This window comes from Felis catus, chromosome F1 (genome assembly GCF_018350175.1).
Source record: "Felis catus isolate Fca126 chromosome F1, F.catus_Fca126_mat1.0, whole genome shotgun sequence".
Taxonomy (NCBI): Eukaryota; Metazoa; Chordata; class Mammalia; order Carnivora; family Felidae; genus Felis; species Felis catus.
In genome coordinates this window covers 38752390-39040747 of record NC_058384.1, presented here as the reverse complement: position 1 = coordinate 39040747, position 288358 = coordinate 38752390, and the positions used below count along the sequence as shown (strand labels likewise).

Here is a 288358-nt window from a genome sequence, read left to right as displayed (position 1 = left end):
AAACCCAGGCCTGGGTATGAGCATTCATGTTTATAAATGACAGGAGCCAGGGAAGAGGGAGGAAGAGCATATCAAAGCAAGAGGGCCAATTGCACAGGACCCGCAGGAGGACTAGAATGAAGAATGAGAAGGAAGGTATTTATTCAGAGGCACAAGCGGGAGAAAATCGAATGTATTAAGATATGGTGACATTTTAACACAGAGAGTTGAAGGAACACATACTTGATGATTTTAATCTCAGCAAGGCAGCAAATCATCAATTTACTGGACAAATTGCTTACTTACATTTTTAAATTTTAGATTATTTTTCCTTAAAGCTGCCTTGAGGATTAGAGAGCCGTGTCTTTATTTTTCTTCTAAGGGAGGGTCACCTCTCCCTAACTTCCAAAAGGGCCTCCTTGTCATACTTTCTCTTTACACCCATCTGTGCTTTCTCCAGGGTCCAGCACGCAAAGTGCCAATGGTATCTCGTCCCTTCATTTCTTGAAACAGTGCAAATGCTTCCCAGAAACTCTAGAATGAACTTTCTAGTCCTTAGCTTAGCACCAAAGCCCTAATCTTCTGTCATAGCCCAGCCCCTGGGGATGTATGTGACACATAGGCTCTGCCTACCTATTCAGACCATCTTCAAACACTTCTTACCTGCCCTCCCAACCCCCTTGTCCCTGACTCCCACTGCACACTTCCACGAGGCTGAAGGTACTTGGCATTTTCTGCCAAAACTCTTTCAGCCCTCGAGATCTTTCTACATAGCGCTTCAGTGTAATTCAGTTAACATTGATTGAGCACAAAAGAGATGCCTGATGCTGGGGTAAGACTGCAATAAGCTTACTCCAACTGGTTGACCAGGCAAACTCCTCTTCTGAACATCCTCTCAAGCCCCTCTTCTCTGGGAGGTTTTTCTGGAACGCTTTAGAGAGGAACTAAGGAGCATTGATTATACAGTATGATCACATCATATGTGAATATGACTTAATTTACTTATGTAATTCAGCTCTGCACTTTTCCTACAACAAGGACTCAAAATGTGAGCTAATTACCTCATCTGGGAGTCAACTATAAAATATGTTACATACTCTTGTTTGTTTTCCCTTTTTTTTGAAAGTCAACTCCACCTCCAACTTGAGGCTCAAACTCACGACCCTGAGATCAAGAGTCACATGCTCTACCAATTGAGCCAGCCAGGTGCCTGCCCCAACATACTGTTTTTTGATACTTTGGACATTACTCTATACACTCATATTGTTGTATAAGGTTGTATGTATCAACATTGTATGTTACGGGCAATTCAAGGGATTTTCCAGGGAGTAATTTTGAGTATACTTGATTTTAGGCCTTCCACCTTCCTAAGACTGAGTTATGGTATGAGGTGAAAATTGCATAAATTATACTTGAAAAGGTTTTAAGAAGGCATTGGGTTGGGGAGTGACTTTCAAGTCCAAGAATGATAGCTTTTTCTCCAGTGCTTTAGTTGAACACGAGATGAAGTTCTTGGCTTGTGTTCGGGGCCCAGAGTGTCTTGAAACACTAGACTCTGGCTGGTGTTCACCATTGCAGAGGCATTTATGGAATGAGATGCCCAAGAAAACCACAGAGTAATGTTCACTACAGGCCAGGCCCTCATTTTGTGGAATGGCCTAGGCTATTTATAATGTTTTATTTCTCTCTTAAATATTTTTTAATGTTTTATTTATTTTTGAGAGAGAGAGAGAGCACGAGTGAGGGAGGGGCAGAGAGAGACACACACACAGAATAGGAAGCAGGCTCCAGACTCTGAGCTGTCAGCACAGACCCTAATGCAGGGTGCAAACCCACAAACCATGAGATCATGACCTGAGCTGAAGTCAGATGCTTCATGACTGAACCACTCAGGTGGCCCTATTTCTCTCTTAAAAAACGTACTGAATGAGTATACCTGAATTCACTTAAGTCAAATACTGACATGATGTGACCCCACTGTACTGGTCTGAGTTCATGAGAGAATTCTAGTCCGGGAATGTGTTGGGGGAATAATCAGTGTGGTTGAAGCTATGAGTCTGAAACTGTTGACCCAGGGGAGCTTATGTCAGAAGTAAGAGTGGGGTGCCTGGGTGGCTCAGTTGGTTAAGCATCCAACTCTTGATCTCAGCTCAGGTCATGATCCCAGGGTTGTAGGACTGAGCCTTGCATAGGGCTCTGCAATGACAGCAGGGAGCCTACTTGGGATCCTCCTTCCCTCTCTCTCTGCCCCTCCCCAACTCACACTCTCAATCTCTCTCTCTAAATTAAAAAAAAAAAAAAAAAAGAAGAAGAAGAAGTAAGAGTGGACAGCCAAGGGTCTAGCCTAGGTGAATGCTGATACTTATGGGGCAGGAGGAGGGGTGGCCAAAAAGGAATCTAGAAAGTTTTGAGCCTCGACAGTGACTTGGAGGCCAAGGAAAAGAGCTTTAAGAAAAAGATAGTGGTGAAAAATGTCTGATGATATAGAAGGGGGCATTCCCCTATCTTAATTAAGTCAGATAAGGCTACAGGGCCTAAGTCCTTTGGATGTAACAACTTCTCCAAAGTGCTCTTTGCTATTACACAGTTGAGAGGCTCAGTGAGGGTAGACATCAGATGGCAGGGCAGGGAGGTAGGAATGGGACACTCACTTTTTCAGTCATGTTGACTTGAAGGGTTGAGGGCAAGTGTGGAAGGTTACTGGAGAGGAGTGAGGGCTAAGAGAATGCTTTAAAATTAAACAGAATGGACATTCTTGAGCCTGTTTTTATGCTGCAGAGGAGAGGCAGTTGAAAAGGAGATTAGAGATACAAGGGCATGGCAGGGGGATGATTAACAGAACACGGCCCTGGAGGATTTGGGAGGGGATGCTCTGAAGGCCAGATCCAACATTTGACCTTGGACAAGAGAAGGGGGAGGAAAAAAGAAAGCAAGTTTTCTGCCAGCCAGGAATGGGCCTAATTTGTGTCCATGTCCCGTGCACACGGTGCCTGGCACACAGCAAGGTGCGGGGTGGGGGAGGTAGGAGGATGCAGATAACGCTGGGCTGCAGGGTGGTGGGTTGGAGGGGTGGGACTGAGAGTTGAGAATCCTGGCCCTTACCTCGTTCCGAAGAGAAGGAGATGGCAGGACCATCTGTTGAAGGTGTCAGAAAAAGTGGTGGTATTTGAAAAGAAGCTATGGGTTGGGAGGACCCAGCTGGAAAAGGAGAAGGAAGAAGCCGCCGTGGCGCAGGAGAGGCTCACGGAGGCCAGGGACCATGAAATTAGAGGCCAAATCTGTGGGATCGTGGAGTCTTCTCCAGCAACGTGCAGCTGCACACAGGTAGGAGCCAAGAAGGCTGGGCTGATCGCAGTAAGTAATCCAGGTGGCAAGAGAGTAAGGGATTCCTCTCCGTTTCCTTGCACTGGCTTTCCGTTTCTCCACCTAAAAGCTCGGCCCCTGCCCAGTCCTCGGACACAGAAGGGCAGTCAGTAACCGGGTCGAATCACAGCCAACCCCTGAACAAGCCTCAGGGATCCAAGTTCCTGACCCCTGGGCTTCTGGGCGTCTGTAGTGCCTAGCTGAACTTCATCCTTACTCTGCCTGGGCCTTATCTTGGGGGCCCTGAGCCCCTTACAGCTGCACAGGTGGACCCTTGCTCTGATCTTATTTCTAAGTTTCTGTTCCAGCAACCTCAGCCCTTCTGAAATCCAGGGCCCTGCCTTTTATGTATATGTGTGTGATAACATTTACCTTTTCTCTTCTTTCTTTTTCCAGATGATAAAAGTAATACATGCTCATTGTAGAAAACTTGGAAAATGCAGGAGGAACTAAAAAATCACCCATAACCCTGCCTCCCAGGGGTAACAACTATTAACATAGAGAATTGTTCCAGTCTGTGTATTCTTTGTATAAAATAAGATAATATTCTTTAAGTAACTCTGCCTTTAATATTAAATTGCGAATATTTTTACATGCCATTAACCATCTGTTGAAAGCACAGTTACGGCATCATTGCATTTTATGGCTGTAGAGTGACGTCTTTAATCATATTCTCTTCTCTGCTTTGCTCTAGTTTGTCCCCTCCCCTTGGGTTCACACCACTCCCTGAAGTGTAGTTTGGTTTTTGGGACCCTCCACGCATGGGCTTCCTGGTGTCAGTCTGGATTCCTTCCTTCTCTAGATTGAGGGGGGACTAGATTTGTCTGGAACACCCTTCCTTCTCCTTCCCCTTCCTGTTCAGGCTCACACCAAGATGCTCCTGAACGTGGGATGGCAACCTTCTCCTCTGTTTACTTCCACAGTTTGTCTCGCCCCCTCCCCATTCATCCTGCTGAATGTGATAGACAGCACTGTCTAATGTCCTGGGGCAGGACCTCTGAGTACATAACAGTAGCTTAAATTAGGAGGAGAATAAAGAAACAGCAATCCTACTCCCAAAAGATAATCAATGTTACAAGTTTGGTGTATTTCTTTCCTGTTTTTAATATATGTGTATGGGCTTGCCTATATGTGTACACATATGAGCTGATATAGTTAGGAGATGAATATATATTTTACATATATTAATAAATATTATATATAAATAGTAATAAATTAACAAAATCAATAAATCCTATATGTATTCCAGTTATTTTCTCTTTTATTTTCACCTTCCCGTCCTTCTTGGAAAATTACCTTTGAGTTGATATATGTAATAATTCATGTCCATGTAATATCTAGGGTTGCCAGAGAGGAAAGAAGGCTCTCTACTTCAAACGTCTATATTAATAGGCTTTTGTTCACTTCTGGGTATTTATGTAGATTGTATCTGATTGGCCATAATGAGGCTGGTGGTTACATGCTTATTTTTACCTTTAAAAGTTCATCAAACTTAAAAATACATCAAGTGGATTTATGATTTGTGATACATATACATATTTATATTTATATAGGTATATATAAATATATAGGTATATATAAATAAATAAATATAGATATATAGATATAGGTATATAGATATACCTGTATATAAATTGGAACTCTTATTCCTTAAAATATTGTGTTTTACTGGAACAAGTCAACATGTACTCTAATAATACAGATTACTTTTAATAATATATGAATTGTTATTTAATTAGTTTAAAATTTTATTATGGTATGTCCTTTTCCATTTTCTTTCTTTTCAATTAATCTTATTGAACCATAAAATACTGATTGCAGTTTTTTTTAATTTTTTTTAAATTTATTTTTGAGAGAGAGAGAGAGAGAGAGAGAGAGACATCATGAGCTGGGGAGGGGCAGAGAGAGAGGGAGACACAGGATTCAAAGCAGACTCCAGGCTCTGAGCTGTCAGCACAGAGCTTGATGTGGGGCTCAAACTCACAAACCATGAGCTCATTACCTGAGCCAAAGTCAGATGTTCAACCGACTGAGCCACCTGGATGCCCCTGATTGCAATCAGTTTTAACTGCAGACAGTTATTAGATGGCCACTATAATTTTGCTGGGATGAGTGGTTGGAAATCAAAGATTATTTTTTCCCATATTTATTGAGGTACAGTTGACAATTGAAAATTGTATGTATTTAAGGTAAATATTTGGGTTATTTCCTAACAAGTGTTTTTGGTGATAAAATATAACGGTTAAGTAAATTTATTTTCTAATAACCTACAACACAAATAATTTGCTATTTATGCTCTGTTGAGGGAAACAGCAAACAGAAATACCAAATATTTAGTCATTATTTGTAATCATGCTGGACATTGTTGTTTTTGTCATCCAACATCCCTTCCCCACTTCTGTGACACAGTGCTCTATTTTTACTTTTGTGGATACATTAGTTATCTATTGCTGCATGACAATATTACCGCAAACTTAGTGTCTCAGAAAACATGTCTCACAGTTTCTGTGGGTTAAGAGTCCAGGCCCAGCTTAGCTGGATTCTGCAAAAGGCTGCAAAGTGTGGGCTGGGGCTGTGTTCTCATCTGAGACTTGACTGGGAAAGTATCTGCTTTCAAATTAGCATGGTTGTTGGCAGAATGTAGTTCCTTGCAGGTTGTTGATTATTGTCTGAGGCCAGCCCCAGTTCCTAGGGGCCAAAGTTCTTGCCAGTTGCTGGACCGAGGGTCTGGTTTTCTTGCCAATTATTGTTTGGAAACTAGCCTCAGTTTCTAACAGTTTGTGAGATTGTGATTTATAATAACAAATAAATATTTGGTTTTAATCCCTGTTCTTGGCATAGAGTTCCTACAAACATTGCAATTTCCTAAGTGATGAAAGCCATAAAGATGTCTATTGTTGTGAAGTGACTATTATTATTATTATTATTTAGAGAGAACACAAGCAGGGGAGAGGCAAACAGAGAGGGAGAGAGAGAATCTTAAGCAGACTCTGCACCCAGCATGGAGCCCAATGTGGGTCTCAATCTCATGACCGTGAAATCATGACCTGAGCCGAAATCAAGAGTCAGACACTTAACCAACTGTGCCCCTGAGGTGATTTTTAGACTACACCTAAGGATGGGGCTGATTTCCAGGGGACCCAGATGTGTGATTAGAGTTTTGAAACCTTTAGTCCCACCCTCTGACCTCCTAGGAAAGGAGAGGGGCTGGAGCTTGAATCCATCAATTGCCAATGGCCAATGACTTAATTAGTCATGACTCTTTAATGAAGCTTCCACGAAAACTCAAAAGGATGGGGTTCAGAGAGCTTTCAAGTTGGTGAATATGTGGAGATTCAGGAGGGTAGCATGCTGGGAGAGAGGATGGAGGCTCCACCCCTTTTCCCATAGTCTCTTCCATCTGGCCATTCCTAAATTATATCCTTTTATAATAAATATAGTAAGTAAAATATTCTCTGAGTTCTGTGAGCCACTCTAGCAAATTAATTAAATGCAAAGAGAAGGTTAGCAAAACCTCCCATCTATAGCTTGTTAGTGACAAGTGACAAGTGACAACCTGGACTTGCAATTGGTATCTAAAGTGGGGAGTAGGGAGCAATTTTGTAGGACAGAGCCCTTAACCTATGGGATCTGACACTATCTCCAGATATGCAGTGTCAGAATTGAGCTGAATTGTAGGACACCCAGCTGGTTGGAGAATTGCTTAGTGTGGGGGAAAAAACCTACACATTGTAATTGGAGTCAGAATCCTAAGGTCACTATCAATTCCTTGCCAGACAGGCCCTCATCCTGGCTGCTAGCTCTATCAAGCCATCAAGGGAGAGAAAAGACTTCAGCAAGACAGGTGCTACTATCTTATCAGCCATAATTATGGTTGCCCTGTCACCTTTACCATGTTCTGTTAGTTAGAAGCAAGTCACAAGTTGTGCTTTTCTCAAAGGGAAGGTATTATGCATGACACCAGAAGATGGATTCATGGTGACCACCTTCAGAGTCTATCTGATATAGTGGGAATGGTCAGCTACCCTTCCCATGTTGAAGAGACTCTACTCTAAACTTGGCTAAGCCAGTCTTTCACATGCCATTTCCTGGCCACAGTGATTGGATCAAGGTTGAGCACTCAAACTAGGTCAAGCCAGTTGGGGAATATGTGATGCAGGTGTGTGGTAAATGGAATGTTTAACCATCACTGAAGCTGACCCACCCTTCCACTGAACAGGGAGTGGAGGGTTCCTGGAAAGGAGCCCATTCAGAAACAGTAGAGCAGGGCAATAACTGTGCATTCTGGTTTGCCCAGGACAGCCCCAGTTTAGACTGTATAATTATTACTAGCACTCCACTTTTGCTCTCTATAGTGTCAGGTTTGGAGAATAAATTATGGGATTACCCAAGCTTTGAAGCATCTTTCAGATTCACTTGGAAAGCCTTGGGGAAGCCTATCTCTAAGAAACAACCTGTCATCTCCTGAAACTGAAGCTCAGAGGGACAGCTGACTGGGAGAGATGTGTACCATGCATAATTATTAAGATCCTGTGTGTAGAAAAAGTAGGGATTCTGACTTAATATGCACCCAATTTCATAATAAAAGAATGACAGGCATTGACTTGCAGTTTGGCTCTTCTTACATGGGCACTATACCTTGCGTTCTTGGAACAGAAACAGCAGGGATTCAAGTACTGATGAACTCACTGGTTTAGTTGAGAACTCTAGCTCTGCTAGGTGGTGAGAAAAGGGTTGGGGTAACTCAAATGTGGAGAACCTGTTCAGAAACAACAGACAGAAGAAAGCTATGAATGGCAAGCGGAGAGCAAGCATTAGGTGCAAGCGCCTGGACATGGGATCTGGAGGGAGGTGTGTAAACATCTTGGGTGTCCTTCAGACTCTTCCTTCCTCACCTTTAGAACTTGGACTGAAAATTGCATGAGAAGGGAGGAGAGACGAGGAGTGGTATAGTTTTGGGTCTTGTCAGCACCAGCTCTGGAGACAAATTACCTGGATTTGAATATTGGCTCTGACCATTGATAGTTGTATGTGCTTGGACAAGTTTCTGTACCTCAGTTTCACCATCTAAAAGTGCTCAAATTGTACTGAGAATTAAATGACCTATGCATGTGATGTGACTAGCGTACTCCCTGAACATTAATGCGCTCTTTGTCACTAGCTTCCATTAATAACATTTGTTGGGCTCCTGTCTATCATTACCCCATTTCATGCAATGGATGAGACATGTCCTTCATTTTATAACAGGACACTGAGGCTCAGAGGTTATATCATTTGTTTTGTTGGCTAGTGAGAGGTAAAGCACGATTTATGTTCACATAGGCCTGGTGGTAGTTGATGCTGTATTTGATGTACTTCGTCCACTGTACCAGGCTGCTTGGTCTGTACCACTGCTGTATCCCCAGAGCCTAGAACACTGCCTGGCACACAAGTGCCCGGTAAATATGTGCTGGCTGACTGTGTGAATGCCTTATGTCTCCTCACCGTGACGGTCCCTTTGTTTGGCTTGTTGGGCAGTGGAGTATTTGGCTCGCCTTGTACTACACATCACTCATTAGTATGCTGCTTCTTGTCTTTAAGCCTTTGTTTGTATGTTGCCAATCCCCTGGCCAGACAGGGAATTTTCAGAAGGTCAGGGTTGCCTTGTATTCACTAATGCAGGAACTAAGCTCCAGCATGTTAGAGCCCGCTAGCACTTCGCAGAAAGATTGTTTTGAACATCCAAGGATGGAGCCTCCTGACTTTTTTTTCCTTTTAAAGATTCATGTATCAAATGCATACTTGGCTAGCTGGCCGTCTTAAATAAGATCAACTGTATGAAACTCTTCTCACATTGGCGGCTCAGCCAAAAATGAATATTTGGCATGCTTGAACCACTGTTGCTACTTTTGTTTTTGGAGGCTGTGTGGTTCAAAGGAAAGAGCACTGGACTTGGGTTTGTGTCACCTAACTTTTTGGGCCTCTGCTTTCTCACGTATAAAACTGGAATGATAATGCATGCCCCCACCTACCGCAGAGCTTGGTAAATTCGGAAGAGACAGCATGTCTTAGAGGCATTATTACTGTAGAGAACCGGTAAAAGAAAAAGGACCATCTATAGAGTTTATTAGTGAAAAACAGGAATTGGTACAGAGCCAGAGTTGCCAATTTTAATATGCAGAGTTTCATAGTTTTCTTTTCTTTTTTTTTAATGTTTATTTATTTTTGAGAGAACGAGAGAGAGAATGCGAGTAGGGAAGGGGTAGAGGGAGGTGGGGACAGAGGATCCAAAGTGGGCTCTGTACTGACAGCAAAGAACCCGATGCGGGGCTTGAACTCACACACTATGAGATCATGACCCGAGCCAAAGTCGGACACTTAACCGACTGAGCCACCAAGGTGCCCTAATATACAGAGTTTCAAAAGAACACGTACAATAAAATTATAGTTTTGTTAATTCTGGGTGATGAGCCTCTGGATAATTTTGTTTTCTCGCTTTTCCCTATCTGCATTTCCCAGTTTTGCTATTATGAACTTTTTCTATTTTGGGCTTGGATGAGTTGTTTAAAAAAAATCATTAAAGATATCCAATAAAAAGGTTGGAACTTGCACTTTGACATTTAGATGATACTTGAGGATCATAATTGAAAATATCTGATATTGTACAATTGATGTATCTAAGTGACAGTGTAGTTAATAGAAGATAACGTGATTATTACCATTGATTTTTTTTAAGGGCTATAGTTTTCCTGTCACAGTCCAATAGGTGGTTTGGTCACTTCTACAGCCTGGCTTCTAAAATGGTTCATGATGCAACATCAAGCCGGCAGGAAACTGAGGTCCCATGAGCTCTACCCTTTCTCCAGACTCCTAAGTTTGTATCAAGAGAGATGATTATAATAAAATAAATTTGTGAGTTCACTTTAAACACACATAAATATGTTACACAGAACTATGACAGATTAAAAAAACAATGTGATCTGTGACCTTTTGGTCTTAATATCTTCTGAATTTGGCCTTCTCTATTTATGCTTATTATTTAGAAGATGTGACTTCAAAATTACTGAAGAATAACACACATTCATTCTTATTTCTGCTTCTTTTAAACCAGTGGTTTACAGTCACCACGCTCAAATGTGATATTGACACTGCCTTTGTGACAGTCCGGTTCCAGGTCTTCAGATTCCGTGGGTCTCAGTCATCCCAGCAGACGAGGTGGAGAGACGAGCCCCAGCTGAGGTTTTATCTGCTTGCACCACAATTGCCATGAATGCTTTTATTTCTATTTAACTCAATGGCCTTGAAATGTGTTTGCCCATATATACTTCTAAAACCAATTTTGCATGATTTTTAGTGGACACCTAACATTTTCCATCATAAGTTTAAATATTAAATTTTGAAAATGTAGGATAAGTCTCTCATATCCCTTGGGTAAGCGTTCTCCACCAGGAGCAATTTTGCACCCCCAGGAGACACTCGGGCAATGGGCACAACTCTGTGTGTGTGTGTGTGTGTGTGTGTGTGTGTGTGTGTGTAGGCTAGGGATACTGCTCAACATCATAACAAAGAATGTATGTGTGTGTGTGTGTGTGTGTGTGTGTAGGCTAGGGATACTGCTCAACATCATAACAAAGAATTATCTCACCCAAAATGTCAACAGTGCTAAGGTTGAGAAACTTTGGTTTAAATGTATCCAAATGAATATGAATATCATACGATTATTTTATACTCACTAGCATCCATTTATTTTTTTCAAATGTTTATTTATTTTTGAGAGAGAGAGAGCACAAACAGGGGAGAGGCAGAGAGAGAGGGAGACGTAGAATCCAAAGCAGGCTCCGAGCTCTGAGCTGTCAGCACAGAGCCCAATGCGGGGCTCAAACTCATGCACAGAGAGAGCATGACCTGGGCCGAAGTCGGACGCTTGACCAGGTGTCCCAAACTAGCATACATTTAAAATATACATAAACCCCTCTATAAAATTGTTTTTTCCTTCTCGAAATTGTATTTCTGTCTCTTTCTCCCAAAGAATTTTATCCTGATGGAATACCTTTATGTTTGAAAGCCTTAAAATTGCCATACAATTTTCTGCTATAAAACTGAGCATATGAGGGTGCCTGGGTAGCTCAGGTGGGTTAAGCATCCAACTCTTGATTTCAGCTAAGGTCATGATCTCCTGCTTTGTGGGTTTGAGCCCCACATCGGGCTCTGTGCTGACAATGTGGAGCCTGCTTGAGATTCTCTCTCTCTCTCTCTCTCTCTCTTTCTCTCTCTCTCTCTCTCTCTCTCTCTCCCTCTCTCTCTCCCCTCCCCCTGCTCACTTTCTCTCTCTCTCTCTCTCAAAATAAATAAAGTTAAAAAGAAAGACTATATATGTGAATTGAATTTTTTTTCAAACATCCTGTGACTATAGGTTTCTAAAGGTTAACATTTTCCTCCCTGAATATTGAGGTAGCATTAGAAATTGATCAGACACCATAAATATGTTATATTTGGTAGCTGAGTTTTAGACACAGAAACCTTTTGGTTGAAATGCATTTCTTCACTGGGTGATTTGGGGAGAAAACTTCAGGGCCCTGACAGTTTTTGGTTGCTTGGGGATTTCTCCCTGAGGGGGAGGGGCACAGAGTGAGAGTCTAAGGTGGGAGAAAGGTGACCTTTAAGTGAGGTTGGAGAGATGCAGTTGTGAGTGGTGGTAGAAACTTAGATTTGACATGATCTGTTCTTGGGCGGATCAATTTTAGGAAGGAAAACATATGGACACTGAGGATTTTGAAATAGATTTCCTTCAAATTATCTATGCTCACATACCCTCTAGAAGGTCTTTATACAAACACAGAGGTATTTGTATATCAGTTGGATTTAACTCACTCTGGCTCTCCAAGTGACTTAGCAACTCTTTTAATGATTCAGGCTGTTTTCACATACAGCTAATGCATGTTAAAGAAAGCCAAGCCAGTGTATATTATAAATACTTTATAAGTGAAGCGAGTACAATTTCTCACAGGAGGCATAATTATAGTGGAGGTAGCTGAGAGTGCCAGTTCTAGAATCAGACCCAATGTTTGTTCCTATTCTCCATCATCACCAGCTGTGTAACCTGGGGGCAAATTGTTACTAGCTGTGGTCCACAGCTTTCTCACCTGTGAAGTGAGGCTAAAATAGATTTCTCATTGGGTTGTTGTGAGATATAAATGAGATCATGCGTGCAAAGGGCTTAGCACAGTGCCCTGGAGATTCGGAGCCCTGGGTAACCACCAGTGTTTGTTATCTTTAGATATTAGAGTGTTTGCCTCAAGGAATGAGCTCTACAAAGGCAATGAGGTCATCATTTCGGTCTTACTTCTTAGGTCAGGGTGCTTTTGCGCACAAGTTATTGTACCCAACCATCGTGATTCTGTGGACAGCATCAGATCTCCAAGATCCCAGAGGGCCTTGAGTCCTGGAAGCCCAAGGCTCTGGGGCTGCAGCCAGTCTGCCCACACCCGCAGTGCCCTTGTGTTCTGGTCGGCCTCCCGAAGACAAACACCTACTGGCAGGGTGGCCCTTTGAATGCCTGAAGTTATTTTTAATATTCTCAGAACACTGTCTAGGAGCTGCAAGATGTAGATGGACGACATTCAGAGTCCCCTACAGGGTCACTTACCAAAAAAACATATGTAAAGCTGCGACTCCAGGTAACAATACCAAAGTACCTTAATCCTGGTATCGACAACTGTTCTATTGGGTTACACAGTTTTAATCCCAGAGGAGTTGTCTCTTGACATTAAACTGTCCAAACAGTATTTATATCTGCGGCTGACCTGCAAGATCACTTAACCCTGCACAGCCGTTTAAAAGTAGTTAATGACAGAACCGGCATGACGTGCCCCTTATGAATGATCACGTAAGTTCGACCTGGGCTGCCATGGTTTATGGAGGAAGGCAGTTTGTCCATAGCCTGCTTCAACCACAGCAGGTAATTTGAAATGAAATGAGACAGTTTCTACAAGCAGATTGATTTGGGAATCTTGCCTGTTCTTCCCTTTGACCCTTGACAAGTTGACACTACAAAGATTGTGACTTTAAAAAATGATTGGGTGCAAATACATTTAGGCAGATGATTTACCGTGTGCCGCAGCAAGGACAGTGCATTTCGGGCGATGCTGTGAGGAAAGGTAATTGTCCACTTTAACAACTCACGGTTTATGTTTCTGTAGCTTATTAATTATCCTACCAGAAAACCTACTAATAACCCTTAATCAAGTACTTTAGATTCCTGGCGACAGCCTAGGTACCCAATCTCAAGATGAAGAGATACAGTATGCACGATAAACTTATTAAAAGTAGTGATTCAGTTTGTTATTTTGGTGGAAAACCACACCTTGCACGTAAGAGTAAGAAATCGCGTTCTCTTTCGTGGATTTCACTTCTTTCTTCCTTTTTGTAAATACGGTTAATCGTATACAGGAGGCAAAACTGTGATTAAAGGGCTGATAGGTTTCATAGCGGATGATGGAAGAGTTATCAGAAACATCGGAAAAGAAAACCCCAGCCAGGCATTAACAAATGCCTTTTTCCCCTAAATCCTTTGTAGTCATATAAGATTTTCACACCAAATATTACGTAATATTTAAACACATATTCTCCTTATTGTTTTGACTCTCTTCTTCTGAAGCGGTTTTTCCTCTCAGATGTGAGGTAGTTAGACACGGAACTGGAAAATCAACTGTTTTTCAAAACAACAGTAAGAGCGACCGTCGGAAAGATTACTTCCGAAAATAATTTCACATGAGTTCACAATTATGTGCCGTTTACGCCCAGATTATTTTAAATGAACTTGCAGTAGAACCGTGGATTTATTAACGTTTGGATTTGCATTGAAGTATCCACGCTTCTTAGCAATTTGCCACAGAACTTGGGCCTTTCTCTGCAGCTTTTGTGTTTTTCTCTATTGTAACCACTTTGTTTGAAATATAATTTTGAAGATGCTAGTAAAAAGTATAACAAATTCCCTACTGGTCTCTGTTTAAATTATTTACTACCCTTTTGAGCCATATCTTCATTGAACTATGTTAAAAGTATTTTGCTGGAATGTTTCTTTATGTTGTCCATCGGGTTTAATAGACGTGCCATTTAATAAGCTCTCCACCTGTAAGGATAGACTATTTGACCTCTGTGCCCTGCCACTGGTAGACATAGTATAAGATTGCTTTGTGAAATAAAGCTGTCGGTAACATCAACAAAATAAAAAATGATCGTATTCCAATACTCTCTGCTGAGTACTATGACAGCGCTGAAATATGGAATAAAATTGAAAGTAGATTAGTTTTGGGTCTTAAGTCATGTTTTGACAAGAAATAAGAGAGGAGAACATATCTTTGAACTTTTAGTTTTAAAGTTTTTTAATGAAAATATTTATCATTTTGTAAGGTTCCTTCTTTCTTGATCACATCCAGGCCGTATAGCCTTAAAACAATCCGTTCTCTTATTGCGAGGGATATAAATACTGTTCTGTCTTTGTATTAAATACCATAAAGGGGACGCGCACGGTGTGAGATGGTTTGACACTTGTCAGTTAGGGAATGTCATGCTAATAAAAAAGCTTATTGAGGAGGTTGGAAAATCAGTCATTAATAAGCTACATATTTTCAAGGTATGTAAAGCATGTAAATACTGCAGACAAGCCGGCTGCTTTTGCTGTATTTTTTGTTCACCTTTTGGAATGGCTCGAATCTGAAGAGGAAGAATAAATATGTCAGAGTGCCGAAAGCCTGGCTGGTGATTGCTTTTGACCTACAGGAATTTGAAAATTGAGGCGACATGCAGATTGTGAAATTATTTCTTTCACCTCTGTGGTTATGCATGAATTACATGAAATCACAACTAATAAATGGTGTGGATCGGCAGCAGAGGGTGTGGGTTGAGTACAGTAACCCTCCCCTCCCGGAATTTGCAAACATCCTGTGTCGCCAGATGGGAGATTGTGAAGCTCTTAAAAGCGCCGTGCCTACTTGCCCTTCATTCCAAATCCAGAAGAATTGCAAAGAGGGCAGGTTAACTAGAGCTTCCTGCTCATCTCAGAATAAACTTTTCACTTTTCACATTCTTGCCCTTTAAAAACACAGGATGCAAACGCGTGACAAGGGGCTGGGGCTGTCTTGCCTCCTCCTCCGGGGCGGGCAGGCGGGTGTGCACAGCAGGACCAAGTCAGGGCGAGGCTCACGTCAGCGAACCTTCTAACTACCGCTTCTTTTAAAAAAGGTCTAAGTGAACTCTTTTCCCTCGACAAATGTGAATTACGTGATAGCATAGGGCTACAACGGGTAGACTCTTGTGGGATTCTGTTTTTAGTCATGAGAAAGGTTGTGTTCCCAGTCTTAGTTTCTACGGTCAGAAATGTCAAAAGTAAATAGAAAAAGTAAAGATTGTATGGGCTAAAAGTTCTGAAGAAGTTTTCACAAGGTTTCAAGCAGTCGCTCCTGAGATATTTTAAAGCTGCAACAAAGAAAAACCCTTTTTTTAATTTAGATGAATATGACATAGAGAGATGTCTGTTAGTAGTTGTGGTATATATACACCAAGTCTTATGGAGGTGCTGTAATATCACCCCTTCATTTGTTCCATTACCTGGTTTTAACCTTGACTTGGCTAAATAATATCTTTAAACAGGACAGTGAATTACTGTGGTCATTACGTTGGTGTCATTTATCATCATCGCTGTGAGCTCAGCTCTGGAGTATGAAGGTTGTTAAGTAATCACTATACAGGTACCAGCAATCCAAACCCAAGTTCTACGTGTGTTTTATCCATGGTTTTTATGTTAAATGTCAAGATCCAAGAGGGGCCCTGAACATCCTGGGAAGGGTCAGAGAGCGCGCCGCGGATTTCCAGAGGGCTGGGGTAGCCCCAGCCTGGAAAATGTGTCCTTGGCTGGTGGAGGTCACCAGAAAGAGAACGAGGCTAGGAAAGAAGGTGACTGTGCGTCAGGTAACAAAAATTAGAAGTGAGATCAATTTAGCATTCTAGAAGGTAAGAGAGAAGGGAAGTGTGGATAGAAAATAAACAGTAATTACAGCATACGGTAGGTAAGGGATTTGGAAGTCATTCCATTGTGAAGAACTACCTTCTGGAGCAGAGGTGGGGACAGAGTCTCCACAGGGTCATTCTCTATTATGAAGAAATATGCATTTGAATGTCAGCCTGGGGTTCAGATATTAATTCTGCCAGAGAATAGCTGTACCTTTAGTACCTTTAGTAAAAGATGTGGACCTTCTTGGGGCACCTGGGTGGCTCATTCGGTTGAGTGTCCGACTCTTGATTTCGGCTCAGGTCATGATCTTACACTGTGAGACTGATCCTCGCCCCCCTTCCCCCCATGGGGTTCTGTGCTGACAGTGCGGAGCCTGCTTGGGATTCTCTCTCTCCCTCTGTCTCTCTCTCTGTGTCCCGCCCCCACTTCCTCACTCTCTCTTTCAAAATAAATAAAAATAAATTTAAAAAAATATGTGAACCTTCTTAACATCATTTTTAATCTGTCACATGAAGGTAAGACTGAGGTGGCTGGGCTAGTGTGTGAATTAGATGAAATAACCTGCTCGCAAATGTCTAGCATGGCGGCTGGCTGACACCCAGCCACCGCCCAATAAATACCGGTGGCCTCCTTCTCTGTCTTTCTTCCTGATTCTGAAATAAGGGTGTCCACCTGTTTTTCCCTTCAGATTTCATGAGCCTGATGAGGTCCATTCCATTTCTGTGAGTGGAAATGTTCTAGAAGTTTATTCACCTTCAGTAAACCAAAATTTTTTTATTGCAATTTCAATTACCCCCATAATTTAGTTTAAAAAGTCTGGACTGGAACCTTAATGTTGTTGACTTTCAGAGACGATCTGTACTGGGGATTTGTAACATTATTAAGCATTTTATGACCTAGAAGGGCAGAAACAGCCAGCAAGTTTAAAGTTCTAGTAAGGAAAGGCAGATGATTCTGATGAAAATAAAGGGAGAAATACATTTTTTAAATGGTGGACAAGGATTTTGTTGGAAAGGAGTTTCCAATCAAAGAAGGTAAGTGTTTCCAGTGTGGAGAGGGAGGCATGATTTGAGTTTCACATAATCTTCTTGCTGCGACATGGAAGATGAGTTTGAGATCTTGATGTGGATGTGGGGGTCATGGCAGAGCCCCGGGTAAGATGTGACACAGCTCAAACCAGGGTGTGACAGTGGTGTGGGAAGAAGTGAACAGACTCAACAGATACTTAGGAAGCAACATCGGCAAAGCTTGGTATCGGATTCGAAAGGACACAATGAATGACCCCTGGGTCTTGGTTTTTGGAGCTAGATGATGGTGGGGCCATCCCCTGTGATAGGAACATTCGCAGAACACCATGGTGGTTTCATTCTGGACAAGTTGAGTTTGGAGTTTTTGTTACCGCCATTTTCAGTGATGCGAAGAATAAAGCCAAAAGGTAAATGTCTTTGGATGAAATTTTACAAGAACTGATGCCATGTCCAACATGACAACTGTTCTCTTATGAAACTGAGTTTTTTATGAATGCGTTCATTTTATTCCTTGTATAGCACCACTTTATGAACAAATGCATTTAAAATCATCTTTTGGAACAAAGCCTATTACTAAAGAGAGGACTACTCTGCTATGAGTATAATTGCTTCTAAAATGTCTACTTGTAGACAGACTTGTATAAGCCATCATTAATTCTTTGTGTAATTAATGTATAAAATACAGAGTTTCTATTAATGGAAAAGAAACTCAAGCATCACACTGATAATACCAATAACATGCATTTGTAATTACATACTGTAGATAACTGTAAAAGCTACATTTTATTACATTAATAAAACGTAAAAACTCCTGAAGCAACCCAGAACTGGGTAGCAGTAACACGATTAGCCTCACTGCTTCATCAGTTAGGAGTCTGTCAAAGTGCTGTTAGCTGGTTACTAACACTTGCAGTGCACTGGGGAAACTTTTTCCCCCATAAAATAATGAGCATTTATTCTTCAAGATAAAAAATTGCGTGTTGGTGGAATAATATACTATACGAGAGTAGCAATGCAAAGATAAAAATCAAACTCAATGAGAACAAAAAGCTGAATGGGAGAACTTCTTGTTCCTCTAGGTGGACTGAGAGATCAGGTTCTGTCGCTAGAGATGTGAAAAATTGCTTACCCCCTAAGTGTGCCGCAGAGGCAAGCGGAACTCATAAAGGGAGTGTTGATTTCACGGAGGGAAAGTGTATAGGGTTCCAAGCGCTCCTGGGTTAATACCTTGGTCACACTGACGGGTAAAAAAGCCAGTGTGTTGGACTGACTGACCCAATCAATATCTCTTTAGGTGTCTGCCAATCAGCCCATTAGGGAGCAAGACCGAGTGGATTAGTTCAAGCAGCTTCTCAGATGCTCGGCCAGTCTTTCTTCCTTAGGTAGGAAATGGGAGGAATGGCTTCATTTGGAGAAGGGCTGGGGAGGCCTCCAGATCTGGAGAGCACTGAGATATGTTCAGAACAACTCAGAGGCAGCTGACTACTCTATGCAACTCGTGCTGCAGAAATATTTGTAGAAACACAGAACACATTTCTAGAAACTAAACAAATAGACAGACTATGCATACCTGACCACCTATCTGACCCCAAACTCAGCTGGGGGAAGATTTAAGATATCAACTATGGAGGTGTCCGGATGCTTGGGTGGCTCAGTTGGTTGGTTAAGGGTCGGACTCTTGGTTTCAGCCCAGGTCATGATCTCTAGGTGGTGAGATTGAACCCTGTGTCTGCTCTGCCTGCTTGGGTTTCTCTCTCTCACCCTCTCTCTGCCCTTCCCTCATTCATGCTCTCTCTCTCTCTCTCTCTCTCTCTCTCTCTTTCTCTGAAAAGAAATAAAACACACACATACACACACAATGGAGGAGTCAAAAGCATAAGGTTTCTTTTGGATTCCCACCCTCCCCTCCCAGAATTCCCAGAGAGTACTTCCCATTGATTAACTTTTTTTTAAATGTATTTATTTATTTATTTATTTATTCATTTATTTTGAAGGAGAGAGAGAGAGACACACACACACACAGCATGAGCGGGGGAAGAGCAGAGAGAGAGGGAGACACAGAATCTGAAGCAGGCTCCAGACTCTGAGCTGTCAGCACAGAGCCTGGCACGGGGCTCGAACTCATGAACTGTGAGATCATGACCTGAGCCGAAGTCGGAGGGTCAACAGACTGAGCCATCCAGGTGCCCCACTACTTACCAATTTTGAACTAAAAATAATTTGATGTCAAAATTTTTCCTCTGAATCTTGCATTCGAATCATCCTCTCAGTGTGTTCACTTTCTCCCATTTCACAGAATTTTTGTCATGGCTCAAGAAAATGAGGTTGCTCTACTGAATCTGTAGTCTAGAAAGGGATACATGGATGGGCCTCACGTTGTCCAGATTTGTCTACAGCAGTTTTTTGTGTATGGACTTTTTCCAGAGAAAGGGTCCAGGGATTGTGTAATATTCTCCAAAGGGTCTGTGAGTTCTTCTCCCCACATTTAAGAAGGATTGACTGACCCTAATGTAAATGCAACATGAAGGCAACAAAGCAACAGTCCTTCCTTCCTCTCCTTGTGATGTATTTCCTCATAAAGCCAAGAGGTGGCAGCATAAACACCACCCTGTAGCTGTCCCATTTTCCTGACCAAAGAACTTTCAAAGGTAAAACGTGTAATGTGAAAGCCCATCAGTAACCTTGCTTTGGTTTGGATAGAGTGTGGGTATGTGTCCCATCAAACCACCTTAAAATACTCCTGGAGGAGTAGACCAAGATGGAATGAGCAGTCCTGGATTCTAAGGTCACATAACACTGAAAGACAACATTTGGGGGGGGTGCCTGGTCGGCTCAGTTGGTTAACCCTGCAACTTCAGCTGAAGTCATGATCTCATGGCTGGTGGTTGGTGCCCCGCATCAGGTTCTCCACTCTCAGTGCAGAGCCTGCTTGGGATCCTCCGTCTCCCTCTCTCTATGCCCCTCCTCCTCTTGTTCTCTCTCTCTCTCTGTCTGTCTCTCTCTCTCTCTCTCAAATAAATAAACGTTTGAAAAAAAGACCATAGTAAAAAAGAAAGACAACCTTTGGTACACTTTTGTTAGAGAGTACCATGCCAGAAAGGCACACAGCTTGATTATTGATTGAATCAAAAGCACATACTTTAAATCGAATCTAATCTCCCAAACTGTGATTAGTATTTTATTTTATATGTTGTGTCATTGTTTATATACTGTATAAACTACCTTAAGAAATTACTTATTCTGAACAGAAAAATACTTTAGTTTCTTTGAACCAACACCAAAAAGGTCTCTTTCAGTTCTATTCCTTGGGGGATTGAAAATAACAAAAAAGGGGGAAGTTATTTGACACATGTAGATTCAGAAGGTTTTATTTTGATAATTAAGTATCACTTTCATTTTCTGTGTAAGTATGAGAAGGAGGGATCTTTGCTCCAAATTCTTAACCAGATGCACACTGGATAGTTTTTCTACTTTAAACATATCTAGTCAACTCAGACATAAGCATTTTAAGTAGCAGATTCTGGGTGTTAATAATTTCTCAGGATAGACCCATGGGTTTAATGGTATATGTTATGCGATCCTCGTAATTTTTAGTGATGAGATTAAGCATGGGCTTTTATCTTAAACAAGTCAAGCATCAGACCTGAAAAAGCAATCATTTGGTGGGCTTAGATGAAATGTGTTTTGCCTATCATTCTTATTCCCTTGAAAAGTCTCCATAAAATTCATAATTATTGGGTAGCAGAGAGCAGATACACCTAGTTTCAGACTGTTCTGTGGGAGAGAGGATGATAGAAAGGGCCCGGTGGCATTTGACAAATATCAACAGACATAATGCAAATTTTGTGGGTGGAATAGAATGTAAGAAATACTTGCCAGTCTGTTTTGGTTCATTTTTCATAGGCCAGTTTAAACTGTGAGTCTCCTTTGAAATAGAAAATAATCTCCTGGGGTAAAACAGGAACAAAGTGTTCAGGGTATAAGTCCAGCTTCTCTTGGATAATAAGAACTTTGCAAGAGTGATTAATTGATCAATTAATTAATCAATTGATTAGTATTTATGGAGCATCTTTTTTTTTTTTTTTTTTTTTTTTTGCCTAGCTTTCTGCTGAGTGTTGTGAGGACTAGGAGACAAATGTGATGCATGTTTTCTTAGTTACATTCCCAATACCTCTTGTGCCTTAATATGTGAATGTGGGGGATTTAGAGTTTACAGGTGGGTAGGGGTACATAAGAGCACTCTGTTAAGTTCTTTAATGTAAACGATTCTCTTTCACTTTCTGAAAGACTATCTGATTGGGAAGGACTAGATGCAACTCATTTCATTTGTTTGCTCCCCACTTCCTATTAGCCCAGGTGCTTGACACACCTGGAGTCCCTTTTATAAAATGTTTTCATTGAATACAAACTGGTCCAGATGGGCCACAGTTTGAGCGGCCTTTAGGCTGCTAGTTTGACTGTCTCGTTCTCCAGGGTGATGTTTGCGCTTGTGTTTTTGTCTGATGGCTCTGCCACAAGGGAAAGAAAGTGCACAAAAGGCTTGTCGACCATGCAGATCTTCCGGCAGCATAGAGCCTATGGGGGTGCGTGGTTACCTTTTGCGGGTAAAGGTGGGGCTCAAGCAGTAGAACAGGTTTGGGCTGGATGACCCTTTCTTCTGGATTCATTCCTAAGAACACTGTAGGAATCTATAACTAGGGGACTATTTTTAAATACTCCCAGTGTTTTGGGACTGATGGAGAGGCTGACTCAACAAATATGGAATCTACCACACGTTGGATTATAGTTCCCATGGGATAAAAGGGATATTTCTGGAACCTTCTTATTCTGTGTAGTTTCAGGGTTCTCACACAGCCTCTAATTACCTATGTATTTAAGGCATTATTGCTTTTTGTTTTTTTAACGCTGTGGATTTATGAAATTCACAAATAGCAATTAAGGCCAGATTCCTCTCAAAAAAAAAATTTCTTATGCCGCAGCTTGACTTATCTCAGTTTTATCTGACCTATAATTATCCCATATATCAGATGGTCTTAATCACTAATTCCCAATGTGTGATCCTCGAAATGAAAGTTCTGCAGCATATTAATAAGTCTTGTTTGGAAAAGGGTTCCACATGCAAATGAATTTGAGACATGCTGGTGTAAACCAAGGCCAGCAGGTTTCTCAACCATGAGACTTTATGTGATTTGTCAACCTTGGAGGCTGGGGATGTGCAGCCCTTCTCAAATGCTCTGGTCAACAACTTCCTTTCCAGAGAGGGTCTTGCAGGACCCATGTTCTAAGAACTGCACTTTGGGAAGTACTTGTTTGTAGATTTGTTCGTGTTTGAAAAGCCTTTATCAGAGGAAAAGTGGACAAGTTTTATGAAGGAAAAGTAGACATAGGGGAGGCAGAAGATCGCAAAGGGGTTTATTTTGAAGATTAAAAAAAAATTAATAACCTAAGACCAAAACGGCAACAGGCAGGTCTTTGGTAGTCTTATAATGTTATAAGAAAATACATTTTGCAATAATTAAAACAAAATCTTTTTTAATGTTTATTTACTTTTGAGAGACAGAGCACGAGCAGGGGAGGGACAGAGAGAGAGACAGAGAGAGAGAGACAGAATCCAAAGCAGGCTCCAGGCTCGGAGCTGTCAGCACAGAGCCCTAAGTGGGGTTCAAACTCACAGAACCATGAGATCATGACCTGAGCCGAAGTCGGAGGCTTAACCAACTGAGCCACCCAGGGGCCCCTACAATAATTTTAAAAAAGTGCATTGCAGATTACAAATTGGTGAAAATATAAAGACGCATCTAAAATACTGCCGTTCTCAGGCACAATTTAGTGTAAGAATCTCATTAAGATTCATGTTCTGAAAATGTTTCATTTCTAAAATAGGCTTGGTAAGCTTGGTACAGCTTGGGCCTTTTATGTATAATTTAACAACGGAAACCATAACAACAATAATGTATGGATAGGAAGAGTTTATCCTCTTGAACGAACAAATTAGGTCATCGTCAAGCAGTTTGATTTAATGGGAATCCCCGCGAGGTACTCACAGTGAGAAACGGCTCTTCTCCTGTTAGAAAAGAATGCTGAAAAGAACGTTCTCCCATTTCACACAAGAATGGGACTGTGCCACAAGAATTGGTTACGTGTTAATTCCCCCCTAGTGCTGTTGGCATGCATCATCCAAACCAGTTGCCAGCATCTAGCCTTTGCTCCCAGCCAGGTTGGATCTACCTCTCCATTCTGCAGCCTGTTTTGGAAGGAAAGACAGCCACCTCTCACGTGCTCCCGGCTCTGCTGGTCCAGCTGGATGAGTCTGGGAGACCTCCAGCAGGTCTTTGATTTTGGACTTTTTAATAGGCATCCATAATAAGATCATCGATCAAAAAGCATAAACCCTAAGAGTGCCTAAATGTAAGAATTCTTATTAATGAGGGTAATAATACAAAGGAAAATGAAGTTCTAATTTCGACTCTCCATGAATGATGGACGTCTGGTCTTAAAATATGCCTCCTGCAAAAGGCTAGACTCTTGGTGCTGGGAACGACCTTGCAGACCCACCTCAAACATGTTTCTCTTTCTCAGCAAGCTTGGGTCTGAAGCAAGGAGTGGGGGCTTTGTTGGTGATGGGTTTCTAGAGCACCAGAGGGAAATCCTGACTTGAACTTCCTTTGGAGAGACCATAACCTTTCTAACAGGCACCATCATCAGGATAGTAATTCTTTAATGTTCCCTTTATTTTTGAGAGGGAGAGAGAGAGAGAGAGCACGACCGGAGGAAGGGACAGAGAGAGAGGGAGACACAGAATCCGAAGCAGGCTCCAGGCTCTGAGCCCAAGGCGGGCTCGAACTCTCGAAACCGTGAGATCATGCCCTGAGCCGAGGTTGGAGGCTTCACCGACTGAGCCACCCAGGCGCCCCTGGATAGTAATTCTTTAAATGTGTAAATACAAGTCGCGCTAAAGCCAGCAGTGCCGGCGGGACAGTGTACCTAATGGATTTCTGCAGCATGACAGCGATTCTTCCGGGCAACAGCGTGTCCGATCGGCATCTGCTCGTTTTCGGTTTTCCTTTTGCAAGAGCTCGCCCCCCAGGGGGAGCCAACCCTCCCAGCGGGGCCGGCGGGGCGCGGCGGCTCCGGTCTCGCTCCGGGGCGGGCGCCGCGGGGACCCTGCAGCCGGGAGAGCGCGTGGCTGCGCGGGCCCCGGAACTGCGCCGCGGAGGGGTTTCATCTAATATTAATTGTTTTAACCTCTAGTGGTTTCAGCGGTTTTATTGGCAGGAAGATGCAGGCGGTAGCGCACTGGGGGCTAAGGCTTCGGATTGCGCTCACAGGGGAAACAATGGGCTGGAATTTGAGAAAACAAACCCAAGATGTTAATTAGCCGCTGAGGCACTCGGGGCACTTTGCAAATGTTAACATAGCCTACTTGTAAACTCCCGAGGGCTGGGACTTCGTTGTTTGTTTGGTACGTTTTTGGTTTTGTTTTTGTTTTTTTTTTTTTTTTATAATGCATCGTGGTGTCATTTTGAGTATTAAATAATTTCTCGAGGAAGTGTTTGGGGAAAAGGGCGATCAATAGAAAGGAAATTCTTTTCCCCCTCATCTCACTGTGTTCTTTTCTTCTGCATTTTGCAGTCTTCCGTGGACCTCCAAGAAAGCCATCTATTTTAAAGAGGAACAAGGTTGATCCACTGTAAGTGATAAGAAAAATGGCAGAGACCAACCGAGGGAAGGGTTGCCTCTGATAGCTGTCATTGGCTGAATGTTTATTGTGTTGTAGACTCCGCGTTCTTTATTTTCAGTTTAATCCTTTCCACCCCCTGGTGAGGTAGGTGGGCCGAGGACGTGGTTTTCCCTGTTTGCTGACTGCAGAGGGGCGTTTGGACTCCTCTCTCTGGCTGGGGCCTGGCTCTGCTCCCGACACAGCCTCGGGGGAGCCTGTGGCCGTCGGTGCCCTGAAGCATGGATGCCTTTGAAACCCTGGGCTTGTGCGACTCTGACCAGATTATTTCTCCCGGCTCAGTTTTCAGTTTATACCTGGCTCCTGGGTTTGCTGGAAGACTTAAAGCAGCTCACCCAGAGCCAGGCAAGAGTGGGGGCTCCGGGAGTCTAAGGCATGCATAAAGCATGAGTTTCTTTCTCTCTCAGTGGGTGGTGATTTATGCCCCACAACCTGCTGTAAAAGCTGTGCAGTAAACAGGTAGTTGCATTTCGTCGCTGAGTTTGGATCGGGAAAAGGTTCAAATCCTAGTTCTGCCCTGCTGGTTGTGGGACACTGGGCCAGTTAATTAACTGCAGTGCCCCCTCAGTTTCCTCTTGGGTAAAATGGAGGTAATAGGGTGGTTATGAGAACAGGGGGTGCTTGGGAAGCACTTTACATGGAGGTGTATCCTTAGCACCTGGTAAGGGCAAAATAATTGTCTAGTATTATTATTTCCTGCAGACCCCAAAATGGAGCACTTGCTCTTCGAGATTCATATGCTAATGGTTCCCGAAGAGAACCGTTGGATTTCTTACTATTCTGCTGTTCACACCTTGATTTCTTTTCCCACAGTATTTGCTTTTACTTAAGCATTGACACTATTTCACATTTTTTTCTTACTGGGTCCCAGATATTGTTCTGTAGTGTCCTTTTGCCTCTTTTTTTGACCGAGGGAGACACCGGGCCACTGACTCCCATTGTATTCACTCACCATTATAGTAGGCTGGGTACTCTGGGGGTGTGTGGTGTGGGGTGGGGTGGGATGCAGGGATCTAGACACCATAAAGAAGCTGTGCTTGTCCTTAAGGAGCTCCGAAAGAAAGATGGAAAGACAAGGAATAAGTATGAGAAATCCAAGGCAGAATGAGGGGAGTGCTGGTGAGGAGCTGGCCACGTGGGCTGGTCTAGGAGGTGTCAGGAATGTGGTAGGACCTGGGGTGGCTAGAATTCCTGGAAGTATGGATTGGAGACAGAGACAAGGGAACAGCAGCCTGAGCAAAACCTCGGAGGAGCAGGGAGAGCAAAAGGAGGCTTGAGAAGCGTGTTGTTCTTACAGAGATGGTTGAAAGCATAATGTTGAGGAACTGTAAAGGACGGGGCCAGGTCCCGCGCTGGGTGAAGGGAACCGGGGGTGGGTGGGGTGACCATGGAGAGGGTGAGATTTCCCAGGGTCTGACAGGGTGAAGAACGATTTTATTAATGTTTTGGTCAAGTGTCAGAGGTGAAAGATGAGGAGACTGTGGCTGCCTGGGCTCTGGGTGGGGACTAAAGTTCCAAAGCTCCCCCCCACACCCCCAGCCTGCTGGGGTGCTGCTGCCCCTGGGCTGTGGCCTGTGGGGTGGTGATAAAGGGATGGAGCAGGGAGAAAGTGAAGAGGGACTTGCATTTGCATTGCTTCTGGGCTTCCTGTGGCCTGGAACCTTCATAGAAACTGTACTAGACAATGTGTCCAGGTTCTAAAGTGAACTCATAAAGCTCATTTAATCCACAGTGTTTCACATTGGATCATAGTCCATAAAGCCTATTAATCCACAGTGTGTCATAGCATACCACAGTGCAATTGGTATGAATTGCTAAGACCATGTCTCAGAATTTCATGTCTGTGGGAAAATTCACTGCAAATTCCAAGTACCCCGCCAGGAACCTGATGGTCAGCTGGGAACTGTCTGATATGAAATGGTTACACTGTGTGCCTGGGGAATGTTTACCTGGAGAAACATGTGTTCTGTTGCAAACGACCAGATATCATTTGGGTTGGCAAATGAGAAAAGACATTTCTTTGTAGTAGCTTATGTTTTATGATTCTTAAAATTTTTTTAGCATTTTTATTAATTTTTGAGAGACAGAGAGAGACAGAGCGTGAGTGGAGGAGGGGCAGAGAGGGAGACACAGAACCTGAAGCGGGCTCCAGGCTCTGCACAGACACCACCCCCCTCCCTCCTGACCTGAGCTGAGTAGGATACTTACCTGACTGAGCCACCCAGGAGCCCCTTATTTATTTATTTATTTTTAAGGTGTAGAGTTTAAAAGACACAACAAATGTTATTCTTCTGTTACATTTGCAGATAATAAATTTTTATCCTTATATCTGAAGAGAGAACATACTTTGTGGACAGCATTTGTTGTCAATGGCAGTTGTTGTTCATCAGCCTTTTAAACTGGTCCTGGGATTGTTTCCCTGTCCTGGGATTCTAGAACCAATGACTAGATGGTTAAGAGAGGGCACTCTTCGACATTTCCCTAGATGAAAACTACAGACAGCTCAGTCATGGGGTATTTTATTTTATTTTATTATTTTATTTTATTTTATTTTTTTAACGTTTATTTATTTTTGAGACAGAGAGAGAGACAGAGCATGAAGGGGGAGGGGCAGAGAGAGAGGGAGACACAGAATCCGAAGCAGGCTCCAGGCTCGGAGCCATCAGCCCAGAGCCCGATGCGGGGCTCAAACCCACGGACCTCGAGATCGGGACCCGAGCTGAAGTCGGACGCCCAACCGACTGAGCCACCCAGGCACCCCAGTCATGGGGTATTTTAAAAGCAAATCCTTTTAAATAGATAGGACATATTGTTTCTCTCTTTTTTTTTTTAAGTTTATTTATTCATTTTGAGAGAAATGCTCTCGCACGTGAGTAGTGGAGGGATAGAAAGGGAGAGAGAGAATCCCAAGCAGACTCTGCACTGTCAGTGCAGAGCCTGATGTGGGGCTCGAACACACAAACCATGAGGTCATGACCTGAGCCGAAGTCAGCCGCTTAACTGACTGAGCCGTCCAGGTGCCCCAGGACATATTATGTCTTACATTACTGTCATCTTTGTGGTTGTCATTATAATCAGCAGTAACATCACACCTGGCATTTATTGAATAATTACTATGTGCCCATAACACTTTTTGAGGAGCTCTATCTTAGAGCATTTTTTATAGCAAAACCTAGTTTCTGTGTAACGATGCCTGGGAGAATTGCATTAGCCATTATCCAAGATTTTTTTTTGTCAGTCAACAAACATGGAGCACCCTTCATGTGCCTAATACTGTGCTAGACGCTGGGGAATCAGTTCTGATTAAAATGAATCCCTGTTGTCATAGAACTTAAAATGGGAAAGCGAATAATTAGTAAGTCATTCCAGGTATACAGACTGCTTGCTATGCAGGGCTAATGCAGGGTACAGAAGCGTGTAGTCGGGGATCTGTTCTTAGGGGAGGGTGGTCAAGGAGAACTTTTACACACAAGATGGACAAGCAAATAAGCCTTGTGGAGGCTGTGTTAGCCAGGTGAAAAGAAAGGGAATGGGCTCACAGAGGGAGTAGAGTGTATGGAGGTTGAGAGGGGGGTGAGAGCCTGGTGTTTGAGGAACTGAGAGGGGTCAGATAACAGTTGGAGGTGAGAAGCTGACTGAGAACCTGCTGAAGAAGAGGCTGCAGAGATGACAGGAGTTAGATCATCCTAAGGCTTGGGCTCCCCTAAGGAGTTGGATCTTTATGTCAAGGACACGAGGAAGTCATTAAAGACTTTGGAGCTGAGAATAATCAGATTTGTATTGTAAAAATTGTCGCTTGGCAGTGGGGAATGGATTGGAGGATTCAAGAATAAAGGGGACAAGGTAGATGTGTCCAGGTGAGGTAGAGGAGGGTCTGGACTAGGGTGGTGAAATCCGGATCAGAAGGAACTGAGATCCATCATATCCCGTGTTACACCGATTCTGAAATGTGTACGTGTCATATTTTCCTCTCTGAAATTGTGATAAGGCTTAGATTTAGCAATCGTTTTTTGTTTCTTTTTCTTGGAGGTGCACAAGACAATGGTGCATCCAGTAATCAATGGCCTCTTTTATTAGGTGAAATATGGCGTGCAGGAGGTAAAACCTACAGTGCTTGGTGGTGTCATGGAGCTCAGGGGGCCGGGGCACTGAGCAGTCAGTTGAATGGTGGGATTGCAGTTCCAGCATGGAAAAGACTTTATGGGGACAGTTTTAGTCTTCAGATTTTTAATTTTCAATTTGGCGAAGTCCAAACTAGAAAAGCCATTGACTGCTATATACCAGCAGTTGAGTTGCTCGTTTTAAAGACTGTGAAGTAGGATATCTAGGTTTTAATTGTTGATATTAAATTGTTTTTGTTGGGGCATTGGGGTGGCTCGGTCGGCTAAGCCTCCGACTCTGGGTTTTGGTTCAGGTCGTGATCTCACTGTTCATGGGATCAAGCCCCACATGGGGCTCTGTGCTGACGGCACAGAGCCTGCTTGAGATTCTCTTCCACACACACACTCTCTCTCTCTCTCAAAATAAATAAATAAACTTAAAAAATGGTTTTCGTTAATTTTATTAAATGGTGTTTTATTAATTGCCGATATTACACTGGTTTCATGTGTAGATGCACCATTTCCCAACTTGATCTCTCTTGATCTCCCTTTAAGGCAGTATATTTACATTTCTTGCTGTATTTAGCATTTTGTCTATCAGTTTTACTATCTGTCCCTAGAAGACTGAATAACTTTAATTTGTACATGACAGACCACGTGGTGATACCAAATATTTGTCATGTTGGTGCCTTTATGGCTCAGTTGTTCTGGAATGTCCTTTCACTGCCTCTTAGCAAAGCAACCACATGCAATATAATATACATGAGGTATAAGGAGTCATTGCAGGTAAATAATTGAGAAGATTTAGTTGTTTTCCAGTTTATCCAGCTTGGAGGACCTTTTTAGCTGAACAGTAACAGGCCTATAGGTAACAGTTGCTAGTAACCTGACTAGGGGGTTTAGAAATTCTGGAGGTCCCAGGGGTGCCTGGATGGCTCAGTCAGTTAAGCGTCCAAGTTTGGCTCAGGTCATGATCTCATGGTTCATGGGTTTGAGCTGAACCCTGTGTATGGGGCTCTGTGCTGACAGCTCAGAGCCTGGAGCCTGCTTCGGATTCTGTGTCTCCCTTTCTCTCTCTGCCCCTCCCCCATTTGCTCTCTCTCTCTCTCTCTCTCTCTCTCTCTTTCTCTCTATCTCTCAAAAATAAGTAAACATTAAAAAAAAAAGAAAAGAAAGGAAGAAAATTCTGGAGGTCCTGTCCTAGCCTTGCCTATGGGAAAATTTAAAACATTGATGGCTAACGTGTTCTCTTCTCTATCATGCACACGAAACTGATGATGGTTTAGAAGCATTATACTGTGCCTCTGACCAAACAATTTTAATTTAATGATTAGATAATGAATTTCTAATACTGCTGTTTTGAAGATGATCTTACGTATTTACTTTCTAAATGCATGTGACATTTGAACAGTTTCCAAGTGCTTTCCTTTGCTATGGGACTGGCCTCACAGCTGACCTGGGAGGTTAATTTATAACTATGGTAGGATCTGCGAAAGTAGATTCTTCTAATCTGCGGCTCCTATTTTGGGAGGATCATTAGATAAGTCCCTTACATTGTCATTTACTTTTGGGGAATGGAACTTTGGAATTGCAGCTGCATGTTCCCTGGTCTTATCCTGCTCAGGGGGCAAAGCGATCCATGGAAGAGGATGGAGTAAGGGGCGCTGTACTTGGGGGGGATGCTCTAGCTGAGTGAACAGGGCTCATTTGTCTCACTTGGCTGGAAATACAGTGACTGGAGTCTGACTTAGCTAATTCAAGTGCACAGTTGAAGCTCCCTGGCTACTGGAGGAGAGAAACCAGGAATGTTAAAAAGTAAAACAGTATGAGCTTCTGATGGTGGTGAAAGCATGGAATATGTCTCCTCTGATATGGCTCTTTTGCCCCTGGCTATCAATAATACTTTAGCAAATCCTGTCTTTGTTTACGTGCACACCGGTGTATGTTCTTTATTTTTAATGTTTATTTACTTATTTTGAGAGAGAGCGAGCATGAGTGGGGGCAGAGAGAGAGAGAGATTGAGAGACGGAGAGAGAGAGAATCCCAAGCAGACTCTGTGCTGTCAGAAAGGAGTCCGACTTGGGGCTCGAGCTCATGAACTGTGAGACCATGACCGGATCCAAAATCGAGAGCCGGATGCTTAACTAACTGAGCCACCAGACACCCCCACCAGTATATATTCTTAAGGGGAACAGCCAGGATTAATTTATTTAGTATGCAAAGAGTGATTTTATTAGATGATAATGTTTATCTCATGAAACAAAACAAAGGTCAATCAGGTCCGTTCCTAGATTCACTGGGAAGGATTACAACATTGCATTGCGCCTCACTCTTTTTATCTGTAGCTTTAAGACATAATATTATCGCACTAGGAATTCTTGTGTGCTGTGACAGGCACAGTGCCTAGGGAATAAGCCTTCCCGTGATCTGCTTTGGCACCTACTTTTAGGATCTAGAAGTGTGGGACCTATTGGCCTATGGTACATGATCAAACTTTCTGATTGTGAACATTAATAATAAACATCTTAGATTTTTATTGGATAATTAAAAAATAAATAAGTACTTGAATATTGAATCTTTATCTTGGCTGTTTCTTGAGAATACTTATCTTATTGTTGGTGATTCATGTTTATTATTAACTGAGTAATAAAAAATTAAAAGCATTTATAATAATGAATACATTATTTTTAATGAATGTATAAAAGGGAATGATGTTTTCAGTAGACAGTGAATTATGGTTTGGTGTGGTGTGCAGGTGAGGGAAAATGGTCCCAGGATGAATGAAGTTAGGCTGCCGGGGTGTATTCTATTTCTGTTGGGGGTTTCTTGGTGCCATTATCAAAATGGTCCTCTTCTCGCCTCTGGTCTGTCAATCACAAAACAGTTTTTGAACAACTCTGGTGGATAAATAAAGCATTTGCTAGCTCAGGGAGGCATGTATAAGAAACTTCATGAAAATGGTACTAAGATTCCTCGTTTAAAGCCAAGAAAAGGGCGGGGTGCCTGGGAGGCTCAGTCGGCTAAGTGTCTGACTTTGGCTCAGCTCATGATCTCATGGTTTGTGAGTTCAAGCCCCACGTTTGGCTCTGTGCTGACAGCCCAGAGCCTGGAGCCTGCTTCAGATTCTGTGTCTCCCTCTCTCTCTGCCCCTCCCCCGATCATGCTCTGTCTCTCTCTGTCTCAAAAATAAATACAAATATTTAAAAAAGTTTTTAAAGCCAAGAAAAGGGCAAGCAAGCTGGAAGTCTGCTACAAATATGGTGCCTCTGAGTGATGTAGACAAGGAGGTTCTAGGTACACACAGCTCCTCATGCCTAGGTTGGTGGACAGGCTCAGACTTTGTGCTAATTAGGAATAGAAGCCCTTTCCTCTTGACTGGCCCGGCTCCCATCACGTGACACAAGAGCTCACAGAGAGCTCTGGCTGCGTTTCAGCTGCCACTCTCCTCCTGCCCAATGTACTTTGCATTTTTAGACACAGTCAAGTTGCTGAACTGTTTTACAACCAAGGCTCACTATCCACAGTGAGACCTGGGCAGGGAGTGTTAAAAGTGTGCAAACCTATCATTTTTCCTGGTAAACACACATGGCTGCTACTCTAGACCTTAAATGAGAAAGCTTAGAATAATAAGGTGAAATCATGCAAAAGCTTGGACTAATTGGAATTCTTTTTCTAAACAATTAGGTGGTTATCCAAATGTCTACTCAATGCTTGAAATCACTTTTTTTTTTTTTTTTTAGTATAGCTGACACACAATATTACATCAGTTTCAGGTGTACAACTCAGAGATTTGACAAGTTTATACATATGTTCACTACAAGTTTTGCTACCACCTGTCCTGATGCATTGCTATTATAATATTATTGACATTCCTTATGCTCTGCTTTTATTCCCCTGACTTAGTCATTCCATAACTGGAAGCTTCTATCTCCCTCTCCCCTTCTGTTTGGCCTCACGGAAAGCACCTTCTTGACATTAGTGGTTTATAAAGTTGTTTTAAAGCAGACATCCAGCATGGTTTCACGTATACACTTTGCCGTTAATTAAAACCCACATTTCTTAACCTGATATTCAGGTACCTTTTTCCTTTGGTCTTAACTTACCTTCCTAACCTTTTCCTCAGCTACGCCTTCATGCGATGTGTGCCACACTCCCACCAAAAGGCACTTGTTGAAGTTCTCTACATCCTGTGGTTTATGTTCAAACAGTGCGAAGTGTTTCCTCTCCGTACCTTCCTTTCCAAATGGCCCAGTGCAAGCACTACTTTCTTTCCAAAACCTCTTATGCCTTCAACCCTCTGTAATTTCTCCCCACTGAATTCAGGTAGTATTTGGCCTGTATAATATACTCTTAAAGTTATCTATATTATTTCTCTTTTTTAATGCTCAATGAGGACAATAATTTTTTTCTTACTCATCTTTCTATTTCCCACAATGCTGTTTCTTTAAATTTAGGAGACAGTGTGTGTTGTTTAGATGAATGAGTTCATTGGATTTATCCATGTAGGAAGTAGACTTGCAATATATCTCTAGTTTCCTTCTCTCTTGGAAAAGTAATATGTTTCCAATTCCATGATTACATTAGAAATTTATAGTTTTAAGTGTATAATGGTATATATGATCATATATTTCCTTTGTTAAAATAATGTTACATTAAATAATGTATTTAAAGTAAAATAAGGGATTGAGAAATGACATGGTATAAAAATACTAGTATTTCTCATTTTAAGTTGACTATTCAATACTTGACTAACCATTCTCTGCTTCAAATTTTCTTAGCCAGAAAATCAGGAACTTGAAACAGCTTAAAGCTGTGTTTGTCTTACGGATAAAAGATTTGCTATGGAATTTTACTTTTGTATAAAAGTACATAAAAAAGATATGCCCCTTCCCTCCCTAAGCTCCCATAAGTTGTGGCTATAGGATTCCTCTCTTGCAATGGAATGTAAGCAGAAATCTGTCACAACAGACACTCTCCTCCCTTCCTTGGTCTCTTCCTTCGTTCTTGACTTGAAACAGCCCTTGCTGTCATTGTGGGGCATGAGGACATAGGCCACACCACAGGCATACAGAGTGGGGATTTTGAGGAAGCCTGGGTCATGAGGACTCCATGGAGTCGAGTTGCCTTACCAGCCATGACTACCCATGAAATAGAATTTAACTTGCCTCAAATCACTATTTTGTGATCACTTTTCATGTATTTATCTTTTACTTTCAGTAGGCTCTGAGCTCCTTGAAGGGAGGTACTATACTTTACCCATGTTTCAATTCCTAGCACCTAGCACCTAGCACCGAGTGGAGACACATGCATTTCAGGGATTTCATTGGAGTTTTTAAATAACTTGTTTTAAAAATATTTCACTTTATTGCTATGCTATAAAATTTCAGGCGGGAGGGGGTTTGTCAAATGGCAAGAAATCTATACTGTGAAAAATGGGTTTTTATTAACATTTTTTTTTAATGTTTCTTTACTTTTGAGAGACACAGAGAGACAGAGCACGTGTAGGGGGAGGGCAGAAGGAGAGGGAGGCACAGAATCCAAAGCTGTCTGCACAGAGCCCGACATGGGGCTCGAACCCACGAACTGTGAGATCATGACCTGAACTGAGGTCTGACATGTAATCAACTGAGCCAGCCAGGCGCCCCTGTTGTAAAAATTTTATAATGAAATTATTCATCAATATCGAGATTGCCTCTTTTTTTTTTTCTCAGTCTTTTCCTGATACTGTGCCTGTGAGTCTCTCACGCTGCCTGTCTGTAGGCTTTCACGTTAATTTTCCTTTTTCCATTCTACTCTCTACTCTGAGGATTTCTAAGTTTTAGCCACTGAATGTAAGTTTTGATATGTGGTGGGATTTCACAAAAGGAGACGTGCTTACTATGATACTTGGCCAATTCCTTGCCGTTCCTTGTCCTAACAGAAATGGTTATGTGGATGCTATACCTATAAACTAGGTTCTACTTATTTGTAAGAATATCATTTCTAACTCTTTTTTTCTATTTCGATGGTCTGTAATTTGTCTGGGCATGCTTTTTCTCTTCCAGTTAGGATCATTTCTGTCTCTTAGCCTATATAAATAAATTGTGTCTGTTATCATTTGTTCAAATGCTAGATTTTATTCCAGAGGCACCTGTCTCTGCTTCTTTACCATCGTGTGCTTCTCATATGGATTGGCTTCTTATATTCTCTCTTTCTCTCTTTTAAATAGACTCTTTTAAATAGCCCCATGTGGGGCTTGAACTCACAACCCTGAGATCAAGAGTTGCATGCTTTACCGACTGAGTCAGCCAGGTGCTCCTTCTTATATTCTCTTAAATCCAAACATACTCAGTTTAAATAGGGGCAAGCATCTGACTAATTACATCTTCTAATGTAGGTGTGCTGCTCAGCATTTTAATGTTAAAATATATTTTATTTTGTTATAAACCCTTCATGATACAATTGGAACATTATATTTTTTTCTGAAATGATGTGCCTAGGTTGGTCATTTTATCTGTGAGTTACATTTATAATGGTACAGAGGCCTAAAAATGTTTGTTATCTTAAGAGATTAGGTTTGAAATGGTTGAGGATCACTGGGGAAATAATGAACAGATATCTTTTGATAAGCGTATAGCTAGCTTATCCATAGATAAAAAGAAGGAAAACTATAGCTATCACTTTTCTAGCACTTGCTCTGAACCAGGCACTGTTTTGAGCATTTTATGTGTATTAACTCATTTATATATTGTAACAACCCTATGAAGTGGTACTATTATCATCCACATTATACAGAGGAGAAAATTGAGGCACAGAGAAATTTAACTTGCCCAAGATCACAGCTGGTAAGTGGCAGAGATAAGATGTATTGAGGGATTATTATTGATCACAGTATGATCAAGCAACTTGCCCAAAGTTACACAGTTTGGCAGATCCTGGATTCAGACCCAGGCTCTTGGCCCCAGAGTTTATGCTCCCAATTATCACACTGCCTGGTCTCTGGCCAAGCTCTGCTTTATAGTTATTGTCGTCAAGGTACACTAACCCTGCAATAATAATAACAACAACAGGGGCGCCTGGGTGGCGCAGTCGGTTAAGCATCCGACTTCAGCCAGGTCACGATCTCGCGGTCCATGAGTTCGAGCCCCGCGTCAGGCTCTGAGCTGATGGCTTGGAGCCTGGAGCCTGTTTCCGATTCTGTGTCTCCCTCTCTCTCTGCCCCTCCCCCGTTCATGCTCTGTCTCTCTCTGTCCCCCAAAAAATAAATAAACGTTGAAAAAAAAATTAAAAAAAAATAATAACAACAACAAATAATTTTAAAAAATGCTCTGGATAGATAACCAAAGAGGTATCTTTTAGAGATATCATATGATGTCATAAGAAATCTTTAACTTCTTTTTTAAACTATTGTTGCCATTGACCTATTTTTGGAGTTTCTAGACTGAGCACTTACAATAACATAAAAACTGTAGGGTCAGCTTAAAGGATCTTGCAGTAAGTTTTGAAATTTTGCAGCGAAGTTCAGAGAGAGAGAGAGTAAAGAAGGGATGAGACAAGAGTTCCCATGAGTAACTTGAAGCCGGGGGACCTGGACCACGGTCCCTTTGTCGCTGTACTTCTGTTGGGCTGGCAGTGACACGCAGGTGGCTGGAAGCAATAGTAGAGACGGTGAGAAGCAAGGAGGAAGGGTAAGTTGCCATTTATGCCAATTCCTCCCCTTCGTTGTCATCAGTGGTACCTAATATTAAGAGGCCCATGACATTGACCTCACTCTCAGACATACGTCCCTGACATGGCAAAAAGGATGCTTTGACATTTTTCCTTCTAATTTTGAACTTAGGAAACTTCATCTTCCACATTTTCCTTCTCCATCTTTGAAGCCATCTGGAAAGGGACCCTCTACCTCTCGTTCTCATGTGAGCTTGTGCACCTGGGCTCGGTCAAGTGCCCTGTGACTCTGGGCGTTCTCATGCCCCCAGTCTGGCACCCTTCCCACCTTCCACCGCAGCCCTTCCTCACTGGCGGTCCTCTCCTCCAGTCCACAGTGCTGCTCCGCCCTCCCCACATGGCCTCACCTGGGGCTGAGTCGGTAAAAGAGCGTCAGGTGAGAAGTTCCTCAGTTTCCCTTCCTTCCACCCGCAAGTGTGTCCGTGTTCATCTGTTCATCCATCTCTGCTTCCCCTCCTGTTGCTGAGAAAGCAGTGGCCCTGGACCCTCCCGAGACACATCACTCCTTTCTGCAGTACGTCTGTTGGCCTTGCTGTCGTAACAAACAGCCTGCAATCCCAGTGCCTACAGTTACAACCTTCGTTTCTCTTTCAAGGTCCTGGGCTTGGCTGGGCTTGGCTGGGCTTGGCTCCAGGCGGCAGGTCTGGTTGGGTCTGTGCCACTGTTTTCTTTGAGGTCCCAGGCTGACGAGGCACCACCTGTTTGGCCTGCTGAGGGCAGAAGTGCAAGAGGGGAGCAGGTCCACCAGGCCTCTTAAGGCCTCTGTTTGGAGCTGGCACATATTGTCTCCACACTCCACCAGTCAGAGCAAATCATGCCCCAGAGTCACTGGGGCAGGAAAATAAAGTCCACCTGTGGGAGTTTTGCTGCACAATAACACGATCTACCAGCTGCCTTCTCTAAAATCTTAACATGCCCTCCCCCCCCATTATATTTATCCTTGTTCATTCATTGTGTTTCTTCTCATTCTGCTTGCCTCCCTTTCTTCATTGGCTTCAATGTTTCTTCATTGGCTTTCCCAACCTACAAGCAAATAAATCCTTCCTTGTCCCCTAGGAAAGGTTCCTTTCTTTTAATTATGACTTGCCTCCTCCAGCCATTCTTCACTTCCTCCCCTCCACCTCCTCGTAGAGTATTTCCTGTCACCTCAGTGTCTCCTACTTGTCCTTAGCAGTTACTATCTGCTGTCCCCAATGCCCATGCTGAGCCCGCGGCAGTCTTCCATCCCCAGGAACCCACGCCCACCTTGTTAACGTCCACGGACCACCTAATTCCCACTCGAGTGCCCCTTCCTGTTCCACTTTTGTTGCAGCATTTTATATGGCTCATTCCTCTTCCTTGGAATTTTCTCCTTTGGAATTCCCCCAAACTGCTGATTCTCTTCCTTCTTCTGACACCTCCTTCTCTGTCTTCTTCACGGACTTTTCATTCTTTCATTCATTCGTTTGGTCGTTAGTTATACTGTGCCTCGTACGTGCGGCACAGAGGCAATGGACACGTCCCTGACCTCATACTCAATAGGATCACACGTCGTTACAGAATTGCAGTGTGTTGTGGCCACAATTGTGCTTAGGGACCTATGGAGAATGTAACTCAGGTTGAGGGTTAGCAAACTGTCCAGGAAGAGGTGTCCTGTGAGCTGGATTTTCAGAGATCCAGGCTGAGAGAACAGGAACAGCATCGTAGGAGGAGCAGACAGTGCTTGCGATGGTCCAGAAGCTGCTCTCCCCTCATGTGGCTTCCCCAGCATTTCAGCCCCCGCTCTTACTCTGCACGCCTTTTTCTCCTGGGTGGTCTCAGCCCAGAACACTCTCCTGGGTGGGTTTCTGAGTGCCTACAGGATATCTAGCTGAATGGCCAGAGGTACTTCAAGTTCAATCCTAAATTCATTTTCCTTTCTTTTTCATTTTCTTTTCTTTCTTTCTTTCTTTTTAGTAATCTCTGCACCTGACATGGGGCTCAAACTCATGATTCTGAGATCAAGAACGGGATGCTCTACTGAGTGGACCAGCCTGACGCCCTCCTAAAGTCACTTTCTAAACTTCAGCTTTGTTCTTCCTCACTCTGTGGCTTCCTCATCACATCACAGGCAAAGGTAGAAACCTTAGAGTCCTCTTGGATGCCTCCCTCTTTTCCTCTCTGCTGTCTGCTCACCACCAGCCCACTTTGCCAAGCACATCCTGCTGATTCTACTTCAACTGACGTCTAGCTGGCATACACTATTCTCTTAGTTTAAGGTGTACAATGTAGTGATTTAACACCTACATAAATTGCACAGTGATCACCATGATAAATCCAGTGACCATTTTTTCCCACACAAAGTTACTACAGTATTATTGGGTATATTCCCTACGCAGTACTTTACATCTGCCAATTCTACTTTTTTTATTTTATTTTTTTTAGTTTATTTTGGGGCAGGAGGGGCAGAGAGAGAGAGAGAGAGAGAGATTGAGAGACAGAATCCCAAGCAGGCTCTGTGCTGTCAGTGAGGAGCCCGATGTGGGCCTTGACCTCGCGAACCATGAGATCATGACCTGAGCTGAAATCAAGAGTTCGACACTCAACCAACTGAGCCACCCAGGTGCACCTGCCAATTCTACTTCTAAACTGTTTCTCAAATCCTTCCCCTTGCTCAAGTCTTATTACAAGTCTTATTGTACAAGGGGTGCCTGGGGGCTCAGTCGGTTAAGCATCTGACTTCAGCTCGGGTCCTGATCTCTCGGTCCATTAGTTCGAGCCCCACATCAGGCTCTGTGCCGACAGCTCAGAGCCTGGAACCTGCCTCCTCTCTTTCCACCCCTCCCCTGCTCACACTCTGTCTCTTTCTCTCTCCAAAGTAAATAAACATTGGGGAAAAAAAGGAATTATCACAAAGTCTATATTGCTGGTACTAGATATTGGTATCCAGTTTGATCTCATTCACTCTTCTAATCCTTTCCTGTTTTTCTCAAACACACATCAGCTTACAAACTGCTATGGCACACACAAGGGTTCATAGACACTCTGTTCCTAATAGTCAAAATGTAGAAACATCCTGATGTCCACTAACAGGTGAATGGATAAATAAATTGTGGTATATCCATACAATGGAATATTATTCAGCCTTAAAGAGGATCGAAGTGTTGATATGAGCTACAACATGAACCTTGAAAACATACTAAGTGAAAGGAGCCAGACACCAGGAGCCAGGCCGTATATTGTATGAGTCTGTGACATGAAATGTCCAGACTTCAGAAATCCATAGAAACACAATGTGGATTGATGGTTGCCAAGGGCTGGGGGTAGGGAGGAAAAGAGAGTGACTGCTCAATAAGTAGGGCATTTTATTTGGGGATGATAGAAACGACTTGGAACTAGATAGAGGTAATGGTCACACAACATTGTGAAGGTACTAACTGCCACTGAACAGTTCACTTCATGAATTTCACCTCAATTGAGAAAAACCACCTTATGAAGACTCTTAAAGAAGAAAGATCACACTTCGGAGCTTGGCTCGCATACTCTCTATGCTTGTCTCCAGTCTCTTGTTTCAGGCTTTCTGCTCCCTTCTCTCCCTACATTCCATCCAGGTGCCCTTTCTTCTTCCCCTTCTCTACTGCCCCCTAGCGGCCTTTATAGAAAGTCCAGGCAGCATTTCAAAGTCATTTTCTCTGAGTCTTCTCCCCTCACCCTTTATTTTGTAGGAAATCTGAAGGAGTGTTGGACATAGGGAAAGAGAGGGAACCCAGGATTTTTGGGCTAAAAAGGACGGGATTCACTTTCCTGTTCTACTACACACTTATGACTGAGAGTGAGTTGATTAGCCTCTTTGAGCCTCATTTTTTTCATCCATAACACCTATAATATAATAACACCTATAAATGTAAGAGTATTGTGAACAGTAAATGGGACAATACACACTAAGCTGTTAGAACAGCACTGGCCACCTAGTAAGCTCATAATAGATGTTGGCTATTAGGATGACGTCTATGGGTTTCCACTCATCCTTTGAGGCCCAGATTGAATGCCGTCTCTTCTGTGAGGCCTGCCTTGACTTCCCCAGGCCCAATCAATCCCGTATTTAGTCTTGTTGTACAGCTTGGACACATCTCCACACATTGTGCAGTTTGTCATACTTGTGTTTTTCTATGGGGACCTGCGAGCTCTTTAAGACAGTTCTCCAACATGTATCAAATGATTTGAATTTCTTTTTCTTTTTCTTTTTCTTTTTCTTTTTCTTTTTCTTTTTCTTTTTTTGTTTATTTATTTTGAGAGAGAACAAGCTGGGGAGGGCCAGAGAGAGAGCAGCACAAAGTGGGCTCTGTGGTGACAGCAGCAAGCCTGATGGAGGGCTCCAACTTACAAACTATGAGATCATGACCTGAGCCAAAGTCAAACGCTTAACTGACTGAGCCACCCAGGGGCCCCAAATGACTTGAATTTCTTGTCCCCTCTCTCCTTTAGGACTCCTCCCCAGGAACTGAAGCTGGTTTGGAGCCCCCATAGTGGTGTGGAAGGGAGCCAATCATTTCACCTGCTGCTCAATGCAGCTTACGCATGCATCTTGCTAAAGATGATGACCCAGCAACCTGAGCTGATGAGGTGGTGGGTCTCAGTCCACTCTAAACAAGTTAAGTGGTCTCAGAGCCTCTGTTTTGATTTCGGATCCCGTGATAAAGAGTTACGCAAGCAGTCAACATTCTTTGCTTCCCTTTCTGTAATCATTTCATCCTCTCGTTTTGGCCTCCATTGCCCAGGGTGCATGCCAGTAGAGTTGACCGACTGGATTATGACAATTTCTAGATTTTTTACACACACTGACCGCAGTATGTTTCCAATTTGGTCCCATGTATTTAGGAAGAGAAAGTTCGGTGTCAGACAAGAAACCCCATGTCAGTCTCAGGATTCAGGGCGGAAATCTGCTCATTCTGGAGCATTCACTTTACATTCCTCCATGCCCTGCAATATCCTGACAGTTTGACCCAGTTTCACACCACTCCCTGATACCTTCTCTTTGGTTAGTTAGGCCTGCCTCTTGCCTGATCCAGGAAAAGTCTGAGTTCAGCCCCAACCACATCATTCCTAATACCCCTAGTACCTTCCCATAAAAGCTCTGTACCTGTGTTAGACTTTCAGGGTTTCTTGGAAAATTATTTTTAAAACCATTAATTTTTGTTGGGAAAATGTCAATTTTCAATGTTCTTAGAATCCTTGGATCAAACTGCAGATGGAAAATGTTATGATACTTTATGTGCCTGCTCCCACTGTCCTCCATTCACTACGAGTCTAAAAAGTGAGAAAGGGGGCACCTGGGTGGCTCAGTCGGTTAAGCAGCCAACTTCAGCTCAGGTCACTATCTCGCAGTTTGTGAGTTCGAGCCCTGCACTGGGCTCTGTGCTGACAGCTCTGAGCCTGGAGCCTGCCTCAGATTCTGGGTCTCCCCCTCTCTCTGCCCTTGCCCCACTTGTGCTCTGTCTCTCTCTCAAAAAGTAAACATTAAAAAAAAATTTTTTTTAATTTTTTTTTTTTAACATTTATTTATTTTTGAGACAGAGAGAGAGCATGAACAGGGGAGGGTCAGAGAAAGAGGGAGACACAGAATCTGAAACAGGCTCCAGGCTCTGAGCTGTCAGCACAGAGCCCGACGCGGGGCTCGAACCCACGGACCGCAAGATCATGACCTGAGCCGAAGTCGGACGCTTAACTGACTGAGCCACCCAGGCGCCCCTAAAAAAATTTTTTTTAAAGCAAACCTCAGAGAGATGAATTTTGAATCCATTTTCATTAAAGTAGATCTCTCTCTCTCTCTTTCTCTCTCAGACACACACACACACACACACACAAACAGATATATGTGTGTCCAGGAGTTTAAGGGTTTGAATGACCCTGGAGAAATGTGTGGGGATAGACCATGCCCATGCTGTTAGCAGTGGTCACCTGCTGGGGGTGCAGGGAGATAAGAAAAAAAAAAAAAGACTATCAAAGCCTAGAAAAAAAAAAGTCCCATGATAGAAATGTTAAATAAAAAATTAGAACACAAAGAATCTATCTCTGAGATCACTTCAAATGTGTAAACAATGAAAATGCAAATGGACAAAGCCTAGACTATAACACGAATAAGAGAAAATCTGGGTAAGAGGGTGACGAGCAAAACGGAAAATATATGGACACAAAACAGCAATATCCCAACATCCAAGCAAACAAAATAAACATTAAGCGCCTTAGGCTATCTGCCTGTGGGTTGGAGGACAAGAGGATAGAGGTGAGTAGGGAGATCAAAAGAGAAGTTACAAAAATGAAAGAGAGGGAACAGGTGTGGACCAGGGAAAATGACGTGCCATAAACTGAGGCATAAGATGAATTCAACACTGCACCTAAGGTTAAAAACTCAAGAACTTTCCCCTAGAGTAGCTGACGAAAAGAACAATTTTAATAGAACCTACAAGATTAGGTTCTAGTCTTGGACCTCAGGGCCAACTTTTCCACGGAGCATAATTCAAAGGTGGCTTCAGTAAGCCAAATCCCCAGAGTAACTGAAGTTCAGGAGGAGTCTGAGAAAAACCTACTAAGTGTCATTACTATTCCGGGCACGGGAAATCCCAGTTCTGTGCTCCAAGGACTCAGTCTGGTGTTACCTGTATTGACCACTGGGGGACGGAACAGTCAGCCCCTCCGTGCACTGGTTCTTGTAAACCTTCTAGGAGATCACTCTGGGGAGAATATTAGCTATTAATTAGTTCCCTTAAATAGTGGCTTTGAACTTTTGGAATTCAAATTAATTGATGGTCTAAAAGAATGCCATGTAATTTTTACGGCATTGAGTCTTTTTTCCTAGGATTAATCTAACTTTGTTCTTTCCCCCTTGCTTTCCCAGGCTTGCATCGTTTTAGCAGCCGACTGCACTTATCTTTTGAGCTTTGAACCATGCCCCAGTGGGTAAGTAATTTCATTTAGGTAAACAGTTTCCAGAAATAGATTCAAACCGTGAGCAAACAGCTTGTTTGTGATAACAGGCGCTGCCTGCAGTCCGATGTCTGAGGCTAATGATCTCACGTCTGCTCGTGCTGGTACCTGGCTTCCCCTCTTTGTCAACTGTCCCCCAGATGTGTTGCCTTCTCTCAAGGTACAAATCAGGCCGTGGAAATAGGTTTTGCTAGGCCCGACTGGGCACCGGGAGGAGTTCCACACAACTGCAGAGTGGTTGGTCCCAACATGAAGTACCTTACTTGCCTGGCATATGAGCTCTTCCGGTTGCTAAAAGACCAGTTAACACAGTTGACAACCCTGTGCCGGAACGCGTCCTTTGCAATGGCACTCATTATAGTTAATGAGCTGTTAGCATTTCCATTATGGGATTTTTTTTAGGGTTTATAACCTGGGAATAACAATAATTTGCCTCAGCCTGAAACTCCAGTAACAGGCTATAGCCCAACCATTGCGTTTGCTCTTACTAAAGTTGCTGGGGTGGGACAAGGTGGTTCTGCCCCATGTTTGTAGCATATAGAGAGGAACACGCTTAGGAACTGTAAGTGTTTTCCTTTTCCTTTCCTTTTTTTTAAAAAAAAATCAAATTAGGGGCGCCTGGCCGGCTCAGTCAGGAGAGCATGCGACTCTCGATCTCAGGGTTGTGAGTTCCAGCCCTATGTAGGGCATAGAGATGACTTAAATAAACTTTAAAAAAATGAAATTGGGTAGTAGCTCAATTTGGTATCAATAAAATGTTAGGGCACCGGGGTGGCTCAGTTGGTTAAGCATCTGAAATCAGCTCAGCTCAGGTCCTCATCTCACAGTTGGTGAGTTCAAGCCCCGCACTGGGCTCTCTGCTGTCAGCGCAGAGCCCGCTTCAGAGCCTCCGTCCCCCTCTCTGCCCCTCCCCAGCACTCTCTCTACCTCAAATAAAAATAAAACATTAAAAAAAAAAAAGTAAAATGTTGCCAAGAACCACAGATGGGGTGGGGACAGCTGCAATGGTGAGAAGTCTGGGAATATTGGGATTGGCCGTTCTGAGAAGTCAGATGTAGAGGAGACAACTAGGAAGGCCTAGAACTCATATTAACTCTGCCGTCCATTAGCCTAGCTACTGGGGGGCAAAGAGAACTCTAGACCTTCTTAACCACAGAACTCACAAAGGCCAGCTCCACAAGTTTCCAGTGGGGTCCATGAAGGACTGGAGTTCACCCAAATACATAAGAGGTCTGGGCTCTGAGAAAGGCTATCAGCATCCTACAGGCCCCAGGCAATGTTCTGTTGTCTTCCTGATTCGAAGGACTCAGCCTGAGAAGTCTCCAAACATAGGCCAGTGCTTTCTGCTTTAAACTTTTTTTTTTATTTTAATTTTTTTTTATTTGAGAAAGAGAGCATGAGCAGGGGAGAGGGGCAGAGGAAGAGAGAGAGAGAATATTAAACAGTCTCCATACTTAGAGTGGAGCCCAATGAAAGGCTCAATCCCACACTTTCTGCTTTAAAAGAATGTTACAGGGGGACTCCTGGGTGGCTCAGTCGGTTAAGCATTCAGCTCAGATCATGAATTCAGGGTTTGTAAGATCTAGCCCTGCACTGGGCTCTGCACTGACAGTGTAGAGCCTGCTTGGGATTCTCTCTCTCTCTCTCTCTGCCCCTTCCCTGCTCATGCAAGTGCACCCCCCCCCCCCACACACACTCTATGTCTTAAATAAATAGATAGATAGATAGATAGATAGATTACAGGAGCTCCTGGCCGGCTTAGTCGGTACAGCATGTGACTCTTGATCTTGGATTGTGAATTCAACCCCACATTGGGTGTAGAGTTTGCTTCAAAGAAAACAAATAAATAAATAAAGGGGTATCTAAAAATAAATAAATAAATAAATAAATAAATAAAGGTTACAAAGCATCAGGAGAACCTTTTTGCCTAGGGCTATGAAGAATCCCTAAACTGAGTGGAAGAAGTGGTTTAAGAAGGCAGGGAGGGAGGGAGCCAGACTAGGTAAGAGGATGGCAGCATCAGGGATGTGAGGAACTCTATGGAGTTCTTCTCTGAGGTTCTATAGCAGGTGAGTGGCCCGGTGCCCCATGGCGCACAGAACAATACGGGGGTGCCAACAGCACTCGCGGGGTGAGGGATCTCGGTGCCAGCCCGGGTAGGAGGGCCTGACAGCTAAGTGGTGACTTCATGTGTATGCTGTGTAGACATTAAGTTACCTGCTGTGCGAGCTTCTGAGACCGTGTTCAGAAACGGAAAGGTGGTGGTGTGAAGACCTGGCAAATCCAGTGACGCCTCACACCTTCTGCTGGCTCTGGGGTAAGAACTGCTGGAGCCAAAAAGAAATTGGGAATGTCTGAGGACCCAAATTCCAGACACAGGTGTGGAAGGACTGGTAGGTTAGATTGTTCTTTTGCCTATTCACCTGTCTTTCTGAAGAAGAGCCGGTCTGCCTCCAGGAAGACTGGCTCCTGGACCCCTGGGCTGACGATGGCATAGAAGTTGTGCTTAGCCGGCGAGTCTCAACCTGAGCAAGGGTTTACATTTTAAATCTGAATGCTGACCCATTTAGTACGGAAGAAGCATTCTAATATAGAAAGAAGAGGTACACAGTCACTTTTCAGGAGAAAAGGCTGCTATTCAGAGCCACTGTAGAGGAAATGCTTATGTTCTCAGATGTCTATTGTTATCTATGGTCTTGGTCAGTTCAGGGGGCTGTAACAAAATACCACAGACCTGCTAACAGCAAACATTTATTTCTCACAGCTCTGGAGGCTGACCAGTCCCAGATCAAGGTATTGGCAGATTCAGTGTCTGGGGAGACTCTTCTTGGTTTGCAGATGGCTGCCTTCTTATGGGCTCCTCACATGGGGAAGAGAAGGGGGATTCTGGCCTCTTCAAATAAGGCCATTAATTTCATCATGGGTGCCCCATCCTCATGACTTCAGCTTCCCCAAGGCCTCACTCCAAATACCATTACACTGGGGATTAAGGGCTTCAACATATGGCTTTCAGGAGAACACAAACATTCAGTCCATAACATGTATGTATTAATTAAATTTTTAAATAGGTTCGACTTCCCAGTTAAAAAATACATGATTTCCTATAGGAAATTTAGGAAAATACAGGTAACAATAAGAAGGAAGCAAAAAGAGCTCATTCTCTCCCCTTTCCTCTCCTTTAGCTGTAACTACTGTTGATCACTTGTTATATTCTTTTCCATATTAGGTGTCTTTTTAAATGACATTAAAAAAAAATTTTTTTTTACATTTATTTATTTTTGAGAAACAGAGTGAGACAAAGTGTGAGCGGGGAAGGGGCAGAGAGAGAAGGAGACACAGAATCTGAAGCAGACTCCAGGCTCTGAGCAAGTGGTCAGCACAGAGCCTGATGTGGGGCTCGAACCCACGAACTGTGAGATCGTGACCTGAGCCGAAGTCGGACGCTCAACCAACTGAGCCACCCAGGCGCCCCTTAAATGACATTTGATACTATTTTTTTATGGCAGTTACTTTAGATAATTAGGAAAGTACAAAGAAAATTATCCTCACTCATAAAGCCAGTGCCACTTTTAACATAATTTTTCATTTTTTGTTGTGGAAAACTTCAAACGTATACAACCTGTTAGCATTTTGGTGTATTTCATTTCTGTCTTGTCTCTCGTATGTGGGTATGTGTGTGTGTGTGTGTGTGTGTGTGTGCATATATCTACGCATATAGACACATATAGACACACATACATATCGGCAAAACTGGGATCATATTACATATTGAAGAGTTTTGTTTATTGCTTTTGCTGCTTGATATGGCCTTAAGACATATTCCTCTCTCAAAATATTCTTTGAAACATTTGAAGAAGGAAGCAGAACAGCTTCCTAGGTTGCCATCAGCTATTATGTCTCTGGCACATAAGAGACACTCAATACATATTGTTGAGTGAATGAATTATTTGTTCAAGAGAAGTAGACCTAATATGAGGGGTGAGGAATTATAAACCTTATATCTCATGGGACTTGAACTTTTAGGCAATGGGGTTTATAATTTTAAACCTAAAAAGGGGAACAGAGGAAAAAAATCCCACTTTTTGGTTGGAATGTCAGTTTCTGGTGGTCAGATGCGTTCTCTTTCTAGTGTGAGAACTTTCCACAGGGTCTGTCACTCCTATTTGTTTGTCCAAAAGGCTGCCTTTGGTCCACTGCTAAAGCAGATCAGTTTGGACTCTTGGAATCCTTGGAGAATCCATTCCAGGAATGCAGGAAGGATTGCTTAGTTATCTTGGGAAGGGTGTTCTGGAGGGAGGAGTATAAAATGTTGGCATAAGGAAATTTTCTTTTGAGCAGATGTGGCCCAATAAGTGTGTTGATGGGTGGAGTGGAGCTGTCACTTTGTTGTTTCATTTTCTCATCAACATGTATTGAGCACTTACTGTGTTCTAGGGCCAAGGGCTATCAGATGGAAAAACCAAATTTCTTCCTCAAGGGTAAAAAATAAAATAAAGGTGATAGAAGTAAAAACCAGTAATTGCAAAAACACTACAAGTATGTAAATGTGCATCGGGGCAGAGAGGAGAGAATGGTAAATGCTGCCTGCATCAGGCAAGCAGAGACGACCTTGAGCTGTTGCAGGGGTTGTGCGGAGGAAGTGTATGTATCATAGTAGTTGAGGAAATACCAAGGAAACAGCCTAGAGCTTGGTTGGTGTTGGAGATCATGAATCAATCAGAGGGGCTCAGTATCAGTCTATATCCTGAGGATTCATTTTATATCCAGGCAACCATGTCAGAAATCTGGGCATCATGCTGGATTCCCACTCCTTATCTGTGTCTGCATCAATGAGGTATCGTATCGAGTCCTGTTACTCCGGCCTTTGGAGTCCTGTTGAAGGAGATTCAGCCTCTTCCCTCCACTGCCTTTGTCCTAGTCCAGACCCTTTCTCCTTTAGAACTGGAATACTGCAGTAGACTCTAAATTGGCTGTCCTGCCTCCTCTTATCCCTTTCATTAGTTACCTATTGCTGTGTAACAAATTGCCCCCAAATTTAGCAACTTAAGACAGTAGACATTGATGATCTCACATATTTGCAGAGGGTCAAGCATCTGGCAGTGACTTTGCTAAGTGGAATGCTTTTAGCTGAGCGAGTCTAGCTCAAGGTCTCTGGAGACTGCAGTCAAGCGGTTGGTGGGAACAGTTACCTGAAGGCTTACTGGGCTCAAAGAATCCATTTCCAAGCTTACATGGTAGACAGCAAGAGGCTTTAGTGCCTCACCTTGTGGCCTTTCCACAGAACGATTTGTAAAACAGCAGCTGACTTTCCCTACAATGAGTAATAAAGTTGGAAGCTGTAGTCTGTTATAACCTAATCTCAGAGATGAAGGACCATCACTTCTGCCATATTCTATTGGTCACACAGACTATCCTGGTAGAATATGGGGATGGGGTAGGAGCTCACTGGAAACCATCTTGAGGTCTTTATAAATTAATTATTATATTTTATTGTGGTAAAATATACATAGCATGCAATTTACCACTTTGACCATTTTTAAAGGTACAGAGGCATTAAGTGCATTTACATTGTTGTGCACCTGTCACCATCTTCCATCTCCAGAACTTTTTTCATCTACCTAAACTGAAACTCTATACCCATTAAATAAGAATTCCCTATTCCCTCTCCCCCCAGCCCCTGACAACAGCCCCTTCTACTCTCTGTCTCTGTGAACTGGACTACTCTAGATAATCCATATAGGTGGAATCACATAGTATTTGTCCTTTTGTGGCTGGCTTCTTTCACTTAGCATGTCTTCAAGGTTAATCCATGTAGCATGTGTCAGAATACCATTCCTTTTTAGGGTTGAATAATATTCCATGGTATGTATATGCCCCATTTTGTTTATCCACCCATCTGTTGATGGATACTTGGGTTGTTTCTTGGGCTATTGTGAATAATGCTGCTATGAATATAGGTGAACAAATATCTGTTCAAGACCCTGCTTTCACTTCTTTTGGGTATATACCCAGAAGTAGAATTGCTGGATCCTGTGGTAATTCTCTTTCATTTTTTTGAGGAAACACCAGACTCTTTTCCACAGTGGCTGTACCATTTTACGTTCCCACCGGCAGTGCACAAGGATTCTGTTTTTCAACATCCTTGCTAAAACTTACAGTTTTCTGTTTTTGTTTTTGTTTTAATAACAGCCATCCTAATGGGTGTGAGGTGGTATGTTATTTTAGTTTTGATTTACATTTCCCAAATGACCAGTGATTTTTCATGGGCTTATTGGTCATTTGTATGTCAGCTTTGGGGAAATGACTATTCAAGGCCTTTGCCCAATTTTAAATCAGATTGTTTTTTTTGTCATTGTTGAATTGTAGGCAATCCTTGTGTATTCTGGATCTCAATCCATTATCAGAGATATGATTTCCAAATATTTTCTTCTGTGTGCAAATATTTTCTTCTATTTCTCCTATTTTCTTTTCACTGTTGATAGTGTCCTTTGACGCACAAAAGTTTTAAATTTTGATGTAGCCTAATTTATCTGTTTTTTTCCCTTTGCTGTCTTTTTTGTCCAAGGAATCATTGCCAAATCCAATGTCAGGAAACCTTCCCCCTATTGGAGGTTTTTAAATTTATCTTTTTCGTCATTTGCCCTTGCCCTCAGGATCAAGTTTAGACTGATCATGGCACCTAGGACTCTTCATGCCTGACTCTTGATGAAAATGTACCCTCTCATTTATTCATTCAGAAACTCAGCACGTATTTATTGAATATGGCCATGTTTTAGACACTGGAAACAAAAGAGATGAAAATCTTTGTTCTTGTAGGTCTTACAATCTAGCAAGAGAACAAAGAAAGCAAAATATGTAAATTAATTATACTTTTATGTAAAGCTATGTAATAGAATAGATATTAACATTCTTGGCCATCAGTAGGTGGTAACTGCCATGTGGGAGAAAACAAGATCAAAGTGAGAATGATCAGTGGGCTGGTTTGCAATTTTGAAAAGGTAGTTAAGGTAGGCCTCTGAGTGGGAGACATTTAAAGAAAAACTTGAAGTGGTGAGGGCGTGAGTCACACGGGTGTTTGAGGAAGAGCCTCCGCAAAGGCCCTGAGGTGGGAATGTGCCCAGTGCATAGTCTGGCGGAGAGGCTGGTGCAGCTGGAGTGGAATGAGTGGGTGATGGATGGAGAAGCGGGATGTGACATCAGAGCAGTCGTGGGGAGGGGAGTATCACACCCCGTGGGACCTCAAAGGCCACTTGAAGACAGAGTGAGGTGTGGGGCACAGCAGTGTCACGATCTGACTTGACATTTATAAAGGCTCACTCTGGGCCCGTGTTAGGAATTCTGTGTAGGGGAGCAGGGGTGGGAGTAGAGCAATCTGCGAGGTGATTAGTGCAAGAAGCGAGGACAGAGACCGCAGTGGTTGGGTCAGAAGGCTAACCAAGGAGGTGTGAGAAGGGGAAGGCGGCCTTGGTGCTAAAACCGTAACGCTAAAGTCCTATTTCTTCTTAAAATTGTGGTACTAGCTGGTGGCTTAGTGTGGCACACATGTTGTCGAGTGTCACAGCCTTAGGAAGAAAATCCATTTCTTTCTCTCTCTCTCTCTCTTTTTTAATGTTTATTTATTTTTGAGAGAGAGAGAGAGAGAGAGAGCAGGCAAGGGGTAGAGAGAGAGGGAGACAGAATCTGAAGCAGGCCCCAGGCTCCGAGCTATCAGCATAGAGCCCGAAGTGGGGCTGGAACTCACGAACCGTGAGATCACGACCTGAGCCGAAGTCGGACGCTTAACCTACTGAGCCACCCAGGCACCCCAAGAAAATCCATTTCTCTGTCACTAATTGATTAATAGGTATCTCTTACACCCCAGGGTTAAATGACTTGTTAACTAAAATCTCTGCAGCCACAGGTCCCCTCTAGGAAAAGTGTTAGTTACCTGAGGATGTTAAACTGCGCTGTTTTGACCCCTCTTGTCCCTCCAAAATGAGGGAAATACAAGTGCAGTTACTTGTGTATGCGGCTGTGGTACCAGCTCTTGGAAGATGGGATGGGGGAGGCTGGGAGTGTCGATCGTAACTCATTGGCTTTGTAATTAAACTCTCTTGTTATTAAAGCAGAACTTCTTAAAGTCTCCTGCCTGTGTGGGACTGAGAATTATTTATCACAGGAATTCAGTCTGCTTTGCTATAAAAATGTTGCATGGGTGGAACTAGAGTATATTATGCTAAGTGAAATAAGTCAGTCAGAGAAAGAAGATATCCTATGATTTCACTCATATGTGGAATTTAAGAAACTTAACAGATGAACATAGGGGAAGGAAAAATAAAATACAAACAGGGAGGCAAACCATAAGAGACTCTTAAATACAGAGAACAAACTGAGGGTTGCAGGAGGGGAGGTAGGTCAGGGGGTGGACTAAATGGGTAATGGGCATTAAGGAATGCACTTTTCGGGATGAGCACTGGGTGTTGTATGTGAGAGATGAATTGCTGATCCTACTCCTGAAGCCAAGACTACTCTGTATGTTAACTAACTTGAATTAAAAAAAAATTAGTAAAGCTGAGAGTCTCAGACCAAAAAAAAAAAAATACGAAAATGTTGCTATATTATTGTGTTCATGAGATCCAGAAACTGATTTTGAAATATCTATAGGCATGGATATGCAGACATCATATCACCTTTCTTCCTAATATCAAATTTATTGAGATTTTTCTGCGGTTGTGTGTGCGACTAACATCTTGACCTTTCTTTATTTAATCTTACTTTTTTGAGGCACCAAGTAGGTGTCTCAGACTCATGAGAGTAGTTAGTATGGGGGACAAAAAGAGTGTACAAGCATAGCGTATCTCTTTGTGATGTTCTGTGCACATCTTTCTAGGTCCCTAGCACCTTGATGAAGGCAGCAGCCATCAGTTAAATAAAACAATCATTTCTCTTGATGGCAGCAGCCCTCATTATGGGTGCACCTGCCATGTTACTCACAACTGAGGGATTTCGCTGATGGAGCTGTAGATGAGTTATGCAGTGACTTTCCCTTCTATGTGGGGTTGATGATCAAGTAACACATGGGAAATTGAGACAAACACACATTAAAATATATTAACAATGATCTATTTTAAATAAAAATGCATTAAGGGCCCCTGGCTGGCTTAGTCGGAAGAGCACATGACTCTTGATCTTGGGGTCATGGGCTCGAGCCCCACGTTGAGTGGAGGGATTGCTTATATAAATAAATAAATAAACTTAGAAAAATAAATAGAAACATGTTCATGTGTCATTGTTACTTATACCTTTCTCACAAATTTTCTATCATCACCTTCATTGGAGCTTTAATATGGTTGGATTCAAGTCTGCGCTCTTTGTTCTGTAATTGTCCCAACTGTTCTTTGTTCCTTTCTTCTCCTTTCTTGCCTTCTTTTGGCTAAGTTGAGTATTGTTTAGTATGCCATTTTATCTCCTCTATTGACTTTTAGCTATACCTAATTGTGTGTGTGTGTGTGTGTTCGTTTTAGTGGTCACTTTAGAAATTATAATATGCAACTTTAACTTATCATGGTCTACCTTTGAATAATATTATGCTACTTTTTACCATCACTTCAGTTAATTTTTCTTATGATCATGAGGGAAAAAAAATCAATGCAATACCTATTATATTTATGTGAAGATTAGCTGTATTCAGATTTGCATTTGAAAATCAATGTGGATGCAAAGCTCTCCTCTGCCTAATCACAGAATTGATTATGCAGTTCACAGATGTGTGTCGTTGTTGGTCGCTGGCTTACCTGGCCATTTCGTTTCTTCAGAGACAAATAGCTCTTTGTTTTTCTCTTTTGAAATAACCAATGTAAATTAGGAAAACAAAAGGAAACATTTAGCAGAAACCTTTCTTTAAAGAGAAGATGAAGCAGGGCTTCTGGAATCCAGGCCATGGGGTAATGACCTTCTTTTTACATTGAAATTATCATTACTTTTTTTGCTCTCAGACTCTGGAACCATTTTATTGGGGTTGAGCTGATTAACTCATAGTTTCAGAATGTGAGTGGACTTGAGAGACTAGGTTTAGGAGACAAAACTCCGTGGCGTTTATCTTCATATCTTTCACAGATGAAACCCTTCCTGCCTCCCTGCATGACATGTGTGCCCCATTCCATTTGGCACTTCTGTGTCACAGAAGTTAGTGTCTTATGGACCCAGGGAATGAGTCAGCTCCTGCCACAGCGACATATGTATGGTAACTGCTTAGTATGTATTAATAATCAAAGATGGACCTTAATGAGTCCACAATTTCAGCTAGATTGATTGAGATACTCTCTGTGCCGACTAGCCATCTCTGGAAATTAGTTTTCTTGACTACCAAAGGAACATTTTTTTTAATGTCTTATTTATTTTCGAGAGAGGGAGAGAGAAAGAGAGAGAGTGCATGTATGGGAGCGGGGGAGGGGCAGAGAGAGGGAGACAGAGGATCTGAAGTGGGCTCTCAGCCTAGAGCCCACTTCAGGTCTTGAACACACAAACTGTGAGATCGTGGCCTGAGCCGAAACCAAGAGTTGGATGCTTAACCAGCTGAGGCACCCAAGTGCCCCCCCAAAGGAAAAATATTAAAAAACATTGGATGCCTTTACAAATAGTATGGTAAAATATTGCCCTTGCTTATAAAATGATTGAACTTCCAATGTTGAATCCTGTAGAATTCCATCTGTTATTATTTTACAATGAACAGGAGCTCATGTTACATGTCAGCATGTGCATTTAATTTTCAAAATTGCGTGTCATACCTTATAGTAGGTTATGCATGAGTGGTTATTTTAGCCTGATTAGCAATATTAATAAATAGAAAGAGGTGCGATTGTGATGGCTAAGAAAGGAAAAGAAGGTGTGCTTTATCACTCAGAATTACTTTCCAAAGTACTTTTACTTGTTTAATATACGCATTCAGATAACCCTCATCTGAAAACTCCTTTGCTTTTAACTGGCTACCTGAATAGCTGCTTTCCAGGTTCTTATCAGGAAATATAATCTCAGACTCACTGCCATTAATACCTTTCGAAAGCTCTGCAGAGAGAAACAATATTTATGGAGGACTGTCTGAAGTATTTGCTGTCCATCCATTTTTTAGATAAGTCATCACCAACCTGTTGTCTTACAGACCCCTGGGGGAACATGGAGTTATTGCAAGGTTGCCTGCAAATCCTCTATTGAAGGTATTATGATTGCTGTCATTGTTATCTATAAGGACACAACAGTGACATTGAATAGTTTGTTTGAAGGAATAGAGCCTCTTCCAACATCCAGGTCTTTACTTAGAAGAAAATCATGTGATAAATGAAGTCAGTAATGGGATACGGAGCTAGAGTTTCTAGGCTTTGAACTTAACTACTTGTGTTTCACACGCCACTTTAGCTTCCTGGGATCCAGGACATGAGCCTCGCAAAGGACCTAACCCAATCCTTGGTTTAGGTCAGTCACGCACTTGTGCATGGCTAGTCCTAAGCAGCAGGTGACACAGGGAGGGGGTGGCATGTCCACAGTTGCTGGTGCATTTCCTGGGATGCTCTAAGCTGTTCTTTGTGGCTGACAACCTTACAGGCGGCGGAGGCATCCTCTTTCAATACCGGTTTTTTCACTTTGAGTAAAGAAAATGAGTTTTCAAAACGTCTCCCTTTGAAACAGGACAGTAAGAGGAGCGGCATCCCAGGATGGCCAGTGACCGGGGGCGGCCAGGTGAGCCCTTGCTACCTGGGCTGTCACCCACAGAGCTGACCTGCAGTGGTTTCCACGGCCCCTTGCTTGTGGTCCCATATTGCATAGTGGATGCCCTGGTGCGTGTGCGCTAAGGGAGGGAAGCGTCAGGAGCACTGAATTCGAAAAAAGGAAGGTAACAGGAAGCACAAAAATGATAGCAATGCTGCTGAGTTACCTCTAAATGCTCTTCATTGAACCCGTAGATTGCGTTACTCTGATCTGAATTCATTAGAATTCACATCAAGATGCCTCTAGCTTTCTTTTTTTTTTTTAATTTTTTTTTAACGTTTATTTATTTTTGAGACAGAGAGAGACACAGCATGAACGGGGGAGGGGCAGAGAGAGAGGGAGACACAGAATCGGAAGCAGCCTCCAGGCTCTGAGCCATCAGCCCAGAGCCCGACGCGGGGCTCGACACAGGGCTCGAACTCGCGGACCGCGAGATGGTGACCCGAGCTGAAGTCGGACGCTTAACCGACTGAGCCACCCAGGTGCCCCAAGATGCCTCTAGCTTTCAAAAGCCAGTGGCAAAAGAGGGAAGACGATGATATCCAGTTCAGCTCTTCATTTATGAGTTATGACGACTACCCCGTGTGGGCAATACTTGCAAATAGTAACGTGAAAACCACTGTTTTCATCCGGTCATTCAGAAATAAAACAGATGATAAAAAATAACTATTTTTAGTGCAAAATATAAGAATTCCAAACACCCCGCCTTGGAGGCAGTTTTTAACCTATATTAGGTGTGGTCACATTTTTTAGTTATATTTAATGTACATTTTGTCCCCAAACTAAACATAAATTGATAGTTTAAAACTTGTCATCCAATCATGTTTTTTGTTATAAGTTCCTTAAAGTAAGTTAAACATGTTACTCATTAATGGGAAAATGTCAAATTTTATAGTTTTGTAATGCATATCTTTACATATAATGGTTAAATACGCTTTAATAATTCCTAACTAAAATAAAATATTTTTTTCTTACTTAAAAACACTCCTTAATGGTATTTCTCACAAAAGTGACACAATTAAAAAATTCCAGAGGGGATGTGTGACACAGGGAAACGGATTTGACAGTTAAGAGGTTTGGGAAATACTAATGGACATTAAATTTTAAGAAAACAAGAACAAAAGGAAAAGCAGGTAATAGAACAGTATGTATTATTTTATTTTCATTTGTTTTTTTTTAATGTTTTTTTATTTTTGAGAGAGAGGCAGAGAGAGAGACAGAGAGGGAGACAGAAGGAGACAGAGAATCCCAAGCAGGCTCCCTGTTGTCAGCTCAGAGCCCGATGTGGGGCTCAAACCCACGAACTGTGAGATCATGACCTGACCCAAAATCAAGAGTCAGACACTTAACCGACTGAGCCACCCAGGCACCCCAATATGTATTATTTTATAAAAGGCAAACAAACAAAAGAAATCATCCTTAATATGCAATCTTTCTGTACACATACGTTTAAATGTACAAAGTATTAAAAAAAGGTGTGAAAGAATACACACCAGACTGTTAATAGTGCCAATTTTTGAGGAAGAAAACAGCTTCAGGCCAGGTGCGGAGAGATAAAGGAGATATGTGTTTATGTGCTGTGTATTACTTTTGTAATAATAATGATAATAGTAATAGTAATAATGGAAAACAAAAAGCTAAGGGGTTGCGGTGGCCAACAGAATGTGTTAGATCTCCTATTGCAGAGAGTGTTAACGGATCCATGATCCCAGCTGCTACCCCCTGAATCCATCACTGTGAATTCTGTCTGGGCTGCACTTCCCACAGGCTGCTCCCAGCCAATGATTATGTTGGGGGCATTGGGGGTTGGGAAGGAGATACTAAGGCAGGGCTGTTCCTCTGACAGACAAAACTCTTAAAACTGCAGTTTATGATCTGCCTTCCTTCCCTCCATCCTTCCCACCCTTCCAACATCCTCCCCTCCCTCCCTCCTTTCTGTCTCCCACCCCAACCCCCACCCAGTGCTCAGCATCTCAGTTTGACAGCAAACTTTTCCAAGTCTTTTCCTTTTCCGACTCCCTCCCCATCTTCCCTTACTGGTATCCCGGCTCCCAAACCTCTTGCACCTCTAACCCCATCTTTAGGTCCTTTTAGAGGACCCAGGCTCACATAAAGCTTCAAAAGAGAAAGTTAATTGTAGACAATGCCTAGCACTGTGCTGTCGGAGCACTAAACATTGCTGGGGTTCTGGTGGCAGCCACCGTGAGGGATGGGCATAAGCTCTCTCATGGCAGTGTGGAGGTTTATGGTATTTCTAATTATATCTAATATTTAGTCCCTTGGGGATGATTTATTTATCAATCAAGATTCTTAATATAAATAGAAAATATTAAATGTATAAATGCAATTTAAAATTTTCTTTAAAAAAATTTTTTTTAACTTTTATTTTTTGAGAGAGAGAGTGAGCACGTGCGAGGGGAGGGGAGGGAGAGGGGAACTGAGAATCTGAAGCAGGCTCTGCGCTGACAGCAAAGAGCCCGACTTGGGGCTCGAACCCGCGAACCATGAGATCATGACCTGAGTCAAAGTCGGACGCTTAACTGACTGAGCCACCTAGGTGCCCCCCAATTTTTTGTAATGTTTATTTATTCTTGAGAGAGAGTGTGTGCATGCATGAGCAGGGGAGGGGCAGAGAGAGACAGAGAGAGAGAGAGGGAGACCGGGAATCCAAAGCAGGCTCTGTGCTGACAGGAGAGGGCCTGACGTGGGGGTCCAACTTACCAACTACGAGATCATGACCTGAGCTGAATCGGATGCTTAACCTACTGAACCGCCCAGGCACACCCAATTTAAAATTTTCAAAGAAGTTTAACACCCAAAGTTGGTGAAGGGAAAGAAATGTTAATCATCACCCTTAAAGGTAATTGTAAATATTTGTAATTTTATAAGTAAAATACTAAGATATGAGGCGGTTCTTAAAACTTCAGGAAAAAAGAGCCTTTTGGATTTGAAAACTTAATCCACATTCTGTACCGATTAGGAAACAAAAAGTCAACTCAGTGGAATGGTATTTAGTTGAATTCACATTTAGGAAAGATTAAACCAGGGTGTTCACCTGGATGGTGTGCAGTAATGTGTTGGTAAGTATTTAATAACATGTTCTCTTGGTGGGGGCCAGGGGGCAAGGTATGCAAACATATATTTACATCGATTTATTATAAATTTTACTGGTACAAAGGATGTGTAGCTCACAACTTACCACTAATAATATCAGTCCTCTTTCTTTGTAAATTCCAGGCAACCAGTTGATTTTCACAGAGTGCTAATCAACTAATTTTTGCGAAATTCCTGTATCGGTAGCCGGCCTATGGTTTAACAATTAGAATTATATCCCAATCCATTTACTCTTTTCCCAAAAAACTTGTCATTAAATCTATGTGAGCTACCATAAAATATTTCTCACCGTTGTGCAGATTATACTCATTAAGCTGAAACGTCTCTGTTTTTGCACTACTTCTGAGTTGAATCTGCGTTATTAACATTTTCCTCACTTTCTTAAGTCTGGACGTTCGACACAGCAATCAATAAAGCCCTGAACAGTTTCCATAGTGTGACTGCTCCCGCAGTTTCAAGCTGCTACCTTGATGTCACTGAACGCAAGGCAGGAAGACAGGAGCAGAAGCCCGCCATTACATGAGGCTGCCAAGGGGTAGATACCATAGGCCCGGAATAACCTTCAGACCAGAGACAACAGAAGATAACAGCAAAGTGTAGTAAGATAATTAAGGGCTGATGCATTTTGAATTATTATTACCTTTGCTTTATATATAATCGATTGAACGGTAAGTCTCTGTAATTTTATTTGAGTAAATAGCCAGATCTAACAGCCGGCTTACGAAATGCTTGAAAATCTATCAGCTGGTCTTCATGAGCTGGAGCAAGCCTGCTCCAACACACCGCTGAAGGTAGGGGACAGTAGGGCTTAAGTTTCAAACAAATACCAGGAGCCAAAGGCTCGCTTTGGTGAATGAGGAGTGTCCCAGAGGTCTCTTGATGAGAGAAAGGGGAGGCAGGGAGGGAGGTGTAGCCAAATGACAGGACTGAAGGAAGCAGGGTTTATCCGGTTGTCACTTCCTCCTTTTCAATATTGCTCACGTTGGCTGCTTTTGATCCTCATTGCCACCAGCCTGACCTAGATCTCAGTACACAAGTCTGGATTCCGGCCCTGCTTCCCAGTTAGTCTTCCTGCCTGCACATGCTCCCCCGACTGTCTACCCTACAGTTAGCTTCCAGAATCGTCTTCCCACACACGTCTTTGCATGTTTTACTACCCATTGAGCACCTCCCCCAAGTATAAATTCTAAACTGAGAATGTTTCAAAATTTTTCAAAATCCCGCCCTCGCCTTTCCACTTTACCCCTACACTTCTGCTATTCATTCCCCCAGTAGGAAGAACTGGCCTCTGACCTATCTATCTGACCTTGTTGAATATGCCAGTCACATTTAGGTTTCTGAGGCTTTGTGGACACCACTGTTGTGTTCAAAATGTCTCATTCCACACAACTGTATTTGCAACCTGTTCTTTTTAAAAAAATTTTTTTTTAATTTTTTAATTTATTTTTGAGACAGAGAGAGACAGAGCATGAGCAGGGGAGGGGCAGAGAGAGAGGGAGACACAGAATCTGAAGCGGGCTCCAGGCTCTGAGCTGTCAGCACAGAGCCGGGTGCAGGGCTCGAACTCACGGACTGTGAGATCATGACCTGAGCTGAAGTCGGACGCTCAACCGACTGAGCCACCCAGGCGCCCCCCCTCTTTTTTTTTTTAATGAAGTACCTCAAATCCTAAATACTTCAAAAACTGTTGTGTCATGAACCTTCCTCCTCTGAACACTTACAGCACTTAAAGTTTGTACCACTTGTTACGTATATGTTGTTTTGCAGTCTTACGTATTTCTCACACTCCCATTTAGGTAAATCCATGCCATGGTGTCCTAACTAGACCACAGACTTCTTGGGGGCAGAATTGATAGATACTTGGCAGATACTTCTTGTCGATGTCAAGAAATTGATGTATTCCAGGATAGAGTATTCCCCGATGGAATTCTTTGGTTTGACCCAAGTCGTTTCTGATACTTTTTTTTTTTTTAAACTCTTTATTGCTTAATCCTTTGCTTGTTGGAAATACAGTTGGAAATGTGAAGTTTATTTGCACATGGCTTTTTTTAACTAGTCTACTTGAGCATCAGAGGGATTTAAACAATGGATATTTATTTTCTCACAGTTCTGGAGGCTGGAGGCCCAACAGGGACCTGGTGAGGTCTCTCTTCCTAGCTTGTGATAGCTGTCCTCTCACTGTGTCCTCTGTGTGAGCAGAGGGAGAGAGATCTCTGGTGTCACCAGACTTACCAGATTAAAGCCCCACACTTATGACCTCAGCCTTAATTACCTCTTTTTTTTTTAAATGTTTATTGATTTTGTGAGAGAGACAGAGAGAGAGTTGGGGAGGGGCAGAGAGAGAGGCAAACAGAGAATACCAAGCAGGCTCTGCACTGTTAGCACAGAGCCCGACACTGGGCTCCAACACACGAACCCGTGAGATTATGACTTGAGCTGAAGTCAAGAGTCAGATGCTCAACTGACTGAGCCACCCAGGCGCCCCAACCTTCATAACCTCCTTAAAGCCTCATCTCCAAATAGAGTCACGTTGGGGGTAAGGGCTTCAACGTATGAATTTTAGGGTGACACAATTCAGTCCATCACACCTTTTAAATTGAGTTTGTATTTTTCAAAATGGCGTTTTATTTCTCTTTGATTGTACAGTGATACTCCCTTTACACCCTACCCCCATGATTAAGTGAATATATTATTCAAATCAAGAGCTGAAAAGTCCTGAATGTTGAAGCTGATGCACCATGACAGTAGGAGCACGGAGGCAATGGCACAGTGGTGTAGAGCACAGACTCTAAGCCAGACTGTTATGGTTTCAACCTGACTGCCGTTCAGTAGCTGTATAATTTGGGTCATGTTCCTCAACCTCTCTTTGCCTCAGTTTCCTTATGTGCAACATGAGAATGATAGTAATGGTCCTACTTTATAGGAGAGTGATGATTGTGGTAGTGGAGGTTAAATGAGTTAATGTGTGAAAAACACCTGGCATATTAACTATTATGTTTATCTTGGAAATCTCATTTTAAATGCCTGTAGCAGTATATTGTGTCTCCATAGCACCCCCGTGAGGCAGGTAATGGTATGGGAACATTGTTTAATGCTTACGTCAAGTAGAGAAGACCATATTGTCCCCCAAAAAGAGTTAGCCATAAGTCAATAGAAGCACTGGCAAAAAGGATTCTGGCAAAAGTCACACATGTATCACTTACCACTTATGTTCAATTCCCCTGAATTCAACAAATATTTACTGAGAACTTAACATGCAAAATTATGGTCAGTGCTGAGATAAAGGTGTATATAGATACCACTTTGAGCACAAAAGAGGGCTGGCTCCAAGGCTTAGCTTGAAGGGGATGGTGACAACTGGGAGGACTTCTTGGAAGTGACGATGTCTGAGCCAAATTTCGAAGAATGAGTAAAGGCTGAAGGCAAAGTGCCAGTTACCAATGATATACTGAGTGATTTTATTTTTAAAAAAGATTCAACAGTATTTCTTCGGCAGTGAAAATTCTCTGGTATTAGAGTCAGCAGTTATTGAGAAGTGGAAAACTATTCCAGCAAAAATAGTGGAAATCGTGACTTCTTAGGATATCTCAGGGAATGGGTCAGGTGAGTGGGCCTTGCCTTCATGTGTGAATGGGAACTCGAGGCACACAGAACAACAACCACAAAAGTGTGAGGACTGTTATGACAGTGGAAGTCTAGGGTACTCTGGGAGCACACAGCAGGGGGAAGTCATGGAGGCCTTCCTTGAGGAAGCAGCATTTAAACCTAAGTGATACTTAGGGATTATTCAGAGAAGAGAAGGGGAAGAATTTCTCAGGAAGAGGAACAACATGTGCAAAGGCCTAGTGATGAGACTGTGACAGTTTCTTTAAAAAAACAAGTCTCTAGTGGCTGAGAGTGGCTGAGATGAGGCTGCATAGGTAGGCTGGGGCCAGCTGAGAAGGTTGTAGGAAACCATCTCAACGGAGATTAGATTTTAACCCGAGGGCAACTGGAAGCCTTTGAAAAGTTTTTAGTGGGGTGGGGACATGCTCAGATTTACATATTCAAATAATCACCACTGTGGCTGTGGGCAGAATTGATAGGATAGTTTCTGTGCAGTCGGGTGAAACTTAAAAAGAAAAAATAACCCAATGCACTAACCTTTGTCATTTGACTTGAGACACCACAAAACCATAATAAGGAAAATTTCAAAACACGATGATGAAAAAAACTACCCGTAGTTCTCTTGCTTTGACTATACTTGACTTCTTCTCTGTCCCTTCTTTTGTGCACTCTTTTTCCCCTTGCTTATTCATTTCTCACACAGTCCCAGGGTGGTGTGAGACTTCCTTGGCATTCGTTAATCATGGCTAAATAAATCCCAGCTGTTACTCGACCTCCAGGTTGAGGAGTTGCCAGAATGAGAAGCATCTCAACTGTAAATCAATTTTCAGTGGTGGCTCTTACTTGTGACTTTGAATTGGGGGGTCGTGTTTGATACCATGGTTGGCTTTCTCTGTTCACAGTAGCTTCCTCATTGCAAGTCTCCTCAAGCTGGGTGGCACTGGCTTCTCACTTTACCTTAGACCCAACTGCTCTAAAGCACGACCATCTGTCATGGTTTAAATTATCGTGCGGGGGCGCCTGGGTGGCGCAGTCAGTTAAGCGTCCGACTTCAGCCAGGTCACGATCTCGCGGTCTGTGAGTTCGAGCCCCGCGTCGGGCTCTGGGCTGATGGCTCGGAGCCTGGAGCCTGTTTCCGATTCTGTGTCTCCCTCTCTCTCTGCTCCTCCCCCTTTCATGCTCTCTCTCTGTCCCAAAAATAAATTAAAAAACGTTGAAAAAAAAATTTTTTTTTAAATAATAAAAAAAAATAAATTATCGTGCGGTTAGCATCTATTCCCCTCCTCTCCTACCACTCGCAGGGCATGCTTCTTGATCTCATTGATACTGGAGTTGGCCATGTGATTTGCTTCGGCCAAAAGTTTGATAAATGTGTCATGAAATGGAGCCTTCCATGCGTCTGCACACTGGACTTGTGTTCAGAGCTCCACTCTGAGAAGTACATATGCCAAGTGACCATGGATCTGGGGAGGATCAGAGACATGTGGAACAGGTATGTGACCAGCCAACAGCCCAGTGCGGGTGATCTGTGCCTACAGAAGAGTCACTTGGCTGTGGCCCACCTACGACCCTCGAATTCAGTTGTCATAGGGCACTGGGATTGTTCTATAGCATTATGGTGACAAGAGCTGACTACATTAACTGTGTCTGATGGTCTTCTCCCAGGGCTCCTTGGAGAGAATTTTGTATATGCCACAGACTCTGCATAAGAAGACTAAATTTTAAGTTAGTCTGGCCACTTTTCACAATGTAGTACTATGCATTTATATATCACATATCATTAAACCTTCATTAGGGCCGGACAGCATGGAAGTAAGAGTAAGAACACAGCTCCTGAGCTTTTAAACTTTAAAGCCTGATGGACTTAGGTAACCATATAAATAAATGGCATAATTACAAGTGGAGGTAAAATCCCTTGAACACAGTTCTGTTGGCGCATAAACAAGAAAACCTGAGCTAAAGTGAGGAGTCTGAAGGTCTGCTATGAAATCATGGAACTGAGATCTAAAGAATAAGTGATAATAGTAATACTTCTGGAAATACCAATAATAAATATTTCAATAGACCTCACTTGTTACTGGATCGGGCTGTGAGGGCTTTAAAAATATGGACTTGTTTATGGGATATCTTGGTAGCTTAATTGGTTGGGCATCTGACTTCAGGTCATGTCATGATCTCACTGTTTGTGGGATCCAGCCCCTCATCGGGCTCTGCACTGACAGTGCGGAGTCTGCTTGGGATTCTCTGTCTCCCTCTTTCTCTGACCCTCCTCTACTCATGCACGCATACTCTCTCTCTCTCAAAAATAAATAAAAATAGGGACTTGTTTAGGGAGCGTCTGGATGGCTCAGTTGGTTGAGCGTCTGACTCTCGATCTCACTTCAAGTCTTGATCTCAGGGCTGTGAGTTCAAGCCATCGAGCCTACTTAAAATATATATATATATATATATATATATATATATATATATATATATATATAATTTGTTTAGTCCTCACAGTTCCTCTCGTTAGCAATTATCCCAGTGAAAAGTGGGGGTGGTGGCTGAGGCCACATCCTCAGTCTGAGGGAACAGCATGAGGAAGGGCCTTGGAATGGGTGCAGGCACAGCACGCCTGGGCAACTGAAAAGTGTCCATGGGCAGAGAGCCCCTGGGATGAGAGGAAATGGTGAGGTGAAGGGGCAGCTGTGGAGTACAGCTGTGGACCTTACTAAGGATTTTGATCTTACCATTGAGAACAATAAGTCACTGAAGGGTTTTAAGTAGGACGTGGAACAGGTGATATGATCAGGTTAGCCTTAATATAGAGAGTTCAGGCTGTTGAAAGGAGAATGGACTGACAGGGCCCAAGGTGGAGGGTGGTGAAAGGAAAGCAGAAAGGGGGATCTTGCAATAAACCAGGTGTGAAATAATGGTAACTTAGGCTAGAGTGATGAGCATGGAAATGGAGAGAAGGGGGCATAGTTGAGTGATATTCGGAGACAAAGTCTGCAGTTTAATGATTTAATGGAGACCTGTGTATTATTTCTTAGCTTCTCTGTTGAATATCAACGTGTCACACATATCTCTGCAATCCCCACATGGGCTTCCCAGTGGAGCCACCGAGCTTGGAGGAAGGAGTGGTTTTCTGGTTCAGCAACTGCTCTTCGGAAGATGTGAGGGACCCGCCGCCGATTAGTGAAGCATGGTACCAGAGGCATTGAAAGAAATAAATGCCTGGGTGGACCACGTTCTGGGTTTGCACCAGTGGTCACCCCCTGGAAATACGAACTTGACAAATATGAGTGCATAACAATTTACGGTTCAGGTATCGAAAGCTTTAACTGTCCTTGAAATATCATCATTTAAAATTTCCATGAAGGAATCAATGACTCACATGGAGAATACTGAGTAGACTTGAAGCATGTCTTCGGTGCTGGGGCTTCCCACAGTGATTTAAGATGGATTTCCTATTGCTTTTCCAAGGTTTAGGAGGGCACTGGGCCCTTCTCTGGGAACTGAACTTCTGTTCACTTAATGTTTCCTAGTCTCAGAAGCTGATTCTCACCTAAGTGCATGTTCAACCTAGGATGAATGCAAATTTAAGAAGTTTAACTATATTCTGTTCACCTCCTCCACTTAAAGAAAATCTGATTTGGGTTTTAAATGCCTTTTGGGATATATTAGAATATTTTAGGTGATAAACAGGTTAGGAAGAGTTCGCTTCTGGTAGGTTTTTCCTGAGCATTTCAAATATTGAATTTTCAAGTAGAATTATTTGATTGTAATTCGGGGATACCAATACTATTTAATATAATACCTTTAAAAAAGATTTCTAAGATAAAAAAAAGGGAATGTGCTTAATGTATAAGGCATTTTGTGTCAAAAATATAGTTTTACTCTTAAAATAGGTTATTAAAATGTGAGGTACAACCTTCCAGGTATAAAGGAAATAAGTCATCGGTAATGTACAGTATGGTGACAATAATAATGCTGTGTTGCCAAAAAGACATTTATTATGTAAATATATGGGCATCATACATGTACTAATTTCCTATGGCTATTATAACAAAGTACTACAAAGTTGGTGTTTTAAAAACAATGCATATTTATTCTCTTACAGTGCCGGAGATCACTGTAAGTCTAAATCAGTTTTACTGGTCCCAAACCAAGGTGCCAACAGAGCTCTGCTTTCTCCAAGACTCCAAGGCAGAGTCCATTTCCCTGCCTTTTCCACCTTCTAGAACTGCGTTCCTTGGCTCGTGTCCCCTCCTCCATCTTCAAAACCAGCAGGATAGCAGCCATTCTCTCTGACTTTGCTTCCTTCTTCTCTAGTCACATGGCTTTCTTCTCTTCTGTGTCAAATCTCCCCTTACCTCCCTCTTATAAGAATACTTGTTGGTAACACATTTTGAGCCCACACAGGCAATCCAAGACTGTCTCCCCATCTCAACATCTTTAATTTAGTCACATCTGCAAAGTCCATTTTGCCAATATACAGTCACATTCACAAGCTCCAAGGATGGGGACCTGGGTGTCTATTTCGGGTGACTATCCAATATCCAGTACTCTAAAGGCAGTACTGTCTAATTCCACTGAGTAGTACATTTGTGTACTGGGACACACTCAGTAACTACCCTCTCTTTTTTTGTGGTAAAATAGGTCTAAAATAAGATTTACCATTACAAAAAAGAGATTTACCATTTTTACCACGTTTAGGTGTGAGTTCAGTGGCATTACGTACATTCACATTGTTATGCAGTCATCACTGCCATCCATCTCCAGAACTTTTCATCGTCGCAAACTGAAGCTCTGTACCCATTAAACATTAACTTCTATTCTCTCTTCCCCCCAGCCCCTGACAACCACCATTCTACTTACTGTCTCTTTAATTTGACTCTTCTAGGAATCTCATATGAGTGAAATCATACAATTTTTTAAATACTTTTATTTTTATTTTTTTATTTGAGAGAGAGAGTATGTGCATGAGCTGGGGGAGGCACAGGGAGAGGACGAGAGAGAATCTTAAGCAGGCTCCATGATCAGTGCAGAGCCCAATATGGGACTCAGTCTCATGACCCTGGCCTCATGACCTGAGCCGAAATTGACTGTTAGATACTCTACAGACTGAGCCACCATGGTGCCCCTAAATGCTTTTATAGATACATTTTTAAGTGACTTTTTTAAACTTGCTGATCTTAATACAAATGTTTCAGATTGTTTATTTTGTGGCATACGCATGGCTCTCAGGGCAGCATCTAATGTGAAAGTTAGATACAGTTGAAAGCAGGCACTAACCTTCTTGGGATAATTGCTGGAAACTTTCAGAGACCTTGACTTCTATCATTCCAATAAAGAAAAGGAATATTAAAATTTCCTTAAAAAAAAAAGGATTGGGGCGCCTGGGTGGCTCAATCGCTAAGGTGTCTGGCTTTGGCTCAGGTCATGATCTCACAGTTTGTGAGTTCGAGCCCCACACCCGGCTCTGTGCTGTCAGTGCGGAGCCTGCTTTGGATCCTCTGTACCCCCTTTCTCTCTGCCCCTTCCCCACTCATTCTCCCCCCCATCTCTCTCTCACAAATAAACATAAAAAAAAAAAAGATTGATGTGAATGGCAAACATTATTTGTGAAGTATTTCCAGGTTCTTCATACTCTTCTTTTGATTTCTCTGTTAAAAAAATTGGATGGGGATGGAATTGGCCTACAGTACAGGTTGGGAACCGTAGCTCTAGAATAACCCCCTAATAAACACAGTATTATTCTTCACACAGTAGAAGAATGGAACACAGGTATAAACATACATGTTCACAAAAACCCTGACAACTCTCCTTCTGGTGAGAGTAGGTATGGAAAACTATTTGCCTAAACTATTTTAAACAGTAAAATAGACTTGGGGCACCTGGCTGACTCAGTCGGTAAAGCGTGTGACTCTCAACCTGGGCGTTGTGAGTTCAAGCCCCACATTGGGTGTAGAGATTACTTAAAGATCAGATTGTAAAAAAGTAAGATAGACTGAACATGGTCCTCCCCCCGCCTCCCAATACCCACCCTCCCCCTTTTTAAAAAACTCCTTCTAAAAAAATTATTAGTGGTAAGTTATTTGAGATGGAACATCACGTTATAGGTTATTTTAAAATAAAAAGTGCATATCTATGGATTAATTGACCAGTTGCTTATTCATTCATTAATTTGTTCATCGCATAGGTATTGAGAACCAAGATTGTGCTAGTTCTGGGGAGGCAGCAGTAAACAAGACAGGCAAGGTTCCTGCTCTCAGGGAGTTTCCATCCTTTACAGGTGGGACAGATAAATAAACAAGTAGGCAATAATTGAAGGTGTCATTCAGATTGCTTAAGAGGTGGGAAGGAATCAGCATAATACAACAGAGAGGAACCCATGCAGGGGAGAGGGGGGAGGGGCTCCATTTTTAGGCACAGCAGGCCTGAAGTAACCAAAGTCATGCTTGCAAGAGAGGGAGCTCCAGCAGTCATGAAGTGGGAGGAGGTCAGTGAGTTCAAGGGACAAGGTCAGTCTAGCTGGAGCAGTGAGAGAAGAGGAGAGTTAAGACAAGATCGGCTGCGGTCAGGTCCACGCATTCATTTGTCTGTCTGTCTATACCTATCCACCCGTCCATTTATTCATATACTTTCCCCATCAAAAATCATTTAGGACAGCTTACACAAATACACATCACAGTATGAAACAAATAAACGAAAGAGGGCACAACTAGGAAAATAAAATAAAACTGGGAGATTAGCATGCAAAATGCGTGTGTCATGACACCCACACACTTGTGAGAAGTAGTTTGCAAATCTAGCTCGGAGCTTCCTAGCAGTCAGAGAGAGAAAAGTGATCACTTAAGTGATTTGTGGTGTGCATGGGATAAAAGCAAACTATTTCCTTAGAAGAAAAATACTTTAGGGGCGCCTGGGTGGCTCAGTCGGTTAAGCGTCCGGCTTCAGCTCAGGTCATGATCTCAACAGTCCGTGAGTTCGAGCCCTGCGTCGGGCTCTGTGCTGACAGCACAGAGCCTGGAGCCTGCTTCGGATTCTGTGTCTCCCTCTCTCTCTGCCCCTCCCTTGCTCATGCTCTGCCTCTCTCTGTCTCAAAAATAAAATAAAAACATTAAAAAAAAAAAAGAAGAAGAAGAAAAATACTTTAATCTGTCTTGAGAGCAGAGAAAAACCTCATGGTGTCTGTGATGATTTTGTGCTGTGTCATCTTGGCTAAGCTGGACCTTGGATTCCCAGAGTCCCCTTCCCTATGTGGCTCTGGGGAGAACTGGCTGAAAGAAAGTGGTGCATGTTACAAGGTGAAAATGAACCAACAGCTTTTTTGCTCAGTAGGTTGGCAGAGCTGGACGCAGTGAGGGGCAGCGGGAGCTGCCAGCAGGTTCCAGCTCATGCCTGTCCTCCCCTCCACATCTAGCTCTTATGTCCTCCGGCCGGCTGTGAAGACAAGAGCAGGCCCAGGCCCACCACAGGTGCAGCGGCAGTGGTCTTCTGGGATTCTCCACCGATTCCCCTTTACTCCTGACTCTAGCCCCTAGAGGTGTCTGGCTTTCTAGAGTGCCCCGTGAGCCCCGACTGCTCACCGATGCCAGTGCATCAGGAAGGCTGGTTAGTGACACTTCCTCAATCTTTCACTGCTCACCCCAGCTGTGTAATGCTTATGTCCTATAAGAAATCCCTCCATCGATAATACTCATTGTGGTTCTGCTTCCTGCTCGAACCCTGCCTGAGGCAGATACTGCTCAGGGGATGTTGTGTGGCCCATTTGGAAGTACTCCCCATAAATATCCCCACAGTAAACATGATCGCTGGGAGTTTCTTTCAGAGAGTGGAGGACATGAGCAAACCTGGATTGGATGTTAGGCTCGAAGAGCCCTAAGGTGAAGGAGAGGATTGATGTCACTGGCCTGCCAGTCTATCCCATAGTCCCCTGGAACTGCCATGTTCAGTTCAGAACCCGCTAGGCACATGGGGTCATTCAGTGCTTAAAAAAATAGCTGTTGTGGGGAGTCTGGTGGCTCAGTTGGTTAAGCCTCCGACTTTGGCTCAAGTCACCATCTCCCGGTTTGTAAGTTCAAGTCTCCCTTTGGGCTCTGTGCTGACAGCTCAGAGCCTGGAGCCTGCTTCAGATTCTGTGTCTCCTCTCTCTGCTCCTCTCCCTCTCTCTCTCTCTCACACACAAACACACACACACACACAAATAAATAAACATTAAAAAGAAAAAAAAATTTAAAGTAGCTGTTGTGATTAGAATACTGAATTTTTAAGTTTTAATTAATTAAAATTAAAGTTAAAATTAAAATCTGGTAACTTGAATGTGTTATTGGAAAACTTTCAAGTATGGTTCAGAACAACTTGAGTATGTGAATCTACATATTCAACTCTAAATTTTATGAAACCTGAATACATATTCATTATTTCTGCTGAACGTTTATAGTTCAAAATCAAGCTAGGCTGTGAGTGTAAAACACACAATAGGTTTTTCAAGGCCTAGCACAAAAAAATCGTAAAATACTTCTTGAAAAAAATTTTAATAGAAATCCCATGTTGGAGTACTATTTTGGATTAAATAAAATACATTGGTAAAATTTCATCTGTTTCTTCTTAACCTTTTTTTAAATGTGGCTATAAAAAAATTTAAAATGATGTATGCGGATTATATATTTCTGTTGGACAGTGCTGCTCTAGAACTCAAGGCACCCCCATGACTGAGATGACTTATCTGTTATTTGTACATCGATTTGTTAGGGAAAGGGACTGAATTACTCCCTGGAAATGTGGCTGGAATTCATCTGATGTTTTTTTTTTTTTTTTAATTTTTTTTTTTTTTTCAACGTTTATTTATTTTTGGGACAGAGAGAGACAGAGCATGAACGGGGGAGGGGCAGAGAGAGGGGGAGACACAGAATCGGAAACAGGCTCCAGGCTCTGAGCCATCATCAGCCCAGAACCCGACGCGGGGCTCGAACTCACAGACCGCGAGATCGTGACCTGGCTGAAGTCGGGCGCTTAACCGACTGCGCCACCCAGGCGCCCCTCATCTGACGTTTTAAAGAGGCCCGGTAACTCTGATTCTCCTGGGCCATCCAGTTTAAATCACACATTGTCTTTACACTGTGAGGAATTAAAAAAAAAATTTTTTTTAACATTTATTCATTTTGAGAGAACGACAGAGTGCGAGCAGGGTTAGGGTCAGAGAGAGAGGGAGACACGGAATCCGAAGCAGGCTCCAGGATCTGAGCTTTCAGCACAGAGCCTGACGCAAGGCTTGAACTCATGAACTACAAGATCATTCAACCTGAGCCGAAGTCAGACACGTAACTGACTCAGCCACTGAGGGTCCCCTACGCTATGAGGAATTTTTTTGCTGAATCCATGACACGAATGAGAGACAAAAATATAAGCTAAGAAATATATTTCACAATGGAGGCAAAGATGGTTATCAGTCGATCTCACTGTTTCCTAGGAGAAATTTTGTTGGGAGAATTTAGATCTCCATCTTCATTGCTATTTAGGACAGTTTGTGTTTCGGGCAGTTTTGTAGTGGGGCCTGAGATTGATCAGGCCTCTAGGGAGTCTCAAAATTCTGGGTGTAAAAAGCCTTTCTTTGTTGAAAAGACAAAGAGGCTCAGGACATTTTTATAAATGCTGACATTAAGTAACCACAAATTATATGCAAGTAGAATTCCTCCGGGCATGCGATATTGACTAGAGTTAAAACAGCTTTGGTAATATCACTACCTTAATTGGTACTTGCGAGGGTCAAACTGAGGTACTTATGAATAAGAACACAGCTGGGGTGAACTTCTAAAACTTTCTGCAGTAATCAACAAAAATTCTTCTTTTGTCCCATCTGGCACAGAGCCCTACATGGGGTGGGAACTGGAGGGATAAGGGGTAAGGGGTGACTGGCCAGGGGTAGGCTCTACTCTCTGCTTGAGTTTTTAATACTGTCACTGGCAAATCAGTCATGAATGGGAAAAGCTCTGTTCTTATGGTTTAAGTGGAAGCACAATAAATATAAGCCAGAGGGAAAATTTAAAGGAAAGGAAATTATCACACTTAGGAGTAGGCTAGGTGTTCCCTGACATCACTAATCATCCATTTGGCCTCCTTATTCTTTTCATGAAAAGAAACTGTGAATAAGAGCGAACTAGGACTTGACCATCAGACTGAGGGAAGAGCCACTTATGATGAATGGTAGCTCTCTGCGGAAAGTGCTTTATGTTACAATTTTAAACTTACTTCGCTGAGGATTTCTAGCACACAACATACGTTTTATCCGTGTGCTTCAGTCTTTTTTGCTCCTCAATTCACCTGGCCCTTTGGGGGTAACAGAGGTCACTCTGGGAAATAGATTATTGACTCGTACTAAAATATTACTACCAGAAATGGGCAGACTGGGTCGGTTCCAGTGAGATAAAATTGGTGTGAATCCTCTTCACTAGGAAGAGTTTTCACAAACACAAAATTTAAACCATGTTAATGGGTTCCCCCATCGCTAACAAACAAATGCATTCAGCAAAGCAATTGTTTTCTTCCATCCACCATACTTCTTTGCAAGCTATGACCTTTCTTTCTTCTGGATAATAGGTAAGTCTACCAACAAAGGCACTGTGTATCCTTCAGGAGTCAGAGGCCTGGAAAGGCTGGCCGGGGCATTGGTTTTTAGCTGTAGACAATGCAAAGTTTTGGCAGAGGAAGAAGAACTGGGAACTGATTCTGTGGCCCCATGTGCTCACGCTTAGCTCCTTCCGCGTGGGGTAGTTTTCAACTGTGCACATACCTTTGTAGCCTCACTCAGGAACAGTGGGTCTGCGAGCATCTCCTGGTCTCCAAAATGAAGTGTGTGCAACTCTGGGCATACAAGAGGAAAATGTGGGTTTCCTTTCTATTTTTATCTCATCCCTTTTTATCTATTTTTTTTTTTTGCATATGTCTTATACCATACCTAACATAGTAGTAAAGATTTACAAGCCCTTCTCCATGCTTATGATGTCCTAAAAGCTCTGAAATCCAGAAGTTATTTTGTAATTCATTTGGTGACTCAGCCTGAACCGACCTGAATTGATATGTGGCTATTTATAGCTTTTATTTAGCACAATGAGTGTGAGTCATCTGAAAAATCAGGCATTCTCTGCTGAAGTCTTGATGTGCTCTCTTGTAGGGTGTGCCCTAGACCCTCCATCGGGAGCGTTGCATAACGTATGGTGTGTGTAATTTGTTACCTTGCGAAGATCGCAACAGTTCAGAGTCACAGCTGGTTCTGAGGATTTTGGGTGAGGATTTGGGACCCATAGTTGTGCATAATCTATAGGTGAATAAATATACTTAAGTTGAGGGTTTAGGCTCAAAAGTTTTTTCTACTTGTGATCAAAGGATCTTAGGGTCCACCGCACCAGGCCATAGTCACTCTGACATTGACCTCGTCAGGATGTGGGCCTCCTAACTCCTGGGGCAGGTCAGGACAGGTTCCACGTGTGGAGATTTTTTACTGAACTCTCTTGATTGCCACCTTAGGTTAAAGACAGGTAGGGAGAAGGACAGATGTGAGGTGCAAACCAAAGACAAAAAGAGTGAAAGGTTCTATGTACCTTTGTGAGAAAAGTGTCATGGCCTGGAGCCTGATTAGACATTTCTTAGGTTGGGCAACTCATGGTGCAATTCTAGAAATTAATATTTATTTTTTAGCCATGTAAAATGGTTTTTTTTGATAATAAAACTTTTAAAATCATGTTTTAGGGTGCCTGGCTGGCTCAGTCGGTAGAGTATGTGACTGTTGATCTCAGGGTCCTGAGTTCGAGCCAAGTTGGGGATAGAGCTTACTTAAAGAAATTTTTTTTTAATTCTTTTTCCTTAAATTTTCTTAATGTTTATTTATTTTTGAGAGAAAGAGAGAGGGAGGGAGAGAGGGGAAGGGCCAGAGAGAGGGAGACACAGAATCTGAAGCAGGCTCCAGGCTCCGAGCTGTCAGCACAGAACCTGATGCAGGGCTCGAACTCACGAACCGCGAGATCATGACCTGAGCCGAAGTCGGAGGCTTAACCGACTGAGCCACCCAGGCACCCCTAAAGAAATTTTTTTTTATGGGGCACCTGGGTGGCTCAGTCGGTTAAGTGCTGGCTCTTAGTTTCGGCTCAGGTCCCGATCTCATGGTTCGTGAGTTTGAGCTCCGCGTGGCTTAGGATTCCCTCTCTTTCTTTCTGTCTCTCCCCTGCTTGCATTCTCTCTCTTTCTCTCTCTCTCTCTCTCTCTCTCTCTCTCTCCCTCTCTCTCACAAAATAAATAAATAAACTTAAAACAAATTTTTTAATAAATAAAAATAATGTTTTAAATAATGGTTTTTGGCAATTAATGGAGTTATTCATATATTGGATATGAGAAAGATGGAGACAGAAATGTAGGTCTGAAAATTATGAATTAAGGAAAGACTTCCAGTTTTTTAAGTGACGTGATGTAATGATAAGATCACAATAACGAGAAGAATCAAATGATTGGAAACAGTGTGAGCAAGTGGTGCAGCATCTCCCAAACATTCTAGATTAGCTTCCCTCAGCTTTTTCATGAGTCATCACAATATTTCTTTTAGACTCAGCACCCCCAAAATTAACTTGGCACAATTCAGAAGAGTTTTGCCGGGAAACTTTTGCCTTTGCCATTGTACCAAAGGTGCAAAGGTATAGCGTCGTCTCTGCTACGAGTCTCGGACGCCTGTCTGGGTATTTACTCCATCGTAGCAGATCGGCAAGTGCAGCGTTTGCTCCTCGAGTTTTTCGGTCGCCTCTAGGGACACCAAGTGTCACTCTGACTCCAGTAAGTAATGCCAGTGGCACAGGTAGATGGATCTGACAGGCGCGAGGACTAACAACGTCTCGGCCGCCTTTCTCCAATGAAGGCTATACATCAGTGCTCAGAATCTGCCGGAGCCGAAGAGGGTGACAGGGGAATAACATCCCTTTCTCTTCCATCGACAGGGGTAATAACTCCTCACTCCCTAGGGACAGATTGTAAAAGCCAATAGCCAGGAGCTGTGAAGCAGGGAGGGTGGAAGAATTGAAAATTAAAGAGGAAGTGGAAATTTTGCGTAAGGCTTTAGCGAGATGGAATAAACCATCAAACGTCAGTCTTTTAATTGCCTCGCTGTTGACACGGGGGGTTGTGAATGTTCGTTTGGGTTGCTTAATTATTTTAAGGTGATGATTAAACTCATGTCCGTTACATAAATGTGGGTTTATGCTTTATGTATATATTTTACTAGTGGGGGTTATAATATGCTGATACTTTTTAATATCTGGGTATTTTGAAGTCATTGTGGAAAGCCCGTGATAATATATTTTTAAAAGTCTATTGACGATATATTTTAAAATACCTCTATGAAGAAGGATGCCCAGTGCATTAGTGCTCAAAATGTTTAATCTGATGTCTTTATTTCCACCTGCATACCTGGGTATTTATTGCAGCGGAACATGAGGGTATTCAGTTTATGGGTATCACATACAATATTTTTCAACAGTTAAGAATTTCTATTTTCGAGTAGCCTTCAAAATGACTTCAATGCCGTGTGGGCATAGTCTTCTAAAGGCAACCAGTGATAAACAGATAGCTCGTAAGGTCTGTAGTTTTGACGAGAGCTTCACATTCACAGCCCCACACAAATAAATGAGTTTTGGGGGGCCCAAATGTTGCTCTGAATGAAATGTAGCACAAGAAAAGATGTAAGTTTTTAGAAAATTATGCCACCTGGAAACAGATGCCTTTGAATGCCCCCTGCTTTAGAGGAAACTCCCTTATTTAGTTTTTAAACTAGGACTGGTGTTTAGTTAAATCTCCTGCGGACTCAGTTCACTGAAGGTGACAGAAGTACTCACTCGAGCTCAATGAGAACTAGACGCGACAGTAAATTTTTCAGGCAGCGACAGGAGATCTTGTTATAGGAGTCAGAACGGGGGTCAGGGCAGAGCCTGTTGATGATTGAGGAAAAGAGAAGTAAATTCATTCTGCTTCAGGCACTTTGTCAAGTGCCAGTAGCTTACCATTGAGAACTAGTCACCCGTTCTAGTCTTATGGCCCTAGAGGTCACTCATTTGATATAAATCATAGCACCGCATAGGCGCAGCAACCTATTGCCACTGGGGATGGAATAAAACAGAGGAACGCTTGCTTTCGGAATGAAAATGACTGTGAATATCCCACCACATGTTGCTGTTTAATGCAATATGTGGTTAGATATTGATCTGCCGGATCAAGTCATTAAAATGTGCAGTTTTTGTTTATTGGAATGAAGCAATTAAATGGTTCAGTTATGCCAGACCTTACCTTTTCTGATGAAAACTATTGATTTCTTGCCACAGCTTTATAAGCGACAATGTTTTTGATTACTCTTGACAAACCTCCTTGGAGTGTTAATTAAAATTGTACCAGATGAGCAGGTGTGGGAGATCATTAGATCGCCCGGATCACACGTCTACACTTCATATTCTGCAGCCTTGCATAATGAATAGGGCACAAGAGGGGAAAAACAATATCTTCATCAGCAGAATTAGCATCTTCACTTTTTAAAAAACTAGGTGACATTCCATGTTATCGTACAGATGCTTTGGAATTATTGGCTCCCTCCTACCACTACATTTGATCAAAATTTGCTTTTTCTGTTTTGCTTTAATTTTTTCAGTATCTAATGAGTTGCTGTTTTTGTTTCCGAGGTAGCAAATACTTAAACACATATTTATACAGAAAATCGAGGAATCAAATAAGGCTCTTCCACTGCTTATGCAGATGAAGTCATGAATATTAATATGATTCTATTTAACACTTTAAAAATCCCCTCAGTAAGATATCTTCAGCATGATTTTAAGAAATATTTTACTATTTGTTTTGGGGACCTGTATGAAATATGATTATTTAGGAATAGGCTCTCTTGAAGACTACCTTCTATTAATTTATAATCGTGATTTCTCTTGAAGCTATTATAAGATTGTTACATTTTAAAAATTAAAAATACTCAGTGATGATTTATAAAACAGAGGCAAGTGATATGCATGTGTTTTAGAAACGAATGATCTTCACATTAAAGCTATTTGTTACGAAGCTTGATTTAATTATTATTTCATCAATTCTAGGCATTGACGTGGAGTTTTTCATTTTTGTTATAATGCACAGAATTTAAGTCATTGAAATTAGACTTAAAATACTCTGTGATCTGGTGTCTATATATAGCGAGGCAGCTTGTATGTCTCAGATTCATAGGCCCTGAAAAGAACTTTAAGAGGTCATCTAATCCAATCCCCTGCTGCCAAAGTAGCTGTTTAAAAATGCACTATTTTTCATTAGTCTGGAATTTTAAAAAGGATTAATGAATTTATAAATGTATTATTTAAAATGTTCTGATCATGTATATCTAACTGGAGCTAACTGTTAGAATTTGAAATGATGTGGGTTTTTTTTTTTCCTTTTCAATCTCAACTTCTATTAGTAGAATGTTTCAGGGTTTACAAAGTGCTTTGCTGTTTATATTTTTTTCATTTGATCAACAATGAAGTCTTATATCTCAAGAAAATGTTTTATATTTTTTTTCCATAAACCTTTGGCTCAGTTGGCTCAACTAATATAATAATATTTATATGCTCTAATTATTGGAAGCTAGGTTGGTATTTTACAGCCTCTGTTATGGATAGATTCTGGGAAGAATAAATAAACCCTAAGAATTCTGGGAAGAATAATAAACCCTAAGCTATTCCTTGTATTTTATAGATGGAGGGAAATATGAAGTTCAGATAAGAGCTTCAATATAGTTTGTTAATACTAAAAATTAATCCGCTATTTCTAACAAGTCCCACAAATAGTAACTGTATTCTACCAAGCATTTAAGCAAAATATTGTAAATAATAAGCATAGAATAACTTTGAAGACGCTTGGAATTCTAATATTAGAACATATATCTGTTTATCTGCATGATAAACCACCCCGAAACTTAGTGGTCTGAAACAAAGAAATTATTTATTTTGTCCACAGATTTTCAACTTGGGTGGAGTTGGTTCAGCATTTGGGGCAACTGGCCAGAGAGTTAGAGGATCTGCTTTCAAGATGGCTTGCTCAGATGGTTTGTGAGTTGGTACTAGCTGTCATCTCGGAACTCAACTGGGACTCCATGGGCTTCTCCACGTGGGCTTCCCCATAGCCTGTTTAGATTACCTTCCAGCATGGTAGCTGGGTTCCAGGAGCAAGTGTCCTGACAGAATAAGGCAGAAGTACATTGCACTTAACAATTCTGGCCTTAGAAATCACATAGCATCACTTCTGCCGTGCTCTTGGTCATGACCAGTCATGAAGGTCTGCTTAGGTTCCAGCAGTTTGCTTTGGTTCCCTTGAAGGGAGCATCAGGGTCCGAGTGTCAAAAGGGCTTGTGGAATGAGAGATACGGTCGGTCATCTTTGGATGATACAATTTGCCACAGAAATCACTGGCTCAGTCTCTTTGTATAACATATATTGTTTTGAATGTGATTTAATTTGAGAGATAGAAGTGAATGGAAAATCAAATAAGATTCTGATAATTCATCTGTAGTTATTCTTTTGAAAAAAATGTTTTTAATTTATTTTATTTTAGAGAGAGGGAGTGCACACAAGTGGGGAAGGGGCAGAGAGAGGGAGAGAGAGACTTTTAATTTTTAAGCAGGCTACATGCTCGGCACAGAGCCTGACACGGAGCTCAATCCCATCACCCTGGAATCATGACGTGAGCTGAAACCAAGGGTCTGGTGCTCAACTAACTAAGCCACCCAGGAGCCCCTGTAGTCATTCTTTAAATATGCTTAAAGTTGCATTTTATTTCAGAAGGATATAAAGAAAGATCATTTTTACTGAGATAATGAGCACGAAAGCACTTTGAAATCTATAAACCTGTAACATAAGACACAATGGGAAATAAAAACCATGGATTAAAAAATAATAATAACAAATAATAATTATTTAGTCAATATCTGACTCACCATTCTTTGAAAATCAGTTAAGTTCTGATGAAAAGGGGCCTCCTTGTTTCAGAAAATTCTGCCTATTTGGTCGGTTTTCGTTGCTGCTGTTGGATATTGTTTCAGTAGAAACAGTGTCATTTGCTGTGGTAATCATGTTCGATGTTTGCTGAAAGCTGAGGTTGTTGTGTTGTGGAATTATGTATATGGGAACCTTTAAGTCTTTCCTGCATTCAGTGACTACTTGAAGATTTTTTCTCAGAGTTACTTTCACTATACACAATTATGCAAGTATACACTTCATTTAATGGAAGTAAGACATTTCTCTGGGATCTTTTCTTTTGAACTATGGAATAGGGTTCCTTTGTTTAACTGGTAATCATGAAAAGAATTAGGAGGTAGAGGCAATTTTTAGAAGCTATTGGAAGGTTTATCTTGCTCTTGGTGCATAATTAATCCATAAGTGGAACTTAGAATGTTTAGTATAAATTGTTCAATAGAACATAGTGATGTCTGTCCAAAAAAGAACATATTTAGCCATTTATTAATGTATTTTTAACAACACTGTTGTGGGTTCTTATTTGCAAATATAACAACCTCACGTAATCAACTTTTCAGAATAGATATTTTTAAAATTTTTCCAGGGTTTATTTATTTTTGAGAGACAGACAGAGTATAAGTGGGGGAGGGGCAGAGAGAGAGAGAGAGAGAGAGAGACAGAATCCGAAGCAGGCTCCTGTGAGTTGGTACCAGCTCTTCAGCAAAGAGCCTGACTTGGGGCTCAAACTCAGGAACCCAAGATCAAGACCTGAGCCGAAGTCAGACGCTTAACCGACTGAGCCACCCAGGTGCCCCAGAATAGGTACTTTAATGATAATTTTCCAACCACCATGTGTTGAAACACATTACATTGTGGTAAGTGACTTTGCATGCATTTTGTCCTTTAATTGTCCTATAATGATGTATTGTATCCCCATTTTACAGATTAGTCTATCTCGCGCCCAGCACCTCTTCTTTTCCTGCAGGCTTTTCCCTACCTATATCACACCACCCAAGATAAAGAAGGAAAGTGCAACCTCTGTGGCACTTGCTAGAACCACATGTTACCTAGATCGTGTGTCCAGGGTTATATAAATCATATACATTTCACTTATGCATAAAGTTTCTGCCCCTCATTTCTACTGTTCCTCGAGATTTGGCAGTACTCCAACATGAGAGGGCATCGTTACGTTTCCAACACGAACAATCAGAGATCAAGTCATTACAGATCCATTATCTAGTTTCTATGTCATCTGCAGTGAAGTGCAATTCCACTCATTAAACCAGTTTCAAACGGACGCAGTAAAAACAACAACAAAGACGAAGCAGAATTTTTATCACTAGCACCCCCAGCTCCATTGCCCCGGCACCCTCTGGTTTCACCCAGGCGGCGGTGACAGCCGTGGGAGCTCTGGGCTCCAGAAGTGCAAATTTAGCATCTCACAGATGTTCCAATAAAGCCAAACTGGCTGGTAAGTGAGCCACGGCAGATTTCTAAGCCCTTTCTTTGCTCTGCAGGGCACCAACTGTGCTTGTGTAAATTTTATACGTAGTCATGTTGACTTGTTTAGCTCTCTCTTTTCATAGTGGTGTTTCTCACTCCAGACTATTTCACCTTCCTGCAACATCAGGATGGGCGGGAGGAGGCCGCTTCGTCTGAGAAGGTAACACACGGACCGCACAGTTGCATATCACACAGTGGTTTGTGCAGGTGGAGGAGAATATGCTTTTAAGCGGTAATCTCCCCTTTTCAGAACACCAGCCGCTCTGTGTTTATTGGGGGAGCTTTTCTTTGGTGGTGTTTTAATGGCTTGTTTGTCAGACATATTGCATATTAAACAAGCAAAGCCTGCATTCTCTTAGGATCGCAGTGCTCTTTATTCTCTCCTCCATATTGAAAATCATTCCTGTCAGCCTGTGGTCTCCAAGCTGCCTGGAAGAACTTTGGCATAGTTTTCCTAACCTTTCAAACAGTAAAAGCAAAACTCTCCTTTGATAAAAAAAGCCGGAGGACTTTGGCATGGAGCCATTAAGGATGCAGGCGACCCGGCTGCGATCTGACAGAATATTCCACAAAACACTCAAAAGTTCTCTTTCAGGTCCCCAGAGTGGGCCGAGGCACTTTGCTTGTACTTAACATATATCAACTGTCACCCGGCGGCAGTCAGTGTTGAACCGAACACAATGGAACATCCAGATGGTCTAAACAAAGCGAACAAATGTTCACCGCTATTAAAAGCTGTTTACATCAACTTCCAGGATTTCATGTAGTGAAGTTTATATTGTGTCACTGCAGAGGTGCTCGGCTCTGTCCTCAGCGAAGACCAGCCTTTTATAAACGCCTGTTGCTTGTGCTGTCTGCATCTAGTGGAAAGTGAAGCCGGAGAGTATGATAGGAAATTGAATATTGTCAAATTAGTCATGCAATTTCAGACATTTTCAGTGACTTGCCCCCACTTCTGTTTTATTGATCTGTTGCAGCCTCGGCCCCAGACCCAACAAACACAAAGCAGACCCTCTTCTCTGGTGGGTGTGTGTCATGGGTGGACGGATGGGTGCCTGCTATCTGCCTCTGCAGACAGGGCCTCTGAGCCTTGTTGGCTCCTCAGTGGGGATGTTTACGCAGTGAATGGTTTTGTTTTCTTCCTCTGGGATGCTGTGATATCAGGTCCTGTCTTATTGGGGATTAATATACATGAGTGATAAACCTACGTTTTTCTGTCTTCTTCCTGTGACCTCTTTATGGCATCCCCTTTACAAATTCCAGACACACTGCGCACATTGTTAACGATTTGTTGTGTTGCCGTTAATAACAGTACTAATGTGAAGCACGTCCAGTTTATTTCTTGTGAAAGAAGAATCTAGAAAAAGTGTCCCCGCATTTAGGTTTGGTAATCACTACCAATTTCTGTCATAGCATGCCTAAAAAAATGAGCAAATGCTAAAAAAAAACACTGTTTATTAATTTGCCTTAAAACTCAAAGTATAGCAACAACAGAAAAGACCTTCACGAGGGGAAGCTCCATGATTAATTTACATCATTAGTTTTATAGAAGTAGATCATTTTTACCACAATTTTATATCACGTTTGGGTTCAACTTTATACATTTAGAAAATAATCAAACATCATTTGTTGTGTCATCTCTAAATTACCATGCGTCAAGTGTTCTGATGTATTTTCAAAGATGGGTGAGCTCATAAATGATTAAACTCAAGTGTTTAAGAAAATATGACTTGGCCTATTTCCTTCAGAAATGAAGAGCAAGATGGGTCTCCAACGATGTCATATGCCATGACACAGAACAGAATTTTACTGATGGCCTGTAACATCCTCAAAGAAGGGTTGATATGGGGCCATTATAAACACGAGAAAGATCCCTGTTGTACGGCAACACTTTCATCTTCACAATTGTCCTGGTAAATTGGATCATTTCAATAAATTTGATAAGGAACAGGTTTTGATCTCTTATATTTTTACAGGGTTGTAGACCTCCTTTACACTACCCCGTGAAACTCAAAGTTTTCGTTCCCATGTCTAAGTGGAAACAAAATACTGCCCATAAAAAAGTTAATGTGGGGCGCCTGGGTGGCTCAGTCAGTTGAGCGTCGGACATCGGTTCAGGTCACGATCTTGCAGTCTGTGAGTTCGAGCCCCCTGTCGGGCTCTGTGCTGACAGCTCAGAGCCTGGAGCTTGCTTCGGATTCTGTGTCTCCGTCTCTCTCTCTGCCCCTCCCCCACTCATGCTCTCTCTCTCTCTCTCTCTCTCTCTCTGTCAAAAATAAATAAACATAAAAAAAAACTTTTTAAAAAAGTTAACGTGGAGCAGTATATTTCACATACACGATGACGCAAATACACAAGACACATGAAGGCCCTCCCTAGAGAGCTTGAAGAGTTTGAAACTTCTCAGGGATAACAGTTTCGTTAAATGCTATGTCAAGAAGGCAGCATGAAGACAATGAAAAACGTCATCTGGGCCTCTATAATTTGGATTATGAAGATAATTTTCTTGGCTCTGGGTATGTAATGATATTTCTCGTAGACGTCTGGGAGGGACCGGATTGGATTTTGAAAAATATGGATCCTACAGACGTGAAAATGAAATAACAAAACAGGCGCTTCAGCTTCGCCAAGGGTCAAGCGCTATGCCCACGTTCAACAGGCCATTCCAGGCCTGCCTGTCCGCGCAAAGGCAAGTGGCTTCGTTTCCTGTTTATGCCTGTGCAGAGTTCCACATCCGGGAGCTCGCCTCCAGCGGCAGGTTTTTCCGCACACCCCAGGAGATCTTTTCCTTAAAATGGCTCATTATTTATCATTTAAGTAAGCCATTGGAATTCTGTTAATTCCTGTTTTACTTAGCACATGCCAAATGCTATCATTATCCAGGAGAAGGTAATGTTAACTTATAACTGTTACCAGAGTACTAATTAAGTGACCTTTGCAAAACAAACCTGGTCAGGGAGTCTATGGAACAGAGAAGAGGGATGCCAAGTTTATTACCTTCCAGGCCTTTGGGTATAAAGCCTGAGGTTAACAACACCTAGAACCTGCCTAGTTATTTGAAGAAGTTCTAGCACTTCATCTTTACTAAATTGGTAAAAATTTGGAGATCTCTTTAGCTGCAGCCAAATACTGAATTAGCTGAAGCTTAGCTCATATCATCCTCCTTGTTTTTGCTTCCTTCTACCTCCTACATAGCCAGATTCTTTACCATCCCCCCAACCCCCTCTTATCAGCACTTCTAGTGTTTGGATAAACTAGTTCACACTCTGGTATAAACAACAGTTTGCTTAATCGTCCTTTCCTAAGGCTATTTGTATTTTAAAATAAGATAAAATTCTAAGCTAAAGAATAAGACTCTGGAAGTTTAGGTTTCAGGTAACTTGGTGAGAGAGATCTTTCTGGAGGCACCCAGAAACTTCCCAGCGCCCCTATAATCATATCAATTAAAACATGGTTTCTCCAAAGCCAGATCTATATTGTATTCGCTTGTATTTATTAGATAGTGTGGTATACTTTTTTTAAAAAATTCAAATTTAGATACAAAGTTTAGACTTACGTACTAAGAAGTCTATTTTTTTCCTCCATAAATCTGGTGACCTTATTTCCTAATTCTGTCGCAACAAAAAGGACATCTTATTTTCATTTTCTTCTTATTCCTACTAAAATGTACTATCCTTTCCAACATTTTTGAATGTCATAAAACCATTTTTATGAATGTTGTATTGTTTTAAATTTTATTGACTTTTGAAAAAGTCCTTGCTATTAAACAAAAACCTTAAATGCCATCGAGTTTCCAGTTTTCCCCTGTTCATTTATGCCTATCAGCAAGCCATAGGTATCCTGAACATCAAATGTCACTCAAGTATTTGGGGAATAAAAGTGATAGCTCTCACTGGAAAGCTGACAAAAATGAACATTCTGGTTGAAGATTGTCACTTATTATCGCTTATTGTTGCTTATTTTGATTTTGTAACATTTGCAATATTTATTTGTAGCTTCTGCCTTAATTATTACACTAAGAGGAATAATTTTGCGTTATAGTAATGGATGGAGAAATCTTTCAACACATTGCACTCTGATTTATAAAAGAGCACAAGATTAAAGTTGGGAAGATTGGATTAATCTGACACTAGGTTTCCCTATAACATACCTGATATATGATGTGATAACAGTAAACATGTAATAAAAAGTCAAGGGAGTATATCCAGATGTAATTTCAAAAAAAAAAAAAATACCAAAGACTTCGTGACTTTGTAAAGAATTAAAAATACAACACTTACTTATCTGATTTGGATGAAAACATCCAAATCTAAATACAAGATTCTATAGGATTGGGAAGCTTTTAGTTGTAATATTATCGTACTTTATCGTTGATTTTACTGGGCCTTGGGAACATAGTAATCAAAATCTTAAGATCTGGAAGGGGTCTTCTAGTTCTGACATTGTATGATTTGGTTACTTTCTCAAATTTCTTTCATCTTATCTTTACAAATACATCGTCTTTTTTCACGTGTCCTCATTGTACCAAGGTTTCCTCACTATCTGCAGCTTGGAACTTTTTATATTTAGAATAATGAACAATACTGCCTACCTCTGCTCCTCTTTTTTTGTCTTAACAAAAATTTTCATGAATTGTTTTAGTTCTGTGTTATATGGCTAATTGATTAAAAGGCAGTAAAAATTCAGTCTCTAAGCAAGTACTTCACAATCAGCCGTATTTATAAACATAGCTTCATAAAAATAGGGCATGATATTCTGTTGGCCATAGAATGACTAAACACTTAAATCCTTGGAGAATCATGTTCATGTTGTGTGACGCATCAGCACACATGTTTGATCTATCACTGGAAGAACATCCCATTTAAGACTTTTCCCCATGGTAATCAAGGTTAAAGTCAGAGAAAAATTATATTCCCTTCAGTGGGTACATCAAGATGAGCTGAATAGTTTTAGAAGACTAGCCTACTGGATCAATTCTTTTCTATGATAATATCATTTTAACTAAATTTGACTTTCCTGATTCACTGCCAAGATGTTTGTTGACTCTTTTCTTGAGAAAATCTTGACTTCTAATAACTTTTGCATGGAGCCAGGAGTCTACTATTTCTTTTATCATACATTCTCTTTTTTCAAATGCTTGTGATGAAGATTGTTATAAGACTTAGTTGGTTCAGTACTCACAGTTTCAACAGACTTTTAGTAAGTTACTAATGCATTAGAAGCCGTAACATAATTTTAGTATTCAGAGGTCAATTCTTAAGGATGGTCAATTCTCCTATTCTTGCTGATAACATTGGGCACTCTTTGTCCTTGAACAGCTACAAATATAATAAATTCATTCAGTCTACAAATGTTCATTAGACCTACTAAGTGCTATTCACTAGGGATGTGGTGGAGTAAGTCACACTGTAGGAAACTTAGTGTTTAATAGGGGAGGCAACAAACATTCACATTATAGTGTGAAAAGCAAGATGAGCAAGGAAGGGCTGGTTTTTAATATCTGGAAAAGTCAGGGAGAAAGTGAAACTTGGCTGAGTCGTAGGGTATGAATAGGAGTTAGTCATCTGAATGTGCACAACATGGAATGAAAGCTGTGGAGGCAACAGCTTATAAAATGCTATAAAGGTAAGAGGACAATTTAAGGAACTAACCACAGTGCATATGGGAGAGGAGGGAGAAACGGGTTCAGTCAGCATGGCAGGGGTTGGACTTCGAAGGCTGTTGAGGCAAAATGCATAGTTTCTAAAGGGTTTTAGGTGATCATGTGACATGATTAGAAAGGGGCAGTTTGACAGTTAAGGACTACACTATGTGGGTTTTAATCCTTTCCTCATCCCTTTGAATGCCTCAGTTTTCCTGTCTGGGAGTAACTCTGACTCAAAAGGTTGTCATAAGGATTAAATGAATTAATACGTGTAAAGTGCTTTAATAGTTCCTAGCACACATGCTCAATAAATGCTCAGTATTTGTTATTGTGATAACTCTGGATTGGATGGTAACAATCTAGGGCAGGGAAATTAACCACTCTTTGGTGTTAGTCCTGGGAATAAAGGACAAAAGTATGAATTAAGACAGTGACAACAGGGAGGGAAGAGGTATACATTATGCAGATCTGGAAGGTACAAGCAACAGGATATGATGACCCACTGGCCAAAGTAGGAATAGAGCAAAAATCTACTGGAAGAGAAGGGTGGGGACAAGGATGGCCTCAGGATTCTGGATAGGTTGTTTGGATTGACAGTGGTGTTAGTCAACTGAGATAGAGAATATAGGAGGAGGAGCCGGTGTTTGCGAGAAGATTGTGAGTTCAATTTATCTTTGAAATGTTGGTGGTATAGCATGAAGTATCCAGAAATATGGGTCTAAACTTAGGAAGAAGTTTCTTGTTAAAGATATCAGTTTGAGCTTATCAGCTTATAGGTAGTAATTGAAGCCACATGCATCAATTGAAATACTTTGGGCTACAAGTAACTCAGAAATCCAACTCAAAGTGACTCAAAAATCAAAGGAGATTTATTAACTTGGAAAAATGGAAAAGCCCAGAGGAAGGGTGGTGATCAGGCTCATATGGTGACAGGCTCCAGTCTTATTTCTCTGGCATACTCCAAACTCTGCCTGCTTCCTCATAGTCTTCTCCCCTGACTCATGGCCCATGGCTCCATCAGCTCCAGGCCTCATTCATGGGCACATCCAACGATGTCCAAAAAAAAAGACAGAACATACTGGAAGTGTCTCTCTTAAAAGGAGAAGGCACAGAAGCCTTCCCCAGAACTCTGCAGTCCATTCACTTGAAGAGTTTGGGCCCACGCATGGAGCTTGGGGTGGAGCTGTCGCTCTAGAAGCACAGGAGGGAGGGATGGGTACTTGAATGAGAACTGGCATTCTGTTAGAAAACGAACATGACAGGGGCGCCTGGGTGGCTCAGTCAATTAAGCGTTCAACTTCAGCTTAGGTCACGATCTCACAGTCTGTGAGTTTGAGCCCCGCGTCGGACTCTGTGCTGACAGCTCAGAGCCTGGAGCCTGCTTTGGATTCTGTGTCTCCCTCTCTCTCTGCCCTTATCCCGCTCATGCTCTGTCTCTCCGTTGCTCTGTCTCTCTGTCTCTCTCAAAAATAAACATTATAAAAAAAAAAAAGAACAAACTTGACAGTCAACAAGGCTCACTATACTATAGAAATAGATGAGCTTCCTCAAAGAGACTAAGAAGGGCTAGGACAAAATCCTGGGGAATAGCTAGACTTCAGGAGTGTTTAGAGAAAGAAAATCTTGGATTATTTTGAAATGCATCTTAACTTCCGTTTGGCTCTGGTTAAACTGAGCAGAATTGTCTTACATGTGACAGAGTAGGTGGAGAAAATTAATCTAGGAAGTAGATCATTGAGAAAAAAGGAATATCACTGTGTACAGAGAATCATGATAACTAGCAGGAAGTCTTTTTAGGTCATGTGCTGATAATAATTAGCATTTACCAAAAAAAAAAAAAAAGTGAAATTAGCATTTACTGAGCTCTTACTCTATGCTGGATTCCATGTCAAGTTCTCATGTAGTCTTTCCAGTGACCTCTGGGAGTCACGTACTCTGATGAGTATCACCATTTACAGGTAAGGAGGCTAAGCTCACTGAGATTAAGTATGTAGCAAGGCTTCATACTCAGTAAGTGGCAGAGGGGGACTTGAACCTAAGTCTGTATGCCATTAATACATGTTCCTAAGCACCACTCCTGAGGTAGGAACGGGCCCATTACTTAGTATCTCTTGCATCTTATTAACTCTGAATTCTTCAGAGATTTTGCCTTCAGCCAACTTTAGATCATTTAGTTTGATGACTACCTGTTGGTGGACTTCAGGCATTCTTTTCAGTGCAGCTGTTTCCTCCTCAGAAAGGTTGTGGCCACTCTTAAAATCAAAGGGGAGAGAGAAACCAAACTCAAGTCACCAGATACCAGAATTCTTGAGGGAGACATTTTTGTAAGAGGTCTGTGAATCCATATGTTTGACCAGCATTTATTTGGAAAATAAACAAAACCCGTGGCCTTGCATATACAGAGTGCTCAAAAAATGGCAGCTGAATAAGGCCAAGACTGAAGAGAAGGTTAGAGTCCTGTCATATAGAGTAGCTGGGCCTTATTCTGAAGGTGACTCATGGTGACCCAGAAAGACTTTAGTGGAGAGGACCATGTGGTCAGAGTTTTTTTAAGGGGAGTGGGAGTAGATCATTATGATGTCAGAGTTTATCATGAATTCCTATGGCCAAGATGGAAGGCTGAGAGAACAGTTAGGAAGCTATTTGTGATGGTCCAGAAGAGAGATTTTGTGGGCTCCTGTGTTGGCTGTAAAGATGAGCTGGGAGTTGAGGGGTGCAGATAGGGGGAGGAGTGATGAATTTAAGAGGTAAGAGGATTCTAGGCTGAATCTCGGGTCTTTGGACTGAGTGACTGGGTCACTAGTGGTACACATCACCGAGATAGCTGTAGAGCAAGAGGATGGTAAGGTCAAGTTTGGGCAAACTGAGTTTGAGGACCCATAGGGCAGCCAGATGGTGGTGTCTTGTAGGTGACTGGATATACAGGCCCAGGGCTCAGGGGAGAGGGCAGGAAAAAAGCACTGTGCATGGTGATTTCTATACAGTGAGTCAGAGTGGGATGAGGAGATCTTTGCCACCAGTTCTGACTCAGTTCCTGAACTGGACTTGAGTTTTTCATTTAAACCTTTCTGGAACCAGGGCGTCTGGGTGGCTCCGTGGGTTAAGCGTCCAACTCTGGATTTCGGGTCAGGTCACGATCTCACAGTTCGTGAGGTCGAGCCCTGCATTGAGCTTTGCACTGCAAGTGCTTTGGGTTCTCTCTCTCCCTCTCTCTCTCTGCCCCTCCCACACTCATGCTGTCTCTGTCTCTCACAAAATAAATAAATAAACTTTACCAAAAAAAAAAAAAATCTGGAATCTAATGTGGTGCCGTTTGCAGAGTAAGCAGAGGACAGATTGCATTGCTGGTTGGCAACGTGAGGAAAGACAAACTGGCATTTCTTCAAAACCGTGTATCATGATAACATGGTCATCATGCCCCGTGTAGGAGGTGGTGGCTGAGGACGTTAGGGACATGAGTACCTGAACTCCTAAGCAGGGCATGTCACTGCACCTGGATAGCTTCTATCTCTTCTTGTCTCTTATGTCTCAGGCTGTTCAGTTGCTTAGTCCTGTTGCCTCCCGGGCTCTCTGTGGTCCAGGGACTGATGCATCATTCTGGGGCAAAGTCAATGAGAACAACAACAAAAAAAGATAAATGATTAAAAACTCACTCTTTTGTGTTCCTTCCAGGCTTCTTTTCAAATGGTTGCAATTCTTAAAATGCCATATTTTGGAAAAATATAAGAATCTCCTATTTATTGCACCTTAGCTTATAAAATGAGAACTTCTTGTAGCTCAAATCTCTCTCATCAGATTTGGGGATAAAGAGACTTCTCCACTCACCACTGACAGCTGTGTGAGGAACAGCCCCATGATATGATGGAGCTCCATTGATTTTTCATAAAAGTTTAATAAGATGATACAGGTCAAAAGCTTTGCAAAGTTTGCTATAAATTTTAGTGAGGAACTGAGCAAGATGTAATTGGATAAGAAAATAGGAATGAAACTTGTATCGTGCAGCAGGGGTAATGGGAGAATAATGAGAATGAGGTCCCTCTTTACTGTCACTGAGGAGTGAGTATATTCTGTTACCAGTCAGTTATTTAAATGTCATTTAAGTTGATCAGGTACATTTGTAGGAATGCAGGTAAGATAGGACAATCAGTACGCTTTGCATAGGACTCCATTTCCAGGTAGTGTTTTGGGTTAGGTTGTTTAATACCAAAATAAAGGAGAGTGTGGATTATCTTTTTTTGAAACCAGCTGCTCAGTTTCCCGTAATTTATGTGTTATTGATTTACTTTAAATTTTCTAAATGAATGCAAATTTATTTCATTTTTATGTGAGACACTATCTTTTTCTTAAAAAAAGACTCTGCTTTTCACTTTCATAGTATATTTTAATTTAAGATTTTCAAGGTCTATTTTCTTTCAGTAGCATTGGAAATGATACCAAGTCTAACACTGCTTTATTATTATTATTATTATTATTAAGTGATGATCTCTTTAAAGACCTTTGGAGAGTATCTGTCATTGATTTAAATTTTCTTGCTCAACAGTGCACACTCCATGTAATCAATCTGTTTATAATCAATTGAACATCATGGAATATCACACACAAACTAATGATGTTCTTTACAACTGTGTTTCTGAAGAGGTACAGAAACAATAGACTTTAACGTTACAGTTAATTCCATGTGACTTCATTTGCCTTATTAATATCTCAATTGCCGGATGAATTTTCTCTTTCCCTTGTTGATGAAATTTAGGATATAGTTAAATGGATGGCTTTAGAATCTTTTCTCTGATATGCACAAAGCAGCTAGTTCCTATTCTGGGTTAAGAGACCCAAACCTAAATGAGACCAAGAGGGAAAAATGATGTAGGGAAAAATATTTTCAAAAAGCAGCCTTATAATTTAGGATACCAGTAAATTACTAGGAAGTTGTGCAACCGCTATTTAATGGACATGAACTAATTATAGCCCAAGAGTGGTGAGTTTCATCCTGCGGATATACAGTATAATTCCTTTTAGAGAAGCAATGACATGTTGTTAATACCATGCCATATTAGCTTATACACCCAAAATTTCAAAGAGATTTCTTAAAAGGGGGCATTGCAAAGAACCAACATGTAGCAATCTGAGCCTTGGACTTTGAACTATTCTTTGATAGCTCTTTTGTAAATGAATCCACATAACAAAAAATCCTGAGCCGCAATTCCCTATTCTGTGACATTTGTATCTCTGTAACAACCACTTTTGTTTATTAGTGACAGTAAAAATGACAATAGCCAACAATTCTTGAACCTTCACTTATTGCCAAGTGCTTTATCCTTAGTTCATTTAGCCCTGCCAATAATTCTGAGATAACACGTGGAAAAACGGTAGCTCAGAGAGGTTAAGGAACTTGCCCAAGGTCACACAGTTAATAAGTGGAGGAACCTGGTTTCAAACCTAGGTTGGCCTGTGCAGCATCACTCATCTTAGTCTGGGACGGCTAATTGTGCCATTATTAGTTTGGGGGCTCAGAGCGACGGTGATTTTCCCAGTACCTGGTAGCTCTCAAGGGTGTTGTATGCTTTTGGAAGGATAGAGGCAGCCTGCCTGTTAAGCTCTAAAGGAAATGTGTTTTGTACTTTTGATCAAAGCTTGTCCTTAGAGCAGGGATTTTATACCAAAGAGTCTGCCGAGTGCCGCTCCCGGGGCTTAGAACCTGCAGATGGTCCTAGGGTTCCTCCAGTCTCCTGAGCGGGAGGCATATTTATTCAGATGTTGGGTTTCTGCCTCATTAGATCCAGGAAATGCTTGGGGGGTGGGGGCAGTGTCTGAACTTGCTTGTTGATTCTAGACGTGGTGGTAAGACTAAAATCCCTTCGGGTCTTCCAAGAACTCAGCTTCTTGTCTGTAGCCCTTTGTCTCCAAGACCTTCTTGCCTATTCTAGACACTGGTCCTCTTTAGAAGTTGGAATTTATTTCTGAATGCCAACTGGGGCAGACTGTCAAGTGTTTATGTGCTCAGGTACAGGCATGAGATCCTTTCTATAAGGAGCGCTGCCCTGAACTGTCACCTGCACCTGTGCTCAGTATCACTTAGAATTGACTTCCTCCTTTCAGAATGTCACAGCCTCGTGTCCTCCACGGTGATTCAGGTGTGTAAGGAATACAAAGCGAAAGATGTTAACACCAGTAAGTAGTATATAAACCTACTGTTTTTTTCTGGCTGACTTTGAAGCATTTTCTGAATATGTACATGGTGATTTTTGACTAAAAGATAGAACTTTCAGATTTTTAAACATTTGTTCATTCACCGATTCATTCATTTAAGCATCTACCATGTGTCATGAAGTTTTAGGCTCTGAGGTTAAGACAGATAAGGTCTCCGCTCTCCCTGGGCTTATATTCTGATCCTGGTGGGGTGGCGAAATAAATATAGAAATAAAATATCAGGCTAATAATATGAGCCATGCAGAGAAATGTAACAGGTGAAATGATATTAAATGCTAGGTAGTTCATTTAGCCTGGATGACTCGGGGAGGCCACTCTGAAGAGACAACCTTCAGGCGGAGATATGAATGGCAAGTAGCATCTAACCACATGATCTAGGGAGGGAATTTTAGGCAGGAAAGAGCCAACCCTGTTCAAGAAATGGGGAGAGGGCAGCGGACTGGAATGTGGTGGACAAGAGGAAGCAAGTTTGTTTGTTTGTTTGTTTGTTTTAACTTATTTATTTGAGAGAGACAGACACTGTATGAGCAGGGGAGGGGCAGAGAGAGAGGGAGACAGAAAGAATCCCAAGCCAGCTCTGAGCTGCCATCACAGAGCCCGACATGGGGCTTGGACTCATGAAACTGTGAGATCATGACCTTAGACAAAACCAAGAGCCAGATGCTCAACCGACTGAGCCACCCAGGTGCACCAGCAATTTTTTTTTTTAATGCTTATTTTATTTTGAGGGAGAGAGAGAGTGCGTGAGAGACGGAGAGCCAGAGAGAGAAGAGGGAGAGAGAATCCCAAGCAGGCTTCCCGCTGTCATCACAGAGCCCAACACGGGGCTCTATCCCACAGACTGTGAGATCATGACCTGAGCTGAAATCAAGCGTCTGACACTTAACCTACTAAGCCACCCAGGTGCCCTGAGAGGAAGCAGGTTTTAATCGACATTTAGTCTTCTGTGCAGGACTATAGCCTCACCACTCTTCCTTGTTAGACACTTAACGTCACTTTCACTTACTCCTTCCACAAGGATGTAGTGAGTACGTCTGCTGTGTGCCAAGCACTGTTAGTACTAGGTGTCTAATGATGAAGAAGATGGAGTCCCTGTCCCCTGGGAACCTCGGTCTTGGGAGGGGGCTTGAGAAGGAAGCAGACATTTACAACGCAGTGTGATCGGTGATGGGATCAGGAGAAGTGCAGTGGGCTGCGGAGACAGACAGGAAAAGCATCTATCCTAATAAAGGGCTAGGCCATCAGAGGAGCTTCATGGGGTAAATGAAGCCTAGTGTGGGACTCCGGGCACAAGGAGTGACTGGCCAAAGGGTGGAAAGAGGGTGTTGTAGGTGGAGGGATTCACTAAGTAAGGGTTCGGAGTCGCAGGAGAACGGGGCTCGTTTGGGGATTGCACGGTACAGTCTGGATAGAGCAAATAACGAGGGCGGGGAGTGAGTTTTGCAAGACCTGCCAATTGTACCCGATAAAGCAATGCATGGATACATCTTTAAAAATTGAGGTATAACTGACATATAACGTATTAGCTTCAATGGCTTGACATTTGTATATATCACAAAATGATCAATGCCGAAAGTCTAGTTACCATACATGAATGCACAAATACATTTTTTAATTTCAGAAACATGATAATATAATGAGATGAAAGGTCAAAGAACATAAAGAGGAAAGAAACAAAGTATTTGTGGTTTTCAGGGAAGAACTTTATAAAAAAAAAATTTAATGTTTATTTTTGAGAGAGAGAAAGAGAGAGAGAGAGAGAGAGAGAACAGGGGAGGGGCAGAGAGAGGGGGAGACACAGAATCCAAAGCAGACTCCAGGCTCTGAGCTGTCAACGCAGAACCCAACACAGGGCTTGAACCCACAAACTGTGAGATCACGACCTGAGCCGAAGTCGGACGCTCAACCGACTGAGCCACCCAGGCGCCCCCAGAGCAAGACTTTTATTCTGCGGGCACTCTTGTATCCAAAAAACAATTTTTAGAAGTTCAAATTCCGTTTACAGTAGAACTCAAGATTCAGAAAGGAGGGTCTGCTTTAGTCTCTTGCTTGATCCTGGCATTTACTTTCGCAGACACCCCAGGTAAAGCATGTGTCACTTGTTTTCAGTAACTGATACAAGCACTTTTATAAACAAGTTATCTTGGTAACAAAGGATATAACAGCAGCAGGAAGGAAGGTCAAGAAGAGACTAGCATTACTGGGGGAAACATATAATGCCTGACCACTTTTTTTTTTTCCTGGGGAGAAGTGTTTTGCCTCAGAAAACTGTCACGTGGCTATTACTTTGTTCTAGCATACGCACTGAAGCTGGGATTTCGGAAGTACAGAGTTCCATTGTTTGTATCTGTCCAACACACGATCATTGGAAAGTGAGAAAGGAAAGGAATCTGTTCCTTGTATGTGAAGCAGAAATGCTACATCCTGACCCTGACGGGAAGCTTAGTTTCTGTGTTGTTCTTGTCAAGCATTTGAATGCATTTGAAAACTCCAGAGCAAGAAGGCATGCGTTCAGTGTGCTTAATAGAATTAGATTCAGGGAAACCACTTCATTGTGTGGTCCTCCTAGACTGGTAGACCATAACCTTCTAGTAATCTATGAAATATTGTCGTTGAGTAGCAGGCAGAATCTTTTCCAAGGTGACATCTCATAAGGACGTGTTTTAAGCATTTGAAAGATGAATGCTTTGAATCGAATGTGCCTTTCCTTACATCACGAAAATGTGGTAGATTCTCAAGAGCTCTCTGGAAGGTTTGGGGAAAAGTTTGAAGAATTAAGGAAGAGAATTCTTTGGATGAGTGTGAGCAAGCTGTGTATGTATGTGTTAATACATACACAATTATTAATGAGCAACTTTTGCTTACCTGAGACAGTTATTAATTTGTGTATGTATGAAAAGACAAGACTTCTCAGGAGGCTGTATAATAATATCTCTTTCTTTTTTTTTAATTTTTTGAATATTTATTTTTGAGAGAAAGAGAGACAGAGTGTGAGTGGGTGAAGGGCAGAGAGGGAGACACAGAATCTGAAGCAGGCTCCAGGTTCTGAATTGTCAGCAGGCTCAAGCTCACGGATTGTGAGAGAGAGAGAGAAAGAAAGAGAGAGAGACAGAAAAAGCACAAGCGGGGGGAAGGTCAGTGAGAGAGAGAGAGAGACACAATCCGAAGCAGGCTCCAGGCTCCAAGCTGTCAGCACAGAGCCCGACGCGGGGCTCGAACTCATGAACTGTGAGATTATGACATGAGCGAAGTCGGACGCTTAACCAACTGAGCCACCCAGGCACACTGATATCTGTTTCTCAATAAGAATTCTGATAAGGTCATCAATTTCTCTATATTTTTTTGAAGAATCCAGACAAAAATTACCAAGTATTTTGCGGCTGTTATTTGTGTGTGTGTTTCAAACTATTCTTTATGGCAGAGAAACTGCATCTCTCTCTCTATATATATATCTTCATATCTCTGACTATATGTAAAAATAATACTGTGCCAATTCAACTTAAAATGATTATTGTATAATGGTGAAAGGAGGGGAGACACTAAAGTTTTATTTTGTACCCTGATTAAAGGACTTGCAACAGGGCTTCCTTCCTCTTTGCAAATAACCGACATAGATTGTCCCTAAAGTCAGGGAACAGGCAAATACTCATAATGGCATTGAAAATATCTTTAATCTTTACAAAGGATCGCATAATACCTTTTCCACCTTTCTGGAACTTTGTATTAGTGAGCTGCTTTGTGGAAGGTGCTTTGCAAGAGAAGCCCATAGCATGTGGCAAGGCTGATCCTCTGTCCCAAAAGCTCTGCTCTCACACCCTCCCCACCACTCCCAACCCCCCCTCCCCTCCCCCCCCACCCCAGCCCTGCCCTGCCCAGAGCAGATTCACACATCCTCAAAGGGCACTCTTTCTGAAGTTGAAGTTATTTCCTATCTTCGAAAGGGCAAGCGACAATACAAAGTAGCAAATGACAAAAGCTCAAAAGGATAGTCAGTATCAGGAGAAATCACCACAGGCTGGGGGAAGTCAGGAAGGCTTCCTGGAGGAGGTGGGCCGTGGACTTAGCTTTTAAAGGAGCAGCAGGACTTGAGCCAAATGCACAAGATGAAGGGGGACCATTCTGGGCAGAAGAAGACTTCCACCCCTACCTGAGTGCCACAGAATGTAATAATGAAACTCTCCCAAAGTGCCCTGGGAAGTGCAGGCACCACTCAGCACTTCATGTGCCTGATTTGCAAAACCGGGGATCAGACTCTAACCTCGGAGGCCTCCAGTGGCTCTGTGGTTAATTGTGGTTTATAAGCATCCTTTCTCTAGAACAAACTACAAAAACATTTGTTCTAATATTTGTTCAGCACAATCTTATCACAAATCTCACATTTCTGAGTGGCGGATCTCGGTCATTCTTCCCTTTTCCGGTGTGAATCTTCTTGTCTCTCCTCCGGGCTTTTTCTTTCTCTATCTGCTGATTGAGACTAAACTGATCATTTAGCACATGGCAGGAAGCGGCGGGTGCTGAATCATCATTTCTTGCCTAATCTATTCTCACGCAGCTGGCTCCCTCGCAGTCCTTCAGCCTAGATGAAGAGAGAAAGAGGCAGAGAGAATTCAATTCCCAAGTCAGGCACTTGAAATGAGAAAAGGCCTTCCTGCCCTAAGAGGTGTTCAGAGGGGTCCGGCATGACAGATTTCAGCCTATGCTGTGAAAAAGGCAAGAGCCACTCCTGTGCAGAAATGGGCACCATGGCAGATGCTTGACTGGATGCTTCTAGATTTCACAACATGCCAAACACTGAGAGTATAGGAGTATATTCGAGAAATTTCAGAAATACGTGGCCACATCTGCCCAGAGCTGTGTTACCCTTCCCTGAATGACATTGATTCTGGAGTTTCTTACAAACTGAATTTTAAAAGTTGAATTCAAAGGGCTGTGGTTATTGGAACATCAGGGTCTACTTAGGAAAGTCTGCTTTGGGGTCAGCTCTTTGGTTCCAATGTCTTGTTCTCCCACTGTGTGTGTGTGTGTGTGTGTGTGTGTGTGTGTGTTCACATACTAAGTTCGTGTTTACTTTTCAGACCAGTCCCAAGTGAGCGGAACTCTTGTTAATAACTGAGATCTGCCATGGGGCTCTGGATTAAAAGATTTTGTTGCCATTGTTGGGATTGTTGTGATTGTTGCAATTGGCATACTTATACGACTGTGGTTTCTTTGCCAATCTCATTGTACTAAAAACAGTGAAGACTGGTGAGGCTGCCAGGTGGAAGATTTGAGATTTAGATTTCAATCCCTCTGACATGTTGTAGCTCTACACCTTATACACACACACACACACACACACACACACACACACCGAGAAGGAGAAGGCAGAGACGCGGGCAGATCAGACATCGTGTTAAATAAAGGGGACTTGCCTGTAAGTTTCCTGAAGGACAACAAAGTGCCCAGGGCCGCCCAGATCCAGTCTAGGATTCTTTCGAAAATTGGGTAGAAAATGCTTGAACGACCATTGGAAAAACAACCACCCTACAAGTGTGCAATTGTAACATTAAACTGGAGCTTCTTGGAAAACTTACAGAATCATACGTTCAGCAATGATATTATTTTTCATGAGATTTGGATAAGGTGTTTTAAAATTAACTTAGAAGCAAGGCATATAGTAAGTAGGGGAAGAAGGGTGACCCAGGAAACATCTCGAGGTTTATCAGGAGAACCTGCATCCTTGTGTTTCCTTTGAACACTTATTTTATTGTGGAAACTTAAAAAATCGTATTTACTGAGAATAAGTTTAAAAAATACAAAACTTATCTTGATCTTTCTAGCTGTTGCTATGGTTTTGAGTAATACATCATTAAAGCCATGGCACTCCAATGATGTATTAAAGTAATATATCATAACAATGCCACGGCTTTGATGATATATTAATGTAATACATCGTTAAGGCGCCATTGGCCCCATGATGTATTACTCAAAACACTACCAATTGGTTAGATCAACACACAGGGACCTGTGTGTTAGGGACAGGAGAATGGCAAATGATTTTGGACCAAAACACAATTGAACTTCTCAGAGATGTCTCACCTACAAAAGCAGTTCTGTAAGATTGGATAGGCTTCAAAGGCTCACTCAAGAGTGGTGGGGTTGAATTGCAAGTGAAGGGCAACAAAGACATCTGCTCTGACTACATAAGAAACCTGTGCCTGGGGCCAAGTTTTCACGTGGGGCAAGAGGAACATGCCTATGTTTTGCCTAGCAACAAGCCGTGTGCTTTAGTTGCATAATCTCATTTCATCCGCACCGAAATGCTATAAGATATCATTAACTTGATTTTAGAGATCAGGAAACTGAGGTTAGAGAAGTAAAGTGAGGTCACATAGCTGGTGGGTGGTTGAGCCAGGATATCTGCTTAACTCTAGGGCTGAGTTGGGTGGATTCTTTCTCATTTTGTGCCCTCAGTTTAAGGCAGTTATTTTTTTTTTCTATTTCTAAAGGTAAATTGGAGAATGAGCTCTCTTCCCTTCTTCCCCTTTCACCATCCTCACCTCCTCACCTCCCTCCCACCCCCCACCAGTCTACACACTTTCAAGAGAAGGCATTTGGAAAGCAGATCTGGAAAGCTTGGGCACTGCTAGATATGCATTTGGCAGCTATCTTTATTGTCAAGGTCCTGCCAAATGTCTGATCCATGGTTGAGGGAGGAATGGCCCCTGGGAGGGCGGTGCCAGTGACCGAAAGCTTGACCGTGCCCCTTCGTTCTTCTCAACAGCTTCCTCCCAGCTTCCAGGCTTCTACTCTTGCTCCCACTATAGATCCGTCCTTTACACAGTAGCCAGAGCGATCATTTAAAAACGCAATCCTATCATGTCACCATTTTCCTTAGCTCTCTTCAGAGTCTTTCCACTACTCCTAGAATAAAATCTGACCTCATGACGCTGGTCCCCAAAGCCCTGACTCTTGTGGGGCTGCACTGATTTCTCTCCTTGAATGGGGTTGGTGCTACCTTAGAGTTTGGCATGAATTGATGACCTTAACTAGCTTCTGGTTGCTTCTTCTTCCTTGTCAGGTGCCACTTTAGATGCTACCTTCTCAGAGACGCTGTCCCAGATCGCTTGCTCACCCTTTACCACATTTCCCTGCTGTTCATGTCTTATCAAACCCCAATGTTTGATTGTTTACTTATCTGTTTATTGTCTCCCTCCTAGAGACCCCCAGTGGAGAAAGTCTGGACCTTGTCTCTTGTGTTCCTGGCTGTATCCCCAGAGCTTCGGACAGAGCTTGGCACACAAGTAGTGTTCAATAACAATGACTAAAACCAAAGACTGTATGATTATTGATTGATTGACCAATAGTGAAGGCAACTATTGGGTGAGAAAGTTCAAAGATGAGTTTGCTTGCAGTGGGCAATTTTGTGAGTAGTAAGGAGTCCAGGGTGGGGATGGCTTAGGGTGTTCTAGATTTTTTTTTTCTTTGAGACGATGAGGAACTGTTTACATAATAAGAACATATATGCTCTCCTTTGTTCTCACCACCTCTGCCCATCATTCTCAGCACATATTTTATCTTTTAAGGAAAATAATGCAATTGAATTTCGGCCAGCCTGATTCTAAATCCCCTGTATTCAGGTGGGTGATTGCTCAGGTAGAGGTGATGTAAGGAAAAACCGACAGCAGAGAGCAAGGGCCACTCTGCCAGTGAGGGAAAGAGCAGTGGGTTCAAGAGAAGGTATGTAGAGACTCCAGGGAAGCATGCCTTTGAACTATTGTAGCACTTTTTCAATAACCTGAATACGAAATCAAGACACAATTGCCAACAGTTCTTCCTTGAAATCCGCCACAGACAGCATTTCATCATTACCTTTGGTTGCAAAGTTTTTCCAGCAATTATTGGTAATATACGACCAGAGTCCACGGGGTTGCCAACAAGGCCAAGTCTGGCCTTGCATAAGTGTCATGGTGCAATAGGCACAGCTAGGTAAGGTAAGCCAGTGGTATTTTTCTTTCGGGTTTTCCAATTCCTTCCTTGTGCACCTGCCTTTGAATGTATTCAGACCAAAAAGTCTAACACTGAACCACAATGCCTGCAGCTTCTGTGGTCCCCAGGAGCCCTGCAAGTCTTGACAGCCAGACACAGTCAGGGGCGTTGCTATAAGCCGTAGTTGCTACGGGTCACAGCAGCCTGTCACTCTGCGGGTGAAATGATGGGAGGAGTGTTCAGAACTCACAGATGCCTCTTTGCCATTCTCTTTGATCTATGTACACTGCCTGCAAGATGCCTCGTCGTCACTGTCACTTTCTGTTTCAGGCCTTGTTGATGGGTCTGAGTCTGCGGTAGGTGGGGGCAAAGGAGAGCGGGGTCTCCTTAGGGTGGGCCCCAGGCAGAGCCCCCAAATTTCCCAAGACTTATGAGTGCTTGGACGATTGGGGCTGGCAGAGGAAGTGCAGAGTGAGAGAGGGAATAGCTAGCGCAGGGCGCCCCGAGCCACGCTGATTCTGGTCTCCATGAACTAATGTGGTGGGCAGCATGTCACCGAGCTCCTGGCCACAAAGTCAGGCATGTGATCTGACACCTGTAAGGAGACAAACGTGGACATCTTCCACACTGTGCACCTGCCTTTGAATGGTTAGAAAAGTCTAACCAAAAGTTAGACTGTTTGGTCTGATATTTCCTCCTCCAGCTGCGTTTCCGGCATGGCTATGTTTGCCAATGGGTTAGAAATTCACATTGAGTGATGGATATACTGAATATGCTGTTTCAGATGTGATGGGAGTGATGTGCACCTAGTTACAGAATTTCCACGTCTTGTACAGCAGACTCCTTTCTCGTAAGAGACGGGTTCGTGAGTGGTGACCACCAAAATGTACACCTGGAACCATATTTGCCACATGTCTAAAAAAAAGATGTTAGGGGCACCTGGGTAGCTCAGTTGGTCAAGCATCTAACTTCGGCTCAGGTCATGATCTCGCGGTTCATGAGTTTGAACCCCACATCGGGCTCTGTGCTGACAGCTCAGAGCCTGGAGGTCTGTGTCTCCCTCTCTCTTTGCCCCTCTCTTGCTCATGCTCTGTCTCTGTCTCTCTCTCAAGAATAAATAAAACATTTTAAAAAATAAGTAAATAATTAAAAAAAGATGTTGAACAGCTCTTAGAACTAAGGGGGAAAAAAAAGAAACCTTGGGACGACAAGCCATTTTTACCTATTTAAGTTTCTGAAAATTACTGCTGACGCCATTTAAGAATTTCTTAACAATTTTTTAAAATGAAGAACATGAGAAACGAAAGGAAAAAAATAAATGGGACTGATCACTTAAAAGATTTCTTTCATCCTTAGAATGGTTGCCCTATTCTAGTAAATATAAAAAAATCAAGTGTTAGAATAACAGATTTTAGTAAGACTAAGTTGATAGAGCTCAAATCAGCGCAAGGAAGAATGGAATTTCTTAGCACATGGAAAGTCTAAGATAACAGAAAAGTAATTGAAAAGGCTTCTGAATGGTTGGCCCAGGTGCTCGATGCCCACGGGAACTTGTCTCTCATCATGTAAGTTCTGATTTCCTCTGTTTTTGTTTCATTTTCAGGCAAATCTCTACCCAGGTGGTGGCAGCAATGGCCACAGCAGTTATAGACATTTGCTCCAGTATCTCTGCACTCAGACAGGGAAGGGGCACCTCTCCAGGAAATCTAGCAGAAGTTCTGGGAGCTGCTGTCATTGCCCATCCTTGGCCCACTGAAGCAATCATGACAGTTCTGTGTGCTTTCGCCAGGGCAAGGTCAATGTCCACACTTGGAACTGGAGAAGAAGGTTCGGTTCCCCAACGTGAAACCTGTGAACTGAGGAGTGGAGGAGGGTGGTACCCCCTCTACACCCTGCCAAATTAAGTCCTGTTACTGAAAGAAGGGGGGAAAGGATACTGGGCAGGCAAAAACAATTGTGCACCAGAGTCCTTGTGTCCATAAAGTCCTGTAATCTCTACACCTGCAGTCAAGGTCCAGATGGGACACTGGGCACCATTCCCCAGCCATCAGGCTACATACTGTCCTGTGACATTCCTTCCCCATAGTTTCTCAAGGCTGTTTCTTATTTTAGGTAGTTTTTTTTTTTTTTAATGTTTATTTGTTTTGAGAGAGAGAAAAAAGGAATACATGCACACAAGTGGGGATGGGACAGAGGGAGAGGGAGAGAGAGAATTACAAGCAGCCTCTATGCTGTCAGCACAGAGCCTCATGTGGGCCTTGATCTCACAAACCGTGAGATCATGATCTGAGCCAGATAATCAAGAGTCAGTGGCTTAACTGACTGAGCCACCCTGGCAACCAGGTTTGGTTTTTTTTTTAATTATAAATGTAAATTATCATGGTAAAAAAAATTTTAATAATAATATTATAAAATGGAAGGAAATACCTGTCCCTCACCCACTAACCACCTATCACTAGTCCCTAAGGTGATCAAAATTGTATAGCATTCTAGAAAATTTCTCTATTATACAAATACCCAATTTTCCTTTTCTTTATCTTTATTTTGTTGTTTATTTATTTATCTTAGGAGGCGAGGGAGGGGCAGAAATAGAGGGAGAGAGAGAATCCCAAGCAGGCTCTGCACTGTCAGGGCAGAGCTCTAAGCAGAGCTCAAACCCATGAACCGTGACATCATGACCTGAGCCAAAATGAAGCGTCAGACACTTAACAAACTGAGCCACCCAGGCACCCCTTCTTTTCTTTATTTTTAAAGAATTGATATATTATGCATATTGTCCCCCAACTTACTTTTTTACTTAATAATATTCTTAGCATCTTTCCATTTCAGCACAGACATTTTTTTAGCAGCTTCATAATAGCCCATAAAATGGATGCACTATGATTTATTTAACCATTTTCCTGCTAATGGACATTTATGTTACATTCATGGCTGTATTTCGGCTTTGTCATGAACATTCCTGAGCACATAGTTTAGTATACTTTTGCGAGTATATCTGTAAGCTAAATTCTTAGAAGTGAAATTGTTTGCTCAACGAGTATATGCACGTAACGTTGGATGGATACTGACGAAGTGACCTCTGGGAAGGCTGTACCAATTTACATTCATATCAACAGCACCGAGAATGCCAGTTTCCCGGACACTTGGTCACCAATGGTTATTGAGACATTACATCTTGGCTCATCTGACAAATGAAAATGGTATGCCATTGTTTTTATTTGCATCTTAAAATTAAAATTGACACTGAACATCTTTTAATATTTAGCCATTTCTATTTAATTTCTGTGAATTTAAAATCTGTTCTTTCTACACACATGAAAATATGAGTGGTTAGATTACTTCATGCCGTATTTTCCCATTTTGCGCAGCTAACGTTGGTCCTGTAATATGATACAAGTAGATTTATTATTCAATCCCAGGATGTTAGAGCTGACAAAACTCTTGAGATCACTCCATGATACGTTCTCATTTACAGATGGAGAAACTGACTTCTAGGGAAGCAAAATTAATGGTCCAAGATTGGAGAGCGGGTCAGCACCAGAACACATGCTGTCTGAGGTATTACTTAGGGTTTGTATTCTGCTGTGTACTATATCAAGAGGTCGATCATAGAGATTTAAACCACTCATTGTAATCTATTAATATCCTGAAGAGTTTCTTATGACTGTAACCACCAACCCAATGAGCCAGCATCTCCATCCAATTTTTCACTTAATGGTGTATTTTGCCACCGTTCAGCAATCTGGAGACTGGCTCTCTGTGCATTGTGCTAAACCTGTTTAAGCGCAGCAGTAAAACTTTCTGCATGTCAGTGGCCAGCTCACGGAATGGGAGCTCCTTATGCTCAGCCAAAGCCAACTCAAGATAAATCGAGTGAGAAAAATCAATAGTCTCACTGCCATTTCTTACAGTTTTCATGAATTGTTTAACATAATGAAATAGTCACAGGAACAAAACATTCTAACACTCCCTGATGTGTTCTTCTCTTTGTAGAGCTATCCCAAATTCTTCATAAAATTATACCCACTTAATTTCCATCTTGGATTTAGAAATTCATTTTTTTTTGTATCCCTCATGAGACTTTTAAATAATGACCAAAAGTTGAGTTTATCATTAGGAGAATTTTAAGAAGAGATTTGTTCTGTCACAGACTTTAACCCAAGGAACCCTAAGGACATGGGTCCCAGCCTTCACTGTTCCCACTATACCACCGTAGGGTTTTTCCCAGGCTGAAGAAATAAAAATTTTGATTATCCTTATAATTTAGATACATCTTGGTCTTCTCTTCTTAAACTAAATTTTAAAAAATGTAAAGAACCTATAATCTATCAGCTATGAAGTTATTGCTATAATTTTCAAATTGATGAAAAAGACATGATCTTGAAGAAAAGAATGGAACAAGACAAAAACAACAGGCAATTTGATACTTAAGCTACATATTACCAAGTCATCCTTATCAGGAAGCAAAAAAAGTGAGGTTTTAATATAGAAAAAAGAAATAAAATATGTGTGCACTTTAAATAGTGTAATTAATAGAAAATGTTTCAGTATGTGGTCTCACTTTTTTTTTTCCAGTCAAACGTGTGCAGCTTAACCACAGTTTGGCTGGGAATCTGTGGTGAGGGGCCTACGTGCACTATTTCTGTTTTTGAGAGAGTTGTTTTATTTTTTCTCCCTTTTTCATTTCCAGGTTATGTTCAGTTAATTATTGAAATGCTGAACATTCTGTCCTAATACTTGAGATTGCTTGACTTGTGTGGGGCAAAGGGAAGCATAATGGATACAAGGGAAATTCTCCCAGTCCTGTTTTATTGACCTTCTCTCCAAGTACATTCATAAGAAATTGTGCTAAATAAATTGAAGTGTGCCTTTGGTTTCAGCTAAATGCATTTTGGAGCTAGCTTTTTAAACACTAATAAAAAGAGTCTGGCTTTCAGAAGTTAACTTTCTATGAAAATAATGGCAAATACAGGATATTTTTGAACACATATGCGAGAGAGCTGATTTCTCATGAAAAAGCTAAGGCTGATGCTGGATGAAGCAAGGGGGGTCAGGCACCACTATCCAGGGGTTCTTCTGATGGATAGAACAACAAAGATTCAAGAGTTGACCGGGGAGCTGTGGTAATGAAGAGTGGTTCCACCTACTAAAATATTTAAGAAAAAGTTGAAGAAATATTCCTTTTAGTTGCCCCCCTCTCCAAACAAGCATGGGATGCTGACAACTGAAACCTATCACTGATTGAAGACAATGGGGATACTCAAAATAGTGGTAGCTTTGAACACTAAACCATGAATAGGGGGAAAGCCAGAAGGGAATTATTTACTGTCAGGTAAGTCAAGGCAAGTGAGGGGTCAGGTAGGACTGCCAGGGGAAACTCACTAAGGGAAATGTGTGTTCTTCTTGCTGTTGTAAGCTTTCTTTTCTTTTTTAAAGACAGAGGTACAGGGGAAGAGTACTATTACTTAGGGGGAATTGTATACAAGTTTGTTCTTAAATTTTTTTTGATCAATAATTATCCACTTAAAAAGTATACTGTGGTCAAATTAAAAAACAGTGTGCTAACAGTGTGTTGCACATGGTGATGGTGAAATCAACCAGGCTGAGACCGACTATGGGTTGCATCACAGTGGCCCCAACTGGACTGGTGGGGACAGTTAAGGATGGATCAAAAGTGACAGTCAAGGGATGCTTGGTGGCTTAGTCGGTTAAGCATCTGACTCTTGATTTTTGGCTCAGGTCATGATTCCATGGTTTGTGAGGTGAATCCCTGCATCAGGCTCTGCACTATTAGTGCAGAGCCTGCTTGGGATTCTGTCTCTCTCTCTACCCCTCCCCTGCTTGTGTTTGCTCTCTTTCTTTCTAAAAATAAATAAACTTAAAAAAAGAAGTGACAGCCAAAAGTGATTTTTGCATTGAGAAAGCATTTGACAAAATACAGCATCCTTTCTTGATAAAAACACTTAAGAAAGTAGGGATAGAAGGATCATACCTCGAGTTCATAAAAGCCATATATGAACCACCCAACGCTCATATCATCCTCAATGGGGAAAAACAGAGCTTTCCCCCTAAGGTCAGGAACAAGACAGGGATGTCCACTCTCGCCACTGTTATTCAACATAGTATTGGAAGTCTTACCCTCAGCAATCAGACAACACAAAGAAATAAAAGACATCCAAATTGTCCAGGAGGAGGTCAAACTTTCACTCTTCACAGATGACACGATACTCTATATGTAAAACCCAAAAGTTTCCACCAAAAAACTGCTAAAACTGATCCATGAATTCAGCAAAGTTGCAGGATGTAAAATCAGTGCACAGAAATCGGTTGTATTCCTATACACCAACAATGAAGTGACAGAAAGAGAAATCGAGGAATTGATCCCATTTACAATTGCACCAAAACCCATGAAATACCTAGGAATAAATCTAACCAAAGAGGTGAAAAATCTATACACTGAAAACCATAGAAAGCTTATGAAAGAAACTGAAGAAGACACAAAAAAATGGAAAGATTCCATGCTCCTGGATAGGAAGAACAAATATTGTTAAAATGTCAATACTACCCAAGGCAATCTACATATTCATTTCAATCCCTATCAAAATAACACCAACATTCTTCACAGAGCTAGAAAAAACAATCCTAAAATTTGTATGGAACCAGAAAAGACCCCAAATAGTCAAAGAAATCTTGAAAAAGAAAACCAAAGCAGGAGGCATCACAATCCCAGACTTCAAGCTGTATTACAAAACTGTAATCATCAAGACAGTATGGTACTGGCACAAAAACAGACACTCAGATCAATGGAACAGAATAGAGAACCCAGAAATGGACCCACAAACGTATGGCCAAGTAATCTTTGACAAAGCAGGAAAGAATATCCACTGGAATAAAGACAGTCTCTTCGGCAAGTGGTGCTGGGAAAACTGGACAGAGACATGCAGAAGAATGAACCTGGACCACTTTCTCACACCATACACAAAAACAAACTCAAAATGGATAAAGACCTAAATGTAAGACAGAAAGTCATCAAAATGCTCAAGGAGAAAGCAGGCAAAAACCTCTTTGACCTTGCCCGCAGCAACTTCTTACTCAACACATCTCTGGAGGCAAGGGAAACAAAAGCAAAAATGAACCATTGGGACCTCATCAAAATAAAAACTTTCTGCACAGTGAAGGAAATACTAAGAAAAATTAAAAGGCAAACGATGGAATGGGAGAAGATATTTGCAAATGACATATCAGATAAAGGGTTAGTATCCAAAATCTATACAGAACTTATCAAATTCAACATCCAAAACCAAATAATCCAGTGAAGAAATAGGCAAAAGACATGAATAGACACTTCTCCAAAGAAGATATCCAGATGGCCAACCAATACATGAAAAAATGCTTAACATCACTCATCATCAAGGAAATACAAATCAAAAACACATTGAGATACCACCTCACATCTGTCAGAATGGCTAACATTAACAACTCAGGCAACAACAGATGTTGACAAGGATGTGGAGAAAGAGGATCTCTTTTACTGCTGGTGAGAATGCAAACTGGTGCAGCCACTGTGGAAAACAGTATGGAGGTTCCTCAAAAAATTAAAAAAGGAGATAACCCCACAACCCAGCAATTGCATTGCTAAGTATTTATCCAAGGGATACAGGTATGCTGTTTTGAAGGGACACATGCACCCTAATGCTTATAACAGCACTATAAACAATAGCCAAAGTATGGAAAAAGCCCAGATTTCTATCGATGGATGAATGGATAAAGAAGATGTGGTATACATATATACAATGGAGTATTACTCGGCCATCAAAAAGAATGAAATCTTGCCATTTGCAACTACATGGATGGAACTGGAGGGTATTATGCTAAGTGAAATTAGTCATAGAAAGACAAATATCATATGACTTCATTCATATGAGGACTTTAAGAGACAAAACAGATGAACATAAGGGAAAGGAAGCAAAAATAATATAAAAACAGGGAGGGGGACAAAACACAAGAGACTCTTAAATATGGAGAACAGAGGGTTACTGGAGGGGTTGTGGGAGGGGGGATGGGCTAAGTGGGTAAGGGGCATTAAGGAATCTACTCCTGAAATAATTGTTGTACTATATGCTAACTAACTTGGATGTAAATTAAAAAAATAAATTAAATAACATCTTTTAAAAAAGTGATTTTGCATTTTTTTTTATTTCAAAGCTTATGCTCTTTCTTAACCATATGACTCTGTGTGGAGGAGTGGGTGGGAGTGGGTGTACGTGTGTATGTGCAAATATACTTAGGAAGTTGAAGCAAGGGAGGTTTATATGCATCTTTTTTTTTTTTTCCAACGTTTTTATTTTTTTGGGGACAGAGAGAGACAGAGCATGAACGGGGGAGGGGCAGAGAGAGAGGGAGACACAGAATCGGAAACAGGCTCCAGGCTCCGAGCCATCAGCCCAGAGCCCGACGCGGGGCTCGAACTCAACGTACCCCGAGATCGTGACCCGGACCGCAAGATCGTGACCTGGCTGAAGTCGGAGGCTTAACCGACTGCGCCACCCAGGCGCCCCATGCATCTTTTTTTTTTAACATTTTATTTATTTTTGAGAGACAGAGTGCAAGCAGGGGAGGGGCAGAGAGAGAGGGGGAGACGCAGAATTCGAAGCAGGCTCCAGGCTCCGAGCTGTCAGCACAGAACCCAATCCAGGGCTCAAACCCACCAACTGTGAGATCATGACCTGAGCCAAAGCTGGACACTTAACAGACTGAACAACCCAGGTGCCCCATGTACCGACCTTTTATCATGAAGGAAAGTTTAGTAAAGAGGTTAGGTGTGAGAAGAGGCTTGAAGTATAGACAGGCTTTTTTTTTTTTTTAATTAACAAAATATTTTTTAATGTTTACTTATTTTTGAGAGTGAGCAAACGGGAAGGGGCAGAAAGAGGGAGACACAGAATCCAAAGCAGACTCCAGGCTCTGAGCTGTCAGCACAGAACCCACTGCAGGGTCAAACTCACAATCCGCAACAGCCAAAGTCAGATGCTTAACCGACTAAGCCACCCTGGCGCCCCCCTTCCTGTTTTTTTTTTTTTCAATTTAAATTTTAATTATTGTTTTAAAACAATTATTTTTCTTATAAAAATAGTACATGTTCTTTGCAGAAAAAAATGGACATAATTTAATAATAAAAAGAAAAAAACCCAACCAGAACTGTGTCACCAAGAGAAATCTCCTTTTAACAACTTGATGTATATCTTTTAAAACCTAATTTCCTTTTTCTAGATAGGTTGATGGGTAAATAAATGGAGAGAGAGAGAAAGAGAAAGACAGAGAGAGAGAGAGAGAGAGAGAGAGACACGAATGAGCATGATTATATCAATGTACTGATGTATTCTTATTTGTTTGTTTGCTCAGCCAACATTACATTATGGAAGTAGTTCAAAGATTTTATGGGTGGACAGGGCAGAGATATTTTCAGCAAAGTAATAGTTTAACAGGATCACGGATTCAGAAAAGATTGTGAGGTATAACAACTACTTGTTGTGCACTTTGGGTTCACGTTTAAGGTGAGGGAGACTTCGGAGCTAGATTTGCAGGACCTGAGAGTATCAGACTGGAGAGTATGGACTTTATTTGGTAGAAAAGGTGAAACCATTTAACCATTTTTGAACATTCTGACATTCTGCTTTAGAAAGGTTAATTTGGGGATCATATACTGGACGGGCAGGAATATGAGATGCGAAGATTAAAGCTTGTTAGAGGACTCTGTTCCAGGAGAGAAGAACTGAGAACTAAAACCTGGAGGTGACAGTAAGAAGACAAAAGAAGAGCCACAGAAAAGGAAGAATTAATGGGGTAGCGGGGTAACCTACCTGTGTGTGTGGTGGGGACGGAAAAAAGCAGAGATGGATGAGGGCTGCCAGTGGTGAGCCGTCAATAGTCATGGGGTCATGGGAGAAAGAGCTGACCCCAGGAGCAAGATGACTACGTGTCAGCTTTGGGAGGTCAGTGAGACATCCAAAGTAGAAGTGTCTATCAGGCAATCACACACACGAATGTGGGGTAAAACGGCACATGTCTTTCAGTTACCCATTAAAAGCTCCTCAAAACCAAGGGTGGGCAATGCATTAAAACTTTAGTTGGATTCTTCCATTTTTGTTGAGCTTCTAAAAAGCCATCTCTTGAACGGTGTCGCCACCATCCGTATAATCTGCTTAATGTAGTGACCATTGGTCCTATTTAATTTAGCTCTGCAATCACACATGATTTTGGACTATAATTTCTAGACCATAATTTCATTCTGAGTTTCCTTTTTTGGAATAAGTTGATTAATTTTGTTCTTTTTGTAAATAGTGAAGTGACTGAATCCCAATTGTATACTTAAATGAGAAGGAACTGACATCTTTTGAACAAAAAAGGAGTATGGGGAATCACGTTGTCTGGTTTGAGAGCCAGATGGTCCACTTTTGGCACTGATCATGTCCGCTTCTCACTCTTCCTATTATAACATACCTCAGCTAACTCCTTATGAAAATGACAAGAATCTTATTCCAAGTTACTGAAAAGATTTCATGCTATGAACCCAATGCTCAATGAACCATTGTAAGATTTGAGACTATATTGGTGTCAATCAGGAAGATTGCATTAACTCTTTGAAGGCCTTCAAATTTGAATTAGCAGATGACAAGCTGTAAAATGCATTCATGGTATCTCTGAAACATGATTCTTCTTAAAGGTCTTGTTTTCAGGGCCATTGGCTGTGTGTACTCCACTGAAAGACTGAGCCCCTAAATCTAGAGGCCAGACTTAGACCTTCTGATAATTCTTAAGACCCAACTTTATACCCCCAAAGTTTCTTGATTCTGTCCATCTTCACATTGCTACTGCTCTGAGATTCAATTCAATCCTCTTGACGCTGCTTGACCTAGACTACTGCAATAGCTCAACTGGCCTGTCTGCCTCTAGTCTCATCTCCAATCCATCCTTCTTGCTGCCAGCATGGTCTTTCTAAAACACAACTCTGAATATGACACTTCCCTACTCAGAAATCTTTCCACATTTTTTACAATAGCTAATATATGGAAGCAACCTAAGTGTCCAGTGATAGACAGATGAATGGATAAGGAAGATGTAGTGTATCTACATAAAGGAATAAGACACAGCCAAAAAAAGTCAATGAAATTTTGCCCTTCATGACAACTGGATGGACCTAGAGTGTATTATGCTAAGTGAGATAAGTCAGAGAAAGGCAAGTACCATATGACTTATTATTGTAATAATTTTGTATGATGACAGATGATAACTACACATATTATGATGAATTTTGTAAAGTATATAATTGTTGAATCACTGTTATATACCTGAAACTAATAGAAGATTGTATGGCAACTATATTTCAATTAAAAACAAACAAAAAACCCCAAAACTTGTCAACACTTGCATTGTTTATAGAGGAGAATGCAAACTCCTTAGTATACCAGAACAAAACCTGATACACCCCGTCTTTAGTTACCTTTGCACAACCTCATCTGTAATCACTCTCTTTAACATTGTCCACACTTGTCATACCTCCATGCCTTTGCATGCATGAATTCTGTATTGGTGTCTTCTGCTTGGTGAACTCCTATTCATTCCTCAAAGTCCAGTTTGTATGTCAGTTCTTTGAATCTCTGTTTCTTCTTTCTCTCTTTATCTCTCCATGTTTGCTGAATAAATTCCTCTCTCATTTCTATTCACTTCATTCTAATGTACATCATGTTGTGGTATACGGTTAGTTATTACATGTTTTCTTCTCTGCCTAGGATATGAACTCCCCCGAGGGTAGCAACTGTGTTATATTTACCTCTCCACCTTTTCAGGAAACATAAAATAAGGACTGTTTAAGAAAAAGTGTTCTGGGGCGCCTGGGTGGCTCAGTTGGTGAAGCGTTCAACTTTGGCTCAGCTCATGATCTCACAGTTTGTGGGTCCAAGCCCTGCGTCAGACTCTGTGCTGACAGCTCAGAGCCTGGAGTCTGCTTCAGATTCTGTGTCTCCCTGTCTCTCTGCCCCTCCCCCACTGATACTATTTCTCTTTCATGAATAAATAAATACAAATATTTTTAAAAATTAAAAAAAAAATTTTTAAAGTGTTCTGAGTCCATCTCAATCTCCAGTTTGGAGTTTGTTATTTATAAGGCAAATTGAACGGAAAAGAGAGGAGTTCTGTTTAACAGCAAGCACACATATTTATAACTCTCGCCCTTCTGTAATAAAACTGATATTTTATAGAATATTTAGAAAATGGGATGAAGGGAGTCCTGGGTGGCTCAGTCAGTTAAGCATCTGACTCTTGATTTCAGCTCAGTTTCATCTCATGGTTCATGAGTTTGAGCCCCTCGTCAGGCTCCACACTAACAGTACAAAGCCTACTTGGGATTCTCTCTCTCCCTCTCTCTTGTCCCTTCCCTGCTTGCATGCACTTTTCTCTCACTCAAAAAAAAAAAAAAACAAAACAACAACAACAACAAAAAACTTTATTTTTTTTAATTTTTATTTTTTTAAATTTTTTTTAATGTTTATTTCTTTATTTTTGAGAGAGAGAGAGCAGGGCAGGGGCCGAGAGAGAGGGAGATACAGAATCCGAAGCAGGCTCCAGGCTCTGAGCTGTCAGCACAGAGCCTGATGTGGGTGGGGCTCGAACTCATGAACTGAGATCATGACCAGAGCAGAAGTCAGAGGCTTAAGCAACTGAGCCACCCAGGCGCCCCTAAGGAATCAACTTGAAATACATGAAACATTTTTGTATTTTTGCTGAAACATGTGCAGAGTTCAAGGTGAGATCTGTGGCCGTCCTGGAGGTATGTCACATGGCTGTCCTGCTAGAAGAAGGACAGTCAGCTGACAGCCTCCGGCTGCTGCACCTTTGGGACCCAACACAACGTTCACGCCAAAGCCACTCTCTCCATGGACTGTTCATCCTCATGGACCCGGCTAAGGCTTCCTCAGAGCAGACGTCGGACTGCAGTTTGAGGGTACTCTCACCTGGTTTTTCCTTCCTTCTGGTCTTCCACAGGGTCGCACCCTTGTTTGTTGCTCAAAAGTCTTTTCCAGCTTATGCCTGCTTCCCTTCCCTTTATTCCTCATGGAAGTCCCCCCCCCCCGGTAAATCTCCTGTACTCCTGAATCCATCTTGGCATCTGCCTCCCAGAGGACATAAACCGGCAGACCTACAGGATGAAAGAGGTTACCTAAGCTAAGAAAGAAGACAGAGAAATTCAGGTAGAGTGGACAGCATGGTGAGTTCAAGGGACTGGGGCAGAGTGAGTGGAGGGGAAGCATGGTGTGGCATGACCTGGAGGCGGGGGGGGGGGGGGGTCGGGGCTTTTCCTTGTAACAAAACCCATTAAAGGGGTTTAATCAGAGACGATGAGCAGATTTGCATTTTGAAAAGATTATTCTGGCTCCTTTGTAGCAAAAGCAACAGTTTGGAACAGTCTAAATGAGAGTTAATGGTAGACCAAACTAAGGTGGTGTGGGGGGGCAGGGTGATGAAGATGTACAGCACATTTGAGAAATATTTATGGAAGACTTGGTCATGAGTGGGAAATACAGAGATGAGGGAGAAGGGGCATATGTGCTTTTCCAGTTTGGGCTGGCATGACTAGTTGGGCGGGAGAGCCATACATTGAACTTGGGAACTCGTGAAGGGAACTGAGTGTAGAGGGAGGAGTGTGTCCACTGGATGTGGACACACTGAGTGTGAGATGCTCGGGCGCTAACGCTCAAGAAGGGAGGCACGTAGGCATTTGACATGGGGACTGGGACGGGTGAGAGACAAGCGTGCAGGTGGAGGTGATCGCAGCTGAGGCTGTCGATGCAGAGACCTGTGATCTAGGGGCCAGAGTCGGTCTCCGTGAAGGCCACGGAGCGACTAAGACATCAGTAGTGGCCCCCAGCCCCTCTGCTAGGGGGCTGTGGCGGAGCTGGAGGACGAGTCTCAGAGGCACGGAGGTTTCATCCTGATACCTCCCTCGTGTCTTTTCATAGTTTGACAAAGCATGGACGAGTAGAGGTCTGAACACGGTAAGGAGAAACAGCAGGATCTCCTTCCTCCCAACACTGAGGTACGCGGAGTGCGGGAAACACCAACACGCATGTGCGCGTGCACACACGCAAAGACTTACTTTAAGAAATTGTTTCAATTGTAGGGGCTTCGAGCCTGAAATTTGTCGGGCAGGGATCTCAGGCAGGAGTTGATACAACAGTCTTGAGGCAGAATTTCTTCTTTGCCCAGGAACCTTAGTTTTGGCTCTTAAGATCTTTCAATGGAGTGAACGAAGCCCACCCGTATTATTAAGGATAATCTCTTTACTTCAAGTCAACCGATTGTAGATGTTCACCACGTCTACCTTGACAGCAACACCTAGATCGGTGTTTAGTTAAGTAACTGGCGCTACAGCTGAGCCAAGTTGACACAGAAAACTGACCACCGCAAAGACTGGAAACCATGGGCAGGGTGGGGTCCTGGGACCTTGAGGTTTCCATGAAGACCAATGGAAGGAAGTAACATCCTGCTCCGCGTGAAGACTCAGGGAGCCTGCTGGTTTTGGACTGGCCTTTCCAGAAGGTCTAGAGGAAGTATTTGTGAACTCAGAGAAAACTGGGCTGAGAATGAAAAGGAGCTGCAAGAGTGGCCTATGGCTGTGAATGAACAAGGCTCCCTCTTCTTCCTCATACCTACAGGTGAGCCAGAGTCCAGCTTGGCCCTTCCTCTGGATGTAGGAGGTCAAGTACGTTGGACATGGCGGGTGCATAAGGCCCAGTTCTGGGCCATCCTCAGCTCCCACTGTCCTGGCCATGTCCATTAGGTTGTGCTCTTATAATTCTGCAATCCTTAGTTCCCAGCACAGATGGCTGTGTTTTAATAGTGGCTTTCTAAACAGTTTAACTATTGCCAACTCTGCTATGATTCAGAAAGGAAATGGCTTTCAGGAGTGTGGAAACCAATCAGTCTAAGCAGGAACTGCCACCTGTGGGAAAACATAAGTGAAACTTTCCAATATTCTTGGCAATATGAATATGTTTATACTTTGAAAGCACAAACTGCTGTAGAAGGAGTAGATACTTGCCCTGTGATTTCTCAAGTACTAAGTGTCACACAGAGCCACGAAGAGGGAATAAAATAGTACTACTATTGTGTGACTTGGTACATGTTTCTTGTCTTTGGACCTCACTTTTCTTCTCTGTAAACTGGGTGGAAGATAATTCCTGCCTGCCTTATTCCGGATTGTTATGAGGAGCAGGTCAAACGAACCGATACAATTAATTTATTCGGAGGGGTTAAGATGCCTGACTGATGCAAACTGTTGTGTGATTTTTTTTATTATCATTCTCCTTATTTACAGAGAATCTAAATATGCAAGTTGGAATGTTAATGTGGCCTCCACACAAGGGCAAACAGTACAGTCGGGGGCAGTGCTTGGGTCTTTCCGTATTACATTTAATATTAAATAATTAAATATCAAAAATTGCTCATTATTGACTTGCCCGTGTCTGATTACTTAATCAGTGTAATGTTTATTTAGACTTTCTCCCCACAGTCTGAGTCTCACCCGTTGGATTAAAGCCCAGGGTGGCCAGGCTTTTTGACAGAGGGCCACGCTGTGGTTTCTGATTGAGCCTCTGGGCCTCCCCCGCGCAAGCCTGCTCCTGTCTGCTGCAGACAAATTGCACTGCCTCGGGATATTGACCCTTTGCCTGCCGGCTCATTTTCTTCTCCCCTCTGCCAACAGAGGCCGAATTTGTCTCTCTTTCACTTCCAATTTGGGAGGCAGATTGCAGTCTTGGAAATCGGAATGATTTGCCCTCGTATACATGCATCCTACCGAACATTCACAGGAATTCAAACTGTGACGTGTTAATACGGTTTACGGTTTCATCAAAGCGCAGTTAGTTGAATTGTTGGCCAGCTTTAACTGGAGTTGCTAGTGCTCACACAACAGCAAAGCCCCGTGGGGCCCTCCCTGCTGGTACCTGGTCACCTGCGTTGTCACATTGTGGCTACACAGTGTTATGAATCAGGTGGGCAAAAAGCTAGCATTTTACATCAGCCTGAGTTTTTTTTCTCTTCTTATTGCTACTTATTTTATTTTATTTTTTCCTTTATTTATTGATTTTTTTAGCCCTGAATTTTATTTATCCATGGGGAAGTTGTGATTTTTAGGGCAGAGATTATTTTGAATTTTACCCTCCCAGTTTTGCAGGGAAAATTGATTGTGTTAGGTCAAAAATTTTTTGTCTTTGGAAATTAAGCTTTCTGCAAGCCCTAGGTAGATGACTATACTATTTGCAAATCACTGATATGTTAATTATATTCCATAGCCTTTACTGTGTGTAGTATTCAGGCTATCGGGTTCACATAACTGTTTGCCTTAAAATGTGTATATTTCAAGTCCCGAATTAGAAAGAAGCTGCCTGGGTTTCAGTGGTTCTTACGGCACCTGCTGTCCTTTCTCCCCACATCCCAAGGCTTGCGGCTAGAGGCTAGCATGGTCTCTTCAATATGCAAACCTGATTCTCTTTGAAAACCCTTCATCACCTTCAGGCTCCTCCAGCTTTCTGGTCCTCCTTGTTGCCCACCCTCTGCTTCATTTTCCACCCTCCCCCACAGGCACTTGTGTTCCAGTCACGCCGAACAATTTGCAATTACAGAGGGATTTATGAGCTATCAGGGGCTATATCTGTGCCCCTGCACTTCCCTGCATCAGAAATGTCTTTCCCTCTGTGTTCTCTTCCTTATGTGTATTTCAAGATGAAACTCACATGTCTCATTACCCACCCGGCCCTGCCCCACCCTTCCTCCGGGCCCCCAAAGATCCTATCTATCACTGCACCCATGGCTGTTGTAATTGTTTATTTATCTAGTTTCTCCCTTTCAGACTGGAAGATTCCTCACACCTGGGACCAGCTTCCATCTCTGAACCCCGGCATCTGATACACTTTGTGATCGTTTATAAGCACTCAATAAATATTTCTTGAATAAATTGTTCCTATCTATTTTCTATATTTGTTCTAAAAGAGACATCTTTAGTTAATTTACGCTTAGCCTAGTTTCTTAGTTTACAGGCCTCAGCTCCTTGAAGTGTGGTCCCAGGACAGTAGCACCTGTATCAGCTGGCAGCTTGTTAGGAATGCAGTGTCCCACCCATCCCAGACCTGCGAATCAGAATCTTCATTCTAGTAAGATCTCCAGGTGACTGTGTGCACCTTCAGGTTTGACATGCACTGCCATAGGTAACTGAAGGTAATGCAATCTTGTTTCTTTTAAAATACTTCTAGAATTTAACCATTTTTTCCCTGAAATAATAGTATACTATTCTAAGCAATTTTGTAAAAAGTTTTTAGTAAAACTCTAGTATGCTATATTTAGGAGTAATTTTTTTATGAAAAATATAAATTATCATTGGCATTTGATACGATTGCAGATATAGGAAATTTCTGTCTGTAAAAAGGACATGAGACCACATGGATGAGTAAAGTATGACTCATAATCTGTTTCCTCGTAGGAGGGGCGTAAGGATGACCCCTGGTTGGAAAAGGAGGCTAGACAATTTGTCTTGAAATTTTATCTGTATGACAACACACTCTTTTGTTTAGATTATGTTACCAGGTTTTGCTTAGATCAAATTACCAAGTTAATTTGTCTAATGATGCAAGTATCCACATTTTATATAGGTTCGAGGAAATGTCAGTTGTTCATAAAAGGAACGAGTTAACTTCCTTGCCAATCTTTTTCTGTAAGACCTCACATCCAATCCACCAGCAAATCCTCTAGGCATCACCTCTGGAAGGTACCCAGGACCTGACTGCATCTCACCACTTTTGTGTACTGCTCTTTTTTTTTTTTTTTTAAGTGAATTCTACAACCTATGTGGGGCTTGAACACATGAACCCCAAGATATCAAGAGTCACGGGCTCTCCCGACTAAACCAGTCAGGCGCCCCTTCCCAATACTGTTCTAATCTAAGCCACCTTCATTTCTTGCCATAACTGTTACAAGAGCCTCCTATCCATTTTCCTATTTCCACCTACCACCCAACAGTCTATTCTCCACTCAGTTGTCAGATCATGCCGTCCTCTGCCCCAGATCCTCTGATGGCTGCTAATCTCAATCTGCAGGACATTCAAGTCCTCGTTACACCCGGCAAGAACCCCCCATCCTCTCTAACTTCATCTTTTCTTGCTTACTTGTTCCATTTCACTTTTGTGCTCCTGCACATAGGCCTCCTGGCTGTTGTTTCTCAAGCCCAGTCACCAAGGCCTCTGCCTCAGGGCTTTTGCACATATCCTTTCCACTGCTGAGAAACTTTCCAAATGGCTTTCTGTCTGCTTTCTTTGGGTTTTTTTCTCAAATGGTAGAGTTCTTCCCTGACCACATAACCCTTCCATCTTTCCCACCCACTATCACTTTTTATCTCCTTATCCTACTTAGTTTCATCTTGGTACTTTTCGCCATTCCTTACTATAGTACATATTTATCATTTTACCTATTTTCGTTTCTTCCCACTAAAATTCAAACTCTGTAAGGTAGAGGATTTGTTTTGTTCACTGCTACATCCTAGTCACCAGAACAGGCTAGCATGTAGTAATTGCATAGAAAATACTGGTTCTATGATGGAATGAATGACAGCACAAAAAGCAGGCATCAAGGGGTGCCATTGATAAAGATTATTGGAGAGTGGCTCAAGTCCATTGTCATTACATCTGATGTTACCTACACGTGCTCAACTCTTTCTTTGTAAAATTGAGTGCCAGACTTGCTAATAAACTGTAACATTGTCAGATTAATAGATCTTTCTTTCCTTACCAATGTTGGTATAATACTCAGAAGACAACGTGTTAGAAGCAAGAAGAAGAGAGAGCAGAAAGTTCTTAGTCATTATTGTTTATTCTCTATTATGATTATATCCTCTTTGTTTATTCCCTTTCTCATTTTCCTTTTTAGACTTTGAAGTCTGTGCCACTTTAAACTGATGGAATAATTGTTTCCAATGTGAAGGTTTTTTTTTAAAAAAAATTTTATTTATTTTGAGAGAGAGAGCATGATCAGGGTACAGGCAGAGAGAGAGAACCCTAAGCAGCCTCTGAGCTGTCAGCACAGAGCCCAACACAGGGCTCAGTACCACGAACCGTGAGATCATGACACGAGCTGAAATCAAGAGTTGGACGTTTAACTGACTGAGCCACTCAGGTGCCCCAAAGTGAGGGTTTTTTAAGTGACCCAGGTATAACTCCAAGCCGTTAGCCTAAACCAGGGGGCAGCAAAGGCTTTCTGAAAAAGATCAGTTGGTAAATATTTCAGGCTTTGCATTCAGGCTTTGCAGGCAACATGTGGTCTTTGTTGTAACTGTCCAGCCATTGTCGTGTGGAAGCAGACGATATCTAAATATGTGTGTGGCTGTGTTGTGACAAAAGTTTACAAAAGCAGGCCTGCTGCATATGACACATGGGCCATGGTTAGCTGACCCCTGGCCTAACCTAAAGTCATATATTTCTAAACTGTAAGTCCTTGAGGGCAGGAATGGTGTCTAACACATGTACTAGGTACAGAAGACTATCTGTTGAATATGGAAATAAATATATAAAGCCTAAAACAAATCCATGGGTAATTTTATATGGATGCTAGTCACAGGTAGAGTGCTTGGTGCTTTATCCTTCCACGGTCCAAGGATCTGAGCTTCTGACCGTGAGGAACCTGTAGCAAGGGACACTTTGTATCATCACTTCTAAGACATACATACAGTTAAGGTTCTTTCAAGTCAGGGTATGTCTTACAGAGATAGCAGAAGCACATTTCCTTTTTAATGGTAAATAAAATAATAGTGGGTCTCGCAACTTACGTGTGATGAGCTGATATGAAATTTGAAGCCACAAGGTATTTCTCACTTGGATTCTCAGGCCAAAGAGTGGCCAAAGAACATATTCACCCAAGTAAGAATGTAAACTTATGTTGTTTCTGATGTAACACTTGCAAGGGCTCATGAAGCTAATAGTACCTGTATCTTAAGTGCAAGGCTATTGTTGGCTTTAACTTTCAAACAATGTGAACATTCATGGTGAATTAATAGACAATAAAAAACCAAGTAGCTTTTCATGTTTGGGATGATAATGGCTTTCAGAATTGTTTTCTAAGTCATATTTTCTTTATCCTGGATAATTAAGAATCTGATGATACTGAAATTATCAGTGATAGTGCAATTTTTGATGGTTAGATTCTTTTTGATGGTTAGATGCTTTGAAAGCAGTTATATGAAAAGCAAAGAGGAAGATTTTCATACAAATCAGAGCATGTATTCCTTTTTCAAGGGGAAAGGTAGACCATTAGTACTGCTTTTCAAATTATTTATGTTTTCAAGTATATGTCGGTCATAAGAAAAGTAATTAAATATTTTGTTCAATCCAAGAAACATTTACTGACTATCTATTTTGAGTAGATACTGAGTTAAAAGAAGCTAAAGCGATGAGCAGGCTTAGGTCCCTGGTGGAGAGCTTGGCCACCCAAAACTTCATGGCAGAAGAAACAGGCATTCGGTAGACTTTCCATTCCTTTTTAATGCACTGGAGCCATGTGATGGCACAGTACTCCCGATGTGTGTTTTGTTTATGCTGGGAGATTTGTGACTGAAATTTTGTAAGTCCTGTTTTCTCTCTGAGAGCACAACAATTCACTACAAAGGAAGTAAGGAGAGAGGACGGAAAGGAAAGATCACTGCCTTTGGGCATCTGGGCCGGGACCTGGATCACAGCTCCCTGAAGCCCCTGACCATGGGTGGATAAGTAGCCAATTTACTTTACTCTGATCAAGGAAGTACATGTCTGAAATTGTCCAGGCAAAGATGTAGAGCAAGATTCAGCAACCTGGAGACCAAGTACTAGCTGGTTTGGGGAGCACAGTAACCTGATTGAAGGGTAGTTGGCAACACAGTGGGGAATGTGAAGATGGGCAGTGAGGAAAAGTGAGAGCCTTCCTTGCTGCCTTCTCTCTCCTGTGACCTTCCATCTCTAGGAGCCTCAGGGTTTCTCTGGATGTACTCAGATATACAAGTGGCAGAGGTGCTCCTCACCACGTTTTGCAAAGCCACTGTCCTTTCCTTCTGCCACATCCACACTCTTAACCAAGAGCTGAAGGAAAGCCTTGACCACCTGGGCCACTGAAGTCATAGACTCCTGTGTAGGCATGGATGGGATGACAGGACCTACTTGCCATCCCCGACCTCTTGAGAAATCCCCAATGGAGAGATCGTAGGGACACCACATGTCTTTATTTTGCTTGGAGAGCTCAGAAGCACACGTACATGATTAATAACAAGTATTTTACTAACTGAGTACAAAAGAAGCAGGCTTTGAGTTTCCCTATTCCCCTGTAATTATAATGAATTGTGTTCAAACACATAAAAATATCTGTAGTCCCAATTTTCCCTGAAGTCCCTTCCTTAAGATTAAAACAGTGCTTACCCACCGTTGTGCTTTGGATCCTTTCTCGTATCTTCACATCTGTTAGGAGGCTTTGTTGCATATCAGATTATATTTGGGAAAGTTTTCCGCACTGCTTCAAAAACAGGAAATTGGCATCTCTGTGGATCATAAATCAAAGTTGGATGGAAACCCCCTTCTTTTGACTTGCCTAGTGCCAGCTAAGCTCTTGCTGCACCTCGTGAAAATAAACGCAGGAAGTTCTGTGGATGCTTCTGTAGAGCCAAAAAAAAAAAAAAATTACATATATATAAAATCACTTGATTTCAACTCCCAACACATTGATACCTTATTTGGCCATAGTTTTGCACAGAATGAGGTAATACAATGACAGCTTTAACATTAGGAAAAAGAATTACACTTCTTATTGTTACCTGGTGGGTCCTACATGACATGATTTTTCTTTTTTCAGTGTGATAGCCTAATCACACTTCCTTTTCTCTCTCTCTTTCTCTCTCTTTTTTTCCAAATCCCTCCGTGTTTTGAGCTCATCTGTTTGTCCCTTCTAGGCCCTTGTCTTCTCGCTGATCAGCCCTGGGAATCTCCCTTGGCTGACTAGTTCCCAGTTCTCATCTGTCAGTGGTCTCCTATTGCTCAGCCTTTTACACCTTTGTGAGCGGTATCCGCATTTAAATATTGCACCTTCCATAAAATTCTCTTCGACTAGTAACGTTTCAGTCACCAATGTAGCTGGGTAAGGTGCCTGCATTTCAGTGTGGAAAATAAATCAGGTCCTCCTTTGACTTCTTTTTACATGAAAATGGAATGAAGCGAGAGTAAATGAAGAGAAAACAAGGATAAGAAGCAGAAATCACTGAGCCACTTTTATTTTGTGCTTAGTTATGCCAAAGTGATTATTTAAAAACATTTTTTAAAGTTTATTTATTTATTTATTTATTTTCTGGTTTCACTATTTTCTTTATTTATTCAAGGACTTAGAACATTTTTTTTTCTTTTTTACAAATATAATACATGTTCATTACAGGAGTTACAGAAAATAAAAAGCTACCAAGAAAAAAAATTATGTAAATCTCACTATCTAAAGATAACAACTGTTAATATTTTGGCATCTCTTTCTTTTTGATCTTTCTAGTCTTTCTTCTAAGTATATCTCCCTACAAAATGTTACCTGGGTTCATGCGACACCCATTATTTCACAATCTGCGTTTTGCACTTAATAACATTTAGGAATCGACTTGTAAATAGATGTCATATTTCATCTTCAAATTTTAAATATTGAAAAAAAGGTAAGGTGGGGCTTAGAGCAGTAGTTTTTCTTACCAATGCTGGTAGGAGTATAGATCCAAACATTTTGGAGAGCAAGATGACAATTTGTACCCTAAGTCTTAAAGAGGGAAGTACTTTTAAACCAGAAATTTAACTTCTAAGGAAATAATTAGGACATGCACAAAGACTAAGCAATAAAGATTGTTGTCATATGTTATTTATATAACAGAAAAAAATTAATATTCATAAATAGCAAATTATTTAAATGAATCCATAGGATGTACTACTATGCAACAATTTACAGCTAGTATTAGAGTGAATAATGATATGTTTATTTATTTTTGAGAGAGACAGCATGAGCAGGGGAGGGGCAGAGAGAGAAGGAGATACAGAATCCAAAGCAGTCTCCAGGCTCTCAGCTGTCAGCACACAGCCCCACATGGGGCTCAAACCCACAAACTCCGGATCATGACCTGAGCCGAAGTTGGATGCTCAACCAACTGAGCCACCCAGGCGCCCCAATAAGGGGATTATTTTTAAAGATGTGAAATAATCATGTGGCAACGGTGTGTTTCCTGCCTTTTCTTTATATATGTATTTCAACTGCAGTTGAGAAAAGGGAGATTTGTCTCAAGGGGTCAGGCAGTGTGGTGATGGAATGAAGATACAGATGTGGAGATTGACATTCTTCTCTTCCACGTGTTTTTCATAGATTGTGTAGGAATCCAAAATGAAATTCGTGGCTCCGCGGTGAAAGGCCGGGGCTTTGTGTTCAGCTGGAGCTGGGTTTGAGTCACGGCCTCGCCACTTACCAGCTGTGTGACCTCAGGAGATGCGCAGTATTTAACCCACAACACAACTACAATAACATCCATGTTGTAGAGTTGTGTGACTAAAAGGAGACGATTTAACTAAATAGGGGCTCGGCACTTTTAAGGATGAGATCTTTGTTCGTCCTCCTTGTCCCTGTTTTCGTGAACAACACTGGGTGCCGGGTGGGTGGAACAGTCTGGCGTGTGTGTCTGGCAGCCCATGTCAAGAAACGTGAGGACTCCTCCTTCTCCCCCAGGCGGTCACCCCACTTTCAGGCTCCTTTAAGGGAGGTGGGAGGATGAGCGAGCACTGGCCGGGCATTGCCCACGGAGCTTGGCTGCAATCCAGGCCACACAATGGTCATAGGAACGTTTGACACTCAAATAACACAAGGCCACAAGGCAGGGGCAGAGGGGAAATAAAACCTGTTACGGCAACACTCAGGGGTAATGTAACACGTGTTTCCACACTTATTTATAGAAGCTCATTCCACCTCTATAGCAGGGAGCTTTCGCCAGCCCTAATTTGTTTCTGGGGGAAAATCCTTGGGACAAGATTTTTTTTTTAAATGGTGAATACTTTCATAACTGGGCCCATGGCAGTGGAGTATGAGTGGAAATGACAAGCACAAAATGTTTTCTCTTCATAAACACGATTGCTTTGGATTCACACAGTCCTCCAAATTAATGCATATAGGATGTTTTTCAAATACTTTTGTGATAAAATAAATAGGGAAACTACTAGTCAAACCAGGGCGTGAGAGAATTAGGGTAGCTCTTAAAATTACAACATGGTCAGCACGAATATTTGGGTGAAGGGTACTGGTTAGGATGCTGCTTTCTGTTAAGACAGGGCAGAAATAAATGTTCACCCCAAATTCTCATTTATGTGAGACTCAAAGAATTTTTGCATTGAGGATGTTCCCAAGGCATTGAGCAATTGACAGCTATTTTTTTTAATGTTTATTTATTTTTGAGAGAGAGGGAGGGAGAGACAGAGTGTGAGTGGGGGAGGGCAGAGAGAGAGGGAGACACGGAACCTGAAGCAAGCTCCAAGCTCTGAACTGTCAGCACAGAGCCCAAAGTGGGGCTTGAACCCATGAACCATGAGATCATGACCTGCACTGAAGTCGGATGCTTAACCAACCAGCCACCCAGGGTAAGTCAGACGCTTACACAACTGATACCTATTATAGATGTCAGCGGTTATAAGGGAGCTCATTCAGGCTCTTGTTGAGGCAAAGAAAAAAATTGTTTTGGTGCCATAACTTTAAAAAATGTGTTGTCACCATTATGCGTTTTGAATTCTAAAGAAAATGTTCATTTAATGAAATAAATGTTGGTCTTGCAAGGTGCCTTGGTTTGTGCTTTCAGGAAGGTGCTATAGCCAAGTGGTTAAAAGTATGGGGTTTGGAATCAAACAGAAGTGTTTGAACCCTTGCTCTAACACTTACTAGCTTTAGAACTTTGGGAAAGTCATTTAACTTCTATAAGCTTCAGTTTCTTTAGTCATAAATAGGGTTTTCTTGAGGATTGAATGAAATCATTTTTGTATATTAGGGTAAATGACAAGCTTTTGAAACAAAGATAGCCTTAAATACAGTGGCTTAAATAAGAACAGTTTGCTTCTCTCTTGCCTAAGTCTGGCCAGTGGACACTATTCACCAGATCACTGAGGGACCCAGGTACCTCCATCTTTTTGCTCCTCAGTCCCCCAGTCATCTGGATTGCTGCCACACCTGGGGTTCAACCAGGGAAGGGGATAGGAGCCAAAGCCCAGGTAAGGTGGACTGTCTCTAAAGTTGGAGAAAACTGAGAAGTTGCTCTTATCATTTCTGTTCACATTCCATTGTCACAGACCCATCTTGCTCACATGGTCACACCTACCTGTAAAAAAGGGTGGAAAATGTAGTCTTTAACTGGTAGCCCTGTGTCCAGGGAAAAAGGGGAGGGTGGATTTGGGGGAGACAACGGTCAAGTCTGTCATACCGTATAGCACAAAAATAGATGCTGCTGTTTTCATGAATTATTTCCAGTATGCCTTCTACATATGCATTTCCTTAACTAGATCATTACCTAGAACATAGTAGAGGCTCAATTAATATTTTTCAGGTGAGAAAGACTGGATTAATAAACACATTGTTTTTCTTTCAGTTAAGACATTTTTTATGGATATCCTGAGTTTCTCTAGTGAAACCTCTTTCATTTGCTCTCTTTTGTCAGATGGTAGGGAAGGCTGTAAGTACAAGATGGGACAGCAAGGACCAGCAACCAGATGAGGATATCTCCTCTAGCCCCAGAGCATCTTGCCCCTCACAGAGGAGGTATATGTAGGGCAACCAGCTTCTCCATCACCATGAGCCACCTCCCAATACAGGTCAGATGTTGGAGAAGTAGTTGTGGATGCGAGGATAGAATTTTTCAAAAAGTAGACCCTTTCTTTCTCAGAACATTAACTACTGCCTGATGTAAGGATGCGCTGGTCTAACATGTTTGGCAGAATGTGATTTCTCTCTTGCGTCCTACATAAACACTGAAATGAGCTTTGTAAATTCATCTCTTATACATTTAGGTCTCTGGAGTTGGCTGGATCTTGCCTGTCAGTGTCTCATCATGCTAGTAGACTTCAAAGACACAAGCAAATTTTTCCTGGAGGGAAAAAGTGAGGGAAAAGATCCTTCCTGAAGTTTTGGACCAGTCTGTTTGCCTGGCCATGCTGGGATCTTGGAATGTCACTTCTGGAAGGTCATTAAAGGTGACCCAGCCCTCTGCGGGGGGAATCACATGCCCAACCCTCCAGCTTTAGGTGGAATAGTTTTTGGAAAATCACCAGCCTCTAATAGCATTGGTTTCATTTTTGGGAAGATTTGATTTGATTTGATTTTTTTTTTCATATTATGCCAAACTCTCCCTGTCCATGATATCTACCTATTTTACTACCATTTTTTTACCCCCTGATGCTGCAAAGCACATTTCCTCTCCCTTTTGCAGTTCTTTCTTCAGATGGTGCACAGAGATGCTGAGAGCCTCGTATCCGTGAAATACAATGCCATTCTCACCGCCTCGGTCTTTGGATTAACAAAAGATGGGAGCTCAAATCTCAAGATGGGAGCTGAGATGCAGTCACACGTATGCACCATCCCTGAAGGAAACATGAAATTCATCTGTGATACTACGTTTAGAGTTGGATGAGCATGTTGGATGAGCACTAGATTATCTTGGTCTAGGCTCCCCTAAAATGTCCCACATCAAGGAGACAAATGGGGAGCAACGTCCTTAATTATTCTGTGAAGATCACGTGTGGCGCTTGCTCTATGCCCAGCACTGGGCCAGTGGCTTAGAGCTGTTCCAAGCACTGCCCTTGCCCCATGCTTACAGTTTAGAAGGGCAGCCTTGGGAGAGAAACACAATGAGACTAGACTATGATTCACATCAGAGGTCTAGGGTCTAGAAATGGGATCTTTTGACTTTGATGGGGAGGCTTGTATGGGATGCGGCAGCTAGGAAGATTGGTCCAAGTCTTGCCTGAGTTTGCTAGGCCATTGGGGAACATGCCAGGAAGTGCAGAGGCAGGAAAGAGCAGGTGATGCTCAGGGTGGCGAGTAGCTCAGTGTGTTGGTATGTGTCGGGAGTGGAGTCTGGGAAGGCCCTCAGATGCTGTGTGCTAACAGGTCTGAGGTGCCATCATAGGGGAAGGTGTGGGCTGAAACTTTTTCTTGCAGATATTAGGTACCAGAGGGCTGGAAGTGAAGGAGTGACATGGTTAGCTCTGGGGTAGGAAGTGGCACTGGCACCTGTAGGAAGGGAGGTTTGGAGTGGGTTGAGATTGATGGCAAGAGACCAGCCCAGAGGCTATTGTGTAATTTTAGGCAAGAAACGCCAGGGGCCTGATCTACAGCTGCAGAGAAGAGGAAAGGGTTGATTTGAGACAGTTACGGAAAGTAACTGGTAGGACCTGGATACAGGGGCAATGTGGAAGGCAGGAGAGGTGCATGAAGAAAAGCTGGCAAGGAGCCTGAAGCAGGCATGGCCCCAGGTCAAGGGGAATCTGGAAGGGCTTCAATTTTTGTCACTAAAAGTGCTGGAGGCCAGGGCCCTGTCAGAGGTCACTGGGCTGGGCTTCCTCCTCAGAGGTGGGGTTGACAGAGCCAGCCAAGGACAGGGGGCTGCTGTTGGATCAAGTGAAACAAGAGGGCTGTGGTCTGTGGTTCATAAAGTTCAAGAGTTAGATGCAAATCAGGTATCAACATATTGTCTCCATGGGAGGGCAACTCCAGTCTCATCTGTTGATGAGATGGTCCTGATATTGACATGGTCCTGAGAACAGTTTCAGATCTAGTGGCCCAGGGAATCTGGTCTGGGATCCATAATGCCTCCTGGGGCAACCTGGGGTGTGGAAGACACTGGCCAGAGCTCAGGTGTGGTGTGGAGGGTCCAACATGCTCAAGTCTACTGGTTTCTTGGTTTCTTAGTTGTTTAGTGTCAAATTCATACTGGGGACACTCGGTGATCAGTCTAATTACACCTCCTTTTGCCCCTTTCCCAACAATTAAACATGCAACGTTTCATAGATTGGTTCTTAAGTTTTTCTGCAAACAAGTCACAATTACTGCCTGATACCAGTCACTGAATTATTAATTCCCAACTTAAAACAAATGCCTATGTGAAACAGTTAAAGTATTTCAAGAATATATATTTTGAGTGGCTAAACTATACATTTCCTGTTCAGTGTTAAGGAAAATTGGTCTTCATTATTCCAGGGAAATGTCAAGATCACTAAGTATTGTAGCATTTTGACCTGTGTTATGTTGAGCAAACTCTCCACATGTTTCTCATAAAAAATATACATCAGAGATGGTTTCAAACTGAACGTCAAACTTAGTTAAAGGTACAAACCTCTTCAAAGTTATCGTGAATATCAAATATAACAATCACATGCACGTCAACGTGAGCCACTTTTTTCTTGGGGCTCCCTCACGCTGATGGATTTAGCAACTTCGTGAGTGTTATTCTGCGGGGAGTGAGGCCTCTGCTCTCATCAGAATGACCTCTGCCGGCTGCCGGGTTGGGCTTTGTAGAAACTCCCTCTCTGCCAAATTAAAAAACAAATGTGCATAACCACTTATAAACACATTATTTTAAAAGTTTATGTTCTATACTTTGCTGTACCTATGTGATGATTACCTGGGTGTATACATATGTAAGAATGTATCAAGCTGTACACTCTTCTGTATGCAAATTATAATTCAGTTAAATATGAATATACATTTTGAAATTCCATGGGATGCCGGCAAGGATAATTTTTTTTTATTAAGTTCTTCCTGGTAAGAGGTTGACCAGGGAGGTGTTTTATAGGCCACTATCGAGGTGCTTAAAAATCTTAGTTCTGTAATCTACCTGGCCCTACATATGGTGTAGAATCTGAGTCCTTGGTAGCTTTTAGCAGGAACCTAAGAAAAATCAGTGTCTGCTTGGCGAAGGGATGGTGACTTGTGCCAATCTCGACAGGGGTAGGGAAGGCAAAGGCAGGGCAAAAGGAGGTGGCTTTCCCTGGGTCACAATGTTTCATAAGCGTATGGCTTTGTGGCCCTTGCATTACTTTGTAGCAGGGGTAATTATTAATTACCAAAATGGATTTTGTAAACATCTCCAAAGGCTCCATGGTCCTGAAGGGGGCTACTTTCTAGGAGATAGACACGTTACTTTTCAGGGTTAAACTCCAGAAAGTGTTAAAGGCTTTTAGATTTCCAAGTTATTGATATTTGTATCCTCGGCAGTGATTTGATTTTATTTCACATCTTTTCCTTTTGAGACAAATCCTAAGTGTCACCCTGGTTTAGAGACAGTGTGGTGTAGCATTTAAGAACGTGAATCCTGGAGCCAAACTGCTTGGGTTCAAATCTCTGCTCCTTCACTGGCTAGTTTCTCAGTCTGTGCAAGAAGCTTTAAGAGGTATATAATAATACCAAATGGAGATGTTCTGAAGATCACTTGAATTAACAAGGCACTTGGTAAAGTTCTTACAGCACAGGGTAGACAAAAAATATAGACACTATGAGATTTTTCTGCCCATCAGTTATGACAGTGAATAATATGAAATGCTTTATTTCATGTGTAGAGATGTGATGAACAGATTGACTTTAATGCTTCAAGTATCCAACCAAGGACAAGACTTCTCCAGATAACATCTACAGAGGGAAAAGGATCTATTCATGTGGAATTCTTTTGACTCCATTCCTACTCAAGTATCTAAATTACTGGACGCTTTAGTATGTAATAGAAAGAGGACAGCATAAAAACTTTTAAAAATTATCAGGCTGGGCATATCAATATTTATTGAAATACTGAAAAAAAATTCCATTTTGTTGAGAAATTCCTGGCAAGAACTGACATGACAATATGTATTTCACTGATACAGGAAGAAAACGTCAACAAGTAACTGACTTCACACTCTAAACATTGCATGGATTCAGGTCCAAGGTAGCTGCAGAAGATCTGTAATACAAATATTCAGACATTACAGATTGTCTGTTTACACACATAGACCAACTATAATAAACCAGGCTAAGCCAAAAACGTTTATATTTGAGTCTGCTTTTACTGATAAATCTGGTAATTGATAAGGCAGTTGCTAAGGAAATGTCTGGTTCCAAAGTGGTCACTAATGAACACTAGAGAGATTTCATTTGCCAACTTTGGATGGGCCACAGACGTTGACTGGGGCGCATTCTTGTTTATCAACTTCTGTTCTTCATGATACCAGAAGTGTGGATGTAACTGTCCGTGTTGCCCGTCTTTCTAAGTGTACTTAGGATGTAATTTACTAGGTTAACAACATACCAATATTTGACATTTTTTTAGGTTTAATATTCAGTGGGGAGTACTCCATTATTTAAAATAAGAAAACATGGACTTTCAGAATTAATATATTTGGGTGGGTTTTTTGTTTTGTTTTGTTTTGTTTTTGCAATGTTAAAGACCCTCCAAATAACTATCCCACAAATCTCCTAACTGCCACCACCCAAGATGCACATACATGATGGAACCATTTCAGTAACGGTTAACAACACCCATTCCTCTCCGCATGTCTTCTAACCAACCCGGTTTTTAACTGGAGAGAATAATGATGCTGTTAATCCATTTCATGCTTTGCATATTGACTCTGGTCGGCTATTTTTCATTGCCCTTTGAGCCATGATTACAGGTGACTGAGATTTTGCATGAGGAGCTGTGGACACTCTGCTTAGTGAATGTGTACCCTTCATGTGGACGAATATTAGAGGAGATTAAGAAAAATGATAAAATAACCCTTTTTGTACACACAGAAGTAGTAACTAATATCTTTGGTATACAACTTACAATGCTTGTAAAGGAAACCAGGTAAGACTCCACCCCTGTTAAATTTACTTGAAATCAGAGGAAACTACAAGTCACATAATTTACAATAGATATTAAATAAACTACAGGAAGAATTATGAAGATTTACAGACATTTAATCAAGTGAATGATTTTAATTCATTAAGACCCTTTTCTGTCCCTGAACTATGTTCCACTAACTTGAAGACATGCTACAGTAAACACATATATTTGGTTTCTTCAGTCTTGGCTATATCTTATACAAAGGTGAAACCAAGGAACAATAAATTAGCATCATAATTGTCTACAGTTGAAACTATGATATACAATATAAATAAACTATTCAAAAGCCTGAAACATTTATGAAAAAATTAAGGGACTAGGAGATATTTATTTTTTACAGTTTCTACAAGTGATTGTGCCGCTGATAATCTCAAAAAAATTAAAGTCTAAATGAGATTCCCGTTTTTGATTTTAGTGTCTCACGACATACAATAATTAGGTACTGTGAAAAGTAATTACCAATCAGAAAAATAACATTAAGGAAATTACTGCTTTAGCTATTTTGTGATATCATAGTTCCCTCCCCTCCCCCCACAGGACCTAAAGAATGTAAACACTATCTTTTATTTGACTTTAAAGTATTAATACTTTATTTTAAACAAATGTTGATCCACGTCTGCACAGCTACCTCTCGGAATTGTGAAATAAGGCAAGACTTCCATACCTGTGGCATCACACGTTAATAATACTGCTATTGTCGTTGGGAGATATTGTTTTGCAATTCTTTGTACTTCAATATTTGTTCTAGAGCAGACTTTGGTCTATGACTTTGAAAGGTCAGCATCACCCTCTTCCTCTCCCTTTCGGGGAAGATTTTGAATTACTTTATCATCTTTTCCATCCACATGTAAAAATCACTGTTTCCATTCTATGTTTAGGGGATGTTCAATTGCAACAAGCACGAGACTTGAGGCCATTTATTAGCCAACCCTTTTCTTTCTTTTTGCATAGCTTAACATGCTTCGGTTTTATTTTAAACTACTTAGCACTGTGACTATTTGACACCCCAGCAAAATACGCTTCAGGTTTTATTTTTAAATGAACTACAAACTTTGATGGTTAAAAAGACGGATGTACCCTAAGAAGCCTTTTGGTGAGAAATTGTTACGAAATCCAACAACGCCAAAGCCACGGTTCAGTAACAGTAGCAGAAATAAGGGCTAGCTTGCTTTAGCTATGGAGCATTTGCTTTAAAAGTTTGTAGTCCTTTCCCTTAATATTAACGCTTATATAAGATCAGAAGAGGGATACTGCCTGCTTCTTCTTTTTTTTTTTTTTAACATTATGAACACATGACAAAACAAACCCAAACATATTTAAAATGGCAAGCTAACATATTAATAGACTGTTCTTATTAGCTGTTTGCAGGTCTAAGACACAGACATTCAAAATTATGCTTTTCATGATTTGGTGGAGCTATGAGTGGGTGTGGCTGAGCACAAGTCCGTAAGGACAGATTCTGTGATCACAGGATAGAAGGTGCTGGGTCCTTGAAGGAAGAGGGAAGGGCTATTACAGGTGTAGCTGATGGGTTTTTGAGTTGTTTTAGTTCAGCTTTAGCATGGAGGAATTCTGTAAGCTCAAATCCCCTGCTGTATAAGCCTAATTAACAACACAGATCAGTTCCTCAATTTCTTCACAGCGGAGATCAGTTTAAATATACAAGAATTGTTCTGTCCGTTTTTATTCTGATATGGTGTTGGTATCCATCCGTGAGTTCAATTCACTCCATTATAATGTCTTTTACATGGAATCCTTTGGGGATGTGAAGCCTTTGATTCACAGTTTGCAATACAAATACCCTGATACATCATTTATTTGCTATTAAGTATTTGATTATTATGCCTTTTTAAATTCAATATCTTTAAACCAAGTTTTTAATTAGTGTTGCTTGGAGCAGTTCAGAGTATTTTTTTTTTTTTTTTAATTTCTGTTCTTCTTTTCCCCCCACCAATCTCTTTTTGTTTTGAAAGCAGAGCTTCTCAGGGTTGTAACCTAAGCTCTTTTTGCATGCAACATTTCAATGAGGAGGTTATTATAGGGGACATCCCCATTCAGGTGCTTATAGTAGAGGTATTCTTCAGCCTGCATACTGATGGCCCGGATTTCGGGTAGTCGAAGAAGTAGCTGCCCAAATTTCTCTGTTTGCTGCGGGTAGTTGCACATTGTATAGTCCAGCAGGGCGGCATTGACTTGTTCCTGGACACCTTCTACCAGCTGGAAGTTCTCAAGGTTTTTGACATCTGGATTTAAAAAAAAAAAAAAAAGCACAATATTTTAATGGCTTTTTAATTCCTATTTACTACAGCGGTGTGTTCAATTAATGGATGTATTTTCCTCCTGACATAAAGCATACTTTATATGCTGCTGAATATTCAGTAAGCCCCACTCACCAAGCTTCCTGGGAAAATGATCACAAAAGAGCTTTAGAAGAATGTCTTGTTGAAATTCTGCATATACCTCAAATCAATTAGACACCAATGGATTTTGAGCAAGGTCAACTCTTTTCATATCTTACAAAAGGAAAGGTTTGAGGATTCCTAAAGTAGAGGGATCATAATATATTGCCAGCAAATGAGTCCCTGGAGAAAGACCTATCTTAACCCAGTATATTACACAATTCATATAATTCTGTATTAATTTTTCTGACCCAAGGTGAAATCTGTGTCCAGGGTATGATGTAGTTAATTCTAATAAAAAGTGACAGGGTTCTTGTTTCTGTTTGACATTTTCTAAATGATTCTGAAAGCCTTTGACTTGTCTAGCCTATGCTAATGAACCATCTGGTACACCCCAGTGACTGCCAACAGAATATTCGCTACTGGGAACTCTCTAAAATATATATCTCAGTGACTAATGATCTTTATCAAATGAAAGCCTTGTCCTTTAGGCAGAATATGTGCCAGGATGGCCGGTGCCCTTTAACCTGAATGTGGCTTCAAAGTCTGATAAGTCTGATAACTTTGCTTTTCTTTTTTTTTTTCTTCTGGTCCTGGGTCACTCAGACACAGAACATGGACACAGGCAATTCATTCAACCTAACTCCTGGTGATGATCCAGTTGTTTTAAGGCATCTGCCCTAGAGGTCCTTATAAATATTGAATAAGGGAGAAACACAGAGTCAAAAAAAGACAGACCAACATACAAATGCATACACAGACAATGAGCACGGGAAAAATGGTTATGTTGGAATTTCTCTTCTGGAGTTTATTTACGTTAACTGCAACTTTTATACAATGTGTATATAGAAGCCTCTGGAAAAAAAATATAGATATGCGTGTTTACATACATCCACGCTAAGAAAGTAAACAGATGCGGACCCCTCCAGCCCTGTTTTATGTTCTAATTGGACAAAAATAAATAAGGATGGTTCTGAAGAAAACCACATAACACTATGATTAAAAGGTTAAATGTACTAAACTCAGTTAATAGTTACCATAGTGACTCATACCCATTATTTTTGCCACTAAACTTGGCTGTTAAACTTAGCCTGTACACGTGTGCATGTCCACTTTGGTATCTCCAAATGCTTTTTTTTTTTTTTTAATTTTTCTAATATTTTTAATGTTTATTCTTGACAGAGAGAGAGAGAGAGAGAGAGACAAAGACAGACAGAGTGTGAATGGGGGAAAGGTAGAGGGAGTGGGAGACACAAAATCTGAAACAGGCTCCAGGCTCTGAGCTGTCAGCAGAGTCCGACATGGGGCTCGAACTCACGGACCATGAGATCATGACCTGAGCTGAAGTCGGACGCTTAACCGACTGAGCCACTCGGGTGCCCTGGTATCTCTAAATGCTTTTAGAAGGTTACTTACTTCCCAGAAGGAAGGGAGTGGGAGATGGGCAAAATGGGTGAAGGGGTGTGGGAGATATAGGCTGCCAGTTATGGAATGACTAAGTCATGGGAATAAAGAGCACAGGATAGGAAATATAGTCAGTGATATTGTGCTAGCACTCTATGATGACAGAGGGTAGCTACCCTTACGCAGGGCATGGCGTAATGTATAGAGAAGTTGAATCACTATGTTGTCTACCCGAATCTAATGAAACATGGTGTGTCAACTATACTCAAATAAAAAAGTTAAAACAAAACCAAAAATAAACAAAAAACATTACCTTACATTTGCTGTTTAAATGGGTCTGGGATGATTTTAGTGTTTATATTTTGAGCCATAACTTTGCATTAAACATGCTTTCCCCTCCCTAACCCCCAAGTCTCTGTCCCAAATTAAAAACAGCGAGGAATTAGTAGCGAAACAGATACACAGTGAGAGCATTGGATACCACATCTATTTCAAAGTGAGATGGGAGAATAAAAAATATTTGCTTATTTATTAATGAGATGTACAAACAGACAAATGTGACACTTTTAGGAGCTCTGCCTCCCTCTGTGGCATTTAAACTGGCAGGCAAGTTGTTGTCCACTTGACATTTAAAAAAATTTGTCTTTTAATGTTTATTTATTTTTGTGAGAGAGACACAGAGTGTGAGCGGAGGAGGGGCAGAGAGAGAGGAAGGCACAGAATCCAAAGCAGGCTCCAGGCTCCGAGCTGTCAGCACAGAGTCCGACTCGGGGCTCGAACCCACACTCCCACTGGGAGATCACGACTTGAGCAGAAGTCAGACACTTAACCAACTGCACCACCCAGGCGCCCCATTTTTTTTAATGTTTATTTTTGAGAGAGAGAGAGAGAGAGAGAGAGAGAGAGACAGAATCTGAAACAGGGTCTAGGCTCTGAGCTGTCAGCACAGAGTCCAATGCGGGGCTCGAACACAGGAACAGTGAGATCATGACCTAGGCTGAAGTCGGACATTTAACCGACTGAACCACCCAGGCACCCCCCCCCCGACTTGACATTTTATATCTGTAGCACTTTACAGTTAATAAAGTATTTTCCATCTATTTTATTTAAAGTATTTTAAACATTATTTTTAAATTATTTAAAATATTTATAAATTTTCTAAATTATTTGAAAATATTTATAAATTTAGTTACATTTGGTTCAAAATTACAAGATGTCAATAATTGGAAATACCGTTGGTATGCTATAGCTGGGTCTGCCACAGAAGAATTTACATTCGTGTTAGCTTTTCCCCTGCTGTGAACCTTACGCTTTCACAGGCTCACATTCTGGTTACGGGTATAGGTTCTTCAATAAAGGATCGTGGCAGAAAGATAACATAATTTCAAAACAGCTCATCTGAATTTTGACAAATTTCTCAGCATTTTTTTCTTTTTGCCCTTCATCCAACTTCGAAGAGACAGAATTTAGCATCCTCCTTTACATCCGACCAGAAAGTTGAAAAAAGAAAACAAGCAATGTTCGGGGTTATGGTGATCTAAACACAATGATAGAAAAACAACTGAAATGGAGTATTATTTGATACTATAATGAAAGATGTTCTCACAAGCAAGGAAAACTAACAATAGTCCTAGAGATTAATAGGGAGGATGTAGGAATTTGCACAGTATAAAAATGTAAGATAAATGAATATCAGTCTTTTAAGAAAGTTGTTTTGAAACTTTCTTTTTTTGATAAATGTATTTTTTGAGAACTAGGTTCTACCTTCTGTGATAAATAATGCCAGTCTGTTAATAATAATAATAAAAAAAACTATTAAAAAACATAAAACAAAGGATAGATCCTAAGTCCTGGTTTATTTGTGTACTATTATCACCGAATGATCATGTAAAGTCTTCAAATCAGCATGTGCTGGATAATTTCTAGAAATACTGGTCCAAACTGGTACCTTTCTCTCAAGTCTAAAAATATGTCCAATTTTCCTTCTGAAGGAAAATATACACGTTTCCCATACTTTGGCCATATATATAATTTTTTTCTAAAAGACATTAGAGTTGAATTGGCACGACTGAGGGGCGCCTGGGTGACTCGGTCGGTTAAGCGGCCGACTTCGGCTCAGGTCATGATCTCACAGTCCGTGAGTTTGAGCCCCGTGTCGGGCTCTGTGCTGACAGCTCGGAGCCTGGAGCCTGTTTCAGATTCTGTGTCTCCCTCTCTCTCTGCCCCTCCCCTGTTCATGCTCTGCCTCTCTCTGTCTCAAAAATAAACAAACGTAAAAAAAAAAAAAAATTAAAAAAAAAAAGAATTGGCACGACTGAATTCATTATCTCATTAAGCTATTTCTAAGAATGTCTCATTAAATCTCACAAAAGTTCTGCTGCTAACTGTCCCAAAGGTACTTACTTATTTTGTTTCTAGGTCTATGGAGGCAATTTGCAATTTGGTATCAACGATCCTGTTATTTAAACTACATAAGGTTAAAAAAAAGAAGGAAAAAGATTTTTATTGAATGATTCTCATTTACTGACCAAGTAGTTCCGGGATCATTGCTCTGCTGGTGGACTCTACTTTTAGCTCTATATGCCTCTCACTTCATTTTGCACTGCTTTGTTAACTGTCCATTTCCCTAGCAGACTGACTGCAAGCATCTTGGCATGAGGACTGTATTAGTCAAAGCATCCCCAGAGAATTCTCCATTAATGTTTGCTTTATGTCATTGGTGCATATGTCCAAGACTGATATCATTGTGACATTACCTACTACATTAAACTGTTATCTTATAAGCCAATTTCCTTTCTTTTTCTAATTCGAAACTGGCTTTCAAAACTTAATTTATATGATAGATATAGATAGATGAAATAAAATATTTGCAATGTGGTCTTGTTTTCTATCTAAAGAATTCTGGGTGAATCCTTTCGTGGTCTGAATAATCAAGTCTTAATGCTGAATAATCAGGTCTTAATTTACATGTTTTGCCAATGAGGATTTTCACTGGTCAGTTCCGCTTTAAGGGAAATGTGCCCACATCCTCATTTGGACTTGGAATAGGGTCCCTGCGCTCCCACATTTCTTGCATCTCTGGCTTGAGAGGCAGACCTTGTTTTCTCTACCGTGGTTGAGATGCTTCACAAGGACCTAAAAGCAAGGGAGGACATGAATGACAGAATACAGATGACATCACCTCTCGGAAGACTTGGAATTTTCTCTTTTCTGTATTAACTTTTTAGGAGGAGTCCAGAAATTTAAGTGTGCTCCCACAATACGCATGGAATTAGTTTTTATGCTAATTCATGTCCTTTTGTGAAAATTCACACATGAAATACATTTAAAATCTGAAGCATTTTCTCTGACATATTTCTCCTACAAATCAAGCCCTATTCCACATTAAGTAATGAATGGGAGCTGGCATACTAGGGAGTCTAAACTCATCTCTAGCAGGGGTCTGTAACACCAAAACTTCATGAATGGATATTAAATTACATGAGAAAACAAAATCTTTAAAAATTATTACATGTTCTGGAGTCCTCAGAAATAATATGTTTCTGTGATTTATTTCCCATGTTAAATACCACTGTAGCATATTTGGGATTTTAGAAAGAGACTCAGCTGGAAGAAGAGAGATTGATAGGAGACCAGAATTCCCACCAGTTCTTCTGTGAGATCTTATGCTAGATCTCACAAGTCTCCTGCATTTGGCCCTCCATGTTCTCCTTTGAAAGCGATATAGGCTTCATTGTAATACAATTTAAAAATACAAGTTAATGAACTCTATCATTGCAAATTCGGAGTTGGAAATTGTATGTAAACAGTCAGAGGCATCCCCAACCCTTCCTCTATAGCCTTTAAATTTTGATAACTGGCAAAAGCATTTTGGCTTCTCCTCTAAGTATCAATCTCTTATCATCCACTCTACTTTATTCACTCAGGGACTAATTACCAACTTTTTATATGAAGCAGCATTACGATAAGCTCACAGTGGCATGCTCAGATTTTTTCCATCCTTATTGGAAAGTAAACCCTTAGGTCTTCTTGAATATATTACAGTACTGGCTTCTCAGTCATACACAGCACTCAGATTCTCTCTGAAGATGAAGATCCTGATTTCTGCCTCCCTGGTTCCTGCCGCGTGGCGCAGCCTGTGAATCTTCCCGTTCAGCAGTTTTTTCAGTGATGGGTCCTTTCGCTAAGCAAGGGGGCTGGGGGGTTGGGAGGCTGGAGGCTCAAATAGAGTCTGCTATCTTTTGCTGAGAAGATAATTACCTTTGCTAATTTTCCACAGGTGGGGAGAAAATTTTATCTGGCCCTTTAAAAAATATGAAAATGGGAAAAAGAGGTAGAACGCTTCTTTTTTCCTTGAGGCATCTGGAGATGACAATCTATAAATTGGTCCACAACTTGTCCTCAGAAGACCCTTTCCTTTACTAAACCAGAAAAGGAGAAAGGAAATGAATTTTCCGTAAGGAATTAATTTTTACAATTATTTTTTTAAAGGGCTATATTTAAATAATTTATGTAAATAATTTTAAGAACTTTTGGAGAGATACCTGTTATATTCTTTTCCTACGAACAAAGTTCACTTAATAAAGAGTGAGGGCTATTTAGGGGTTGGAGATGGGAGGGTAAGAGATTTTTAGTGGGGATGTCTAAAGTTAAATCATCATGTCTCCAGCAAAACTCCAAACCCAAGATTTTAAATTCATCACTGTTAAGTCCCCCACAAAAATGTGTTTGTATGCGTATGCTTATTAACCCAAGAGCTATTTTTAGCAACTAGAATATACAAGTGGGTGCCTTCCTATGCAAATTACTACCAAGAAAATGTAACTCTTTGGCAGGAGCTGTGTGTAGAAATGTGGACAAATAGCATATGCATTATTTATGTACATAGAAATAACAAGCCCTTACAAATGATTGACGCTTTGTAGCTTACAAAGCACTCTAACATGCATTATTTATTACTTCACACCTTTATGTATATGCAATATACGAATTCATTCATTCATTCATCCATCCATTCATCTGTTCATTCATTCATCCATCCATTCATTCTGACAGCCCTGTACCAGGTCACGAAGACACAGGAATAAAACAAAAGTCTCTGTGTTAAGTAGTTTATTTGATGTAATAGAAGCAGTGGGTGCCTGGGGCACACACAGGAAGAGCACCCCTGGGGAAGGTCCCAACTGAAGGGTTTTGAAAAATGGGTCGGAGTGAGTTGTGCTACCCATGGAAGGAAAGGCCGGGGACGCCCCGCAGACAGTATTCGATATACAAAGACTCAGCGACCGGGAGAAAAAAGAGGTCCTGGGAACACCGTGAAGCAGCTTAACTTTCATGCAGAAGGAGAGCAGAGGGGCAAGATAAGGATGGACCATAAGGTTTAAGACTGAAGGACACTGAGCGTCAGAAGGGGTCTGGATTCTGTTCTGAAAGCAATACAGAAGCACCAAAAGATTTTAAGAAGGAAATGGTCAGCTCTCTGACTTAGAAAGAGCACGCTACCAGAAGTATGGAGAAGGGATTGGTCTCATGAAGGGAGGACCACCCAGGAGGCTGTCACAGGAATAAAGGTGAGACGTATGGTGGACCATGGGCTGGGATGGACTTGAAAGGCATCAAAGTGGTTGACTCGACAGGGATTCTCGGCCCTGAACAGAGAGTAGGAGAGAGTGAAGGTCCTGGGTGACTTCTGGGTGTCTGACAAGGGAGGAAGGTGGTGGCTGTCCTACTGGCAAGAGGCAGAAGAGCATTATTTGAGGAAGCAATATTTAATGAGTCTAGGTATAGCCACGTTGAACTTAAGGAGCATGTGGAACACTCAGTAGCTATGAAGGAAATGGCTGGAAATAAAGGTCCAGACCTCAGCAAAAAGGCCTAGATGGTGGTATAGACTGGGGACTCATCAATGGACAGGTGATGGATGAAACCCCAGGGGTCTATGAGGATGTTTAGAGAGAGAAGAGGCCTAGTTGCAGGGTTCTGGAGAAGGCTAACTTTTAAAGGATTCTTTCTTGAGAAGGTATTATAGGTATTTTGAAATTAAGACCGAGAGATTAAATAGCTTTTCTAAGATCTCAAAGGATGCCAGACCCGGGGGGGGGAGGAGCTAACATTTGCAAGCACTAGTCAATATGCGAAGGATTTTTTATATGTCCTCATTTAATACTGCTAAGGTATTATTCTCTTCATTCTCTAGATAAAGAAACAGATTTACGGGGTTGCGTAACTCTACTTCCTCAGCTAGTAAGACACAGACCCTGCTACCTGGGTCTAGAGTTCTTGGACCCTGCCCACAAGATGTTCCACCCGCAGAGCTGGGAAATGGACCTTGCAGGGCTTGTGACTTTCAGGTGCTGGAGCCTGTTTATGCCTACTGTCACAGCCTGCAAGTTTCTGCCACCTGCTGGGGTTGGAGAATGGGATGTCCTGGTTAATCAAATAGTTCATCTTCTAAAGGGTCTCCTAACACATGGACAGTTTTCCAAGAATTTGAGTGAAATAATATACTTTTGACATTTATACTGATATGTAGCAAACCTTAATTCATCTTTGATGATTTTGAAGGAGATTTAACATCTCAAATGCCACAGAGCATTATTATAAAAAGCAGTCACAATTGAGACTGAGTACAATCTAGAGTCATAGAGTGCCTTCTTGGGGACCTTCCTGGGCAGTCCCCACCCCAGCCCTTTCCACTGAGACTCGAAGGGCTAAAAAATAAGAGTTTCTGTCTGCTTCATATATGGAGTTTAGGCAAAAGGATTCCACTGATTTTTTTTTTTAATTTTTTTTTTTTTTTTACATTTATTTTTGAGACAGAGAGGGACAGAGCATGAACGGGGGAGGGTCAGAGAGAGAGGGAGACACAGATTCTGAAACAGGCTCCAGGCTCTGAGCTGTCAGCACAGAGCCCGATGCGGGGCTCGAACTCATGGACCGTGAGATCATGACCTGAGCCGAAGTCGGTCACCCAACCGACTGAGCCACCCAGGCGCCCCAGGATTCCACTGATTTAAAAAAAAAAAAGTTTGAAGGGCACCTGGGTGGCTCAGTCAGTTGAGCATCTGACTTCAGCTCAGGTCATGATCTCACGGTCCGTGAGTTCGAGCCCCACATCAGGTTCTGTGCTGACAGCTCAGAACCTGGAGCCTGCTTCGGATTCTGTGTCTCCCTCTGTCTCTGTACCTCCCCCACTTGCACTGTTTCTCTCTCTCTCTCACTCTCAACAATAAAATAAACATTAAAAAAATTTTTTTTAAAGTTTGAAAAGCACTTGATTTTGTGGTTACAATAACATCGTGCAAAGGGAATGTGGTCTAATATAATCTCATTGACCAGGCCGATCAAGCAAGTCATTTAATCCTCCCGAGCCTGTTTTTCTATCTGTAAAATATAGGAAATAACTCTCCTAGTCTCTTAGGATCATGGGAAAGTAAAATATATTTGAATTAAATATGAATAAACTTTAAAGATGTACAGGTATTATATACACACAGGGCACTATTTCTTAAAATTTGATAAAATCTGAAAATATTACCAATAAAATATTAAAGTTTGCAGGTTAATTTGTTTGCTTCCAACACACATCCTACACAGCAGTCTAATCATTTCCCTGCCATGAAGTTTCATGGACAAAATAGAATCTCTCATGTTACAGTTTTCCAAAATTAATGGAAGGCACCGTGAGTGCCTGAAAGTTTATCCCATTCTCAATCACCAAGAATATTCAAGAACATGAGACCAATTCTTCAGGTCGGTTAAAGACTTTTCATTCTATGATACTAATCTTGAAACCCAATTTTCCCAACTATAAATGGCAGTCTGCACAAAATGCTTCTACTAAGCCAGTGCCCAGCATAGGTCCCGGAGAAACCCAGGCTCAGGAAATGTCATTGCATAAAGGATGTCACCTGGAGCAGTGTCTGCTCTTTGGTCAATTTTTTGATCATCATATGTCATCCTCAAGAGGCAGCAGACATTGGGGGCACTTGGGTGGCTCAGTCTGTTAAGCGCCCGATTTCGGCTCAGGTCATGATCTCATGGCTCATGAGTTCGAGCCCCACATCAGTCTCTGTGCTGACAGTTAAGAGCCTGGAACCTGCTTCAGTTTCTGTGTCTCCTTCTCTCTCTCTCTCAAAAATAAACAAACATTAACAACAACAACAAGGCAGCAGACATTTAATTCCTCACTAATTAAATGTCTTTATTTTTAGTCTTAATTCTGTTTCTAACTGTGAGATCATAAGCACGTTATCATCGTTGTCATTTTGGCCCTCAAGTTTTCCTCACCTGTGAACTTCAAGGTTGGACTTGGTCTCTACTGTCACCCACAGCCCTAAGAGTCTACGACTATATGATTAGGAATTGAAGTATCAAAGGGAAGATTCTGGATTGTCAACAAATGGGAACAAGCATGACTCTGCAATCACTCCATTAGACTATCACCTGTTTCTCTGCTTAACTGTCTGGAAAGTACTTCAATTCTCCAAGATGGTTTTTGACCTGGATGACAAATTATTTCAAACTTTGTTTAGTATATAGCTATGATAGAACACGATGTGCCAGAGGAAAAATGGCATTAAATTCATTTAAAGTAGCTCCCTTCTTCCTAGGGAACAATGTAGCTTTTGCATGCACAGAAACAAAGCTCACAGAAGTTTCAAAGCTAGCTCCTGCGTGCTGACACATATCAGGCATCTTTTCCCGGTGGGCACAGAATACAGAAATGAATACAAATGGCATCACTTAAATACTTTGAGCAAAACAATATTCCATGAGTTTGCATACATTTCTTTCTCAGAAGAAAACTGAAATCCTTTTTCATAGTCTAACCCTGAAACCACATCTGTTTGCCTCACTCCCCTCCAGACACTGGTCTTCCTGCTCTTCTTTAATACACCAAGTTTCCTTTGGCCTCAGGACCTTTGCACTTGCACCTATCCCTCATTCTGGATAGTTCTTCCCCTACTGTGTAGGACTCACTCCCTCACTTCGCTTCAGCCTCTGCTCAAATAACATCTACTCAAAAAAGCCTTTATTGACCACCCCTTCTAAAAGAGCTCTGCTTCACTATCAAATCACTCTCTGGGCCTTTACTCTGCCTTATTTTTCTTTAAAAACGTAGGTACTACATCAAAGATATATTTGTACACCCATAGTTGTTCATAGCAGCATTGTTCACAATAGGCAAAAGGTAGAAGCAACCTAAGGGATCATTGACCAATAAACGGATAAACAAAATGTGGTATCTACATACAACAGAATAGTCAACAGCTTCAAACAGGAGGGAAATTCTGACACCTACAAGGAGGGCATTGTGCTAAGTGAAACAAGCCAGTCACGAAAAGACAAATACCCTCTGATTGGACTTATATGAGGTACCTAAGAATAGTAAGTTCATAGACAGAAAATACGATGGTGATTGCCAGGGCCTGGGACAGGAGGAAATGGGGGTTGTTTTCGATTAAGTATAGAGTTTTAGTTTTGCAAGACAAAAAGAGTTCTGGAGATTGGCTGGACAAGAATGTAAATGTACTTAACACTCCCGAACTGTCAACTTAAAAGTGGTTAAGATGATAAATTATATGTTATGTGTATTTTACCACAATTAAAAATTTAAAGATGTAATGTATGTGTAGGTTTTTAAACATAATATAACGAACACTTGTGAATCCACCACTCTGGAACAACAAACAGCACATCAAACAGAACAACACCCTTCGGGCTACTTGTGTGTTCCTTTCGGGAACTAATTCCTGATGCCCCAGAGTGACCACTACCCGGTTTGTGTTTACTCTTTCCTTATATCCCTAAACTATATATTCTTATTGTTGCTTGTTTGACTGATCTTATGTTACACATTTATTTGTCTAATTTTTAAAATTGCCCGCCACCCTCCCAAGAAGGAAAGCCAGGATGGGAGGGACTTGGTCTAACTTGCAGCTGCACCCTTAGGACCCAGGCCAGTGCTCAGCACAGAGAAGATCTTCAGTGTGGCAGCTCCCCTTACCGTGGCTTTGCCTTCCACGGTTACAGCTACCTGCATGCAGTCAACTGTGGTCTGGAAGCAGATGGTCCCACATCTGATGTGTCATCAGAAGCTCGGGAGCTGCCTAATGCTACATCACACCGTCCGCATCCTTCACCTCACTTCACTTCATCATGTAGGCATTTTATCACCTCACATCATCACAAAGAAGAAGATGGGTGAGTACAATAAGGTATTTTAAGAGAGAAAGACCACATTCACGTAACTTTTCTTACAGTATATTGCTCGATTTCTTCCATTTCATTATTAGTCATTGCTGTTTATCTCTTACTGTGCCTAATTTAGAAATTAAACATCATCATAGGTATGCATTTATAGAAAAAACATAGTATGTACAAGGGTTCGGTATTATCCACAGTTTCAGGCATCCACTGGGGGTCTTGGAACATTTCCCCCACAGATAAGGGGTTGGAGGGGGAGGGAGACACCACAAATATGCCAGGAATGAACAAAGAAATTTCTTGATTAAATAAATGCTGCTCTGCCCCAAACCAAAACCTTTTTCTTCTTCCTTTTTTTTTTTCTTTTTTTGCCTTGACATACTACTATTCTTCCATATCAAATTCATGGCAGACTTTATTTTTGTTTCACGCAGAATTATTTCATAACAGTAAGCAAAAAGCATGAAGTCCATTATGTATTGTGCTTTCTTGGGAAAGAGTCAAAAGGGAATGTTGGCTGTGTGCTTTGACTGTAGTGCCAACCTTGCCTGTTCTTCTTGAATCATTTGGACTCTCCTATGTGTAGAACATTTTATTTTGCCATGTTTCACACATTTACCAGCTTACTCAGTGACCCATGCTGAAGGCTACAGAATACGACTTAAGGTTCTGCAGATACACCTCCTTATTGGACATCTTTTCCCGAATGGCTGGTGGGTATCTCAAACTCACAGTGTCCAAAACTGAGCTCAGTCTCTCCATTGTTTCTGAGCCTGTTCCTTTTCTTGTTTTCCCTGTATCAATTATTGGGCCACTATCTCCCAGGACTCAAAACAGACATCACTGCTCCAGGAAGCCTCCTTTGAGCGATCTCTGTTGAATCTACAGCACCTTCCATTTGCCTATCACATAGGTCAACGGGTATCACATGGCTATCTGACTGTCAATTTTGAGAACAGGGATATATCTACCTTCTTAATGGTTACACTTCCTTCCCCAGGCCTCGCACAATGCCTGGACAGAGCAGGAGACAACTTCACGCTGGTCGAATGAAAGAATAACATTCACGTTAACTCATCCATCATCAATCTTCCCCTTGCTTGTGTCTCAAAGATCTTCCAAATATTTCCAATCATATCTTCCCTGTCACACTTTTCTTGATCTTCCAGGCACTGAACTGTACCTTGCCTCCTCTACTAGGCTGTGTTCTCTTGGAAGGCGGGGATCCTGTCTTATGTTTATTTCCCACACAGCACAAGCAAAGCACCACCCAATACATGTACACCCAATACATGTACTATTAAGCTTGCTAATTTGAATTAAGGTCCCACGAATATAAGGCATATGCAAATCAACCCCCCTAAGAATATACTGAGCACCTTTTATGTGCCAATAGTCCTAACTATTAAACTCTTAAATAGTTTTAAAGTTCCTCACCTTGTTAAATTCATAACCAATTTCAAATACAACAGTAGAACACATTTCCTGTCATTTGTCTCTAGGTAAAGTATAGTTTGATTTAAAATTGAAGGAATTGAGTTCAGAGAATTAGGGGAAGGGAAAACATTTGGTTTGTCTGATGTTATGAATTGGTAACCTGATATTGAGGAAAATCTATTTTGGGGCTGTACTGGGTTAAGGGGCCTCATGAGCTGACATGGGACATCCAGTTTTCCTTCTATGTATAAATTTACAATTTGTTTTCCAAAAGCCTTGGGGATAAAAATGAGGAAGGAAGGCTATCCTAAAGAGTTATTTTAAAATCATGAATTAAAATAGATCTTATGTTTCATCAACCTCTACATACCAGATGATAGCAAAAACCACATTAAAATGCTTGGAGAATGAAAGGCAAAAACAAGGTCTCTGGCTGGGATTTGACTGAATATTCTGAGCCAGGAGAACAAAATTTGAAGGGGCATGCGATGGGGCGGTTTTCTGGTTTCCCCCTCAATTTCAAATAAAGTAAAGCTGTGTGTCAAAACAGACCCAGCACTAAGGGCAGATACACACAATGCTTCTTAACAGGTAACTTCTCAAGTGCACATGACTTCTCAAGTGCACATGCCCGGGCTGGCCAGCCTTGGAAGTCACAGTCCTTATCTTGTGTAAAGACCGTCTGTCCCCTCAGAATACGAAATGTCCACATTCATAAACAAGCAGCCCTTCCTGAGAGAAAAGCTCTTCACTCCATTCTGGTAGTCACGTCCTAAAACAGTTTTTGATTCATAAGTTTGCATTTGATTTCCATTCAGGAACTTTTGTGATTTTGTAAAGTTTTCTTATTCTCTCGGAATAAGATATGAGGTTCAGTTTGTTCAGGTGGTAAGTCAAGACTATGAATAAACCAACGTTATCACATGAAAGAGAATTAAACAGGCAGATCCAAGTGGGGATATATTAAGCCAAATTTAAGCTCCAGTTGTTGAATTTAGCCTGTACTAGATGTCTGGTTTGCCTCGGGATAAATTCAGCTTTCCAGCTAATCGAATGAGGAAAACTGCCTCAGGTATGATAAAATTTACAAGAGAACGCTGTCCAACAGTTCTTGTTAAAAATATTAGCTTAAAGGCATTCTTATCGTCTTTGGGATGAAGACTGTATTTGCATTTAATTATTTGATTTCAAACTTTTATGAACTTGGATCAAATATTAGCTTAGCCAATTAAAATATTATTTTGTGTGAGTGTGGCTGAGAGCCCAATTCAGTTCGACTTACTCAGCTTGGGTAGTGATCTACAACTTTCTTACTGACTCTCTATGAGAGAGGATTTCCAAGAGGTAACAAAGGCAACATTTAAGAATTTACATGCACGATTGGTAAACAAGGCACTGTATTGGAAATGAAGAGTTGAAACATTTCCCCACATTATAGCATTAGTCCAGAAGAAAAAAGATGTGGTCGTCTAGATATTTCCACTCATACAATCAATCAATACTCCTTCATAATTCAGCATTTGAAATAAATCCCTTTCTTTACAACTACTCATGTTAGCCCATCGGCCACATTGCAGGTGCACTGCCAGGAGCAGCTTCCTGTGCAGCTTTGCTTCCCCACAGAAGCCCAGGTAGGGCTTGTTGTTTCTATCCTCCGGGTCTCCCAGGGTGGCGAGGGATGTAGCTCATGCAGAAATGGGACAGGGATGAGCAGGGAAGCGAATGCCATGGGGGAAAGGCTTACACGAAACTAAAGAGCAGCAGAACACTCTTTAAAAATCCTTTCAGAGTGGAATTGTTGAAAAAAGGCGTTCAACAATTTCTACAAAATAATCAGTTTATTTTATATAACTCACATGACTCAGACCTCAATGCCCATCGTGGATTGGGCGGGAAACTTCGTAAAATCTTTGGCTGAACTTAGTCCTCTGGTGCCAAGGCCAGGAAATGGGAGGACTCTCGAGTGCCTGAAGGACACAGATATGGTCCACTGTCCTGAGCTGCTAACCTCCCCCAAGTCCCTGGAGTGATGTGACCCTGAGGGGGGCGGGGGGGAGGGCCATCTGTGATGAATTGCCTGTAATACCTCCTATGGGCATACAGCTGGAATGATTAGATATGAATGAAGTCAAACCACTGGAGAACCACTGCCTCCCTGCTTCTCAGTTCTGACCTCACTCATTTCAACAGGAGTTTGAAACCAAGATAGGAATATAATATACTTGTCATTTTAAAGAGTAAGTATTGATTATTTTAAAAGAATGAAACACATTACGGTCAGGTCAATACAAGGATGTATAGAGGGTATGAAATCTGGCCTCCCAAGCCGCAAGAAGCATAGAATATGGAAAACATTACGACAAATGTCCCACAGTGTGTATTGTTGGTTCACTAATTAAGACTCAGCAACTTGAACTCCATGCTAATTCAGACACTGTATTTAGGTTTTATTTTTGATAAGAAGTTTACAGATGCCTTTCTCTTTCATACTCATGAGCAATTCTGTCTAAACCCAGCAGCAGAAGCAGAAATTCAGGAAATGAAGGGTATTATGAATGTGTCATTTATTTTAAAATCCAAGTTTTAAATGTTAAAAGACCGGTTATAAAGTCTATGTAAATCTAGGCTTATTGTGTATTACAATTTCTGAAAACAAAATATTTGCTTAGTTCTTTGAATTTTTATCAAAACCCTATCATCTATTTTATGTAACTTCTCCCGACACTCGGGCAGGTCTGCCATTAGCCTTTCTGAGAGAGACACACAATGAATTAAGATAGAGTTGGGAGCAGGGTGAGGTATTTTCATGTTACATCTGACATTCCCAACCTCCTTTAGTTGCACCACACCGTATTAACTACATTACTCTACAGAAAGCATTGGGTTGGGTTATTAAACTTGCATTTCTTTAAGTACATGTTAAATTCAGCTTTTTGTTGCCGACTTGAATTGTTCTAAAGTAGTGAGGTTTATTATACATTCTATGTCTGTTTCTACTTGTACCAAAAAGTAACATCACAATCATGAAAATTCTTGCAGCTTTATGCCCTTCTGAGAACTGTTGTTTACATACGCCTCTTCTAAATACCCAAGTCTTACTTTTTTAAGTTTGTAGAGTCCAAGACTAGTCTTCAAGAGCTAGATACACTTGTTACTTATTATTACATCATTTCCCTTGGCTTATCACTATTCTGGTCAGTAAGATCAGAGGTTGAAATGAAGGGGGAAAAATCATTCAGATGACCAATACTTATTCTGAATTATTTGGACTGTAAAAAGAAAAGAGAAGTCTTTGGGGTGAAGAACTAAGGCATAAGAGAAACTGATGACCTAACAAGATCATTAAAACTAAATACTTATCAATTTTGGGGACATAACTTAAATTAATAATTCATCCAATTGCTCAGGGATATGCATTTGTATGTGAAAGACAGAAAATCTATATTTCCAATTTGTTTTGTATTTGTTTAACCATGTGGCAGAGAAAATAACAGGAAAGATTAGTCTAAGAACTTCCAAGAGCTTTAAACATTTTGCAAAGGAAGCTACCTTTTTTTTTTAAAGCATGATTATGGATTTTACTAAGACAGTGATAGTAATGATACTAAAATATCTCCTACGTGATATTTGTTTTATAAAATGTTATGTTCAATCCTAAGCCCTGTATAGCAAGGGAACTAAAATTGTGTTCACCATACCTTTTCACGCCCAGATATCATTAATTTAGGAGACAGAAAATGTTTATGCTCCTGTAGTTGCATTACAGCCAACTCTTGATTATTTAGGGGAATTATGGATACTTGCATTTTCCATAGCTGGGAAAAATGAAAAGAGGTGATTTTAGATCTGTGAACACTCCACTAATCAACTAATCTTGGAATGAGGAAAGTGCTCAAAGTCCTCTTCTCCTCATCTTTTAAAATGTATTTTAACAGGAATTACCATGAAGTAGGACAGTGCACCTGGTTTGTAAAGTATCATTAGTTATTTCACCTTTCTGCCATGTTGACTTTGCTGACCAGGACACATCTCCACCCTGTAGCCCACCTCATGCTGTGCTAAAGGAAAGCTCAGATAGGGTTCTTCCTGAGCCCAAAGCATCTACCGGCTGATACAGACAGCGGCTCCTGAAAGACATCAGGAATAGCATTAATGATACTCTAAGCTGCTCTGAGCAATTCACTGTGCTCTCCCCCCAGGGAGTGCTCGGGTCCACTGACATTCCTTACAGCTCAGGGTACTATTCCCTTGCCTCTTAAGTAGGCCCTCTGTGGAATTTGCCCCCAGAGAACCATTACTGTCTCCTGGGGATTTTCAAACTTAAGTATATCCAGGACATAAGACAAAATACCGAATACTCTTCACATTGGCCGCATGGTGGCTCAGTGAGTAGACCCACATCCAATTTCAAGAGCAGCCCTGGACCACTTGTGCTTTTCCAAGTTTAGTTGGTATTTAATAACAGCTGTCATCTTGTGAAATAGAGGATTTTTTAAAAATGTTTAAAACTCGATTTTTGGATTATCTGTGGATTCAATGTTGGCCTTAAGCTTCCATTAACAGAGAAAATCAGGGATAATGTTTTAAGTTCCAACATGGTGAAATTAGCAAATTGGCAGTGAGCAGTTAGTGATGACTTCAGAACCACCCACTTCTATGTGGAATTCTTTTGAAAGCAAACTGTGGTGTGGTTGTTTTTTGGTTGTAAAGAAACAAAGGGACTTCCATTTCCCAAATTTTAAAATAAACATTTCTTCAAAGCATTAAAACCATCTTTAAAAAAATGATTCTTGACATGCTTAGATGTCTGTCTCCCAGTCTATTGCATAATTAATAATAAGTAAAAATCATATCTTTTGAGGCTCATTTTAAACTCTACAAATGTCATCTGGATACAAAAATATTTCTTTTAAAGATGCATAAATCTGGGGTGCCTGAGTGGCTCAGTCGGATAAGCGGCCAACTTCGACTCTGGGCATGATCTCACAGTTTGTGGGTTTGAGCCCTGTGTGGGGCTCTGTGCTGACAGCTCAGAGCCTGGAGCCTGCTTTGGATTCTGTGTCTCCCTTGCTCTCTCTGCCCTTCCCCCAATTGTGCTCTCTCTCTCTCTCTCTCTCTCTCTCTCAAAAATAAATAACCATTAAAAATTTTTTAAATGTGTTTAAAAAAATAAAGATGCATAAATCTTAGATTTCATGAGGTGGAGAGAGCAACTGTTTATCTTTTCTAACACTATTTCAAAGCAAACGAATCCCTCATCATCCAACTGATATATAATCAAGAACAGTTCTTATTTCTGTGATTAAAACAAAAGTCATGGTGGAAAGGAAGTCAGCTGGATATACAGAAATATATATTATCTTGCAACAGCTGTCTAAGCATTTTTAGTTTGTGAACTATGTGACTTTTATATTTATTATTGGTGACCTACTAACTAATAATTATAATGTCAGCAATGAACATTTTCTTTAAAGTAAACTCTATGCCCAATGTGGGGCTTGAACTCATGACCCAGAGATCAAGAGTTGCATGTACACTGACTGAGCCAACCAGGCACCCAGCAATCAACATCTTTTAAGTGTCTATCTGGGTTAGTGCCATCTCATTTAATACATAAGACAATCCAGTGGGGTCAATATTGTTATTATTATTAATTCCACTTCTGTGCAGGTTGGCGGCAGAACTGGAAACTGGATTGGAATCCAGTTCCTTGGATTCTAAAGTTGTGCTCTCCCTGCCTATAATTACATCCTGCTTTTTGTATTCTGGAGACTATGTTTTTGGTGGGAGTGGAGGGAAGAGAGAGAGCTCACAAGGTGCATTTCTTCCAGCCTCTCAAAGCTCTGCTGAATCTTGGTTCCAGAGGTGTGAAGATAGGTATTTTTCTAAAGCCATGTCTACAAAGGAGGTCCCTCTGAGATCCATGGATGTGCAAAAACATTGATGGGTCAGTAAAATGAAACATCTCTTTAAACTTCTGAAAAAGCTTCCAACTACCTAGGCAGATGCCAAAACAGTAAGGGTGTGGGGCAGATTAGAGACAACCTAAACCGGGCATCAGTGTATGAACAAAGCAGCTTCCGAACTACATGCCCATTACTGTTTCTAAGACCCTTCCTAAATGTTTTGTTGGAATTCCTATAGTGTCTTTGACGATCGACTTCTTATTTCCAAGCGATAGATTGCTAAGGGGCCACCAGAGGAGAGGGGTCCCTCTGGCTCTCGAGTGTCACCCATTGCTCTGTGGTGACTCACGAGGGCCAATGTTTATTACTATTAGTTAAAACAGTGCAAGGCCAGTAGGTTCCCTCTCACACTGTCAGGCTTCACTTGTTAGGGGACTAGAGGGAGCCAAGAGATGGTGTGCGGCCTCTGCCTGAGTACCGACCTGTCCCTTTCCTGAATATGTCAAGTGAGCATGTCAGCCACCAGCGAGTGGGAAGTCTTCGCACAGGAAATAACACCACCTGTGAAGCCGATCACAGAACACTCCCACACTACTTAGTACTCTTAATCATCCTTACACATGTACAGCTTCATGACTGCCGAGACAAATTTGAAGGGAACATACACTGGGGAGTTGAAGGAAACAAGAACAGACAGGGAATCCCTGTGGATGGAAAGATATTTCTGGAATAATGCAGTGGATGTTATAAGTATACTTGTGAAACAAAAAAATATCCAAAATTATTTTTCTTAGATAATGTGAGTAAGTAATGCACCCATTTTAAGAATTCAACTGGATCATAAGATAATATTTATGCCAGGGCAATTCTGGAATAGTTCTTTTGACACATGACCTTCCTTTATTTTTTAAAAGTTTATTTATTTATTTATTTTGAGAGAGAGAGAGAGAGAGCACAAGCAAGGAAGGGACAGAGAGAGAGAGGGAGAGAGAGAATCCCAAGTAGGCTCCACACTGTTAGTTTGGAGCCAGATGCGGGGCTTGAACCCACGAAATGTGAGATCATGACCTGAGCCGAAATCAAGAGTCAGATGCTTGGGGTGCCTGGGTGGCTCAGTTGGCTGAGCGTCTTGACTTCAGCTCAGGTCATAATCTTGTGGTCCATGAGTTCAAGCCCCGTGTAAGGCTCTGTGCTGACAGCTCAGAGCCTGGAGCCTGCTTCAGGTTCTGTGTCTCCCTCTCTCTCTGCACCTCCCTAATCACACTCTGTCTCTCAAAAATAAGTAAATGTTAAAAAAAAAAAAAAGCCAGATGCTTAACCAACTGAGCCACCCAGGTGCCCCTCCTTTATTTTTTAATTAGGAAGAAAATTCAAATCTGATATGATTAGGGAATGAAATAACTATAATCAGAGTTGCCTTTGCTTAGTGTATATATGACTTTCTACAACTAGCCTCTTCTCTTTTTCTTTCTTTCTTTCTTTCTTTCTTTCTTTCTTTCTTTCTTTCTTTCTTCTTTCTTTCTTCCTTTTTCTTTCACTCTCCCTTTCTTTTATTTCCTCATACATTACTACTTCATTCTTATATATTCTCACTTCCTGATTAAAATGTATTTTTTCACTATACATATTTAAAAAATGTATTAAACACCTAGGACACGTGTAGATGTCTGACCAGCAACCTCTTTGGTGGGGAGCCATATGAGCTGATGGCAAATTTGCTGTCATTCTGGATTTCCCCATTAATTTGACCCGACAGGGCTGAGGATGGCTGGGTTGGAAAGCCCCCTACTGTGCGTAAGGTCCTGCCCTGGGTTTTCCTGCCAGAGCTCCCGCTCTCTGTCTCTGGGGTACTGTACTAGGGCAGCTCTGGACCACTGCGACATTCACAGAATGAACATTCGCCCAGGCAGCTCAGGGAAAGCACCAGGTTGTTTGTTATCAGGGCTCAGTGTGTCGTGAAAGGATTTCTTTTTAACTACGCAAGACAAAGTATGTGGAAAGAATGCAGTTTTGCTGCCAGATGACAGAATTATTAAAAAGACTATAAGTGAGACATACCGGGAAGTGTTAGCTTAGTTCACAGAGATTCTGTAATCATGCCTGGTTGAAAACCACGCAAATGATATTCCGTTATTCTTAGACCTCCAATTATAGTTAGGACAACCACATCTACAGTAGGTTAAAAAAGGAAAAAGAAGAAGAAAAAAAGGAAAAAGAAGAAAAAAAAAGAAAAGAAATACTGTGTGTAAATAATATGTAAAACATCAACCAGGAGAGGAGCAAAAGAAATAAATGAAAGCAAGAATTTAGAGATTGGTATTATATGAATTATCTTTACAGTTTTAATTGTTAGGGATATTGGCAAACAAAAAGGCTAACCTCATGGATGTTACTGCTATCTGATTAGCCGGGGAAAGATCTTTCTCGGAGGCAGTGGTGTAGAAGGAGAGAGAGCCTGTTGCTAAATTCTCAGTGTCCTCTGGCTAACTAATCTTCTCACGATCCTTGTGGAGCAAACGTTTTTGAACATCAAATGCTTAATGTAGTGCTTATAGCTGAGTTACAGTTCATTCTCTTGTCAGAATGTCAAAGGGAAATTAAAAATCTTTACATCTTTTCTTGGTTGCATAAAAACATGGAAGGAAAAACATTTCTTTAATTGGGAAAAATATGAAAGAAATCAGAATATTTGAAAACTGCATCACTGAATTATTCCTCCCTTTTCCCCAAAACAAAATACACCCAAAGAAATCAAACCACCTGCCCAGATTCGCCAGTATTTTTAAATGGTTTGGGGAGGTATATCTGCTGTTCAAGATTTTTGTTTGTTTAATATTGTTGTGATACTGCCGAAAATATTTTGTAGTCAGTCAAGGATATGAATGCAAAAATTATTGCGGCACAAGTTTCTACTTTCTTGCTAAATATATTATCTCTAAAGAGATTTTTTATAACTGGGGTTTGGAATTGGATCATAATAGTAAAATATGAAAAGCCTTTATATAGATCATTACTATCAGAAAGTAATGAACATATTTACTTATATACCTGGATACATTCCAGGGTACATATATTTGGAGACTGGGAATTCAACAAGACTTATGGTCTCACATGGTTCAGATTCAGCACTTGTTAGGATCTGCGTTGGCAGTCTCCTCTTTGCATCGTCCAAATTGATGCTGAAATGCTAGACAAGTTCTGAGGCCTTGACAGCCTCCAGACTATCAGCTCATACGTTTTGTTTTTCAGCATTCTTGATTTACATGCACTAATTGGTAGCTAATATGCTCCCAGAGGTAGATAAAGGTATTTGTTGCTTTAAAATCCTGTCTTTTTCTTCAACATGTGCTTTGAAAAAGAATTAGACTCTGTACATATGAGTGTCTAGGATTCCTGAATCTGGTTAAGACTTTGGCAGCATTACTGTGCAATCGCATGGTTTTCAGCGTCCTCGTTGCCTGGCTGGGGGGTGAGCCCGTGACTGTCAGCCACTCCCTTCGGTAGTGACTTTTGCGTACAGAGTCAATCTAGTAAGTATTAACCTGGTACCTACTTCTGCTGTCCAGATGACCTTAAAAAGACAATCGCAAGACAGAACACACGGAGACTGCATCTTTATGCTCCTTTGGCAACGCTGTTTTCATTCTGAAACGTGATTATATGCCCCCCGTCCATGCCCTGTAATGGCTTTCCTAGGCTCTGTGTTCTTCCGTTTCGCATGCAGTAGTATTTTTTAAATTCCCTACTGTTGATTTGTCGACTTCCACAATTTTTCACTTAGGCTGCAAAGAGCCAGTCGCGTGTTGTGCACCTTCCGTTGGTGAGCGTCTAACAAGGTGTGCTCTTGCAGTGTGGGGCTCTTTACTTGATGTACACAGTAATGAAAGCTCGCTATTGATTTTTCTGTAGCTGCTTGTAACTATTATAGTTGATACATCAATAGAAAAGGAAAGCACAATGTTTCATGGGAGGCAGAAAATCAGAGAATACATGATGCTCTGACAGTAAATCATGGCATAATCTTAGGGGTTGATAGATGGTTACTGCTAACTTGAAACCCATGGCTTTCCTTAAAAAGACTGTCCTATAATCGCCCGATATGTCCTAACAGACTGACTGCCCAGAATGGTGCTAAAGGACACAAGACAATGTTTCATCTTCTAAAGAAGGCTCTTTTTTCTCCCTGGGCGTTGAGTGGGAGACATTTCAGCTAGGTGGTTTGCAGTCAGGAGGACATTTTCCTTCTCCCCTTCTCTTTCTAGAGCTGAAATGTCATAGACTCTAAGAAAGCTCAGAGCGTAGGTCATTCCTGAGAACAGCAAACAATAGGGGAAAAATGAGCTGCCATTAATCCTTAACTCTCAAGGGCCTGGAATGAAAAACAGAACTTTAGTGGAACTTGGGCTTTGGTAGTAACAGCATTTTAGTTATTGGCTCAGAAAAGCAAACGAGGCTGGGAGGACTTGCCCCCCACCAGTTTCTACCTTCTAAAAAGTTACCAGGAGTCTATGACTCATGGGTGATGTTCTTATGAAAGGAATGCTCGAAAAATGTTTGGGGCATTAGGAATGCTTGCATTCTGCCTTTACAAAGCCTTTTTAAAAATCTTAAATCAATAAAGCCTCTAAATTATTGCAATGTCCTGTGATCACTCTCTTTTCTCCCACCCTCCACCATCTTGATTAAACATCTCCTCACATTTATATACACAGGGTTAACTCCGAAACAATTACACCGATGCTGTACTTTTAGTGTTTAAGCCATTTTACAAGCATCTTATAATCTGTCCATTAATTACTGGAGCTTTGAGCATTGTTTGAAGCTCGCCCCCATCAAATGTATTAATTATTTAAGAAGGAGCCATATTTTTAAGTGGTGCTGATAATCATTTAGAGTTTTACTACTATAAACATAAAGGCATTAAATATAAATGATACTTACTAGTGTCCAGGATTGTTTTTGTCTTTACACCAGATTGATGCGATAAAAACAAGCTAGCAATGAATAAACTGGTTCATCTATTAACTCTTTGTATGAACAGCACAGTTTCACATTTCCTCCACTAAGTACCTACCAAGGGTGACAAAATATGGGTTAGGTTCTTAGCTTTCCATATGAATTTGGTTCCCTTTTCAGTATTATCCTGGGGATTGAATGAATTGGGACAGCAAAAAAGTATGTGAGAGAGTTCTTATTCAAATTGCTTAACATGGCTCCTAGTCAATGAATATTCATTCCATCCATCCATCCATCCATCCATCCATCCATACTGTGAGCCAAAGCTTGGGGTTATGGATTTTAAACAAATGGTACAAACTCTAGTATAGACAAACACAATATGGCAATTACTACATGGAAGAAAGTATGAAAATAGCATAGAGAAGTAGAGCAGGCATCTTCAAAGAGGCAACTTTTAGATAGGCCCTTAATGATCAATATAAGTCCACAGGTAGAAGCAGGTTAAGCTGTATAGCAGGTTAAGTCATATATATCGTATGGTTAGTATATGCTAAATACAGTTGGGATGTAAAAGCAATGCTGAATGGGCTTCCTACCACGAGAGGCCCATGGTATGTGCACTTCTGACATTGTGGTGCACACACACTGCCAGCACCTGTGGTTTTCTGAATTTGCACCACTACCTTTCTACAAATGGGCTCAAGTGCCACCTCTGACAGCTGCCAGGGTCCTTTGAGCATGGGCCTCTCTGTCATGGAAAGGTCCGTCCTCCCTAATCTCATCCCCTCTATGGCACTCTCCAGTGTGTTGAGGGAGGGCATGCTTGGACGTGAAAACGTAGCTGAGAGTTGCTGGGGAATACCAGTGACTCGGTGACTCACAGACTGGCTTGATAGGTCACAATCAGAAACGAGAGGGTTCTTAGCCTCAGCACCAGTCATATAATTCCTAGAGCCAGGAAGGGTGAGCCCAGCCACAATAAGAGTCCTCATGGCCAGCCCAGAGTGGGAATCACCGTTGGCGACATAACGGTTATTGCAACCCACCCTCGTCTGCCATGGTTGCTTTCTCGAATATGAGAGTGCAGATGTTCACCAAGAAGTGCAAATAAACCAGACTCTGTCGATAAGCATATTGTATACCAAGAATTGGACCAGAAGCTAAAGACAAATAGATGAAGAAGAATCATCTCCATCCTTTTTAGTATAGAAGATCCACAAAGGATCCCTTTCACATTTTCTTGTGCCTGAAGACCAATTTTTATTTCACTCCTGTAGATTATTTATTGAGGTAACAAAATGTATTAAAAAAGAGAAAAATCACTTATGCAGAAACAATAATTTTAATAATTTATTAATTATCAGAGGTTTAAAAAAAATTTTTTTAATGTTTATTTATCTTTGACAGAGAGACAAAGCACAAGCGGGAGAGGGGCAGAGAGAGAGGGAGACACAGAATCTGAAGGAGGCTCCAGGCTCTGAGCTGTCAGCACAGAGCCCGATGTGGGGTTCAAACCTGCAAACTGTGAAATCATGACCTGAGCCAGAGTCGGATGCTTAACCAACTGAGCCACCCAGGTGCCCCTATTATAAGAAGTTTTTATTTTTTAAAATGGTGGGGTTTTTTTTCTCTCAAATTTACAGCTACTATATTTTCTTTTCTTCATTTTTGATTCAGAACTTTTCCCTTATATATATATATATATATATATCAGTGCTTCCCTGGTTTTTTTTCAACTCTATAGTACTGTCTTCTCTCCCCATTTTTGAAAGGTATTTTTTTTTTACTAATGTGATTAATACGTAGTAATTAACCAATTACTTCTATTAACCAAAAATTACTTCCATTTTTTTTAACATTTAATCAAAGCATACATAACTGCCAATCAGACATCTATTCAGCACAAAATGACTACTGGTGGGGGTATTGACTTGCTACTGGTAAGTAAAAACTAAAGACATTTTGTGTTATTTAGCATTTACAATCTTATTGGAGACACACGTGCAATTTTTAAATGAATTTTTGAAAGTGTTAACAATATTCTGGGTAGTTTGATCATTAATTTTGAATTCCAGTCCCAATTTAGGAACCATGAGTCTCAGAGATCTACCAGCAATTTGCATATGGGAGCAATTTAATAACTATTCCCAATTTAATTTTTTTTGATATCTAAAAAGCCATAAAAATCTTTTTATGATTAAAAAATGTCATCTTAAATATATCATAAGTTGCTTTTAAAAAGCTCTCGTACTCACTAGGACAGAGATAAAGAATGCCAGGTGGTTTCAAGGGTACCTACTAATGGCTATTTACAGACTGTTAAAATCATAGCTGTATCATGTTAAAACAAACAAATAAGCCAACAAACATACAGCATGGTCCTATGCCTGTCCCCACAGAATACTACTACAGTAGTCTCAGGTAAGCAATCCAGAGCAACAGTATTCATTTGGGAGGGATTCAGAAAGCCCAACTATTCTTTTTTCTTATGTATACTTGGAGTACTGCAGATAGCTCATATTGACTTTGAAGAATTCTCTATATACCAGTGCAAACCTCACAGATGTGTTTCTGCAAGTAAATTAAGAATGCAAGAAACTTATTGTTAATATCCAGCAACCTTATTAATATTTAGTTATCTAAATATTATAAACCTAACTTAAATATAAATCATTATAAGTATTATGAATCTCACTTACAATTTTATTTCACTCACATTTTTATTGTGCTGTTTATTGAAGTAAGAGCTTAGGGGCACCTGGGTGGCTCAGTCGGTTAAGTGTCCAACTCTTAATTTTGGTTTAGGTCATGATCTCAGTTCATGAGTTCAGGCCCTGCGTTGGGCTCTATGCTGACAGTTCAGAGCCTGCTTGGGATTCTCATTCTCTCTCTCTCTCTCTCTCTCTGTGTCTCTGTCTCTCTCCCTCTCTGCTCCCCTGCCCTGTGTGTTCTTCCTCAAAATAAATAAACTTAAAAAAAAAAAAGTGAGAGCTTATATATGTGTGTGGTTACATATAGTATATTCAATAAATTTTTGAGAAATAAAATTATATTTGATAATGATCTTTAGTAAAACTTATAATCATTTATGCAGTATATTCATCCCATAAATTTGTGTGTTTTGAAAGTTCAAATTTCTGAAAGCAGGGGAGACATCCATGTCTGTATGGTAAACTGCATTTCTCTTGTATATGAATTTTTCCTTTACGTTCAGGTCTTTCTAGCAGTCATTTCTAAAGCTTTTTTTTTTTTTAGAGAGCGAGAGAGAGTGAGTTGGGAAGAGGGGCAGAGGGAGAGAAAGAGAGAATATTAAACAGGCTGCGTGCTCAGTGCAGGCCTCACAAAAAGCTTGATCCCACGACCCTGAGATCATGATCTGAGCCGAAATCAATAGTTGGACGCTTAACCAACAAAGCATCCGGGTGCCCCACTGTAGTCACTTTAGTTATTTGGGGCATCAAGTCACTCAGAGTCCTGTAATGGGAGGACCTAGTGTGGTAAGACCTTCTGAGTTTTCAGAGGGAAACTGAAATCCACATTTTATACTGGTTCTCTTAATTTTAAAAGTTAGATCATCTTCTTAAAAAAAAAAAAAAAGAGGTCCAAATTTTATGAATCAGCCACCAGTTTAAGACATCTACCTAGGTTAGAATTTTTTAGACACAAGGTTGGTGGGATATCTGTTTGAGACTCACCTGAGAATTCATTAATATAGTGACATTCATTACTCAGGAAATTCTGGGCATTATTAACCTCCCCTCCCTGATGATTTTAACGAGCAAACTAACTTTAGAAATTACTGCTGAAACCTAACATGCTTGAGAATCACCTAAGGAGATGGTTAAAATACAGATTCTTGGGCCTTATCCTTAGATATTCCTTCTTAGTAGGTCTAAAAGAGGTTCCCTGGAATCTGTTCTTTTCAGAAGGACCCAGGTGATGCTGACACAGGTGGTCCTTGAACAGGGGCCTAAAGGGCTCACGCCGTAGTAGCACAAACAGCATTTCCACAGGTCGTAGGTATGGGACCCACGTGGAGCAAAGTGGGGCAGTGGCTAAAGCATGGGCAATGAAGTGAGCCAGGCTGCACAGTCCCTTTCTCCACTGCACACCAGCTGACCCTATGAAGCCTCCTCTAGCTGGGTTTCCTCGTCTGCAAAATGAGCACATTTTACCTCATAGCAGATTTAGTGACAGGATTACATGAGACAGCAATGTACCTAAAGTGTCTTGGGCAACATCTGGCACATAGTAGTTTCTTAAGAAATATTACTTTTATTAACATCTTCAACATAACACTACTCTAAGTCTTTGAGGCTGGGTAAGATGTTTTATAATAGTATGTTAGATGATGACAAATGCTTAGTAGAGACTGAAAACCACAAAGGGTTAAGAGGAGAGAAAAACTATTTCCCAAATAGGGGGGTTGGAAAGTCTCTCAGAGAGAAAGGGAAGGGTTTGTGGAGCTTGAAAGATTGGGGAAAGCTCTGAACGGCATTTCCAGATAGGGGGTTGAGTAAGATAGTAAGGTGCAACACAGGTTCTAGGAACATCAAAGTGTTTAGTTTGCTGGGGAAAAAACAGCATGCTGAGGAGGGGTAGATGACAGTGGGACATGACTGGAAAGGCAGGCTAGAGTCTCACCGTATAGGGCTTCAACATGAGATCTTGCCTATTCTGGGTGTGTGTGTGAGCATGTGCAGATGTGCATGCGCACATAGTTGTGGTCGCAGTAGTAGGACTAAGGGCTTCCAGGATCTTTGGAAAGAGAGATCTGCTGGACTTTGATCAAGATGTCTCAGTGAATTCACGTTTGGACATACCTTTTCTGTTTCAAACATATCAATGACAGAAAAATACAAAGAGAGAAAATGACAATAGGTCCCCAAACAGTATCAACAACTCTGTCAGAAGCAGAAGAGAAATGCAGAGCTGTGGCCAGTGCTGAAACGGTGAACAGTAGCTAGAGTCCAGCTTCTGGAGGCTGATGGGAAATAAAGGACTGTGCATCAGGCAACCAGAGGCAGGACTTACTTGAAGTCCGGGCATGGGGCAGGGCTCAGGCAGGCATGCTACTGCTCTGCTCCTTTTATAAAAGCAGGCTGCAAAAAGAGAGAGAGAAACTATTCCTAATATACTGCCTGAGTTACATATTTTGGCAGGCTGTGGAACTAGGGAAGGGGTTCCTGGATTAGAACGGTCTTTGACTGGATCTGATCTAGGTCCAGTATCACTGCAGTGCAAAGCCCTAAATGCCATTATAAGGCTGGCTTTTTGAACTTGGGATGTTGTAGTGTTAGATAGAAGCAAATACAGAAGTTATGACTCAAGAAGAGAGCAAAAGAAACCTAAGAGAAAGACATAGAAACAATACGTGGCACCAAAAATCTCACTCAAAACAAGTCTGCAAGTCATAATGTGAAAAAACCATCAAGATATATATTGCTAAGGAAGAAGCCAACAAAACAATTAAAACATCAATTTATGCCACAAGAAATTGTTTCTATGGAAGATTCAGAAGCAAACTTCAAAATTAGTATGCTCAGGATGTTCAAGAAATAAACAGAAGTGTGCCTGGCAGGCTGAGTCAGTAGAGCATGAGACTTTTGGTCTTTGGGTTTTAAGTTTGAGCCCCAGGTTAGGTATAGAGATAACTGAAAAATAAAATCTTAAAAAAAATAATGCTGAAGAGATAAATAAAAGGACACTATTGATTTAAAAAAATTTTTTTAAACTTATTTATTTATTTGAGAGAGAGACAGCACAGGCAGCAGAAAGGGAGAGAGAGAGAGAGAGAGAGAGAGAGAGAGAGAGAGAGAGGAGGGAGAGAGAATCCCAAGCAGGCTCCACGCTGCCACGTGGAGTTAGATATGGGACTTCATCTCATGAACTGTGAGATCATGACCTGAGCTGAAACCAAGAGATGGACGCTCAATCAATGGAGACACCTAGGTGCCCCAGGACACTGTTTATTGAAAAAGAGGGGTACCTGGGTGGCTCAGTCAGTTAAGCGGCTGACTTCGGCTCAGGTCATGATCTCGCGGTCCGTGAGTTCGAGCCCTGCATCAGGCTCTGTGCTGACACAGAGCCAGGAGCCTGTTTCAGATTCTGTGTCTCCCTCTCTCTGACCCTCCCCCGTTCATGCTCTGTCTTTCTCTGTCTCAAAAATAAATTAAAAAACGTTAAAAAAATAAAAATTAAAAAAAAAGAAAAATATGGTCATGTGGGTGGCTCCACCAGTTGAGTGTCCGACTTTGGCTCAGGTCATGATCTCGTGGTTCATGAGTTTGAGCCCCACACCCGGTTTGCAGCTGTCAGCCTGTCAGCACAGAGTTTGCTTCAGATCCTCTGTCCTCCTTTCTCTGTCCCTTTCCCACTTGTGCTTTCCCAAATATAAATAAATTTTTTTTAAAAAAAGAAAGAAAAAAAATTATGTAATGACATAGGCAAAAATTAAAAACAGTACATATGTTTAAAACAAAACAATAATTATTTATATAAAAAAATTTGATTGATGGGATACATGCTAGGCCACATATAGTTGGAGAGAGAATTTGAATTTTTTTTAAGGTAGGCTCTACACCCAATGTAAGTCATATGCTATACCTACTGAGACAACCAAGCACCCCTAGAAGATGATATTAACACAAAAAAACAGCACAGTAAGATGGGGGCAAGGGGTTGGGGAGGAGGAGGGTATAAAAAAGTGCAACACAGAAGATAGATTGAGAGGCTCCAACATGTCTAACAGGAGTTAGCAGAGGGGATTCCATAGAATACATGAAAAGAGAATAACAGAATTTTCCAGTATCTTCCAATAAGATGTGCACTTCTGGAATAAATTTTTACTTAGTTTGTAGTGAAAGTATATTAGCAATAAGAGAAAGCCCTAAAAGTCATGAGGAAGAAATGGCAGTAGACATCCAATAGATTTTTCAAGTGTTCAGAGAAGATATCATCAACACGAAATTTTATATCCAACTAAACTATCATTCACGATGAGGCAAAATTTTAATTATTTTCATACAAATAAAGGATGGTTTAGCAATAAACAGATCAAACTCACCTCTTAAAAAAACAGATTATTAACATGCGATTGTCAAACCACCAAACAAATGCATTCTTGGGCATTTACTCCAGAGAAATGAAAAACTTATGCTCCTACAAAACTCGTTCATGATCTTCACAGAACTTTTATCTGTAACAGTCCAAAACTAGAAACAACCCAAATGTCCTTCAACAGGCAAAAAGTTAGACAAACTGTAGGACATCTGTACCATGGAATGCAACACAACCATAGAAGTAGCAAACAATTGATACACTCATGGATGGATCTCAAGGGAATATTGTTGAGTGAAAAAGGCCAGTTACAAAAGGTTACAAACTGTATAATTATCTTGAAATATCAAAATTCCCGACACAGAGAACAGATTAGTTATTGTCAGGGTTTAAGAAAGGAGAAAAAGGCAGATGTGGCTATAAAGGGATAGTGCCAAAGAGTCCGGTGGTGATGGAAAAATTCTGTATCATAATTCCATTGGTAGCTATAACAAATTTATACATGTGATAAAATTGCAAGAACTACACACAAACGAGTGTATATAAAAAAACTGGTGATCTAAGCAAACTGTGTAACTGAATAATCTCAATGGACTATACCCATGTCATTTCCTGGCTTTTATATTGATTATAGTTATATAAGACGTTACTGTGAGGGAAACTGGATGAAAGGAATGTGGGACCTCCCTGTACAATTTTTCTTCCTTTGCAACTTCCTCTAAATCTATAATGATGCCAAATTAGAAGCTAAAAAGGGATTATAGACTGGATTCACACACACACACACACACACACACACACACACACACAGTCTAGTCACAAGCTGCTTATAAGAAACCCACCTAAATCATAGAAATCCTATTGAATCAAGTGAGCAGCTGAAAATAAAGAGATCAGAAAAAATATTGCCAATATTAATTTTAAAAAGCTGTTAAAACTTTATTACTATCAGACAGAGCAGATTTTAAGATAAAAGAATTAAAAGGAAAAAAAGACATTGTAGTAATATTAGTAATAATCCACCAAGATAGAACATTGTCAAGAATAACATAAATAAATAAAACTTGGCATATAACAGAGATTGTATTTTTTAGTACATATGCCACATTTATGAAAACTAATTAAGGGTAACAACACAAAAGAAGTTCTAACACAATTATTTCAAGGAATCAATAATATGCACAGCCTTATAATGCAATCAACATAGAATCCAAAAATGAAGATAATCAAACTATCCATTTCTTTGGAAATTTTAAAATATTAAGTGAATCATGGGTTAAAAAAAAAAAAAAACAGATCATAGGGGTGCCTGGGAGGCTCAGGCAGTTAAGCATCAGAATTTGGGTCAGGTCATGATCTCATGGTTTGTGAGTTTGAGCCCCAGGTCAGGCTCTCTGATCTCAGTGCAGAGGCCACTTTGGATCCTGTCTCCTCTCTCTGCTTCTCCCTGGCTCGTGCATGCACATTCTCTCTCAAAAACAAATAAACATTAAAAAAAAGATCACAATAGAGATCACAAAATATTTAGAACTGGAAAAAGGGTCACCAGATAAGGCTGCTCAGGTTGTGTACCACACAACTGTAAAGGATGCACTGACATAAGACTATGATGTTAGTGGTGCCCCCTAGAGTTTTGTAGAGTGATATGCATAACTCTGCAGCAGCATTTCCCACATCAAAACTTCTGCAGATACAATTATGGATGGGCAAAGTGGGAACTTTCAAACACTAAATGCTTTCATGAAAATATACTAACAGAATTTTTAACTCAAGAAGGTAGAATGAAAAGAGCAAAGTAATAAAGATGAGAGCAGCATTTATTGAAATTGGAGTTGAAATAAAGGATCACCAAAACCAAAACCTTTTTACTTAAAAAGAAGGCTAATAAAATGGACAAAACTTTCCATAGTAAGTTGTGAGATTTTAGAAGAATTCCCATTAAAGACTGGAAAAAGGCAAGAGTGCTTGTTATCACTGCTTCAAGTCAATACTGCCTAGTCAGTAAAATAAGACAGGGAAAGGAAATCAGAAAGGCAAAGGAAATCAGAAAGGCAAAAGATAAATCTGTATTTCCAGACTATGATGGTCTATATGGAAGGCCCAAGATAAACCACAGAAAACCCATTCATATGAGAGAATTCAGCAAGTTTGTTAAACACAAATTTTATATATGAATCAGTTACATGTATATTAACCAATGAGAAAAATGTAATAGAAAAAAAATTTGCATTCACAATAAATTCTAAGAGCGGCTCTGAATAAATCAATAAAAAATGATACTTCTGGGGAGAAAATTACACGGCATTATTGAAGAAGCTGTACCAAAGCACACATGACTAAAGGAAAGATAAACTATGTTCATGGATGGGAAGAACTCAGTTCTATGAAGATAATAGTGCTCCCCAAACTAATCTCTAAATATGATGCAATTCTATTCAAATTCCCATTTGTGTCATCTCTGGAATTACAGCAAGCCAATCATAAAGTTCATATGGGAAAGCAAGACCATAAGAATAATTAAGACTATTTGGAAATATAAAGTAGAGCAACTACTCAACCAGATATCAAGTATATCAAGAATACTTAAAACATGTGGAATTAGCACAGTGATAATCAAATAGACCAATGGAAGAAAACAGTCCAAGAAGAGACCCACACATACATAGATCTTGAGTATATAAAAAAATGTGACCTTAAAAATAGTGGGAAAGACAAGCTATCCAATAAACTGTGTTGGGACAACTGACTACTAGGGAGGACAGTAAGAAAAAATAAAATAAAAACTAGATCTCTACCTCATATTTTACACAAAGTTAATTCTGGGCACATTAAAGACCTAAATTTGAGGGGCGCCTGGGTGGCGCAGTCGGTTAAGCGTCCGACTTCAGCCAGGTCACGATCTCGCGGTCCGTGAGTTCGAGCCCCGCGTCAGGCTCTGGGCTGATGGCTCAGAGCCTGGAGCCTGTTTCCGATTCTGTGTCTCCCTCTCTCTCTGCCCCTCCCCCGTTCATGCTCTGTCTCTCTCTGTCCCAAAAAAATAAATAAACGTTGGAAAAAAAAAATTTAAAGACCTAAATTTGAAAAGCAAGGTTTTCATATGTTTGGGGAAAAGCTAAAGGAAGATATATTTTATGATATATAGAACAGATAAGAAAGGATTCCTTTTATGATATATAGAATAGATAAGGAAGGATTGAAGCTACAAATAAATACAATGTACAGCACGATACCTATAGTTATTAATACTGTATTGAATATTTGAAAGTTGTTTAAGAGAGTAGATCTTAAAAGTTCTCATTATAAGAAAAAGATTGTAACTATGTATGATGATGGATATTAACTGGACTTTTATTGTGACCATTTTGCAATATATACATATCAGATCCTTATGCTGCACACTTGAAACTAATCCAATATGTCAATTATATCTCAATTTAAAAAGGCTACAAAAAGCAAAAACAAATGGTAAAATATTAATGAATGTGGCTACCTCTGTGATAGAAAAGATACGTAAGTGAAACAAAAACCCAATTATCTTTTCTTTTTTTCTATCTTTTCTATCTATCTACCTATCTATTTACCTATCTATTGAAGAGAACGCTTCAAATCAAGAAGGAAAGACATACATCCCAATGGGCAAAGGACATGAATAGGTACTTTAGAGAAACAAAAAATTCTTAATCTCATTGGTAATCAGAATGCAAATTAAATCAGAATAATGACAGAAATTTAATTATAGTATTGATGATGATGTTGGGAACCCTCAGTTACTGTGGATAGGAATGTAATTTGGCACAGCCACTTGGAAGAACAATTCGGCTACTTCTAGAATTGAAAAGTATTATTCAGAAATATATGTATAAGAAGACATGTAGAAAAAAACGTTCCCTCAGCATTGCTTATAACAAATATCCATCAAGTGGAGAATGGAGCAATAATTGTGGGGTTCGTTATATAATGAAATACTACAGATCAGTAAAAATGATGATCTGGGCTCTGGATTCCTTAAGGATTCCAGAGCTACATGAATCAAAATAGAAATCTGGAAAACATAATATGGAGCAAAGAAAAGGTAAATTAAGGTGTCTTCTAATACTAAAAAGCCTTATTCTTTTCTAAGATAAGTTTCTGCAACTACCTCTTTGAAAGAGGAAGTTCCTGGAAGTTATAATTAGAAATGATACTGTTATAGTATTCAGGGACCCCGATCCTTTTTGACATGGGTTGTCCTGGACAAATGCCAGCACATGTGGTTATCCAATTTGGCCTACAATTTCTTGTAGCTAGGACTAACAAAAACTTTTTTATGATTTTAAAAGAAGTTGCTCATTACAAAAACCCTATCCTGACCATGACTATCAAGAACATACTAAAGACTACATGCTGAAACTTTTACTTTGGTATTCTTAAAACACTTAAAAACATGCACGAATTCATTTTTAAATGTCCATTTCCTGTTCTTTTACTCTACTTAGTCTAGTCCTCTGAGCTTGAAGCTAGCCATATTAAACAAAAGGGAGAATCTGTTAATAATCCAGGCTAAGAATCTCTGATAAATTGTCAGCTTCTGTTCACAATAAAGATTTGTAAGAAGATAGGAATTTGGGCACCAGATGCTTCTTCACATTAAAAAGAAAATCTGCATAGAGTCAGCATGAAAGATAAATACCCTATAATTTCAACAGTGCTTCTGACTTTGCAGTGATAAAACTTGCAATCCCATTCCTAAAACTGGTAAATAGGAACCAGCCCTGGATGAAACCACTCTTGGCAATCTTGAGAGGGATGTTGGTGAGAAGGCATTGCTAACCATTAAGAAGGGACTTTCAAGAAATATCCAGAAGGATCAGATTTCCTCCAAATTCATAATGGGTCTACTTAGAAGGGGTTATCTTGATAATAAATGACAAGCATTTGTATAGTGCTTTATGGTGTACAGATGCAATCATTTCACCAAAAAAAGCAGCAGTGAGTAGTGGAAAAAATCTGGACTTTGGAATCTGAGGTGCGTGTAGGTCTCTGTTCTATTAGTTTCTAGCTGGGTGATTTTGTGTAGTTGTTTGACTTCTGTTCTCAAAGAAGAGTAGTAAAACAGGAACAGCTCACTTCTTGTCTAAGATTTGCTGTGAGGATTAGAAACAACATGTGTAAGGTGCTCTGCTCATAGAAGACAAAAGAGGCAGCTATTATACTAAGAAAACCAAAGAGATAGCTATTATAATTGAACACACTAATTAAGCAAGTATCACATTTGTTTGTTTATTTTTAAGTATTGCTTTTAATACAAACTATATTCCAGGCATGATGCTAAGTGCTAGGAATATAGAATGAAAACAGACGTGGCACTCTGGTTGTGGGGCATCCAAAACAATTACAAAATAGAGTGAATGGAGATCTGTGTAATAAGCGACAGGAATTCAGAGGAAGAAGTGTGAGTCTGTCTGTGCAGACTTCTCAGAGAAGGTTATCTTGAACCAAGACATGATGCACTCATCTGACACAAGAACCTGCAAGATAGTCACTGGTGTCCACGTTTTAGAGCCAAGGAAGCAAAGATCCTAGTAGACTTGCACGTTGTTATTAACTAGGGATTCTGCCAACATGCCTGTTATTCTGCTTCTAGGTGGTAGAACCCAGAAGACTGGATTTCAAAGTTCCACATCTTTGAACTGTGAAAACGTTTTAAACTATGCACAAGTTCATGTTTCAATCCTCACTCATTCTTCCACCCCCTTAGTCCCTTGAATTTGAAGCTAGTAATGAGGGGAGAATCTGCTAATATTCTTTTTATTATACAATTACTATTACTAGTTTTTATTAATAAGGCATCATATTATTTTGCCAAACGTGTCTTAAGTAAAGAACAAAGTTCATTGCTCTAAAAAGTTTTCATTTCTCCAATTCCAACAATGTCCTTGGAAGGATTAAATTACCCAGGACTTTAGTTCCAAAAGAGGTAGTAGGGCTCCTCTAAGTGAAATCTTCTGTTTTGTATGGTTGAAGTCAATTTTTGTTTACCCATCAGATTTAGAGACTATGTATAAGTCTGAGAGAAGAGTTTCAAACTTTTTAGGTAAAGTTAACTATAAACACTTCCAATTCTAGAAAATCAGACAAAAAACGTTGAAGAATTTCCTGGCATAAGCATTCTCCAGGGAGCAGGTGTCCACCTGGTCACTCCACTTTGTCAGATCATCATTATGTAAGGCCTCACCGGCCTAAACAGAGGACTAATTGTTTACTATTTGACTTTGGTTTGATCCTGGGATTTGCAGTAGATAAAATAAAGGGAGTGACTTGAGTTTGCTTCCTCTGACATCTCTCAAGATACCAAAGGTCATAATGGCTCCTTTTGTTAGTAGATCAAAGATTTTAAACTGTGGCTTGGTACTGAATTCACATAGCAGTTATTGCTGACATGAGGAAGGCCTTTTTCATATAATCTGTAGATCCAAGAAGATCATATCTGAGAAGAGGTATTTCCCAATAAGGAACCTTCACTTAGATGACTTTTGCTGATGTAAACACAGATGCTTTAAATGATAATAATTTATTGATACCGTGTGTCAGACGTGCTAAGTTCTCACAATAACTACTGCATTTAACCTCTCCCAACAATCTTTAGGTAGACCATCATTATTTCAATATTACCAATGGGGAAATTGAGGTGATGTAAGTTGGCTAAGGATGCAAATAGAAAAGAAAAAACTGACCTCAAGTCTGCAGTCTTTACCACTAGGCCACACCACCTCCGTAGTAGAGAGCTAGTTTTGAATGCCTCCCGTTTTCCTCTGTTGCTATTTCATGCATTACTCTTCCAGACCCACACCCTAAGACTTCCTTTCCTGTGTGGTACAGAGTGACAAGTCTGGAATCAAGAAACCTGGCTTGCAGCATGGGCTCAGACTCCTTGCCACTCCTTAGGCACGTTAGCCACGTTGTGCATCTAGTCATGTTCCGTAAAATTACTGTAACTTTTAATATTACAGGCAAAAATACTTTCTAAATAAAGTTCTGCATGTAAATCAGAATGGGGTTGTGGGGGGGATAGGGGAGACAGGAAGTCATTATTTAATGGGTGCAGAGTTTTAATGCTGCACGATCAAAGATCTTCCAAAACAATACGAATGTACTTCATGCCACTGAATGGTACACTTAAAAATGGCTAAAATGGCATATTTCGTGTTGTATATATTTGACTACAATTTGTGAAAATAAAAGAAAAACTCGGTACTTTAGAAAAAGAAGTCCTACGTAGACAGTAATACTGACGTAATAGTTATTTTCTCTTAGGCCAAACAGTAGATAGAAAGGAGTATTTCAGGTGTGCTATCAATGACTATTTATTACCAAGGCAGACAAAATGATACACAGCTAGAATGTGGCCATGCTCCATAGGGATTAGGCAGAACTGTCCAAGTTGAGGTCAGCATTGTCACTCAGGTCACACTGACCTTTATGCATGGCACAGAGCTCCGTGTCCCCCCAGCGAAGCTGGGAGAATCAAAGTATGAGCTACTGTGGGCCAGCTGTCTTCCTCCAAAGTTCAGGGCACCCAGACACAGCATGCGTAACACAGCCCTGACGCAATAAAAGGTAATGCGCATGCTTTACTCTTCTAGGAAATTATTTTTATGCATCACAATGATGACATTTTTAGATTCAGTTGAAAAGGATGCTTCCCCCCGCCCCCACAGCAAAAAAAAAAAAAAAAAAAAGAGAAAAAAAAGATACCTGATTTTGAAACTAATGTAAAAGTGGTATTTCAAGAATTACTAAAATCCGTGTTTGTGTTCTTTTCCTGTGTGTAGTATCCAAAAATTTCAGTGCGAGCCCTGACTCCGCACAATTATGCACAAGTCACTTAACCCCTTGAGTCTCAATCTTCTTATCCAGAAGGGAGAGGTGGACACGTTGCAGGTTCATTTCTATGGTAAAATTCTAGGATTTGGTTTCCTTTCAGGACCGAGGCCAAAGTTTCTGTCAGAAACCTGGGTAGCAGAGGATGTGGGGGGTTAGGCATGGTGTTCCCTGCTGGAGCTCTTGGTGACCACACGCACGGTGTCCCAACTCTTTTCATGCCTCCGATCACTGTCGGATTTGCATAACATGAGGATTGAGAAAGGCTTTTTTTTTTTTTAAGTGTTTTTTTTTTTTCCTTTATGTTTAAGTAATCTCTACTCCAACATGGAACTCAAACTTACATCCCAGAGATCAAGTCGCACGCTCTACTGACTGAGCCAGCCAGGCGCCCTGAGAAAGGTATTTTCTTTGACAAAATAGGCTAGACTAGACTAATGTGTGTGTGGAGCATGCATTGGTTCAGTGGGAAGAGGAAAAGGAATGGAAGAGAAGCTGTGGCCAATGCATCATGCAGTGTTGGGATGATGTGTTGTGTATTAGACTTTCCACTCGATGCATTCCACCTTTTTCATTAGTGTCCCCTGGGTCCTAAGTGCAGTTCTGCATCATAGTGATGCAGATACTTTCTCTCTTTGGAAAGACTGTATGTTGCCAGTTCATATGCTGCCTAGGACACTCGCTTTGCATATAGTAGACACTCAACATATATTGTGGGATTCACTCTTTCTCACTGACGAAAGACCTTTAAACTTCACGTTTGTTCTTGGTTCCTGTCATGAATTGTTCTATTTGGAATTTAACTCTCTTAACCAAACACGGCCAGAACTCAAGATTGGACTCACTGGATCTTAGCAGTAAACTAGGAAGAAGGTTTGGGGCACCTGGGTGGCTCAGTCAGTTGGGCGTCCGACTTTGGCTCAGATCATGATATCAGTTTGTGCGTTCTAGCCCCGTGTCAGGCTCTGTGCTGACAGCTCGGAGCCTGGAGCCTGCTTCAGATTCTGTGTGTCCCTCTCTGTCACTGCCCCTCCCCTGCTCATGCTCTGTCTATCTCTCAAAAATAAATAAATATTAAAAAAAAACAAACAAAAAGGAAGTTTAATGAATTCCTCAGAAGTGAGTCACTGAGTGACTCCATTCTAGAAAACACATCCCAGGAGTTCACTAGAACGTCAGATCTACACTGACGACGTTAACCATGTAGCCTCTTTGGAGTCTGGACTAGCACAGCCACTGCATTCTGAGATTTTAACAGTGCGGGGGGTACCGCTGAAGCGGAGAGAAATACCGACCAGAGCAGTCAGGGTTGACATCTTTTTCCTTGCTGGTGAGTCCCAGTTTGCCAGGCCAATACAGCTCTGAAAAATCATCTCACTAAACAGCAGTAGTTAGCAAAATGACAATATTAGTATTAACAACTAAAAAATAATAAATATTTTTTAAGCATAAGCTACTCAGAAATATGCCTAAACAAATGCTATTTAGGCAATTATATTCTCGTGCCAGTAGATAACAAATGATAATCACTTCTTCCATGGCTGTAAATACGTATTGATTAAGTTCAAACTTAGAACTCCAAAATGAATTATATCTGGTCATTGCTAAACTGCTTTGCTCACTGAAAGAAAAAAAAAATCCACACAACACCTATTATACTGCATTTAATTAAGACAAGCATCAACTTTATGTGCCATCATTTGCTTCTGCCAAATCTCTATGGTGTAAATATTGAACGGTGGCATCCCTTGAATGCTAATCAATCTTTTCTGAATTTCAAATGATTACATAAATTTTGGGAAATGCTTATTTGCCAGCATTACCCTCAGCTGCATATATATCAGTGAGGCATTAGTATGAAGATATGCATAGTTATTTGACAAGTGTCTAGTGAGTGTTTTTCTAAATTAGAATATCATATATGAAAAGGTAAAAGCAGAGACTGAATGCTAATTATAAGAAGAACCCTGGGATCTCTCCTCTGCTTATCTGACTTCAGGAGGCACAATTTAACCAATGCACTTGGGTGACGATGTGAGATGCACACTGCATCGCTAGACAGGCCAGTAAGTGCGAGCGTGTGTGTGAGCGGATGTAGGAGTGTGGCACATGCACGTCTGTGTACATGTACAAACAGAAGCGTTTGCACAGGGGAGTGTATGGTCATACTTAGAGGAAGGCTGTAACAAAGCAGATACTGTGACCAGCCTCAGAAAGGACTATTACCACATAACAGGAAGGCTGTTTTCTGCCGTGTTAAGACCATCTTTTACGCAGATACCAGGTAAACAGAAGTTGGCGATATGCCGACTGTTGTGCCGGTTTCAAAACTGAAGGTTTACTACAGACATACGCTGGCACGCGCAGATAGAAATTTGTACTGTTTTTCCACCTTTCTGAAGTTTTTCTGAGACTTCTGGAGGGAGGCAGTCAACTAAGGAATGGGTCCAGGCACTCCTATTTCACTTTCTAGGTTAGCTGGAGATTTGCTTTATAGCAAACTATACCTGCACTATCATTCTCTGATTTATAAAGTGAATGGTCCATTTTGCTTTAGGCACTGCAAACACAGAGTTTAACCACTGTGATCAAATCTCTCTGTTGGATTTGGAAACCTCTTTTGTTAACTGGATTTAATGTTGCAAAAAAGTGAAAGGTAAATTCATGTTTCCCTTTGTTCCTGTTGCTTTGTTCTTTCTTGGGGCTCCTGGGTGGATCAGTCGCTTAAACGCCCGATTTTGGCTCAGGTCATGATCTCACAGTTCGTGAGTTCAAACCGTGCGTCGGGCTCTGTGCTGACAGCTCAGAGCCTGGAGCCTGCTTCAGATTCTGTGTCTCCCAATTAGGGGCCAAGATGGCAGAGCAGCATGGAAGTTCTCTACTTCTCTCATCCCGGATTCTATGTCTCCCTCTCTCTCTGCCTCTCCCCCATTCATGCTCTCTCTCTCTCTCTCTGTCTCTCAAAAACAAATTAACATTAAGAAAATTAAAAAAAAAAAATTGTGCTTTCTTATCGCACCCTTATACCCAACCTCTCTTCGAACAGGGACACTTATGATGGTAGAAAGTCTCAGACCCAACAAGCTGCTGGGCCTCTGGAGAGCTGGGCAAAAAAAGAAAGGGTATCCTCTTTCTTTTTGTAACACCTTACATTTCCTTCTCCAACAGTGTACTCCAGGACATTTGCAGGTGACTCTGGAAGTGCTGAGGGAGCTCCGGACACCAACTGTGCCCCCATGCACACACCCTCTAGGGGTCTGGAGCTCAGGAAAGGCAGGTGCAGGAATCCTGACACAGCCCAGGCCACAACAACTTTTCTTTCTCAAGACCACTCCATAAATGGCCAATCATCAGGTGACCCTGCAAAACTATTTCCTCTGCACAGGAGGTGGGATTTTGAAAAGTATCGTCACGATTTACACTGCAAAGCCATGCTACCGTCCGGACTTGGGTTCACAGGTGGAACTGCAATTTAATCAACCAGTTTTCACCCTCCTCTGCACGATTAGGCTATGCTGCCCAAGGGGAGCCAACAACCAAGCAGGTGGCATGAGGGGAGTATGCATGGTGAAGTCTTTTCTCAGCACAGGACAGGACAGGACAGACCAACCTTGGTGGTCACTTCGTAATAGTCTTTCTTACTGAGCAAAACAGCAAGGAGTCTTCCCTTCAGGGGCCCTGACTGAACCGCCATGCTTTCTGGGCTATGTTAACGCAGAAGCCTCTACAAGTCTCTTAATGACTCCATGTTTAATATTCATACAGGTCCTTATAGTCTCTTATCAAGTGAGATGTGAGATCACTAGTTGCTCTGCAATTCTTTGCCCATTTATAAAGCCTTCATTTTTCAAATGAAGTGTATATATATGCCAGTCTTCACAGTGATGAGAGAGTTCCCATTATGTGATTGCTTGTGATCAAGTCTTAAGCTCTGCACAGAGGTGCTGACTTGAGCTTGGGTCACATGAAACCTGTCTCCCTGTTGGCATTGTTGCTTGACCAACTGCTTTGCTGGGAGCTTTGACAGTGCATCTTGGCTGGGTTCTGATATTGCAAATCAGGAGGAGAAATGATATTCTTAGGAAAGGAAAACAAAGGATAGATCTTTATTTAAATAGTAAAGCAGAATTACTACACATAATTCAAATAAAGAAAAAAATACCTATTACATCAAAAACTAAGCCTACTGGAAAGCTAATTGCTGAAATTAAATTTTCCCACCTAAAAGACTGAACTCATCTACACTTTCCAGCTGGTAAACGCAGTGCAATTTTATTTACTATTAACAATGTCAACATCATAATGCACAAACAGAGTTATGGCGGGCCCCTTCAGCAGAGTGGAAGGTTCTACCTGAAGGTAGAATTTACCAATTCTCCCCACCAAGGAGCTTCATCTCCTGAGCTTTAAAGACACATTTGGCTCCTCTCTTTTCTGAGGGTTTTTAATGCTGACGACCACCAAAGGGAAAGAGTATGATCACCAAGTTACTTTTGTTCATTTCCTCCTTTTAAATTACAAGGAGCGAGCTCAAGTAGATAAGAAGAGAGACAAACAAACAATGAAGGCTTATGATCATTTAGCTTTCCTAAAGTTCAGTAAATAATCCAGAGAAAATGCTAAACCTTTAGGCAACAGTAACTATAAGAAGAAATTCTTTGGTGAGGGAGGTACCAAGGTTATGAGGCAAGTGCTTTCTACAAGCTTCCTGAAGCTGAAACCCAGAGCTCACCTCATCATGAAACAAACAAACAAAAAACAACCTGTGATATATTTAGAAGCCAAGGGAAGTAAAAAGCTTTATTATTAGTTAGCATTTTCATTCAATAAAGATGGGAAATTCACATAAAGCAGTCCCCTGTTTACACATGAGAGTTTGGTTTTCTTTTTGGTCTATATTCCTTAGAGAATTTTCTATTTTGTCTATATAGATGGTGCCTTAGTATGTATGTAGTATTTTTAAAATATTGGTTGATGAGTTCAAATGACTGTGAAGAAGATACTGTGCCGTTGCAGAGAAAACACAGCCTAGCATTTGGGGTTGTTAGTTCTAGACCTGGCTCTGGTCCTATAATGTTGAATAAATCACCTAGTTTTTACAACTCCAAAATGGGAGGGAGACGATGTCTTAGGTCCCTTCCTTCTCTAAGAGGGAAACTGAGTGATTTCCCACCTGAAGATGTTTTATTATTAACACTACCAAAGAAAAGCACTCCTGCCACTTCCTTCTCTGGCTCATTTTGGTATCAGACACTCTCAGTGTCTCAGTTTCAAACAGAACCGAAATACTGATCATCAGTACTTAATTCCATTCATTATTTTATTCACAAAGGAAGACTCTGTTTAGTCTCTAATTTCCTTATAAAAACCCCTTTCATAATGTGAAGATTTACAGCTTTACTTTCTAAACTAAAAAAGTATGTCACATTCTCTAATATTTATCCATAGGATCTATTTTCTAGCCTCTCTCTTAAAATTTTGTGCCTGCATTTTTATTATTGTTCTTGCTAATTTTTCTAGTTCCCATTACTTGTTTTTTTTTTTTAACTTAGAAGTTGGAAGGTAAAGCCTTCTTTCATTCACGAATGCAATAAATATTTATTAAAAACCTATATTATGTCAAGTGGTATGCTAGGAGCAAAACAAATATACTTCCTGTGTTCATGGACATTCTAGTTTATTAACCTGATAGATAAGAGGTCTTTGCTTCACTAAGAATACTAGAACAACTGTAGAGCACTCTTTATTTAGTTTAAGTCTCAGACATTTCACCAACAGCTTGGATGGTAATTTACATTAGCGGTAATACGTTTAACTCTTCTAAAGTAAAGGAGTTGGGGCGCCTGGGTGGCTCAGTCAGTTAAGCGTCCAACTTCATGAAGCTCAGCTCACAATCTTTATGGTTCATGAGTTTGAGCTCCACATTGGGCTCTCTGCTGTCAGCACGGAGCCTGCTTGGGATCCTCTGCCCCTTCCTCATTCCCATGCGCGCGTGCTCTCTTTCAAAAATAAACATTAAAAAAAAAAAGAATAAAGTAAAGGATTTGTGATCTGACACTAGAGAATGCCTGAACCAAACCTGGAGATGAGGCAAACAGCCCTGCAGCCAGCTTTGTTCTTGAATTAAGCACGTTCAGCACTTCTTACCAAGAAGGCTCAGGCGGCAGTTCCGTGAAGGGCATCTGACGGGCAGTACCTTTCCCTGTTGAGCCTCCCCCAAGGCAACCACAATGCATCTTCCCTGGGGCAAATGCCTCCATGAGGATGACTCTTGCCTGGGATGTGGGGTGGTATAATCAATGCCTCATTCAAAATGTAGAAATTTGGTGTGAAGCAAAGAGCTACAGCGATGAACAAAGAATATGACTTTGTCCATCCATTTCAGTTGTAGACAAGATTCCATCAATGTCAAGGAGTTGTACAACATTCCTCAACTACTGTTAGTTAACATGGGCTGAAAGCCTATGATTTTGCATTTGCTTGGAACAGACATGCATTTATCACCTGGTTTTAGTCATTACTATTCTTTTTAGATTTTCTGCAAACTTGCTTTCCCAAGGAGCTAATAAATGAACATTTCCCCTCATACACTGGGAGAATGCAAACTGGTAATAGAAATAACTTAATTTTGAGGAAGTGTCAGTTAGAGAGTTCTCTGAAAAAAACTAGTCTCAGAAAACTAACCTGCACCTGAGGTATGACTTTTAACTAAACTACCTCCTACTACATGGTACAACCCACTTTGGTAAAGGCTTTGTTTTCAATTTAAAATTAAGGAAATCCATTTATGCATCTATTTCATCAGTAACATTTTGTTAAGTCTCTACTGTGTACCAGGCAATGTGCTTGAAACCGGGGATACCGAGAAAAAGTAAAGGACAATTTCTAACCTCAAGTGAGACCCAGTCTAGAGCATGTCTCCACAGAAACACGGCAGAGCAGAATCTTCCACCATTTCAGTGCACTTAGCCTACACTTGGGGTAGATATTAGCTACGTTTTAGGCTGGGAAAATCCCTTCAAAGAGAATAACAATCTCTTTAACTCAGCTGAATATAAAAGAGTGCTTTGAGAAATACTGGCTAGCCAGAGAAGAGAATAATTGACAACAAATCAAGGGCATTTATTAGGGAAAATAAGAGGCAATAGGTCTCTAGTACTTTCTCTTGCCACCTGGGAGGTAACAAGAGTCCAGCAGCATCTAGCCATTGAGTCTTGAGGCTAAGAAAATCCAAAGGCCAGAGAGTAACCTCTTAGTTGGCACATTCTGGTGACTCATTCCTTTGAGCACTTAACCCATACTAATATTCCTGATGGGCTTGGACATATAATGACACCATTCAGGATGCTGTAGTTAAAAACCAGGTCAGCTTCCCAGTTCTGCATTTGTTTTCAGGAGATCAAGTTTGTGGGAATTCATGTCTTTGGAATGCATGCAGTAATGACGTTATTTGAGGGTCATGATTCCACACACATCTTCTACGAGATTTACTTCTGCATTGTTGGTGAAAGACAGAAAATTCCCTTTCATCGGTCACTTTCATTCCCTTTTAGAAGGTGGGACTACAAACCGATATATAAACATCAAAAATTTTATTTTATCTTCTCTTGAGTCATCAGTTGTAAATGGCCAACTTAGAATATCTCCTTTTCTGCCAAATTATCAATGGGTTCAAATTATGTTACCTCATGGAGGAAGATATATTTTAATTTAACAGTGTTTTAAGAAAACATTACAACTAACTAGCAGACTGGGCTCCCAGAGTCTACTACATTATATACACAAAAATATCCTGAGAGAAAGGGCATTTTTTACTTTTACTTTTATTCAATCAGCTTAAGCAATTGATATCTGCTCCTGGATATAACTTGAGGAAGAGAAAAAAATAATCAGGCAGCAGAATGGAGAATTTTTAGCCAACTATACTTTTAAGTTTAGTCCTGTCATTAGCTTCTTGTAGAATCAGGAATCAGCTTTAGTGAAGAATGACTTTTGGGAGAAGGATGGTTGCTACTGGAACTTGATTTGGCTCAACTAAGTGACTATTGCTCCTCTAGATTTTTCTTTTACAAAAATTTTTTTTAATGATTATTTATTTTTGAGGAAGAGAGAGAGGCAGAGGGTGAGCAGGGGAGGGGCAGAGAGAAAGGGAGACACAGAATCTGAAGCAGGGTCCAGGCTCTGAGCTGTCAGCACAGAGCCCAACAAGGGGCTCAAACTCATGAGCCATGAGATCATGACCTGAGCCAAAGTCAGACGCTTAACCAACTGAGCCACCCAGGCACCCCCTCCTCTAGAGTCTTCTATTCTGGTTCAAGCACCCTGAAACCTGGGACTCATGTGGGACTTCTTCCTCCTAACTGTCATTATCCCATGGTTTGCATCCTATGGACTGTTAAAACCACCCCCAAATATACTTTCCATCCTTGTTCCTCTCCAGTTCACTTTCCGTATCACTTCCAGAAAAGCAAATCAACTTACATTACCCACCTAACTCCTTTTTTAAAGAATTTGGCTATACTTTCTAAATGCCCAGAGAATGAAGACCATGGCACCTATTTTTGTTAACCACTGCATCCCCAATGCCTATCTTAACACCAGAAACATAGCAATGCTCAGTACACATTTGTTGAATGCCTTAAGACTTCCATGACTGGGCTCTTGCCCACCACTCTGGCCATAACTGAGGCTTCCCTCAAGCCATACTGATCTCCTACTAGCTCTTGAACTCATCTTGCTCTCACTTGCCTTCACGCTTTTGCATCAGCCAATCTTCTGGCTTAAAATGTTGTGCCTACTTGGGCTCATACCCTACTTGCCCTCACCAAATCTAGGTGGGAAACACTGTTTCATCTCCCAAGAGAATACTACTATAATCCTCTTTCAGCGCCGCCCCTGACCACTGATCAGTCCACAAAGTCCTCATTTTCCTCCAGGATCAGAGAGGCTCAAGGCTGGGCTGGGATCAAAACATCCGTTTTCAGACTTGATGGGGCTGGGGTGGGCTGGGGTGGGCTGGGGCTTGCAAGGCTCATGAGGGTTTGAGATAGCAGGGACTGACTCTGGACGCTGCTGTGCTTTTCAAAGGTGGCTCTGCTAGGATTTCATTCCCATTACAGGAGTAACAGGTGTTCGGGGTTAGTCCAGGTACCTAAAGGTTAACTGTCCCCATACCTCAATAAAACTGCCCAAAAAAGCTTATTTATTGTTTCTCTGGAGGAAAATGTTTTCCATATGCAAATTGGAAACTACCTGCACTTTATTGCCAGTTACTGTTTCTTGCTTCTTCAAAAATAAACTCTAAGCCAAAACTCTATGTACCTCTGACATGAAAGCCATGCTTTCCTTTTTTCCCCTTAAGCAACAAACAGGTGTAGTTTTAAGGGACACTGAGCTCGTTATTCAGTGGCATCCAGGTTCAGTACACATTTGTTGAATGCCTTAAGACATTCCATGACTGACTGGGCTCTTGCCCACCACTCTGGCCATAACTGAGGCTTCCCTCAGGCCACACTGATCTCCTACTAGCTCTTGAACACAATCAAATAAGAGAGTGTGCGGCTGAGGTTCTGGTAAATATAGGGCCCAATGGTTCAGGATGGTAATTTGTAAGGTTCAGAGGTTACAAGCACTTCAGGACCACCATCCCACCCCCTACTTCCATTGTACTTGCAGAGAACATAAGAGTTTTGAAAAACGATGAAGGAAGGACTAAAAGGGAGGAAAATGAAACATGGTTCATGGCTAATCTCTCCATCTTCAAATGCAATGCAGTTATTCACCTAATTTAAAATACGATTGAAGTGACAGGACTCTCTTTAAATATTTTGTCCCTAAGATGCTGTAAGATTTCTTACACATACATTACCACGTTTTCCATTTAATTACTGATCAAAAGGCGCTAGTCGAAAAGACGAAGATCTTGCCATAAACCAGAATGATTTGTGAGATTACAGCATGTAGGCCTGTGCGATCTTCCTCTTGATTTTCTAAACACTGTTCATGGGTAAAAGATGTAGACTTACTTGAGGAGAACTTTCCTATTTATAGTGGTTAATACAGAAACCACACAGGATCCAGTCCTGGCGTTGCAAACCTTTGAACACCACATCTATGAAATTCTGTTGTCTTTTTAAATTTTCAGTAACATTTCTCTTTGCTATATTTATCACATTTTCCAAAATATGAAAACGTTCTTTTTATTTTAAATGTTGACTACATGTGAAAAATTAACTCTGGTTCTATTACTTCAAACTATCCCTTTATTAGCAACAGTTGTGCAGTGCTGTCACGAAGAATTTTAAAATGAAAGTACCAAATTTGGAGAGTAGACACATCTGTTTTACTTTGCAGTTTGTTTTATTGTTTTATTTCTTCGGCTATGAATTCACAACTATCTTATAACTGAAGACTAAAGAAAAAACATATGTTGGTAAATCTGATTTCTGCAGTGTTTTCACTCGGGGGAAGTTGCCTCCCTCAGCTGTCTGCCAATAAGTAATAAATGGACTTGGCAAAAAGTTTATTTAAGTTGGCTTTATTAAGCCAACAAAATACAGAAATCTAGTATGGGACAGGCAGAAAAATCTGTTCCTTTGAAGTCAATAAAAATCCATCTCCTTAATCCTTTTTTTATTCCAAGCAGTGGTGATTTTTCTCAACTGACTCACTGAGAACCTTGATTTAGCCAATCTGTCTTGCTTAGTTATCTTTCTTCTCCAAAGCTTTCCTAAAGAAGCATCCTTTCCCCTTGACAACCATCATCTTTTATACTTGCATAGTGATGCGTCTGGTTATAAACATTCTCTGGTTAATCCTGATAGAGATTTAAGAAACAGGCTTTTAATTACTATCCATCATTTACAGTAAAAACAGCAGTAGCTTGCAAGCTGCAACAAAAGCCGCATAGAAATCATCAATAGCAGAAGGATGGCTCCAATTCGATACCATACGTCCTTCCTAAGCAATCTCCATTCAACCTTCTGACACAGTTTTATATAACTGCTGCTTACTCATTACGTCCATTATGAGAGAAAATTCAGGACTCCAGTCTAATAACTCCTTTCCCACCCCTAACCCACCTACTAACAAGCTATGAATCATGCAGAAGGATATACATAAAAATATATTCATGCTTGAAGATTTCGTGATTTGAAAAGAAGGGCATTACCTTGGTAGAACAAAAACATGCATTGACTTCAAGACACTCCAAGACTGGCATCATATAGTAACATTTGGCTGTATGTAGTATGAGAAAGGATTCCTTACCTAAACTAAAGAGCACCAAGAATTTCAGACACACAAACTCTCGTTGATCGAACTGTAGAGAGCGAAGCTTTGCCACTAACTCCTGTGCGTGACTCATGAGATTGTTGAGGGTGGCCCCGGCTTGTGATGCTATTATGGAATAGTCCACCTGCAACACAGAACGACAGTTTTAGTGACTACCAGAATCAGAAACATGTATTTTAATTGAAACTTTTAAGAATTGTGGGTAAAATCAGATTCCACTATAGATTTACAACAGAGGAGACATTACCTGTGAAAATAGTTGGACACATGCTATTATTTTGCAATGTATCATAATTACTCTGAAAACAACCTAATCACTTTGATAAATTTTGTAGGGAACAGATTTTTTGCCTACCTAAATTTTATAGGTATATACCTTCGTCTTTTTTCTATTGTGACACGACATTACCAGGTAGGCTAGAATTTTTAACTCTCACAAGTAAGTTTAAAGAAAAATGTACGATCCATACAAAGTGAATCCAGAATAGCATTCTGTGAGCACGTGATGATATTAACCAGTGCATGAGGAAAGTGAAGGCAGAGATAGGTTTCCATTTTCATTTTATTAAGAGACTGTATTTTAAAGTAGTCACTGTTCAAGAATGCATGCTTGTGGATGATGAAGGAATCACATTGAGATTATTCTTAAGCTTGTTGCTTCCTACAAAGCAACAACTCTTTTCATATGATTATTAATACATTTTTCTCTAAAGACGGCAATGATTGTATTAAGAAAAATAACTGCTTGGGGTGCCTGGGTGGCTCAGTCGGTTGAGCATCTGACTCTTGCTCTTGGCTCAGGTCATGATCGCACGGGTTCTCGAGTTCAAGCCCCACATTGGGCTCTGCGCTGACAGAGCAGAGCTTGCTTGGGATTCTCTCTCTTCCTCCCTCTCTCAAAAATAATAAACACTTAGAAAAAAGAATTTCTGGATTTGGAAAACAAAACAAAAAAGGCTTATTTTCTTCTTCATTAAAAAAAAAAAGTGCTGTAATGCACCAATCTTAGATTATTCATGGGGACATGAAAAGTTCAGCTTAGAATAATAAGTTAAGATGTTGGGATGGCTGTCAATGATGGTACTGGCTTTGCTGCTGCAATTATAGCATAATGGGAAAGCCCAGTTGGTACCTGATACCGCCATCCTTTTTGTACTGGAGAGCTCTCAGGCAACCAGATACTCTTTTAGGTGCATTTAATATTTGCAGCAGCAGCAAATTTGTCTGGGAGGCAAGTCCTCATCTGCCACTCACCCGGAGCAGACTGTATTAAATTTTTATATTTATTGACATTTCATTACCATAATTGACTGCACTTGCTTCTCCAGGAGAAGGCACAGGGCTGCCTCCTAAGCAGGAGAACGAGTCCCTAGAGTAGAATTTGCAATTAAAAACAAGGCAGAATGGATTTTTTTTTTTATTGTGTAAATATGATGAGTTGAATTTTCAGCTTTAACTAGAGAATACTGGGTGTACAGAAACCTTTTTCAAGAGTGGGAAAAATTATGAGTCAGTGGAAAGATGACCCCCAAAGGTGTCAATCAGTTTATAAAGAGTCAACTATGCATGAAAAAGCCACAGTTAATGTGTGTTCTAGGTATGCTCTCGTATCAGGCACAGCACTGTCCTACCAGCTCTGTCCATGTGCTGGCACCTGTCTGCTACATTTAAACATCAAGTGTTGTAAGAACTCTTTGGTTTCTGAGAATGTGTGAAGGCAAAGGCCAGTACAGAGGCAACCTGAACCGTGAGCTGGAAGCAGAGAGGACAAGCAGAAGAACACGGTGGAGCACTCGGTGCGGATCTGTGTAGCACCTGAAGGCATGTCTCAACTCTCATCTTGCCAGTTCTCTTACAAGGGAACTTTCTACTCCGGGGAAGTTTTCCTTTACTTAAAAGCGGTGCCTGAGCCTTAAATTCTTCAAAACTTATACACATCGTCTAACTACCCCAGATAATAATAATATAAATCCTACAGAGACATACGGGACAAGTGAGGGAATGACAGCGGGAAGGTCCTGTAGGGTCGCGAAGGCCAAAGAAAACTGGGACAAGATAGGCAGAGATCTGGGCCGACATGGCCACGTACAAACAAAGCATCTTAGGGAGGTCTTAGGAGAACTCCATCCCTTAGGGCCCTGAACGTTAAATAATACAGTGAAGGTAGATGATAATAAGGTGCCTCCCACTTCTAGGATCACCAGGAAATGAGAGTACCTGGGGTAATACTACCAATTCAAGCTCGGCATCAATTGTTGAATGCGCCGCAGCTGAGTAGCATACTATGTACAGAGCACATTTTAATCAAAATCACCAGTTAAGCCTTAAGCGAGGAAGGTGCACTAAAATAAACCACAAATCTGTCACTATGAATTAACTTTTCTCATGATTAGGATAAAGTTAACTGAGTGTCGATATGTATATAGTTCCAACAAGTATGCAATAGGTTCAAATAGGAGAACCTCCTACTTGAAAATGTAGTACATTGTAACAAGAACCTAAAATCATTTTTTTAAAAGACAGGTTAATTAAAAGTTGATATATGTGCAGTTCTTTTTTTTTTTTTTAATGTTTATTTGTTTGTTTTTGAGAAAGAAAGAGAGAGAGCAGGAGAGGGGCAGAGAGAGAGAGGGAGACAGAATCCCAAGCAGGCTTCAGGCTCTGAGCCGTCAGCACAGAGCCTGACACGGGGCTCAAACTCACGAACCGTGAGATCATGACCTGAGCCCAAACCAAGAGTCTGACGCTTAACCAACTGAGCCACCCAGGCGCCCTGATATATGTGCAGTTCTAACAGGGATGTGATAATAAGTTCAACTCCTAGAACTTTACACTTCAAGACATAGTACACTAAACCGATAGAAACTGAAATTGTTCCACAAGATTCTATAGTTAGATGAACTTCAGGAAATCAATCGGCATACCAACAACTTTCCAGCTATACATTTATTTACATGCTAATTTGAAAGCTCAAACATGCTTATTAAATGGGAGCTCCAATAACATTTCCTTCAAGGATAATTTATCAAATTGCACGGCTCTGAAGGAGGATAGGTGATTTATTCCTGAAACAGCACACACATCTGCAACTTCCTTACATTTTATTACGCACATAATTATGTTTTCATTGTTGAGGGCAGAGTTTGTGCCCATTTCAGGAGCAGCTGGCCTTGTCTTTTATGTACTTAGTAAAATTAATTTATTGCTCTCTTACATGTAATCTTCGTGCCATTAAATTCAAGGCAGATATTGAAGAAATACTATAAGCTGATGTCCCCTATGGATAAATTTCAATCATCATGAAGGTAGAAACAGTTTTAGCTAAATTGCTTTTAGTTTTTTAGTTCTAACAGCCGAAATTTTTGATGACTTATATACACTGTAAGATGCCTGTCATTTTAATATGACACAATGATAGAAGATAATGAAGAAGTTGCCAGTGGACCTTTCCCTTGGGATGATATTACAGTGGCTGTTAATTAGTTACAATATGCAAATACGAAAAGCGATCCCACCTTAAACTACTCTATTGTTAATACACACACACACACACACACACACACACACACACACACATAAGTATTATGTACACACAGATATGTCTTATGTGCGTGTATTTCTTTTATTTTAAAAAAAAGAGAATGCAAGCAGGAAGAGGGGTAGAGGGGGAGGGAAGAGAAGAGAGGGAGAGAAAGAGAGACAGAGAGACAGAGAGAACCTTGGGCTCCAGGCTCAGCGCACAGCCCGACGCAGGGCTCTGTCCCCTCGACCTGATCCAAAATCAGGAGTCGGTCACTCAAACAACTGAGGCGCCCAGGCGCCCTATGTGCATGTACTTTTAAAACACTGAATAGAAATGAATTTTTGTCATAGTTTTAAAAGGATAAAAGTATAGAATCGATCTGATAATACTAATAATATTAATTATTAGTAATAGTACTGATCATCGTTATTTCCTTTTTGCTTAACAAGATTTTTAATATATGCTTACATAGATGGCTGATTAAAAGATATAATGAAAGCTTAACAGCTGACCTTAGGTTTAAGCAAGAAATTTGGTGTGACTCACCAAATCCTCATTTTAATACTAGGTAGTGGAGCCCGGGGCTGCTGTCTGCAGTGGGATTATTTCAGTTCCTCTGGTTCTCAATGAACCATGAAGGGACTCAACTGTGCAGACATTTATGTAGCAAACATAATGTGCTAGCCACGGGACTTAGGAGAAAAGTGGCGCTGTTTTATCTAACTTTTCTTCTCTCTCTTCAAGCTCCAAGAAGCAGTTCCCTGGAACTGTTTCTTAAAACTAAGTCTAATCTTGGGGCGCCTGGGTGGCTCAGTCAGTTAAGTGGCCGACTTCACCTCAGGTCATGATCTCGTGGTTCATGGGTTCGAGCCCCGCATCGTGCTGGAGCCTGCTTCAGATTCTGTGTCTCCTTCTCTCTCTGCCCTTTCACTGCTTGTGCTCTCTCTCTCAAAAAGTAAACAAATATTAAAAAAAAAAAAAAAAAGCTAACTAAGTCTAGTCTTTTTCTTCCTCCTCTGTTGCAATAAATGCACCTTATTTACCATGAGCTGAGTTCAGTAGGAAAATGCCAGAACACGGGATCAAGGAGCACCTGGGGCCTCACATTCCTCAGCTTGTCTAGCAGAGCTGCTATCAAGCATTGCATGGACCCGACATGCAGTCTCAAGGTGACAAAAAATTTCTTCCTGGGTTTCTTTTGTGTCAGGACGATAGCCCTGATATCATGGACTGAGGCATATTTAATATGACTGTTCATCTTAAAATACTCAGCATAAACATTTTCATTTGTTCCAGAAGAAATCATCACAGGGAAGTTGAGAAAATTCTGTAAGTAAACCTCAAAATTTCTTTTTGTTGTTGTTATACATAAATGCTAATTTATTTATTTTTGAGAGAGAGGGCAGGAGAGGGGAAGAGAGAATCCCAAGCGGGCTCTGTGCTGCCAGCACAGAGCCCGACACAAGCTCATGGCCTCACACACCATGAGCCAAAACCAAGAGTCAGACGCTCAACTGACTGAGCCACCCAGGCACCGCAAACCTGGAAATTTCTAATGAGTGATTTGGGAGTCCCGTTATTTCTTCCGGTTGAAGCTGTAAAAGGTGGTGGAGTTTAGGTAAAGTTCTATCCAGAAATTCTTTGTCACTGCTCCTCTAACCCCGGCAGGATTTAAGCAGTAGTGTCTGCCTCAACCTGCAAAGGAGTTTGGTCAAACACCTTCACTTTGGAAAGAAGGCACTTCCTTCTAGAAGTGGAATCTGGACAGCTTCAAATGCCCATGTGATTCCCTTTGCACTTCTTCCACTGAACCTTCCTCCCATCTTATCTGAACCTGTGTCACGCGGCTTTCCTGTGAAAGTGCACAGTACAAAGCACTCTGCGAGGGTCAGTCATCACAATCATTAGATGATAAATTACACCTCTTATCACCACTGAGTGCAGGACTCTGTCTAATTTTCCCCCTCACATCTTTGATAGGCCCCCAGGAATATTTTTAGCTAAATGAATAAAGCTGTTCCTCTCCCCTAGGTGAGTGTTAAGCTGCTCATACGGGTATTTTGCTTTATTGAAATAATTCTGTGGAATTTTTTCACCACGATACCAACATCCTAACTCTATATACGACGCATCGTGGAAACAGGCTTCTATCATTGTTTCAAAGTTCACATTCTGCACAAATCTGTGGTAGTAGGTCAATGTGTTTCAGTGGCAGATGAATTATTTGATTTAGGAAAGTAAGAAAAACCCACATTTAAAACACTTTTCTCCAAAGATTGGAAGAAAACTCAACAAAGACAGCTGATTCAGGGTGGTGGCACTAGGAATGACCCTTTTTCTTTTTTTCTAGCATTTTCTTCATGCTGAAGTAACTTCATAACAGTAAGTAATAAACAGGTGAAAATACTCCTGGGAAAATTTATATTTGTTTTTACAATGTGTTTACAAGGCCACACCAAAAAGTATATATACAACAAAAACATTTATTTATTCAGGCTCAATGAAAAAGAAATGAATGTTTTGCTTGGAAGTTCCACAGAAGGGTTCAGGCACTGACATGATACACGAAGACCAAATTGAGCGCCTATGGTGACAGCAAGCTCTGTACATCTAAAACCATACAGAAAAGCAGTCTGGTATGTTGGTTAAGAACACAAAGTTTGGCACGAGGCTGCCTCAATCTGAATATCCTACCACTATTTATAGTTGTGTTTTGGCCTTGAATCAAATACGTCACCTCTTTTTGCCTCAGTTCCTCATCTGCAAAATGGGGATAATAATAATAATGATAATAATGTACTTTCTTCATACGGTTGTTGACTTCATAACTGTCAGCTACATGTCAGCTTAGTTTTGATAGTTTCTAATTTTCACATCTGCACTTTACAGAACTATTTCTTGTAATTCTTACTATAGTCCTGTGAGGTGGTTTCCACTACAGTCCCCACTGGATAGGCAAGGACACTCAACCTTGGAGAGAAAGGGGAGCTGCTCAAGATGACACAGCTAGTAAGTTTTGGAATGGGGACCTGAACACAGGTCAGTTCACCTCTGAACTAGACCACATGTGTACAACACACACACAGACACACACACACACGCAACATTTTCATACTAGAGAAAAAGGAGTCTGCACTGGTAATGAAGATATACTCTACCCATAGTTCAATTGTTGTTAGTCTATAAACGAAGGAAATTCTCTCTCTTTTTTTTTTTTTTTTGCTTTCTTCAGCCATCTCCATGCCTTTTCCTTTTAAAAATCATTCCCCCACCCTGCATATTGCTCTACTCTTGCACTTCCTTTCATCCTTTCATCACTGCTTTCCTGATCTTCCTAAAATTAGCATACTCCAAATCCTGTATTATTGTCATTGTTGCTTTAACAACAACAACAACAACAACAACAACAACAACAACAACAACAAATCTAGGTTTCCCCACTGTAATCAGGGAAGTGTTTATCATTCTAAGAAAATTATACTTAACATTCTCAGTATCTCCCTGCATCTCGGGGTGGGAAGCAGTGCACGTCTCCTACAGTAAAAAAGTGACTTAGTAATGTAGGACCCGTGCTGGTGTCTCAGCCCCACAACAGAAAATGGGAAGTTGTAAGAGAGTGTAGATGAGATGTGGGAACATGGAGGGGATTAATACTCTGGGTGTTGAGTGCAAGTTAACTTGTTTTAATTAAGCACTTAGGTTACAGATAGAATGGTTCTAATTTAGTACCATCAGCTAATATTTATCACACACCTCACATATTCAGCACTAAATAGGTACTGTGGAGATGTAAAAATAAGTCTATGACCCCATATTAAAATATCTTTCTCATTCTGTTGGAACGGTCACATGCTTTGGAAAAGTCTTCCTTTGTTAGCACTTCTTTTGCTTTTACTTAAGAAATTCTAGGAGATGAAATATTGCTGGATTCATGAATCGCTTAATAAAGCCAATTAGATCTTTAAAAAAAAAAAAAAAAGGTGTAAATTGCAAGAAGCCCGGAGATACGTTCAAAATGTTTTGTCTACTCTGTTCCACACCAGAATAGAAGATTTGTTTCAAAATTTTCGTAAATAAGAATGTCTGATTATAATGAATCATTACTATACTATACTATACTATACTATACTATACTATACTATACTATAATGAATCATTACAATTCATTGGATTGGATGGAAAGGGGAAGGGGAGGGGTTTGATGCAAATGTTACTCACTTTAGAAGGGCGGAGGAGAGAGCTAGAAGAATTTGGGTGAAAGGAAAGGTGTGAGGTAAGAACTAGTTCTCCACCAGGGAGTTCTCTATTCTGTTGTGATGGCAAAACATGAAGTAGCAATAATTGATACTAAAGACTATAAATACCATCTATTCCTGAGTGTTCTTGGTTTTGAAAATCAGAGAGAAGAAATGCACTTTCTCTACTTTTTAAATGGTAATTACTTTTACCCAGGGACAGCACTTAAGGCAAAATGAAATGTGAAATAAGGAGTATTTCTAAAGAGCAAGAATGGAAGTGCTTTGAGAAAGAACCGCACAAACCCATTTGATTTCTGAAACTCGGAAGGAAATGAAATCAAATTAATCTGTGGGCTGAGTCTTCTTCTAATGCAGTTTCTACTTGGGCAGGGATGGGGGAATATAAGAGGGAGAGGGGGCTAGGAGTCATACCCAGTGATTAAACTCTAGAAATGGGTACGTTTTCTCCAAAGACTTGGGTCACTGGACGAAAATGTTAAACAGAAATTTCAAAGTGCAAGACGTCAAGCCCATGAGACTTTATTTTCTCGTCTAGAAGGCTTTTCTCAAGAGATGTACAGAAAGCAGGGACCAGACAGTGATGGAGATGGTTGAATTGATCCAATTTGCAAAAACTCTGAAATAGTGCTTGCCTTTAATTTGATTGGGAAAATGTGATTTATTAATAATACAGCAAATGGTGTGGAGACAGCCTCTCATTTTCAAATATGCACTGCTGTGGTTTCACAGCACATAAACATTTATGGCTGGATGTAAAAGATCACGGTGCCTGAGTCCTGAAGTACTGAGGCATTGCTGAACACGGCAGTGATGCTTGAATAGGAATGACCCAATGGACTTAGGGAAGCCCTATGCTCCATGCATTTATTTTAATAACACATCGGTTATTGAATGAAGACTATGAAATGGGAGGGACATGCCAAAATCCTGTAAAGTTGGACTTAGGTCCATGAAGCCAATAACTATCTCTCCTCCTCCAAGTCTTTGCTAAAATATCACCTTCTCAATAAGACCGAATCAACCACTCCTATTTAACACTGCAATCCTTGGGTCACAATGCAACATATGCCCATGGATGTGTGCTGATTCTCTTTTGCACAGAACTTCCTGTTTCTTTTTTCCATTTCTTCCTTTATTCAACAGCACTTGGACCTCTAATACAGTATATGTTCCTTATATATAGGTTTCTTATAGGATTATTCTTTATTGTCAGCTTCTCCCTACTATAATGTTAAGTTTCACGAGGGTAGCAGCCTTTTTCTGCGTTGTTCACTAGTACCTGCCAAAACCTTAGAATAGTGACTAGCACACCGTCAGACGTTCAGTAAATATTTGTTGACTGACAAATATCAATTCAGAAAGGTGTAGGACCTAACAGTAATTTTTTCTGCCTTTGTTTTGAATGATGGCTGGCTCTTGAAAACTCGAACCCCTGTCCCCTTTCACGTGCTTGCCTTTATGCCAAACATTTAGTTTATATACGCTATTTGAATCAGTCTTTTCCACCACTATGACTTCAAGACAGTAAAGATTCCACAACGTATAAGCTTTTTTAATAGCTGATAAACAAGTGTGATAGATTGATGCAGAAGCTTGTGGAAAAAATGCTGGGTACTAATCGTGAATTCTGATTTAGCAATTGTTTGGACCCTTCAAAGCACAACTTTCAATCCCAGCAGACTGAAAGCAGCAGAATGTTTGTGATTATGTTTGCTTTTACAAGTTTAACCGTAATCATCGGTGTAGGAACAGAGTGCACCAGGCCAGTTTTTCTAAATTATGTACAGCCAATCTCTCCCTTTCAAAGCACCAGAGTGCTTCTGACCTAGTTAAATTCCTGCCATTCTGAACATGCTTAATAAAAAGACTTTTTTTCTTTTTTTTCTTTCTTTTTTTTTTTTTTTGATTCTCTATACTCACTTGTTGCCCAGTAACCAGGAAGATTGATCCTTCCTTTCCGTGTACCACTTGTCGGTAAATGTGGTCGAGAATTAAGAGCTCACTCCAGCAATTCTGAAGCAGTTTCATTTGGTCATCAACCTATAAAAGAAATAGAAAAAAAAATGGCACTGTTATTCACCACATTTTTTGTCTTTGCATAATTTTCTGCATAAGAGAACTCGCTATAAGCCAAGAACTCTCTGCCGACGGTTGCCACAGCATAGATGCTTGGGGTTTACATCGCTGCTCCTGAAAATCATTATTTTCATTTGGACAAATACGTTTTAAGCCACGTATGAATACTTAAGAGTAGTATTTATAATCAATGAGCTGCTAGGAAAAGGTCCTCCATTAGAACGGTCTGTCTAACGTTAACAGAGCTATTAGAGTTTGCTTATGGGAGGTACAGGCGCCTCACTCTGTCCTCAGTAGACCCCACTGGAATGACCCCAAATAGCCTGTGCTTATGTATCCAGAGTTTAATACATTGACCCAAAGCTGAAATAGTATATAGATATTTGCAAGCTGACAAACTGAGAAGATTTATATAAGAGACAACTAGCATGCCAGCACAAATGACTTTTGGAACACTGCCATACTTTGTCATCAGTGTTGATCGGAAGTCCAAACCTTGCTAGACTTTGAACCAAACAATCACCAGCCATAGTCTTGATGCTACCCTGAATTTGCTTTACGATTTGGACGATTTTCCCACAAACTCTCTAAACTTCAGTTTCCAGAACTGAAAAATGAACCAAGAACATTACCTCCCTCAGAGGACTCCATGAAGAAAATGAAATGTGCTGTGTCCCAGTGGGCATTTTATTCTTATTTCGTCTTGTCCTCCAGGAAACTGGATTCTTCAATGACAAACCCATACCTATTTCATGTACAGCTCACATATCCACGGTCTAAATGTGACGAGCATATTCACCCAGTCATATGGCTACTTGTAATAGTTTGTTCTTCATTCCATAACATATACCAGCCAAAGACCCTGGTTTTTCCAAATGTGGTGGCCACATCTAGACATACACTGTGTATTTATAAAAATAACATCTGACATTGAGATGTTGTTTCATAGTTTTTAGCGTTTTTTGTGCGTTGGTTTAGACTTGACTGACAGAACATGCCTTTGAAGTTAGCCAAGCTGGTATCATTCTATTCAATTTAAAAATAGGGTCTCAGAGAGGTTAAGTGGTATGCCTAAAAAATTTTCTCTCTCTCTCAAGTTCTAGGTTGTCTCCAAATTACATCAGGAGGTGCTAAAAAAATTTTTTTAATTTTTAAAAAAATTTTTATTTTATTTTAGAGAGAGAGAGTGAGCAGGGGAGAGAGAGAGAAAAAGAAAGAGAGAGAGAGAGAGAGAGAGAGAGAGAGAGAGAGAGAATCCCAGGCAGGATCCATGCTCACTACAGAGCCTGACTCAGGGCTTGATCCCACAATCCTGGGATCGTGATCTGAGCTGAAATCAAAAGTCAGACTGAACTTCCTACGTGCCCCAGTGCTAACATTTTCTAAGTGAAATTAATTTGACTTACTTTTAACAAATTCATTTAAAAATTTTTTATTTTAGCATGTATTTTTTGAGAGACAGAGTGTGAGTGGGGGAGTGTCAGAGAGAAAGGGAGTCACAGATTCTGAAACAGGCTCCAGGCTCTGAGCTGTCAGCAGAGACCCCAAGCAGGGCTCGAACTCATGAACTGTGAGATCATGACCTAAGCCAAAGTCAGATGCTTAACCAACTAAGCCACCCAGGCACCCCGTTAACAAACTCATTTTCGAGTGGCCATTCAATGGAACTCTGGATAGCTTGTTGATTCTTGGGAAATTTCCACTCATACATTCATTAGTAGTGAGTTTGTGACTAACTTTACTTCCATGAGTCTAGGACATTGTGAATATGTTCAAGAGAGCACTGAACTCATAGTACAAAGAAGGATTCAAGGCATAGTTCTATACTTCCCAGCTATAAGAACTTGGTCAAGTCACTTAATTCTTTTGGACTTATTTCCTCACTTAAAAATATGAGATAGGGGGCGCCTGGGTGGCTCAGTCGGTTAAGCACCTGACTTCAGCTCGGGTCATGATCTCGCGGTCCGTGAGTTTGAGCCCCGCGTCGGGCTCTGTGCTGACAGCTCAGAGCCTGGAGCCTGCTTCAGATTCTGTGTCTCCCTCTCTCTCTGACCCTCCCCCGTTCATGCTCTGTCTCTCTCTGTCTCAAAAATAAAATAAACGTTAAAAAAAATTTTTTTAAAAAATATGAGATAGTTTTTGTGAGGATGAATTAAGACCGTGGGTGGGAAATTCCCTTCATAAAACGTAAAATAATACACAAATGAAGAAATAACAGAGGGCTCCTGCTTGGTAGACCACATTGATTCTGTGGAGGAGAAAAGTGGTAGTAGAAATTGAAACTACACAAAACTACAATCAGGCTCTGTGATCAGGAAAATGCTCCCAAAACACCTCCATCAGAAATACTTTGAACCAGGGACTCCTAGGTGGCTCAGTCGGTTAAGCGTCCAATGCTTGATTTTGGCTCAGGTCATGACCCCAAGGTTCATGAGTTTGAGCCCAGCATTCAGCTCTGCGTTGACAGTAAGGAGCCTGCCTGGGATTCTCTCTCTCTCCCTTTCCTTCTGCCCCTCCCCTGCTCACTCTCTCTCTCTCAAAATAAACTTTAAAAAAAAAAAAAAAAACATACTTTGAACCAGTTAGTCTGTTCTGACAAGAAGAATTTCATTCAATTAGCAAATAAGATGTTTTTAAGAGATGATTATGTGGTGGGTATGAGTGCCAGACCGGGGATAGAACAGTGAACTAATGTGGTCTCTACCTTGTGAAAATGACTCTCGTGGGGGACGATGCTCACTCAGCTACTACTTAGGGGTTTAGTGGCCATAGGAGGTCATGTTCTTCTCTCCAGGAAAATCCCCAGAGTGACATGTGGTGTAACAGGTCAGGCTTTGGGCAGCAGTTAATTAGATCCACCTACATGTTCTCCACAAACTGTTGTCACAAGGAGCTGGGGCCAAATGTACCAGCAACATACATGTTGTAGCATCCAGGGCAGAGTCCCAGAATTCTCTCATATGCTTGGGGTGATTTCAAAACAAATCTTACTTTGCTCTACTGGGTCTTATTATAGTCTCATTCCAGCAAAAACAAGATCAGCATCTTATTTCGAATTTATCAGTCTGTGAGGGCAATTTGGCTCCCCTGTATGTTTCTTTGTTTTGTTGTGTGTGTGTCTGTGTGTGTCTGAAGCTTTAGTTATTTATTTAGCACTCTTTTCAGGGAAACCTAAAATATTCCACCCTGAGATTGTCTCCCCAGAAACAATTATTATACGTGTTCATGTTGCAGATAATTTCAGCATGGGTGGGGGAATACAGACACGTCAAAGTGTATTTGTTATTCCCATTTTAGAAAAATGAAAGAGCCAGGAGATTATCTGCGGGCCACACAGAAAAGGAGAAAAGGTGAGTGAAAATTAAAAGCAGCGTAGTTTTGGAAGCCATCTCATTAAGAGGTTCTTCCTCTTCATTTGCATTTTATGGTCCCTTATTTTCATTTAGAACATGACACAAATACTGCCGTAATAGTTTTCCAGCATCAAACCATGTTCCAGTTGTAAAACAGAATCAGACTTCTGGCCTTCTTTTCTTTGGGGATGTTGAAGATACACTTCCAAACAATGATATATTTTTGTCTCGTGTTCGGAAAAAGAATGGGGTGTACCATTTTCAGACTTTATGCCTGTGTGTGTGTGTGTGTGTGTGTGTGTGTGTGTGAGAGAGAGAGAGAAAGAGAGAGAGAGAGAGGGAGAAAGAAAAGGACAGAGAGAGGGAGAGAGACAGAGAAGAGTGCCAGCCAATTGCCAAGGAAGATACCAAAGTTCTGCTTTCCTGTATCCTCTGTTAACTTTTTTTTTAATGTTTATTTATTATTTATTTATTTATTTTTTGTGAGAGAGAACAAGCACATGAGGGAGGGGCAGAGAGACAGAGAGGGAGACACAGAACCCAAAGCAAGCTCCAGGCTCTGTGCTAACAGCATAGAGCCTGATATGGGGTTCAGAGTCACAAACCGTGAGATCATGACTGAAGCTGAAGTCGGTCGCTGAACCGGCTGAGTCACCCAGGTGCCCAATCCTCTGTAAGTTTCTTACTAAAGGGCTGGATATCTCTTCATCCCCATTTCTGCCCACAGCTGCCTACGTCCAGAGGCAGTAAGAAAATAGGTAGGCTTTGGGGCGCCTGGGTGGCGCAGTCGGTTAAGCCTCCGACTTCAGCCAGGTCACGATCTCGCAGTCCGTGAGTTCGAGCCCCGCGTCAGGCTCTGGGCTGATGGCTCGGAGCCTGGAGCCTGTTTCCAATTCTGTGTCTCCCTCTCTCTCTGCCCCTCCCCCGTTCATGCTCTGTCTCTCTCTGTCCCAAAAATAAATAAAACACGTTGAAAAAAAAAAAAAAGAAAATAGGTAGGCTTTTAAAATCTGCATATTTCCTGGTTCCTCAGCTTCTTGAGAAATTGCAAGAATAGGTGAACATGTCTGTTTCTCAACATGAGCACTTGATTTTTGGTTTTATATTTTGTACTACTCATGTCATCATTTTTTCCTTCGTGTCTAAGATAGGATCTCTGTTGTAATGCCCCTGTTTTCACAAAGTACTGTAATTGCTTGTTCACGTGTGTGTGTCAGCCCTCCGTGAGGACGGGGCGGAACGTCAGGCCACAGATCCTACAGTGCCTACCACAGCACCCGGCAAAAAAAAAAATGTACTTCATAAATGGTTGTTAAGAGGGAAAACCTTCCCTTCTGCAAGTTTCTGCTATTCACCTGTGAGTCTCTGGTACCTAGCCTACAAGATAAGCAAGCAACTCCTTCAGTGTTTGTGGAATAAATAATAGTCTTTCCCCAGCAATGAACACACGAGTAACTTATATCCGACCCTTCCCACGTGGGCTGGCAGGTCTGGACCCTCGGCTGCCCCTTCATAAAGACTTCTTGACTGATTGTAATTTTAACACTCTTCCTGAGCAATTGATTCCTTGTTTTAACACTCTCTGAGGGGGTTTTCCATGCCAACATTCCATTTCATTATTTTCCATAATTGATTATGCAATATTTCATGTTATCTTGAAATTGGTGAGTATGCAGCTTCACAGTGCTCTGGGTGGCACAGGTTTTATGCAGCTCTATGAATAAAAGGGCAGGGTAAATTTGATGACCCACTTGCTCTCTATCTCTAGATAAGAAAAGCTGGCAATTTTGAAGATATTTTTCCTTTAGAAAGCAGAGTTATAGTGACACGGGATGGGAGGGGGAAGAGGAGAAAAATAATTCACTACTTTGAGTAAATTCTCCACATATCAATGCTGTCAATAAATATTTAGGGTGGCATCTGGGGAGCCTAGAAGGGGAACCAATGGAGTATAATTTCCATTATATATCAAAACCTCTCACTAGTTAGCCATACCAGCCTCATACAATGCTGTGTTATCAGCTGCAATAAAAGGAAACACTTCTCTCAGAAACCTAGTTACTCATCACAGAAACTATTTATATTGACATTACAGGTGAGTGTGTAAAAGAACACAATCCACATATTGTTAATGAAGCACACCTCCCACAACCCAGAATGTTAATCATTAGAAACTCATGCTTTCTCATAAGAACAGTGAATTTGGGCAAACAATTAGAGAAAGAAAAATGTGTAGAACTTTCTCAAGCCCTCATTTAATTTATCAAAACCTTTCTGTTGCCCCCTCCCCTTTATCTTTTAACAGTCTTCCAACGAAACTGATTTCACTTTTCCTCTGGCAGGGGGATTTGGAAATTGACATCATGAATCACTGTGGTTAAATTTTAAGAAGGATATTGTTAGGAGCACATTCTACTGACGTGGATTGGTAATTGAAAAGTGGACGTGGACCCGTCTATTTCTGATCATTAGGTCTGGTGTTCTGGGCCGCGGTTACAAACTTGGCCGAGGTGAATGCATCAGACACGATCCCTGCCTTCAAGAGACTCACAGTCCAGGGAGAGGAGACAGAACTGTAAATCTGCTATTCTAATCACACATGCAGAGGAAAGCTGAGGAAGTCTTTACCCTGCTTTGCATCCCAGGGGGTCAGGGAAGCTTCTGAAAAGAGGGCACTTAAATACAGGACTTAATGTTGTAGAATCACTTAATGAACTTTCTTTTTTTCTTTTTCTCTCAGTAATTCCTGTTAGAATAATTCTTAGAATAAAGTATTTAAAAACAATGTGAAGATTCTTCACAATCATGACAAATAAATCCAGCTATTATTTCATTTTTTTTTCTTCCTGGCAGAAAGGGAAAAAAAACCCTCAAAATGAACCTCCATTTTTTTATACTTCCTTTTGTGACAATAGTGACATTTATAAAGGCATATTCAAAAGCAAGGACAGAAAATTCAAAACAAATCAAAATCAACTTCACAAATCTTAACGGGAACGTGCTCTGGGCAAGGCAGGCACACAAGTTGCTTTAATCTTTTACTGTTTTTATAAAGAACACTGCTGATTATCTGCCTCTGTAATAAACTGCTACAAAGTCCAAGAAAAAAAATGATTTCACATTAACAATGATTAAACAAGCACTAAAAACAATACTGTACAAGAGAAATAACAGCCAGTAAAACTCCCCTGTCAATTGTTACAATGCCCCATAGATTTATGGCCAGAAGTTCTTCTCTGCCCTGAGATTACTGAAGTGGCTCCAGTATACTGTCTAACTGGATTTCTCCTAGTTCATAACGCAAAGACAGACCTGTCAATGCTTGGCCAGCACACTGTACTACTCTGGCCCTATTCTATGTTTCTTGAGTGGAACAACAAAGGATTCCTCCCCCTCACCCCCCTTGATGTAACTTCTCAGGTCACGGAAGCAGGAGGTAGAGGGGTTTCACTATGATATCTGTCCTTTGTCTCCATTCCACCAACCCCTTCCAATCTACACTCATTTCACCTTCCACTGAGGCCCAACAGCCCACAGAATCCAGGATCTCTGTAAGTCTACCTGCTTCTCCTTTTGTTCTCATTCATCATATACAGAGTCACCAGCATTATTTCTCTCAAAAAGGGAGAAACTTATAAACACAAACTTCTGGACATGAACCTCTTCCAAATTCCCTAGATTTCCATTCTGAGATGTCTACCAAACCAGACTTCCCTGAGCAGTGTATGCTGGGAACAGTTACTGACCAGCATGCCTGCTGATCCTTCAGCCTAGGGGGGCCTCGAGTGGCCAGAAGCTAGGGGAGTAAAGAGAAGTAAGTGGCTTTCATGCAGCTGATAGCCTTAATCTCCAGAGAAGTGGGGCCACCTCAGTCCTGCCCCACCCTCCACATAATTGGGTGTCAAGTTAAAGAGCGGAGTGTGGTTGGGAAATGAATAAGATAGCTGTCAGCACAGAGAGAAGACAGGAAATAAAACAGACCAGCCTCTACTTCTTGAACACTCAATCCAGAGTCACTCAGCAAAGGCAGTCAGAGGCCCCAGGCCAAGGAACCCCAAAGGGAACCACCCTGTCACCCAGGGTACAATAGCAAGGAATGGTGTGATTTGTGGTAAAGGTCTTCCATCAAAAATTATTAAATTTCTCTCAAAGTCTAATGCATCCAAGGGGAAGTTTCATTTATCCAGAACACTCATATGGCTGGTATACCTTATTTCCTAGGGATGTCACATGCAGGACCTTTTTTTTTTTTTAGTTTATTTATTTATTGAGAGAGAGCACACATGTGAGATGAGCAGAGAGAGAGGGAAGAGAGGGACAGAATCCCAAGCAGGCTCTACACTGTCAGCATGGAGCCCCATCTGGGGCTCGAACTCACAAACTGTGAGATCATGACCTGAGCCAAAATCAAGAGTCAGATGCTTAATCAGCTGAGCCACCCAGGTGCCCCACATGCAGGATTATTTCATTCAAAGATGTGCTAATGCCAGATAATCAATGTCAGGTTTTTTGTTTTTTTTTTTTTTTCATTTAAATAAATGTGAGATAATTACATAAGTGGGAGACATCTTTGAGGTTTGGAGAGAATACTGCACAGTGTATGTACCTGTTAAATACCACTTGAATTGTGTATCATCAGAGACAGCATAACGGAATTCAGCCAATTTCTTTCACATAGCACAGTAGCTATGGTCTCAGATTTTGTCAAACCAAAGGACAAATTTTTCCCAGCTTTTACCCCTCCTCTTATCCACATTTCAAAAAGCTTCTTGTTGAAAGATCAATTACTTATAAGCTAATAGTAAGCTCATCATTTTGCAGGGGGGGGGGTAAAATAAAAATGTGCACACAACGGTGCTGGTAGTCTTTCCTGTTTAAGTCTACATATACATCCACATATAATTTATGTGATCTGATTAAGGTGGACACAAAACACTAAAGAGACTGTTCTTCCTTGTGGCTTATAAAATGCATTGCATTCCACTGCTTTGAAGCCAAAGCATGTACGTATGTAAAGAGATGGGGGAAAGAGAGTTTCTGCCACTCGTAGAAAGTTAGCTATGTTGATACTTTCTCTGAGAGTTACTTTGACATGACAATTCAGTTAGCATGATGGGGTGATTCTTCCATGTGGTTGTGGACTTTTGCAAAGTAAAGAAGACAGGAATTAGAGTAGCAGTGAACTTCACGGCCAGCCTAGCCCCAGATTTCTGCCACTGGTATTAAAAAGGCTGGTCTGTATGACAGCATGGTTAATCTAGGAGTCACTTACCTTGTCAGATTATGAACATATCCCAATCAACAATAAATCAAACAAAATATAGCTGGGTTTTACTGAGACTTGAATGAATGTAAGACGTTATCCTCAAGGAACTTATAAATGAATTGAACAAATAAGACATATCTATGCCAAGTAATTAGTGTATAAGGCAGCATACACAGTGTTAAACTATGGAATCAATGACCTGAAAATGAATATATAATACTGTGTGTATGTCTGAGTTATGTGTATAACTGAGTTATATATGTAATAACTCAACTTACTATATTTATTTACTATAACTGAGTTATTATATGTATGTATCAAATGCCATATCCTTACAATATTTAAAGCAGTTTATATGTATGTATAATAAAAGATGAATAATGGAATAAATGAGAAAGTGAAGATAAAAGGAAAATAAAGGTACAATGACAAGTGGAAGCCAAGGCTAGGATCAGTCCCTAAAATCAGTTTCATAAGGGTGGTTTCAGTTATTGGAAATGGGCCACAGTTTTGGTTCCTTATAGCCAGAGCACCATTACTAACATGATTTGCAGTGTGCATGAGATAAAATCTGGTGACCTGCAAAACAGCCTATCTTAGTACTGGACACCTGTGAGAAATTTCTCTGTAAGTTTTCCGAGGAGGACTCTGGATAATGCAGTAAACTAAGCTCAAACAACATCCTTAAGTGCACACAATATTTAGCTTCACAGGGAGTGTTCCTTCTAAATTTTTTTTTAATGTTTATTTATTTTTGAGAGACAAAGACAGAGCGTGAGCAGGTGAGGAGCAGAGAGAGAGGGAGACACAGAATCTGAAGCAGGCTCCAGGCTCTGAGCTGTCAGCACGGAGTCCGATGCGGGGCTCGAACTCACAAACTGTGAGATCATGACCTGAGTGAAGTCGGGCACTTAACCATCTGAGCCACCCAGGTGCCCTGGGAGTGTTCCTTTTAAAGCCAATGACAATGTTAAGAGGGCACAAGATAATTTGGTCCTGCAGCACCAATTTCTGATGGTCTGTTTTCCAAAGATAAACTGGGACAATCCAGAAATGGAGAGAATGCATGTATTTCAGGCCCCTTCATTAATAGCATAGTTCAGGACCATTAAACACTGTAAAGGAAATATATGAGCTTTGCAGCTCGGAAGCATGGATTCCTATCTCGGCACTCCTGACATGTAACTTTGGGCAAAGAATTCAAACTCTTCAAACCTCAGCTGCTCTCACAGCTTATACTTAAATGACATAAATGTAAATGTGCCTAGCTCAGTAACAGGCACATACAGGCACCTTAATAATGCTAGTGAAACTTAAATCTAAATAATTAAAAGCAGGCAACGCACTGGAGATGCGAAATGAAGTACAAAGGAAAAAATTTCAGGTGATGGAAAAGGCTGATGAACGATTAAAGAAAAATATTTTAAGGCAGATTAATGTGAAATATTTTCCAGTGCTTTCTCTTGCTGGGTGTTGTTTCATTTATGACCACTACCTGTTTCCTGTTCTCTAGTTTAAAAATCTCCTCTGTATAATTAAAGCAATGTTCCTCACATGTCCAACCAGGCAGATATTATTCAAGCAATGAAGACAAAGCTCTTTAAGGATGAATATATTTTCTTTTAGCTTGGTTGGAATGTCCAGAAAGCGTTTGTGAATATGGTGATCATTTTCAGAATGTCTGTATTCTTCATTATTGCCTGAAGGCAATAATACCACCAGCCACAGAATTCCAGGTATGTAGCAGGCCCATTATCTGGACATCAATGATTGAGGCATAATTAAGGAGCATTTTAGCTGCCCTACACCTTGTCAAATGGGCACGCTCTTGAAGTCCTTGGGATACCAGCGTAGAGAAGAAAGGGAGAAGCTGAGGATATTCCGGTGAGTGTGCTCTGTGACTCCCTGAGGTCTTAATGTAACTTCTTCCTTTGTAGACTACATTTCAAAACCAGAAAAAGAGTTTTCAGAAGCTAAAATGTCCTTGGGTCCTTCTTGGCTGGCCGTTTCAATCAGGCAATTGGCCAAAGAAAGGAGGAAAGAACCCAAGTGGCCTAAATATCACTCACCAAAAATACAACTGAAATTAGGGCAGAGGCAAAGGAGAGGTCCTTAAGGACCATCCAGTGATGGGAATTCACTGGGTACGAAGGCTCCTGGGAGAATTCCTCTACCCAGCTCCCCAGCGACACATGGATGACCTAGTCTCTTCACACAATTTACATTCTCCCTTCAGGTCACAGAGCTAAGTACATGGTCAATCCAAGCCTTTAGAGATACTCAGAAATGGATTCACAGAAAGTGGTGGCATTTGAGGAAAGAGCTCCAGGAGTCAAAGGGTCAGCCCCCAAGGACAGGATAACCGCCAATTTCTGCTTTGTGAAAAACCTCTCAATAGCGTATATTCAGAAATATACATGCTCCAAACTCAGCATGTTAACAACACTAATAGCTTCTATCTAATGTCCCGTCTGGGCCACTATGAATGGCATCCCTTCACGCTGTCTGAATTGAGGGCGTCCCCATATGGATATATTACGAACTACACCCTGGTCCTGGGCGCACAGTAGGTGCTTGGTTAATATTTGCTTGATCAACACTGAAAGGACCTAGTAACCCCTGTAGTTTAATTCCTTCATTTTAAAAAAGAGGAAACTCAGGCCAGGTGGGGTGTGATTTATATAAGGTTACTCAGGTGCCAGAAATGGAATGGGAATACAGGTATTCTGAATCCTAGTCCCGTGCCCTGTCACTATGCTTTTGTCATACAGGAATAAAGAATAATCTTATTTTTTCTCTGGAAGTTTATTTTTTTATTTTTTATGTTTTATTTTTTTGTAAGTTTGTTTATTTAGAGAGCACCCATAAACACGAGCAGTGGAAGGGCAGAGATACAGGGAGAGAGAGAGAATCCCAGCAGGCTCCATGCTTAGCAAGGAGCCCAACGTGAGGCTTGATCTCACAACGGTAAGATCATGACCTGGGCTGAAATCGAGAGTCAGACACTTAACTGACTGAGCCACCCAGGCGCCTCCAGAAGTTTAGTTTTTTAATAATACCGTCTCAATTTCTTTCTTGCAGGGAAAGAAAGTAACAGTAATTTAGTTTCTTTATTTCAAACGTAAAGAAGTTTGTGATTTGAAAATTAAAGGCTTTTGGAAATGTAAAAACATAGACACCAAATGATAGAACCTTGGAATTATTTGAATGTTAAATGTAGAGAGATGATCTCTCCTATTTGAGGGGAAAGACTACGCAGGTGACTTGGATGGAAGATGAACTAAGACTGGGCATTTACTTAATCCCAAGAGTGTCTGTTTTATGCCCCAATTTAGGTAAGAATGAGATTTTTTCTGGGTCAACTAGAATCAAGAAGGAGAAGAATCCTAGAGAAATAAGATTGCACTCACTTCATATTTTCTTTTAAGGTATTCAGGCAAAATAACAACCTCATTTGATTCTGAGGCCTTTTTCCTAGTAGCCCACATACAACTTTGTCAGGATGTGTCTATTTGGTCACAACAGAACACGTGTGGCACTCCGCCAGTAGTCCATGGGAACCACCTGCCACCAGCTGTGTCCATTGGAACAGCGTTTGGGACCACCTCCTCTCAAATCTTTTGGCCCTGGACCCCTGCACAGTGGTGCACCTAACTTCTTGGTGCTCCTGTGTGTCATCACTGAAAAGGATGGGTAGCCCCTTGCTGGACTAGCCCCAGTTCCAGAAGATCCAAAGGTGAACTAAATCATCACATAACTCCTGGTTGCCTATGCCCTTTCCAACAACTCTCTGCAGCTTGGGATGGTGGAGTTCAGGACTCCTGAGCCCAACGAAGGGCCCAGATCTAAAAACAAGTGACATTTATTATCACGGAAACATAATTCACCAAAACCGTACAGCACTAATTTTGATGAATTTTTTTTAGTTCCCCAGTTCTGGCCATTTAAAAGGGGTAAACATTCTACCCCAGCTGCAAACGAAGTGATTCTGGAATCTAAATCACATGACCTAGATTTTTAGTAATATTACACCTTGCTCTATTTCTATTGCACCTGTGCATGAGGTGGATGTGCCTTCTAGTATTATTTCCCTTTATTGCTACTTTCATATTGTTTCTATTCTAGATTCAGGGAGGGAAACATGTAGGCTATGACACTGCACTGCCTCCTCCCTACCCATCCAACACATCCCTCCTATACACTCCCTAAGACTGAGGAATTGCCTGTTGATCCTGTTCCCAGGAGGCAATGACTCTGTAAGTCAATCTGAGGCCAATCTCTTTACGTCTTCCTTATTTCTAGGTGATCTTTCCTTTATTCACTCTTAGTAAACTCCACAGCTCTGGTGTTCCTATCTGAATAGAAAGATGAAAAGTAGCAAACTGATTTCTGAGAGAACTTACGGCTAGCACGGCTATCCTTTCACACAGGTTAGAAGTTCCTACAAAGATGACTGAGAAGGGAAATGCAAGGTATTGAATTCCATGTCCCTCATTATTCTCATCGTAAAATGAGAGAAAAACCTTTTAGATTGAAGGATGGCTTCTCTAATGGAGGTAAGTGAGGGTGGGGACACAAGCATCTTCAAAAAAGAAGCAAGAATGAGAACGCTATTCAACCCCATTACCTCCGGGCTTCACACAAAAGAAGTTAGTACCAAATTTAAGTAATTACTTCTGCTGTGTTTTAGTCTAAGTATGGATCACACAGCAAATGGACATAATATTTATAATATATATTATATATCCTGTAATATTTATAGGATGAAATGACTTATATTTTCCACATACAGCACTGTTTTTTGAGAGAAAGTACTCTTTGGAGAAAGAACTGTATCTGTTCAGAGATACCACATTCTTGACAGTTCAAGGACATGCTGTGCCTACAGAGTGACTGTGTTGACTATTTTCTTGTAGTAGGCTGGCTGATTCATATCAAATAAAGTAATTCAGCCAACTCATGAAGTCAATTAATTTTTTAATTGAACAGGCCAACAGTTTCCAGATTGTGTAGACAGATAATAGGCCTAGAGATGGGATATTACATCACATACAACGTATCAATCATACAGCAGTTCTGTTTTCACACAGCTGGTCGTACAATTAGTGCCGTATCGTATCTAGTACTAAGAAAGCAGCATTATGGGGTGGGTGGAGTCCTGATAATTGGAATAATAAAAATGCAGCGACATGAGCATATGTTTTTTAAATTAGTCTGTCACAAGTCCTTCTCTTACTGATGTTGGCCATCACACACAAGTTAGAAAGCAAAGGGTTTCCAGGTCCAACATGTGCTGTTTTCCTATTATTTCTTCGTGACCAATTAGGAATTTCTCCTGCCAAAATAATATTTTTGCAATCCTTGTTGACTATAATTCAGAACTTGTAAGATACCAAATAACAATCATAACTCACTCACAGGACGTTCCTAAAATATTCCACCAATGGAGGACCTAGCCAGGTGCTCAAGGTTAGCCGGATTTGTGCAGCACTGTCCTATCCCCGTTCCCTGAGGCCCCATTCAACTTTGTCTGAACTGCCAGCCTAAGTATTCTTGCTTCAGACTCAAGCTTCTTTCTTTCAAAGCAAAATTTGGTTTGAAGATGAGGAAAATGAAGTCTAGGGGAAGGCTACAGAGTGCAAGGCCAACTGCTCATTGCTGTGCATAAGCACTGTGCTGGGCCTGGAAGGGATTCAAGGATGAAAAGGAAACACTTCCCGATGAGCTTAGAACCAAGTGCAATGAAAATAATGAGGTTGGGAGCTGTGGGGGCTGCGGTTTTCCCAATATCCACAGTTTCTCTTGGAAACCATGTCTGAGAGTTGGAGGACTCTGACTGTGTATCTGTCCAGTCTCAGTCTGGAATCTACACACCTTAAAAAAAAAAACAAAAACAAAAACAAAAAACAGGGAATGTTGCTTGTTGGGTCACTTCTACCTGGTTTCTAGAATTCACATGGCCTATTACTTCAAAGAGGAAGTACACAAAGGTCACATAAATGTTTTACAAGCTAGATGCACCAAGTCACTATTTCCTCAGTGTTTCTGCAATTAAAGGATAACATAGAAAGAAATGGCAGCAAGTTGGGGCGCCTGGGTGGCTCAAGTCGGTTAAGCGTCCGACTTCGGCTCAGGTCATGATCTCCCGGTTCGTGAGTTCGAGCCCCACATTGGGCTCCGTACTGACAGAGCCTGAAGCCTGCTTTGGATTCTGTGTCTCCCTCTCTCTCTGTCCCTACCCCGGCTCATGCTCTGTCTCTCTCTCAAAAAAAATAAACATTTAAAAAAAAGAAAAAAAGAAATGGCAGCGAGTTTGACAAAGAGGAACATAGGGGTGACTCCCGGGTGGCAGGCAAGTGTCTTTTAATTAAGAAATGAACTTGGCAATGTTACATTTTAAAAGCAAATCTTCTGCCTACATTCAAACACATTGAATCCCTACACTGATCACACATGATTTATAAAAACTACAGAGGGAAAACAACACTGCTCATAGTAGGAAAGCAATCCCTTTCTCTTAAAACCCTTTTGTCAGAGTAACTGATAAACAAGTGGGAGATCTAACTCAAGGAACCAAAACCACGCATAACTGAGGATTGTCAAAACCTCCACCTTCTGCCACGGGTGGCGGCCCTGCTAGAATCCTCTGGGTCAGAAAGCTATCCATCTCCATTCACACATGAGCTAATCAGTTCAAGGGGGGAAGCGCCAATGAGCTCTCAGATCAATATGGTGAAGTATGGAGATTGATCTCCTCCCAGAGTGAGTGCATTAACGAGCTCCTCTGTGTGACCTTTGCCCGGTGGTACAAATTAGACTTCCCCACAAACCACATTCTTGAATGGGGACCTTCAGTCTTTGCTCGTTTTAATAAAGCACACTGTAGGGAGACCTCAAAGATGACTACCAAAAATTATAGGGCATATTGTGTACAAAGTAGGTCTTGCAGAATTAGTATATTATGTTTGAAATTATGGACAAGACAGCCTAAATGCATACTTTGAAAACAAAGCATATTCTTTTAAAAAGCACCTCCCTTTCTTTCTTTCTTTCTTTCTTTCTTCCTTCCTTTCTTTCTTTTCTTTCTTTCTTTCTTTCTTTCTTTCTTTCTTTCTTTCTCTCCCTTCCTTTCTTTCTTTTTCTTTCTCTCTCTCTCTCTCCCTCTTTCTTTCTTTCTTTCTTTCTTTCTTTCTTTCTCTTCCTTTCTTCCTTTCTTTCTTTCTTTCTTTCTTTCTTTCTTTCTTTCTCTCTCTTTCTTTCTCTCCCTTCCTTCCTTTCTTTCTTTTTCTTTCTCTCTCTCTCTCTCCCTTTCTTTCTTTCTTTCTTTCTTTCTTTCTTTCTTTCTTTCTTTCTTTCTTTCACTAATGGTACTGGATATCTTTCCAAGCAGGATGTCCTACTAATGGCTTCACTTCATCCGCTCTTAAGAGTTCAGGGAAATACAACTGTGCTCAAGGTCTGGGCTTCTCAAACTTGAAGACGCCTACAATTCACCTGGGAATCTTGTTAAAATGGAGGTTCTGATTCAGCAGGTCTGGGACTAGGATTCTATACATCTAACAGGCTGAGCAGTGAGGCCAATTCTGATTGAATATACCATATACCACCCTTCAAATAAAAAGCTCTAGAAAATCCTAGCAAATAAATACCACTCCCTCGCCATATGTGTCTGTGTGAGCACACACACTGCTCATTCACACACCCATTTTAGGCATAGGAATACGGTTATGAGAATAATATACTCTGATGGCAAAGAGTAAGAGCTTTGGGATCAGACTAACCCGATACAAACCCAGGCCCCACCAGTGGCTAACAGATGAATGTAACCTGGGCAAATGACTTAAATCCTTGAACCTTACTTTATTCCAGCTTAGTCAAATTCTAATTAATATTGACACGTCCTCTTCCTGTACCTTTTTGTGAGGCTTCATTGAGCTAATGCACACACAGAACTTAAAACAAGGCTTAGGTTTAAGAAATAACAGCTATTATTAGAGTACGTCAGTGTTCTTCCATGAAAAGTCAGATCTAGTCCTTGACCCTTAGCTTGGTCCAGTGTTACAAAACAAATTATACTTCAATGAAATTGTAGCTACAGAACTGTAAGATAACTAAGTTTGTGTTTGGTTTTATTTATCTTATTTCTGAGGGATCTGGACCTCAGGAGAATGAGCACAATGGTAACAAGCTGCCCTTTAGTGGCATCTCAAAGCGGTCAAGGCCCAGGATGTCACCAGTGTGAGTGTGGATGTATGGCTGGTGAGAGGGCCAATAGTGACATACAGGGAAAATATGTACCTGTTTGTCAGTGACCTACACACACATACATCTGGGCTGCCCCCAGGGCTACCCCCTCCCCCTTGAAGATTCTACACCTCTGCCCAGGGGAGCAACTTCACAACAACTGGTAGTCAGAGAGGGTTTCTTTTCCCCTATCTCTTTTGACACTCCACTTACTTGCTGGTTTGAAAATTCCAGTTTGGGAACTGCATTCAGTTGGCATTCAAGCCTTAATCCCTATGAATGAGTAAATACCACAAAGGTATCAATATTTAAATCAGTGGTTTTACAAGTGTGGTCAGAGGGTCCAAGAGGTTAAAACTACTTTCCCAATTATACTAACTTGCCATTTGCCCTTTTGACCCTCTACCTCTCATGACTATACAGAAGCTCCAGGATGTAATGACATCATCACTTTGGTGGCAAATGAATTGCATGCTTGTGAACTCTTGTGTTTTACCCATTTCTCCTTTTTAACTCCTAATACGTTAATATTGGTGGTTAAAATGCACATAAACTAAAGGTCTTCAGAGTCCTCAATCATTTAAGAGAGTCCTGAGATCAAAAAGTTTGAGAACCACTGCTTTAAATCAATATCAATCATGGGGCGCCTGGGTGGTGCAGTCGGTTAAGCATCCGACTTCAGCCAGGTCACGATCTCGCAGTCCGTGAGTTTGAGCCCCGCGTCAGGCTCTGGGCTGATGGCTCAGAGCCTGGAGCCTGTTTCAGATTCTGTGTCTCCCTCTCTCTCTGCCCCTCCCCCGTTCATGCTCTGTCTCTCTCTGTCCCAAAAATAAATAAACGTTGAAAAAAAAATTAAAAAAAATTAAAAAAAAATAAATCAATATCAATCATTTCACATCAAGATAAATAAATTTCTGACAAGTTAACAATTTTATGGAGTATCTACTGAGTTCAAAACTCTGTTCTAGGGTTTGTGAGAGAAAACACTGATAAGTAAGAGACAGGGATGAGTTGGGGAGACAGACATAAGCAAGTAACACTGGGGGAAAAGGGAGTAATAAGAACCGAGATTTTGTCAGACCGTCCTAATTTCAAGTAGTTCCATGACTACATCTAGACTTGCCAAATCAATGGCTTTGAGTTTGGTGGTGGTGGAATAGATCTATCTATATCTATATATCTATATCTATATCTATATCTATATCTATATCTATATCTATCTATAAGCTAAAATAGAATAATGAACAAAATACTGTAGAAATATAGGGAAGAGAGTAATTGATTCCAGCTCAAGCACCCAAGGAAGTTTCTTGGAATTCATATTTGAACTCAACCGTGTATGATAAATGCTGGGGGGGGGAATCTAAGCAAAGAGAACAAGGTGAGCCAAAGCACAGAGGTGTAAAGACGGCTAAAGACGTGGGGACAAAGATGAGCACTTGTGTGTGTTGAGAGTCAGGGAGTGAGCTGTGGGGTGAGAGATGAAACAATAATGGTAATGGGATACCATCTGAAGAGTTTTACCTTTTTCTGTAGATGCAGTGAAAAGCTGAGAGTGCCTTGATCAAATCAGAAAGCCTAGGGTAACAGCTGGAAGAAACGTGTTTAAGGAGAATACAGGGAAGGAAAGGAGGCCTCTGGGAGGTAATGTTGATCATGTTGGTAGCAGACATTCATTTGTGCAGCCAGCAGTTCGGAATGTTACGGTGGAGTCTGGAGAGACGGTTCAGCATAACTGTGTGTGGGGGTGAAATCACAAAGAAGAATGTGTAGTGTGCAAAGAAAAGGAGATTAACAGCAGCTGAATTAGAGAAAAGTACCACTTAAAAGTTGGGTAGAAGGAGAGGAGCCAGTGAGGGAGACTCGCGTGGAAAAATCAGCAACATTGAGTAGTAACCAAAAGTCTGTTTCAGAAGGAATGTCAGGGATGCAAAATGGAGAAAGAAAGTTGGCTGAGGCCACTGATAATGTTTGAGATTCATGAGAGATATTTCCCATGGAGAAGTGGAAGTGCAGCCTCCCTGCTGGCCCAGCTTGAGAACTCCCCATGCCCCCTACACCCCCTTACACCCTCCACCACCACTCCCAGCAAGATTGGCTGTGGAGACACCAGGAAGAGATGGCATGGCCACCATGTTGGGAAAAGGCAGGATGGTGAGATGGAGAGAACTGGTTACAGAGGTGGTTTGTTTTGGGCCTTTTAGGAGGGGGGCCTTGCACATCCCTGTAACTGATGGGACCCAGTGGAAAAGGAAGATTGAAATGCTCGCACAGCATGAAAAAACTGATAGAATTGAGAAAACATGAGAGGGACCGTTCAAGTGGGAAAATTAGAAAAGAAGGAAACCTTCAGACTCCATAAAAAGAAACAGCATTTTTTTTAAGTCAGCACCACACCCAACATGGGGCTTGAACTCACAACCCTGAGGTCAAGAGTTACATGCTCTACCGACTGAGCCAGCCAGGTGCCCCAGAAAGGACACCGAACTCAGCACAAATCTGAACCTTTCTTGAAATAGGGCTTGAGAGGGTTGTGCACCTGTGTGTTGCTGCAGGAGACTTGTTGGAGGAGCAGTGTGTGTGTGTTGGTGCAAGAGGGAGCATGCATGTGTGTTGGTGCATGGAGTGTTGATGGAGGAGGGATGTGTGTGTGTGTGTGTGTGTGTGTGTGTGTGTGTGTTGGGAAGGGAGGGAGTATGTTGAGGGAGGAGGAGTGTGTGTGCCCATGTGTTGGTGCAAGAGGGAGCATATTGATGGAGGGGGGGATGTGTGTGTGTGTGTTGGTGCAGGAGGAAGTGTGTATTGATGGAGTAGGGATGTATGGGGGGGTGTGTGTTGGTAAAGGAAGAGTTTGTATGTGGTGAAAACAAGGCAAACAAAAGTCAGAGCTCAAAGGCAGAAATCACCGGAATAAAGCCCTTTCCCCTTCATCTACTTCAGAAACTAAAATTTGCCTAAAATTTGTTTCTTTCTCCCCAGTTTTAACCCAGGTCAGGGTTAGAGAGAAGGGGACTCACACTGTTGAGCTTTTCTTCTCCTTTGGGGACCTCTATTATTGTATTCACCATACTGTGATGTAATTATCTGAGGTTTTTTATATCTAAAAAAGCTTCCAGAACTCATTCTCTCTCCACCCTCACATCTTTCCATTAATAACAGACATAATTATTTGGCATAAATAAACCTTAGTTGACATACTAATAAAAGAAATACAGAAAGTCACTGAACAACAGTGAATGAATCGTATTTGACTCTTATAATTCGTTTCCTTCTCTCCACCCTGACTCCACCCAGCATTTCAGTATACTTACCACAGAATTAGATTAGATACCTGGTCACCTCACAAACTACTCTCTCCTTTTTCCATCTTCAGTGGTGACTAGGCACTAAGAGGGACTAAGAGGGACTTACATCAGACAGGAGAAATGGGAAATAGAGACTCAAAACTGTCTCATAAAATGCCATTTAACTATAAAGCAAATATCAAATGCACATGAATAAACATAAGTGTTGTTTGAACAATAAATTGTGTTAGTCTTTAGCAGGGGGTTCTTTATAGTAAAATTTCCAAAATGTATTCTCACTTTTATGATGTTGAGTTACAAGTTCATGAACAGCATTCAAGCATCTCCACGCCGCGCCCCTCCCCCCCCATAGCATATTCACACATAATTTCACATGCGTGTATCCTCCTTTCTAGGATAGAGACCATTTCTCATTCATCTCTGACTAGGTCCTAGGACCATGAGCTCTGCAAATACTATTTAATTTAAAAAGATATCATGTAAACTGTACATTATCTCTATTTTATGGATAAGGACACTACAGTTAAGTCACATTCCTAACAGCATATGGCCAGCAAGCGGCAGAAGTAGGATTTGAGGCTGAGTTTGTTTGACCCCAGATCCCATCTAATTTCTGTATCAGGAGGCCTCTGTTGTGGTAAGAGGGAAGTAACTACCCTGTGCCTTACACCATGCCAAAGTATTTGCCAAATGAATCTAATTTAGCATCAGAGATTTTCAAGCATTGATTAAGGAAAGATGACATTGGTATTACTTAAACATACACTCCCAGCAACTTGATTTGGGTTAAATCCTTTTATCCCACATAAAACCTCTGAAAGAACTAACACTGTATTTTACAGATGAGAAGACTGAGCCTTAAACAAGTTAAGTAAATAACCCACAACCAGGAAGCTCTGACCCTCCCTCTCCTGTCTCTAAGAGAAGGAGGGTTGCTCCTAGATTAGCAATAGCTCCAAAGAGGTAGAAACATGAGCTCACACTAGAACCTCCTCTGGGGAAGAACCTGGATACTTCTGCCTGTTCATCATCTTCAAGTCATTTGACCTGGTCTAAAACTTTTCACCATGGGGCCCTGCGACAGAATTCTCAATATATTAGCTTTTAGCTGTGTTAAACCATAGCATTGTTTTGTAGGTAGAGAACTGGACCCCTTTTGGTAAGTAGATTTGTTTTCCTGTTACATTTTGTATTTAGGGGTATAGTACACTTTGATACTTCATTGTTATGCCAAAAATGTTCGTTGTTATTGTATTATCAAATCGATGAATTAGAGAGGTTACTATAAGATTAATGCATTTTTTAATGAAGCTGCACAATATAACTCATTATTCTCTAAGAATGATGGCAGGTCTATGAAATTTACACAGATAGGAGCTTTGTGAGTCGAAAACAAAGTCTACAAATGGGTATCATTTAGCTGTAACAGGAAAAAATATTCCTAAAGATTCTATCAAGCTTTAAAATCATTGTTTATTCATATGCTTATTCGTATGATTTCCTGTATCTGTGATTAATTTACCTACATAAAGTTACTAGCTCTAAGTTTACGAAAAAAATATTATTCTTCTTAGTCATTTTTTTTTCTTTGACCCTGTGCTTCAGAAAGGAACACTATTATCCTTGAACATACCAAGAGAATGTACTTGAACGCACGATGTATACAGGCTAGAACTGGTGAGGTCTTCTGGAGGCTCCAACAGAGAAGAAACCTTCCATTACCCGCAGTTTTCATCTTTGATTAGGCTACTTTGCTGAATTACAAATGCTTTTTATATGTTAATGTAATTATTCTAAAAACATTCATAATGCCGGGGCGCCTGAGTGGCTCAGTCCGTTGAGCGTCTGACTTTGGCTCAGGTCATGATCTCACAGTTCATGGGTTCGAGCCCTGTGTCAGGCTCCATGCTGACAGCTGAGACCCTGGAGCCGCTTCAGATTCTGTGTCTCCTTCTCTCTCTGCCCCTCCCCTGTTTGCTTGTAAGCTCTCTCTCTCTCTCTCTCTCTCTCTCTCTCTCTCTCTCTCTCTCAAAAATAAATAAAACTATTAAAAAAAATTTTTTAAATCTTCATAATCCCTAAAATATATATAAAGTAAAATATGTTCCTCGAGAGAAGGGATTCTGTCTATACTCTTTGCATGCAATCTCCAAGTCCTAAAATGTTAACTGCACACAACTGGCACTTGGTTAAGTATGTACTGAATAAAAAAAGTAATCTTAAAAATACCCAACCAGGGGCACCTGAGTGGCTCAGTCCATTAAGTGTCCAACTCTTGATTTTGGCTCAGGTCATGATTTCACAGTTTGTGGGACTGAGCCCCACATTCGACTCTGCTGACAGTGCAGAGCCTGCTTGGGATTCTGTCTCCCTCTCTCTCTCTCAAAATAAACATATTTTTAAAAAACTTGACCAGGATGCCTGGGCGGCCCAGTTGGTTAAGCATCCTACTCTTGATTTGGGCTCAGGTCACGATCTCACAGTTCATGGGTTCCAGCCCCATATGGGCTCTGTACTATATCATCATGGAGCCTGCTTGAAATTCTCTCTCCCTCTCTCTCTGCCCCAGCCCCACTCATGCATTCACTCTCGCTCATTCTCTCTCTCTCAAAATAAACATAAAACAAAACAAAACAAAACAAAACAAAACAAAAAAACACCTGACCAATCCTACGTACAGTATAAACTGTACATTAATAACTTCAACTGTAAAAATGTGAGGAAATCTTGAGGTCATGTTGGTTCAGTAGGTACTTGTGATCACACACATGACCTAGTCTTTCATTATCCAGGAACAATTAAGAGACTCTACAGGAATCCACAGAATGCATAAAAAACTTATCACTTGAAACAGTTTTAAAAAAAACCATGTATACTCACATATTTAAATTTTAAATTACTTAAAAGTGATAAGAAAACTTAAAAGAAACATCAAATAAGAATTGCACTGAGAATTACTTGGTTAACAAATAAGAATATTTGTTACTTAAGAAGAGAGGCAGCTGGACCCAAACAGAATGGTAATGTTATATGTCAATTGTAGCTCAATAAAAAAAAGTAACAATTAAAAAGAAGAAGGAGACGGAGACGGAGAAGGAGAGATAGCTGGAGTTAATGTTTTAGGATGAAAAGAAATGATATGAGTTTCAGAAATATAGTAAGTTGAACTATTGTATACCTTTCTTTTAAAATTCCTTTTGGGGCGCCTGGGTGGCTCAGTCGGCTAAGCGTCCGACTTCGGCTCAGGTCACGATCTCACTGTCCGTGAGTTTGAGCCCCGCGTCAGGCTCTGTGCTGACTGCTCAGAGCCTGGAGCCTGTTTCAGATTCTCTGTCTCCCTCTCTCTCTGACCCTCCCCCGTTCATGCTCTGTCTCTCTCTGTCTCAAAAATAAATAAACGTTAAAATTCCTTCTGACTCTGGGCTGCCATATTTATAGGTGAACCAGTAAAAATTAAATTGTTCATGTAATGACAAAAGACAATAAAGTCACAATACTGTTATATGTTGTTGATAGTCTGATATCTGTTGCCTATTGCCTCACTTAAAAGTTACCATTAGAAATCTGGGTTCTGAAAAACATTTTAACTGGTAGAAAAATTGTGGCTTTTTGCCTTTCCACGAAAATAAATGTCATTTTAAATATTAGGATTTCACAGTCCAAAACTTCCTAGACTGAAAAATGAAGAGACATATAGTCTGAGTTTAGTTTCTTAGGGCTTATGTTAGAAGGGCCATCCTAATTCCAGAAAAAAAATATAAATGCTTTTCAGGTAGTTTGAATACATTTTTAGATTAAAAACTGATTAATAAATGTAAAAGTTTTGTAGATTCACAGCAGGTGTTTTGAGGGCTTATGTTGAAAAGCTGACAACTAATTATAAAAGCCTTACTGGACTAATCAATTACTCAGATCAACATTAGGTGCCTATTATGTACATGAACATGGGAATTATATCTCCCTTAAGTAATGTACTAAAATCATGAGTCTAAAACATTCTAATGTGAAATGTGAAGGTATAGCAGTCTTAATATATTACTAAAACCCCTTCCAAATAATGAATTGACTTTTACGCTGTACATTAGACTCTTAAACACATTTTTTTTCAGCTTGATTCCTTTTTTTGTAATTTGTTTTAATTTTTTTACAGTGACAAATGTGAACCAAATCATTAACTAATACAAGTACCCTGGTACAAAACATCTTATGTGATACTCTTATAACAACCAAAAAAAAATTTTCATTCTTTAAGAAACTTTAAAATTATATACTTAGATCTTATCACAACTTTTAAAAATGTAAACATGTTGATCTTTTTAAAAGTACATCTGTTGTACCCAACTCTGTTTTCAACATCTTTCCCCTAACCCAGAGATTTTCCGACACTAATAACAAAAATGTCCTCTTCCAAACAAGCTTTTGAGGAGTTCTGTCAAATATGCGCTATTCGTTCTCTCCAATGAGAACTCTCCTTCTCTGGCATTTAAGGAAAAAGCCAGCTCTTAAATAGATTCAAACCATAGGAAACCCAGAAATAGATGCAACCAGACACCTGCTGACGAACAGTGACAAATCCCACTGACACTGCAGTGACCCCCAGTTAGTCGAGATTTAATTAAGGGCATAATTAAGTCAGTGGAACAGAACACTAATGAGTGTTTTTTTTAATACGGGTAATTACACGTAAAAATACAAAGTGTGATGGAGATCTAAATATATCATTAAAATGAACAGTATAGAATAGCAAACGGTACCATGTATGCCTCTTCTGTCGCAGTTAAAAAAAAAAAAGTGGAATAAGTCTCAGGTTGAATAATACTCAGGCAAGTTTATGTTGGCTTCATGCTGGGAACATTTGTTATTCTAATTTTGCAACAATAAGCGACTATGTGTATTGAGATCCTGTTTTCAATGCAGATTCCATTGGCTTTGAAGTCTTTCTGCATTTAGCATTTTGTCCAACTGCAAATGAGCAATTAAGAGACTGTTTGCAAGTATTTGGCTTCCTATGGATCAGCTTATGGAGGTGTCCATCTGAGCTGGGGGACTTTGACAGATGCAGAAGACTAGTGTTATTTACTAATTCAGACTGAGCTTCCATTATGTCAGATCCTTTGATTTGATCTTTGCTTTAGGCATTGACATAACCCACAGGATTGTGGTCTACTGACTGGGAAATACCACAGAGGAAGGGTAAATATGACTGAAATAAAGTTGGTAACTTTTCAAACATTAAAATGAGGTATTCAGGTCACAAGCAAAAAGGAGTAAAACAACCACATTAAATTCTGTGATTGAAAAGCATGCCTGCGTGGTTTGGGACCTGCCCTTCTGCCGCGATTATTTTATCTATGGTACCCCCAACTGGGAGCTTGAAGTCCTTGGCGGCCTTTTATCCATTTACCCAAGCAACAAGTGGAAAAGCAGATTCTCTTAACTGCTAACACTCATCATCCAACTCTGTATAATTAGTGATTCTGAAACCTTCCTTTACAAGAGCTAGTACATTTCCTTCCTGCACATACTAAACACATCTCTCCAGTCTCCCCACTTCTGGTCTAACCTGTGCTTTATAATATTCCAAAGAAAAAGAAAAGAACTTGTCTATAACCCCACTTTTACAGAGCCAATGGCCAGATACTACATCTTTCTACAAGTATCTACTAAGGGCTGGGGGCTTTTGTCTGAAAAGGATTATGATACGGGTGCCTTGAAAAATACATATGAAAGTATCTATAATCAGTGTTTCTCATTCAAAAATCAACTTCCTATTGGTATTCATTTATCAGACTGGATGCCCAATATTAACTTCTTATAAATACCAGTATATCTATAATGATAATGCAAAGTTTCTTCAAGGGAAGAATTTGCTTTTGACAAAGCTATTCGGGTTTAAAATGTCCACAAATAGAATTTTGACACTTAATAAGGTGATGTGAGTATTCACCAAACACAAGGGCAGTGGAACACAAAAGAACTGGAAACTCACCTTTTGTTTAGACAGTGAGTGACAGAGATCATTTTTACTTAATACCTTATCAAAAACTAAGCACTCTCTTTCTGTCAAGGCTAGTACAACAATTACCAGGAATTATAAAGTCAAAGGTTTCACATGTACACACCCCAAACCACAGTCAATAACTGATTCTAGAATACTTATAAATTAAGGCATATTAGAACTCCTAAGATTTTAATGAATATTTAATCCATGAACATTTGGAGGCAGGGGCTAAGTGACTTTTGCAGTCTTAGACGCTGGAGGACAACTTTTTAAAGGCCACACAAGGTTAATTCGTGACACTGGTTCCATTAATCTAGTGACCAATTCATTTGTAACATTTGAGCCATTAGACATATTTTTGGTAGCGTTGCCCAGCAGTTCTTGTTGGGCAAATCGATCATCAGCCTCTGTGTAAAGCATCTTTTTCTAACTAGTGGCTCACCCCCGTATCCCAAATCACCTCAAATTTTCTGAACACAGTAATAAAATAGAGTAAGCCATTTATTAAAAGCTTAAGGAGAGTGCAAAACAGTTACAAAGTCCAAAGCTGTTTGGTGGGGCCGATCTTTTATGGAAGTCACTTTTGAAACCCAAATGACTGTTGCACTGAGCCCATCTTCCCAGACTGACACACATGTCTGATTCCCAACATCGTTTTTGTCCCCCTTTTTTTTGGGGGGGGGGGCAAGGCCACTCTTATCAAGTTATGTATGAATGAACAGAAGTGCCTTTCATCCCCCACTTGCCTCATGGTTCAAAAGGAACTACTAAAATAGCAGCAACAAAAATCCAACAGCCTGCCAAACGGGCTTGCACACGTCCCATTCTTAAAGGCATGTGAAAGGTTGGAGAGCTCAGCAAAATTTTTATGTACGGGAGCAGACCCAAGGAAAACTCACACGCCATAACCAATTGTGGACAGAGGATCATCTATCAGCAGACAAATGCAGGAACTCCAGAATGTCTCTCCTCAAATGAAATAATATATCTTTGAAAGCCAATGCCCGTTTTAGGCCCGAGGCCCATATATCAAGCCGGAGAGGCTTGTGGAATCGCTCCAGGGCCATTAACCTTCCACCTGTTTCCCCTTGTCCTTCAGGATGAGACCCTGCCCTTGATTTTACTCCCTTCCCCTGTTCATCTTCCGACACAGTGTAAATGTAAAGCAGCGGGCCTGTGAAATAATTCAAAGGCAATGGACCAGGGGCATGGTTACAAATCTCTGCCACTGGCACTGTGACTTATGCAGGCAGTTTGTCACACATGAGCCAGGTGACCTCTGTGACATAACAGAGAAAAATATCGCCAGAGATCAAAGATGGGATTCGGAGAGCTCTAAGTAACTCTGCTCCACAGAGTGTGCGGGTTATCTGGTATCCAAGGATTTCCCCTTATACCAATAACATTTGTTCTGGTGAAACAGAAAAGGTAGGCCAGGGGCTCCCTAATTGAAATCATTTCTATCAAGTCGAATTGGGGGCTTTCCTGTAACATCAGGATTAGAATTTCTGTTTTCTTGGTAATCCTTATGGTTTCTATGAATGCCAGAATGGGCAATATAAATCTATCTAATTTGACCTTAATACAGAGAAATGAATAGAATTTGAAAAGTATAAAAGAGGGGCCATGAAAAATTTTCAGTCTGAGAATTTAAAAGCTCTAGTTGCGAAGGCAAAAAGAAATTTCCCTGAAGCGTCTACGTTTTCTAGGTGAAATAAGTGGTTTAGTAAATTTTTGAGACTTAACGCTATTCATTAAAATGAAATCACATAGGTTTAGTTATGCATTACGCATAAAAAAATGATAGTAACTAAAGGATCAAATGAGATTCCGTCTATGAAAGCACTTTTAAAAGTCCAAAGTTTTCTCCAGATGACAATTTAGGAAAATGTATAATTACCCATGAATGGTTTAAGAAACAGAGATGTATACTGGAAGGAAATTAGCAGTTTATAATATTCTCTCTTTTTTTAATTATTTAATGTTTTTATTTATTTTTGAGAGAGAGACAGAGAGACAGAGCATGAGCAGGGGAGGGGCAGAGAGAGGGGGAGACACAGAATCTGAGGCAGGCTCTAGGCTCTGAGCTGTCAGCACAGAGCCCGACGCAGAGCTCGAACTCACGGACCGCGAGATCATGACCTGAGCTGAAGTCGGACGCTCAACCGACTGAGCCACCCAGGTACCCCTACAATATTCTCAAACGTGAATTAGAACTAATTTCTGGTTCGCATTTATTACTTAAATGATGGCTTTCTCCAGTCACTCTGCATATTCCAGTATTCCGTAAGCACATTATTTTCTCAGTGGGAGTATTTAATTTTGAATTTTCCACCAATTAAGAACAACAATAACCAGTTTGGGGTTACTGGTGGAGAGATGCAAGCATGCCTTAGTTCATTCATTTCCTGTTCTAAAGCAGAGACTCTGGCCAGGATACAGTGGCATCCTCTGTAACCCTATACTCTAGCTGTGCACACACAGTACTTCTCTCAAGTACAACACAGGTCCTTGGTTGGTCGACTAACGTTGTGTTTCCCTGCTGACACCAACGTCGAATTTCTAACTTAGAAATGTCAGAAGGTAAAAACTCTCAACCTTAACAAAATAATTGGAAGGCCTGGATGCTGAAGTTTAGAGCAATTTAAAAATATCTCTTAAATCTTCACATAAGCATGGGGATACCAACCTTCTTTAGAGAGTCACAGGGTTCTTAACCTGGGACCTCCCTGAGGCTCCCAGGGGTCTGTGAAGTCCTAGGATGGCATGCAAAAATTTTCTGTTTCTGCATTTTCGGGGAAGATTAAGAAGAGCTCTCATCACATACTCCAAGGTGTCTGTGGTCCAAAGAAGTCACTGACAGTGAATGGTAGAAAGTAAAATTTGAGGTCTTGAAAGGTTTTATTACCGAACTAGAAGCAAAAATGGTGAGAGCCTGAAAGAATCCTAGAAGTCATCTAGCCCCAGCCATCATCTTGCAGGCAAGACAAAGAAGGCTGAGCAAGAGAGGGGAACACAACCCTAGTTTATTAACGTGACCAGTTAGAGCAGCTGGGACTCCAGACTCTCGCTTCCTAGTCTAGGACCCTTCAACTACCTATGATCCCAATCTTTCCTTTGGCTGTTGTTTAAAAGTCAGATTTTGTTTCATGTCTCTTAAAATAATTTTTCTGTGATGTAGAAACCTAATTATAAGAGATACCTACTATTTGAAAGAACATAAAACATTTCATAATTATGGCCTTAGGCATCTGTTGTTATGAATAAACATTAAAAGACTTTCATTTGTGGATTAAAATTTGTTTTTATAAAAACGGCACTCGAATGATGGATATTATGCTTTGAATTCTTGTTAGGTTTTCTTCCTGAAAAAGATGGTTTGTGTATGTGCCATAGCACATGCTCACATGGTGGGTCTAATTTTTAAGTAGCTTTGTTGTGTCTATTCCATTGTGAGCACATTTTAAGCTTCTCTATAAGTTAGTATTTCATTTGCACAGATAAATTCATTGTCTCTTATAGTAACTATGAGTTAGTGGATGCTCCTTTGTAATAGTCATGAAAATTTCAAACCAAGATCATGTAATGCCAAATATTACCAAATAAATATGTTTCTACTTAATGTCTGATTATTTTGAATTCTGTCTTTCCAAATTATCAACAAAAATACTGCTGAAAGCATGGCATTCATTTATCTGAATTCTCAGATAAAAGTAAGGCATTTAATATTTTCAGTAAACCACCTAAAATAGTCACTCCTTTTAGAAGGAAATGCTGAACCAAAAAAAAAAAAAAAAGAAAAGATATTCTAATAGTAAGTTATCCTAAAACGTTTAATCCACTAATGTTCTATGATTTAAAACAAATAAAATATGGTTAGCCTGCAGCCAAAAAAAAAAAAAAAAAAAAAAAAAAAAAATTCCTGGGCATGAATCACTGCTTACATTCTTTTCCATCCACAAACAATTTCGTTTGGGAAAGTTGCCACATAGTATCGACAGTGACAACAAATGGCATTGTCCCGTGAACATCTGTTTCCGACTCCCACACTGATACTGCAGGCTGAGTACTTAGGAGTTAGTTGGTCTTCACAAGTTGCTGAGCCACAAAGGAACTGGAAATCACTGGTACGTTGAGGTTTTATTATTGGAACACAGGAAAACTTTATCATCATGCTGGGAAGTTCTGTATCTTTTGAAATATTGGAACCGGGGTTATGTTAGCACATTAAACCATGCGGAAGACTACTTCTGAAGAAAAGGGAGAAAAAAAATTGTTTCTTGTCTATTATGTCCTTGGGTTGAGGCTCCCACTCAATCTTCATATAACTTCCTCACCCACCCACCCTCAACTGAAAACTACTTTGTTTCTGAAAGATGTTATTGAGTTTAGTTTCTTTTTTAAAATTAAAAGAACTGAATACCAAAGAAATTGTAAGCCAAACATGATAAATAAACACTATTGTTTCTTAACCAAAAAAAAAAAAAAATCAAATGAAACCAGAAGAGCTTTTATATACACTTGTATTTATTCTAAATTCAAACTACCATGCTTACATTTTCCGGGAACCTGGCTGCAGAGGGCTCAAAAAGACTCCTGGCTAGTCTATCCACGTCTTAGTTCAAACTGTTAAAAAGAGGAGGGGAAACACCAGCAGGGAGAAAAGCCAGCATGAATGGGATAAATGGAGAAGTGGACCCAGGACACAGACATGGGACTTTTGCGGTTGAACCCGTAAAGGTAATGGTTTATGCTAGCCCATCAATAACCATTCAAGTGCCCAGGACAGATATCTGTTCTGTTTTACACTTTTTCCGATTGGCATTTACTTTTAGCAAAAGTAATACTGGAAGTGAAGATTATTCGCAATGGTAATTCTAAATCAACGTGTGCTCAAATTATTTGCATAGTCAAAATTAATTTGCATACTGCTGAAGCAAAGAGGCTTCCCTTCTTTTCTGATGTTGAAAATGGGATCACATATTACAAAAGTGGATGGGACATGTAGTCAACATCCGACTTGCATGTACTTTTTAAAGGTTTCATTCTAAAAAGACATTGGAACATATTCTGTAAGATATTGTTTATCTAGTTTGACATTGCATATAGCAGGCACACAAAAATATCTGTTGAATGAATTGCTAAATGAAATAATCACAGAGTTGTCTGGTCACAGGAAAATAATAAATTTCTACTGGAGAGAGGTAATTCTAATACTACCTATTTTGCCTAGAAGATAATCTCTTTGGGGGCACCTGGGTGGCTCAGTCGACTGGTTAAGCATCCAACTTTGGCTCATAGTTCATGGGTTCGAGCCCCCTATCAGGCTCTGGGCTGACAGCTCAGAGCCTGGAGCCTGCTTCAGATTCTGTCTCTCTCTTTCTCTCTGCTCCTACCCCATTCATGCTGTCTCTCTCTCTTGCTCAAGAATGAATAAACATTAAAAAATATTTTAAAAAAGAAGATGATGTCTTTCATCAGAATATACCTATAGTTTGTGAATAAGTGACTGATTTTTTTTTTTTTAATCTTATTGGAGGTGCCTAGGTGGTTCAGTCGGTTAAGTGTCCAACTCCTAATCTCAGCTCACGTCATAATCTCGTGGTTTGTGGGTTTGAGCCCCATGTCTGGCTCTGAGCTCAGAGTGAGATGCCTGCTTAGGATTCTGTCTCTCCCTTTCTCTGCCCCTTCCCCATGCACATGCTCTTGCTCTCTCTCTCTCTCTCTCCTTCAAAATAAACAAATAAATAAAATCTCTTAAAAAATAATCTTATTACTTCATATCCTGAAAATCACCAAAAACATAACTATTTAAAAAATAATTACTATCATTACTATTTATGGCAAAACATGTTCAAATTTGGAGAAGTTAATCTTTATTTAATTCTGGTCTATACCAATTAAAAAATAAATAAATAAAACAGGGCTAAGCATCTGACTCTTGATTTCACCTCAGGTCAAGATCTCACAGTTCGTGAGTTCAAGCCCAGGTCCAGCTCTGCACTGACAATGCGGAACCTGTTTGGGATCCTGTCTCTGTCTGTCTGTCTGTCTCTCTCTCTCTCTCTATCAAAAATAAATAAATTTTTAAAAAACTTAAAAAAATAAAACAAAAGTACTTGAAATTTGTGTTTCTGTCACTTTCAATTACAATTTCACAGTCGGCTCTTAAATAATTGTACTCACAATTTAGTTATCAAAAAGAAACAAATTAATAAACAATCAGAAATGAGAAGTAGATCTATATTTGTTCACGTGAGTCCTTTTGTTATAAAAAATAAGATAAAATAGAAATGTTTTCCGAGGGCTCCTTAAGTAGACAGAGTTCCTCTGCCCTGTGTTCTCACACATATCAACTCTGTAATATGTTCTTTGTGAATTCTGATTATGTGTTCACAAGTCTGCTCCTTCAGCCATAGGGACCAGGTATTTTTATTTACTTTGTATCCCTATTGGCTTAGCACAATGCCTGGAATATTGGGGCTCAATATATGTTTGCTACATTAATCAATCAGGAAACCGTGGGCCAGGGATAAATGCTTTGACCAAAGTCATAGAGCTCACTGGTGGCCCCGGTAAAACTGAGACCTGGCTCCTTTCCAGGGCTGCCCACCCTGCAGCAACTTCGAGGCATCGACAGATCGTCCATAGATGTAATCTGATAACAGTAACCAAATAAGTTGAGAAAAAGGCAAGCAATCAGTGCTGATTTTAGTAAGGAAGTAAAGATAAAATTCTTCATCACACCTTGTGTCACCCAGAGGAAACATCAGCCTGCCAATTTTACAAACATGCCAGTAAAAGAATTTCCTTGGCAAACAGACAGCATGGAAATGTCCTTTTTAAAAATCAATTAACCCCCTAAATTCATGAGCTTGCTAGAAACATTTCCTATGCCATGGAATATAAGGCTCAGCTAGATGCTCTTCCCCTTTCTATTTCTGGAATCTTCTTTTGTTCATAGCAGCTAAAAATAGTGGCAGAGTTGGGGGGTTATTTATAGTCCAGAAAGCAGCATGACGCTGTGAACACTTTATTCATTTATATTTCCTGTGTTTATTGTTACCTTACCTTTTTGGTAATTTAAAGTGTTCCTCCAAGATTTTATTTAGTAACAAATTACCTGTAAATAGCTTTTCTTTTAATATATGAAAGCCTATATTTAGGCTCAATAAAATATTTTACTCCCATTTCCGTATTAACTAAAAACAGGTTTCTATGGGGGGAGGGGTACAAAACATTTTTCCCGCAAGTTTTATATGAAACCTTATTATTTGACCTTTAGATGTTTTGCTTAAAATATTTTCACATATGTTATATAGATCATGCATTCTCAAATCACTCAAGTTTTGTCTTGCTATCAAAGCAAAATTGCTATTACAGCTAACCTGCCATTAATTTACTAATCAGCAGACTATAATTGCAAAAGATATCTGATTGCTACATAATAGGGTTAGAAAATATATTACTAAAAAAAGTGCCTCCTTCCGCTCCCCTCCTCCTCAAAATGCTTTCTTGAATACAGGGTCTCTATAAGTGGTCATACCTAGAAATCTGCTTTGAAGCCAATAGGTTTCCTAGTGTAAGAAGCATCCAAAAGTGGAAAGACTTATTTTTCCAGATTCCTTCTATTCCTTCACCTTGAGTTTTGATAAGTAAGTTACATCCTATCCCTTTATAAGTACTTCCTTATCAAAACGGTTATATCAACAATGGATCAAATCTTTCCTCTAAGACAACAAGAATGTATATTCTGTCAACCTAACTAACATCCCATATCCATTGAGCCCTTTATTCCACAGCATAGACTGTTTGAATCACAAATTCAAACGGCAGATCATCTGTATACATCTCTTTTTAAATTGATCGACTTAAGATCTTCAGGGAAAAAGAAAATCCATTAAATATTATAATTGGCTCTACCTCCAAGTAGTGAGATGCTGAGCAACACAGGTGGTCCAGGCTCTTGTGGTCTCACTGAATATCAGCTCTGCTTTTCAGCACAACCTTAAAATCCACTAGAATGGAGACAATTAGTTTTTTTTTATCTGAAATAGTCTATTTAGAAAAACAATCGGCATTTAATTATAGCATTCAATCTTAAAAGCTCTCTTTGAATAAAAATACTTTTTACTCCCCTGCTCTAAAACTGATGGAACTGAAAGAGTCAGGAAAAGTGAGGGCAATTATGGAGACATTCATTCACCGATTCTCAATATGGGATAATTTAACAACTGGATTTGCCCTACACTCAAATGTACTAGAATAATAGAGTTTGGGCACCGATGTTAGTTTAAGTGCCATTTCATTGTGTTTTTACCGAATGTTTTGTTTTGGCACGTTAAACTAAAATAAATACTCTTTACTTCAGAAACCTTGGTAAAATATTACATCTGTGCAGCAAAGTGCTTTCAGATCTAAGCTAATTATTGATATATTAGAGTTTTTTCTACCTCCTCAGGTGAAGTGGGATAGGGCTCAAAGCTGTAGAAAAACCAAAACTTCAAACGCAGGTGAAATAGTATTTGGTGGATATTAACTCCTCTCTCTGAAAGCATCCTGTAGGATACATTTAGTTTAGCAATCAAAGAACATGAATCAACGTGGTTCTACATGGGATGTGATTGATCTCTAAATTCTTACTAGTTAGTGATCTGGGTAAGTAATTCTCTTTCTTTCTTTCTTTCTTTCTTTCTTTCTTTCTTTCTTTCTAAGTTTATTTAGTTTGGTAGAGACAGAGACGGGGGGGGGGGGGGGGGGGGGGGGGTAGAGAGAGACAGAATCTCAAGCAGGCTCCTCGTTGCCTGTGCAGAGCAAGGCTCGAACTCACAGAACTGTGAGATCATGACCTGAGCTGATACCAAGAGTCAGATGCTTAATGGACTGAGCCACCTCCCAGGTGCCCCGGGGTAAGTAATTCTTAACCAAAGAAGATGACTCAAAAAGACCACCTCATAAAAGGATATGTACTGTACATCTAGGAAAAGTAGGGAGTTTAGTTCTCATTTCAAAAAACAAATTTGTTTTTCACTTGCTCTTACAAAGTACGCCAACGTGTTTCGACTATTCCCTACAAATTCTTCCAGAATTCTCCCCTTCACTTGAGAGCCTACATGCAAAGACTGACACTCTGGTGAATGAACATCGTCACTGCTCATGTCCATACAACATCAGGTATGGTGCCTTCTCACAGAGCAAAAGCCAGCAACCTAAACCAGCTCTAATTCAGACTTATTTATATATCCAATTCTTAGAACAGACTTTCTATTAAATGTTATTATGCAGAAAACAGTCTATGAAATCTCCTAATTGATCACTGTATTGAAAGGATATTCTTGACTTGTAGACTATTTAAAAATAAAAATCAAAAGACACTCCAAAATATGTCTTGGTTCATAGAAGTCATTAGACTGCTTTCTCACTCCCATTACTTTTCAAACTACTTCCATCCCTTCATTCAATTAACATATACTCCTTCGGTCCCAGCTACTATTTATTTATTTATTGCTTTATTTATTTATTTATTTATTTATTTATTTATTGCTTTATTGAAGTGTGGCTGACATTGAGTTATAAAATATTTTAAGTGTCTATCGTGGTGATTTCACATATGTATATTGTATGAAAGAAGTACAAATGAATGTGACACGTGCAAATCAGAAGACTTTTACCTGCAACTAATGAGTTTAAGTTTCAGAAACTATCCCATGTCCAGGCACTTCTAGGCTCTCCAGGGATCCAAGCGATTGTACACACAAGGTCTGTTTTTCGTAAACACAAGGTCTGTTTTTGTAAAATGTGCAAAAGAGGAGATATTTTTACATTTTTTTTTCATCAAGAGCTTCCTAAAATGCATAAGCTCCAGGATCCACAAAGCTGGGTTCCATCTCTGCAAGTGACCACTGACAGGCTAATATGTGAATTGGCTAGAAGTTTTTTCAACTGCAAACATATCAGACAAAATTATACCACTCTTTTTCAACGCCTAGAAGTAAAGTAAGTAAGGTGCTAAGTAGTGGAAAACCAAGACCTTTTGGAATATCAGGAGATTGAAGAATTCTAATAGATGAAACACTCATTATTATTAACAGGGTTATTAATTCTGGTAGGACATATTTATGCTCATTTACAATTTTTTTTAAAATTTTTTTTTTAACATTTATTTATTTTTGAGACAGAGAGAGACAGAGCATGAACAGGGGAGGGTCAGAGAGAGAGGGAGACACAGAATCTTAAACAGGCTCCAGACTCTGAGCTGTCAGCACAGAGCCCGACGCGGGGCTCGAACTCACGGACTGCGAGATCATGACCTGAGCTGAAGTCGGCCGCTTAACCGACTGAGCCACCCAGGCGCCCCTGCTTATTTACAATTTTGTAGGTGAATCCCTGGATTTGTTTTATAAACCAAACCCTGCCCCTGCTCTGCATTGGGAGGAGAGAAGCGTTGGAAAGAGCATAGCTTGGATATTCTGTGTTACTATAGAAAAGAAAGTTGTAAAAGTTTTTAAAAGAACAAAGAGAACTAAAGGATTGGAGATAAAGCTTAGAAAGAATTTTATTCTTATTAAAAAGGACTATGGAGGAAAACAAACTGGGCCTATGTCCAGGCACCGACCTCAAACTTTGGGTCAAATTCTTCTATAGAATCCACATTGAAGTAAGAAAAATTGAGTGTTCATTTATTTTTGAGAGAGACAGAGTGCAAGTCGGGGAGGGGAAGAGAGAGAAGGGGACACAGAATCCAAAGCAGACTCCAGGCTCTGAGTAGTCAGCACAGAGCCTGATGCGGGGCTCCAGCTCACCAACTGTGAGATAGATCATGACCTGAGCCCAAGTTGGCCACTTAACCCACTGAGCCACCCAGGTGCCCTGAAAAATACTTTTAAAGGTAGTATTCTACACCTTTAAATCAAGGGGTCTGGGGTGCCTGGGTGGCTCAGTGGGTTAAGCATCAGAATCTTGGTTTCTGCTATCAGTGCAGAGCCTGCTTAGGGTTCTGTCTCCCCCTCCCTCCCACTCCCTCCCCCTCCCCCCCCATGCTCACCCTGGCAAGCTCTTTCTCTCTCTCTCTCTCTCAAAATAAATAAACTTAAATCAAACAAACAAGGGGTCCAAAGTTCCCCTCTTCCTTCAGAAGAGCTCAGAGCCAATCTTACAACAAAAAAAAAGTCATGTGGGGCAAACACTGTATGTTCTTGGCCGTTAATTTCCTGAGCCGCTTAGATTGCATTTGCAACCTGGTCAGTTTGGTCAGCCTAGGGATCCAGCCTCAACGAGACTCTTCAGCCTTAATTACTGAAACAAGTTTGGATCCCTTTAATGACAGAATATGTTTAGGTTTTCACGAAGCAGCTAAAATAAAAGATTAGGATCAAGTGGAGGGTAACCTCATGCTTTGACTATATTGACAGACCCAGAGGGAGTGACATATACCTGCACAAAGGATTTAAGGTGTGTATAAAACAATGTCATGGCTGCTGTTAAACTCTGACATAGACTGTGTAGGATTGTAGAGAGGAGCTTGAATTCTTATCTAAATGGGGTGGTTCAGCTGTGTTCTCTTGAACAAAAACAGGGATCAGAATAAATCAGTAGTTCTCAGAGGAGACATCAAAAGACCAAGGCTGGCATCTGAAACTATGTGTTCAGAAACTTTTTAGAAAATGTGCAGTCCTTGCTACTGGAGATTCTATGTTCCCCTTCTCAATAAATGGCTCGCAATGGCTTATGCCAAAAACCTAAGTCTTCTTGTGTCATCTTTTCCTCTCAAAGCCCTTTTTAGCACACTGTCAGCTTTATTTCAATCCACTTCTTCCCATCTCCACTGTCGTGCCCTGATCTCAGCTACCATAATATCCCTCCTGGTTTGCTGCATCTCCTACTTCCATTCGACCCATTTCCCATCAGTAGCCACAGCAACATTTTTATAATGAGGATTTGATGGAGTCTAAGCCCTACATGAGCTGGACCGTGTCAAATTCTTTGACTTATCAAGAGCCACTTCACACCCCCCCCCACCCCCGCCATCACTGATTTCTACCCCCATTAGCTTTCCTCATGTTTCTTGAAAACACCAAGCTAGTTTCTACCTCAGGGCTTTTGCACTTGCTGTTCCTATACCTGCACTTCTGTATCTCCCTCCAGATTTAGCAAGCCTAATTCCTTCTTGCTATTGCACTATTAGCTCAAGTATCAGCTCTTCATACCACTTCTCCGATTTGAAGAGCTCCCTCCCTCCCCACACCCTACTACTCTTTTATGCTATCAGTTCTCAGTATTTTTATTGGCTTATCGTCTGCTTCCCTCCCATAAGTGCTAATAAAAGCGATACCCTCGTGGATCTCATTTACTACGGTATCCCCTGGTCTAGAATAAGACTTGGCACATAGTGGGCATTTAATGAACATATGCTGAATGGAAGAAGGAGTAATTCATCAGGTTGGAGGTGGGACCTGGGCACAAGTAATTTGCTCATGTGTGATCACTTTAGGTACACTGGGCAGACTGCCCCCCTTCAATATGTATATAAACTGAAAGGCTGATTTGGTGCCATTAAATAAATGACTAAGACATAAATAGCAATAGATATTTTGAGGTTAAAAAATTCTTTTAACCATCCTGGTCAAAAAATATGTTATACTGGGGCACCTGGGTGGCTTAGCTGATAAATAAGATCCGACTCGATTTAGGATCAAGTCACGATCTCACGGTTTGTGGGTTTAGGCCGCATGCTGGGCTCCGTGCTGATAGTGCAGAACCTGTTTGGGATTCTGTCTCCCTCTCTCTCTGCCTCTCCCCCAGTTGCTCTCTATCACTCTCTCAAAAAATATTAAAATATCCTGTTTATTTAAGTTACACACAAAACAAGGACCAACACCTCAAATATATACATATCATCAATAAGTGAAATTTACCTAGAGGGAAAAGGCTTGCTTGAAAGAATAACAAACGTAATTATGTCAAAGATATCAACCACATACCTTCTTTACAACAACAAAATTTAAGCTATACATAAAAAGACCATGTTGGAATGTACTATCAACTAAATGCTGGGATGCAAAGGAAAATCTATACCAAAACCAAAATCATGAAATAACACAGTATACGCATTGTCCAACAGTTACCATGGTAGATTTCCCATACCTCTGGGTCTCCTGTACTTAAGTTCCTCTGGAGGCTTCCCTTTCATTTGAATAAAATCCATACATAAGGACTTTATGTAAGTGCCCCTGCTCACCTGTCTGTACTCCTTGGCACTTCCTTGCACACTCAACCCTCAGCTATAGGAATTATTCACAGTTCCCCAGAAGCACGATGCCAGCACTTCTGATTTTGTACGTGTTCTCTGCTAGCAATGCCTCCCTGACTCCCCTCACCCCCACTGGCTCACCTGGTTCACAACTCCTGCTCATCCTCCAAGACTCTCCTCAGATATTACCTCTCCCCTCCCCTACGCTGGGTTAGGTGCCCTCCAAAGAGCTTGCACTATATTCTGGGCAAGTCTCCCTCCTTTTCAGTCAATATTGGACTAAGGCCATGCTTCTCAAGGGTTGGCTTGTTGTCTATGAGAATTAAATTGCATTTTTCAGTTCAAATATAATCTTAAACATTGGTATAAGCAAAGTCAGGATCATCTGCGTGCCTTGCACAAGATTTCCACGTTAGGGTTTGCCACTGTATTTTAGTGCTGCATCAATGCCAAGGAGTTCTACTTTAATTGAGAAAAGTGCCCTGGAGGGCTTAACGTGTAGCAAGACTGCTTTTGTTTTTATCTCTAGCAAGTTAGCATAGAGATAGACACACAGTAGGAGCTCACTAAATGTTTGATGAATGAGCTAGTGAACAAGTGAATTACTAAATGTATAAAAACTGAATCTGACCTGGGGTGCATGGGTGGCGCAGTGGGTTGAGCGCCAGACCTCGGCTCCGGTCATGATCTCACGGTTCGTGAGTTCAAGCCCCACGTCAGGCTCTGTGCTGACTGCTCAGAGCCTGGAGCCTGCTTTGGATCCTGTGTCTCCCTCTCTGCCCCACCCCTGCTCACGCACACTCTGTCTCTCTCTCAAAAATAAAATAAAACATTAAAAAATAAAAACAAACCAAAATTGAATCTAACCTAATCCTAAATCATAACAAATTATTCATGCTGGGAATGTTTTAGGGGCAGCTTGAGAGTGTGACGCAACCCTAAAGAAAAATGCTATATCCTTATGAAATGCAGACATAGTGTGTGGATGGTTTCGAAAGCTACACCTTCAGGGGCGCCTGGGTGGCACAGTCAGTTAAGCGTCCGACTTCAGCCAGGTCACGATCTCGCGGTCCGTGAGTTCGAGCCCCGCGTCAGGCTCTGGGCTGATGGCTCAGAGCCTGGAGCCTGTTTCTGATTCTGTGTCTCCCTCTCTCTCTGCCCCTCCCCTGTTCATGCTCTGTCTCTCTCTGTCCCAAAAATAAATAAACGTTGAAAAAAAAAAAATTTAGAAAGCTACACCTTCAGCTGCACCCATCCAAATATATGACTGCAGTGAGGTTACGTTTTCAGGATTGCAACATTTCATTGATAAAAATCATAAAAGTAATTCTCAATGGTCAAATAAGACTCCTTCAAAACACTCATAACTATGAATCCCAATACAGGAGTGCAAAATATGAATGCTTCTAAAGCAAGTTATTCCCCATAAAAGTGAACCAGAGCTATTATTTCCACTGTAAATATCTGACAGGATTTGAACCTAATGTAAACAGCAATGTTTTTGTGCCCAAGCATGTCCACCACCACCACCCTCCTCCGCCCCCCTGCCCCCCACCCCCCGCCCAATTTACTTGCCAATGGATCCAGAATATTTTTTTCTCCAAAGCTGGAGCAAGAATCAATTAAAATATATAATAACGTGTTAACTAGCTAATACAGCAGTTAACATTAAGGGGCGTTTCAGGCTTCCGAGTTTTTAGCAGCAGACCTGTTCTTTCATTCACTCTGTAAGATCTATAATTGAAAGAATACCATGAGAGACGCCTTTCATCAGCTCCCCGAGTTACATTTCCCACTTTGATAACTGCACAAGGAAAATCTAAGGCACTTCAAGCTACCCAATTACATTTGATTAGCTAGTCAAAATAACATAACAGCTTTTCATCACCCAAAGGAAAACTTTTGAAGAATTCTGTTGCCAACACTTCTGCAAAAACACTAATCCATATCATTATTTTACAAGGGGAAATGTAGTAAAAAGTTGTGGGTTTTGTTTTGTTTTTAAATTAGGCAACAAGCAAAGCCTCTTATTCATTGCAACTTTGGATCAAAAAAATCGCAACTGTGATGATCAGATATGTGTGGTAAAGAAGCATTTGTAGTGATTTTAGAGTAGGCAGGATACAGTGGTCAAAATAAAACAACGGACCTTAGAATGAGCCAACATTTCAGAGAACATGCCTGAAAACAGGATATGCCTTCAAACCCTTGATATATACACACAAGTTCTGCCAGAGAGAACTACTTGGGTACATGTAATTATTTTCTAGCAAATGAATGTGGGTGTGTCTGTATAAAATCAGTAACATGAATTAAGAAATCATTTAAAACATCATTTTGAGAACTGTCAGATTACCAAGAATGTATATTTAATGTTGCTTAAAAGACAAGAGGTATATGTGTTGCCTTTACCACTGAGGAGTCTGTCTCCCTCTAAGTCTTGAGTGCATTAATTCAACATGTATCCTGTGTTTTTACTGTGTTTCATTCCCATAAAAATGTTTTTAATTTAAATGAAATAATTATACTGCTCTCCCAGGTAAAATATTCTGTAAACAGGGTATTTAGAAATGTGATAGTCAATTCATAGAAGGTGGTCTTGCTGTAGACTTTAAAAACCAACACTATGAACCATTGATGAAAGGCCAGTTATGCCCATGCTCCCAAAATGAAAGACAGAGGCCTGGTGCCTTTAAAGGCACCGGTGTGAGGTTACATTCTGCCTTTGCAATGCTCTCCTTGCACAATGAAGGACAGACTTTGGACCTATTGGCCAATTATTCTATCTGTCATGTAAAGAAAAAGCTTTCTTACAGAATTAGAAGTCGGATCAAGTTTGGTTGTAAAGTTAATCCTGAACGTTGTGTAATCCTAGTGACATTTCTAAATATTCAAGATAATGTGGTTTTCTTTTAGTTTCTAAGAGAAAAGTGAACAGCAGCTGTGCCCTATAGTTCTGTCTACTTCAGACTGCACATATTTCTCCTCAAAATTTTTGGCTATTCCTTCAGAGTACACCGTACATGAAAAATTCATAGACTTGGTCATGGTAGGTCAACAACATGGCATTTGAAGTCGATTTCCAAGGAGGAAGTTAAACGTGAGGGAAACGTTGGTAACCATCTGTGGGACTATGTGGAGATGTGGCTAAAACACCTGAAACAGAAGTGCCTTGCCATGCACAGAAACTCTCTTCACTGTCTGAAAGCTGGAAGACTATGAGAGATACAGAAGACTCATACATACTCCCTTTGCTGAACCTGTAGCCATAATATTCCCTTTTGACCTTTAAAGCTGACCTGCTACCCGCAATAGAAAATGCCACAGTGCGGAAGTCACCTTGCACCATGGAAGAACTAGATAGAAGTTCTATCTACTATCATAGAATACACTCCATTCCTAGGGCCTAGCTACCCAACTATTTTTCTTGCTTTCTCTATCCCTCCTTGCACCTACAGAGCTCTGGTCCCCTCACTGCTCCACATTTCACTTGAGGGGAAAATGCACATACAGCCAAGGGGGCAACTATGTGGTCCCTGAACCACTATGCTCTACAAAGTACAGTAGTCCCCCCTTCACGATGGTTTCACTTTCCCCAGTGTCAGCCATGGCACAGTGCCTCCATCATTCTCCTCACTTCATGTGATCACATAGGCATTTTATCATGCACATCCTCACAGGAATGGGGAGTATAGTACAGTAAGAGATAATGAGAGAGGGAACACGTGCACATAAGTTTTATGACAGTATATTGTTATAATTCTTCTGTTATGATTAGTTGTTGTTAATCTCTTACTGTGCCTAATCTACAAATTAAACTTTAGCATAGGTATGTATATGTAGGAAAAAATAGTATATTTGGGGTTCAGTACTATGTGCAATTACAGGCATCCACTGGAGGTCTTATCCTCTGCAGAGGAGGGGCAGGGTGGATGGGGGGAGGGGGACTACAGTAATGTAGTCAAATGCCTTTGAGAAGCCGGAGGCTTAAAAAGGGAAGGCAGAAAAGTGGAGTGAAAAAAAAAAAAAAAAAAAAAGAAAGGCAGTCTGGACAGAAAGAAAAGAAAAGGAAAGGTGGACGTGGAAGGCCGTGGAGAATGAAGAAATTGACACAGAAGATAAGAGTGTCTCCAGAGATGGTGGCCGGGCCCCAGGCCGCTGGCTGGCTGAGCTTGGCCTGGTGCACGGAGAACACAGAAGTGCAGCCGGAAGTAGGTTTTAAGTATCAGTCATGTAAGAAAGACTCAGCTGCTGGAATCGGTGATGCAGTGTGGGTCGTTGTTCTTGAGTGTGGGTGGTGTTCTTGGGTTAGAGATTAATGTCTTTAAAGTGAAGAATAGCTTAAAAGCCCAATGTCTATGCAGCCATTCTGCAAATGGATGTTGAGCCCTCAAAGATTTGTATGATCTACTTCCCAAGCTGTAGAAGTATAAGTCAGAACAAAGTCATTCTTCACTTACCTTGGAAAATAAAAAGACCTATTTTACCTCAGAAGTTCAGAGGGCAAATCTCTTCAAAGTGTGTTAAGGGGTGTCACACATGAGTCATGTTCTCAGAGTTTTTTACCTGTTACCTGACTTTTGTAGGACAGAGGATATGGCGTTCAGAGGGGGACCCAGGGGCATAGGGACTGAAGGAGTTCCACCTCCCCAACACGAAGGAGCTAACCTAGACAGACTTTCCATAAGATCTGTGAGCAGTTTGTGTGCCCTGATGGGTAAGTTCAAGTAATGCAGTAAGCAGGGACCATAATTATTCTCTGAAAACAGGTAGGCAACTGCTTCTAAGCAGACAAACTAGCCAAACAGCTTCTAGTAATTATGCAGCAGGAGCTGGGACAATGGAGGCACTGGGGGGGGGGGGGGGGGGGGGCTACCAGGTGTTCCTAAACTGGGAGCATGAGTGGGCTGTAGCTTGCCACTGCTTCATTCTACGCCGCCTCCGGTTACAGTCAGGTTTCACACATGAAGGTTTAGAGGCTCTGGAGTGGGACTCTTCAACCAACGGCAACCATGACCCCCTTCTGATGCTAACTTACTGAACTGTTCAGTACTTTCCATTCCTACAATGCCCTCATCTAATTAAAAAAAAGACAGAATTTGCACATCCTTGGGCCAATTTAAGATAAAGCAGGTTGAGGGTAACAGAGGTCCTTTAAGACCTACTGTAATGTATACAGATATGGGCACAGTGATAATGGCTACGATTATAAAGTACTTTACAGTTTACATTTTTTGTTTTAATGACAGCATTACCACTACTATTAATTATGTGACTCGGGGCAAGTCAGTAGATGTCTCTAGGTCTTAGTATCATCTACACACAGGGAATAATAAAGCCTACTGCACAGGGATCAATTAGTGTTAAATGAGATAACACATGTAAAGTGTTATCACTCTTTACACATGTAAAGTGTAACAATTGTCTGACTCATAGTAAAGCTCAACAAATGGCAGCTATTATTATCAACCATTGTCCAAACTCTGTAGTCAAGGAAAACTGGAAGTGTTTGTCTGTGACCTTGAGTCTTCTCTAAACTCTCACCTGTTAAAGTTATCCCACGCCTTACATGTAAACTACCTCTCAAGGTTTTTTCCATGTCTTTGTTTTTTTTTCCCCATCTTTCTCATTCCTGCCCCCTGGAAACCAAACTGATTCAAGTATCTTGGTTAATTTTGCTGGTACTAACAGATTAGTAGACTGAAAGGACTGGTTGGTTAAAAAAGAAGGTAGCAAATTTTTAGTAATCAAGTAACTCAGTGTCTCTATGGGCTATTATGATCCCTAGCATAAGAAGGGGTGGATGGATAGATATATCCTCTGGAAAGAACATGTTATGTGATGGCAATGGTCCAAGTCTTTACTCAGACTCTCTCACCAAAGGGAGACCTTATACTATGCTCACTTCAGAGGGCTTTCTAAGGGATCAAACCAGAAAATGGCCTGAAAGCACCCAGTACTATAGCAAGCAAATAACGAGCACCCAATAAAAGGGACTTCTCTTCCCCTTCACCATCTGACCTTGAGCACAGCAAGGAAAATGTTGATTTTCTTCCTATTCTCATTGTTCATTTTTAGACACCTGACAATGGCCAAGCCAGTTAAACATGGATGGATTTCTTGGGTGTGGCTGGCTATTCTCATGCTCTCCCCATGATTCTAGTAGATAACAAAAAGATTAATAGGAACAGGAAGCTTATCGGTGTGTGAACAAGCAAACCCAGTATGAAGCTATGATCATCACTACTAACACTCCTACCAAATATCCTGGCTTCCCATGGAGGATATGTTTGCATGGAAACCACCACACTGAAACCAAGCTTCAGGAAGTTAGAGTCTAAACTGAGTCTGTATTTCTAAATGCATACTCACAGAATAAAGCAAAGTTAATACTTCTAAAAAGTAAGTAAGTGCAGGGTGCCTCGGTGGCTCAGTCAGTTAAGCATCTGACTTTGGCTCAGGTCATGATCTTGTGGTTTGTGAGTTCGAGCCTGACATCGGGCTGTCTGCTGTCAGCAGAAAGCCCGATTCAGATCCTCTGTCCCCCACCCCCCACCCCGCCCCTCCCTGGTTCATTCTCTCCCTCTCTCTCTCTCTCTCTCTCTCTCTCTCCCTGTTTCTCAAATAAATTAATAAATAAACGTTAAGAAGTAACTACAAACTGAGGTGCCTGGCTGGCTCGGTCAATAGAACATGCAACTCTTGATCTCAAGGTTGTGAGTTTGAGCCCCATGTTGGGTGTAGAGCTTACTTAAAAAAAAAAAAAAGTAACTGCAAACTATGAGGACAAAAACAAGGGTTGACAGGAGCTGGGTAGAGAGAGGCCTTGACTATGAGAAAGAGCACAGGAGAATTTGGGGAAGTGATTTATATTTGACTGTCCACTAAAGAGCGAGTTTAGGGAATATAAATTATACCTTAATAAAAAGAACTAGCACATAGCAGTTTCAGGGTGCCTGGTGTACTTTCTTGACATCCTTGTCAAGAACAAAGAAGGTAAAGACTACGTGTTTTCACAGTCAAGTGGGCATTGTCAGCTGCCCACCAAAGAACTAGCCATAGGAATAACAGGTATTGACTGAGAAGAGTGATTTCACCCAGTGGGTAGTGAAGAAGAAAGATTAAAATACTGGATTCCTTAACTGATAATAGACATGTATACAGTTGCACGGGCATAAGCAAGTAAGCTTAGAATAATACAAATCTTAATACCATCAGCCAAACCAGAGGCTTCCCTTCTAAGTCTACCTGGAAGAAATCATGGAAGCAGATGTCTGACACCTGAAGAGACCTGACAGACCATCGAGTCAAACCTGCCAATTCCAATATTCTCTCCAAATTCACAAGTTCAGAAGAAAACTTCCATGCCCACCTCTGGTGGAAGAAAAGTTAGTTTTCCCATTTCTACCTACGTAGGACAGATTTCTTTCATTCCGACATCTTTTGAAGAGTAAGTAAGATGGTGATAAATGTTTTCATTCTCCTTCAGTTAGAAAAATCTCTCTCCTCTTGAGTGGGAATCACTTTGAAGTTTGCTTCCTGCATATCATCTCCTCCCAGGAGTAACCACTTGGCATCCAGAGGAATGAAAAGACAGTGTGTGTGAAGTGACTAACTGTAACTCTGGGAAGCCACAAGAGCAAGTGAGGAGGTGGGAAGGGATGCTGGGATTGGACAGTAGGTGAATGTGGAAAGACCCTATGCAGGGGCTTTCTCTATGCTCCCCACCACTACCCTACATGCATATAGAAAAGGGCTGAGTAAGCTTACTAAAGAATATAGATTAAAATTGGGGCAGATCCAATGAAATCTCAGAGTATAAACCTGTATTGGTTAGGAAAGGTGAACGAAGGCTTGGGAAAAAGGACCTAGAATGTTCAAAAGAAAAGTAAAACTTTGCTCAGAAAGCTTCTGTCATAGACCAGAGAAAAGAGAAGGTTTAATCCTACTCTAGCCTTTGGACAAAACTGCGCTTAGAAACTGGCTTCGGCGTGGCTGAATTCCTTTGGCACAAACTCCCTGAGTCTCTGAGACCTATTTTCCACAGAAACGCCAGTTATGTGTTTCAGTCAGGATTAATTTAGAATTTTTTTTTTTATTCCTACTTGTATCAGAATCATTCATCGAGGGGAAGTTCTTATATATCCATTCCCAGAATCCTCTTAAGACATCTGGTCTCATTAGAAGATCAAATAGATCCTCCAGATTCATTAGTTGTTCAACAAAGTGGGAATTATTTTCTCACTGCTCTTGTGTTCGTGAGATGTTTAAGACCCAGATGAGAGAAAAATAACAAAGAAAACATACAGTCTTCTTGACTCACAAAGACAGATCTTTCAGCAGCGTGAGGAGATCTCGAATTTGCTCTTAATTTTGAAAAACACAAGGAAAAAAGTCAAGATTATCGGCCATTGTAAGATAGATTCGGTTTAAAAATTAGAAAGTGCACAGGATTTAAGATATTACCTCAGAAAACACTGCTTACACTTTTATAATTACTGGCTCATCTATCACTTGATTACAACCACGTATTCTCTTTCTGCATATTTTCACAAACATGCATAAAAAGTAACCCATGCTGAATATGCCTGGCATTGAGTAGAACACAAGATATGACGGTAGTTAACCATTTAACTGCTGAGCAGTTAACCCATATGTGGTTGCTGACCCAGATTCTCCCAGACGGTATACTATGTGTAGAGGGTAAGGTATTAAAGGATGCTCCGGACACGCTTTCAAGGCTCAGAAGTGCTAGCTGGTAGATCTACTCTACTGAACGATACCCCCGTGGCCTGAAAGAATTATTGTAGCTTTCTAAAGTGACTCATTCACTCCCAGGGGGTTGGTTGTCTGGGCTCAGAGAAAATCTGTCTCACTGATTATTAGTGATTTAGTAATTGTACGGTAGTGATGGACTTCTGATAACCTAGAGATTTGCTTTAGCTTCACTGGCAAAGGCCTGTGTTTTCAGGGTCAAAGGTTACACCGTCTATTTGTGTGTGTGTGTGTGTGTGTGTGTGTGTGTGTGTGTGTGTGTGTTGGGGGTGGAGAGGGGGACTGTACAAAGTACTGCTTTTCTGAATCTGCCAGTCCCAGTTCTGACTGTATCATCCTGAGCAAGTCACAATTCCACTCCTGCCTCAGTTTCTTCATATGTAAAAGCAGGAGGTGGGTCAAATGATCACCATGTCTTCAAACTCTGGAAAATCTGGTTTCTAGGCATGGCAACTCTTTTGATGCACATGTGCTGTTTTGAAAGCTGCTAGTTTTGTTTGTTTGCTTTTTACTTTTGTTTTTTAATGTTGACTTATTTTTGAGAGAGACAGAGACAGAATGAGAGTGGGTTGGGGCAGAGAGAGAGGGAGACGCAGAATCCGAAGGCAGGCTCCAGACTCTGAGCTGTCAGCACAGAGCCCGACGCGGGGCTCAAACTCACAAACCGTGAGATCATGACCTGAGCTGAAGTCAGACGTCCAACCGACTGAGCCACCCAGGCGCCCTGAAAGCTACTAGTTTTGTAATAATGATTTTGTCTTTCTCACACCAGTATCTTGGATTAGAATTAGAATTGTCCCTTACAGGTGTAGAGAAAACAAACAGCTCACTTACGTTTCCTCTATCTCCTCTTCCCTAATCATCTTCCAGCTGTGAAACTGCACACTTTCTGTGAGTATACTGTCCTTTTTTCTTTCTTTCTTTCTTTTGCTGTTTGTGTCCTGTTTCATTAACTGTGATGCTGGGAGTTGTAATTTCCTCTTTCTCACGACGATATTTTGAATAGGACCTAGAATATCTTTTTTGCACCCTGTAGACATGTAGAAAAGCAGAACAACCCACCAAATCTCCTCTGGCCCCTCTGTTCTCTTAAATAGTAAACAAATGAAATCTGTATTCCTTCCTTTTATACATGGTGGAGAGTGTAACTTGTCCTGGGAGACTGAGCCAGGGGTCATTTGCAAAATTGCCTTATCATGCTATTACTTTCTGGGAACAAATAAGTGACTTTTCATCTTGGGATTGTAGAGATACAAGCAATCTGCCCTATTAGTATATCACTTGATGGGTAATTTGCTGTGTTAACAAGAAAAAAAAAAAAAGACAAAGGTTTAAAGGGGAGCATTCATCTTCCCAAATGATATTTAAAAATCACAACTTTTGCAGGAAGATAGGGTTTTGCAAACTATAACTTCAGTGGCCTTTCTTTTTTAATAGATATTTTTGAAACTGTCTTATCATAAAATCTTTGAGAGGAAATTATAAGTTTCAGAAATGTCTTGGAGGCCATGCCAGGGGAAAGAGGCTTTTTTCTGGACTTGTTCTTAGCAATGCCAGGTAGGCAATGCCCAGTGGATGGTCCACAAAACCTTCCCCAGAGCAACATTTCTTGAACTGCAGATCATGCCTCATTAGTGGGTCATGCAATCAATTCAGTGGGTGATGACCGGAAATTTTTGAAAACATGAAGCAAATTAGACTAAAGCAGAATAGAATAGAAAACATCAGAGCGCATGGCATGGAGAAGTTCGTGTAATGTCTAGTGAAAACTTTAGTTTGTTTTGTGTGTGTGTGTGTGTGTGTGTGTGTGTGTGTGTGTATGAGAGAGAAAGAGAGAGAGGGAGAGAGAGATCTGTTTTGGTACACCAAGTTCCAGTGTAAAATACATTCTTACTACAGGTCACAGTTCAAAAACTTGTATTTCTAGGGGCACCAGGGTGGCTCAGTCGGTTAAGTGTCCAACTCCTGATCTTAGCTCAGGTCAGGATCTCACAGTTTGAGGGTTCAGGCCCCGCATCGGGCTCTGTGCTGATGGTACAAAGTCTGCTTGGGATTCTGTCTCTCCTCCTCTACCCCTACCCCACTTGTGCTCACTCTCTCTCTCTCTCAAAGTGAAGACATACACCACAATACACATGTTTCAATGTGGGCTCCCAACAACTTACTTATTTGTGACAAGGTAAATTTATAAATGAAAAGAATACAAATTCTTCCAAATGTGAATAGTTACCTTCCAACTCTATATTTAAATTGCCCCTAAGTTATTCTGAATTCTACTTTTTTGTCTCTGAAAAATACTTCTATTGAATCACTTTTCCACATCAGCCCAAGGCAAACTGGAAAGTGGGTCAAATATGTCTTCCTCTCATGGGGGTGCTTCCTACCTCTTTTCCTGGGGCGCCCCCACCAATGTTTGTACTTTCTTTCCCTTTCCTTTTTTCAAAGCATCTTCTCATGAAAGACTGATAAACGCATTAAACAGTATAAATGACTGATGATGCTTTACTATAACTCCATTCCCAAAGGTATTTATATTTTAGCCAAATATGAGACCTCACACCCTATAAAAGAATCTTGTAGAATTTAGCTGCAGGGCAAGGAAAAGAGAAATGTGGAGAGGCAGAGTGCTTTCATAGCACCCTTCAGGTCCTAACTGTGGCTGGCGTTACTCCTTTCCAATGTCTCCTTTTTGACACGTAAATGATATGCATGATTTCTTTCCCCGGGGATTTGGGAACTACAACTTCAAATAGATATTTGAAACTGCTTATCATAAAATCTTTGAGAGGACCTATTTTGTGTTACTCAACTTTGTATTCATCTTACACCCACCTTACTGCCTGGCAAATTTTACATCTTTAATTAGTAGTAGTTATGACTGTGTATTATGTAATGACACTACTTTCTAACACATGTGGTAACATTGTTTCCCAATGTCAAATTAGGAAGAAAGCACAAATGCATGTTTTTATGCTGAATATGAGATGGTGTTATGTAAAACTGACACACACTCATCACAAAACCGCAATAATAACAATTTTTAAATTACACTAATAATTTATTGAGTATAAAATATATGCCAGGCTCCCAGTACTAAGTATTTTGCCCACATAGTCTCACTTATTCCTTGCAAACCTCTTCAATGAAAATACTCTCATTCCCTGTATACCCCCTGCACCATAAACAGCAGATGTACAATTTTACAGATGAGAAAACTAAGGCTCGGAGATTGACATCCTGCCTATCAAGACACAGTTACTGAGTAGCAAAGAAAGCCATGACCCAAAGCTAGTCCACCTGCCTGCAAGGTCAGTTTTGCTTTCCTCGCTTTTACACTCACCTAAAATTGTCATTTTCATTTTCATTTCAAATACCTTACCTGCCGACTGAAGGACAAAGCTGTGAATGTAAAAACACCAGGAAGTTTCCTTTGTTTGTTTTTGTTTTTAATGAAAAACACTTTGATTATCACAAGGTGGTTACATACTCGGAAAACATCTGGCCTGACGAGCTAACTCAATACTTTCTGCTTGTCGTCTCTGCAGTCTAGTATCTATCTCCACGTTCAAGTCATCTTTAAATGGAAAGATAAAGGACAAGAGAGTAAAGAGCTGGACAGGTGGACAGTCTCAACAGCATTGTGGTAGCATTCTACCAACTTGTTTGGATCTGTTCAGATAACTTTTGTTTCCCTGTACAAATCACAGCGCTTAAGGACATCTGCTATGAAAAGCACCATCTTCCATTTGCACTCAGCTTCCATATTCCCTAGTCCGTCTACACAGACAGTTTTTAATGGCCACCCTTTACATTAAAGGTCTGCTTTGTACTGTCCTCCTCAAGAGTTTTAAATCTCCTCCAAAAGTCCTAGGTGATCAGAAGCCACAGATGTGTAGCAGCCTCATCTACTCCCGTGACAGTAAAAGGAAGAAATAGGTTTTGTAACAGATACACTGAGAAATCAAATCCAGGATTCACTTCTGTTCTTAGAACAGAGAATGAAACCACTGACGACCATGTGTGCTATGGGAGGTACTCTTAGATTCCAAACTTCTATAGCACTTTCCCATATTAATTCAGTCTTAAGTTTCAGGAAATAAAATAATTATGTAGTTAAACAGAGATCCTTATACAAACAAGTACCGTGTTTACAATGTAGCAATCCATTAAAATCAAAGAGAGGCATAGATTATGAGAACTAAAACCTGAGCCAAGTAGACTAGCACTCACCATTTGCCCAATCCCCATCCAATGACAGTAAACATCCTATTGGAATCTGCTCAGAAAACAAAGGCTTTACCCACCTAATGTCAAGGTAAACAGGTAGTAAAAACCCATTTTACACTACTAACTGGTGGTATCATTTTCACTCTTTAGGGTCTAAACACAACTAAATTTTGGTATTTTTTTCTTTTAAATTGGCGCCAATATACTACAGCTTTTTTACTTGATAATTTTTAAGAAGTTCACTAGGTACTGGTTCACGTTGACTTCAATTTTATAGCCATAAACCATCTGAGTTAGAGGGAATAAAGACATTCTACTATTCAAGAAAAAAAAAAAATTCCTATAGTTTACATGAAATGCCATCCCCCTAGACTAAGAGCTACATAGAATAAAAGCCCCATAAACTTAAGCTGTGATAGTCCTGAAATCAAGGTCATAAGATTCTTCTACTCTGTAAATGATACAAAGAAGAAAAGTAAGGAAAAAGTATGTTCAGCACCACGAACACATTAATTAGGAACAGAGTTAGGTCTCTCTTGAAAGGGCTGTAAGCTGTAATAGCTGATGACATACCTTAAGTTCTCTGAAGAAGATACTACTCCTGGCCCACTCAACAATGGAGAAGAGGGTTTGATCAGCCATTTTGCACATAAGCCCAAACGTGCTCAGCTTTTCATGCTTGCTTCGATTAGCTTGCTCTTGCTGCAAATAGGCCATGATTTTGGCCTGGACTTGAGGCTCATCTGGCTCACACTTCAGAAGTTCCAGTATCAGATGTGGGATGCTTGCCGGGGAGCTTGTCTGGTAACTATCCATATAGGAATAGCCCATGATCGACTCCGGTGAGCTGGTGTAGGGGTCTGGATACTCAGACTTGATGGCCCGGCTAGGAAAGTGACTGTATGTTTGGTAACCTTGCAGGCTGCCATGAGGTGGCATTGTCATGCTAATGGGGGAGGTTACAAAGGGACTTCTGTCATAGTCTGTGGGAGGCAAGGCAGCGTGGTTCAGAGGTAGGCCTTTGGAGGCAGAATGGATGTTCTGAATTGCAGAAGAGATGGTGAGCTCAGAGGGCATTGCTTGGATCACCTGAGACATGGCTTCTAGCTTAAGTCCATTGGCTCGGATGAGGGCTTTTTTCTGTTGCTTTAGGGCCCTGTCTCTCTTGTACATTGGCCCAAATTTATTCCTTCCCCCGCGCATTCGGTCAGCCCTTACCGCTGTAGGGAAATAAAAAAAAAAAGGAGTAAGGGTATAAATAAGATGGAAATTATTATCATTCTCTGGATCTCCAGATATCTAGAAATGTTGAAAACTGTCCAGAAGTGTTATGTGTGTGGTTGTTTCACACCATACCTCTCAAAGGTTCCCCCCCAAAACCATGTCTTCCTTATTTATGAATTCTCTCCTCTAAGTGTTTGTCATCAAAAAAAAAAATATTTTGGATACATGGGAACCTATTACTATTAACCCTTTGATGGACTGAAAAGATTTCATAATTTTTGCTACACACAGGGGATCCTTCAGATTGCTAAGAAAGAGTATTATGCCTGTTGTGTCAGAATTCTCTTTACAGAAACCCAAACTGCTAAGAGGAAAAACCAAAAAATCAAATAACCCATTTCTGGATTAAATTGTGAATGTTTTCCTTTACACTATCTTCCTCCCTCAAAGCCATTTTGACTAATTTGCTGCAAAAGATTGGGTACATGCTCTTCCTGGAAAATCATTTTCACCTGGACTTGATGAGCACACATCAGATAACCACCAGTTATTGTTTTTAATTTAGGCAGAACTGGACATAATTAAAGCAAATTCATTTCAGAAGCTGTCAAGACAGTCCACCATCACAGTGCTGTGTGGAGTCTGGGACCACGTCTAATAAGTGAGTTAGCAGTTCTCTCCAAGCCCATAGTGGCCAATGGCAATTAGACAGAAACCAGCGACCTCTGACAGCTTCTGACATGTTGAAATTGCTGGAGGTTAAGTTTTTGAGCTTTTTATCTTAGGATTAGTATGGCATTAAAAATTTATTGTGAATGCAAGGTATCCAGAATATTGCACAAGATAACAGAGAGTTTTTCATCTGGGTGATAATTTATTGAATATTCAACTATTTCACATCACTGTTAAGGAAGTAGACCTCAGCCCCACAAGTGACTTACAGTTAATAAAGCACACTTTTTAAGGTAAAGAAATGCAACTTTTTCCTTTCATTAAAAAAAGAAGAAATCAAATGATATCATATGAAATCACAACATTTGATTTTTGACATTTTATCTTTTGAGTCTCATACTGGAGTAAACACCTCCCACAGTATTTTGCTGTCTGGAAAATAATAACGTGATTGGTAATAAAGAAATGAATGAGCATTTCTTTCTCGATCTCTTTCCCAATTTCTTCTTAAAAACAGTACAGAGTTAACAGTTCTCATGATAACCAAAGTGGCTACTTCTATTGGGAAGGAATCTGTTAGCGATTCAGAAGATTTATTCAAAATCTTCTGAATATTTCTATCAAGTGTGAGTGCCACATAACAGAAAAGCTCCAAACAAAAGTAGCCTGTGCCTCACTGATTAAATAAAATGCATTCTTGTGTCTGGCACTGAACAGTGACCGGCATGCCTTATTATTACTTTCTTTGCACTGTAGTTAATCTGTGGACAGTCAGTAGGCTGGAGGCTGAAAAACAGCAACACACCATGAGAGTCCATGCACCAAATTATTTACAGTGGTCACACATTAACTTTACTCCCTGCCAATCTGTACATTGTAAGTACCAGGTTCTACTCTTTCGACATAGTTTAACATGGCTTTTGGGGAACCACTCTCTTGTTCCTGTCAAACCAATGCTACTGATTTAATAGTTCATCATTTTTCACGTTTCCTACTTTCCACCTTCATTTTGCAGACTTGATCGTTATCTTACAAAAAAGAAAAAAGAAAAGGGAACGTGTTTTCCTACACCATCAAAACTTGCACTCCCTATGAGCAACTCCATTTCACAGTTAAATTAGCTTTGACTCTTGCTCAGGAGTCACGAAGTTAATAGTAACAATTATGACAATTAAACAATTTAAAAGATTAAAATCAGGCTTTTACTAAGTTATCCTGACTTGAAAACTGACAATACATTTTTTTTAATTTTTGCAAATTTTAAAATTTGTTGTCATTTCAATCACAGTCCTGTTTTCATCTCACCTGGCCTCTTTAGTGTCAGGTGCATCTGCTCCCCAAACTAAAAATTAAAAGAAAAGGGGGAGGGGGGACTCCAAGACTGAAATTTTTTCCTGGTAGATTTCACCAGTATTTAAATGAGACTTGGACTGTTCTGCTGATGAAACATAAAAAGATCTTACATTATCGTCCATGGTGTTAGAAGACTAGGAGAATAATGTTACCATATTATAAGCACAATGTTATTTTAAATCTTATGTCCTTGGAGAGTTTTAACAGGCAATAGTAGTCTTTAGAAGAAACTTACCTTCTAGCTTCATTCCAACACTTAGACATTTTTGAAATCGACAGTAAGGACAACGCTTTCTCTGTGTTTTATCAATTTGGCAGTTCTGGTTTTCTATACATGTGTACCTTTTATTATTTTGGACTGTTCGCTTAAAAAACCCCTATAAGACAGAGAAAATAGTGAGGCACAGTATAAATCTAACACCCGTCTCGTCCATTGTTTCATTTTAAGGAAATCACCAATAAATCTTTTCATTGAACCAATGAGCCTTTCCGTGGTTCTGTGGTTTGTTCTACATTTTAACAAGATCAACCCTCCAAAACAGTGCTGGGCCAAAGTGGAGATTTTTCTGGCACTAAAGTTATATTCCTAGAATAACATCAAATCTTGGGGAGATGTGGATATACACCATTTCATCTCAACAGACGGAGAAAAATACATTCCATATTGACCAGTAATTTCAAAAAAAAATCTGTTTTCTTATTAACCTCATATTCCAGATAAGGTACTCATGGAGCTCTGCACCGTTTGTAAGCAGCCTGATAGATTTTAGTGGCAAATTATTATAAAATACCATTGGAAAAACTGAACAGCAAAACACCCCAGATTTTTTTTTTTTTTTTTTTACAAATGTCAGCACTAGACTGTCGAGAGCAAGAGGATTTAAAGGGTAAAATGGGAAAATGTTCATAATTCCATTGAAATACATTCAAGTTGGGGAACTCTGTAATAAAAAAAAAAAAAGTGAAACTGATGGAAAAGAAAAAATGTATAGCAGAGAGCTGAATTTTAGCACAGTGTGTTTTTCTTCTATTTCACCCAGAAGAATTCATCAAAACAAATTTTGTAGCTTTATAATATAATAACAGCTTTACCAGGATGGTATACTCTTTATGTTTATCTTACTAGCTATAAAGTGGAACAATCTTACTTTGTTATAGAGAATGAAGGGATTTTCCTGGCAGTGGTTTAAGTATTTGTACTAAGCTTTCTACTTTAAAAAATGTTGAGAAATAGCAAATAGTATCAAATGGACTGGGACTATATCAAAAAGGTCTGGGAGAAATTCTTGATGTATGGTTGATAGTAATAGGAAAAATTTAGTACATTTTAGATATTAAAACTTCTTGCATTTAAATAGGTCATATGACTTATTTATGAATGCCATTCTACTATAAACTGAGATGTGCTTTCTTATCCTTTATGATATAAATTTTTTAAAAAATCTTCAAAATTGTTTTTGGAATAAATCAGGATGAAATCATGCAGTTGAGAATTTAGACTTTTATCTGTGGATAAAAAATGTTTAGACTTGCAGCACAGAATACTCTGAAGTTAAAATATATTTGGGAAATACTTTGTCATGTTCCCTCTCAAGAACAACGATGCTTTAAATATATATAAGTCAAGCAAAATCAATATTTAGGACTGTTAGAAATAGAAGTCTTTCTACAGATACATCACTTTACTACAATAAAATATTTTAAAGCCATGAGACGGGCAAAGTTTTCTAAACAGCATAAATTTTTTTAGCCTTTGGAATTAAATCAAACGCATATTTCAAAGAATCATCTCCCCAGGACTAACTCTTTCTCTCATTTTTAATTGAGTCTATAAAAGACAGCCTCCATTTAGCTTTAAAAAGTAATCCAATGGTTTATTTTGGATTTAAACATTGTATTTATCAGGTAGCAACGTGGAGGCAAACCTTGCAGCTTTCACAGGTGAGGAGCCCATAATGGTATCCAGACACTTTGTCTCCACACACCGGACAGAGTTCTTCAAGATCTTCATCGTAAGAGTAATTCACCATTTTAAACTGAGACACTGAAACAAGAAAAAGAAATGTGTATACATATCTAATTAATTTACTATGTAGGTTTTAATCCTGCAGTGAAAAGCATTTTGGTGATCAGTGGGCAAATATCACAGGTAAAATATTATATATATAATATATATAATGTATATATATTATATATATATAATATTTTATCTTGCTATACTTAAAAAATAGTTTTATACAATGAAAGCAAAACATCTTTAGGACTCAACGAGCATGCACTTCCTATTTTTTTAACTTAAAAAGATTTCCAACTTCTTTTGTTAAGAATTTTAAACTGACCGCTGTTGAACACATAGGTCATAACTGCAAGACAGCAAATCAGAAAAGAAACATGAATTGCAGAAAGTAACCATTTAGAACTTCTTTTCAACCTTCTAAAGTTAAGATCCAAAATGTCACCTTTGCCTAAGGAAGAGAAGCAAGCTCTCGCATTCTCGCACTCTTGGAGTAAGTTTGCTGCAAGTAACACAGCGCTTATCAGGATAGCAACTGCCGATTTGCAAACACTTGACCGAGAACCTGAAGCCCCAGAAACAGCTTTCCAGCAGCAGCCCCCACTTTTAACAGCCTGCGGCTGTACGTTCGAATCTGTTAGACTAATTGAAACATTCAGTTACTTATCGACAGGGCTCCTGTTCTGGATACTTTAGTCTCTTCACATTCGAAAACGTCCTGTTAAAATAAAGAAGGAAAAGAGGGAGGACGCCCGGATGGGAGGGGGGGGGGGGAAGAAAAGAAAAGATACACGGGAGGGTTTGGTTTCGTCCCCAAGTATTAAAGTCCTGCGATAAAACTTCACATGTTTCCGATAATCATTGCAAAATATAAACACCTTGAGATTGCCCGGTTAAAGTTAAACAGAAATCAGGCCGCGGCTACAAGCGGCTCACTGCGGGGATCGAGTAACCGCCTTCCGCCGGACTTAGCCCCTGCGAAGGCGTCATCGCAGCTAAAAGATGGATAAACTATGCACAGGAAGGACAGTGGCCAGGAGACCCCAGATGATACCTGATCTAGTCCCTTCCTGAGACTCACTCGGGGGCAGGTCTCGGAGGGCGACGCGGCGGGTATCGGTGCTAAGGGGCAGGTCCGCGCAGCCCAGCCACCAGCTGTACCCCTCCCGGTCACCTTCCTGTGAAACCCCGGGGCGCGCTGTCCTTTTCGCCCCTTGCCCAACTCTTGCTCGGCGACACACAGGCGCACAAATGCAGATTCGAGTTTAAGTTAATCAGTGGCGTTTGCAGGGGGCGGGGCGGGGGGTGGGGGGGGAGATGGGGGAACCGACGGCCGGACAAAAGTTTCCTTTGATTTGTTTACCAAAACGGAAAGAGAAATAGCTCCCACTGCATCCCCAAAGTTCCCGGCCACTCCATCACGATCATGTGGCCTCTTCGCCAAGGACTCGTTCTTTTCCTTTTTATCTTTTTAAAATAAAGTGGGTTTTTTTGTTTTGTTTTGTTTTTTGTTTTTTGTTTCTTTACGGATTCTGCAGGCCTCCGGAGAGGGCCGTGGGGAGGCGAGGTCACTTGCACCACTTCGAGGCTGAGGGCCGAGGACCGACCGGCTGAGTTGAGACGTCTCTTCCCGAGACACAGAGCCCTGGCCTGGGGCTTAAACCGGAGTGAGTTAGCCAGAGTTTGGGCGTGGGGGTGGGGTCCCGGGAAAAGATGTTCGCGTAGAAGCAGGCGCCTTGAGCTCCGTGAAGTAGAAGTAGAGACGCTAAGCGCAGTCCTCCTAGTGGCGCCAACCCTAAGAGGTCCGCGCTCGGGCTTTGGGAAGCTGGGGGTTTGAGGAAACTGAGGGTTTAAGTTTGTTTATAGCCCCATCTCTTCCAAAACTCGTAACTATTGTCCTGCGGCGTGTTTTCGGGACGGGAAAAACTGTACTTTACCAAGTGTGTTCTTCTCTGTCTCCCCTTCTCCCAAAAAAAGTAAACTCTAATTTCGCACCTAAGAGGCACAGCGAGGCAACCGTTTGCAGGAGGATTCGGTGCCCACCTCGGGGATCCAACGCCAAAAGACCAGGGCTGGGAATGGGGACCCTCTTGGACAAAGACAGAGGCCTTGTGGGTAGCCAGTCGCTGCTGTGCGGGACCCGGGCATCTTTCAGAGTGTCCCAGGTGCCTTGCCCAAGTAGGCTTTCGGAGAACGGAATCCGTTGGGGCAAAGAAGTCCCTGTCTTTAGAAAGCAGAGAGGGCCGTGGGGCCTTGGAAAGCTAGGGCCGAAGAGAGGCACGCGGATAAATCCCTCCATAGTAAGCTGTCCCGAAACCTAGTGGCGAGTCTTTTCTGGTAGGACCAGGGCGCGTCCCCGGCTGAGCCCAGAGCAAGCAAGGGAAAGGGGTCCCCATCCCCAGGGACTTCCCTCGAGGTGCAGGCCGAGTGGCATAGAGGGAGTCGTGCCCTGACCCTTCCCACGATGTTTTCGAACCCAAAACTGAGCGAGCGACCGGCGGCTTCTCCTGAGACCTGTGCACAATGGAAGTCTAACTTTCTGCTTTGGGACAGTAGGTCGTGTCAAGAACGCCCCTCCCGAACTTTAAAAGGAATACTACAGTGGCATTTCCCTCGCATCTCCCCCGCCCCCTAAACCCTTATTCTTGCCTCCCCTACTTCTTGATCCAGCGTTTCCCTGAGGGTCTTTTCCCTAGTCTTTCAGAAACGCGCGCGCCTGAACGAGGGGCAGAAACTTTCCTTTTGGACCTAAGATCGCGGTGGCCTCACGGGCGCCCAGAGGGCACTCCCTCTCCGCAGCTAGAGGCGGAGGGTTCCGGGATCCCGCTCACGGCGCCGCGTCCCCCACGCCCCGACTTCGCGGGACTCCCAGGTACGAGCGCCAATGCCTCTTTGGGCCAACCGGGTTCCTCCAGCACCCAACCCTCAAGTTAGTCTCAGGGGCCGCAGCCCCCAGGGGACGTCCACAGCCCTTCCTGGAGGCTTGGAGAGACCCCAGCATCACCGAGAGGTAACCGACCCACAGGCACAACGCACGCGTAACCGCCACCCTCTTTCCCCAGTCCCGGAGGGAGACGTCAGGGGCCCTGGGCCCAAGCGCGGCAGGCGCGCCGCCGATCCCGCACCGCGGCGTGCACCAACCCCAAACCCTGCTCCAACTCTGCTCCCAACACTTCCCCGGCGCTTTCAAGTTCGCTCAAGGGGATGGCAGGAAGCGTTCCGGGATCACAGGCCCGCCTGCCCGCACATCCTGCGCGCGGGAAGGGGCGAGGATGGAAGAGCACCGGTGACTTTTCCTAGCATTGTTCCCTCCCCGGCCCAGGGCAACTGCGATAAACTTCTGGAGGGCTTAATACAACCACATCTAGAGTCGCTATTTGGAATGCGGCGAAAATATAGCCAGCAGGGTTTGCTTTTTTTGTTGTTAGCAATCAAGAGGTAAGAAAACAAGCCGGGCTTCCACATTCCCAGCTCTGGGACTGTAGCAGAGGCATTAAGCTAAACCGGTGCCCCGTTCCCTCAACTAACTCGGCAATACCCGCGCAGAGGATGGGGGTGGGATAATTTTGGATTTCTTCAGTTCTGTCTGCGGTTCTGAAGTTGTCCAAATTAGAGCCAGTTCGCAGTGTCCCCCTGGGCTTTTGGGGGTGCCCAACATACATTCTAACGCCGCTAAGACCAGCTTTCCCGGAGCCTCCTCTCTTTGTAGCTGACTTTGCTAAGCAGGGTGTTCTTCCTCCACACACGAGCATTGATTAAAGTTCCCACCGATTCCAATGACCGAGAACCCGCTCCGGTTTCCAGTGAGGCATTTCATTTCTTAGAATGATCTTATTATTCTGAAGTATCTTTAGCCTGAAGCTGCCCCCCTCGGGTTGCCATAGAGCTTGAAACCTCTCTTTTCTTAATTAGAAGCGGCCAATTAGGCATTGCTTGGAAAACCTCCGCCCGGCATTGTTCAAGAGCCATAAACTTTTATGCCTGCCCCTCGGGAGGGGGCCTGCCGCCCGCGCGCGGCCCCACAGCCCGGCAGCGGCGAGCGCCCCGCAGGGCTGCTCCGGCGCCCGCGAGGGGTGGGCGGCTGAAGCCCTCAGGGCGAGCCCGGGGGCGGTGTGGCCGCGGGAACCCGAGCGCCGCGCAGCGCCTCCTTACCTTGCATGTTTTCCGGCATCTGCCCCTGTTCCCCATGCGATCGAGCCAGTCCCAGGGCTTCCGTCTCCACTTTGGGCAGCATGACAAGGCGGCCGCGGGCGGGGAGAGGGGGTCCGCGTCCGTCCGGAAGCCCAGCACCTGGACACGGGCAGCACAGATTCAACTCCGGCGGAAAGGAGGGAGGGGCGGCTGGGGTGCTGGCTCACCCACCGCTCGCAGGAGCGTGCCTCCGCCTCCTCCGGGGCCGCGGGTCAGGACCCCTGAGCCCCGTCCAGTCTCGCAACTCCGGAGCCGACCCCAAGCTGCTGGGAGGAGATGGCGGGCTACGAGACGCGACGAAGACTGCGTCCGCGCGCCTGGCTTTGGCTCGGCTAGGGCGGCGGCGGCGGCGGCGGCGGCGAGGGCGCAGCTGCCCGGGGCGCGGATCCGTGCGCGGCCGAGCTCCGGGCGGGCAGCGGAGGCGGCCGCCGAGCTGCTGCTGCCGCCGCGGCGGTGCCGCTGCCGCTGCTCCCGGACGGCTCGGGCGACTTCTACCCCTCCCTCCACCCGCCCTCTGGCTCAAGATCGGCAGGGGTCTCTCTCTCTCTCTCTCTCTCTCTCTCTCTCTCTCTCTCTCCCTCTCCCTCTCCCTCTCCCTCTCCCTCTCCCTCTCCCTCTCCCTCTCCCTCTCCCCTCACTTCTCTCTCCCCTCCTCTCCGCCCCTTCCCCTGTCTCTGCTTCCCTCTCGCTGACTATCACAAGTGTGGAGTTGTGAAGTTACAACCCCCCTCTCCTGCCTCGTTTACTCCTCTCGCGTGTCCGAGAGCAGCCCTTCCAGCCCCGAGGGTGACGGCGCTGGGAAGGAAAGGGGGAAGATGAGGAGGAGAGGGGAGGTAAGTAGGACGGGGGTAAGGGGAAGGCTGGGATGAGGGGTGATGACAGTGAATGGGGACGCGGGTTCCGGACTCGGTCGGACACCAGCCGCCAGCCAATGAGGATGAGGCGCGAGCTCCAGTCCCCTCGCCTGCCCCAACCTCACCACCCCGCCTTAACCCCCTCCCACCCCACCCTGACCTGGGGCGGGGGATGTGAATGCTGCCGGGTCTTACAGCTAGTGGGAAGCGACCTCTGTCTGAGCGCAGCGGCGAAGGACGGGAGGCTAGGGCGGCGATTTATTTCTGCGAGCTGAGGGAAAACCAGAAGGGACGCGGGAGTGTGTGAGTGTGCGTGTGTGTCCCCGCGCGAATATCGGGTCGGGGGCTGGAGAGGGAGTTAAACACCCATTTAAACAACTTAAAGGAGAAAAGAGATGCTGAATTCAGTTGACCGCTCTTCTCAGAAGAGCTGGCCTGCTCTCAAGGGTCTCCCGGCTTCATTGCCCATCGGTATTCAGTCCGAAAAGGCCCCACCATGGGCTCCAGGAGTCCTGCCGTGGCCGAGCGTCCCGGCTCACCGAGGAGACCCATCTCGCCGAGAGTTCGCCCGCTCGCCGGCAATGGAGGAACAGCTATCCCTGTTTCCCCCGCTCTTTACCGGGTCCTTCACTCATTTATAAACACCCCACCCCCTCCAGACTAAGATTACATTGGCGGCAGACTTCCTAAATTTTAGGGCACTGTGTTTCCAAGCAGAAAGCAACGATCGGACTAGGCTTTCCTTTTTCATTCTGGTGTCTCTGGTAGGACAATCCACATGAGGCCCAGAGGCCCAGCACTTTAATAAAGTTTTAAAGAACCATCTGTTATGTAAGCTCTTCGGCCACCAGCCCAGCCACATCTTCAAAGTTTTCAGATCTCATCCCAACAAGATGAAAAAACATTTTTTCCAGCCTCGTGACTGCATATGAAATGCCTCATATTCAGTGTCTGCTGTGAGACTGGGTAATTATCAGAGTCCTCCCGCAAGGGGGTGAATTTGAATCTCAAAAGATCTGAATTTATTCTATTTGAATGGCATAGAGATCACACACTCAAACTGCCCAGGCCAGTATTTGATGAATTGAATAACACTCCAATCATCCCCATGATTAATCTACACTTTTATATGAAGCGGGTTGTTCATCACCCACCCACGCCTGGTAATTCAGGTACTGTTGGCTCTCTAATTCTTTTTTTTTTTTTTTTTTTTTTTGGTCATTTTGTTCTTCTTCAATGTATATTCAGAATCTAGCTTATTTAAATCTCAGTTTTGTAGCACCAAATTTCATTAAAATGTTTAAACTTGGGGGGATGGGGACCAGCCACTAGTTTGTAAAGGGCAGTGGGATGTAGTTGCCAAAATGACCCTTAAGATGATCAGATTTCCAGGGTAGCATCAACTAACACTGTCAATTCATTTTCAATATTACTAGTTGTTTTTAAATATCATTGTAAATAAATAAGTTTTGTGGCTTAAGTATATATATTATATATAGAATATATACACACACATACACACAGTTCAGAAAAGGAAAGGAGTTGTCTCAGGGCTCAACTCAGTTCTTGCTGTCCTTTGTGGATTTGGATGAACTTTGAAAATCAGTTTATTCCAAAGTCTTAATCTAGGAACAGCCTCCTCTCACTACAGTCAAAGAGCTCAGGGGGGCACTTATGTAGCACTTTGCAAATACCAGGCTGGCAGCTTTGGGGGGACTCCAGACTCTTGGTCCTCAGGGGGAGCTTCCAGGGTGAGGGAAGGTCCTCTGATTGGTAGAGCTGGAGGAAGAGGTTGGGAGAGTTTGAAAGAAGTAGAAAGGGGGTCTGACAGGACCATATATTTGTAGCATGGCAAAAGTGCTTGCCTGCACTTGAGGCAGAGCCTTGACCTAGCCAAGGAAAACTTTGTGATCACATTCCTAACCCAGCTTCAGCCCCAGAGGGGGCTTGCCTAGACCACCCTAGCGCCTTTTCAGTCCAGGCCAGTCTGCCCTTGCCTCACACCCCAAACCAGGAATGATGGTGACAAAGGAGCAGTTGGCATTCATTTCTCTCCTCCCAAAATCAGAGGGGGCAATGGTGGGGAAATAGGGGCTGCAGACAAGGTTTCAAAAAACCACCCTTAAAAAAAAATCCGCAGTTGTATCACAGAAGAAAGATCCAAGGTGCTTCGCCTTGCTTTGAAGTTCTTGTCCAGGCTCACGGCTTTTCCCCCCCGATCGGAAGGGGCACCTAAATAGCAGGTCTCAAGCAGAGAGAAAACTTCGGCGTCCCAGGCCTCCTGCTCCAGGAAGAGTTCCCTAGGGTCAACCATATCCAGATCCCTATCCGGGACGTGGAAACCCCTGCCGGCGGTGGACAAGGGGGAAATCTTCCACTGGAATTGGTTCATGTCAGAGACCCGAGGGCACACTCACCTTTTCCCGGGTCGCTTCGTAAGGGCTTTAGGGGAGCGGCAGAGCCCCCAGCCCTGGGGCAGACGCAGAGGGTGGGGCGGCGGCACCAGGCTTCCCACATCACGCTCATTTCCGCCCTGCAAGTGCATCCTTTCCAAACCCCCTGAGTTCCCTGGTTCCGAACGATCTGGTCCCTTGACCCTTCAATTCCGCTGGGCAGGGGCCCACACTGGAGCCCCGGACCCGCTTGCCCTGTGACCTGGGATCGGCCTGGGCGTCTCCCAGAACACCCTCTCGGAAGGATAGCTGGAAGAGGAGGAGCCCGGGCCGCCCACGGTGCCTCGGATCGGTTACCTGAAGATGGTTCTAGGCTGCACAGGCAGCAGTGAGGAAGGAGAGCCAAGTGGACGCGGGAAGGGGAGGCAGTGATGGGAGTAGGGCAACAGGGCCTGTGCGGTCTAAACGTTGATGCTGGTGGTGGTCTGGACTGACGGACAGACACATCGATCGACTTGGAATGCTAAAACGCCCGCAGGCGGGCAGACGCATCCCATCCTCCGCCAGGAACATCTAACCTACTGCCCCCCTGCCTCTCAGTGGATGCACACTCAAGAATCCACCCCGTCTGGCGGGAAACAAGTGGTGGCGGAGACCACAAACCAGAGGCCGGGAGACCGGGGGAGACCGTTCCGGCTTTAGCTACGGTGCGGATTCACAATTTCTCCCCTCCATTCCTTTGCCAACTTCTGACAAACTTCTCTCCCCTTTCCCCTCACTTCCCCCACGCCTCCACCTTCTTTCCGACGAGACTGGTCTCCAGGGCTCGTCCTTCCCGGTTCTGACTTTGTCTTAAAGCGTTGATTGACGGTTGCAATTACAAAGGATGATGGCTCGGGGAGGCTCCCGCGCAGCCTTGATGAGCCCGAGGAGCGCAGTCCTGGCATATTTTATCCAGGCTCAGCGTTACGGGGCCGTGCGCCCCATTCACCCGGCGGGCTGCAGCTGAGGAGGTCTCGCACTCCCCACTCGCGAGGATGTAACTGCCTCGCTCTCCTCCCCCGCCTCCACTTGTGCGCTGTTCCGCGCTGCATTTCAGAGAGCGCGCCGGGAACAGCCTGCCCTTGACCTGACCTGAGAATTGTATGCCAGCCCCGCGCGCTTAACGCTTGCAGGCCGCAAAGGGAGTGAAAATGTCACGATTTTTTAGAACTGGTTCAACTTTCCTGGGCTCTTCCAAGTGGAAGACCCACCCCTCCCGCGCGCCTAGGTGGGAGAAGCCTCGCATGACCTACCGAGTCTCGCACGAAACTTTCAAATCTGCATTCTTGGAAACAATTTCTGATGTCTCCTCCATTTCTACTTTTTGGTGTTTTTAAGGAACCAGAATCATTACTTTTTTTTGTAGCATGTGTCTGCTTTTCAGCCTCAGAAGCAGCCTAGATATTTTTCGGGAAGTCTCCACCAAGTGGCCGGGATAGCCCGAGGGGAAAGAGAAGCAAGTCTATCAGCCTACTGAAAACTCGGGCTCTGCCTAACTTTTCCGCCCCTCCCACTCAACAAGCCCATCAGAAGCCACTTTTGCCTTTCTCCGAAAATTAAGTTTCGCAAAGAATTCCAGAGTTCCGCTCCAGAGCTCTGGAGGCTGGGCTATTGGCCCCCGCCTCTAGTCTCCAGTCCCCCCCGCCGGCGTCCGGAGCGCTTTGTTTTAAGATAAGAAGGGTTAAATTTCAGTATAGACACACAAATTACCGGGGAGCACCGTATTGGCCGGAACTTTGAAAAAACAAACTTAAATAGGTGAGAAGTCCTGCCTCATTAAAAAAAAAAAAAAAAAAAAAAAAGATCCCTTTCTGCTAAGAGTGTAAGTAACTACTTAAGACATCATCTACCACAGCCCTGGAGCAGGAGGAAAAACTGCTATCAGTTGAGACCTTCTACCCCTGGAAAGACTTGTGTGTTTGGGGTAACCCGCAAATGGGGATTGACTCATAATCACTATGGGAGTATCTTAATATACCATGGCCCCATCTTTACTGAGGAGGAAAATATAAGGTGAAGCAATTATCCAGGTAATCCAGGTTCCTCCAGCCCCTCCTCCAAACAACATCCCACCCTTGTCCTGAAGTAAAGGTGAGGTTTTTGGAGAGTTTGGCCTGGATTATCGGTATCCGCATCTCTCCGGAAAAAGGCTAATCTAGAACGTTTTGGCTTCATTTTCTTTGGTGACTGTTGCCCCAACCCAGGGGTCCGGGCGCATCCCGCCTTGGGTACAGCCCTTGCCCTTCTCCAAGTGGGCGGGGAGATCCGGTCTTGAGAAAGGAGCTGGCTAGGGAAATAATCTTGGGTAGGTGGTCCAATCTAATCTATCTCTTCCTCTGTAATTGAAATGCAAATGTGAGTCAGCTCCAACTCAAAACAGTGGGAGTCCCCTCTCGGAACCACGCCGTCCCGCCTCGGGACAAACCAGAACTCGGAGTGACGTTCTCGAGGGCGATCCTGGCGCCAGCAGGCCACCGAGCGCTTAGTGAAACCAGCTGAGAACTTGCGTCGCAATTCCACGCCCCATGTCCCCTCCCCGCCTCCTCAACCCGGACTAGAACTATTCAGGGCTACCATTCAGGTGAATACGACCAGACTGGAAGTGTCATGAGGGAAGGGATTGCACTCCGCGGAGCTCGCGAATTCCTCTGCTCTAGCAGCGCCGCGGGGGTGGGCAGTCTCGAGGTTCTTGCCTTAGGGAAGCCCCCACCTAGAGGTTTCCTTTCTAAGATCAAAGCGTACCGGGCCGCGCAGAGCTCTGTCTACCAACTTGGGCCCCTCTGGGACAGAACACAAAGCGAGGGGCTAGAAAGGCGGGACTGGCGGCGATAGCTTCACCGTCTGGCTCACGGTCCCCAAGGATGGGAAGAGCTCGGGTCTAGGAGGGTCCGTCGTTCTCTCGTTTGGGAGGATGTCGGCTCCTCCAACCTAAAGGCAACTTCGGCGATGAAGAGGTGGTGGCCAGCCAAGCGCAGAGGTTTGGAGCAAATTCTTTCTCCTTCCCTCCAAGGTTTCTTGTCTAGAAACTGGAAAGATGCATCGGGGACCTGATGGCGGGTTCCGACCTATTTTCTTTTCAATCATGTATAGACCGCTGGTGGAACAGGTGGAGCTTGGTGGGGGTGAGGCCGCGGATGTCCAGATCATGGGGAAGGAATCAGCATTTACTGTGAAACATGATAGCGCCGGTTGTGGGACCAGCGTCTCACTAGGGACACCCTGGGGTTTGTCAAAAGTGGTTTTTCAAAAGGGTGTGTGCGTGCCTGTCTGTGCTTAAACTATCTTGTTCTCTATTTCCTCCCTTTATAAGAAAACAGATGTTGGTTTCTCAGGGTGGAAAAAAAAAGGTCCCTTTCTCTGAAAACTCAGTCCCTCATGTTGAGTGATTTCTCTGCCCTCCTCATACCCACTAACTAACAAATAGATGCTCTGAATTGTCTCCCATTCCCTTACACCCTGTCAGTAGCCCTGCAAGTTGCCAGCATACACCCCAAACTGCAAGCAAAACTCCATCCAAACTCCAGAGATCCTTTCCAAGAAATCCCAGAATACAAGATCCAAAGTGCCTTCCCACCCTGATTTGCTCTGCCCTCAAGGGTACTGGGCTGCTGTCTCCACCCTGCCCGCTACACCTCTTCCCATCCCACCCTTCTGAATTCTACTGGAATCTAAATCTGGTTTCCACTGTGGAATGAAAAGGAAGATAAATAACCATTTACAAATGTCTTCTTAATCCCAGAATGCCTTTGGAAAGAAAGTCTCAGTAGATTAACATTTTCAACCATCTTTCCATTATATCAACAAAGGCAAATAGTCACTACTTGGAGGAAAGAGCATGGATTTCAGAATCACATCCATGGGTTCTGTTTATGGTTCACTCTCCTGACAAAGCCGAGTGGTCTTGGGTGACTCACAAGACCTTTCTGATTCAATGTTGTCATCAGTAAAATAGGGTTAACAAAGTAAACTTTACACCTGGATGAGACAGTCCCAGCAGGGCAGCATATCCTGCTGTTAATAAATACCAGTTCTCCTGTGTATTTATCTCTTTTCTTCTAAACTCACCCACACTCATCTTTCTGTAAGGAAAAACACTAGGAAGGGAATCACTAACCATTTTAGAACCATTAAAAATAAGGGCCTTCCAGGGGCGCCCAATTCTTGGTTTTGTGAGCTCGAGCCGCACGTTGGGCTCTGCACTGATAGTTCAGAGCCTGCTTAGGATTCTCTCTCTCCTTCCCACTTTCTCTCTACCCCTCTCCTGCTCATGCTGTCTCTGTCTTTCTCAGAATAAAGAAATAAACTTAAAAAAAATTTTAAATAAAATGAAATAAAATAAAATAAAATAAAAAACAAGATCCTTTCAGTAAGAGGTACTCGCTAAACTTGACTGTCGTGCACTGCTTTACACAGTCCTCAGGGACTTAATTACACTCCGAGAAAAAAACTCACCAAACTGCTTATGTTCCTCTGTATTCAGATTATTTGGAGTTTAAACTTGTGTCTTTTCTTACTTATTACACAAAAAAACATATATCAGAGTTTCCCAAAAGACTAAAAAAAGAGGCAGCGTTTGCTAATTTGTCTGCTCAAGTTCAGTCCACAGGGTTCTCCCAGGCTTAATCTCTCAAAGCCACTCTGGTCATGTTTCAATTTTTCCCTAGGACATCCCCAGACCTCAAAGCCCCCTAAATCCCAAAGTTCCTTAAAGCCAACTGGATTTCTCAGAGAATTTTTGTTCCAATAAGGTGAAGAGTGAGGAAGTATAACCCAAAGAAATAGCTTTATCCTGAGGTAGGTTCTGGTCTCGGGGACCGGAAGATGTCTGACTGTCTCCCTGTGTCAAACTTCCCCGTAAGTACTTGGGGGAAGCTGGGCCTCCAGGTGGGAGTCTGTCCCAGAGCCCTTCAGCTAGCTCATCTCAAGTTCAAGGCTGAAGCCAAGATAACCTTAGACATTGTGTCTGGGTGGAGGCATTAAGTAAAGGAAAAAAGCACTACCAAGCCTCTGTTCTCCCTTTCTCCATAAATCTCTCTTGGTTTATTAAAAGAGGTGACTTTAGCTCCAGTCACAATTTGTCGATCAAGGCCAGTAAAAAGAGTCTGGGAAAGCACTGTTTTGGAGTTGGGCTGAGGCAGGGAAGAAGAGGCACCAGGGTTTAGCTTCCTTGAGGGAACTGGCTAAGCCCAGCAAGAATCAGAACATGGGTTTGAGTGACTGACATTCTAAACTGCACTGCAAATAGAGCTGGCTAGACTTTAGGGTGGCATAATGGGCTATCTCATTTTCCACTCCATGACCCCTACTTGGAGAGACCCTTATGGGCACAGAGATAACTGGAGGTTATTGCTGGAAAAAAATCAGACTCCAAGAGTGCTAAGGGGACTAGATAACAAACTTTATATCATTTCTTAATATTGTTTGCATTGTGTGTTATGTACCCCTCACTATGAAGACATAGTTTCCTGTGGATAATATACAATAATAAATGTGCATAATATATTCCATAAATGCACTTAATTTGAAGCATTACATAAATTTAATACAAACCAAAGCATAATGTTGAGCACATTGCAGAAGAGTCAATAAATACTTGTTATATGACATGTTTCCCACCATGCAAATTTGGCTCTTTCGTTGATACAGACAAGTACTTTTTCTTTCTCCATTTCTCTATCTTTCTCTCTCAAATTAGTACTGCATATCATCAGTAAAATTGCCCCATTTTGGAGAATGAAGAAGTACCTAAGTCAGAAACCAAGAATCCAGAGAGTGTCCCAGAGCTAGTTAACCTAAAAGGAACAATCTGGTTATATCCCCAAGTCTGCTGCTCTTACACCACACTGAATGATTATCTCTCAGGTAGGCAGAAGGAACAACGTTCTCTTATATCTACTTTTCTATACAAGTACTGACATCTATGCACAGTTTTCATGTAGCCATCAGCGTGCATAGAAGGACAATGTCATGCCCAGCTAGGACCCCCAGAGACAGCTTTTTTAATGAACAGAGGCACATTTTCTAGTCCAACACAACCGAATCAATGTAAAGTTGGAAATCTTGACTGATCTCTACATGCTTTGGCCTCAGTTTTGTGAACCACTTCTCATCCCTACCCTAACTTGCAATTTGCCACCTCAAAGCTACTCCAGGACCTGACACTCTCTAGAGCTCCACCTGTGGGTTCTTCTCAATGGGCCTGCCCTGGGCAGACAGAATCCAAACCAAGAGGCACTCACCTTCGTGGTTGCGGTCAGCCCTAACTGTTTAGTCTGATGGCTTACGCTGTCCCCCTTTCCTGTCAGCCCTTTGGGTGACCTGTCTAGCCAAGAAACCCAGGAATGACCCTCAGTATTCCTTGGAGGCTACCCCATGAACACATGGGATTCTCAATGCCAGGAGCCGCCTCTGAGTGTCTAGGATGTTGCACACAGGGACATCTCACAGCTACCTGGGAATACCAGGGAATTGAGGAGGGACAGTGGGTGGGCCGGGATGGGGCGGTGGCTTCCAACGAGATCCGGAAAGAGGTTTCTTTTACCGGAAAATTGACTGGAATTTTGTCCTCCCGGGATCTGGCGCCCGGAAGTGCCTTGGAGAGGGTTAGGGTGTTGGGATAGACTCGCTGAGCGACTTCATCTGTACTTTTTTTTTTTTTTTTGAGGCTGTCTTTAGCAGTCCCTCCCGGACCAGACATTCCGTAGGTTCTGGCTCTCTGGAACCCGGCTGATCCCGACTTGCGGGTGTTCTCTACGCGCAGGATGGACCTGCCTCTGCTCCATAGCATAGCCGGTGCGGTGTGAGTCCCGGTGCGGTGGGTAAAAACACAGTTCCGCGGTAGCAGAGAGACATGCAAGGCGTCTCCTTCTACCACGTTACCCTCTTTAATTCACCCCAGGGGTGTGAAGGACGCCGTGGCGGGGGGACGGGGAGGGGGAGAACAGAACGTGTCCTCGGGACCCCACGCCCTCTCAACTCGCTGCCTACCAGTCCCGGCTGCGCGCGCCCCGAGCTGCGGCCGGAGCGCGGGCCCGCCCAGCACGCGCGCCGCCCTCGTCCCCGCTGGAGCGCGCTCTCGCCGCGAGCCCCGGGCCCAGAGCCCCCGGGACGCCGAGCCCGCCGCTGCCTGCAAGGGCTCATTAGCGCGTCGCGGCGACTTTGCCGGGCGAAAAAGATTTGAAACCGTTTGTGCTTCTCTTTCACCTCCTTCCTTGCGCTCGTATTTTCTTTTTATCTGCAGGGCAATTGATTCTCTGTTGCACTCTGCTTGTCTCCCTCGTGTTTTCTTTTTCGCAAGTAGAGAACTTTTTTTTTTTTTTTTTTGTAACCATTTCCTCAACTGATATACTATAGGGTGTAGTTGGCCCATAAAAAAAGCAATCACTGCAGTCAGGGGAGTCAGCTGGTTATCAAGGGAGAAAGAGGAAAAGCCCAAGCAAGCCTTGATTTGCCTCCTACAGCGGAGCTGGAACTCAGAGCTCATGACAGGCCTCTGCGAATTCGCAGGGAAATTCCGGTGCGAAAGCCTAAGAAAGTGCTCCAAGAAAAGGAACGGGTCCTTCAAAAACTAAGGGAAAGGAAGAAAGACATGATTGCCAACAGACTAATAATTACACACCACTGGAAATCACTTCCCTTTAGTCCTTTACTTTTAGGATTAAGTGAATGTATTCTTGCTGTAACAACAGCATTTTTTGTTCTTTTTTAAAATGAAAATTAGCTCTATTTACTTCTGTTTGTAAAAACAAGCCATGCTCATTATTTTGGAAAAGAGACAGTAACCCTTAAATTCGAATCTTTAACTAATGATGGTGTATGTGTGTATATATACATATATTTATTAAATATATTAAAATATGTATCTATTTACATGGCTTTTATTCGTCAGAGAAACAAAAGATTCTCTATAGTATCTGCAATGAATGAGACACCATACTGTGGTGTGGCTTGAAACTTTACAGTATTTGAAAGCTTTTTTTAAAGTTTGATCAGTGATGATTCCATATGGTTAACTTGTTTCAAGTTGTTAAAATTTTAGTTTATTATCTCTGATTAGAAATTATCAGAAAACATTAGTGACGAAATACATATATTATACATTTTTGTTTCTGTTTCAGAATAATGGATGGGCATCCAAAACCAGTGGGTATAATAAAAAATACTGAAATATCCATTTGCTTTTTTTGAATTTCACGAAAGATAAATGTGTGATACATGGGCTAATGTGCTTTTAATAGACAATAGGAGGAGCAATGACTTATAATACTAAATACATCAATAAGATTAAATTACATGAATTAATATAGTAGCAAAATAATCAATGGATGATATAAAGCAACTCCTACTTACCAACAGGTGTAAGTCCGTGCTTTAGAGAGTCCTGTAAATTTCCAGTATCCGAATTAGAAGACATTCTTAGTAAAATTACAGGTGGTCCTTTGGTTTAAAGCAGAAATCATTGAGCATAAGAAAAAGTATAGCTTTTGTAGCCTTGAGGAGGACACATCAGACTACAGTAACCCTTAGTGAAAGTTAAAAAAAAAAAAAAGCAAAAAAAAAAAAAAAAAAGGTCCAAGAATTCAGAAAGTTACAAGCAAGTCTTTCCCTGGACTCTGTACTTTTTCCAGCATTAGTTGCCTGCTGTAAACCATGTATCCAGTTACATGATGGTTTCTAATCAGAAGAATGGAAACTTTTGATAGGCTTGGATGGATCACATGACTCTATGCAGGTTGATAAGAGGACCCTGTTATAAAGTGACAGCAAAAGAGATAAGAACTCCTGGCAGATAATGGCAAAGAAATGATTAACTCAGAAGTGGAGAGGTGCTATGCAGCACAGAGAGTGGAAAGTTGTAAAACTGAGGGGTCAGAAGATCATACTTAGTGGATAAAACTCCAAACCAACTTAAATCTACTAACTGAACTTAGGCTTGTGACATACCCCCTTGATGTCATCACCTCTTTGCATAGAGGAGGACAGACGTAGCTCTTCTGACCTCTGTAAATACATTTTAGATGATAACATTGGCACACATTAATTCTTTAAATGATGACTAGAGATATGATTGACACTTTAAAATACTACAGGTAGTATTTCCAAGCTTATGGCTATTTATTCATTCATGCATCGTCAACCAACTTTTTAATCATGCCTATTCATTAGCCGAGTTGTTAATCTTAGCTTGTTTGGACACTGGTCAGTTGATTAAAAGGGCAGCCTATCTATTTACCCCCAATAAAGTAAAATTTATACTTTGAGGTTGGTGCTGGCAAAATGGTGAATGTGTAATATATTTTCCATAATTTTAAGTAATTATTCTTTGCTTGAATCCATAGGAAAAATCTGGATCACTCTTTGCCATGAAAGAATTATTATGCAAATGACCAAGGGTAGTTTTAGGCTCTTGTTAAATATCCCTATTGTTCTTCAAAGTAATAAACTATGGATTGTATAACAATGCATATCTTTTCCCATGTTGTGGAGCAGTTCATTGTTTTCTTATTTGTTTTGATTTCTCTAATGAAGCAAACTTTTTTTTTTTTTTGCCTGAGATTCTATTTAGAAAACTCAAAATGTTTATGTACAGCATTTTTAAAAAAAATTTTAATGTTTATTTTTGAGAGAGAGAGAGAGAGAGAGAGAGAGACAGAGTGAGCAGGGGAGGGGCAGAGAGAGAGGGAGACACAGAATCCGAAGCAGGCTCCAGGCTCTGAGCTGTCAGCACAGAGCCCGATGTGGGGCTTGAACTCATGAACAGTGAGATCATGACCTGAGCTGAAGTCAGACGCTTAGTCAACTGAGCCACCTGGGCACCCCTGTTCAAAATTATATTTTCTTGGGTTAGATTTCACTGCATATAATAGAAAAGTCATAATAACAGTGGTTTAAATAAAACCTTTATTTTCCTCTTAGAAGTTCAGATGTAGACAATCCAGGGATGGTACAATAGCTCTACAAAGTTGTCGGGGACCTGGTTCCTTTCCATTTTACTATCCTTGATCTCTTATCTTCATGTTCTAAAATGGCTGCTAGAATTCCAGTTCTCATTCCAGAAAGCAGTATGGAGGAAAGAGAGAGAACGCCATACTTGTTTTTTTTTTTTTTTTAACGTTTATTCATTTTTGAGAGACAGAGAGAGACAGAGCATGAGCGGGGAAGGGGGAGGGAGAGGGAGACACACAATGTGAAACAAGCTCCAGTCAATGAGCTGTCAGCACAGAGCCCGATGCGGGGCTTAGGCTCACAAACTGCGAGATCCTGACCTGAGCCAAAGTTGGATGTTCAACCCACTGAGTCACCCAGGTGCCCTGAATGCATACTTGTTTTTACGTACATTACCTGTAAGTACCACATAAACATGTTACTTACATTTCATTATGCAGAAATTAGATACATACTTACCCTTAGCTGCAAGGGAAGCTAGGAAGTGAAGTATTTTAATGAGCAAGTATTTCAAACTAAAAAGGATTGGGTGATTATAATTATCCATGTCAGTTCTTTACTGTTCTTTCTTTCGTTTTTTAAGCTTTATTTATTTTAAGAGAGAGAGAGAGAATGAGTGAGGGAGGAGCAGATTGAGAGAGAGAGAGAGAGAGAGAGAGAGAGAATCCCAAGCAGGCTCTGTGCTGTCATCATAGAGCACGAGCAGGGCATGATCTCATGAACCCATGAGATTGTGACCTGAGCCAAAATCAAGAGTTGGTTGCTTAACTGAGTGAGCCATCCAACTTCCCCTGTTATTTTTTAAAATAATCAAACAATAGGGGCATCTGGCTGACTCAGTCAGTAGAGCATGTGATCCTGGATCTCCTTGGGTGTGTAGAGCTTACTTAAAAAACAACAACAACAACAAAAACAACAAAAAACCGAACTTTATTAAAAAAATGAATAGTCAAACAATAACATGCCACAATACTAGAAATGTACCTATGCATGTGTTAAAGGACATATGCCTCTGCTATTCTCTCTTTTTTCTTAAGATTATTTATTTGAGTCATCTCTACACCCAACATAGGGCCCCAAGATGAAGAGTCACATGCTCCTCTGACTGAGCCAGCCAGGTGGCCCAAAGCAGCTGTTCTCGTAAAAATTATTAGGACCCCCAAAAGTTTTTGCTTCTGTGAATTATACCTATGAGTATTTGTTGTATTCAAGATTAAAATTGAGAAAATAAGTTATTAATTATTTAGAAATATACTAATTTATTTTTATTAAAAAACATTAATATGTGCAGTGTATTTTAAATTAAAATAACTCTTTTTCAAAACAAAATAATTCATAAAAAAGCAGCATTTCCAGAAGTCTTTTTTTTTTAAATTTTTTTTTTCAACGTTTCTTTATTTTTGCAACAGAGAGAGACAGAGCATGAACGGGGGAGGGGCAGAGAGAGAGGGAGACACAGAATCGGAAACAGGCTCCAGGCTCTGAGCCATCAGCCCAGAGCCTGACGCGGGGCTCGAACTCACGGACCGCGAGATTGTGACCTGGCTGAAGTCGGACGCTTAACCGACTGCACCACCCAGGCGCCCCTCCAGAAGTCTTTTTAATATCCACCTTAATAGAAAGCTGGAGTCTCATATCTGCTTCTACATTCAATCTGTAGCAATATATTGTTTTTGTTAAAGTATATATAAGAAAATATGGTCTTCAATATATGAAGATAGAAAAAGGAGGAATATTATAATAACTTCTTCAAATAATTTTGGATTTTTTTCTTTGACACTGCATCAAAACTCCACAAGTAATATCTTCTTAAAGACTAGTTGTAATGTGGAATCTGAAACCATATCTGTGAACTTTTTGCACCCTATTATACTAAAATTCATTGGCTTATTTTAGACTTAAAATACACCTTTCACCTATGCATGACTTTGTTACATCTTACGTTGGTAATTTGGAAGATAGAAGTTCATCAAATTTGGCAAATTTTCTAAATGTTGACGTGTTTTGTTACAGAATATCAAAAATTCTATTTATTGGTATGCCTGGTCCAACTCTTGATCCCGGCTCAGGTTGTGATCTTACAATTTGTGAGATCCAGCCCTGCCTTGGGCTCTGCACTGACACTACTTGTGCACTCTCTCTCTTTCTCGAAACAAACATGAAAAAAATTCTATTTATTAATATTACCACTGATCTCATCAGATGTCTTTAAATACTGGGAAGCTGTCAAACTCACCGTGGAATATACACATTTTCTTAAATCCAAATTTTCACTTGGAAGCCTGAATTTTACCAATGGAAAGAAGTACCATCAGTTTTTTCTGTGCAGTAACAGGTTCACTTCATATTTGAGAATTTCCTCCAAAATACCCACGTCTAAATAACCACAGTTTATCTATAGGTCATACTTAAAATGTAGAAATAACGTTCCATTTTAAAAAGCAGCTAGATCAGCTCCCCACTTGAACAGTCACATCCGTGTTTTTCCTAGAATCAGCCTTCATGGTTTGACTTAAGCACTTAATGACACTTGAAGAACTTAAAGAACTATGGGCAGTACATTCAGGGTGAAATTTAAGTTTTACTTTGTGAAGTAGCTGTGTTCTTAGAGTATCGTGTTAATTACTTTTTACAACCCACATCATATATTCAACACGGTAGTTGTTCCGCTCAGAATACAACATATGGAATTTTTTATAAAACAAAATGAGATGTTAATTTCATCTATTTTAAAAACATACTTTCATATTTGTATTTCTGTGAAATTGGGGGCATAGAAGAAATCCAAATTGAATTAAAATAGATTATTTCTTCTTTTGTCAAATACTATGAGCCATTTCCCACCCCCCACCCCCATGTTGAAAAGGAGGCAAGTTGAGATTTCATCTGTGAATAGAAATTTTCCTGGTCTCATAGGCTTCCATATCCTAACCTGGGCTGCATGTCCCCAGTGTGTTGTGAGGGATTTTCAGAACAAGGAGGAGCCTATTACAGAATTTTATGTGCTAGCCTATGATCCTATGTATCCTATGATTTTAGCTATTCTTTTTAATTTTTTTTAATGTTTATTTTTGAGAGGGAGAGAGAGACAGAGTGTGAGCGGGGGAGAGGCAGAGAGACAGGGAGACACAGAATCTGAAGCGGGCTCCAGGCTCTGAGCTGTCAGCACAGAGCCCGACGTGGGGCTCAAACTCGTGAACCACGAGATCGTGACCTGTGCTGAAGTCAGACATCTAACCAACTAAGCCACCCAGGCGGCCCCAATTTTAGCTATTCTTATGGCTTTTCATCTCTTTGAAACAAATGTCAAGATTATTTAAAATGTACCTCTCTGTGTCTTGGGGATACATTGTCCGTGATTAGAAGACTGGTTTCTGGAGAAATGGTTTGTGTTTATGGCATTGAAGTTAGAAAATTCAAGGATATTTCCCTGAGCCTTTGAAGCTCTTTAAATAGAAAAGACTTGGTGTTTGTGAGGGGCAGTGCCCAAATAATTGTACCTCTGGCTCAGGACCTAAGAAGAAAAGTTAAATGAATAGAAAGGTGTCTACATACATATATATAAAAGGGACTATATGTTCCCTTAATGATCACATTATAATCTAATTGGATTAGTTGTTTAAATCAGAGTGTTAATGAGGCTAAAGTCTAAATTTTAATACCTGTGGAAGAAAAGTTTCATAAAGGGAAAAGCTATTTGCAAGATCATATGGACACCTATTATCTCTAGCTAACACTCAGAGTTGTGCCTTGATTAGAAAGGGCTCAACACAATATACTCATTGTACAGTTAATAAAGAGGGACGGGACCTTTTCTGAAATCTCAGTTGGATAAGGATACTGAGTCAATTAGAATATAAATTTATGCCTGTAGCTAGTTTCACTGTTAAATTTTAAATTTTACTTTATTATTTTAGGTTTCTCATAGAAAATCTGCCTCTATAAGTGACTAAAGTCCATGTAAATATATTTTCAAGCATTCATGTGGTTTTAAACAATATTAACATTGACATTTCTTTTAAACTAAGTAAATGAGGTATGTATGTATGCAGGTAATTTATAACTTAATATATGGGTGTTTCTTGAAACATAATTTCACATATCATAGAACAGATTTAGCAGTCATTGTCTGAAGATTCACATTATGGAATTTATGATCTTTTTTTATTTGTTGTTTATTTATTTATTTTTATCATTATTATTTTTAAGTAGGCTCCACGCTCAACATGGGGCTTGAACTCACGACCCTGAGATCAAGAGTCGCACTCTCTACCAACTGAGCCAGCCAGGTGCCCCCGTTTGTTGTTTATTCTGATTACTGTTATGTTTTTATTTCCCTCTCTCACCTTACTTTATTTCAGTTGAAGTGTTGGAATATAGTCTGAGAATGATAAACATGCTTTATGGAGAGAGACCAGATAGAAGGGAAAGAAGAACAAAGAAAGGTTTTACCCTCTGTCCCTGTCCCCTGCCTTTTAAATGTTCTGCTGACTCCCAACCCCACCCAGTGCAGACTCACATCTGTATTGGATTGGGTGATTTGAGGTCTGGGTGACTCCTGGAAGTCAGGGTGAGAACTGGCCATGGCCATGACTGTGGTCCTCATGGGTGTTGGAAATGTCCCCAGTTAAATATTCACATAGCCTCATCAAGGTGAGATTTTGTTGAGGAGACCTGCTCATGGAATGTAGGTAGTTTAAAATTTTGCTGATTCACACAAAGTGAGGGGACTGGTAATTCTGGCTGCCAGCGGAGAGAGCATTTGGTAAACATTATGTCTGTCTGAGTTTTAAGTTCTTTTGTACACATAACCAACCCAATCTACTCTGCATTAACACCATATTAGGTATCATTTGTTTAGATTCATTTTTTTCTTTCAAATATATGTGGATTTCAAAATATGATTTTTTTAAGTTTATTTATTTATTTTGAGAAAGAGCGGGAAAGCATGAGTGGGGGAGGGGCAGAGAGCAAGGGAGAAAGTGAGAATCATAAGCAAGCTCCAGACCCTCAGCGCAGAGGGGAACTCGGGGGCTCAACTCATGAACCAGTGAGATCATGACCTCATGAGCCAAAATCAAGAGCTGTATGCTTAATCAACTGAGCCACCCTGGCACCCCTGAAAATACAATTTTTAGTGAAACTAGTGATAAGTTGAAAAGTCAGAAAGGGCATATATTTTTAGGCATATTTTATACCTATGACTACTTTGAAATACATGGGTCTTCTTTTATATATGACAAAATGTTGGCGACACATTTGTTAGGATTTTACATATTATTCAGTTCATAAAACATTGTCCATCAACTCCTCAACATTCTGGCTATAGACATAAGTGTGTTTCCCTGAGAAACCATGCAGTTGTGCTTGGTGAATACAACCTATCTGAGCATGACAACACATCATGAAATCGTGGTACAAATGAAAACAGTAGCTAAGATTTGGAATCACAAAATTCACAACTTTTGTCCTTGCTTTGCCCCTTACTCAGGGGCCAAGCAATGCTTACTTCTTTAATTAAGCCTTATGAATTCTTCATAAGTAAAAATGACAAAAGTGATGGAATCCAGTGGTGGTGTTGTGAGAAATAAAATGATATAACATAGAAATGCTCAGTTTCTAAGAGAGACAAAGTGCTCAATACATATTTAAATGGCATTAAAAACCAATATAGACCATGTGACTTGGGTCTTAGGTGAGAGACACCTTTCATTATGGAATTTTATTAATTAATTAATTAATTAATTTATTTATTTATTTATTTTTAACGTTTATTTTTGACAGTGTTCGAGAGAAGGAGTGGAGGGGACAGAGGATCCAAAGCAGACTCCATGCTGACCCCAGAGAACCTGATGAGGGGCTTGAAATCACGAACCGTGAGATCATGACCTGAGCCGAAGTCAGATGCTTAACTGACTGAGCCACCCAGGTGCACCTCATTATGGAAGTTTAAAAGACATCTGCAAGTTTCTTTCGTGTTTTGTCTTTGACACCAGCTCTTAGTCACAGATATTATTTGACATTCCATAGAAGATCTCAGATGACTCATTTAATTTAAAAACATTATGTAGTGATTTGCTTTGATTCTCTTCCTTTTTATATGTGGCTAATAAAACATGAAACAACAAAAAAGACTGAATTTCATTCTTTGTTATATGCCTCTGATTAGACAGAATTATATTACCAAATGTACCCAAAAAGTTGAAGGATGATAGCATCGCTAAGTTCCTAATAACTCCTACAAGAACCTTTAAAGAAAATACTATTTACTATTTGCTGCTCTCTTACTTTTCTGTAGAACTTACTGGCATGCAGAGGAAACATTACATTAATGAGTTACTTTGGTCTTTTGAAGCTTATCTACCTGGTTAATTTAATAGAAATAAATACTCAGTACTTTGTGAGAAATGAACATATTTTTGTGAAAGAGGGAGTGAAGTAACATTCACATGTGATGCAAATAACAGGTGCTCAGAACTCAGCCCCTGTGACAGTTAAGAAGCAATTTACATTCCAACTATGGTGGGGAAAACCACAAAACAAATGACAACCTCAGTTTTGAGTAATTCTTTTTCTCAATCAAGGCACAGTCTAACCCATTTCCTTTTGGCATATGTGGGCATTTTCCATTATGGCATTCTGTGGCATCTTACTGAACTCATTAGATACCACCACATGGCATACTTATAATGACTCACATTTACAAAAATACATGTTTATGATGATAAAACATTATTTGCTAACTGATTTCAGAACAGGTTTGTAAATGATTGACAGATCACTAATGATTCCCAAGGCATCTTTGCCAAAATCCAAAAGGCATTCAACAATGTCATCTGAACCCGTATTGCACGATGATGTTAAAAGTTCAGTTAATGAATTACAGTCATTGTAAACTTCCTGAATATACTCTTCCAAGGCATTATAACACATCTGTTAGGAACTGATATTCTTGTAAAATTGGATTTCTGGTGAGCACTGTACATGAACATATACCAGAAAGGCCCTTCAAGTTTGTTTATAATTTGGATTTACTAAGAACCACCACCCTAAATTAGTCATCATTCAAATGGACTGAGGAACCAGATGTTAGGGAGTTTACAGAAGGCATAAATATCGAACTGGGTAGTTTCTGCCGAACCATTGCTTACTGGTCCATTGTTGTTGGACTCTTCACTGACAAAGGCATTTGCCACTGATTGCATTTAGAAACTGGGGCTAAGGTTGGCACTTTTTTTTATCAGCTTCCTTAGCAACCCGCGAACCCCCAAATTATATGAGACGATGGGATGGCAGGTTTGGAAAAGAAGTAAAGATTTCTTCTCATTCTTTTTAATAGCTGTGAGAAATGTGGCACCTGGCAGGAAGATAAGTGACTTTTATGCAGTACTATTATGGTCCAGGTAAATATTACCCACTTTTTATAGCACTAACAATTAAACAGAGCCTTAGTCAATCTTTTGGCAATTGAAATGTTTAAGGCTTTACTCTTCTGTAGGCTTATGTTGAGTTCCCCACATTTATCACGATCTATGATCTATGTCTAGTGACTTATGGTTCATATCTTTATTTAGGGTAAATGAAGTAAACTCAGTACCATTTTGTTTCCATTTAAAAGCTTTTAAAATATTTAGTCAGGAGTGTCTCAGTCAGCTGAGCGTCTGACTTGTGCTCATGATCTCATGGTTCGGTTCATGGGTTCAAGCCCTGTGTCGGGCTCTGTGCTCACAGCTCAGAGCCTGAAGCCTGCTTCAGATTCTAATGTTTCCGTCTCTGTCTCTGCCCCTTTCCCAGTTGTGTGCACACACCTGCACTCTCTCTCAAAAATAAATAAATAAACATTAAAAAAATAAATAAAAATAAAATGTTTATTTATGTTGACAGAGAGAGAAGGAGAGGCAGAGAGAGAGGGAAAGAGAGCATCGTTTGGAGGGCTCAATCTCACAAACCATGAGAGCATGACCTGAACTGAAATCAAGAGTCAGATGCTTAAATGACTGAGCCACCCAGGGACCCCAACTAAACTATTTTTAAAAAAGGGATCTATAGTGCATTCAAAGTGATTTCCTTAGGAATCACATAGTAAGTATTGTTAAAATATGGAGCCACAAAATAGATCTTAATTCATGAAACTGTTGTATGTCACTTAACATTGTCTGGTAGACCACGTAAATAAAATAGGTTTTTTCTTTTCTTTTTTTTTAAGCTTATTTATTTATTTTGAGAGAGAGAAAGAGAGAGAAAGCATAAACAGGGGAGGTAAAGAGAGAGAGGAAAAGAATGAGAATCCCAAGCAGGCTCTACACTGGCAGCACAGAACCTGATGCAGAGCTCGAGTCCACGAACCCTGAGATCATGACCTGAGCCAAAACCAAGAGTTGGATGCTTAACCGACTGAGTCACCCAGGCACCCCATAAAGTGTCTTACTTAGGCTCAGGTCATGATCTCACGATTTGTGAGTTTGAGCCCCACATCGGGCTCTGTGCTGACAGCTCAGAGCCTGGAACCTGCTTCACATTCTGTATCTCCCTCTCTCTCTGTCCCTCCCCATTTTGACTCTCTCTCTCTCTCTCTCTCTCTCTCTCTCTCTCTCTCTCTCTCAAAAATAAATAAACATTAAGAAAAATAGTTTTTTCAGATAATAGAGGTTCCTCTAGAATGAACACTTTTTAAATATTTTATTTGGGGGGGGGGGGCACCTGGGCGGCTCAGTCGGTTGAGCAACCCACTTAGGGTCAGGTCACAATCTTGCAGTTCGTGAGTTTGAGCCCTGAATTTGGCTCTGCACTGGTGGTGTGGAACCTGCTTGGGATTCTCTCTCCTTCCCTCTCTCTCTCTGTCCCTTCCCCACTTGCACTCTCTCTCTCTCTCTCTCTCAAAATAAACAAATAAACTTTAAAAAATTTAAGTATTTTATTTTTCTACATCCATTGTGGGGCTCAAACTTACAACCCCAAGATCAAGAGTCACTTGATCAAGTGACTCTACAAATTGAACCAGCCAGGCACCCCTAGAACGAAATATTTTATACGGCTAAATCTTATATATGGCTATATAAGCCTATCTCGATTGTGTTTCAGTTATTTTAATAGACATTATTTTCTGCCCTCTAAATTCATTTGTGGAAAAAGGAAATGTTAATGAAAATGATAATAATAATGATAATAATGATAATAATAATAATAATAATAATAATAATAAATAAAGTACGGGTGCCTGGCTGGCTCAGTCAGTAGAGCACAGGACTCTTGATCTCAGGGTGGTGAGTTTGGGCCTCACATTGGGCATAGAGATTACTAAAAAAAAATTTTTTTTAAATGATAAAGTAGAAAGAGTGCATATATGTACATATGTTATCTTTTTTATTATATTTTGAAAAATAAAGGATAAAACCTAGAAAGAAAGGATTAGTAAAAAAAAGCTGTTGACACTAAGAAAGGTCATCATATACAATATGAAATTGAAAAAAACATAAATGAGTTTCAAAGGTAAGCTTACTTTCTACCTGTTATTTTCATTACTGTGAATCTAACAAGTCCTCAAGCATTATTTAGGCACACACTAATATATTTTATTTTATTATTATTATTTTTAAAATATTTATTTTTGAGAGAGAGAAAGAGAGCACAGGGGAGGGGCAGAGAAAGAGGGAGACAGAGGATCCAAAGTGGGTTCTGTGCTGACAGTAGAGAGCTTGATGTAGGGCTTGAACTCACAAACTGTGAGATCACGACCTGAGCCAAAGTCAGACCCTTAACTGATTGAACCACCCAGATGTCTGGACACACTAATACATTTTAGATTTTTGGAGTTCTGTTAGATTTCAAGTCCCAAATGGAACTCATTAAATTTCATTTCAAATGCCCACCCCCCCCCCCTTTTTATTTTGCTGGATGACACCACTAAATCAGAAATGTTGGTATCATTCTAAAATCTCCCTCTGATTTACTTGCTGTGTCTATTCAGTTGACAAGCTTAGACCATTCTGTTTCCTTAACATCCCTCCTCTCTAGCAGTGCCCTTGCCTTTTCTTCACAACGTCCACGTGGAGAGCTTACTGGCTTTGAGCCAGAGGAACTTGAGGTCCTGTCAGGGCACATCATTGATTAACAGTGTGACCCTTGGGGATCGATTTGTTCCCTTTAGCATGGTTTCCTTAGCATGGGTGCAGCATGAACCATGGCTCTTGGGGTGATGGGAAGATTAAATGAAAACACACATGACAAGTCTAGGCCAACAGTCGACACATAGATGGCTTCCTTAGCATGGGTGGAGCATGAACCATGGCTCTTGGGGTGATGGGAAGATTAAATGAAAACACATGTGACAAATCTAGGCCAACAGTCGACACATAGATGGCCCTCATCATTTCTCCTTTTATTACTTTGTTTGCTTCTAATGGTACCTGGTCTTTCCTCTGGCTTAATATAGGACATCTTCCATACTCAGCCTAAAGAATTTTTAAAATTTTTTTTAATGTTTCATTTATTTTTGAGAGACAGAGACAGAGTACAAGCAGGGAAGGGATAGAGAGAGACAGAGACACAGAATCTGAAGTGGGCTCCAGGCTCTGAGCTGCCAGCCTAGAGCCTGATGCGGGGCTCAAACTCACGAACCATGAGCTCATGACCTGAGCCGAAAGTCAGACGCTTAACCAACTGAGCTACTGAGGCACCCCAGCCTAAAGAATTTTTAAAAAATTAATGATGTTTTGAGGAGCGCCTGTGTGGCAGTCAGTTAAGTGTCCAACTCTTGATCTCAGCTCAGGTAATGATCTCACAGTTTGTGAGTTTGTGTCCTACATCGGGCTCTACACTAATGGCACAAAGCCTGCTTGGGATTCTGCCTCTCTTCTCTCTGCCCCTCCCCTGCTTGTGCTCTCTCTCTCTCTCTCTCTCTCTCTCTGTCTCAAAATAAATAACTTAAAAAATATTAATGATATTTTGCTGCTTAAAATTCTTCGATGGTTTTTCATACTATGGGATAAAGTTTATACTCTTTTTTAAAATTTATTTATTTATTTTGGGAGAGTGTGTGTGAGTACAAGTGGGGTAGGGGCAGAGAGAGAGAGGGAGAGAGAGGGAGAGAGAGAGTCCAACACTGCAGAGCCTGACTTGGGACTTGAACTCATGAAACATGAGATCATGACCTGAGCTGAAGTCAAGACTAGGATGCTTAATCAACTGAACCACCCAGGTGCCTGTGTGTGTGTGTGTGTGTGCGTGTGTGTGTGTGTCTGTGTGTGTGTATACATATACATATACGTATTTGCATACATATACATATATATGTATTGTTCTTGAAGCATTTCTTCAATAGTGGCAAATGATTAGACATAAGTGAAAATAGAGGGAATGGCCAACAATTGGGGAATGGCTGAATAAATTACAGTATCTCCACTTCACTGGCTATAATGCAGCCATTAAAACTGGCTAAGTAGAGACTTTCTGGATGGCTTAGAGGAATTCGTATGAAACATTTAGTGTTGCATGAGCAAGGCAAGGTAATTATGTGAATGGGAGAACCAAGCAGAAGAGAAGCAAATAAAGTACTGGAGTATGATCACGTCATGCATTTATATAAAAATCTGTGTACATGAGGATATGTATGCAAATAAAATAAAGAGATTAAAACAACTTAGAAAATGCAGACAAGTATAAAGAAAAGATATACGAATCGCCTGTAATCCTGACATCTTGAGATCTTTACATTTTGAAGTCTGTTTTCTAATCTTTTTGTATGTATCGGAGTACTTAAATACAGACAAAATTGGTATATTGTATATACAGTTTCATATTCTTCCCTTTTAGACATTTACCATTATATGATGAATATTTTTCCACACCATATTTTTTCTAAAATATGCGTTTTATTTTTGACCACTCTCCTTCAGATGGTTCCTTCATAACTTGGTCTCCTATTGTGGGACATTTGTTATGTATGTATTTTGTTAATTTAAACAATCTTGTCATTTACTGGCTATGTTAATCTTTTCGTGCCTCAGTAAAATGGACATAATATTAGTATAGGGTAGTTGTGAAGAGTAAAATGATTAAAATATATTTGCTTATAACAAAGCCTGCTGCAAAGTAAGTACTCAATAAATACTTGCTCTTACGAAGCTCTTTTAAGCAGTGTATGAGAATTTCTTCTCTTCTAAAATGAAGAGGACAGTGTCTACCTCGTATCACTGTTATTGAGTATTAAACAATGTGTTCCAAGTGGCTAACGTGATATGTGATACATAGCAGGCCCTCAGTCCATTTTCCTGGGTCTCAGAAGGTCTCCAGCCTCCATAAAATGTTCTTGCTTTGTGCTCACATGACAGTCAGCATCTAATTCTATTATAGGACTTATCTCTCTGTATTGTGATGGCTTATTTTCCCCTTCACTTGTTTGCTAAGATCTGAGTCCTTTATTTGTCTGTCCCTAGCACCCAGTGCAATGGCTCATACATTGTGGGCACTCAATGTCTGGCAAAGGAATAGTAGCAAGAAGGAGGACCTACAAGGGAGGTTATTTGAGAGAACAGAGAAGAAAAAGACCAAAGAAGAATCATCGTGAGAAATGGGATTAAACTGTCAGGGAACCAGAGAAGGTGAAGACAGGGAAGATAATGTGAAGATAACAGGAGCAGTGAAATTGGTGAGGATCTCTGTGGTGTGAACTGATTACTTGGGGGAAAAAAACAAAAGGAAGAAGAGGAAATCCCGGGCTAGCAAGGTGCAAGGCGGGACTGCTCTCTCTGCCTAGCAATTGGCAGCTAACTTTTGAGTCCCTGCTATGTGGCAAGCACTGGGCTAAATTCTAATATGATTTTTCATTTAATCACTTCAAGCACCCTGCGTTAGGTAAATGTATTAATTCCTCCACGGGGGAAATATTTCCCAGAACTATTTTAAGGGTGAGAAAACTGGGGATTGGTGAAGTTAAGTTATTTGCCCAGGGTCAATGAGCTAGTAAGGAATGGAGCTGTGATTCATGGGTCTGTCTGGTTCTAGGGCCTGGGCACTTATCACTCTGCTTTCCCCAGTCCTTTATGGAGCTTGGACCAGACCTGGTTTCAGTGTTTGTCAAATAAGGTCAAGTGTGTCTTGTCAGTCACTATGGTAAATTGCACAGCCAGCCTGGCTCTCAGTATTCTTCTCCTGTAATGGTTCGGCATACAGTTATTAACATTCTTACAGGGCTATCCAGTAATCTGAAGAGGCAACGTCCTGCAGGAGGAAACCAAATCAAGAAGGTCAGAATGTCCCCTGAAAGATGGCAGGAAGAGCCTGGTTTCAGTGGACCAAGCTAAAGGTATGCAGTGGTCATGCCCTTTTCCATCCATAGTCTTGGGCTGTCTGCAGTGACATCTGTCATCTCATTGCTTATGAGGCATCAGTGAAAAGAAAGGAAAATTGAGGGCAATGAGTAGACATGGGATGAGAAGTGGCATTTTCCTATACTAAATCATGCAAAAGTAGCACAGTGTTGGTGAAATAGGCAGGGAAACATTAACAAGGTAAACAGCAAAACTAAAATCTATTTATTTTTAAACAGAGATATGAATCTGGAAATCTTCAACAGTTGAGAAGCTAAAGGTTAAAACATTTGAAAATATATTTATAAAATCCCAAACGTGAGCTTCGAGAAAGCCACAGTACAGAGTGCAAGGAACAAAAGGACGGCTTTGAACTACACATTTGACGGGCACCTGGGGGGCTCAGTCCGTTGAGCATCCGGCTCTTGATTGCACCTCAGGTCATGATCTCAAGGTTCGTGGGTTTGGACCCTGCACTGGGCTACACCCTGGCAACTTGGAGCCTGCTTGGGATTCTCTGTCTCTGTCTCTCTGTCTCTCTCAGTCTCTCTCTCTGTCTCCCTCTTTCTTTCTCTCTCTCTGCCTCTTTCCCTCTGCCCGTCCCCCATTTGCACATGCATTCTCTTTCTCCTTGTTAAAATAAACAAACCTAAAATAATTAAAAATAAAATAAAGACTTGAGCTTTTATTTAATTTTTTTTAAAGTTTATGTATTTATTTTGAGAGAGAGAGAGAGAGAGAGAGAGAGAGAGAGAGAGAGAAGGAGGGGGGGAGGGGCAGAAAGAGAGGGAGAGAGAGCCTAAGGCAAGGCCCAATCTCATAAACTGTGGGACCATGACCTGAGCTGAAACCAAGAATCAGATGCTCAACCTACTGAGCCACCCAAGCACCCCATGATTTGAGCTTTTAAATAGAGGGCACGAAGGTTTCTAACTGCAGTTCTAGAGAAATGTCCAGGGCAGTTCATTTGGGCAGGCTATTTGCAACAGAACCACAAATGACTCCAGGTTCTTACCGGCCCCGATAATGCATCATTTACTTCTGAATTCTGGGTTGGACAAATAGTTTTTAGGGGTTCATCATATCTTCACAGTCTCCCATTTCTGATACGATTGGTCTTTAGATCTTTACAAAGAGGCCACTCAACTAGAGAAAGATTTGAAGAGGAATGTTTTCTCCTTTATTCATCAAAAGCAAAAATACTTTTACTTTCTCTCCTGAATTGAGTCTCATAGGGAGTTAGTGGGTGGTTAGAGTTGTTTGCAGCGAATCATTGTATCAGAGAAATGGAGTGTCAGTTAATGGGAACTAATGATTTAAACAATTAGCATTGATTTTCTTTTCATAATGTTGCCTCAGGTAAGCTCTGACTTTGTAATGAGGAGTAGATGCTGGACTTGACTTCCAATTTGACTATCCAGTAATCTTGAGGCATTTGACAAAAATTTGAAGTGTTTTGGTCATCACCATGGATAAATGCCACAGACCTATAGTCTATATGGCACTAAATATTTCTTCATACAGTTTATCAGCTTTTATGCAAAGAAAAGGGTAGGCTGTTCCTACAATTAAAAATAGACTAAAATATATCCTGAATCCATCCTTAAGCAACTCATAATCACCCTGTCCCTCTCCCTCCATCCTCCACCCTCTTTTCTCCAGGCATCTCTTTAGGTTATTTTCTTTTCCAAGACAATGGTTTCCCTTTGTTTTAGTTAAACTGCAAACAATAGAAAGCCCAGACCCACCTGGCTTCAACCTGAGGAAAATATAATCTCTCTCACATCATCAGAGAGTCAGAGGTGGGGCAGCTCCAGGGCTGGTTAATCCATGGCTTGGTGACATCATCAGAACCCTTGTGTTTTTGTTTTTTTTTTTTTCTGGTAATTTTTCTGGTAATTACCCTTCTGGTAATTTTCAGCCAATATGTTGACTTGTCTTCTGGTAATTTTCATTGTTGCCAGGTGGCTACAGCAGTTACAGAAGTCACATCAGATGACAAAATGAGGTCCAGTGAAAGAAATGAGGGTGTCTTATTTTTTATCCTTTTATCAGAAAAGAAATCCTCCCAATAACACCTGGCAGATTCCTCATTATATCACTGATGATATCCTGGTCACATGCCCATCCCTAAACCACTCACTGGGAAGGAAATGGAATAGCCATAATTAGTTAGAATATTCAGGATTTAGACTCAAGCTCAGCTTACAATAGATCACTTGTCCAGTGGGAAAAAATTAGGGTTCTGTTGGTAGGAAGAAAGAGAGGATGGTTTGGGATAAGTAATTAATGTCTGCCACGTTCTTTATATTTTGTTCTCTTTCTGCCCCTTTAATGCCTATGTCATTTTAGCAATCATTAATTTCACATATTTAGACAAGAGAGTTTGCAAAGTTGGAATGGAGCAGTCTTTGTGTGTGGTGGGGGTGGGGGAGGATTTAACAGCCTGAGGCAGAAAGGAGACTCACAGGCAAGGAGGTGAGGGCAGTGTACACACAGATCATACGGGGTGGTTAGAAGTAGGTCACACCTATCGATGAAACACCGTTTCCTACCCAACTGTATTAAGATAAGACGTGCAAGAGGTAGAAGTCCTGAGAACCCAAAATAAGCCTGAAGAGATACAGAGGCTTGGAAACTTTATATTCCCCTAGACATTTTGCATAATTATCAACTTCTATCAATTCTTTGATCTGGGCCATCATTATCATGATGCACAAGGATTCTGGGGCAACAGAATCAGTCGGTTAAGCGTCTAACTCTTGATTTCAGCCTAGGTCATGATCTCGTGATTCATGGGTTCAAGCTCTGAGTTGTGCTTCATGCCGATAGCATGGAGTCTGCTTGGGATTCTCTCTCTCTCTCTCTCTCTCTCTCTCTCTCTCTCTCTCTCTCTCTCTTTCTCTCCATCTTTCTCTGGAGATGCACAGAGATTGTGTGCAGTAAGAAAATAAAATTGGACTCATCAGAATATCCACAGGGAAACCGGCAGAGGGTAGAACCAAAACATATGTGGTACTTTTATATGTCTGACCTTATTTGAATGTTCTGGTCCTATCTTCTATCTCACGAATAATACCAAACAGTTAAGTGCAAATTGCTATGTTGAGACACTGTTATATGCACTTAATATGAACTAATTCATTTGTTCAACAATCCTGTGAGGTAAGTAGTATTTGCACTACCATTTTGAAGATCAAGAACTGACACATGGTGAGGTTGTGTAACTTGCATAGGGCGGAAGACATTGTAAATGGAAGAAACTGGTGAGTTCGTTGTTTTTGCACTTAGCCCCATACCTTCCTGCTTCCTTCAGGAGGCTTGAACCTGCTACAGATGCCACTTTGATAACTTTTTTTGTTTGTTTTTTTTTTGCCTTATCAAGTAGTTTCACTTAACCTTGGTACAGGGGAATGTTAAAAATGCTTTAGTTTTCTCACTAGTGTTTCTCTGTTTTGTTTTGATAATTGTTTTGCATCTCACACCACGGCTTAATGTTTAAATTGGAAATCCAAGAGAGTCTTTGGTTAACACTTCAGACAAATATAGAGCTAGAAATCATACACTGTACATTGTATGTATGGATGTGTGTGTGTGTGTGTGTGTGTGTGTGTGTGTGTGTGTGTATACTCTCTGATAATGAATAACCTTAGAGGCAATGATGATTATATTTGAGTACTTAAGTCACTGTTTTCCTAGAGTACCCTTAAACACACAACTAGGCTTTTTATTCTTGTATTCTAAAGATGTTTAATTAGAAAAGGTCAATCTTAACATCTAAATGATCTAGCAATAAAACCCAGCTACAGCACTGGAACCTGTGGTGGCTATTTCCGAAAACTTTGAAAATAGTGTAGCTCAAACTTTTGCAAGTGTAAGTAAGTATCATCATATCTTGCTTTATTTGATAGATTTGTTTTAAAAAGTTTAGATATAGGGGCGCCTGGGTGGCTCAGTTGGTTGAGCGTCCGACTTCGGCTCAGATCATGATCTCGAGGTCTGTGAGTTTGAGCCCCGCGACGCGCTCTGTGCTGACGGCTCGAGGCCTGGAGCCTGCTTCAGATTCTGTGTCTCCCTCTCTCTCTGCTCCTCCCTAGCTAGTACTCTGTCTCCATCTCATTAATTACTATTAATGTTTAATAATAATTGAACATTATTTAATGTTTAAATAAAACATTAAAACTTTTTTAAATAAAAAAATAAATAAGTTAGATGTAAATCAAATTTAACAAAATAAAAATGCCATATTTGCTGTTCAGTGCAAGCTTGTATTCCTTTTGTTTTTGTTTTTGTTTTTTAATGTTTTTTTGAATTTATTTTTGAGACAGAGAGAGACAGAGCATGAGCAGGGGAGGGGCAGAGAGAGAAGGAGACACAGAATCTGAAGCAGGCTCCAGGCTCTGAGCTGTCAGCGCAGAGCCCGACGCAGGGCTCGAACTCACGAACCGCGAGATCCATGACCTGAGCTGTAGTCAGACACTTAACCGACTGAGCCGCCCAAGCGCCCCAACTTGTATTCCTTTTGTAAAATGGAACTCTCTTTGCAGTGTTGATACCCTTCTCCCATTGATCCATTTGAAGTTTGCAGTTTGGGATATCAAGTCTGTGGTGTGGATCCTTTCTCCTCTTTCTCTTCTCCCATTTTCCATCCTTTACCAACTTATTTTTTCTATGCTTAGTCACACATGTACTCACACAAAGTAGCTATCTGAATAACTCACATAAGATAGTCATAAATCTGACCACCGGGAAATATTCAAAAAATATTTAACTGCATCAAAAGCAGCCCCCCAGTCACATCCTATTTCCTTGCTCCCAAGTTATCCTGTCCACACTGTGACTGTTATCTGGATGATTTGGCTGGACTCCTAGCTGCTACAGAAAGTTTTAGTGGTTGGGTTGAGTCTTTTTAAAGGTTCATCATCCATCCTTCAGTATTACTAAAATCAAATTAATTGGCAGTAGAGGGGCACATTGGTAGCTCAGTTGGTTAAGTACCTGACTCTTGATTTTGGCTCAGGTTATGATCTCAGCATTCGTGAGTTCAAGCCCCAAGTACAGCTATTTGCTGACAGTGAGGAGTCTGCTTCGGATTCTCTCTCTCCCTCCCTCTCTCTTTCTGCCCCTCCCTCACGTGAACTCTCTCTCTCTCAAAATAAGTCAATAAGCACTTAAAAAAATTAATAGACAGTACTGAGAGGATGTCCTCCCAGAACTGTCCTAGGCTTTGTAGGGGAAAACAAAGAATCAGAGTAACAGAGCAGTGGATTCTGGACCTGAAGGGTCATTATAGTTTTAGTTCCTTACTTGTGTTTGGTGTGTTATTAAATCACGTTGTTCCCTGCATGTCTGCTAAGAAGGTACATTCTTAGTACCAAATGGGAGAGACGATGCATACTTGGAGTTAAAGAAATAAAGAAATGTGTGTGCGTGCATGCGCGCACGTGTGTGTGTATGTGTGTGTGTGTGTGTGTGTGTGTATGTAGGCAGTAGAGTGCTGGGCTTCAGTGTGCAGGTTCCAAAGGCCAACTGCATTGATTTAAGCTCAGCTGACTTTGGGCAAGTCACTTAACCCCTGTAAGCCTCAGTTTCTTCATCTATGAAAAAAGGATACTAATTGTCCTAAAATGTCCTAGGGTCACTGTGAGGATGAAATGAGTTACACTGAAAGCCTGGTACATAGTAACAAAGTATCTTAGTTATTACTTTCTCCCCATGGTTGGCTCTCCACTCAAGCCTTCCAAGGTGAAAGTTTTTGAGTAGAGTTAGAATTATTAAATATTGATTAGAATTGATTCTAATAATCATTTATTCATCTTAAACCTACATATATATTAATAGAAAAAAACTCTAATATCTCTTTTGGAAGAATGCTGAGAATTACCATTTTGGTAAAAGCTCTTTGCAGTCCTTTTAACATCAAAGTTGATGTGGCATAAAATGAAGTATGAAGAGTGGTCTGGGGATGTGGGG

General features: G+C 41.2%; 2 protein-coding genes and 2 long non-coding RNA genes across 50 annotated transcripts; 2 read left to right on the top strand and 2 right to left on the bottom strand.

Annotated features, from left to right (window-relative positions):
* Positions 1–2683: 2683 nt before the first annotated feature.
* LOC123382714 lies at positions 2684–105514 on the top strand. Of its 44 annotated transcripts, none has more exons than XR_006591533.1 (10): positions 2690–3303; positions 24994–25051; positions 38842–39001; positions 41350–41515; positions 43760–43821; positions 63612–63802; positions 80912–80970; positions 102233–102456; positions 103746–103829; positions 104105–105514. XR_006591533.1 is itself a non-coding variant. In XM_045048503.1 (8 exons), the coding sequence occupies exons 1-6, from the start codon at positions 3239–3241 to the stop codon at positions 102383–102385; spliced, it is 597 nt and encodes a 198-aa protein (XP_044904438.1). In that variant the 5' UTR covers positions 2692–3238; the 3' UTR covers positions 102386–102456; positions 103746–103829; positions 104105–105514. The 44 variants fall into 44 exon arrangements, 10 of the variants coding, with proteins under 10 accessions (XP_044904444.1, XP_044904440.1, XP_044904441.1 ...); XR_006591515.1 differs by lacking the exon at positions 2690–3303 and adding an exon at positions 24309–24823; XR_006591511.1 differs by lacking the exons at positions 2690–3303; positions 38842–39001; positions 63612–63802 and adding exons at positions 24311–24823; positions 73469–73580; positions 78313–78404.
* Positions 87296–89016, bottom strand: LOC123382715. The gene is made up of 2 exons (XR_006591546.1): positions 88641–89016; positions 87296–87645 (listed from the first exon to the last, which is right to left on the bottom strand). It is a non-coding gene; the product is annotated as an uncharacterized LOC123382715 (long non-coding RNA).
* A 7782-nt stretch (positions 105515–113296) lies between the features above and the next one.
* On the top strand, positions 113297–117640 carry LOC111558402. Its single transcript, XR_002739284.2, has 2 exons — positions 113297–115340; positions 117536–117640. It is a non-coding gene; the product is annotated as an uncharacterized LOC111558402 (long non-coding RNA).
* A 12846-nt stretch (positions 117641–130486) lies between these two features.
* On the bottom strand, positions 130487–267712 carry NR5A2 (nuclear receptor subfamily 5 group A member 2). 4 transcript variants are annotated; one of them, XM_023247519.2, is made up of 8 exons: positions 267483–267712; positions 255806–255943; positions 251565–251683; positions 249875–250016; positions 246964–247610; positions 193815–193934; positions 184089–184236; positions 130487–133830 (listed from the first exon to the last, which is right to left on the bottom strand). In XM_023247519.2, exons 1-8 carry the CDS (start codon positions 267544–267546, stop codon positions 133583–133585), a joined length of 1626 nt encoding a protein of 541 aa, XP_023103287.1. In that variant the 5' UTR covers positions 267547–267712; the 3' UTR covers positions 130487–133582. The 4 variants fall into 4 exon arrangements, with proteins under 4 accessions (XP_023103287.1, XP_019677505.1, XP_006942904.1 ...); XM_019821946.3 differs by lacking the exon at positions 255806–255943 and having other exon boundaries at positions 267483–267710; XM_006942842.5 differs by lacking the exons at positions 255806–255943; positions 267483–267712 and adding an exon at positions 252708–252898.
* Between the last annotated feature and the right edge of the window lie 20646 nt (positions 267713–288358).

Bases quoted from the DNA above. Each gene is read 5' to 3' on its own strand.
- LOC123382714 (XM_045048500.1), top strand. From the start codon at position 3,239: ATGAAATTAGAGGCCAAATCTGTGGGATCGTGGAGTCTTCTCCAGCAA. The intron at 3,304-41,349 runs GTAGGAGCCAAG...TCTCTCCTTTAG, and splicing joins CAACGTGCAGCTGCACACAG to GACTCCTCCCCAGGAACTGA. The intron at 43,822-102,232 runs GTAAGTAATTTC...TTTCATTTTCAG, and splicing joins TTTGAACCATGCCCCAGTGG to GCAAATCTCTACCCAGGTGG.
- NR5A2 (XM_023247519.2), bottom strand. From the start codon at position 267,546: ATGTCTTCTAATTCGGATACTGGAAATTTACAGGACTCTCTAAAGCAC. The intron at 251,684-255,805 runs GTAAGGAGGCGC...TTCTTGTTTCAG, and splicing joins GATGCCGGAAAACATGCAAG to TGTCTCAGTTTAAAATGGTG. The intron at 184,237-193,814 runs GTGAGTATAGAG...TCTGTGTTGCAG, and splicing joins TCCTGGTTACTGGGCAACAA to GTGGACTATTCCATAATAGC.